Source organism: Oxyura jamaicensis, chromosome 4 (genome assembly GCF_011077185.1).
Source record: "Oxyura jamaicensis isolate SHBP4307 breed ruddy duck chromosome 4, BPBGC_Ojam_1.0, whole genome shotgun sequence".
In the NCBI taxonomy this organism is placed as follows: domain Eukaryota; kingdom Metazoa; phylum Chordata; class Aves; order Anseriformes; family Anatidae; genus Oxyura; species Oxyura jamaicensis.
The window spans coordinates 71,698,469-71,921,591 of NC_048896.1; the positions used below are offsets into that span (position 1 = coordinate 71,698,469).

Genomic DNA, 223,123 nt, shown 5'->3' on the forward strand with positions numbered 1-223,123 from the left:
TTATTGTCAGGGGGTTGTTTTGGGGGGGTGGGGGGGAGGAGGGGCTCCTTTTTATTTCGGCAGAGACTGAAGGCGAAAGTCGCAGGCTTGGAACGGGGTGATCTAAAGGACGGGGGGGTCTTCAGGGATGTTTGTCACCAGCCTGCCCGTCGGGGAGGCCACGGCCCGGCGCCGGCTGGGGAGGAAGGTGCAGCGGATCGGAGCTTTTGTAGCTACCCCGACGGTGGAAAAGAGCCGGAATTAAGCTCAACCCGTTACAATTAAAAACGGAGAATGCAGCACAGGTCTGCTTTGTCCGCGGATGAGCCACTCCTGGAGTAACGGGGGCGAATTTTGCTTTAAACTCCCGCAGCTTTTTGGGGACGGGGCCTGGCGGGCGGCGGGGGCAGCACCAGCCCCGACGGCGCGGCCGGGCTGGCCCCCCCCCAGGGGCTCAGGGCAGCCCTGGTGCCACCCCCCTGCCGCCCAGGGCCACTGTGGGGTGACGGCGGGGCCGATGAACTCTGGCTGACTCTGGCAGAGTCGACGGGGGCGGAAAATAAAAGGCTGGTATGGGGAGTTCGGCTGTGGAGTGAAATGGCAGCGGCGTTCCCTGCACGGAGTGCCTGGGAAGGGGTCTGCAGTCAAGGGCACGGTGAAATGAGCCAGCAAAGCGGGGCGAGTGCTGGTTCATTAAAGAAAATACTTCCATTAGCAGTTTTAAAATGCTGCAATAAAATACACTGCTAGTTTTCTGGAGGGAAAAACAAACTCCCTATAGGCAATTATTGAATTCAAGTTTTGTTAACACGTGGCTCACTTTTACCAGTTCACCTGTTCTTCCAAATACCTGAGAATGGTTTAAGAGCATCTCTCTGCTCAAGGCACGCCGGCTGTCTCCAGGAATGACCCAGCTCCAGCCACAGCACAGCACTGGTGGCGGTCAGTGGCGAGCTCCTTGTGCCCGGTTCACTGTGAGGCATGGCCAAACTGACTCCTGTGTTTTAGGGATGGCGAGACCCGCTCCTCTAGCACCCCAGCCAGCCAAGGGGCATCCAAAGAGACCACTGCTGGTCAGGCCCTGCAGTGCAAAGCTTCCACATTACAGCATGCACCGTGATTGATAACAGGAGGAGATGACAACACACTGCTACATGTCTGGGTGTTTTCTTGCCATCAGTTCATTACTTTGTCTGCTAAAACCTGGGGTTTGCTTCTGATATGAGGGCTTCAGATTCCCAGCATTGGATCTAGCTATGTGTCTGCTAGGCTGGAGAACTTTCTCTCTCCTAATTTTGCTATGATGTAAACTGATTTGCATCCTAATCTGTCTTCCTCTGGATAAACTAAGTAGGCTGTGGCCTTAAAACCTCCCGTACTCCGTAGGGCTAAAACTTTTAAAATCTCTTCCAGAGCTGGAGCCACTGGCTCCTGTTGGTGACAACTCTTTACAGAAAGGACATCTGGACAGCCCCAAATGCTGCAGAGTAATGGGTCATACAGCACTAAGATCAACTCTCTATTACTGACCATGATTCTCCATTCATGTATCTGAACTTCTCCTTGGCCCTTCTGGCATGTTACAACCTTCTGTCTGGCCACATATTCCCTCCAATCCTAAATAATTTCCCCTCTGCCTGTAAATCTTTTCCCTTTGATCATAAATCTTTGCCCATATGACCATAAATCCTTACCCCTCCAACCCTAAATCCTTTCCCCAGCCCCCTCTTTCTGGTCACCCCCCAGCAGTGCAGGGGACCACAGGAGGCCCCAGACCATATGGACTGTGCCTGTCACAAGAACCAGCATGCCAATGAATTCATAAACCTTAACAATTGTTCAGTCAGGTAGAAATGGATGGTTTGAAAATACATGAAGCTTGTTGCTCCAGCCTGTTTGAAAAGGAGTGTTAATTAACTAAGTAATCTGCAGCATTGCTGCTGACCTTTCCAAGCACAGAGGCTAGGAGGGCCACGGGGCACCCAGCAGGAGCTCAGGCAAGAAGAAGACACCAAATGGCTGCTGATCAGTGGTGCCAGCGAGAGCCAAAGGGGCATGCTGGTCCCTGACACCAAGAGACAGCGCTCACAAGGCAAGAACCTCTGGGCGGAAGGACCTGGCAAGCACAAGGATGCTTCAGAGAAGAAATGAGGGTAATGTGTATCACTGGTGTTTTGACTCATGTTATTCAAATAAAGAGTAATTTCTTTTAGAATCCAGCATCAATCCGACATGAACACGTGGTATTTCTTGAGGAGTTCAAAGGTAAATTCACATCACCAATATGGCAAGCTCTAACACAGCAGTGTTTGTGGCAACGGCACCGTTTTGTTGTCTGCCCTGCTCTTTTCAATGCCGTGACTGGAATTCAGTCCTAATCCTGAATCTGGCTCTGGGGCAGCTCCCGCACCTTCTCACTTTCTTCTCCCCCATACACAAACAAAAACTTGTTTGCAATATGAATCTCCAAGATGGATGGATATTTACATAACAATGCAAAATGAATTTTATTTAGTAAGGATTATGTAGCCAGCATGCAGGAAAATTACAGTTAATATAAAAAAATTGTTTTCACCAATAAACTAATATGTCTAAATGGTTTAATCTTTACATATCGATACCTTCTTAATGAAGCTATCAAACTATTATCAACTCTTTGATTTCAAAGAGTCAAACATTACTCTATAGACCACCCTCACCATCCGTATGGCAGAGCAGCACTACAGAGGCCATATTGCAATGGGATCTGAAGCCTGCTGCTTCTGTCATCAGTTCTCTTTCATCCTGAGAGCTGTTGGGGAACAAAACAGTGGCTTCATCTGGGGTGCTACTAAAATGTGTCTCCACCTTAGAAAACCAGCTTTGCTCTCTGTGCTTTGCACAAGACCTCACCAGGTAGGCCAAGGCCAGGCTGTTTGAGAGGAAGCTCATCTTCTCACCGCGTGGGGGACTCATCCAGCTCCAGCTCAGGAAACTTTCGGTGTGCAATAAAGCTCCCATTTCCTAGGTGGGACATTTCCTGTGGAGAGAGGAAATCAGCCTTTGGGCTGATCGTCTTCATGACGATCACATCAGCAGGAAGTTTAACTATCTGCATGTGGACAGGAATGTCATTTCACACGGTTGTGCAGTTTCAGGCCATGTTTTGACCCAGTCCTTTCTGGAGTACAGGCAGAAGGGGACTGCAGACATTTCCTGCTGTGTCAAGCGGCTCAGAGGAAGAAGTTAGAACGTAGAAAGTCTATCAATCGCATTAGATAAAACTTCAGGGTAGTCCTGGGATGTGTGAGAGGAGCTATACCTTTCCAGAGGTCTGAAATATAACATCAGCACAAAGGCCTCTGTCACTGGGCATAAGCTGTGGACAGGGCCTTCAGCGGCATTAACTTCCATATCATTTAACAGAAAGACATTTATAGAAAAAAAAATCAACACATTTTTTTCCCTAAAGATAAAATCTACCAATGGAGCAAAGCCCAAATGTTGTGAGGTGAACACTCAGCACCTTGAGAGCTGCTGCACAGGGGAAGCTTTAATTCTCGCTGCAGTTTATCGAGGCAGTGTTAATGGAGGTAAATACAATGTACGGTTACATGTACGTACTCTACAGACTGTCACAAGGGGCAGGTTGGTCTTACCTGCCCAGCCTGGTGGGATTCACAGAAAGGTGGCAAGAACGATGAAGGGCACATCATTCTAGATAGGAGGAAAAGTTATTTGTATTAGCAAGAGAGTGTGCTGTGGTGTACAAAATTACATTTATGTGAATACCAAAATACTGACCGGACTGGAGATGCTAGGTTAGGCATTCTTGTTTTTTACCTGTTTAATCTTACCTTGCAGGAAATGTTTCCCTCTCCCAACAACAGTGCTGCAGATACCCATGGCCAGCTTGTAGCCCCCTACCTAGTGGTAGCTAGATCAATGATATTGAGTCAGGTTTACCTTAAAAAGTGTATCTTTATTCAATGGCATATTTACACAAATAAAACCACACGTAGCGTGCCTCTTTCTTCTGGGGACCCCCGTGCAGCTTTGAGTGACAGAGCTCCCAAGGAGCAGTTGATAACACCAATGCTAACAGGGAAAGTAAACTCCTGTCCTTCCTGCACGACTCTTTCTTCCTACAGAGATGGCTTTGATCAGAGTGTTGTATGATTGAGAATATGTTCTTCCAAGCACCATTACTTGCTTATATCACCAGGGGAAAAATCTAAAAGGATAACACATAACAGTGCCATCATTTGATTCCTGCCTTAATATGGAGCAAGTTTAGCATTAGTTAAAGGAGGTGCCTCAACACCTAGATAATCAGACTGAGACCCACGGCCACGAGATTTTGCTAAAGTAAACTTTTTAGCTAAATTCTGAAAACCACTGAACTATTAAATAAGAGTAACCAGCCAGTACAGTCCTGTTTAATAAAAGCTTCTGAAAGTGATATAAAAACACCCATTTAATGGTTTAAGGCAATCTCAGCTTCCCAGAGATGAGACCTTTAACAAATACTTTCCTCCTGAAAGATTTCTTGTGTGTTCTTCTAAACCATCCGCTGTTGCTCAGTTCCAGAAATAAGTTCACAAACTGCAGATCACAAATGTTAAGCTGCACCTTGTTTCTATATTCTAACAGCAAATGGGAGCATGTCCTCCCAGATTTGCTTCATTTACCTTTCTTCTTTGTCTTTCTGGGTGGACAATAGTCCTGGCTACCTTCATGCCCTGTGAAGTGCTTTCAGCCCTGGACTAAGTGCATTGCACAGCTGAAGTCAAGTACTCGTGTCTGCAAAACTGATTCATTTTTCGTATTATTACTGATTACTTCCATTGATCAATACTTTCACTGGTGCATACCCCTAATACATTCAAATGTCAATGTGGGAATTAATTATACCAATTTATTTCCTTCCAAGGACCATGAAATCCAACTTTTCCTGAGATTTTGGGATATAAACATAAATTTATGACCAGATTTGTCTCTAAAATTGTCCAGAATCTCTTGTACAAAACCTCATAAGCTAAAATAATTTTGAAGTATTTTATTTCTAAGGCATTTTTACAAATATATTTTAAAGTAATACAAATGAAAATACTTAATCACTCTAAAAATTAGCACATTGAAAAACTTGCAATTTCTACACACAGTTACAAGTGAGTTCTGAACAAAAAGGGGTTTCTCGAAGCAATGAAAAATATTAACGATACAAGAGATGATTCAATTATATAACTGTGTATTGTAATTCCCAGTGATTTATAAAAGGCAAAATTCAGATATGCTATACAATAAATTATCGTTAAGATGAGACTACATTTTGGTCTAATAGAATCCCATTATTTAGAAATGGAAAAAGAAACCCTATTAGATTATATAGTTAATTCTCTGCCAGTGCTGAGGTCACTGCTCTTTCACTCTCAGCTCCTCTACATGAAAATTGTTGGTGCAGTTGAACGGCCTTCTTCACCAGACAGGGCTATGGAAATAAAAGAGTATATGTGTGTGTGTGTTTATCTGTGTGTCTGTGTGTACGTATGTGTATGTATATATATATATATATATATATATTTTTTTTTTTTTTTCTGGACCTGCAGAGACAGAGAAGATTCATCTACTGGTGGTTTCAGTGTGATGTAAGTAGAATACCACTTTTGAGAGCAAAACCATAGCCTGGGAGACACTCAGTTGATACTGAAGAAACACTAGAAATGTAATTTATCCTGCTCCTTCTCTTAGCAACCCTATGATTTCCACCTAGAAATGGCTGCGAGGCTCCAGGTGATGCCCAGCACCATTTCCAGCCTGGCACCAAGCTGCCACGTGGCTTAGAGAGTAGCAATGACAGCTCCCAAAACGCCTGAGCCATCGATGCTGACACAGGCAGGGCCAACACCTTCTGCTTCAAGGGGCTGGGAAAGAAAAACCTGCTCTGGGCAGAGGTGCTGCTGTTAGTCCAGCATCATTACACTTCAATGTGTGAGTTTAACAAAGTCACTCTTAACCACGCTGATGGCTACTAAACAAAGGTGCTAAAATTATTGCTTACTTTCAGTGGCTGTCTGCAAGAGAGCTGAGAAATAGTTTGTGTGTGTTGCGGTGTCAGGAGGCACAAATCCCTTCACCAGTGGTGGTACAGAGCTAGACAAGCACCAGTTTTAAACAAGTATCAGATAGAGCTGGTCAGCGTGGCTCCATGAGAACACCATAGTTCAAAACCCATGCCAAGCTGATGTTCTAAAGAAATGGCTTCAAACTTATTTTATTGTCACAGTGTAATTTATTATTATTATTTTTTTGTAACAGAAGCCCTCTGCTGGATAGCTGTCCCACCAGCACACATCTCAAATGAAAGAGATGGCACTGATGTAGAATTGATGGAAAAGAAGATTTGAACAATTACACAAAGCAGATAAGCCATTAACTTCTACCAGGATCTAATGACATGCTCTACAGGACATTTGGGCTGCAGCCATAATTAAAGCGGGCCCTGAGTCATTCCAGTGTAGCACCAAATATTGACAACAGGGAAAAGAAAATCTCTGGTGTCTTCTGTGTGAGGGTGGGCTGGGGTCAGGCTGGTGTCTGATGCAGGTTGGGAGTGAAATATATTTGGGATACCAGGCTGTGAGACAGAAATGGCATTTTATTACTATATTATTTAACAGGCTACTGGCTGGAGGCATAATCACATCTGGCTAAAGACCTCGACCTGCTTTTCCGCACTGTGTCACCTGTAGGAAGGATATTATTCTATTATGTTAAATGTTGTATTATTCTCCTAATCCCATGCTTAAATTACTCAGATATTTAAGGAGTGAAAATGCTCTTCTGTGGGAGTGACCCGATGGATCTCCTCTTGCAGTCAGAGGCAGCAGGGCTTCACTTGGACACCCTCTGCACCCCCAGAGGTGTATCAAGCACCCAGCCTCACCTTCATCTCCCAAAAAAGACCCTGCCCAGGTCTCCCTGAGCTCGTGCACTGCTGAGATTTCACTTGCAAGATGCCAGCAGCTCCTGCAGCATGTGGTGCATAGACAGACCCGAGTCGCAGAGGAGAAAAAACATAAAACAGCAGCAGCCTGAGATTGTGTTGTCTGGCATGAGACGAAAGACTCCCCATCCCCATCCCCATCCCCATCCCCATCCCTGTCCTGAGGTGGAGTGTGGGGGTATGGGGCTGGGGAGTGAATGGTCAGGGATGGTTCTTGTGGGGCCTCCCTCTAAATTAATTCCTGAAATTCTGCCTGGAAAACTGTAGTGACCAAAGCTGAAAAACCAAGGGTCCATGGTTTTCGAATGTGTTGCTTTTATTAGCTGATAAATGCCACATCCACTTTTAACCATCGCTTGACGAAGGCACTGACAGCTGTATTTGCATGTTTGGTGGTGGGTTTATTTTTTATTTATTTTTATTTTTTATTTATATATTTATTTTATTTATTGGCTTGGTTGTTTGTTTTTCCCACCTGTGGAAAAATTGTGAGAGATGAAGTGGAGGAAACAGCCCACAAGGTCAGTTTGTTCAATTACACTGAAAAGCTCCTTGCAAGGTAGGAACATCAACCAGCCTACTCTGCCAAAAGGCAGCCACTAAGACTCTTCATTGCTATCCTGGGCCACTTTAGGATTGCTTTTAAGCATACATGCAAAGTCACTCTTGGACACAAGCTCATTCCTCTTCCAGCAGTACTGCCCAGCAACTTGGAAAAAGGTCCCCTCCTTTCTGCCTACCAACTGAAGATGGACTTAGTAAAGCTCATACTAGGCTTTGGCCTAGTTGGTCAGAATTTTGCTTTAAGAGCTTCTATGTCCAGCCCCAAATTTTGTGTGAAAATGGTTTTATCAATGGCTTCACCTCTGCAAGGCAACTTCCCCACTCACAGCACTGTGCAAATATTGCTGCAGTGGCCAGAGTCAGGAAAAAAAATAGTTGTATGCTATTTTTATTAGGTTTCATAATAACAAATATTTAGCTTGTCAGTGTCATTTGTTAACATGTAAAAAACTGGATAAATAAACCTAAATCAGGCTAAATATATTCTGCAACCTAGTGTGCTCCTTAGGGACTTCATGTCATCTGGGGAGCAAGTGGAAGGAGACTGCAGTGGAAACAAACTGTAAATGAGCAGAATTAATGGAATGGTTCCTCCCTTAAGACAGACATCTTCAGTGCTAACTAAGAATTTTAAAATACTTCAGTGAAAATTTACAATAGGTTTAATTTTATTTTTACTGATCTGTTTGAAAAAATTCAACTGGGAAGTCTTCTTCAGAAAGCAAATTATTGTCGCTGCCTCCCAGCACCAATTTATTATCCAAAGTAATAACCTTGGCAAAAATGCCTGTTTCAACTCTTGAATAAGAACTTGGTTCACATGTCTAATGCCCTGTGTAAGAGAATTAGCAGAAACTCATCTCAATGCGGTTTCAAAAGAGGAAACTAAGCAGACAGCCTTGTTAATTTAGCATATAGACTTGGAATAAAGTACAACATCCATCATCTCTTGAAATTCAATTAAAAATTGGTCTTGTGTCCAAGGAGAAGGAGCCAATTTTCTGCTGGAAGCAGAGCCTCGGAAGATCACTAAAACCCTTTTAATGGCTCTTTCATTGTGGGAGCCAATGGGAATAAAAAACCAGTTTGGGAGTTCACGTCACCCCTCCCATTAAAACCTCCAACATGTGCGATCCTCGGGCCGGGCCTCCGGTTGTCGATGCCATGCTCATGGACACATGGGGCATTCAGATCTGCTCCTTCGGTGCTTCCTGGGAGCCGTCCCCATGCCTTGGGAGCTGCTGGGGTGCCGAGCCTCTGGGTTGCCCCCTGAGTAGAGGGCAAGTGCAGGGGGAGGCCGTGGTGCCTGGCCCCTGTGCTCTGCGCCTTGCAGGCCCTGCTCCCACCGGCGGGGAAAAGATGCTGGCAGACACACTCTGAGGTTTAATATCTGGGGAGAGGGAAGCCTGAAAATATGTTAACAAGATTTTCAGCATTAAACACGATTTTGTTTCAGATTTCAGCTGTTAAACATCTTAATTTGTTTTTGCTTTTTGCTCCGGTAGCGTAATGCTAATAAACTCTGACAGCTTGTGACTCCGCGACGAGGAGGTTTCTCAAACCAATCTCTTTGCCTGAAATTTGATTTACAAAGTGCCTCAGTCCTTCAGCTGGATGGCAGCAGTCGCCGTCACAACACTTGTCATGTCTTGAAGTGGGAGCACACATTGGAAGCCTTTGAAAAGAGGATGGTTTTTACTTGTTTGTTTATTTTCTTCTACTGCAGGATTCACTGAGACGAAATAATCCTGTTAACCATTTTATATCCTCTTTTTTCAGTAAGCCCGTTCCTGAAAATGCCGTCATGTAATGTCTGCCTCACTCCCAAAGAAACAGTGGATGTTTTCCTGAAATGAAAATTAAACTCTAGCTGCAAAACCTAGGCAGCATCTCTGAACTTTGTTTTTATGGTATATTATATTTTTAATATGAATCCATTTTTGGACGAGTTGGTTTAGTGCAGTAAGCATTCAGGCTCATACGTTCTCGTTCCAGACCTACCTAACTCTGGGTTTCTTCTCACCAGCAGCCAGGTCAGGCACCTCTCTGGGCACTCATCTTACAGCTGCAGGTCTCTGCTGACCCACCAGGGCTGTCTGCTCCAGCTGTAGGCCAGCCCCAACCTTATCTGGGTCACCACTTCCCTGGGAAATCAACTGTTTGTCCTCTCAGTGCCCTCTGTGGTACTTCACAGGCTGGTGAGGCCGGCAGAGCCCTCTGGAGGCCCTGGCTCCAGCCCCTGCTCCAGCAGGGACACCCACAGCAGGGTGCCCAGCACCACGTCCAGGCAGCTGCTGAAGATCTCTAAGGAGGGAGATTTCATATCATGAAAACCCAGAGAACAGGCATGAAAACTAGAAGATGAACACAGACACCCGCTCTCAGAGGCGTTCATCCAGGCTGCTGCCAGTACTTGACCCCATGCTGAAGAGCTACCTGGAGGCTGGAGCAGAAGGTTTCGGCTGGCTCCCTCAGCCCAGGTGTAGGCAGGAGATGCCCCGCTGGCACGGCGGGTGTGCTCTGCATCCTGGTGCTGGGGCTGGCTTCAGCCCAGCTCGGCCAGCTGCTGGCAGCACAGCTGAGTCAGTGCAGGGCTTGCTGCTGGCTGCGGGCCTTATTCCTAGACAGGCTGGCTCCGCTCCTGACGGGCTTCTTGCTCTGGTGGCTTTTACTGCAGTAGCCTGATAGCCAGGTCTCTCTGAGCTCTGCAGCACTGCACTGCGGTCACAGTAAGAGCTAACTGCATGCTCCGTTGCATTTTTTCAAATTTCATTTTTGCTCTCCGTACAGAGTTTCCAACATCTTTATTGCCATGGCTCATCCAGGTTGTAGCCCAAATTAAATTCGCTAGTGAAGACATCCTTTCTCTCGGCAAATTAGTTTCTGTGCCCCATTTATCCATTTGGAAACAGACACGTAACAACATCTTTCTGCCTCACAGGGGTGTTTTTCAATCCTATTCCACTAACGATTGCAAAGTGCTGTGCTGCTTTCTGGGGATGCTGGGCCCTGTAAACATCAGTCATCGCACGTGTGGGCTGGGAGGAACCTGCAGACTCGTCTCCCTTTTCTCTCCGTACTACTTGAAACATAGTTGAGACACCTAAAGAACAAATTCTGATGCTTTCAAACATGCCCTGTGGCTCTGGCTATCTGAGGCCTGCTGAAGATGTCTGATTATCTGGGGATTTGATATTCTCAAAAACCCCAACTCCCTGAAGCTGGGTGCTCAGGTGTTGTGGTATTCAAAATGACTCAAAATCTTGTCCAAATTGTTTTGTTTTTGTGCAACGTGAAGGAAGTAATTGATATTTGTGTGCAAGCTGCAGCTTGGTACTGTCAAAACAGAGACATTTTTCCTTAAAACTGTAAACCAGTAAAATGATAGTGTAGAATATGTTTTATCTCTGGGATGAAAAGTAACAAGGCAGACCGTGCAGAAATACGTCTTACCACATTTGCCTTGCTAGCCACAGGGATTTAATAAAGATTATCAGTGCAGCATGCACATAGCCCTGCCTCAATTGGGATGCTTCAATCGCCTTCTTACCTATGTGTTTCTGCAAGAGCCCCCACGCAGGCAGTGTCTGCCCCGTGTGCTTGCAGCTGCCCAGAGCCCATCGGGCAGGCACCACATTTGTTTACAGCCCTTTTTTTGAACCGAGGCTGGACAGCAAGTGATAGAAAAATGCTGTATTGATAAATTGGGAGAATTTCTGTCTTCCAATTTAACCCTGGCATCTGTGGGGAGGCAGATTACTTTTTACTCCAAAGCTTACCCAGCACAGGTCAGCCTTCAGCGCCTGGGTTGGCAGCACACCAAGTGCACGAACACAGCCACATGCTGCTCAGGTGCAGAAGGTGCTCAAAAAACCTTGAAGCAGCAAGGAGAAAGGTATTCACATGTTGCATTCACGCTGTTAGCAGATTTTCCTATTCAAGATGAAGAGATAGATTGAGAAAGCCAAGTACTGAGCGACAATTTTCCATCCTAAACTTTTTATCTGTGTCTATACCTTGCTCAAGTGCTTTGTCTAGGCAAGGGACCGCCACTTAACATCCAGCCTCATGTGAAAAAGCCCAGCTTTGAGGGTAAAGATCCACCTACATAAATTCCACCAGTATATGGAGAAGTGTGCCCAGAGGATCTGAGCTTGTGCAGCTCAGGCTTTCTCCCCTCCCACCCTGACGTGCCAAGCCATGCAGCCTCCCGAGCTCCTCCATCCTTGGTTCACCCAAAGGTCCATCAGAATCAGGTCCAACATCTGCAAAGGTGACTTAAAAATGCAACTTTGCAAGTGGAACTACAGCACCATCCTCTGCACTGAGCACAGGGCAGCGAAGGCATCAGTTAGCTGTGACCATTTTGACATCCCATTCTTAGGAGCCTTGTACAGACAAGTGGTTTTATTCTGTCGTGAAAGTCTTCTCCCAAGATAAATACGGGTACTCTCTCAGATAGGGCTGAATAGAGGAAAATGTCTCCTTTGCAGAAAATATTGATTGTCATAGGTTACACTGCTGAACCTACATAGGAACAGCATGAGTGACTGATATCTGGTGATTCTGTTTCTGGGAATACAGAGTTACTGATTCCAGTCATGCATATCTGTGAATGCCATGAAAGCATAGGTCAATTCTTGTTACTTTTTTATACTTTTTAAAAAATATATATAGTTTTTTAATATAGTTTTATATATAAATATATATAGGTAACTATATTTAGGGTCAAAACAATCCAGGAGCCTCTAAGTCTGTGCATACTGCAGAGAGCACCAGTGCTTCCCACAGGTGCCACATGCTGGAGGTGCAATCTTGCCAGAGAGGCTCATTGCCCTTTCACAGGAAAGGTGTCAGATACCAGATGTACTGTGCAGAAAACATGCTTCAGTGAGCTCCCGAAAACTAGACACTAGGCAAAAGATTACTTTGAAGAGACACCACACCTCACACAACAAGCACCATTTGCTATCAGATATCGGTGACTGCCTTTCTGGAAGCAGAGTCTTGACCCAACCATCTGGGATATTTTCTGCCCCTCAGGCCTCACTCTGCTCTCACACCCAGCATGTGAGGTGCCACAGAGTTTCCAGAGGAGTGGGGGCAGGTCTCAGCTCCTGTGCTCGTCATCGGAGCAATATGTTACCTGTAGTCAGAAGCGACACAGAAAATGGAAATATTTGCCTACCTATTAATTTTTCTCTGGTTCCTACAGCCCTGCGGGTGGCTGCAGGACGTGTCAGGCAGGAGGCTACCTGCTTGGAAACCTGCAGCTGCAACCCATGGGGGTGGCATTAGCAGGAGGGTTCGCTGTGCGTCACGTGCGGCAAAGCAGATGGACTCTGCGGATGAGTTAGCAGTGACTCATAAAATTGTCTCAAGTAATGGATTTTTTTTTTCCCTAAATTACTTAAAAACCCATATGCTGTGGGGAGGAGAGCTCCAGCAGCTACTCTTGCAGAGCATGGGGTCTTCAGTAAGGCCCACAGAGCAGCAGCTGGAGCCCTGCGGAGGGGTAAGCACTGCTCCTGCTTGTTTAGCTCACATGGCATTTTGTAAAACAAAAGAATGAGAAAACTAAAATCCCCAGAATACCAACCCCACACGATACCGTGAGGACAGTTGCAGCCCAGCCTGTACTTTCCATCTCTGTTTTGGGCTCTTATTGCTTGCAAAACTTGAGTGGCTTCCAGTTCAGTCATTTCCCCTTATCAGGAAATTCAGATGAAATTACATTCCCACCGGAGGCTTTTAGAGGTATACAGGAGCTCTGCTCGCCTGTACAAGAGATGTATTTTTTTTTTTTTCTGGCATTTTTTTTCCAGCCAAGGGGCAGCAGCCTGATGGGGCCTGGTGTGCAGCACCCCTCCGTGCAGTCGCGTCCCTGCAATGGGGCATTTTGTCACCTGGGCACATCCCCTCAGCTGGGCCCCAAAGCAAGGGTGCAGAGGAGGAGGCAGAGCCCTCATCCCACTTGGCTCTGGTGGAGAAGGAACAGAGCTTTCCTGGGGCACATATCCCACTCTGCACAGGTATTTTCCTACCCTGATGCTTGAGCCTCGGTTGCCCCAGCCTGCTCCTCTCCTGCGCTGCCCCCATTTCTCCCAGGCATGCCCAGCTTCATCCCAGGGCTTGCCAAGTCATCATCCTCTCCCAGGGCTTGCCACAGCCCCATGAGCAGGTTACGGCACTGGTGAGGCAAGCAGGCAACATGTAGACATTTTATAAGGCCTACTGGATTGCTGCAGCATTAAATACGTGCGGGGGGCTGCACACCTGTCAGCACCCTTCTCACATCACAAGTGGCTCTGATCGGGTTGGGGCTGCTGGGCTGCATTCACCAGAAAATAATTATCACTACAGTAATATTCACCACAAGATACCATACCAGAATTAAAGGGAAGAAAAAGCCCACAAAGTAAGTAAAGCAGCAGCTTGTACCGATGGGATGTTCATGCTCCGCAATCCCATCTCAGATACATCGCATGCAATACAAGAAGCTGGTTGTTAATAAGTAAAATCAACACCACGAAAGGTAATCAATGTTTTATTTATAAACATACATTTACTATAAAAGCTGTTGCATTTTAGACAAGTTTTCCTAATTTCCAGAGGCATTTTAGAATAAATAAAACCAAGGAAAGATTAGCGTATTCAACATCAGCCCCAGCCAGGACAGCGATCCTTGTCCTTGAATGGACATGCAGAGAAGGATGGCCCCCTTCTGGTTCACCAACCTTTAGGACATTCTCTGAAAACTACAGATGTACTGCATCAATAACACTACTACATAGCAAGACTAAGGAAAAATACACCATGGCAAGTGGGGTAGTGAAATACAGATGGGTTATGACACCTGTGCAGGTTCTCTGAAGGAGTAAGAGGCTAAATAAATTCTGAAACATCTAAAATCCATTACATACATTGTACTTGCTTAGCAATAATAAATCGTTTTTTGCAACAAATACATTTACATGGTAGTTCAAATGCAGTCAAGCGTTATTTTTGTTTCTGTGCTTAGAGTTCCTGGTAAGAAATGTATATTCATGTGTTTAAATGGAAAGATAGGTAAGAAAGAGGGAAGGAAGGAGAGGAAGGAAGAAAGAAATATTTTAGACTGAATGATTTTTGCCTTATAAGACTCCAAAGGAAATGTAAATCAAACATCAGCAGTTGGCAAGTACAATTTAGAAAACTGCTGAAAATTATTCTGTGCTGGTGAATAGATGCTCACTGGGGGGAAAAGCTGTAGTCTGAGGATGCTGTTTCATTTTGCTTTACATACAGTCAACGTCACCAAAACATGCATATATGAAACGAAGGGATAGACACTGGGACAAACTAAGCAGCTTCAGGGATGCAGCCGTGTGCCCGCAGTGCTATGGACACCCCCACCCCAGCCCCTGCTCATGCATTTGAGTCCCAGCCGTGCTCCTACACAGCCTTAGCATCAAGTTAATGAGAAGCGGATCTAACCTCTGTGCCAACCAACCCTTTTGTACACTTGTGAGCAGTCTGCACATCTAAACCACGTCACACGGGGAAGCAGTGACTCACACCAAACAGATGCACGAGCATGCAGTAGAGGTCTTGGTTAGAAATTAGGCCCAGGCATCATTTGTTCACATACCCTTAATGCAGCACATGGAATTGCGCAGATGCACAAAGTAGTTTATAAAATCTGCTTCTGAATTTCCATGTTACACATTATTTGCAGGAAAATGTTACGGTGTCCACATGCAAAGTGTAAACATCCTGGTTATCAAAACCTTTCAGCAGTAAGTCATGCAATCGGTTAATCAAAATATTGGACTCACTGCTTCATTTCCAAAACATTTTTTCTGATTTTTGATTAATTTTTTAAAAAATATTCCCCAGATGAAGTCCATGAAGGACTTCATTTTTTTTGGATTTATTGCATCCATAAGTCAGCACTGACTGTGTGCAACAGCTTTGCAGTTTCTAAGGCACAAATTGAAGGAAATAACATGTAACTTTCCAGCAGATCATCACCATGTCCTCAAATGACAGTATTGTACATGCGTTGCCAGTGAGATGCAGTTTTGCATACGCATGTAACTCATGTGCAAGCAATCGTCTAACGTTTTAACCAATAGTTGCTAGCTATATTACAACTCAAAATTATTGCTTCCCTAATGATAACTGAATTACCACTTACCAACACATCAAAAGACAATGGATGTACACAGACATAAAACAAATCTTTTAATTTAATTTTATCATGGTTTTAAGGCAGGATAAGTAACTTTTTCCCTCCATTTTAAGTTGCATCTCGAATAGCTAAAATGGGATATCTCAAATAACTGTTTCCTTTACCAAAACGCACTATGAAATTTTACAATTCTAACACATCCCCTGAACTCGTCTGTGTATTCTGATAACCTCACACAGCTCTGGCCATTGCTTCCATGAGCTGCTGGAACACTTCAGTGAGGAGCAAAGGCTTAACCAAAAGGCATAGAGGAAAACTGGTCCAAACAGGGGGAAGCTTTTGCCTACTGCTATCAGCCTCCTCCCTGCCTCCCTTCCACGCTCACGGGCTTTGCTTATTTTTTTGGGGTGGACATCTGGAGGAACACAGGTTCACAGCTGCATAATTCATTCCTGAACTTGTGTGATGATTCTGGAGGGGACCCAAACCACACATTTCTCCCCAAAAGACTTCAACCAAATGTAATGATGGCAAGTGAAAGAGCAGATCCCAAAACAACTCAGACCGTCAGTGGGAAAGCACCACACCAGACACAACAGCTTCACTGTAACCATCTCACTGCAGCTCGCAAGCTCGCAGGTCATTTGTGTCCACCCATGCCGCTGCCTCTCCCCCACATCACCCTTTCACCAAATTCAGTAACAACATCAGCTTCTGAACTTGGAAAGAAGGATTGCTCCTGGCAGGAATCTTGTAGTCGTTAATGGTATGCAGTCTTTAGGTTTAATGAAGAAATCTTTATTTGAGAGAATATTAAGCTATAGTCATGAACATTACTTGAGGTACACAAACAAAAAATCCTATCACTAAAGGTGCAATAATTTATTTGTATAACTCCTACCCTCCACGGAAGGTAATATAAACACAAAATGTTTCAGAATTACAGGATGTATTATCAAACTAGTCTCTGTATAAAAAAAGTTATAGCTTCAGTTATAACAGAGAAGTCATGTGCTGTGATGCTTAGTTTTTCAAATGCACTGATTAGATACTACCTTAAAATTACTTCTCATCTCAACTTGGCATATTCTATAAAGGTTCTGTAAACTCAGAATTTTAATTCCTAGAAATATTAACACAAAACAGCTTTATTGCATGTTTATTTCCTTATTACTTTCAGGAGAACAAAGTAACAGACTGAAAATCATAAACATACCTGAAAAGGTGGGATTTTTTTTTTATAGTACGTAGGCTTTGCCTTACCAAATATGGTTGTACATGTGTTGCAAATTTCTTAAGAAAGGGCAAAACAACATACTGCATTTTAAAGGAGCAGGTGCAGCGCTTTTATGAGTTTTTCAAAATGAGATGAGGGCCACAATGTCCATGATTCAAGCTCTTACAAATGATTGTCTGGAGGCAGCCGATACATACGAGGAGAGAGCTCCTTCTTCAAAGTAATTAGGACCGAAAGTCATGTCACAATGTGGTTGGCTGTCCAGCAGCTGGAAACAAACAAACAAACAGAATTCAGTCATTAGTTTACAAATTTTAACAAACATTCCTCCTGAAACAATGGAGTACGTAGGATTTTCCTCATGTGAACTCCATCATTAAAAAAAAACACATCTGGAAGTACACATCGTTGGTGCCCTGCTTCTCCTCCTTCCTGCAAAGTTGGGGCACTAACTGCAAAGAAGGGTTTCGTGCCGTTTGCATTCTGCATGCACTTTGATTTCATTTTCTCAGAAAGTACTTGTGGGTGTACTTGCTATTAGGCTCTGCCGTGGCAAACCAGTAAAGCAGAGGACTGATGAGTCATCTTCAGCTGTGCCTGGTTTGTGTTACGTGGTAATACAGAGCCCTTGTGTTATTTGGCCATACAGGGAATCTCTTGAATTTACTGCCTGCCTTTGATTTCAGCATTCACAAATCTCTAACTCTTTGCATGTTTGGCACTGAATAGTGAGCTCCCTTCAGTAACTAGGTTTGTGAGTTTTCATTGTCAAGAAATAACCTACAATAAAGCCTCATCCACTTTTATTTAAAAGTAAAAGCATACCCTTGACCACTACATAATCTTTAATGTGTTTCTCCCTTAAGGTTTTTGACAGCTGATTTTGAAACAAAATCCCCAACAGTTTCAAATAAACAAGTTTCTGGCAGCCAGAATATTTCACTGAGATATCCATAAGCATCTTAAAGCAATACTGATTAATCCTGGGTTTGTCAGAGAACATCAGTTGTGTGCACTGCTGTGTAGGTATTCAGACATAGGCAAGGGTGGAGGTAGGAAGAGCTGTGTAATCAGGCAACTGACTTTATAGTTAGCATCAGAATTCCCAGAACTGAAAGGCAAAATGCTAGTAATGTGTCCCTTTGTTCTTCAGTTCAGATGTGGAGTCTGTCAAATTTTAGTTAAAAATGAGTGACTAACCGTGTTTGCAGTTTCATCACATCAAAATTTCAAAGTCCCTTTGAAATTGTCAAAAAGAACTGGTGTAATTTAAATTTATGTGACCCATATTTTGAGATTTTGCATGAGGAGCGGACACAGCAGAAAGAGGCAATTTGTAGGAAAAAGACAAACCCTTCCCATTATTATTATTCAGGAACCATACATTTCCACAAAACCTATTCCTGCAGTCATCAACACAGTTCCCATTGTTCTTGATATGCACAAATGCAAAACCTTACAGCACAAAACACTGCACGCAGTTCTGGACTGCATTTTTAGCACTACAATGGTAGAAGATGCAGCCTACAGCATATAGGCTGATATATAGTTTTACTGAGCGTTCATCTATCCTTAAGGAACCTCAATTCTTGTTTAAGCAAAAAGGATTTAAAAGAAAAAAAAAAAAAAAAAAAAAAAAAAAAGAAAAATGTGACTTTTATCACCTTCTCTTCTTTTTTGTATACAGATGTCCAAATGTGCATTATAAAGGTCAGGACTTCAACCACACGAGGCAGTTTTATGGTATCAACCCTGAAGAGGATAATCTATATCTATTTCCGAATGTGTTAGGTTAAATAATTAATACAACAAGTTGCTAGCATTTCTTACCAGAATTTAAAAAAATCACCACAGAAATAGTTATACAACAGCACCCTCTAGCTCTGCTGATGGGTAAATATCTCTGACCTGAAATAGCAGAGGAAAAAAAATAAATCTGTTCTACTAGCAAAGGTGGGGAGGTATCTTTTCTACTCCTGGATTTCTATTGCTTCTGAGGGAGAGGAGGAGAAATAGCAAGAGAAAAGTGCTCTATATCCCTACCCATCAGTTACAGCTGTAGACTGAACAGTAGCATGTGACACAAAGGCAATGACTATTCCCATGGATTTCTTCTGTGCCTTCTGAAATGCTCTAGCAATTTGGTATCAGTCATAGAAATCCAGCACTAGAAAGGGTTTTCAAGTGATCTACTCTAAGGCAGAAAAAATGCACTGAGATTTCTTTGACATGCAATTGTCTGGCTCATTCTTCAAAACTTGTAGCAAGCAGCACATTAGCACATGGCTGAGGATCCCACAACAAGGATTCATTATGGTAAGTTACAGAAAGTTCCTAATGTTTTCCTTGACCCTTTTCTCTGCAAATAGATGTCTGGAGACATAAAAAAAAATTTGAACTTCTCAAAATAAGGCCCAGGGTCCTAGACCTAGTGGAGGTAGCTGTACTGACTCATGTGAGGTAACAGATTCAAGCCTTCTGGACATGCAATGTATGCGCACAATGCAGAAGTTTATATTAATGCAGAGGAACTGCCTTACAGCCTAGTATTGCTGAACAGAGATCCTTTGGGCAAGATTTAATGAGCTTGGAAGTGTTTTCGATACAAGAGGATGACTAAAATGAGATGGGAAGGCTCCCCTTTCTATAGCAAAGCTATGCCTAAGTTGCAAAGCCATTTGGGCATAACATTTTTTCTTGGAGGAGAAGAGCCCATCAGTTAAAAGGATGGTAACAGTACTGTCTGAGTTCACCATGAAATCAGACAAAAATACACATCCACCTTAGGACAGGATTTGGTACTTACTTCTGGATCGGATGTAACAATCGTTGCAGTTAAGAAGACCATTCCTAATCCTGACATCTGTTCCACTTGCTGCATCCCCCAGCTGTCCTTTGCAAATGCCGCACTGTCAATTGAAGCACAGAGAAAGTATGACAGATCGTGCCCTAGTATCTGTCACAGCTCTCTCAAGATTTTGACTTTTGTTTCAATAGTTTTTGGAACAATGAGAAAAAATAACCCCCCAGAACCTAGCCCATAGTCTAGGGGAGCACTGCATATCAGTTATAGGTTTTTGTTGTGTTTTTTTTTTAGAGCCAACAGCACTTAGGACTGGATTTCAGCAGTCACCACTCACACAGAAGTAGAGTTTAGTGGTTTTGAGAGGCACTTGATTTTGATGTTGCACTCTAGAGCCAGCCTGTTTGTGAAAGAAAATCTTATAGAGGCCAGAGGTTTAGTTTGAGTAAATGTCAAAAAACAAACAAACAAACAAAAATGCTACATAAACACCTAATACCAACTAGGGCTGGGATAATGCACATGGACACTCTGAGTTCTCTAGATAACACTGCCTTGAGTCATTTCCTGAGACACTCAAGAACAGACACAAAAGTATTTCTGTTTAGAACTCTGGAGAAAGCCAGAATATACACAGAAATGCTGAGAAAATCTTCAGAATATAAAATCTTGCAATATTTTTGGATGACATTCCATAGTTGAAGCTTTCCAGACATAGGTCAGAGAGCTTATGCACTGACCAGGTTTTTGAAAAAAACAAATCACAAGTTATCTGATTTTATATTTAGAAAACAAGAAGTACAACTGGTAAGTTATATGATGGTTTCTTCTGTAAGTTACGAAGCTAAGTTTACTTGCTAAGTTACAGATTTTAGTCCAACTAGCACCTCTGACAACAGACTGTAGCAGTATTACTTTCACTTATCCACAGACAAACAACAAGCTTGCCAGTCCCTGGTCCTCTCATTTCCAGTGCCACATCTATAGATCCTCACACACTCTCTCCTCACACTGGACGATGACTTGAGTTTTTCTGCAGGTGGACAGAAGAAGAGACGTACCCGGAAGCACTGAATATGGAAATAAAGACCAAGTGTTTCAATAATCATGGCAGCTCCCTTTCCAAGAGGAAGCCCACAGGTGGAACAAAGCTTCTTTCCACTGACGGACCTAGGAGACAAACATTGCTGTAAGAAAGAAGAACAGCAACTAAAACAAACAAATATTTGCACAGGTTTAGGGGGAGGGAATGATGGGAGAAGGGAGCGCTGGCGGGGTTTCACATCAGAAATGCACATTGGCCCTTCAACCATTAGGACATTTTCTACTTGAAAAGACAGTTTAACACAAGACATGTATGTTTCAAATCTTTGTCTGAAATAAGGAGGGCTTCTGACTGAGCCCTGGGGCTAAACCAGGCTTTTGCTGAATCAGCCTGCACACCTGCTACACAGATGCACATCTGCCATCTGAGCAGAGGAGTTCAAATGCTTGAATGCACAGGACCTCGGACCCATTTCTCTGCTAGTCTGCTGGGCTACATCAAGGGAGATGCAAGCCTTTTAGCAGAGGCCTGGATGGATGGGAATCATGCCTGTGGATGACCAGGACCCAGTCAATGACAGCATTCAGAGCAGATACTCACATACATTACCTGACTCGGATTCTCAGTCTGGAATTTTCTCTATTTGTTTGCACATGGGTTTGCTTACTGGAGGTCAGAAGGCAGGAATGCTGCCCTTACACCCAAATGACCTGGCTAAGTTCAAGCAGCAACATAACTGCAGTAGCACAGACCAGGAATCAGGCACTTACGAACTCTGTTTAGTCTGTTGCTGCAGATATATGCCTGTTATACTACAGCTAGTTTAGATTAAAGCTGAAGTCAGATCTTCATGTGTAATGCAAAAATACTTTAAATCTCACCTTAAGATTCAGTCCCATCTAGACAATTCTAATAAATCAGCTGTTTGATGACAGTTGGGCCCCAGATACTTTTTCTCATAATGTTTTTAATGGCAGTGCAGGTATACACTTATATGTGCTTCATGCTCTTCCCTTCTCACCTATCTGCCAGCCTGTCAGAAGTGACGTTCATCTAGTGAGATGAACCTGAGAACAAATGTGATCCCTTGTCATTATGTGTCACCCATGTTTTTTTCAGCCAGGGCTGAAACCAGGAGAGATACTTCAGGATATGTCAAGTGTTTTGAGAAGATGGTTTGATGAAATTGCATACAGATAAGAAAATTTACAATATCTCACTTCATATTTTTGGTGCAACAACCTAATAAGCCACCAAAAGAGACAGATACAGGCTGCATCATGATTTAAAAGCTTTTTTTAAAATTTATTTTTTATTTTTAGAAGAGACAGAAGCAGCACCAGGAGTCATCACAACAAAAAACCTGTCCTTGTTTCCATCTAATCTCTGTCACTATTGAGCACATCATTTTCTATTCTACCACGTACACTGGCAGCACAGGCACCTCACTCTCTTTTCTTGTTGTTTCATTCTTGTTCTTCCTTTTAGAATAACTTCCTTGGTTTCTTCTCCTCACCTGTAACCGTAAGCCCTCTGTTCCTATCCCTTTTTACATTATCCTTGAGTCCACCTTTGTTTCCGCTTTTTCTCCACTATCAGAGTTATTATATGGACAATAAAAGTATCAAATCAAGAATAAGATGCTTTGAGATTTTTTTTGAGAAGTTTTCTAATGTTTTACTGGGAGGATTGATTACATCCTATCCATTATTTTCAAAATTAAGATTTATTTCAGAAGAAGATCTTGGAAAAGGGACTCAGATCAGGTTATACCTGCTAAATAATATGAAGTAGCTATCAAAACTAGTTACATGTAGTGATAAATGATCTGCAATACCACCAAAACTGCAGCTCCTATTAGCAAAAATAGGAGAAGTTGTTCACATAAGAAAATCCCAATAGTTTCATTACAATGCAAATGGCATTGGAAAGAAGGCTTTGCTATCAAACCTGAAGAAAAATGTAATTTAAATACAACAGAGTTTTGCTATGGTTTTTGTGCCGTATGATTGCCCTATTTAGTAAGCCAACCAATTTTAATATATCCCAAATTATCGGTGATTCAGTCAGGCTGCTGTTCCTATTTATTTAGAGTTGGAACATCTATCTCACTAAAAGCTGCACAGCTCATTGCCTGACAGAATCAAATCTCCAGGAACACATCTTAGTCCTGGGCATGTGACTTTTCACAATAAAGACAACATCCTTTGGCTTAAATGCTCTGAGCTCATGCTTTACTGCTTGCTTTGACTGGAGCTTATATTATCCCCTTTCAATTTCATTGAAATTTCAATGATCAAGCAGTCCTATAGCTGAACTGTGTTATTTTAAAACACAACGATACTGCTGAAGCAGGCAGGAAATATGGGAGAGGGAGATACATGTTTATTATGTGGACAGTTATGAATTGCCACATTTAGAAGAATAAATAATGCATCTGCATAATACTAATGCAATTTATACCGCAGCGGTTCAGCGGTGCCCACAAGATGTATTTAGTCTGCAAAATTCCTTATTGACCTTTTGTACCTGTTGGGTGACTGACTCGGTGCAGCAGGAGAGCAGGGAGACAATGGCCCGGATCGGAAGTTCTCGTGACAGCCTGCCCTAAAATACAGGAGAGACAAAGCATTACTACAGCTGAAGATCAAGTGAAAACAGAGGTTTTGTACTGAGAAGCGTACATCCAGCTGATGATCTCAGGATTCCCAGTTCTAAAGATTTTTTTTAAGGAAAAGGCATAAATCTGCTGTCCATTGCCATTTTGATACAAAAAAAAAAAATGCATGCATATTTTGATTCAGATTCTTGATCTGCTTACTATTGCTCAATAAGTTAACTCACGAGGTGATCACCCACGTGCTGACTCCTACCCACCTACCAACACAACGTGGCTCACACCTTAATGAAGGAGGGTCAAGGCAAGGCACAACATCTTGCCAAGGAGATGCGCACAGAGGCACACTGGTAGAGCAGATGGGGGGTCACTGATGGAGGGGCTGTGCCCTTCACTGGGTAAAAACAAAGCTGTCAACACTGAAAAGTGGATTATTCCTATCTGCATCCATTTTACCTTGCAAGAATTTGGTGAGAAAAAATATGCATGTTTTCTGTTATCAGAAATCGTAGGATTGATTCAGTCTCTCACTGCTTAAACCTGCTTACAGATTTTTTTTTCAAACACACGTGAGCAGTTTGTTATGAGGATTAGGTAACCAAACCTCAATCTACATTAGTTTTGACTGGATACAAGCTTTATAGAGGTAAATACAGTTTGCAAGGAGACTGTTCACATATACACTAAAGAAAACTGATGTTCCTTTCTCATTACAGATACACTTTTTGCAAATATTAGGCAAAGGTATCCCGTTTACTGAAAGAAGTGGCATTACCTTTTAGTACACAGCAAAGCATCAGAGAAGAAAAAGATATAGGCAAAGTTCCTAGCAGAAAGAAAATACTAATCTCTAAATATCTTCTTTTAAATGCCATAATCCTTAAAGAACTATTCCACTGGAGTGGAATAATTGATGTGTCTTTAGAAGCCAGGGAACGAAGCTCTCAGATACTAACTTCAATGAGGCAGACTTCAGTGTGCCAGTGAAACCTAACCTACAGAGAATGCTGAGCAGGGATATAGGGGAGAAGAGAGTCAGCGCGAATTCACACACACTGCAATAACTCTTATTTTATGTTCTCACCTTCTTCCTTCCCCTGTGGAGTTCGGTTTCTGTCCTGCACTCTGACCCAGGAAAGGTCTCTGCCAAATGTCCTCAGCACAATGTGGGGACTGTTTTGTCAGCAACTGCTGGTTCCATGAGGCATCTGAAATGGGAGGTGGGGACATCTTAACACGTAGGACAAAATGCTTTTGTCAGTACTGATTTACCAACATAACTTGTAGGCACACTGTAAAGCAGACATGAGATGTGAAAACCAGAATTAGGCAAAGACAACCATCTTGACTGTTGTAAGGAAACACCAGCAGCTTTCAGTTACATACAGTGCTGAGTTTTCCCATCCCCAACCCTCTGCTCGGATAGCTTGTACCCCTTTAAAAGTACTGTTACTTAAAAAGAAATTCTCAGAAAACCCACACAAAATCAGAAATGGGCTCTGCTGCATCAGAAGGCCTCTATGGGGTAATGTCCTGCTGCATTCCCTTCCATACACATAACAGTATGTAGGGTTGATAGAAGGGTGGTACACTCACTGTTCTCCATGAGCTTATCAATAAAAAATTTCCTTCCTCTTGTAATTTCCTTTTATGTTTCAGATGGGTGCATAAGGCTCAGTGACAACGCCAACCTCTCAGCACTATGCAATGAACTGTGGTGCCCAGGCAGCCAGCCATCCTGCCCATGAGAGGGAGCACACTACATGGATCCTTCCAGACAAATTTTGTGGCTCACTGGTCAGGAAGGGCCTTACCTTTCAAAGCATCAACCAACTGGTTTAGAGGAGAAGAAGAATTTTACTGGGGCTTATGAAAGGCATATTACCTATTTTTGATATCATCAAGGTCAAACAAAACAAAACAAAACAAAACAAAAAAACTAGTCCTGACTATTTAAGATCTTAAGGAAAGAGCAATGACGTGATGTGTCAAGGGGCAAGAAAGGAGCTGCCAGAATACTAATGGTAGAACAAGCTGTTGAAGAGAATCTAGAAAAACCTTTATTAGCAGAAATTATAATTGTCAGATCTCTGAAGTTTGCTTAATCACTACTACACACCCTCAAGGATGGATTACTGGGCAGCATCTGTTGCCTTCTTTACTTGAGTAACTTTTATCAAAGAGCTAAGAACACAATAAAATTGTGACAGGGTGAGCAAACCTGCTAAATTAAATAAACCACATTTGCATTTGGAACAAGAAACAATACAATAATAATACACAAGTAATAATGCACAAGCAATAATACACTAATAACACTGAAACATTTCCTATCCAGGGGTGGTTCATTATTTAGAGTCATTAATTTTTATGTTAGATTGAAAACAAAGATCTAAAATTTGCTTTCAAAATCTATAAATTGCTTAGTCCTACTTATTTACTCTCAAATTTGAGAGTAAATTGAGAGTAAATTGCTTAGTCCTACTTATTTACTCTCAAATTTGAGAGTAAATAAGTAGGACTAAGCAATTTATAGATATCTATAGATATCTATAGATATCTATAAATTGCTCTCAAATAACTCTCCACTGTTCACCTACATTAGACAGTGATACTAAATTAGTGAATTTCCTGTTTTTGAGTGTGACCCTGTTGACAGCAATGCTTTGGGGAAGTTTCTTCATTATCCAGCAAGCAATATTTATGGGATCTCTAAAATTCTATCAAGTTGTATCAAGATAAATCCTGAATGTATACAGGATAATGTAACGGAAGATAACTGTGAGATTACTGTCAATGAGACTTCTACCTGCAGCCAAAACATTAATTGCTGATGTAAATATGATTTTACATTTTACTTTATTTCTCTTTACTAACAGAAAACAACTTTTGAATCTGAGACATTCAAATTTTGAAGAAGTAAGTGTGCTGTTAATTTCTGAAATTCTCTGAGTTAAATTGCAAGCCACTGTAAATACCTGCAAGATTTCTATCTGGGTAAGAATACATGTGTATTAAGGTCTTGCCTCTCACCCTGAGTCAATGGCAGATTCAGCCGGGCAGGCGAGCTGCGCTCCATCACCGACACCTGGTGCTCCTGTTCACCTGCTTTCAAGACACCCGTCTCTGTGTGTCCTGAGAGCACTTTATTTCCACTGCCAACAAGAATAAGTCACACTGTATAAATAAAGCCATGAATAATTCCAACAAGAGTCTAATGGTAAAATCAGATTTTTGAATACAAGTGCAAAAATGTGCACTTATTATGTGCAACAGAAGTTTTGTTATATGTGTCAGCACTGACAAACCAAGGGGTAACAGCCATGAGTTAACAAGTCTGACTCCAAATGTGCCAGGTGTTCCTCCTTACCTCACACACAGCCACTCACATGCACTAGAGAACACTCTGGATTTGTGGAAAATGGTTTACTTGACAGAGAAACAGCTTCTTTCAATGTTCTCTATACAGCGTTCAGCATCATCTGATGCTTCTCATCTTTGTGAAAGCTGCGATTACCAGTTTGACAAAAGACCAGCACTTTGAACACCATTTGGCAAGTTTGGGTATGGCACTTTCGAGACAGACAGGCAATCTCACAAAGGTTCTGAGTGAAAATGACTCCTCCTTCATTCATCCGAAAGGCTTGTGAAACTTGTAAGCAAAACACAGTGCAGTGACATACACAGCTGTCCGAGCTAAGATCTAATTCTGATCTGGTTGATGCAACAGCTTCTTGGCAAAGTCATATGCTGAAAAGATAAACTTTCTGACATGGCCTGCTAGCATCATGCATGGCCATACATAAGCCTGATCAGGAGGTATTACACCTATCACCATGCCAAGGAAATGAGAAGACTAACACCAAATGCATTTTATTTCCTCCTCCAGTAGCTGTTGCACCCCTGGAACCATCACCTTGTGATGCAAAGCAGTTATTACAGCCTCATGGTCATGATGCTGGTATTCCAGCATCAATCATGGGCAAATGTGATGTCCCAGAACTATAGAGAACACAAAGCTCCACAGGGCTAAGAAATGCCTAGGCTTGATCCATACCTCCTCTTTTCTTGCCAGCGTTCATTTTCCTTGCATTTCAGAGGTGGAATACTGTCCTGCTCCCAGAGCAGCTTTTTCTGCCGTGTAACTTCATTTTGTTTTTCTTCCTCTGGAGAGCTGTTTGAATCAGTTGTGTTCTAGAAGACAGCAGGGGATGGAACAAGGAGCTTATCTTTAACTCAGCATCAGCATGTGCATGAGCAAAGCACAGGGTGCCCCCAGATATATTGTGTTTACACACCTTATCATCATAAAGAGCACCTCAAATTATACAGTGGAATTGTTTCACTTTAATAAGGCTAACTTTGGATTTAACAAGGACTTCAGCTAAAATAGCCAAGGAATTGGATTAAATGAAGCTCAAAACAAAAAGTTATGGAGGGCCTCAGCCTATGATCATGGGAATTCTGCTGCTGGCAGCCTTGGACAGAGCACTGCTCACATGCTCTGGGCATTTTTAAATGGCAATACCAATACTACTTTCTAAATGGTATAGGAGTGGGTGATACCTGAATGGAGCAGCTTGTGTGAGTCATGGCATGGGACCTTTCAATTCTGAGTGTAGGCCTTGAACCTAGTACAAGCAACTCCACTCAGGAAGTTACCACTATGCAGCCATAGGGACAAAGGGCTCTGGCTGATGATCCTGTCTGGGGATAAGCGGTAAGATGAGGCAGGAAGGATGCAAGAAGAAGCAGATGACACAGGATGTCTAATCCTCAAGTTGAATAGAAAAAGGCAGATGACTTCTTGGGTGTGGCTGCCTCGAGCAGAAGAAAATTTAAATCTGGGAATCCCACATTTATTCTACGGATGTCACCTGGGGGGGGTCTGTTCTCTGGCGAACACTTAGTTATATGTTAGATGCTTATGTTTATGCTTAATGTTTAACATTTTGTGCAGCATGTGCAAGAAGAGAATCACAGAGTGAACATTCCTCCATTTGCTTTGCTGCTTTCTAGAATAGATGGCGGTACAGAAAAGGTGGAAAAGTGGAGAGGTAGCATTCAATCTCAACTCAGATATGCTTAAAGCACTGTCTGACAGTCAAGGTTTTGTATGCAGGGAAGTAACTTCAGATTTTGTTGGCTTTGAGAGGGTAGGTAAAACAAACGGAAACAGGTGACTTTTTTCACAGCAGCAGGCAAAGAAGAAAAGTAGCTGCAAAAAAAAAAGAAAGCTTCACCCTCTGCTCCAGTCCAAAATGGGATGATACCAGTTGGTTTAGGAATACGTCTCTTCACTTGTGAAAATATACAAGCTACAGTGCTCTGAGGTATCACCAGTTATGGAAGGTATCCAGGAAATACTCCTCTCATTGTTCCCAGACTTTGTTAGCCTTTAGCAAAGAGTGAAACTCTGCACTGAAGATGACTTCGACTTTATTGCCTTGGGATTCCACAAGAAACTCACCTCTGTTTTATTTCCTTCAGTGGTAGAGGAAGAAGAGGAGAGGAGATCAGCAGAGTTTGAAGAAACAATGAATGGAACGACAGTATCCTCAATTATCTTGCGTTCCTAAAAAAAGAGGACCAGGAGAGAGTGGGAGTTAAAAAAACAGAATGATAACTACATGCTTCAAAATTAGAGATGCAAAGTTTGGCTACATATTCATATTTAGATGGCTAGGTAATGACCTGTGTTACCAAGAATAATGACAATACCTCAACTTTTAATTTGCTGCAATATTTTGCACTCCCCTTCCTTTCACCATTACCATCTTTGAAATGGGATGCCCCAAAATGAAGAAAATATTCCACTTGGGATGGCACCACTGCTTCTCACAACATCAAATTACATATAAAAATAAGAAATTACACTTAGTACACAAGAAACTTATTCCAAAAGCTGAAAAAATTACTTTTTCTTAACTTCACAAGTATGGCTCTCAAGCAACAGATGATAATACATCAGTTTGCATAAGGTACTACTAGTCACACTAACAACATTGATATTTTCCATATTCCTGCAAAAACGACCCATATTCGACAGAATAAAAACACTATTGTCTATATTGCTAATATTCTACAACTGGAAGCTTTGAACATTTCCTGTGATTTTTTTTTTTATTATTTATTATTATTTTTTTAAACAGGCTGGATTACAAAACGTCTACATGATGAAGCCCAAGGCAGACAATAACTTCATCTGGAATTCCACCAAGTCCAGACATCAAGTATATGCCAAAGCACAAAAGACTTTCACTCTGGAGGGAAGCCTGAGCGCGCCCAGACACAACCCTTTTGACTCACCCAGACTTGCACGGCAATTAGGCACCTCCACCTCTGCAGAGATTCTGAGGATACCTGTCTAAATATTTAAATAGTTTTCCTCAGTGCCTATGGTAGTGTTTAAGAGAAAGAATCCTCCTGAGAATTCAGCCTTGAGAAGTCTTTCATTAAATAATTTAGGCATGGGATTTTTTTAGTTACATAAGAGGGTGCATTTAAATACAAGAAAGTCAATAAGCCTCCTCCTTTCAGCCTTATACCTCCTCGTAGTATCTACGCTCCTCCTCTTCAACTTCTCTCTGTGCCTTTTCCCATTCCTCTTTCAGCTTGTCTTGCTCCTTCTGATACTTCTCCTGTAGGAGGATACAAGCAGAGGTGAATTCGTACTATATCAGGAGTAAAGTCTGTGGTATCTCTAATGTGAAAATGAACCTGTTAAGAATGGCTCAATCAGAAACAGGATGAAACAGAAAGGTAAAAATCCATGCATGGGTGTCAAAGAAACTTTCTTTCCTCCTCTTCCCACTTGCTTCTACATCTTACAATTAAGACCTTCAAACCACATGGAACTTTTAACATACTACAAGAAGTTTAACCTGTTAGAAGTTTTTATGTGCTTGGACAGAAATTAAATTTATTCTAAACAATTTCAATAATTCCTTGTTTATTATATAGTTTTAAGAGTTGTAAAAAGCTATCACATACCCGAAAACATTTAAGCATGGATTTTGCATTAATAATTAGAGCTAAGTAGAATATAAACAAACAGGTTTTGCAGATGCTGGGTTTGGAACTAATTTAAGAGAGATGTCAGTACAATATAATGAATAATTGTGCAAATTTAAAAGATAAATAAATAGTTTGCAAAGGTTTGATGAAGGTAAGCTCATAATTGCTAAGCAGTTCATTTTCCTCCTTGATGGGATCATTTTTTGAGAAGTCATTTCACACAGTTTTATATGAAAAATTACCTTAAAGAGATCTTTAAAAATGTGTGACAGAACTGGTTTGAATATGGGGAAGAATGGTGACTTCTATATGCTTTTTACACCAGTTCCAACTTCTGTTCAAACTAGAAACCACATCTGCCTAATCCAAAATCAATGCATTTACTGTCAAAAGAACACCTGCATTTGCCAGAAAAACCATGACGAGAACTTTACACCATTCCCAGAGGAAATAAACGTACTAGCTAAAAAGAAATAAGAAAGCAGCACAGAGACACACAGGTAGTCGTACAAGATGAAAAGACTCCATTTTACTGTTCTTCATCCTTGGACAGTTTGTTGCTTTTATGTTGCATGGAGGAAACATATGATTTCTTTGGGATTAATCAAACCTAATCAGTATGAAAAGATTCTACTCACTGACTACTTTGATACTGAGTAATATCAAAAGACACTACTGAGTGCAGGGGAAATTCGTGTTCTCAGGGCCATTGCATTTCTCCCAGCTATGATACAAACCCAAACCTTTTATAGCATACTCTACCACCAGGCAGAAGCAGTGGTTGTTTTGAGGAGGGATCTCCCCCTCATGAAACAAAACAAAGCAAAACAAAACAACCAAACAACAAAAAAACCACCACCTTTGTGTAAAAATTTAGTTTGATGTTTTCCGAGAAGAACATACAAACACAGCAGAAATCTACAAAAAGCTACTAAGACTACCACCTTAAAGAAGGTTAGCACAAGCATCAGGGTTAGGAAAATATTAGTCTCAAGAAAGAGGTTCTAAGTAATTAAGGGTCTCACAGTTTATGCTCAACATACTTTAAATATAGTTGAGGATCAACATCTGGTTGAACTCTGCATTGGAATGCAGAACTAAATCCTTTCAGTCCACCCGAGGTGTGGGGAAGGGAGAAGTAAGACTGCATAAAGCACAGAGAGTATGTGGTTCATTCATATGCTACAGAACTCACTAAAGCATCCACAGAGGGTGTGGAAGACATGACATGAAATGTAGCATCTTCCTCACCTGAAGCAAGCGTTCTTGCTCATGCTGCCACCTTTCCTGACGCTTCCGCTCTTCTTCTGGATCCCAGGACCAAAAATTGAAGCGCTTGAAAGAAGGAAAACCAAGCTATTAGACATAATACTTCACAAGGCTACCAGAAGGCTGCACTTCGTCTGGTCTGCCCCTGGCAGTGATGTTAAAATGGGAAACTCAGAAGTAGATAATGGTACTCCTAGTTAGCAGGCCATACTCTGAGCTTCATTGACACTTGGTTTTTCCCACAGGTATCCAAATGAGAGAATAATCATTTGGTTTGCAAAGAAAGGCTTGGGAAACTTCAACTGGAGGGAACAAAAAGAAAAAGACCCAAAAGAAAGCTCTAAGCAGCACTGAACGAAGATGCCTCCAGGTGCCCAAATTTAAGGAATAGTTATATTTTTCTTCTCTGTAATCTTCTGTGCAATATGCAAAGCAATTTGAGAATGTGAAATATATTCTCTCATTTCATATGTCTGTCAGCACAACAGCCTAAAGCCTCACTTTAAATTTTTATCCAGGGAACAACACTTAAATTACAGATCTAGACCATGTTTTGGCTTGGGTTCTATTTTTTCTCTCTCATTCTGATTTGGGGATGTTACAAGGCAGTTTGCATAAAAAATTCACTTTTGTTAAACACATAGCTCTAAACCAAAACCACAATGAAAAAAAGGTACTTACATTTGATTTGTCACCACTATCAGAATCAGCTATAAAAAAAAAGAAAAAAAAAAGAAAAAAAAAAGAAAAAAAAAAAGGAAAAATTAAACTTAACAGGACAAAACAGCAAAAAGTGCTTAGCCTGCAATTAAAGCTACGTTGTGTCTGTACAAAAAAGCCTCACGTTAGTTTTCTATTTGTTCCCACAACCAAATGCAAGGACAAACTACAAGCAAACAAACCAGAAAAATAGACTACACCCATCACCAGCAAAACTACTTCTAATTTGGGTACAGAGAAGCACAACTTTAACTAACACCAGCTTCTACTCTGCTACTAGCTACTGCTCTCTACTTCTGGCCACAGCCTGTAGAGGTGTTTGAACACTGAGCACTACCTACTTTGATCTACTTTTCCCCTCACAGTTCAGTGCAAGGAAGGAAAAAGCATAGCAAAGCTACAAGGGTGGGACTGCACTATTCAAGAGCCACAGTTACGAAGAGGACCATTGCCATTTTCTATTCATGTCTTCAGGCTGATGTAAAGAAATAAGGAGAAGGCATTGCAGACAAGTGATTTCATTTGGTGCCTGAAGCCAGAGCATCACAGCAATGCGTAACCCAACAGCTCTTTGTCAACTGTGCAGCAGGAACAGATGCTTTCTACTGAAGTGAGAGGCAGAAAAAGTCCCCAGGATCGTCAGCTGTCGCCCCAGTCCCGCAGCTGAAGACACCTAGGACTCGAGGCAGCGGAAGGGATGAAGCTGCTCTTAATGCTGCATTTACCTGGCTGCGAGAAAAACCGTGAGCGCCGCCAGTCGTTCCGCACCCTAAGCGGAACCACGGCCCCACGGGGCGGCTCTGCAGGGGACGGCACAGAGACAAAACAAGAAACAGCGCGGTCAAAAGACGATGGCGAGGCTCAGACCCTGGCCTACTCGGCCACCAGTGGGGTTTTTATTACAGCAGCTTTGTAACAAGTGGCCCGACACAGAAGGCTTTCGAAGGACTTGCAGATCACAAGGGCTGCCCAAATTTAAATGCTACTTTTGCAGCATGGCACCTAACCCTGTATGAGAGCTGTAGCGCAGTAATGCTAATTCACTCTCGCATTTGTGTCTATTGTACATGCATGTTTTAAAAGATTATCTGATCTTTTCATGGTATACATGCTGTGAACACTAGAGAGCAGCCAAGTGTTTCAGCATCACTTAGAAAATACCGCAGACACCTACGTTCTGTCACTCTGTATTTTGACTGATTTGTGCTTGAAACAAAACAATACTGTTGGCAAAGCCTGTTTGGAAAGCACCTTCCCACCTAAAACAAGTGAGATTTCTAATTCCTTTACTGACATTCCTGTTTTCCACAGTGGATTACCTTCACTAAAATGCTGGGATAATCATTGTATTACCTATATATAAGCTGACAACCTCACAAGTTCACAGGGGGAAGAAAACTTCCCTCTTTCTTCCTCTCTCTCTTTCTTTCACAATACCTACATATATGCATCTCTAAAATCAATATAAAATTAAACTACTAAATATTACCAATCTCAAGCAAAACTTTGTCATGAAGGCAAGAAAAATAAGTTCTGCTTTGCAAGAATTTGTCATGCACATAGGTGAAACTGAGGGATGTGGCCAGATATATGCGTTGGTCATCTATAATGAGAAGCTACACACGAGCAGCTGAGTGAGGAATTGTCTCCAGTAGTTGTTATTGTGAGATAAACCCAACTGTCATGACATTTTCATCTGTAAGCAACAGTACTAATAAAATATAATACTCATATGGAGATAATAGAGCGTTAATTGTTACGCCTGACAAATGCAAGTTAGCATCCACCCTGACACCCTCCTTTGTGTCACAATTCTGCTGCTGTGGTTAAGGGAATGGCAAGAAGAGCCCCTCGCATCACAGAAGCCACACTACCAGTATCATTCAGATGCAACTAGAAATTAAACATATTATCTTCCAAACCCTCCAGGCCATTGATTAGGCATTCCCCCCTGACTACCACACACATGCATCTAATTATGTCCAGCTGAACTCTCTGCAGCTCTCAACCTCTCTTTTTGCTCACCTTGTCGATCAGAATTCTGCAGAGTGACCTGGCTTGTCTCAGGCAGTTTCTTTAAAAATGGCAATACTATACTCCCTTCTTGTTCCAGGGTTTTCGGTTTTATTACCTGTTCAGATGTTTGGGAACAGAAAACCACATTCAAAAAGGTACAATCAAAGATTAAATTAAACCCTTTCTCTTTAATTTCTGAAACAATATTATCAAAGTTTAATAAGCCTCTATCTCCAGAATTACAACACGGACCTGCAATATTGAAGTCCTGGAAATAACCATCAGTTTTTTGTTCTTGATACTCTGCACACCAAAGCTCATCCTAACCCAGGACCAACATCTACTGTACCCGACAGCAGTATGGTGATGGCCATTTGCTATCCCTGTCACACACACAAGATCCACTGTCTACACCTTCTGGATATTCTGCTCTCCCAATGTGTAGAGGGATTGGGCTTTGCAGGTTGAGTTCTCTTCTGCTCTAGCCAGTATACAGATGCAAACACTCCAAGCAGACAGTGTGGAGTTGCTTTGGAGGAGGAACTCTCTTTTAATCATTGGATCTGGCAGAGAAAACTTCTTTCAGGGTCATTCCCTGACATATTTTGAATTAAATCCTGATGTGACATATACAGAGAGAAAATACCAACCAACTATTTGCACCATATCCATTTCCTTGTGAGGTCTTCTTATTTGTTTCATTTTCCATTCCCTTTCTTTCTTGCCCTTACATACCTCCTGCGTAGCAGGGAGCACTGCTTCCTTCTGCTGCTCCATTTCAGGTTTTTTCACATCTTTCTCACTTGGAGCAGCGTCCTTGGAAGGGACAGGACTAGGAGGAAATTCTAGGCTCTTCACAACAGGGCTGGCACAAGCTGCAGTTGACTTGAATTGCTTTTGATCTGAACCTAATCCACACATACAAGAGAGAATGTCACAAGATTAAGGTATTTTTTCAAATACAATGTAGACCTATTTCATATCTTCTATCTTCAACACTGGCAAAATTAATCTCTCAGAAAAGACAAAACTTGAAAGACGAATTTCACCTGATAAAACATAGATGTTGACATTTGAGTTGGTCACCATGAGACACCCTTCATGGTTAACAAAAGCAGAGAGGCACTTCTTTGGGAAGGATCACCCAAACTATTTCAGAAACATTTCTTGTCTGAAATGATCTGTAACCTATAACACACCTACTGAGGTATAGATCTCTGTAGTGTGCATTCCTGGAGCTGTGTGATGAATCCTATTCTAAGGTGCTACCTGTACAAGCTGCTCTACTACAGTTAACGTGGTCTCACTGTCAGCACTGGAAAATATGCCAGCTTGGCTGTTTCCACTGAATCAGGTCAGTCAAGCATCAGAAAGCAAATAAATTGTGGTAAAAGGAAGCCTCAGACTGGAATAAGCAGGTTAGCATTCAGTTCTTAAAAAAAAAGAAAAAAAAGCAAATCCACAACACACACATTAAAAAAAAAAAAAAAAAAAAAAAGTTGATGCTGGTTTACAAGGACAAGGGACCAGGAGCACATGGGCCCACAGCTGAGGACTGTGAAAGCCTAATGACTGCCAGCTGGTACCACCATCGGAAGTGGAGCAGTTTCCAGCATCCCAAGCAGTGCACACACACACAGATGTCTCTTAAACATCCTGGAACACAATCTCAGCTTCTGATCCTGTTCCCTCTCCAACAGGTACCTCTTTGACAGGCTAGGAGAGGGAGCTAAGGAAGGGAGGCACCCCAAGGCTGCACTAAGAATGCCCACACCAGCAGAGACAAGAGCTGTTCCTGCTGCCAGGCAGATGCACACCACTTTGGAGAAGTTCCCACACCATTAGTGGCTTAGGGGTCACAGCATGGAAGTATCTGGCTTGTACTGAACAGCAGACGAGGTTGTCTGTCACACAGCTTGGACTACATCTATCACTCCAGAGCAGATACAGTGAATACCCACGTTCTTTTACCATTTCAGCTTTTGCAAGGTGTTCTCCCAGCTTTCTTTGGCAGACCATATTAACCTTTGCTACCAATACTTAACGTTTAGCATTTCTCACAGGTGTGGAGCTCCTCACTGCTGACTTGAGAATTTGGTTGATTCATTCCACACCTGCAAATTCTACATTACTTGCCAGCTGCAATCCCAGATTGTTACACTCTGTGCTGCTATGCAATGATTTTTTCTACCTGAAAGTCTGGCCTATTTCTAACTACAAGACAAAGTAATTAAGCCAGCTGATGAGCTGTCACTAGCAGTACATGTGCGTCATAGCTGTGCAGCACATCAAGAAGAGTCTGGATGTGCTTCTAATCTTGGAGCATGGTACTCCATTGATGTTTGAGAGGCAACCACAATTACTTAAGTCACATTTATCCTCAGCAAATTGGAGCAGCATATTTATATACCAATTACAGGCAGAGATTTCCTTTAAATACCTACTGTAGACAGTCCCTTTTACTTACCTGTTCCAAGCTGAACTTTGATAGAGCCATTTCAAAAAACGAACAGAAAAAGACCATGAGCTTAGTATGATAGCAGGCAGTAGATAAAATGCACGCTCAAAGGTAATATTTCAGAAACGCTATTCAGAGGATAGCAGTTTCAATTTTTATGAGTAAATTAATTTCCCCAGATTAGGGATTGTGCATAAAGCCTTTAAAGCAGAAAATCAAGGCAGTGCACAACACAGTCACCTTGCACCTGGAGCAGCGTGCAGCCATGAATGTCATTTCTGCCACCTTCTGCGCTGTCTAATAAACCCTCTTGGTGCCGCTGCAGATGCGCTTACTGGGCTGCAGCTGCTGCAGGGTGGGCATCGAGCCCAGACCCGTGGTGGGCCAGGGAGGGGGTCGGGGCAGCAGCCACCCACCTGGGGATGTGCCCGAAGGGCTCCCGGGTCCTGCTCCGCCGGGGCTGCCCTCGGTCTGCTGGCTGGCTGCTGGATCCGCTTCCCCCGGGGAGGCCTGCAGAGGATGGAAACGCAGTGAGTGCATTGGAAATAAAAGTATGGGTTAATTCCGTAGGGCAGCGCTCGCTGCTGCTTCGTAATGTGTTGGGATCAAGTGGTTTTAGAGCTCCGCAGGGAGCTGAGCACCGGGGGGAGCGAGTCTCTGAGCAGTATGTGCTGCTCTGGCATCGAGTCACTGGGCTTTAATCTCCTTTTCTAAACGTTCAGCAAGCAGCCATTATGCAGTTGCTTTGGAGTAGCTCATGCAAGCTTTTAAAATTGTAGGATATCTTGAATTGTGTTAGCTGGAGATAAGCATACATTTCACCCCTGGTTTTCTCTTCCAGAATAACACAAAAACGTATGCATCGGTGAATACCCAGCACATTCGAGGGCTTTAAAAGTGGCAAAGTAATTAAATACTTCCTTTATTTCACGGTTGTCTAAACAATCAGTTATCTGAAGGGAAAAGGCAGAGCTGGTAATAAAGGTAATGAAATACTTGAAATGTTACTGGGAAAGGACTGGAAAAAAAAATGGTGAGACCGTATCAAGCCAATAATCCAAATCATTTTGAAAAGCCAGCTTCCTGACCCAGGACAAGCCTGTTGCAGAGCTAAACCACACCATCAAAACAACAGTAGCATTTCAGCTGATTTATTCAGCAGCTTCACCTTTACATCTGCTTTCCCAGTAGGCAAATCAGGAAAAAAAATAAAAATGCAGCAAATCAATCAGCTACCGTACGGCGCCTCTAGCACATTAGAGAGCTAGAAGATGGCGCATCCAGCAGAGGAAGAAAAAAAAAGAAGCAGACTACTTTTAGAAACGAAAAGCAGTGCATTTCAGAAGCGATCTTTGTAGACTCCCTTTCCTGTCCCTTAATCTTATTAGCAGCTGCAAGAGAGGAAATGTGCCGAAATTTCCTCTTTTCTGGGGGCAGGGTTCACACCTCCGCCCTCTGCGCAGGCGCTGCCTGCCCTCCCCACAGACGGCCATGCGCCTACGGCCGCTCATCCACGCAGGCCCCACGGGCAGCAGGCCTGGGCTCCCCCAGCGGTGTCACCAGGACGTCTGGTGGCAGTGCCAGCAGGATGGCAGTGCCAGCAGGCACCTTGTGGGCACACTTTGACTTCAAAGAGGTTTGCTGTCAGCAATGGGAGAGAATCCCTGTGTCTCTCCTCCTCTCTGGAGGGAAGCGTGCTGTGGCAAGGGGCAGGGAACATGTCTGGGACAACTCCCTGAGACCAGTCCTGGTGTGGGGCCGTGGCCAGGACTGTGTTGGGAAGCATGACAGGCACCAAATGACAGTGGTGAGAGGCTGGAAGTGGCAGTGTATCTCCTGTGGCACCTGCTGGGGATGGCTGCCCCGGGCAGGGCTGTCTCCTCACCACCTGGTGCCTTCTCCGCACCCTCACCTCTGCCCACCCAAGTCCTCTGCTTCAGGGAAGGTGCTGTTGGCAAACACAGACAAATGCAATAGGTTTGCTCCTTGCCATTCTGCTCTCTTCTTCTGTATAGCCCACCTCGCCCTTCCCCAGCTCACCTTGATGCCAGCCTGTGTTTCAGTGAGAGCTTCTGCCCCTTCCTCTACCCCAGCAGAAAAATACCGCAGCTAAAGAAGATCTGTCCTTCAGCCTCAATTCTGGTTCCTGACAGGAAATCTGTTCACTCCAGCTTTGTTTGATGCAGAAATAAGTATTTCTTCATGAGGACAACCAGGCAGTGTAACAGGCTGCCATCTCCATCCTTGGAGGTTTTCAAGACTCAAATGAGCCTTAGCAACCTGGTCTGCTCCCATTCCTGATCCTGCTTTGAGCAGAAGACCCTGCTGGAGACCTACAACCTGAATTATTCTGTGATTCAACAACCTGCACTCCTCCATTAAAACTAAACAAATAGCTATTACCAAAAGCTCACTGTTTGCCCTCTACAAAGTACATTTTCACTGGAAAGGCAAAATACACCTACCTGACAGCTCTATTCATCGTCCCAAAGCACAAGCATTCCAATGAAATTGTTTCATGTTTCAATTATTATTATTTAGATTATTATTATGTAAACCAATGGAACTCACCGTCCACTCTCAAAAAGCAAGTGCTGAAACTGAAAAATTAAAAGTCACAGCAAGCACATGGAGCTAATGCAACATTGTCTCCTCCAGTTCTAGTTACCTCAGGAACATACACAAGGTACTGTGCCATGCTGCTATCCTGCATGAGTGAAATCTCAACTAAATCTAACCATGATCTTAATATCCAGTATGGAGGTTGAGCTAGTTATAGATACAGATGTTATTTATAGAAATTCTTTTAAAGAGGAGTAAAAAAAAATAAAATAATAATAATAAAAAAATAAAAATAAAAAGGAAGAGCTACCGCTTGTTGCATGAAAATTGATTTTGGAAATGACATACTGCAGAAGCCCTGCTCCTGCTCATGAGATTTGACTCTTTCTCCTCCCTCTGCTGAGCAATTAAATGTTAGCAAGATAAAGCTAAAAATATAAAACTGATTAGTAAGTAATTTACAAAAAAAGATTAAGTGAACTTCACTGGGGAACTCCCATTCCCAGTGTATCTAATTCTCTTTGTAATACCAAGTAATGTAATACTATCTAGTATTTTATCCACAGGTATATGATACATTTTAAAAAATTAATGTACTGATAGAGCCGATAAAATGCCTTTTCTACCATGGACTATCACTTGCATTTCATAAATATTTTGTAATCAAAGCATAATGTTACCACTGAATATAAAAAAGCCATAAAAACATTTAATTGCACTTGGGAAGATCGTATTTTGACATGGGCACCGAAAAACAACTTAGTGAGTAATGTTTCTTGGGCATTTCAGAGCAGATCTGAGACTTTGGGATGAAGGACCCGTGATGCATATCCACACCACAGGCATTCATGTGGGAAGAGGCATCACTGCCTCTGCTGCGGGTGCCTAAGAGGGAAGCTCTTGTATCACTATATCAACCTCTTCTTTGGCATGACAATAAATCAGTTCAGTTTGTGGCCGATGGGATTTTTATCCCATGAAGTGGGATATCACAGAATCACAGAATCATATCAATCCAGGTATTCCTTGAACTCTGACCACACAAGCCAGAAACAGCCCCACTGCCTACTGCTGTGGAAGAACCTTTCTTACAATACCCTAAAAACACACTAACTAGGAACTCCCAAAACACTGAACTTCACAACTGCTACAAGAATTCAAACTCCAAAGGAAGTTACAGCAGAACTTTATTAGCCCTTAATGTAAATTAAATCAAACTGCAGGTCAGTTAACACTACTTGTACACAAAATCACATAAAATGGTAATACTGTATTTTCTAGGAAAACATGACAAAACAAGCTGTCTGGAACCAGCAAGATTGCAGAGAGCTGGAAGAATCACGTGAGAACTACAGTGTGAATTCTGTAAAGTCACTCAGGAATGAAATTGGTTGCAGTATCAATAGCCACATTTACAAATTACCTGTTGCATCTTTTAAACTTCTATGATGGAAATTGTATATGTATCAGCATTTTCCAGGTTATACTTCAAGACTTTAAAATGTCATACAATGATTTACTAATTGAAGCTAGCTTATTCTGTCGCGAGTGGTAATGCTGAAATGACCTTGGGCTGCTCCAGGTGAGTGCCTTGCATGCTATGGCAGTGCAGTGCTGCAGCCAGACAATGCTCTGACATATTAAATCACATGCCCCTTTTACTGGCAGCTAGATAATGCTATAATCAAATCAGCTATTACAGCCAAAGACCAGGGTGGATCAGTAATTGACAGAGAAGCCTTCAAAGTGCTGCAAGAAATAGTGTTAAGTATTCTTGTTAGAGTCATTTTTTGCTCGTTATTACTGCTCAAATGGGCAAAAAATAGTCTCCCATCACTTGCAGACACTGAAATCAGATGGTGGTCAGCATGATGGGAGACGTGGATGCTAAATTCATAACCACATCCCATGCAGAATTCTGTTCTACCCGCTTTGAAGTTTTGTTGTTCTTATTTCTCACCCTAACCCTTTTTCCCTTCAGGTAGTCCAGCCCGCCATGCATCTTCCCATGTATGGTTAAGGAAAAGCTGTCAATCTGGAATATATATACCTTACTCTGCAAGTGTTTCTTGTAATGAATCAAAGAACAAAGACTTGTCTTACCAGATATGTACAAATCAGGATTTCAGCCCTGCTCGCTTGTAGTTTGGCCAACAATCCCCAACCACAAGAAAGCTTATACTTTAATCTCAGCTCAATCAGTGGATTTTTGAAGATGAAGGAGAGTGTTACTTGGATATAGAAAAAAAAGTTTATTTTGTGCCAAGCATGCAGTGAGTAGAAACGGACAAGTTTAAGCTGGCTAACTAAAAATTAAAAGAAAGCCCAAATCTCCCCACCCTGATCTTTTTAAAGTTGCTGTCTACATTTATTTATTTTTTGGTTGATCAGAGCAAAGCTATAATTAGAACTATAACAAGCCAGTAATTTCTAAATGGTCATACAAAGATTAGTTAAAATAAAGTGGTGTTACACACTGACAAATTAATCCCCCTGCACTACAATCTGCACAAATGTTGTTTTAAAACAAAACATTTATTTTGCCAACTTCTAATTCAAAGAGTAAGAGGATACAACTTCTCGGTATTTGTAATGTGCATAACTGCTGTGTATAATGGAAAGAAAACACAGCCTAATGGCTGAAAGGCAGGACTGAAGTGAGGAGATGATTCTCACGTTGTTGCTGGCATTGCCACTGATAGATCAGAGGATTTTGAGCATGTCAGTCTTTGGGCCTTTGCCCCAGTTTTTGCATTAAAAAAAAAAAAAAAAAAAAAAAAAAGGGGAGGTGTGCTTTACCTGCCACCTCTCTTAGCTGCACATTGCTCCACACACACCAGTGGGATGCTTCCATCCTACCTATAGGCCAAATTTACCCCTCCTAGCAAAGTCAGCCTTGGATGAGAGGCAAAATATAGCTACTTTGAATAAAGGTATGTCTCCTGTAAAATCCCCACAAAATCTAAGTACTTTGTATGTACAATACAGACACAAGCCCAGTTTTTGGAAAATATTCTTCTTTACCCCACCCGCTGCAGCTTTTTGCATCCCATTTCATAGTGCATTCAGACAGGACTTACATATATTTGCCAGTCAGTCTCTGGTCACCAGTCATTACAGGGTTCACATGTTTGTGGGGTTCTTCTCTGTCAGAAAGACAGCCTACACTGAGGCATGGGGTACACCCATAAAAATTATTTCTCTAGCTCCCAAAAAATCATACTACCATTTCAAGTGGTACAACTTGATTAAACTTTTTTCCAAAATTCAGGCCAAGAGAGCTGTTCAAGTACAGCTGCACAGCATCTTCCCGTATTGCAGACAACGCCTGAGGCCAGCCGGACAGATTTAGAGCAGGGCTACAGAGCTTCAAAGGGAAGGCTGCCAGGCAGAGAGAAGACAGGAGCGGTGAATTTGACAACTGAACTGAAACAGCAGGGAAGCAGCCGTGAGAGGGATGGAGGAGGAAGGGGCACGCAAAGAACAGGAAGAGAATCAGATGAGGAGGACGGGAGGGCCAAAGGTAACATCTATATGAAAAGGAATATGCACTCTCACAGCAAGAGTCTGGGCAAAAGTGAGCGAACAAAGTACAAAAAGAAAACTAAGCTCGGAGCAACTAGAGGAAAAAACAAAACAAAACAAAAAAAACAACTAGAAAGAGCATCTCTCAATAGACAGAGGAACTAGTGCCTGTGAATCTTATTCCAAGCCAGGGAAGGACATAGCTAACAAGTCTCTAAACTATATCAATAAAGGAAAGCGTACAAATAATGGCAGTGAAAGCAGGCTTAGAAAAGGCATTGAAAACATGCTCAATTGCATCTATTTGTATTTTTTTTTTTTCTTAGCAGAAATGTAGTTGCTTCTTCCACTTCAGACAGCTCTGCTTCTTCATCTTGTCTGCTTCCTATACCTGTTTCCGTTTTCTCCTCCTAAAAGTTCAGTAGGGTTAAACATCAGACAGAAACTTTCTGAGTGGGTCAAACTAGACACATGCTTCATCAAGCCCCTACAAAGAAAAACTTTTCTTGTGAATAATGCCACACTCGTCTCATAAAAAGACACAGTGGCCAACTGAGCTGTTGCCTCATGAAGGATCATATCAACATCACCACTAGCTAGAAGACAGTCTGTACTTCAGTCTTGCACAGGTTTCTCCCAGCTGGAGGTGATAAAAGTGGCAGCTTCAGAGGTTTTCTTACTTCCAGGAAGGTGTTTTATGAGGAGTGCGACAAGCCCAGATGGCTCTTTTCTTTCCACGCTTGGATTCCCAGCCTTCCTAGGAGGGGCTGTATCTTCTGAGATGAGTTCAACACTCCAGACCGCAGAAGCTGGCTGACATTGCTGTATCAGTTGTTCACAAACCAAAGTAAAACAGGGACAGGGAGAAGGCTGAGTGAAGTGACTCCAGGTAGCTGCCTGATTCCAGCAGGTAAGCTGGCCCCAGACTGATGGCATCTATATTGAGATGCCTGGCAGGGCCAGCCTGTGCCCCCACACAAGTGAGGAAGCCAAGTGTCAGTTCCACGCTCCATCTCTGTGGACTGGCACCTCAGCCCTTCCCATCCATGAACTCCTGCACACTTGATAGCTAAATTACTGCCTGGAAAATTAAAACTAAGCATCTGGGTAAAGAGAAGCAATCATTTAGAAGGAAACAAATCAGTAAATCTTATCTTAGGCTATCAAATTTGCTTCCAGCCACAGGCAGATCGCTCTCTCTCTGCCCCTGTCATGCTCAGTGCATTCCACTTGTTTGCCCATGGTAGATTCCCTCAAAGCAACCTCCTCACCGTGCTCTGCCCTTGACATGCCTGACACACATACCTTTATTTGAGGCTGAAGTGCCTGGAGTAATTATAATAATTGCACTACCCAGTCACATTAATGATCAAACTATGAAGCTAATGATAAAAAATCCTTTGTTAGAATGGAGAAATAGCACCATTGGGGTGCGTGCTCATTCTCTCCAGATGACTTCACCATTAAGCACACTCAAGTTTACAAACCAGGAGGTTATTCTGCAAATGTCAGAGTTGCAAAGAATCTGGGAATTCAAGCAGTTCTGCCTGTTTGCCAATATCACCATGAGGGCTAAGACACTGAAAGCAGAAAAATTAGAATTCAGCTGGCCACGTCATCACCAAAACTATAGAAAGAAAAGGAAAGGGCATCAAACAGGTACAAAGAAGCCCAAGCCCTAACAGTTGCTGCTGCTGCTGAATTCTGTCTCAACTCTTCCACAGCTCCTAAAAATGGAGACAGTGATATATATGTTTGGCCAATTTTCTGATCACCATTGTGATTGTTTCTCATCTATGGCAAGCTCTGGCCCCTCTTTACCCTCCAAAGATTCCCCTTCCCAGCTCTCCCAGACCAGATGCAATGCCTACCTGGCTTCTCCCTTAGAACCAATTAATTCTGAAGCGAGCAATCTTTGCTCTGCCATCCTGCAAATCATTCACTCTTGACTCTACCCCAGTTCCCCCTGACAAGATCAAGTCTGTGCTCAGGGCACATCCCAGCTCCCAGCTCCTCTACAGCAAGTAGACTTCAAAGCCCATCTGTCTGTGGCCAAAGACTGCCATGAAGCAGGGAAGTAAGATAAGACACAAGCCCTTTGGCATGAATGAACCATCCCTCCCTGAGACAGATCCCTGCCCACTCCCTGTTATCCACCTGGCCGATACTTGGAAGAAATCTGAGATGAAAGCAAAAAATTATCATAATCCACGTTTCACCGCATTTCTGATTCTCTTTGTTGTTACACAAAAAGGAATGGCTAGAACTCCCCGTCCTGCCACTTGCTGCGATCCTCTAACATGCTTTATTAGCAGTCCAGTCCTATTTCTTGTTTTGTTTTTAAGCATCTACTTTTGTGATAGTTTTGTAGCATCTAGATTCCTGCTGCGATATGCTCCAGTTTTTTTGTTTTTTTTTTTGGTGCCTTTCTCTCTGGGGAGGAGGAGGAGAGAAAGATGAAAAGGTAAAATTAATTTGTTTCTTTGATAAGGCAGTTAAGAAGCACGTTGGCCCCTCGGAGTATTTCAATAGCTTATCCCCTTCTCTAATATTTCTGAGAGGGGAATAAAAGCTGAATGCTCCAAACTGCCAGCACATCCACATCCTCATTTGAAAATTGAAAACTGAGACTAATTATAATGGCTCACACGGTCCAATTATGTTGCTGATCTAATCAGCTAACATCAGGAGAAGAGCTGAATAAGCGTGCACAATAGCTGGGACACAGAGTCAATTTCTCCCTGGCCCAGCACATTTAAAGCATGCTTATCAGCTGCATGCCATCCAGAAAAAAGAAATGTTGGCTGCAAAAAGTTTTTGAACCTTCCCTTCCCATTTCTCTACCCACATCCCAAAGGAAGAAGCCTTTAATTTACAAAGGATTTTTTTTTCCTGGTCTGGGCACACCCTCTTGAAATAAAACAAACATAACCACTTGGGTTTCATTAGTTAGTGATTAAATACATTACGAGACAGAAAATTGGCAGAGAAAGTAAGGCTGGTTTGTTCGTGTTGCTCTTACTGTTGGCTCTTTGTGCACACTCTGAGTGGCAGGCCTCTGTAAACTGAGCTCAACACTTGTGGGGTCCTTCTTCAACTCTACTGGGGGCCTGTCCCCTCTGGCTACTCCATCAAATTTCAGAGATCTGCTTGGCGATTGAGTAAATATTACTGTTGTACACTCTTTATCCTTTTCTTCTACTCCGTTGAGATTCTCTCCATTCACGCTGACTTTTCCATCTACCTGCAGAATACAGTTAAATAAATACATGGAGGAAATTAGCGTTCAAAGAAGTTTAGAAAAATAGGATTTATAAACAACATTACTATCGTTAACAAAGTCTACACCATCAGTGCAGGACAGAGCCAAGCACACGTTTCAACAGGCCAAGACGGAAGAAAACCCCACTCTAGGGGGGGGTTCATAAAATACAGACAGAAGTTCAGGATATTCCTGGATTTCCCAGTTTCCCACATTTCACTCTCCCTGTAACTTACAAGTACCCTTTATGCACATCACACACACAGTGGATTTTAAAAGAAGAACAATGCTTTAAGCTATATTAAGACTGAAACTTTGGGGTTTTGCATCGTGTCATGCAAGAAGCCAGCTGGTTCTCCAGGACTAGTTACACCAACGAGCTGCTGTGCAGTCTGGCAAGCTCACCACAGCATTACTGGCACATGCTTTCTGAAGCACTGCTGGGTGAACGAACTCTGAAGGCTCAGGAGCAGCAGAATTCATCCATTTGCTTCTTTACTTTTTGTAACAGGGAAGAGAGGAACCAACAAATAAAACTGGGCATTCCACCTTCTCCAGGAGGTTATAAAATAAATAGCCGCTTTCCCAGAAAATGATTTTATGCAGCCACCATGGGAATGAGAGAGCAGAAGTTTTTCATCTACTTTGTTCTCAAGGTTAAGCCCGCTCCTTGGAGGCCCTATATTCCCCCTGAGGAACTCCTAAGCAAGGAAGAAAATACAAAATAAGCTCTAGCTTCTTCCTTTGCACTGATACAGCTTTCTCTCAGGACTTTAATACTTCATCAATATGCTTTGGATGGACGTGGCACTTAGAAAGTTCCTTCAGTTTGGCGGGCTGTTTGTAGAAGTCCAGAGTCCCGGCATAGACAAAATCTCGCTCCAAAAAACTCAGGTGACATTCACAGTAAGAGCCCAGCTGGGATCCACAGAGGGACCAGAAGAGCACAAGGTATCTGTAACACCACGCTGCTCCTGCCTAGCTACAGCAGAAAGCTTTATGGGGTTGTCAGCAGGGCTGAGCTTTGGAGAAGAGCTTTGCTACTCTTCACGGAGATCCTTCCTTGCAAAAGGATCATCGCAGGAGACAACAAGAAGGTGATGGAGAAAGTACAGAGAAACTCTGCTCTGCCACTGATTGGACTTTGGGGGAGTAACAGTAGAGAACAGTGATTTTTTAGAGAAGCCATCGGGATATATATGGTGATGAGTCATGTCAGGGCTCTCCACAGGTACTGCATAAACAAAAAACATGTAAAAACAAGCTCAAAGGTCTGGCTTTCTGTGGGAACTTTTGGCTTACTTCACTGCTATTGAGAAAGGATGCAACAAGTGTCAAAACTGCTTTACCAAACTGAAACACAGCTTAAGAGAAGTTCTTGCCAGTTCATCCTCCCTGCCCTGCTCCTCTGTTCCTTATTCACTTACCTCCAATACTCTGCTTATTGAGTAAACAGCTTAGATACCTCAAAAGCAGCACTCCAACTTAGTATATGCAATTGATGCTGTGCAAAGGGCAAACTCCTCCCGTTAATGTCTTGTATACGTCCAGAGATCTGTTCTTCATCTGAGGATGAGTAACTGAGAGGCCATCTCCAGGGCACTGAGCATCCCCAGCTCTGACAGGAGGGCAGGGAGGTGAGGGCAGCTAGCACCTCACACAATCAGCCCCAGGCAGGGAGAACCAGCCGGGCTCTGCACCCATTCTGACTACTTTTCACCCGTTCTGACTGCTTTTCAGATGGAAAGTTCCCTCCTTTTCCTCACCGCCTTCAGCCACGCTGCACAATACTTGGTTTATTTCCAACTGCAAGTGTGGGCAGACACTGAGCCCCAAGTCTTCTGGGACTGTGTGCTGGATTATCTGCTAGAGAGGTAGGTCATGAAAGACCTCAGAAATATAAAAGCCAGAAAAACACTGGCAGGCCACACCATCCATTTTAATGTCTCTGTTTAGACTAAGACATTTCTCTATTTATATTAGGGAGGAAAACCAAATGTTTGAATGATCAGGACAGATGCCCCAGCTGCAGAGTTAAACAAACATACTCCTCTCCTGATCTGGAGCAAGTCAGCACATTGTCACTGGAGCCGAGAATCATCGACAGACTGGTGTTTCAGGGCAAAATAATGCTACAGCTACATCATCTAGGGAATGGGTCTTACTAAGACAAATCTCACTCTTTCACATCAAGATCTAGACAGACTTTCAGTGGTGGTTAGGGTGGAGAAGCATCCATGTGTTAGTTTCTCCCTGTATATGTGAACTATGTATGGATTAACCTAAATGTGATACATACAGGTCTTGGTCCTGTGATAAAAAAATGGGAAAGGGAATGGGAATCCTACTCCCATTCTCCATATCCACCCAGTCCAAGGATATACTCCCCGGGTTTTATATCCTAGTTTCAGTCTCTTCTCTGAACCATCCCTGCCAACACTCCAAAGCTCATAGTTGGGTCCTCATTCAAGGCAGCCCCACTGTTGTCCAAGTTCTCTTCTTTTATTCCCATAATCTTTCTCCAGTTCTTGCAATCTAATGCAGCCACCCCACCTCTCTCACCAGCAGTTCCCAGTGACACCACTGCCCCAGTACCAATCTGTTTTTCCTTGATGTACATGGGCACCCTCTATTCCTTCTTTACTCCAGTGAAGCAGCTTTCCCCATTAATCCCCGGTGAGAAGCACGTTTAGGACAGCGAGCATCTCTGGGCAAGCTGGTTCTTAACTCTGAAGGAGTAGTGACTCTCTGAAACACATGCACGCTGCAATGTTTCAAAGGCTTGTGACTTGGCTGATTGGGACAGACTTGTCTGGGTGTGGCAAAATCAGATCTTTGACACAAAAGCCAGTTCAGGTATTGCTCCAAACATCAAGGCCTCCAAGGACCCCACCCCTGCCCTTTTATTAAAAATGCAAACAAACAAAAAACACGACAACACATTCTTTCCTAACCTCTTTCTCCCCAGATGCCTTGCTTTTATCCTAGAGGCCCCCCTTTCTCTCTTTTTCCCCCAAACAAATTTAGCCTGATGGAAAATGACCAGCACAAATACTCTAGTCTGAACAGGTGAAGTTTCTTAAAAGGCTGGTAACCAAGAAAAGACCACTAGCCTGGAAAGCACAGCGCATGAAGCTGAATTTTATAACATCAGAATGTCACTACGATTTTTTTACTTAAATTGCATTAAACATTTACACATTGAGCTGATTTAGTCAGGACTTTTTTGCCTCCTAATTGACTTCGAGGAGTGCAACATATCTTACCTTAAAGTTCTTTAAAACTTCCTGTGTATTTTTGGGTTGAGAGTAAGGCTTGGGTGTCAGCATAGGCACAGCCTTGGAGACAACACTTTTGCTGGGAGATGTGCGGCCCGTTGAACCGCTGGGCTCTAACTCAGTGGTGGGAACAATGGTTGCTTCAATGGTGGCAGTGAATTTTGGAGCCGGCAGCGACTGTTGCCTTAAGTATCTCAGAGGATTTGGGTCTTTCAGTGGGGAATCTGGCTCCACTGAATGACTTCTTTCCAGAATTTTTGGCATCTGCAGACGCTCGAGGACAGCTTCACTAATGGTGAACCTTTCGATGTACTGCTGGAGGATGCTCTCAGCCTCCTCCTGGGACTTTGCGTTCTTGTACGCCTCATGAAGCTCCCGCTCTCTTCTCTCTCTGCATGGGAGACAATACAAGGAAAACCATCACATTAAAATTAACACTGCAAATCATTCCTGTTTCCTCTGCTCCATCAATATCCTTCTCTCTCCCCCACTGTAGTCCTGCAGGCCTGGCTGCCCACCGACGAAGCACACCACATTTTCAGACATGCCACTGTACTTCAGTAAAAAAAACGTACTTCTCTTCCACAATTTCTCGGTAGGTTTTGATGCTTTTTCTGCGCTCATTTGATCCGTCTCCAGACAATAACCTTTCCATTTTCTTTCTCTCAGCTTCTTTTTTTATTAAATCCTGGGAAGCACTCCTTCGACGACTCTTCCACCGAGCCAGGTCCTGCAAGAGAAGGAAGGCAGCTGAATGCAGAGTTGCAAACAACTAAAAATTGGCCATAAGAAATCAATGAGCCCAGTCAGCAAAGCTCTGCAACGCCTGCTCCTGGCTGTGGACCAGGCTCTCATTACCTGCAGGCAGCGGTGTTTACTTTAAAAAGAAAAGATGATGCCATAGAATGATGTTGCTCTACTATTCCTAATAGCAGGATGCAGTCAGAACTTCGTAATGTATTTTTACTGGTGCTTTGGCCTTTTTTTTTTTTTTTTTGGGGGGGGGGGCGGGGGCTTGGTAGTGTTGCAGACGCATGCTTGGTAATAACACTAGGAAATGTGGCCACTGAAGGGCCACGAGTGGAAGGGACATCACTTCACCATGAAGTACAACTCCACTAGTACACTGTCTGTGAGATCTGAAAATCACAGATGTTGCCTGTGCTATCAGCCAACTACATGCAAGCACACGAGACCTGCGACTATGCAGCCAGGAAAATGCAGTGCAGAATCCAAACTTAAACTCTTCCTCATGGGCCCAGATTTCAGCAACAGGTTATTGTGCTGCTTGCACTTGGTTGGCTTGAGATACGAGAGAGAAGTAAGACTGTGGTTTGTATCCAGCTATGTACACACATTCTTGTTGAAGTAATAATCTTATTCTATTTGGAAGCTGCCTGTCCAAAATTGTCCAGAGGACCCAGTGATTCTGGTTCACTTTTCATGTGAAACCAGCTTGATAATAAAACACAGAAAGCCACGGGGGATACTTGCTACGGGCACCCATGTCCTGCATCTTGCAGGACATGGGTTATGAATTCACAAATACTGGAGGGTAGAAAGACAAAATTTGTTTCATAGCAAAATACTACAGGGAACACATGTTTCTAAGTTGTAAAATTTCTCTGCAGCCAACCAGGAAAGGAACAAAATTTTACATGTAAAAATACCCTCTGAAGAACTTTTGCAAATAAAAATAACTTCATAGGAAACTGTAGGGATATGTTTGTCATTAACTTTACAACATTAGGAGATTAGGATACAGACAGTATTTCACACGCTCTAACAAATTCTGGTTTTAATAAAAAACAGAGATTCTGTACACATCTTTAATTCAAAGGCTATTTCATTAATTACATGGTTTTCCAAATATTTTAATTGCATTTTTATTGGTAAACAGCAGAAGGTACTGCAAGCACAACGTATTTTATTAAAACCAGGAACAAACCTTGTCACTTTTAATTTAGCTTAAAACCACAAATTATTGACGTTACACTCAAGGGAATGCTCATTAAAGTATTTCTTCTCATGACCTACATATATCAGTCCATAATCCCCTTCTTGAAACATGGCCTTTCATTTTCTTCAGTTACTAATTATTCTCATTGAAGTACAAAAGCATTTCTTTATTCAGCTACTCCCACTATTGCCTATTGTTTGGAAATTAGTTTTTCATTAGCAAATTTCATAACGTAAGCCCTCCTCCTCTTTTTGCAATTAAAAACCAGACATGTTTATCTTTTCCAGCTCTGCTGCTTTAGAAAAACAATAATAATAAAACAAGCTATGAAACTGTTAATTGTTGGCAAATTTACAGCATGGGCATATAACGAATATGAGACATGAATGTGGTGTCGTCTCTACAAAGCCCTCTGAATGCCAAGGACATTCCAGTACGGGAATTTTTAGTAGCTCTTCAGAACTTTTAGCTTGGTGTATAAGGTGCTGAGGGCCTGGAAAACTTGCACACTTTAGCTCAGAGGATTTTCCATTCAGCAGCGAAGAGTTCTCAAACCTCTTGAATTCCTTTGGACTCATTCTTATCTCTGCTGGGAAATTATGGCTTCCCACACATACAGACCACTCAGTTGAAATCCTTTATTGTTCTACAAAAAGTTATTTATTAGTTGTGCATACTGTTCTTTTGGGGGCTTTTTCTGAATTTTCTATAAAAATGTCTCTAAGATGTTTTGTAGCAGCTGTCCTTATAATTGGAAATCACTGTACTAGCTGCTTCAAGAGATGTAAAAATAACACAACTCAGACAGTCCTCATTGAAAAATAGTCTTTAGGAATGAACAAGACTGATACTGAAACTCCTGGTACTAACCTACCTGCAAACCATGGACAACGTTTTTCTGTCCTTATTGATTTGCTGAATATAATGCAAAATGGCCAGGACAACTTAAAAAACATGTTGAATAAGGAGGGTTTGTGAACCGTTTGTAATGCAGGCAAGGTGTATCTAACTTGAAGGGTCATTCGTTTACTTGGATAAGATGGAAAAAGTTAACATTTTCTGTATCTATTCAAATTTGAAGTCAAATCTATTCAAAACTGAAGTCAAGTCCAATCTATATATTTATCATCCTACTTAGTCTTATATTTTGTCACTTTGGGCATTTACTAATTAGAAAATTAGAGAAATCAGTGAATAGAAGCTGTCCTGCTTCCATTTTTACCTATAGTTTAATTAAATTTTATACAAAAGCAAAATACCGAGTGCACCTGTGTGTTGTGTAAAGTACACCCAATTATGACCTTCTATGCTTTTAAGCAACAACCTATTGAAAAACTAAAGAAAAAGCTCCTGTTTGTTTTTAGTGCAGAGCAACTGTAAATTTAGCAGGTTTTGCTTTTTTTTTGCCCAGCTAGCAGGCTTCAGCGCCAGGGTTGCAGACAATGTTGTACACTCACATCTTGCCATCTGGTCTCGTCCTCTTTCAGCTGGTTGTGTATGTTCTGCAGTTTTTCATGGCGAGCTTTGCTGTGAGGCTGAGACACAGCTTCTTCTTCACACCTCATGTCAAACATGCTCACGCTCCTAAACGATGGGGGAATAATACGAAGGGCAGTGTTATTTGAAAGCTCATGTTCCCTCGGCTTTGTTAAGAGTTAAAGCCACATGAGGGTGCTACAGCAGAATCAGACACCCGCACCGTTACAAAGCTCCCAGAAGCAGCAGTCCCCTAGAAGGACCAGTCAGCAGCCATATGACTTCCACGCAGCACTTCAGGCACTGTACTCCTCAATTTTCTCTTGTTTTCGTTAGCCAGCAGCACCTTTATTTCTCACTAAGAAGCGATACTAACAATAACACTCCATCGGTAGCTGTTAAAATCGTTGTATTCAGAGCTGAGTTCAGAGCATTTCACTTTTTGAAGATGTTTCCCACTGAGCTTTCATTGACCTCTCCAATTATACTGCAGACAGCAGCTTCCATTTTACTGTAAAACAAGAGAGGCATGAGAAGTACACTGCAGGCAGCGTGGCTGGCTAAATGCTACAGAAACCTGGAGAGCCTGCCCAGAGAAGTCCACACAACACAAACAGCATGTTGCTTCCTCCTCTCCCTTCCCCGCCTCGAAGGGACTCAATGCTATCAGCACCAACTTATTAATCCAGCCAACCTAACAAAGGCAAAGCCGACTGTACAACAAACAATCGTAATCAGGACAGAACAGTTTCTTCATACACATGCTATTTCTGTCCCTGACCTTTGGAAAGCTAAAGGAAAAAAAGGTCATGGTTTGATATTATACAGCCATTCATATTATTTAAAGATCTCCACATGTAGATAATGGACTTACTACTCCCCCGTACTACCTATTATTAGTAAGACATGACCTCAGTTGTGCCATTAAGAGCAAAAAAGCAAAAAGAAAAAAGCCATGCAGCTCCACATGAGGTAATTTCGCAGCAGTCTTCAAATGATCATCTGTAGCTTTAGGTGAGCCGACTAGCAGGAGAAGCACCAAATGAAGACAAAATCGTAGGCAGCTGTGTACACAGCACTCAAAGTGAATACACGCGGAAAGCTGTGCATATACATATTTAGCTGTCATTTTATTCAGGCAAGCAAAGATGTCAGTGACCCACTCTACAGGGAAAACTGAAAGGTCTGGACAGTGGATGGAAAAGGACATGCACAGATCCCATCCCGTTAGTAGGCATTTATTCAGAAATAAATGACAGAATACACACCCTATTGCCTTTAAGCACAAACAGTGCGGTTAGCCTATTAACCACGCTTCATCCCTTAAACAGAGTGCTGAGGAGGGGTACGCTACTTTGGGATTCTCTGTGGGTAATTTGAGGGTTGCATTGCTCAGGATTAGATTGGAGCACTCTTAGATAACAGAAGAGATAGCAAGTTTTGCTGTTGTTTTTAAAACTAAAAGCCTACTAATGAACATTTAAATACCAGCCATATTTTGCAGACTGCTGAGGTAGGTTGGGAGAGGAATAACATAATAAAGCCACCGTCACTGGGTTTTTTCCAGTTTAAGTGCTTTTGAAACTTAGAGTAAGATTAAAGCCTTCAGTGTTAACTATTTGCTTACTGGGTCTAACTGGTTGTGTAGCTCCCTTCTTGTACCTTTCCCTCACGTCAAAGAATATTTCATTCACATAAAGTAGAAGAAAACAGAAGACCCAAAATGCTGCTAACTGGTTCTAGTTAGTACATGAGAACTAGTCCTTTGTCATTTGGGTTGGGAGAATAAAGATACTTTCACCTAGGATTCCTGACCTCCTAATGAAAGGCTAGTATTTTTTCCCTGCATTCACTCAGGGTACACAAAGATGGCAAAACAAAGCTTTTATGGCTATGAATAATGCAGTAAGAAAGGCACTCTGCAAAAGGCTTCAACCTACAACAGGAATGAAACCATGCACTCCAACCCCACATGAACCTTCTATTCTAGTCGTCACCTCACGCTGCTCACCCTTCACTGCCGTGGATAAGCTACCAGAGAGGTTCAACCTGTCATCAGTCTAACACCAGCTCTGCAGTAACATGCTGTTGTGCACATCTGGCTTCCCAAGAGAGCAATCTGAAGGAGTCATCTCAAAGCACTGTTCTCTGCTCTGACCGGCATATAACAGGCATTATCGAGAGCCACCTCATTTCCTCAGGACATGGAAAGGCCACCTGAAAGGCCTATGTTGGATTCTCTGCCTGACACATTCATCCTTAGAAGAAAATTGAGGCCAGAACTCTCTGGGCTTCTGTTAGAAGACACTTTCACTATGAGTCCAACATCATTTCTTCTGATTTATTTCTTCCACAAGCTATGGATGATTCCAGTCTGCAACTATCACCTGCATGAACAGAGCTAGATTTACATCTTCCCTCAACCGCCGGGTCACAGGCACACAGCGTGCCAGTAGGTGGGGGAGATGTAACAGTACAGAATTCATGACCATGAATTTTCTGCCACGAGCAAGGCTCAGGGAATTGCATCCAAACTCTGGAAGTGACAGGCCCTTCTGCTGACCAGTGTACCACATCTGCTGCTTTAACAAAGGTCTGGGGAAAAACACTGTGCAGACCAACCTATTCTGAAGGGCTGGGTCTTTGGGATAATGTCATTTTTTAAGTTACACTACTATATTATTGCAAATTACAGTTGTTTTTGTTAGAGTTATAATACAGTAATACTTTTTTTTTTTAAATAAAAATCTGAGGTATGAGATAAAAATGTCTTCATAGTTCATAGGCTTGAGTGTTCAGACCATTTAATTTAAGAGTCTGATCTATGGTAAAAATCTTTTTATGAGAATATGTTAAAATCCTTACGCAGAGCATTTATTATGTGGCTGCATTACCATTTATAAACATACTGAGACTTAAGAAACCCCAACAAAACATAAAAAAGAGACAGGCTGGCTAAAGGATCAGACTCCAGTAAACATATACTCAAATTTCTCAGACCACTATAATTCAATTGCTGGGCTTAAAGTATAAAGCATAAGCCTAAATGAACACTGGGTTGTCACACCACCACCAGAACTCTGCCCATCTCCCAGGGAGGTGAGGGACTGGTCAGCAGCAACACGTTAGCTGTAGGGAAGGCAACTCCAAAGGGAAGAGAGAGATCACTGCATTTTGAGCCCATCAAGTTAACCTTCTTGTGCCTCTCCCTCTTTAGAAGAGACCATACGGCAGCACTTTACCACATAACAGCATGCCCAGCTACACCACTCTGATTTTTTCTTGCTACATTTTGCGAAATCTGATCTGGAGAGAAATGAAATGCCCCAGAATACAAGCACAGTCCCTACGAGACCTAAAACGGCTCCCACTTCTATACCAGGCAGAACGTAACGCGAATTGGAAAGTGACAGGAACTGGAAACCTGACAGAGGGCCACAGGAAAGCCTGGGGAGTGGAGAAAGGGAAGAGGGAACCATGAGTAACCTCTTGCTGCCCTCCAGTAGAGAACTATTATCTTATGCAATGCTCACGTTCTTGCACTAAGCCTTTAATTATGTCTGGGGAGTCTCCAAGCAATCACAGCACCTAGCCAGGGTTGTCTCCTTTCCTCCAAGTTACACTGAACATTGCTTTTTCGGGAGCTGGAGACAGCCCTGGGCTGCTGTCACAATGTGACGGCCACTAACCAGCAAGGGGAATGCTGTCAGCCTAACAAGGGGGTTTCTAGGTTCTGCTGCTGGAACAAATCGCACCGAGTCTAGCGCTCCGTTCAAGGCACAGTTTGCAAAGAAGACTTGAAAAACATTTTGGAAGCATTTTAAATGTCAGCTCAATTTATTTTTCCTACTCGTGAGCCACATTTTATTAGATTCTTCCTAAGTACTTCATCTTCAGGAGGAAAAACACAATCTTACATTTATAAGAAATTTAAAGACAATTTAGGAAGTAGTTCCTCTGTAGCACATCTGTCAAGGATGACAATAAGGCCTGAGCATTTATTGTTTTGCCTTTTAAAACAAAATTGGAATTGATGTGCAATAAACAATATGATTTTTTTTGCATCCTTGCTACTCTCACATTATACAACCAGACATGTCGTGATGCCTCTTTGAAGGCATCTCCATTTACTTTCTCTTGTCTTTGTATGCAATGCAGACGTGCAAAACTGTGGGGAAACGGGAACAAATCAGTCATACAGGCAATGCTTCATGAAATGGCAGGAAAGACTCCACTGTGAGTATAATACTTCTGTGTTGTTATGCTCGATATACCTCATCTCTTGATTCGATTGAAAAGATTTCTACCTGAAAATGATCACTTTTACCCTGTGGGCAGAGGACAAGGGCTTTGCACAGCATAAAGGAAATACATCTGCGTAGTACAAGTCTTGTAAAGAACATTCAGACCGTGATTCCAGCTTTTATCATTAAAGGTTGAAAAATATATACGAGTCTCTGCATATACTTGTTATTAAAATGAAACAAAAAAACCCTCCCTGCCATTTCTATTTTGTGATTTAATCCGGGAGACAAGAGAAGGTCATACGCATTTCTGTGAACAGAAGGATATTACAGACACTATTATGTGGGTAGTCCCCAACTATTTCTTTGCTTCTAAATGACTGCGCTTTGTGAGAATAGTTAATACATTCACAGAGCTGTTCAAGTGACATTGCGTATTATTCTGAACTACAGTTCACATGCATCCACACACCATAACAATGTTTCAGTGCAATAAATGTCCCAGTCCTATTACTTTTGCAAAATGTAAGGCATTGGGGTGAAGAGCTTAAAATTTAAGTTTAGTATATTATTAAATTACTCCCAACCTAGAAGGGATTCAAGAGAAAGATTAAAAAAGACAATAAAGGAACAGCTAAAGATATATTTTCCTGATAATTATTCTGAAGATCACAATTAATTTTATTGTACTTTGGGTTTTCATTTTTCTTCCTGGTTGAGTTGTACAGGTCACACTTTGTTTTTTTTCCCAATACCCAGCCCAGATTCAACCCAACTGTCCTTACCTGTAACTGATTAGAGGCAATGGAAATTCAGAAGATAAACAAAAGAAATGAAAAAAAGGAAAAAAAAAAAGGGAGGGGGGGTAGGGGGGGGGGGAGAAAAAAAAAAAAAAGAAATAAGGCTTTAAGCAACAGCTGCATATTAGTGTTATGCTCAGTTTTTATCAGCTTTTATATATGAATTATTTCTAGCTGCAATGCATATTGCGTTCAATTTTTCAGTGCTTTTCTGAAAAATTTATTTGCTGGAACACTGCAAAACAATAATGAGGCATCAACTGCATTTTAAATTAGTAGAAAGACTGGAAAGCATGCAGTGTAAGTTGTTTAAAACAGAATCTTGTGAACACAAGACAACTTACTCTGCGTCATCAGACACAGCAGTTCTGGGGCCGAATCTACAAGACCAAATACAAAATTAGAGTGCTGGTAAATACAGTAAATAGTAATTGCAACTGAACCCATCCAATTTGGGTAACGTTTCCTTGAACACCCAACCTGTACTACTGAAGCATACCAAAAGAGAACCAACCATGCTGTTCAGAGATAACATACTAAATACACAAAACTTACCTGACATCATCTGATGGTCAAACTGCCCAAGAAAACTGCCCATCCCTCCCTGACTAATGCCCCCATTGTAAAAATGTGCTACAGCATACCTAAACTGGCTTTAGAAAATAGTTAATGAAAATAGACAATACATTGACACTTACATTAAGTGGCTGACATGCAATGAATGGAGACAAAACTTAACAGTTACATTCTCAGTAGTCTTCAAATCACCATTATTGTAGGGTAATTTTTTTTTTTTTTTTGTGAAGCTGAAAAAAGGTAGTGGTAATACACATCAGTGTGTCATTCACCAAAGTGTCTGTCTTGTACAGAGCCATGCAAATGACATGTTTGTATCAGATTTATCATAAAAGAACATGAAGTACAAAAGTTGACACTGCAGCATTTTCTAATCATGGAGAAACAAGACCATCCCTAAAGATGCCCAGCAGAGTCCAGTTGAGCCTCTGCTACTCATAAGCAATTTTTTTATTCACATAAAAATGCAATCAAATATTTGCTTTCATTAGCTGTAGACAAGAAAACAATACATTATACAGGTACTCCTTTTGTTTCTCAAATGTGTGTACTGGCATACAATCTTTTAGTTTGGACTGAAAACACACCAAGCAGGGCAAAATCTGAATTCTGGAGTGTGCACACAGTAGGAGAGCAAGGGGTGTACAAGCTGCGTGATTCACACCATACAGAGCTCACGTTTGCAGATGCTCATCCTTGGCTGACAGTGTTTCATTTTTGTTTTCCTCAGGAACCTCCTGAAGCTTAGACGTTTGATCAAGGTGGACTTCATTAAGGCTACGTTCACCCACTTGGGCAGTACAAATATTATCTTCTTGTCCAGCAGGAGGGAGATCACATCTTTCCTGCCCTTGCTGTTCTTGTTGAGGTAGCACTACAGGTTTTCCAGAGCTAGTATTGCAGACTTGTGGACATTTTTCAGGCCTGAGTGAGCCAAAGGCAGCAGTGCAAAGAAATGTATTAAGCAACAGTTGAAAAATCACATATACATAATGAAAAGTGTAACTATAAGTTAACAAAAAAACTCGCAAACTGAAACAGCTAATAGCTGACAAGCTAAATGAAACCAAAACAGCTAATAGCTGACAAGCTAAATGAGACAGGTGCACAAAACTTAATTATTATAACGGAGTCAAATGCTTGTACTTCCATTCTTCCGTGTCAGTAACATAGATTTTCCTGGACATCCTGAAAAATTAAAGTACATATTCAACCTAAGGTCATTTCAACATCAAACCACTGTTCAATTTGACCGTAGGTGACGGGGTTTTTCTTTTCCTAGTTAAGCTGTACATCAGTTTTTCATTTGTGTATGCACATGTGCATGTGTATCCTTCCCTTCTCATGCACTTTGAAAAGGTTGAGGAGTGAGAACTTTCCAGGCTCACTGTGGCTCAACCAGCCAATGCATAACTCTGTTCAGAGGCCTACACCTCCAGTGTCCCCACATAGCCCTGCTCATCTGAACAGACACCAAACCTTTTCTGGGGGACCTAGTTCCAGTCTTATTTTCCTGTCTGGCAGTCGCTGGCGCTGGCTAAGCTATAGACAAGCACCTAATCGACCATATCCAGCACTTTGATTCTTGCTGAAAATATTTTTAATGATTAGCTCATATTTAATCAGAAAACTCTACAAATGTAACACAGTCTTGCTACATCCATCTATTGTCACACGCTACTAGAGTTTTGCATCTGCTACATCTCCGGTCTGAGTCTCTAGACAGCTCTACCAAAAGGGCCAGAAAAACTGTGCTGCCTATCAGAGCTGTTTGAGCAGGAAGGGTCAGCACAGATTTAAGGACAGTATGGAAGAAAGCTCTTCTGGGCCAACAGCAACTCTTCCAGATCAAGAGAGATCTAGACAAACAGTCCACAGGACTCACTATAAGGGAGAGAGAGAAGCAACTTTCTTACCTCCCAGTTTTCTTTTCAAGTTCTCTAGCTGTGCCCTGCTTAGTCTGCTGCTTTGAAAATGGCATGGGAAGGAACTGTTTAACACTTGGCCCCGGCTGTTTGAGGAAAGCTCCGGTTCTTCTGGCCAACATGTCATCTCTTTGCGGGTCTGGAAATTTCACTTTGTTTTCTGTTCCACCACTCTGCTGATGAGGGATCTCAAGCTGTTCTTGGCTCTCTTCTCGTGTTACAGTGCTGCTCAGAGAGACAAGTGACACTGTTCTGTGATAATGTTCACTTGTACGGCCCCCAGGCCAGCAGCCGCTGAGGCAATGTGGGGTGCTATTACTCCAAACACAGCTGCAGCGTGATGGACAAGTAGGCACCTTTAGCTGCAGCGCAGGGAATGAGAGCAAGAGGAAACTAAACCGAGTGCCACTTGTGTAGTAGGTATGTTAGAAGTTGGGGATTGCATAAAAATATATGCAAGGAATTGTTCGCTTAGAAGCTGCCATAACAGTCTGGAGATTGCAAAAGAAATCCCCCCAAAAGATGAAAGACTGTTTTCATGCTGAACGGCAATTAACAATTGAAGTACTTAAATATTATGAAAGAAAACAGACTGTTTTATGTTCATAGGATACATTCTTGTAAGTAATTTCATAAAACAGAGCACATGCCATGATGAATGAGTAAAACACATCTTTAAAGGCTGCGTGAAGAATGGAATAACATTGCTGACTGATCTCAGCTCACACCACACACAAACCAGGCACGAAGCTCAGAGGGATCTGCTTCTGTTCTCTGACCTTTCTGCTTCCCGTAGAGTCTTCAAATCCTTCTCACGAGCTACTGCCTCCCCTGGCCGCTGCTGCAGCAGATGAGGAGATACTGGCAGGGGAGGACAATGCATATGAACAGGGCTCGTGGTACGCCTCTGAAAAGTCCCCATCCTTCTAACCAACATATCATCTCTCTCAATGTCTGGTAAATGCTCATCGCATTCTTCCTCGGTGCTTTCTCGTGGTTTGTTTGAACTGCACAGGGCTTGCTTCTCAGAGCCAATGGAAGCGGCAGGGACGGGCGATAGTATTCTGCAACATTCATCCGTACCTGAGTTTGCTACCTCACTGGCAAAGAGGTGGTCAGGAGGGGTGAGATAGACAAAACGTTCCCAGGTCAAACGAGGCATAAGAGGAGAAGTCCCTCAACTCAATTTGCAAATGTTTTATAAACACACAAACTGAACTGAATGAATTGCTTGCTAAATGCACTCATTAAAAATTCTTGCTACAGCCAGAGACTAAGCAATTAAAGAAAAGCCAAATAAACATAAGCTCTGTTAATACGTTAACTTCCCAGAACTGCAGTTCTCTTCCAGATGAACACCAGAAACACAGAGCGCCAACACACCTTGGTTTCAGTATTACATCTTCAAAAAGCAAGTAAATCCTTTAGGACTGAAGAAAGCATGTTTTGAACACCAATGAGGCCAGAAAGCTGAATGCCAAATCCCTAACTTATTGAAAGCAGGTGGAGAAAAGCTGCGGGAGTTCAAGAAGCAAAGGGCTTTAAAGATAGCTCAGGTTCTGAGATACCAGTGGTTTCACTGATAGCCAGAAACGTTGAGGTAAGCTGTCAGAAAGCATATGCACAGCGTTGTTTTGCACAAGCCTAAACACATTAAGGGACTGTGGAAGCGTCAGATGACTTCTGAACAAGGCCGTGCGTGTCAACAGCTCTTTGGTATGTGCCACAGTCCACCCCCATGCAGAGCAGCAAGACCAGGGCTCGCTTCCAGCTCAGCAGTGCTTCCTACGCCACGCCAATACCTGGGCTCATTCTGTGGCTTAGGTGCTTCATCGAAACGGAGCCTGCCAGCAGCGGCTGAAGGAGAGCTTTCAACATCAGAGGGAATCTCCACGCTGTCTTTGCTGCTTTCCTCTTCAGCTTCACCCCTGCGGGAAGCCCTGCCAATGCTGAGCCTGTCCCATTTCTGTTGATCGATCTCAGTTACCGGCCCAAAATGCACGAACTTCTGCTTGGGGCTAGCAGCCTTTTTGTTTGCTCTGGCTTTGCGGACAGCAAAATCGTCACGGGCTGCAGCCTTCACTGTGACTTCAGCTGGTGGAAGAGTATCACTGGGAGATCTGAGATTTTCTTCACTAGTCAGAATGAGGAATAAAAGAGTCCCCCACAAATGAGACCCCAGAATAAAGCAAATTAAATGCTCCTAAGTTTTTAAAGGGATTTTATTTTAAAATTCAAGGACACAGGTAAAGAGAGGTGGGGCACACTGTGGCCCGACAAATAAAATCCAAAGATACGAAGGACCAAAGACACTGTTTACCTGCTGGGAAATCATCTGTGAAAGTCCTTCCTTAGAGGAAGGATCATAGCATAAAAATAGTTCCAGAATTAATGCTTTACGCTAAAAAAAGCCATAGTTCCCTGATGTAGACCCAGGCCATGCGCTACATGGGACCGTGCAGCACCAGTACACCCCACTTGTCGTGTGGGGGTGCCAGTGGCATGAGAGCACCAGGAAGGGCAACTCACCCTGCAAAGGGGGCACTGAATCTTGATGTGAAGGTTGCCTTTAATAATTCACCTCAAAAGTAATGGGGAAACTAATAATATTTTTGAGACCAGAGTGATTGATTCTCGGTGGTTTGTATTAGAGCTGAAATTCCACACAGTAACCACATTGTTAGGAGAGCGCCTGAACAGATGGCTACCTCTAATTGGAAAATGGCATGCGCCTAAACAGGAAAGCCAGGAGTTGTTACCCTTTCCTATTGGAGTCACAAATCACCTGCATTCATTAGAGTCCATCTCCACAGGGAAATAGCCTAGAATAACGGCTTTATACCAACTCCCTTTGTGGGGGGTTAGTTTACAACACAAGCATCTCTACACCATACGAGGCTCCTGCAGCTTCTGCTTTAGTGACAAATAGCACTGGTATATTTACTCAGCACAGTAAAATACCATGCAGATATATTAGCTCAGGTCTCAAAAGCAGTACAGGCACATTAATGCAAGGAGATGCTGATCCTCATAAAGCCCCCAGCGTGTACTGCCCCAAGTCCTGCAGATAGCTTGGTTAGCAGCGCCACATGGACCTTTCTGCTGGTCAGCCTCCAGCAGCTTCACAGCAGATTGATCCCCAAGACAAAAGGAACCTTCCTGGGATGACAGCAAAAGCATCCAAAGGCAGAGCTCCTATGAAACTGCATTTTTCTTCATAATGGACACACTTTCATTTCACAATAGACAGCATCCCTACACAGATTTTTGGACTCCTCCTGAAAATCTACGTAGGTAAAGACTTGCTGTCATCAAGGCATTCTGCAAGGTTAAAAACACAAGCACACGCAAATGGATTGTGACAAAATAAACATGCTTCTTAGGGTGCCAAACCTGTCCACAGGAAGCACAGGCTGACACTATACCTGGTCTCCCCTGACAGTTTCAATCTTTTCCAGGTCTCCAAATCTGCTTTTGTTATAGATGCATTCACAACAACTGTATCTTCTTGAAGCTGAGGAAGGACACTCTGAGATTTCCGTTTAGCCAAATCGTCTTTCTCAGTATCAGGTGCTTTCACTTGTTCTTCCTCCTCTGACTTAGTCTCAGTTTTCAGAAGCGTGTTCTCTTTGTGCGTCACTATTTGCCTTGCTGCTGCCACGTGCACCTGGCTTCCTCTAATTTAACACACATTCCATTTCAGCAAGAGAAGATATTTTGAGGGAGCAATGATAAATCAGTGTCATTAGAAGAGGTTCAGAGCACAGGAAGATAAAACTGAATTTATAAGCAGATTATTTTACAGGTATTTTAGGAAGTAAACATGAGAAGTTCTGACATCAAGTGATTCTACCTACACTATCCCGCTCATGCACTATTGAGACCACTTCATTGCATGACTTCTGTTCCTACCTCGAGCAACAAAAACCTTGGAGTTATTCCTGTATCAAGCATTTCTGCAATAAGCCTTCTCTTAAATAGTTACAAATATCTCATTTCCATAATGTTAGTGAAGTGAATTCGAGTCTTGCTCACAAACATACTACGGAGTTTCTTTGATCTTAGAGTCATGTCAATAGCATTAGAATATTACAATTTGGTTGTGTGTTCTTCAGATGCTGTGCCAAACAACTCATTACAAAATGTTAATGTAAACAAATTACCAGCAACCAAAAGGCAAGTTATGCATTACTGAAAAGAGCTACTAGTTATTCAAAGAAATTTTCTGAATGTATCAGTAATTACATTCAAGATCCCCTGTAACGTGTATATAGTGGTTTTACCTAGGAGCACTTCTCTTTGCATAAATTTTAAAAACTGTTTCCTGAAAATGGCACATACCTAGCAGATATTCAGCAGTTTCCTAAAGGTCTGTATCACTGAGTTGAAGAAAGATTTTTAGGCCAAAATGTTGTAAGCCATGCTCCATCTCCAAAAACAAAACTATGTAAGAAACATTAGGTTTATGTGCAACAATTCAGTGCCGTATAGCAGGCACAGGTATTCAGTGCATTAACTAATGACTTAGATCTGAGTCCACGATTTATGCAGAGTATTAAAAGGGTATTAGATGACAAAATTGCATCCAAAAGCATGCTTCTAAAATGTTCAGCAAAAGAGGGAACTGATGTGCCAACATATCTTCAAAGTTTATTTTCCACTACTCACTCATGAGCTGCCTCAACTTGGACAAAGAAATTGTCTGGTTGTTCTTTTACACTCTGTCAATTTAAGCTCATGGTCCTGATACTCTAACAAAAAACTTACAGTAGGTAATCTGTATCTCTTTTTTGTTCACTTTATGATAAAGCATTTGCATTACTTTACCCTGGAAACTTTTTGTACTCCAGTCAGCTTTAGCCCTACAAAGCAACATGAAATTAAGCATTATAATGGAAAAAGAAAGACCATGAATGCACACCTTGCGCGTTCCTGCTTTTCCACCTGCAATGGCTTTTTATTGTCTTCCAGTTTACCTTTATCTTTATTTGTGTAGGGTCCAATTATAAAGGAGTTAAACGGAACTATGTGTTTGGGCTGATTCATTCTGGCTCTCCGGGTGGCAAAGTCATCCTTTTCTAAATCAGGCAATCTACTCGCTGCTTCATCTTCCAAACCAGAATCCTTCCTTTGGTAACGTGTCATGAAGGGGTTCTCCTTGCGAAGGATGATGTCTGGGGTGCTTCCATTGTCTTCACATGCTTGTGTTTTACTGATACAGAGCAAAAGTAAAGAGAGCTCTTGATGCACGAGGCGAGGAAGAGTGGAGCGGCAACACACACCTCCAGGTCATAAACCAAGCGCAGTTAATCAAATACATTCCAGGCTACTGTTAGATTTGGCAAAGACTTGTTATAAAAAAAGGAATCACATACAGATAGCAAATCTGCAAGGACTTCACACGGAAATCAGTAATGTTGAATCTTTACTTATTTTAGTGACAGCTAGAAGAAAAAGTAAGAACTTGTTTACCACACTATGTGAATTCAGTACTGTAAATGGCAGTGTTAAACTGCTTGAACACTTCAAAGAAAGAAAGATTTGATGCAAATACCTGATCCCTGGCCAACGCTGAATCCTGAAATACCAGATAATATCTGGCACAGTTTCATCTTAATGGCTCTGCTTTTTTTTTATTTTTATTTTTATGGAGAAAGACCTGAGTAATGACTGAGGCTACATGCCCTAATATTTTTAACCATTTTTTTTTCTTTTTTTTTTCATGCACTTTTCTGCTTGATTCTTTCCTGCAGAACAAGCCCTCTGTGCTAATGCTGACGTACAGTAAGTAGCGTGTTGAGTCTGCTAGCGCTAGTAGCGTGCTGGCACACTGTGCCATCTGCCTTGGTCAGAAACGACAGCAACACCAACACAACCTTGTTGCCACTGAAGATTACAACGATAAAGACCCCTGACAGCTGGTGTCCAGAAAGAATAAGCTTATTTTAACTTGCAACAGTCAATATACTTAAGTAAACGGAAGAGACAGATGGCAAGAGCTAGGCAAACCTCCTGATTGAAAACCAAATTGTATTCAATGATATTTTGGAAGTTGGTTGCAAGTATTGGAGTGTTCCATGTAGGACTTTTGTAGGCTGCAAATATCTCACTTTTTCTTACAGCACACCTTGCTATACAAAAGAATAAAAAAATATCAGATGAAACAAGCTGACGTTAAGAAAGTAAATCTAAAGGGGTTGTTTCAAGTCTCTCTTCTATTTTAGAAAACAGTGCAGTTATAATTAACTTTGTTTCTAAACATTATAAAGTCCTGCACACTCCCTGTACACACCACTTATTTCATGGCTTCAGCTGCCCTTTTAAAGTATTGCTAAACAAACTTTAGAGAAAATATACTGATCTAAAGCAGCTGAACTCTTCCTAAAGTTTTCGGTACAGGAGAACAGGTGCCTAGAAGTCATATGCACTGGGACCTGTTCTGCCAAATAAGCCATGGAATATAATTAACTTGATTAATTTTTAACCAGACTTTACTACAGGTACCATTACTCTTTTCTGAAAACGAATAATTTGGAAATAATTTTCAGAACTCTGGCCATAAAGAACACATGTAAAATCACGTACTACTCCATTAAATCATGTTTATATTTACTTCTTAAGTGAAGATCCATAAGATGAATATTTCTTGTCTGGTAAGGTTGGGGGTATTGTTTTATACTTTCAGTTTCTAAAAATTATGTACAACCAGTGATTATTCAGTAAAAACTACGGATTTTTGCCAGTCTCATGTCTATCAATGCTATTGAGCATCAAACATACTATTTCTGAGATGGGTGTTTTCAGCTACAAAGAAATAGGGACTTAAAATATTCAAAAGAACAACTATGAGTCACTGTAATGAATAACTGAAGAACTTAGGGCTTTTAGTATGTAACTAGACTTCCACAATTGTTTCTAGGTTAAGAATATTTTCCATTCATTTACATTTTGTTTTTACTGGAGCCAGAGATAAGCTGTGATGTTTTGGGGTCTCCTGAATTCAGTGTGTGACAGTTTCAGAAGTGCCTCTTAAGGTCAGTTTACCATAAAGATAGCAGAGCGTAGATGTGAAGCTTGCAATGCATATTTGCCCATCGCTCCTGCACACCCAGCCCCAGCCCTTGCAGAAACACCACACACAACCATGCTGCTACAGTAGGTGCTGCCTTCCAGGGTGTCAGACCCTGGGTGTTTGTGCTGCATGGAGCAGGGTCTCGTACAGGCTTGTGGATCCTTCTGTTGCATTTCAGAACAATGAGAGGGTTTTGCATGCTTCTGCACCATCAAGATAAGAGTCCACATCCCCTTCACAAAGAACGTGCCAAGAATTCTTGGTTTGCTCACATTTCTCCTACCCTCCCTCACTCCATCATCTATCAGAACAGACATAATTCTTCTCCTCTTTTTAGGGAGTCTCTATGAATCTGATCCATATCTTTCAAATAAAATAGTGTAAATAAGAGACAGATGCACACAACAAGCAAGCATGAAGGACCACACGTCAATAAAACACCGTGCTATAAAGAGACAATATACTCCTTTGGGAAAGGTGAATGCTTTTTGGCATGCAGTTGTACAGCATCTAGTTCAGTGGAGTCCTTTCCGAGAACATGCTACAGCAATTGAGATAAGTACTTAGATTCCAAACAAAAAATGCATTTGCATACAAGTTCAAATCCTTCCTGTGCCAGACCCAGAAATGTCCCCACTGAGTTTCAGCTTTAGGAACAATTAGATGCCTTGTAGAACTCAAAGTCACAGTGGGTGTCATCCAGAGGTCAAAATGTCGAGAGGAAAATGCCTGTAAACAACTCAGAGCGAGTGGAAAACAACTGAGAACCTCAGGTGAAAGGAGAGAGGCTGACATTGTAGAAAAATGTTCAAAGAAGAGGGGCAAAAGGAAAAAGTAAAAAAGGATCAGAATACAGAACCAAGTTGGACTGAGAATTGTTCAGTGTCATTGGTGCACAGAAATTTGAATTTGATGCCAAGAAGAGAAAACTGAGAGGTTCAAAGTACAGAGAATAAGACATTAAGAAAGATGATGAAACGCTCTGCTGTATCCTGAAGCATCAACAATGCATTCTTCCCTTTCCTCACTTGCTATTCTTCCACTTCCACAAACACACCACTTTCCTTACAGGCCTGTGTCCCCAGTACATTTTCTGCTGTGTCTTCTTATGATCCCCAGGAGCCGGCTGCTACTACACTACAGTGAAGCTTGTGATACAAAGCCCTGCTCTTTGACCCTCAGCTTGGGCAGAAAACCAGCAGCTCCTCCTTCCTCCAGCTGCCAGATTCCAGGAGTTGAGTCTGCTGAGAGCAAGGAGGGACCGTGGCTGGTTATATCTGCTCCCTTCTCTCCTTCAGCCCTGTCAGGACAACAGACTGTCCAAGGAAAGAGGATACCCAATCTCATGCCAAAGACCCAAACACTTGCCCAGATGTGCTTCTTTCCTGGAGAACAAGCAAGTGGATCAGACATTGGGTTGGAAGAGGGGCTCTTGGCTAATGTGGTGAGCATCTTCCAGATGCAAATGCAGGCAGTGCCATTAGTTATTTGCTGCACTGCCAAACACAAGCTATTACTATGTATCACCATGAATACCAGCCTTGGACTCAGAACATGATTATGAACATGTTCGTATCCTACCGGTTTATGGATTCCTGATCAATGAGCACACTGTCTGAACCTGAAGGACTAATTTCTGACTGACAGTCCTTCTTTGTTAGGACTTCGTAAAGTAGTACTCCACAACCACATGCAAACACTGGTTCTTGACAGCTTCTGAGTGACCTAGGAAAAGGACATATGACAATGTACAAAGTGTGACTTCTATTCCTTATGATACATCTGCACATGGCTGCAGACCAGCTTAATTGTATGTATAAGCAAGCTGTATAACATAAGAGCTGTACTTTCAGCTACTACTACACTCCAAAGCCCAGACTGTAGACCAGCATCTACTAAAACCACCCACTGCAGATTCCATCCCATGATTTACCAAATTCACATCTCAACTAGTTGCCTCAGTCAGAATAGAAAAGTGGTGAGTATTTTCCTCAATAATCCAAAGGAAAATGTTTTAGATGGAAGGACATTTGGACACTTACCCTTTAGCCAAATCATTTTGATAATTTCTAAGAGCCTAGTCTGCAGGCACGGTGGTTAAAAATCTGCTTTGCAGGCCATCCGCATGAGAGATTTTTTATGAGGATTTGATATCTGATCACGGAAAGGCATGGCAGTGAGCCTATGCATCCATCAGCTCTTTAGTTAAAGAACAGGAAATAACCAAATTGAACCAAATCCAAAAATAAGTAACACAGGTAATAAGTGAATAACTACTGATACTCCATGCCAAAGTCAGTCAAACGGTGATTGCTGAACTATGCCTCCACGTTTTAACTGGTACATGTGTTAACAGGCACTTTATACTTTTATAGTTCCTGCCTTTAAAAATAAATGCATCATTTATTAACACAGCTAAAAACATTAACCACATAAAAACCATGAGTCAGTAAATTAAAACACCCCATTGCCAACAAGTATGTATCTGAAACTTTTGTCGTAAGAAGGCATTTTTAATACACATTTATATGTATTCTTTATTAAAATGCTAGAAAGCATGAAGTGGGAAGTGACAAGTAGTTTGTATAGTAGTTTCCTTGAAGTTTGTTGTATGCTGTAACACAATACAATTGCTCAACACAAATGCAGTTAGCATCTTACAGCTCTCCAATGCACAACTGCCACTTCACAAGCTTTTTCATACCAAGACCTTCGCTAAAAGGCTAGCCATTGTGAGTGCTTAGCAGGCTGGATTTTTGTTAGAAGTGAAGTCACAGTGGATTGAGGAAGCCCACACTTCAGCCAATCCTAAAAATACGAAGCGTGCACAATTTCTCACACTCTTGGGCTAACCTGCCATAGCGCTGGGCTGCTGACATGACCTTAATGCCAGCTTGTTCCAGTCTTCGTAACTTTCTGATCTCTTCTGCATCTTTCCTCTCGGGTGCTGATGTTTCTTTTGCACTACATGAAGGAGACTGGTCTATGGAGGTTCCTTCTTTTTGACTGAAACCTACTTGATTTTTAATAGGGCTTTCCTCAGGAGCCACGGAGCCCATTTTCTCCTTTTCACACAGTTCTGACGTTTCATTCTGTTCTTCTTCTATGGTTTCAGGTTTGCTATTGAATTGTACAAGGTAGTTTAATGTATGTTGTGCCTGATACACAGATACTTATTTATTATAAGCAAATTTTGTTGATATCAAGATGTCAAAGGATATTCCGATGGATGGCGCAGGAAGACAATTATGCTCTTTAATGGAAGTTGCTCTGAGGCCAAATCAGAGGTGAAGTATCAGTTGACAAAACCAGAACCCAGAAACATATATAGCCACAGTTATATAAAACACACTAACATATAGGATACAACATACATATAAATTAAATTTAAAAAGAAGGAAAAACATTACCTATTTTGATTAAATACGACAAATTGTTGCTTGTATGTATCATTTGTCAGTGAGCAATTGTCTTGAGAACTGAGAGAGGTCATCCAGAGCACTGTTGTCCAGCCTTGGGTTGAGTCAACAACCACGGCTGACCATAGTAAGCAACATCTTGTCAAATGCAAGCAATACAATGCACTGTATGGTAAACAGTAATGACATCAAGACAATGAGTTCCTCATTGCTTTTCTACCATCTTCACTAAGTGCTACAATTGATCAGTACCATCTCAGCAAGAGATTTATTATAGCAGAAGGTGCTCCATACATCTCACAAAAAGAACAGTAATCAGCTGTTTAAAGCATGGTCAGTGAGGAAGGGAGAAGTCAGACAGGCCAGTCTTACCTGAAAGGTCTGTCTCCGAGCGGTGAAGTCGCGGTGCTCCAGCTCTTTCGATATTCTTCTCGCTCAGCTTTCTTTTTCCGCAGGGGAGCAGGTACATAGAAAGTCTGATTACTCTTGTTCGGGAGGTACTGGTTAAAAGGCACAGCTGATTTAGGTTCACCGTGTGAGGTCCGCCTTGCCAACATATCATCTTTTTTCACATCTGGCATCTTTCTGTGTGGCAGGTCAGTTTCTGAGTCACTTCCTCTCCCTAATGAGGAAGGAGAAAAAAGTCCTTCTTTTCATTTCCATCCAGTATTTTAAAATTATAAATCAGAGAAGACACCACCAAAAAAAAATAAAAACAGAATGTGAGTACCAAGAAATGAACTCATTTTTACCTGCATTTATATTTAAAAATCAGAGACTGAAGGTAGTAGCTGTAGTATCTACACAGATAGTAAAGTTTTCCTATCAACCCTTATTTTGTACTGCTGACAAACTCATCTTCAGCCACAGGTCATGATGCAGGATATTCTGACAAACTCAGGGCCGGATTAAGCCAGATTTGTCACTCAGAGAGGACAGCTAGAGAAGCTTACTTGACTAACTGACTCCTAGTCATTTGTATGTCCGTATGTTTGACCTGGTTCACACTCCTGAGCCTAGACTTACACTTCTGTATCACAAGCTCAAGAAAAAAAGGGCTTCATACTGCACTTTATCAGAACAGCATGAATCTGGATGTTTCTGCAGCCACATATTAACTGTACTTTGAATACACACAGCATCAGCTTTGGTCAAAGCCTAAGAATATATATTCCTATATAGCATCAGCTGCTATAAACCATAAGACTCAGATGGTCTGTCTCCAGTCTCTCCAGCTGCCTGGTCAGCCAGTCTCCAGTCCAGTGCAAACAGACAAGAAAACTTCATCCTCAGACGGAAACGGGAAATGTGCAGCATTTATGGGTTAGATCAGTACAGCAAAGACTGAAGAATATTTGTTGACAAAGAAATCCAGTGAGAGAGGAAAATCAAGAGTTGCGGAGAGTAACATCGGAGATGAACAGAGCTGAGCAGCTACTTTATTTTGTACAAATGAACTAAGCCTCCTCATATTTACAACCCATTTAAAAATCATGGTCACAAAAGCTTAGCAAAGACTATTCCAGCTTGAATATACAGTTGAAAATAAGATTCCCAAATAGTGGGACAAATACATGAAAGGGCATTTGCAGTGGAACTGCCCTCACAGCCATTTGGGAATACACTTCACAGACATTCACTAGATTCCCTGCACCATCATGAGCCTTTTAAAGTAGTTCACAAAGAAGCCATATAAATAGTTCTCTCTCATCATCGCAGGCCCTGGTTTGATGAGTGAAATACTCAACCATTTCTTCGATCAGCATTCAAAACTTCTCCCAGCTTTGGAGTGTTGTCTCTCTGGCGGTTGGCCTCTTTGCAACACTTGCATATGCAATAGCTGTTCTCCCTCCCTGGGGCGAGGGGGAAGCCACCCAGGTTGCGTCCTCTTGCTAATTCACTCTGCTAATAAATTACTAGCTAATTCACTGAGCTACCTCATGAAAAACTGAAAACAATGAAGTTATAAAAAATCACAAGTAGCTTTGTATAATTCAAAGCAGGGGGGAGGAAAAGAGGTCTAAATATGCCAGGAATGTTTTTTGCAAAGAGCTTTTGAAGCAGATTGCATGATTCAATGTTTGCATGGAGAGAGATGAAGAGGGAAAGGGAACAGTAAGACAAGACAAGACACAATGGAACAAAATGGGACAAAATTCCCAATGTGCTTTTTGCCAGTAAGGTTTTGCTTGGACAACTTCGGTTAAGAGCATATGAAAACTAACAGTGTGATTGGTAGCCTCACTCTGTATCCAAACAGAAAGTGAAGATGCAACCACAAAATCACAAGTGTCTGAGGGCAGCAGAGGTTTGAAGAGCTGTAATACCATTAAGCTAAGCAGGGCCAGCTTAAAAGAAAGTGAAAAGATCCCTTCATGTTATTTGCTATCCTATTTGCTCTTGACTTTGTTCCGGTGTTTATTTTTGTACTGCATGAAAACTAGTCTTGAACAAGCAGACAGAAATGCTGGAGCAGATAACCACAGCAGCAGCAGAACTAAAACAGATTCCTCTCCCTCATTACTCATGTGCCTACAAGCACATCCAAGCTGAGCACTTCAAAGAAAAACAGCTTATTTAATTATTCATATTTTACTCATAAAATTATTTTCAGCTCAAGTTTGAAAAAAAAAATCACTTGAATCACTTGAAACCAGAGCACTGAATGGAAGATGCAGCTGTGTTCTACATTTATAACATTAATTTTGTTCTTCTGCATTTCCAAGTAGAAGAAGAAACAGCCAGTTTCCACAAGCCCTAACAAGCAGTTATATACTACAGACTTGCACACAACAGCGTGTCAAGGGGCCTACATGAGTTCATAAAAGGCACCACCATGCACAACGGCCAGCCAAGGAAAGGATTTACGCATTCCCAAATACATTCGTTAGTGGCTGTGGAGGTCAGACTGCAGTTCTACTGTTTTAAATGAACTGTTCTGCTCTATCACTGCTTTCGTTTGCTTTGTGCCAAGTGACAGGGCCCAGGTAGGACACCAAGAGCAGTCCCTGAACAGAGATATGGACTGCAGGTGGCATTAGTGAAGGTGGTTATCACTTACTGCTTCTAAACTGAACACGTCATCACTTCAGAGTCACTTACATGACCTCCATCCATGACTTTTTTTCTAGGAGTACAAGGAACCAAAATTTTATTCCGTATCATATTCTTGGGTTTTTAAAGATCCTATCTGAGCTGAGAGAGAAGCAAAGCAAGCAAAACCTTTTCCTCCATCCAGCTTTGCATAGATAGTATTTCTATCAACAAGCACATGCAGCTGAGCGAAACCCCAGCCTCTTGGGGCCACAGAAATAGGTCAGGCAGAGAAGAGGTGAGCCAAGCTACACCTCAGCTGCAACTCTTGGAGGAGTCAGCTGTGAAGTTAAGGCAGCAGCAAGCAGGGAAAATGAGACATTAGAAAGGATTTGCAAGACAAGTCATACATGTGCAAACTACATCTGTGTGCACTCCCAGTCTGGATATGGTTAAAAACCAATTTTTAAGAAGGAGCTTTCTATGCTTGCATCTTATTTTGTGTTTGTCATGGACTCAAGAATGTGACAAGATAGTATGTCTTAGCTGTGGCAAACAAGCAACCACAAAACCTTACTAAAATCTGCTGTACAGCAGAAGCTGATGGGAAGAAGCTACAGGACTGGTGTAACTGAATGCCCAGCAAACAGGCAGGGACTTTGGACGCTTCTTCAAGCAGCCAGGACAGAGCAACACATCTTGATGCCTATGCCTATTTGCCTTTTGTCTCATTTATAAAGGCAGAAAAATGTCTTCAGTTCAGTGTGTTAGGGGGCATGGGGCTGTTTCAAGGAATGAGTCCCAGCACATGGTTCTGGATGGTCAACCAGCATCAGTGCCAGTAAGACATGCCACTCTAAACAGCCAGGCAGCAGCACAGCAGAGGTTAACTCTACTCTAACCACAGCTCCTTTATAATTCATCCGTGATACCAACTCTCCCTGCCAGCTTTCCAGTTTTAAGGAGTTCCCCATCACCTCAGGAAATCTCTCAGGCGTCCGGTTATGATTAGCACCAGTTTCCTTCTCGCTGCCAAAAGCAGTACAAACATCTGGTTCCTACGAAAAAGTCTTTCTGCCCTTCCCTTTTTATTAAATAAATAACATTACTAAGGAGAAGTGATTCATGTGTGGAATATAACTTCATGATGAAGTTCAACTGACTCATTCGTGCATCGTGAGTGTAACCAAGCAGACGGTGCCTGAATCAAGCGTCCTTTTGTTCTGACCTGGAATCCTGCTCAAGACAGGTAACTTAAGTGCATGCTCTACATCTGCCCCCCGGCAAATCCTTCCTCACGCAGCGTGCTGTGTTTACAAGCCTCAGAAAGCCTCTGAAAGAAAGACAAGAAAGGCAGAGAAGCAGATCCCCTTCTGTAAGCCAAGAACTGCATGTCCTGACTCAAAGGTGTACAAAGATGGACACAGCTCTGAATCTGGGAGCTATTCAGCTGCCCAATTTTCTAAGTACCACGAAAACAAACATGGTACTTGGTAGCATGTTTTATATCAGACTTGAAAACTCTGACAAGTATCAGATACTTCCATGTCATTTATCTGGCTAGGGTTTATCTAGGCAGCATTTTGTTCACTTCAGTATTTCCCCTGTTCCTACGCTTTTATTTCTTGCTCCAGCCTAGTTCAAAAGTTAAAACGAGTCTGCACAACATCCTCTTACACCGTAACCCAGAAAAGCACTATCCCAATAATAAAATTACACTGCAATGATGTAACTCATTTTCCAATGCTACGCTATCCTAACTGAGACAGACTTCAAGTAAACTGTTGGCAAAGTCATCTAAACCTCGGGGAGCACAAATCAGCATTCACAGAGCAGCTCTCCCGCTGGATTAGAGTGATTCAGAGGCTGCGTCCAGCTTCCGAATGGCATATTTGCTCCAGCAATGCGTGTGCCTCCCTGCGACCAGCACTTACCATCACTGCTTCCTCTGAGCACTACATCTGGAGACGGTGTCTGCTGCGAGCGGGAGCCAAAGGAGTCCAGGCTGTCGAAGGAATCATCTCTGCCGTGGCGCGGTGGGGAGAGGGAATCGCTGCGCTCGGAGTCCCAGCAGTCTATATAACCGCTGTCACGAATGCTGCGCTTTGGACTCTCAATGTCCTCTGTTTCCTACATGGGAGTACAGCAGGTAGCTCTTCATCAAGAAGCCACTGACATACCAATGAGATTCATTACACATCAGGTAACAAAGCATCTTGCAGAGTGCTAAAAATCTCTTTCCCCCAAAAAGATATCCTTGCTTTCTGCCCCTTCTCCCCTTCAAAACAGAAGTGCGAGCTTGCAATAAAACCCCATTTTATGCTGATCAAGAGCGAGGCATGCTATTAGATTAGCACGATGAACTGAGAAAAAGTTGCAAGAATCGAGTTAATAAAGTGATCAAAACTGAGAGAAACCTGAAACTTGACTTGTCGTCCACAGTCCATAGCACCGACAAAAGCACTAGCATTTTAACATCATGCCTGCATCAGGTTTAAGTCTGCTGCCTTCCAAAGGATTCCCCCCGCCCCTTGCCTATCTATTGTATCTGGCTGGGATACCAGCAGACAGCATTTGTTGTTGCTGCTTCAGCTCGGCAAAATAATGAAGCAGTGTGCCCCAGCCTCCCTCTACCTTGAAGAGAAATTCCTGTTATGAAAGAGGGATGTCTTTCTGAAGCAATCAGCAATGAAAAATATGCAAAACGCTTTTCCTGATGCCTCAGAAGAATTCAGTTGTGCTCTTTACTCTTTGCCAGCTCCTGGCTCTGGGGGATATGAAAGCACTTGTAGCTGACCCACATGTTCAGAGCAGGGAGAACAATGGTTGTCTTTGACAGCCCTGTGATTATAAATTCTTTCCAGTGCAAGCAGCACATACTAAAACACTGAAACTCCAGCAGAGGAAAAGGTCAATAGAAGCCATCCTCACCCTTGCATTATAATAAATCCCTTGTTTTAGAGAGTGTCTTAACATTAATTACAATAGCACAGGCGGAGAAAAACAAAAATAACTACTTTCATTCAAAGATAAACCTGTTTTTTTTCTCCCCCGACAGTAAGTAAAGTCAGAAATGTGGGTGCCATTATCGGGCTGACATTTTGTGACCCAAAGAGACTGGAATGTGTTTTTTTCCCCCTCTCCTTCCAGCAGCACTTGAATATTAATTCCTAATTAAGAAGCACCCCCTGGTTACCACTAGCCGGAGCACAATGGCTACGTTCAGCTCGGCTCCCTCTGTCCTTGACGGCTGAGGTTTTACCCGTGCCCATGCTGCCAATGATGAGGTCCGTCCCGGACATCCCCGTGTGCCCTGGCAGGCCACCTCCGTAACAAAGCACATTTGCCGGAGAAGCGACTGCGTGAGGAGAGTGCTGCGGCAGCACACAAAAGCCTCCACGGTGGAAGGCAGGGAGGCTCGAAGCGAGACGGAGACGTCAGACCCAACGTCCTGCAAACTTCTCGGGAAGAAGGCTTAATTAGCGCCGCGCACTGCTACGCTGCCAAAACACCACGCTAAGGACAGCAGGAAAGGTTCCCTAAGGCCAAGCTGAACTGCGGTAACGTCGGTGAGCAGCCTCGTTGCAAACTGAAGTGAAAGCGATTCTTAAAACAAAATGTATCTATCAAAGTAGTAATTGAATCCTACACCATTTCCCTCCCCATCCTGCTTAGTGCATGAGCTAAAATACTGACAGAAATGCCAGGGAACAAAGCTCTGTCTCCTCGCAATCTGCATGAGTTACACAGATCCAAGAACAAAACTAAAAATCCTATCAAAGCCCTGTTTGTGACACGATCCAAAATCCTTTTAAAATCCAAATTCCCTAAATCCCCTCATCTCTCCGTACCAATCAGCTATTCTCGATCCTCAGGCACACTTCCATTTTCCTAAATTACCGTGTTTGAGTGACACAGAAACGCTCAGTGCCTACAGGACTTAAACCCAGGCAAGAAAAAGCCCCATCCTGTGTTTGCTATCTTCCAGAGTTTGAAAACAGTCCAATTGTGAACTAATGAGTTCTGCAGACCCTCCTTTCACAGGCCTGTTTATGTTAATTCTGCGTGCAGCTCACCAGGAATTAGGAGGCAGGCACCAGGATGGTGGCCTAGGCTTCTGCAAACATGCTCTTTTCAGCCTTCCCCTTGGCAAACCACCCTCCCCGCCAAACACCGCCTCACAGACGGGTACTTGTCCTGCTCTGCACAAACGTCATCTCCCAAATGTTATCAGTGGGAAAAAAGAAAGTGGTTATCTGCAGGCCCGATAGCACACAGCCAGCCTTTCATATTACCTAATTCAAAACACGGTGCGGCGCTCTGTGGTAGCAAACGTGGGACTGCCAAATGGAGGATGCATTTCTGCAGGAACTTCCCCCCATTAAGTATAATCAAAAAGCCATGAATGTTTTGTCATTGGGAACTTCCAGTTTGAAAGTAAAGAGGAACGTGTATCCACATAGTTAATAAAATTAAAAACAGGGTAGCAGGAATAAAATTAGAAATGAATAGCGCTTTTCAGTATGGGAAGTAGAAAAAGATGAAGCCAAGACAACTTACATCTGAGCTGTCTTGATTTGCTTATTAAAAAAGAAGGGCAGGGAGGATTTATAGCAGAAGAACTAAAACAGGCTGAATTTATGGTAGATTTAATTATTAAATTCTGTGGAAAAAAATGCCAGTAGAGAATGTGATAAAGTGTCTTTTCATCACTCAAGCTCAGCTATAAAGAACATCAGAGCATTACACAGCATGATTAACATGTTCTATTTTATGACCAAATCCTCTTCAAATTAAGTAATAGAGAAGGCCACAAGAGCCAAAGTGGAATACCACAGGGGTACGGAGTAGAGAGGTGAACTCAAAATAAGTGCCAGTGGCCCTCGCATCAGCACCACCTGAGCAGACTTTTCAGGACTGCAAAGAGCTCTGCTTTTACATTAAAGGAGTATATAGCTTCCAGCTTTTATGGGAGCTCTACTCCGCTCCCCGTTCCAACATCTGCAACAAATCAAGTCCCAGACTCTTGCTTTTGTCTTCAACCTGCAGCGCTCGGCTCTGCCTGGCCAGGCGCTGCGCTGTCAGCTCTGCAGAGAACCCTGCCTTCTGGGGCCAGCATTCTTCGTCCCACCTCCAAAAGACTCTAATGGTTAGAGGAGGTGCATAGATATGACCTGGAGAAAAAGGAGCCTGATGCTGTAAGATTAAACATTAAAAAAACAATGACGCCATGTGGCACTAACATTATAAAAACCTGCACTTTGGCTATTTTCCTTCCTTAGCTCTGCCGTCCACCTTTGTTTCACCTTTCAGATTACAGACTTCGGAGGGGGGACTGCTCCTTCCTGCATCTTCTATTTGGAAGCAACTCAAGTATTAACTTAATTTCTTTATTGCTTAGTCTCAGTCATATCACTCACGTGGCAAAGTCCCGAGTGATTAGTGCAGGCCTTGTCAAATGAAGAACAAAATAAATCTCTACAGAGAAGCGGGAAGTTCCCTTCTCTCCCCATTTCCGTTTGTTTTTTCCACAGTAACTGGGCTCATGAACAGTGATTTTATCAATCTAATTAGGGTTCTCTTGTCACACAAGGATGTAGGAACTGCTATCAGTCAGCTAAATATTTCTTCCTATCTAGTGGCAGCTCATTGCTGGCCCTCTGAGACCCCCGAGTGAAGAGCTGCAGCTGCTGCAGACGTAGGAGCACACAGCTTGAGGACAGTAATGAGCAAAGAGGTTTTGTCCCCAAACGTACTGCCTGTGGTGACTTGGCAGGTACATGAGACGGGGAAGGAGTGGCAGGCGTGAAGCCCTTTGGGAGCTGCAGACCATATCTCATGTCGTTTCACGAGCTGTATGTCCAATATACACAATACTGGGTGCTTCCACCTTCTTACGTGCCCACTCCTTGCTGCTCTCACCCCCAGTAAATGCATGCTCGCATACCAGTGCTAACCACTACTGAGGTTAAGTGTCCCAGGTTGCAACCATGCTCCAGCACTCAACCGCAAATCCCCAGACCACTCTACAGCAACGGCAACTTTTCCTTTCCAACAGAGTTCAGCTCTTCAGAAACCACCATGGCCTTTGTAAAACATCATCTCTTTCTTCTACCCTTTAGCTTTATTTAGATACTTCGGTTTCATGCTTTATGTTGCAACTCAAAAAAAGAAAAAGAAAACAACAAAAAAAAAGAGCTGCTCATGAGAATGAATGTTTTAAAGAAATTTGCTCCCATAAGTCCTGACAGCTTACTTTCAACTCCTAGCTCCTCTAGCTTGAAACTCTGTGTCATAAATGAAAATAATTCAAACTGAAAACTAAGGAAATTAAGATGACAGAGGCACATGACAATTCTACTTCACATCAAGTGCTGCATCATTAGTATCACCACCAAGCTGGCTGCCAAACAAAGCCATGTTTATGACGTGGAAGAGTCAGACATTTTCAAAGGAGGCAGGGGTTTGCTAAGTAATTTGTGCTCAGGCCCACCATCTCTCTTATATTTAGCACCGACCAGGTTATTCACAGGAGTAACAATTTCAACTAAATTCCCATTCCCAAAACATAACAAAACAATACCTTTCTCATTTGTGCCAGCAAACCTTCAAACTCCTTCAGGTTCAGGGTTGATCCGCTATATGACGTGCAGCTGTTTGCCGCTTTCCCTAGCCAATAAATGGTGACTAATACCTGCAGAAGTTAATAAGAATTAATTGAAGCCATCCTCACAGTTACTTAGCTTAATTTACTTCCCTTAAGCATTTCTCATTTATTCTAAACCGCGCAGCAGCACAAGTCTTTGTTATAAACCTCCATTGAAAGGGAAGTGTCTGTCAATGGCGAAACATAAATACATCAGGCAACTATGAAAATTTAATCATGTAACTTAACACATTATATTCCTGGTATTACTTTTATAAAAAATGGAACTGTCATGTCTGCCTGGAAAGCAAACACCAGAAATAAGTCTGAATAGAAAAACTAGGCAAGAAATTTGAAATAGTCCAGAAGACACTTGTAAATAAAACAGAAAAAAAACACCACAACTAAAGAGTACTAGTGGTCATTAATTAAAACAGTGCTGACTAATGGAATAAATACAATATCAAATATGTATTTCTGCCTATTTCAAGGAAAGAAAAGGTAGTTCCATTTTTAATCATCTTAACATAGTTTATCAATTGATACAGGAACATTTATTCCCAGGGATCTGTTAGCTTAAAAAAATGCTCAGCCCAAGATTAATCAAAAGCCACGAGCATCTGATGGTTTCCATTACACTAAACTGGAAAGAGTTAGTGGTTGCATTCAAGTTCTGATGACGTCTATCCATAATTCCAAAGTCAGTTCAAAACTAGCATAGAAGACAAGCCAAGAATTGCACTTGCAAATGTTTATATACCCTCTCACTCCTTCAGGTAGCAAAGAAATCTGATCTGACATGGCTGGGTCTGCAGTTGTTTTAGGGAAGGAGAAACTAAGATGCTCAGGATGATCACATCCAGCACCTCCGAAAGCAGATATTGAGGTCACGCAAGGAAAGCAAACAGTCCTCTAGACCCACAGGTGTCTCCACTTATCTGGCTGCAATATCTTTAAAGGTACCTGTGCAGCAGCAATTTGGACTGGAAACTGATCACCAAAGGAAGATCAGTTCTGTGCTTTGCACTGGTTAAAAATGCCAAAGCTTCACCTCAGAACTTACGGCATTTTCTCGTGTAGTGCTCATTATTTCTGCCTATTCCATGACACAGCAAAGTATTTAACTGCAGAACAATCAGGAAATATTTTGATGTGGAAAAGATGTGCAAACAATAATAAATGATAATTGCCTTTAATAGCTGCCATTAATCATCTTATAAAGTGAAATAAATGAAGTACATTATTTTATGTACTGATGGGACAGGCCCATGTAATGTGTACTATAAAATGAATTAATATAAGGCTATAAGAAAACCCGTGGGGGTGGTGGGGACAGGCATCTCTGCCAGACCTTTCCCTAAAACGTGCATCCAAATTCCTTCAGTAGTTTCTCCTCAGTCACATTTACTAGACTCCTGATTATTCTTTTCCAACCAACTTTCTCTGCCATCTCCGTCCTTCCTACAAGTGTGATATCCAAAGTCATAGACGGCACTCCACTGAGGCCCTGCCAGAAAATACTGCATGTGGCATGCAGATTGTTTAAAAACACAACCATGGTGCATACTATAAATAATATACATGCCATTAAAGTAATTGAATAGAGTTTTTAATACCACTCCAAAAAACTTTCCTCATTTTAAAAATTATATCCAAATTGATACTACTGTGCTGAGGACAACGAGGTGTTTTTGTCAATACTCTTTTTTTTTTTTTTCCTGAAAAAAATAAGTATCTGAACAATTTTCCTTCAGCCATCACTACTCAACACAGAACAACAGATTTATGTAAAGATCCCTTACAGTACATGTTCTCAAGCTAAGTGGAAACACTTGAGAATCTAGCACTCCTAGCAACAAGGAAGCCGTCCAATTCATTTAGCCATTCCAACCCTAATGGAGGTTGTGCTAGCCTTTGGTCACTTTCTATCTCCTGCCTTTCTTTATCCATGGCTTTTTTTAATTTTTTTTTTTTTTTTTTTCCCAAAAATGTCACATTTGCAAGCAATTCCGATTGGCTGCAAGCCGAGACTGCAGTACTGTGCACCTGGGAAGTATACGCTGGCTGCAAGCACACTGCGGAGAGCACTTCACACCTTACCTTTGCAACAATACGTCTCTACAAGTACACACAGCCAGCGCCCAGAAGGGTGCTAAAATGCTGAAAGCTGAACTCTTCCCCTACAACTTTGCGTGTCAGATGCAGAAGATATTACTTTAATGATGGTGGGAAAGACAGAACAAAATAGTTTTTTATTTTATTTTATTTTATTTTATTTTATTTTATTTTTAACCTGCAGTTGTGATTACTGGCTTGCAAAGTTACTAGGAAAAGGTCTTGGCATTTCCTAGCAGTTTATAGGGATGTGAGCCAAATATAAAATTGAATTTATAGCAGTTTACAGCTGACTAAGGAGCAAGAGCTCACTAGGCTTTAGAAGAATACCTAACTCTGAGTCCAGCAAAGTTTAGCCATTTTATTTTCCACTTAACAATGACAGAATCCATTACCATTGCCATTAGTTCAAATCAGCAAGAAATTAAAGTTAAATGGAATTAGCCTTTCTGGGAAAACATTTATTTGGAAGAAAAACAAGAAAGCTAGCAAATCCAATAGAAAAATTTGTATGCAGATGGAATGGTAGTTTGCTTCATTTTAAATACTTCGTGCAAGTTCACTTTATGTCTATATAGCCATGAAAGCCTTCAAAGGCGTAGCTTCATGGGCGAGTCAGGCCATTCCCACTGAAAGCCGTCCCACAGGGGACAGCACAGAGATCAGTTTGTTGATTTCTTTATCTAAGCAAACCCAAACATTCTCTGTTTTAATTTCTCCCATGAGGCTGCTTTGTCATGGCCGCTCTACCTAAGTTTCCAGAACAATCCGGTTAGATTTGCGTTCAGGACTTCCCAGCGATACTCAGCTCTACAGGGTTTTTACTGACAGAGTTCTAGCCCAGGCCAAATACAGGATAAACCAAAGAAAAAATACTCCAGGTCATATACTTACATTTTTCAGCTTCCTACTATAGTCAATGTTCCTGGTTGCACACGCACACACACAAAAAAGAAAGAGGAAAACAAAATCAGAAAGCAGACACACTTTTCAAGAGCGTGTATGCAGCAGATCACGTTTTCCCTAACAAAAGTCTGCAGAATGCTTCTGCTGGCTGGAAACACATGAAAGCTAAGAAGATGTAGTTCACACATTCATTTATTCATAACGTGGGAGTATTTTGTCACCATTACTTCAATCATTAAATTATAATTCTGGAAGTACAAAAGAAAATGAGTTTGTAATGGTCCCACAGTAAAGTAGGACAGAGCCAAGAATATTTCCTTTAAACAGAGGTGCTGATTTGTTCAAAAAAGAAGACCAAAGACCTCGCTGCTAAAATCCACTCTGCAGTAATCCAATAGTCAGGTTCTGCTCCATGATAAATCATGCAGCCCATATAGATTCTGAAAGCAACTGAACATGCATATGACTCCAAGGAAATCAACACCATTTCATTAATGAAATATAGCAGGTGTTTCTGTGGAAACAAGCACCACAAAGAACAAAGCAGATAGGTGAAACAATAAAGATCCTTCCAGTTACAACAGAACCTGCTGAGGAAAGCATGTTCTACTGTCTGAATGTATACTCGAGCACTCAGACTCAACATAGGCATCCTTCTCCATTTATTTTTTCACTAACATTTATCAAGAAGGATGTTAGTTTGCTAGAAACAACAAAGCTGAATGTTTGCACAGACAACATTTCAAAATTCATCAGAGAAACCATTAAAAAAAAGAATGAAGGAAATATGTATCACATTTAGGTGCTAAAAATAAATGAGTATTTCAGATTTAGTACAGATTGTCTCGTGAATATTGTATAATGGAATTGCTTTCTACTATAACATTAGGTCAACATTACAGGTTAGCTGACAAAAAAAAAATAAATGCACTTAAATCTGTGAGAATAACAAAAACTTAAATATAGGCCAACACAAAAAATGAAGAACTTTTGATATCTTTTTTAAGCCAAAATTATATATGTGCTAAAAAAGTAGTATTTTTTTCTTAATAAAATAGCAGTGGAAAAAGGTCTTGTTTAACAAGTCAAGAAGAAATTCCTTACAGCATTAGCTCATAACCTTTATAAGCTGGATGATCCAAAAAAAATACATCTAATATCTACTTCAATTAGCACCTATATGAAAAAAGGTTTAAAACTGTCATTATGTTAATCATGTGCAATAATGTCGTATTTGTCCTTTACCACAGAACAAATACCTTTTTTACTGTGTTTAAAAAAAAAAGTCTTCAAAGAGGGAAAAATCACCTTCATACTTAGAGATCTAGCTAGCAGAAGACAGTATTGAACATATTTCTCTACAAAAGTCATGGACTTGGCTTGTACACCTCTCTCGGTTACTCAGCATGAACTTGGACGGTACTAGAAAAACATTTGGCTCATTTCCACAGCTGCTTTCTCTGAAGAGCTGATGGGAGAAAAAAATCCACGCCAGTGAGACTTCACATCTATCGAGCACCGTACTCAGCCGAGGGCCAAGGCAGCTTTGCAGTTTATTACTCCTGGTGGAAGTTGCTTACATGCTGGACAGCTCTCCTTGGAGCTGCACACGAGCCCCAGCCTCCAACCTGCTTTCTCCAAGCTGCTCTGCTCTCCTCACCTCTAAAAGATCAAGCTTCTTATAACGACCATTTCTCTCTGGTTCTCTGTGGAGATCAGGGGTTGTTTTGCAGCTCTCTCCAGCCACTCGTTGCCATGATTTTACAGGACGTGACGAAGAACCTCCTTCATGGATTACCAGAGTTAGAACTAGGCTGGAAAAACCTCACTGCAGGCTCATTACATGGTCCCCTCTGGTGCTGTACTCTACTGGTATGTACATGCAAGAAGTGCCTCAGACTCGGAGCCAGAAACTTGAAAAGGAGCAAAAAGCGGGAGACTATTCCTCAAAGCAAGGAAAGTGGCCAATTTGATTTTTCAGAACCTTTGAATTTTCCCAGACAGTGCTGAACACCAGGAAAACTTGCCCAGATTTCAATGCCAGAAGGGAGAAAAAAAAAAAAACACCACCACCACCACCAAGAAAAAACTAGAATGCCGCTGACATTTAGTAAATTGTTTCCATATACTTTACTAAACTGGATATGTCTGACAAGGATTTCATTAGTGATTTTGTTTTGGCCAAATCTTTCTGGCCAAATGAAGCAAGGCCATTCAATCAACTCAGCAGTATTTGCCTGTCTGCAGAGCAATAACTTTTTAGTATAACATGACAGACCCAAAGAATTCATGAAAATTTCATGACCAAAACAATTAAAAATCTTGTTAATTTTATGAAACAGTGTGGGTGCTCTTGCTTTTGGGGGGGTGAGGAACTTGACTGGCACTTGTATAAATGAGTAAAAAATAGAGTTTGACTGTTTCTCTTTCTACACGATGGCAACTTCCCTGAAAGGATCATTTTCTGTTTAAGACCTCAATCTGTGACTGCATAGCCTTCAATGGAAGCCTGCTCTCTGCAACCTTAGGCTAGTCAGTAATTCTGTCTCTGCCAATTTCATACCCGTACTTTACATCACTTTGTAGTGTAACATGCTGAAAATACAAGCACTAGAGTCTGAGCACCTCGCTATAAGGGATGTGTACAAACCATGGCAAAAAGCTGTTAATTTGGGGGCTGGAAATTTTAAAAAATCATTTCAGACCAAAAAAAAAAAAAAAAGGAGTGATTAGTTATTAATTAGTTATTAGCAAGAAGAATCTCTTGATACGTGTGTGGTAATCTGTGTGGCAGTAGGTGTGTGGCTTTGGTAAAAAAAATCTAAACTGTGGCATTTCCAGTTCATGCAGTTTGGATGGAAGTCCTCAGCCCAACCGTTGTGTCACAACCTATTGTTCTTGACAGAAGATAAACAGACCATGCTCATTGTCTGCACCTTGTGAAGTCTGAGACCTATAAATGCCTTATAATGCATGTTCAAAACAGTTTAATATGTGATAACAGAGCAGTGTTTTTTTTTTGTTTGTTTTTTCCCACAGCCTACATTGTTCATAAATTGGATAGAGTAAAAATGCTATCAATTTAAACTCACAAACTCTCATTGTTTGAACTAAATCAGTATTTTAAAAGACCTGTGGTTGATCACTCTGGGAAAAATAACGCTTAGAGAAAGACTGTTGAAAAGAACAATGTATTCCTCCCAGCACTGAAAGTTCAAAAATCTCCACTTCTTATTTTCTTTATACGAATGACAGTTCTATACCCTTTTTGCTCATCCTCAAATATTTACCATCTAGTCACATGCATCTGAGAGTATAACATGCTCATCACAAACTGCTGTTGTACTTACTTGACAGTCACTCTGTTCGATGTGTCCTGCAGGTCACCGGGATCAAACAGCTGAGATTCTTTAAGTCCCAGCTCTTTGCAGCCTCTTAAGAATAAGATGATATTGTCCTGAAACGAGGCACAAAAAAAAAAAAAACTTTTAACTCTTCTTCATTTGAAAAGGTAATCTTACTGAACCAACACCTTCCTAATTCCCTAATTCAGCAACAGCTCACTGAGTCTCATTGTTAGCTAGATGAAGAACCAAAGCCATTGCCAGTCACATAGTAAGTGTGTGCTTTGCTTGAAAAACAGATAAATATGAAATAAAACTATTAAAAAACAAAACAAAACAAAAAAAACTGCAACAAGTTTGTTGAATTTTCTCTTTCCAAACCCAGATGTTGGCAACTTCTTTAAATGAAAAGGCCCTGATAATTTCCCCACCTACTGCTGTAGGCTGCCAATGAAAGTTCAGCATGTTACAAGGCAGAAAAGAAATGGCTGGATTTCTGAAACAAGTGGGAAAGGCAGACATGGAACATCCTGCCACCATTTAAGCAAACAGCGTGTTCAGAAAACGTTGTGCATGTCAGTACAAACACAAGCCACTTATTCCTATTTCAGGCAACCATCGGCTTGCCCTGCTGACCTCAACCTGTCAGAAAAATCCCTTTGGTAAAGAGGTAGGTGCCCTCTCCACAAATAAGAAGCTTGAAGCTACACTTTAGCTAATCACTGTCCGTAAGCAGAAGCAACACCAACTTTACAATACCATTCATGGCGGATTTACACTTTTCAGCGTGACTTACTGTTGCATTAATCAATAACTGAAATTAAGCCCAAACTGATGCAAGCCTCTTTCAAACCAAAGAGGGCTGGTGGCACATGGGTTTGCATGGAGGGATTAAATCTGTATGTGTGCACAGATGTTTAATGTGTCTTTTATACTTACACATTTGCACACCACCACCCCTTTACGGAACCAGTGAAGCTTTCTTATGCAGATAAGTGCTGAAGATCAAGCAAACAAGTTGCCAGATATATACACTGCTAACTCAGCAGCTGCAATGATACGTGTGTGGACAAGATACAGCATACAGCTTGACATCCTCTAGGGCCTCTCATCTTCAGCCTCCAGCAGGAGGTGACCTGCCCTCTGAGCAGTTAAGAGGAGAAGCCCCACAGTGTGTGGTGGACACCTGAATGACTGATTCCCACCTGTATAAAACTTAGGAAGAAAAGGCCTGAAGAGACCGGGCAGCTCTCACCTCCCGGCTACCCCTGCGAGGCAGCGTGCAGCCAGATCCCAGAGCTGTCCCCATGTCTGCTGCCAGGCTCTTGTTGGTGTGCTCCTGACGCAGCCCCCTTTACGCTGGCAGGGCGCAGCCATCAGCATGCTAATCGCGAGCGCTCCCTGCGTGCCAGCAGTCTCACGCACAAAGCTTGCTGTCACCGGCCACCCCGCAAAAAAATACGGACCTGGAAATTTAGAGGAGTCCAAATCTCCCTTTCTTCCCTGGCTGAAACTTAACAGCCCTGGAGGGGAGCCAGAGGGAAAGGAACAGCAGTCGAGAGAGCAGAAAGCCCATAACCTGGAGAGACAGCATCATTCACGACATGAAAAGATGCTTGTAAAATTCTCCATCTGGCTTACTGTTTGCATGATAATTTTTCCACAGTACTTCCAACTGCAACATGAATAACTCTTGTGTTTAGCCTTTGAAGGCAGACAGTTCTGGTCATTTCCAAATGGTGGGTGGAGCGATGTGTAAATCTAATAAAAATGCAAAAGTATTTGAAAAAATAAGTTCTCAACAACATTTCCTAACAAAAATACAGAGGACATACAGGATGCAGTAACCTAATAGGGTTAGAAAACAATCAAGGGAGGGGAAACTGGGGATAACTCATTGCACCCATCTTTATGCCAGAAGTTCACATCCAAGTTATGATAAGCAGGAATGAAAATATCAGTCATTTGGCAGCAATTTCCTTTGGGCTCTCAGTTCTTCTGCTGGTGAACAATTGTCCACTTCTCAAAATAAAAATCACGGTGTCACAACCCTATGCATGCTTTTGTACATGCTTCCATTTTGTTGTTCCCCATAAAAATAACATTTGCCAGCAGTGACTAACACCATAGCCCTTGGGAAGCTGGTACCTTATACTGGCACAAACAACCATGCATGTCAACACAATGCAATCAGTGGACACGGAAAGAAGTTTTTGCTTCTGTTAAGAATCTCAGAGTTTTTATTTCTCAATGGTACTAAAAATGGCAATTTATTTAAAAGGATAAAACAATAACAATAAAAATTGTTTTCAAGTGGCAGATGAGGTAAACCTGTCTATCCTGCGAATCCCCAAGCCAAACGTTCCTCACAATACTACAAAACTAAGTTTTTCCTGGTTTGCTTCAGTACAGTTGAAACTTGTATTTGTCAATTCCATTAAGGCGCTGGAGAACAGCACTCTTAAAGCACAAAAAGGGAAGGGAGTCTTATCATTACCACCCAGCTCCTAGGAAAGTTTTTTCTCTGGATTACTACACCTTTCACTGGCCAAGTCCTGGTTTCTTCAGTTCTCAGAAAATTTTGTTTACATTTTTTGAGAGAAAATACAGTTCCGTATCTGTGAGCTCTACCTACTCATTTTTTGTAGTCGCCTATTATAAAGCAGTGCTTCTTTGCTGCTGTTGAAGTAACTAAAGAAGGAAAAAAAAAAGCTGCTGCACACAAGCAGTGATGTGTCTAAAATATCCCTCTTTACCTTCAATAAAGGACTGAAAACACACTGCTAGCGTGCATGTCCAGCTCCGTACAACTTGGCAAAGTTAAATGGGTCACCCAAGTGGGTCACAGTGCAGTGGCAAGGATCGCAGCCCAGTCAGCTGGGCTGCCTCAGTTAGCAGGGCGGTCTTTTACAGCGGGCTCAGAAGACAACAACGCTCCCTGCCCCATACACATATGGGCACAGGACCAGAATTCAGTCCCTCCTACAAGGCAGTAACACACGATTTTCTTACTGCCTTGCAGGGAGATGATAATGCCTTTCTCTGAGCGGTTACTGGCTGCAGTCAGAGAGCTGGAGCAGATGGAGGATCAGTCGCTTGCTCAGCACATCATTTCCTTCATGCCCAGGGGACCCACAACTGTCTCCTGCTGCCTTCTTGTGGTTTTGGTTCACACCACTAGTCAGTGACTCGTTTCAATCATCTTCTGGGCTTGTCCTTCATACACTCAGAGGAAGAGCGAGCTTAAAGATGACAGCCTGAATTTCTTTTGCAAGCTGTACAAGATTTTAGGACAGAAAAGCAGCTTTTATCTGTAAAATAACCTAAGCTATAAACAGGTTGCTTACAGAAGACAAATGCTCCAGTGTGGTGACAGATAAAGGACACACTGGCTAAAGCACAGGATACACTGACAAGTTGAAAACTAAACGCTTTGTGCTTGCCTAAGCAGAGCCCTGACAGTTGCTATTAGATCAGCACTGCAAAAGCAATGAAACTTACTCACAAATGTTGGAAATGCAAAAGTTACCAATGAAAATGTTTTGCTATCCTGAATTTCAGAACAGAAAAATTAACCAACACAAAAGACAACGAGCTTTCGTGGGCAAAGACAGACACAGGCCAGCAGGAAGGGCTGGGAAAGAGGTGGGATGGACAAACTGGAGTGCGGGGCACTGGCTCCCCGGGCCAGCAGGGAGCATGAAGCTCAGCCCCAGCCCTGGGAAGGAGGGAATAAAAGCCTGAGCATGCCCCCAGTTTGCTCCCGCTCTCGCGCTGCATTGGAACACCATCACCTGGCCATACTCGCTGGTGTGCAACTTGCATGGGTGTGCAACTCGCATGGGTGTGCAATGTGCAACCTCACCTCTACAAAACCCTTTCAGCATCCTGCATAGCCAACCCCAGATAATGTATACGGGAATGGAGGCAGAGGGACTGCACCTCCATAAAGGTGCAGGGAGGGAGATTACGGTACTCACTCAGAATATTTGGGGGTTGTTTTTTAAAAGATGGATAATGTACATAATGTATAGATTGAAAAAAATGTTCATTGTATAGCTTTGGGTTATTTTCCTTGCACAGGAAGTGGAGCACAAAATCCTAAATCCCATAAAAAACAACAGAAATTGGCAGTTGTGTAGGACAGACACCCTGGAAAGCCACCACAAATTCACACAGTAGCACTGCCAACACACACGATAGTTCAAGCTAGCGAGAATCAAATATTCACAGCAGGCAAATTCCCTCCATAGGATCTGCTGATCAGATGCAATGGAAAACAGCTTGAATTTGGCCCACTTCCACTGCTTTCATCTGTCAAAATAGCACACTAAGTATTCTCGCTGGATCCACGCTGCAGATCAGAAGTGCAGCTTATCTCTGTGGAATGATCGTTCGTCAGATGTACCACAACCCGGCCCGGATTAGATACACAGATGCAGGGAAAAGAAAAGAAACCCCAGCTATACGTCTGCCTGGGATACATGTCACAGCCCAAAGTTTGTGGTCTCCTGAGCTGCCGGGCAGGACAGCTGCAGACAACCAGGTGGCATGTTTCATCTCTGGAATGCTGAAATTTTCCAGAATAAATTGAATATTTCTAAAAGTATCTATTTCCAAACCGCTTTTCGGGGCAATTTCGAATTCAGGCTCTTAAAAGCCTTGTGTTTACTCTCAGCATTGCTTCCTAATTCCCTCATTTTTCCATTTTATGTAAATAATTAATGATGAGCGTTTATTTTTGTAGAAGCACTGGGTCCCGACTGGTTCACAGCCCGAATGAAACATTCGTGGCCATCAGGGAAGAACTTTTATGAGAAGGGCTGAGAACGTCTCTGTATATTTTACTGTATACAGAGTATGTTTTCCTGCATATGCAGTAAAACAACACTTTCACAAAGCACCGTTTTCTGTGAGATTTCAAGTCAGTGGGTTGCCAGCGATGCTCTCAAAGCCAGGCCCTTTAGAAACCTGCAGGTAAAGGCCTCACCACACCGGCACTGAAGAAAAACCCCACAGGAGCGTTACTGGGGGGGAGTTAAGGCCACATAAATCCCCACAGGATTCCTGCCTCACGTAGCCAGCGTTAAATGTAAGGTGAGGAAGAACAGAGGGTGACCCTGGAGCAAGGAGGGAAAGGAGAAGATCCCCACCACCGGTATAACCCAGGGCAGCAGGCCCCGGAGCGGCAGCCCTGATGGCCAGGCGAGCAGGTGCTGCAAAAACCCCACCACACTTCATCCCCAGCTGAGCCCTAAATTCCACCCCAAAGACAGCAAAAGGATGGTAAAAAGGCAAGAGGGAACAGAAGGAGCGGGCTGTCGTACGGCAGCTGACTCTTCTGCCTCCTCAGAGCAGCACTCCCCAGCACCCAGACAGACAGAAAACAGGAGAAGGGCAAAGGGGAAAATTATTACCGTGTGTGCGATCACGTGAGCCCCTGGGAGAAAAAAATAGGCCCAGAGAATAAATACAGTGATGATTAGATTAAAATGAGAAGAATAACACAGTGGCAGAAGGTGAAGTTGTACGCCTCTGAAGGCAGGGCTACAGGAATAGCAGGGAAGAGAGCCAAGTTTGCCTGGAGCGCCAGCTGCAACAGTACCTCTAAGAGCTCAGCAAAAAGACAACACAGACAGCCTTGGCAATGAAAAGCCAGCCTTTTTCTGCTTCTGTTTGGGCAGTCGACAAGGAAGGGATGCGTCTCCTCAAGCCCTGCTCCATTCTCTCCAAAATGGGAAAAAAAAAAAATAAAAAAAACCTTTAAAACTCCATGAAGAAAATGGGTCTGTTGGGAGCAGACTGCACCTACACTAAACATAGCAGAAACCCCAAAGGCGGCTCTACGCAATCTCAAGCAGTATGTAGGACTGCCAGGACACGTCCTGTACCAGACCCTGAAGATGTAGCTGGAAGTGCCAAATTCCTATCAAGGTGCTTAAACTTTGCTGCTTCCAACCAGACCGTTTATCTTTTCTGAGCTGCTCTTAGCAAGTTTGGCATCCAGCAACACCTTTTGCTGATAGTTCCAATCATTAGGAGCACATTCAAGGTACATTAATGAAGTATTTCAACCAAAAATAATAATTTAAACAAAACAAAACCATGCCATGAGAATTGCCTGGGGGAATCTAAAAACAAGCACAAAACAGATGAAAAGCATTACACAGACCAAATTGTGAGTACACTTGTCCTTCAGATATCGAAAAGCACATTGTTTAAAACTAAAAGCTTGCAATTCTTTGAGAAAATCACAAGTCCAGCAGCAGTACTCAGTCTTAAGAAATCCTTTGTTGTTTTCCTCGATCTGTCCTTCACCACGGGATGATTTGCTGTTTTAAAATCTTTGCCCTGTAATAAATTTCAGACACATCTGTAAGTTTCTTAGGTGACCCAGGGTATTACGATGGTTGTAACCAAAGTCCCCCCAAAGGAATGGCCGTATTGTGCGTAACGAAAGGCAAACACAAAAATATAAAATGGCATTGCACGTCCTGGGCAGGTAGTGAAAATTTCACGCTGGGTACAGCGAGCAACCTGGGTGTTGAATGGAATTGACGATATATCTTATTTCTGCGAATTTTTAACATGAGCTCAAAATCCCTGCAGCACCGTATGATATAAATGGAGGAAGAAAGAACATAAGCAAGAGCAGCTTTCAACTCAACAGGCAAAAGCAAACCACGGGGGGGTGGGAGGGGTGCACGCAGCAGGGGCACATAGCAGACCCTATGACTCACTAGCTAAGCAGGTCCTGAGATTTCTCCTTGCTGCATCAGGTCATTATCCCTGAAGGCACAAATAAAACATTATACAAATGGGGGCTCAGCAAACATCCTAGTCTTTGGGGGAGAGAGCAATCAGATGGTGCGTATTCCCTCCCATTTGTCAGACCCACGATACACCCAGAGATGGCTTTGTTTACAGTAATGGAAAGAGAACACAAGGGAAAAAAGCCAAAATCATTTTCAGGCTTTTCACTGGCTCTGATACTGATGAAATCATAGCCAGATGTCAGCATCCACCCAATCTTGGAGAAGAGGTGCCTATCTGATTCCATATCCTATGGTAACAGCCATACTATAGCCAAGGAAGAGGACAAGATTTCCTTTCAAGCTGCTCTCCACAGCTGTACAGTACCAGATCACAGTGCTTGGCATGTGAGGGTTTGCGCCCCATTTTCATTGCTTCTTCTGTTACCCACTTTTCGTATTTTTGATGAATAAAGCCCATCAAGAGCAGGGTTAAAAAAAAAAAAAAAAAAAAAAAAACACAAAACACGTGCAGTGCAGTGCAGCCAAAGACTCCTAGAAGCTGCTGGGAATTCAACTTGCAAATCCAGAGTCCGATGGGTATAACCACCAGGAGAGGGGAAAACACCTTAACAAGGAAACAAACCAACAAACAACTAAAAGCTGGTTCCTTCTGCTGTGATGGAAAGGACTGTTATTTACCATGCTCTGTCCTGTTGGTTGGGCTATGGAAAATGTGTTGGGGAAAGCTACAAAAAAAAGGGAAGAATGAAAGAAACATCAAGGCAGCAATGTTCTCAGTGCAACCAGTGGTCAGCATCTGTGGCGTGCACCCCTTCTCACCCATCCTCCTGGCAATATTGGTGCTACCTGAAGGAGGGGGAAAAAAAGCAATGAAGACAAATGTGACCTTTATTTGCACTCACATTTTTAGGTACTGTGTTAGGAGTGCTAGGAGCATGACAATCCTAAACACAGATTTCAAGGGACTGTGAAATGAGGTTTAGTGCCATACCACTTCCCTCCTGGGGAAAATGGATGTTCTCCATTCTCAGTGCATCCCTGTGGCAGCTGCTCCCACAACTACAATGAAATAAAAAAAAAGGCAAGAAATTCACAGCTAAGAAGAAAATGCTCTTTTCTAAGTTTGGTTTATTTGTGTGATTTACTACCAGGGCATGATGAAGTGTCAAGGAAAGCCCTCAGTATGACTACCTGCTTGGAAGATCAAGACAGCAATCCCAAACAAACTGCTTCAAGTAAACTAAAATTCACAGACTTTAAATCTAGAGTTATAAATCATAATTATTATATCACACTATGACAGCTTATCAATCTGCATTAAAAAAAAAAAAAGAAGGAATTCATAAATGAATGAAGCTGAATTACCTCCTGAGCTATATACTCAATAAGTACTCCCTAGGGATAATCCCAAGGAACATTGCAAATACCTTATGCTCCAACACAAATGTGTCTTTTACAGTTTACATACAGCAATCAGCTACAGGCAAACGCTGCTGAACACATCTTTACCTCTCCTGACTGCTGTCAAGGCAATCGTGTGTTAAGCCATAGCACAACAGATGTTTCTCAAAAGCTATTTATATATATGTTCCTGCTAAGATACTGTACTGTGCTCGTAATGAAGATTACTTACGTGAAGCAAGTCTATGTGCTAGATTTTTACCATGTTTTCCTTAAATATATTTGTAGATCTCTTACAAAATACTACCTTTCCTCACATAGCCTACCTCCCTTTCTCTGCCTCCAGATTCCAGGTTTCATAGGATCATTTTATCACATCTGGCATCTCAGGGCACTGTTACCTTGTGCCTGCTCTCTGTATTTTGACTTGGATGTTGAGAAAATAACCTTACTTTCCAGGAAAGAAAATTTTCTCTACCTGAAAAGGTGTGTCTGAGGGTCATTAGTTACTTGCCTAGCATAATCCATTATGAACCAGTATAAGAAACTTAAAGCATATCTGAAAAAATACTTCTCAACCTGCAATCACTGTACTATTCCTGGTTTTTCTCTCTTACTACAAGCAAAGCAGATAGCAAGGACACATAGAGTAACTGGAAATGAGCAACAGAGAGATTTAACACTGACATTTCTCTGATACACCGGAACCCGATCAGTCGTATAAGCAAAGCTATATTGGAGTTACAGCCGTAATTCCTACCTTCCCATTTATCGGCTGTCTTCCTACTCAGGCACAGAGGCAGCTCACTTTAAAACTGCAAAGGTACAAAAGAAACTGGTATCTAAAATTGAAATCAAATTGACATGAAACCTCCAAAGGTGAATGCATGACCACAACCTGGCAGCCTCATAATGCCTCTTCTAATAGCAGCAACTGTTAAGATGCCTTTACTTTCTCGACCCTTTCTTTTACAAGGTATGCTCTCTTTTGCCTGGCATATTAAGCAAAGCTATCTGTTGTTTAAAGCCAATGAGCAGGAAGAGTTGGCCAGCACTGATTTCTCTCAGCAGACAGCAATCAGCCACACAAGGATCAGGATACTGCATAGCCAAAGCAGTTGGGGGGCCTCTGTGTCCCAGTATCCAGTACAGCTGCTGTAGGTGGGCCTCTAAAGATGCAAGAAGGCTGCCTGGGGGGGGCTGAGGGCCTGGCAGTAGCTGTTAAAATCAGACCAAATCTCTATTCCCAAAGGCAAACAGCAGAATAGTGAAACAGCCAAGGAGGACTCATTCCTGCTCAGTTCGTGACCTCCGCAAAAAAAGCAACAAATTCCTTTTCTCCTTTCAAATTAAACATCTACTCTTTATTGCCAAGGAATATGTTTTAATAATCTGGGGTGTTCAAGGTTTGATAAACATCAGAAATCTCTTTGCTGCTGTTACATGATACCTGAAATACATTTTCCCCCCACTCACAGCTTTCCATTTTCATGCCAACATTACATAAAACATACTGGACTTCTTTAATGTACAGGTTGGGGTTTCCTTGCAAATACTTCTAAAACTAGCTGTTCAAGTCCAAAAAACACTTTTTTGTTTTGTTTTGTTTTTAATTGGCTTTTTGTACTGAATGAAGTTCCAGCACATTCCATTTGGAAAACCTACATTATTGTTTCTATTTTCAGCTTAAAAAAAGTATTTCACATCTAGATGTCTCGAACAATTTCAGTGAGGAAACAAAGGAGAAGAAAATAATTTAGTTTGTTATAAGTAGATTTTATAGACCACCAAAAAATCTGTGCAAAAAGCTGTAAAGTAAGTCAGCGCCTATTCTTAACTTTGACCATATAAATTTTAACTGCCTAAATTACTGAATATCACAACACTCAATCTATTATATGCTGTTTCTTTCTCAGATTTGAAAACATATGTTTGGATACGTTTGGTGTCCAGTCATCTTGAATATCTCCAGCTTTGGATTTTTAATGGTAAATACCCATGGCAAGAGGAGCCACCCAACAGGCTGGCGGCAATGTATTTTCCATCCCTTTTCAGCCAGCGGCAAAGCACTCCCCAGATGCAATTCAAGAACTAACAGGATTATTCATGAAGCTCTGGCAGCTGCAAGCTCAGGTGGACTACTGCTACATCCTACCTCCTGAGAATGCAGAACGCCACCACGGTAGGGAGATGAACACATGCATCGCACCGAGTCTTACAAACAAGAGCTAAGGGGTGAGGATGGCAGAAATAGCTTGTCACGTCTGTTGGCAGTGGGAAAAGAAAGGGGAAACAAATCAGCTCTCAGCGATAAATCATTCCTATTGTTTCAGCATATATCCTCCCTGCCCTCCTAACTAGACTTCAGATCTCCTGTTGTTTGTAGAGGAAAACAACCAAACCCTGCTTACACTTCGGTCACGAGCAAGGCCAGTAGAGATGTTTATGCATCCTACAACAAGCTTCCAACTCCTCACCTACTATTTCTGAAAACCTTTACAATTTAAATCCACATCGTATGAGTAGATACAGCTTAGCTGATAAGCATGCATAAAGGAAAAGGGTAAGCTTAAAGCAATTACCATGTATTCCTTTACTCAACAGCGGGACTCAGACTACAGCTGGTCCATCAGAGAGAGGTGTACCTAGAGCACAGAACCAGCAGAGCCCAGCAAGATTATTAGGCCAGACTTCACGGGCCATGAAAGCAGCTGTACTAGCTCCAGAGCCAACCACAAACCACCAACAATTTAGCTGAGTTAAATCCCTGCAGAGCCCCAGTCCCAAGCCAGCTCATGTCTCCAAACCGCTCCCGTAGATGCATTTTTCTGGAGAAGGTGAATGTTACACACAGCTACCCAAAATCAGCTCACGGCCAGCAGACACACTGGCTTTGGCAAGAACCTCAACACTGCCCTTAGCTTGAGCACAGGCTCTGCACTGTGCTCAAGCTAAGCAGCCCTGCAGGCTGGAGATCCTACGACAGAGCCACCTGGGTCTTACGAGGTCAACAGATGTAGCCCCACTAAAAAAGGGGGGTTACAGAGCTATGAAACCACTTTGAGTGATGTGGGGACACTGCCCAAACTGCAGCAGCAGTGCTCTTTGTGCTTGTGCCAGCCAGCCTGGATCTGTAGAGGGGCTTCAGCAGGTTCAGCATTCCCCTGATCCTCATTTAGGGGATGGAGCTAGATGATCTTCAAGGTCCCTTCCAACCCGAGCCATTCTATGATTCAATGACTCCATGGCCCTGTGTGTGACTGCGGAGAGCCAGGAGAGGCAGCCAGCACATGGGCTGTGCCCAATTTCTGGGGCTTTGCATACCTGCAAACCCCAAGGTGTGCTCTGCTTTGCCATGGAGCTGATCTCACAGCTTTGGGCCACTCACCCCCAGGACAGGCAGAAGGTCCTGGACTCAAGCAGCAATTCTACAAGGGCTGTCCTGAGGCCGTGCTGAGCTTCCATTATCTGCTATACCCAAAGGACAAGGCAGTATATAAACAGTATGTGTGCACTGCTATACAGTAGAATAATTCATACTGGAAATGAAGAAGGAGAATACTGACCACAATCTGAAGATTTTTGATCCGCAATTTGCTTACATAACAGTTTGTACACAGGACTAAGCGCTGGATTTCTAACACTTCTCACTAAATTTCAGCCAAAAGAATAGAGTAAGAAATGCGAACAACTCTTGGGAAGGTAAAATTATCTGCAAGAATTTTTATGCAAGTACTGGGACAACACCAAGAACAACTGCAATGACACAGTTCTTCAGAAATATCCACAAGCCTAGAATCCAAGCAGTTTCCATTTTCTAAGATCGTATTTTAGAAAGTAAAATTTAATCAGGATTGGGTGGCTCAAAAGATTGGGTAATAGTATTTAAAAAAGCAAGTGATTAATCTGTGATCAACCAGAGAGTAAGGACTAAAGAGCATTTAAGGTCTCAAACACCCCTGGAAACCAGCCAGCTTAGCTTAATGCTATGGGTGCTGACTCTAGGCAGATTTGGAAATTTATACTTTCTCACGCAGTCCTCATGCTTATGAGTAGCTTCCTCTAAATTTACGTAGAGCCACTCCATGATTCTCCCCAGAAATCCGCACTGTAGTCATGCTTATGAAAAGCCAGCGATATTTAGACCCCTGGTTTACTGATAATGCGATGCTGACAAATACCTTGTTTCACCGTTACCTTTCTCACAGGTTTCTAAATTACAAACTTCTGAGGTCACAGACTATGGTTTTCAAATACCATACGGCATCTTGTGTAAAAGGGATGAAGAGATTCTTACTAGTAACCTTGATACTTTGCTGGAAAACATATTTTGATCCCAGTTGACTATACTATTCAAAGAACCGAGATGCTCAGAAATCGAGGGCAGGCATTCTGAAGATACAGCTCCTGAGCTCCTTCAAACTAATAATTACATGGGACTGGCTTTTTCTCTTCTGGTTGTTTTAGACAGAATGAAAGAACAAGCAACAGCTGGTGTTGTATTTCTGAAGATACAGTATCACCCACTCTGAGACAATTCTGCTAATACCCTGCTTACTCAAATACTTGTTTGACTGCAACGCTTCTCTGAGAGGATGTAATTACCTCGCTTATTCCTCGTCTAAAATTCTTGTCCACTGAAATATTAAATTCCACTCAGCCACTCTTCAGCACTGTAAAAATAAAATACAGGCACACATGCTAAGAAGGAAGATGAAGCTAACCTCATCCCATTTCTCAAATAAACCAAATAGAACAAAACAAAGTCCACCCCCCAAAGACAAACTGTCAGGTTTCTGTTTTCCATAAGCTTGTTCCGAAACACAGACTTTGTAGCAAATTTTACCTGCCCTTTTGGTGCACAAGAAAGCACTTATTTATTTATTTATATTGGCCTCTTCAGAGGCTTTTATGAAAGTTCAGACAGCACTCCCTGAGGAACATTCCATATGATTTACAAGTTCACAACTAATTTTGCCAATGATTAATGCAATTCCTGCATTTGTTCATAATTTGTTTTATGAAAGAATATACATTGTGTCCAATATATACTACCAAGCCTGCAGTGGCTTTTATTTGATAAAATTTGCTTATATTTTCTCTGAAAACAAACAGCACAGCAAAACAGCATGCCTGTGTCAGATGTGCGTGGTGTTCTCAGGACATTTCAAGTTTCGCTTTTCACGAAATTGTTGTGGTTTAAGAAGCAACTACTGCCTGACCTCTTCATGGATAACAGGAGAAACTTAATGAGAGAAAACATCCGAGAATTGTACAACAAGAAAGGGTTTTTCTATTTCTGCACGTCAGGTAAAAGCTGTATAAATTGTTTTTCTACATCAGCAGTTGAGACAGTTTTATTAGCTTGTGCTACTGACCTGTGCAGACAGTTTTCTGGCACTATTTTCACAACTTGTACAGTATCGCCTCAGTTATCCAGATCTTCTTGTTATCCCAGCAAGGGTCAAATTCCTGACATGTATTAATTACGCTGAAAATTACCCTGGATTACTTGAAACCTCAAATAACTGATCCTATTCACCGTCCTCCCTTTTAAATAACAGAGGACATACTGTATGGTGGTGCTAATACTTTGTAGCTGATCCCTGTAACTCCAGAAATTAATACAGAAACGTCACACTTGTCATCTAGCGGGCCTGCTGGCTCTGCTCTGGAAACCAGGACCAAAATGCAGACGTAGTTCGTGGAACTGTCCTATGCATTCACACGGCTGTGGGGCAGGAGGTAGGAAGGGCAGGCAGCAAGGTTAAAAACAAAAAACCCAAAACCCAAAACACCCAAAATCCTGATCCACGCACTGCTGACCAAGGAGATGGAGCCGCTTCATAGTGCTGTGCTCCGTAGCTGACAAAATGACCTTGAATCCCTCCCGCCGTCAGCCAAAGACTAGCTGCCCGCATGGTGAGCATACACCCCACTGACCCTCGAGCTGTTATATATGGGACTCGTGGTCTCCATCTCCTCACTCACCTCCCACCCCAGCACTTGGTAAACAGGCCCCAGCTTGCCCCAGATGTACCCACCGAGCAGGAGCAGGAGCCTCTACGCCGAAATCAGCAGAGCTGGGACGTGCAGGTGATGAGCCCAAGGCCTGCGGGCAGCCCACACGTCCAGCCAACGCCAGGCCCGAGCTCGGAGCTCCCCGACACTGTTGCTAGGTAGGGGTGGTAAAGTTAGGATTGGTTTTGGAAAAAGCCAGCAAGCCGCCTTCCAACCGAACTAAAAACAGTACCCAAAGGACAAGAGTGATGTGGCAGCTTTCGCTAGGAGCAGCCAGGGCTGCTTGGAAACACCAGTGGGATTTGCTGGCGGGGCAGCCGAGCCACCCAACACACACCCAGCTCCGCAGTTATATATGGCAAGAAGCAAGCAGAGCAGCAAGCAGCAGCCCAGGCTATCAATTTATGGCCTGAAGTTCACTGCACCACCACAACAGGTGCAAGGATTCACACCTGGCATTCAGTCCAGCGTGCCTCCCAATGATACCAACATCAGTACTTGGAAAAAAGGAAGAGAAGGGGAGCTGGGGGAAGCATGTTTACCCTTGGCTGGATGGGGAAACACAAACGGAATTCTAAATTCTGCAGGAGAACTAGTACAAAGAGAAAAGCCGAGGTGAGGAAGCAGCGTGTAGCACAGCCTGAAACACGTTGCGTTGAGCTCAGCAGACACCCACATGCATGCACGCATTTAGCAAGTTCAAAGCTATCCCCCTATTTAAAAGTCTGAAAAGAGAGCTCCCTTTCAGGCGTCTCCCAGCAATAAATCAGCGCCTGCTCTGGCCCCACACAGCAGCAGACAGTCCCCACCTCAGCGGCCGCGCTGCCTGCATGAGGATTAGGGGCAGAAGCAAACAAAAGTGGCAATACGGCGAGGACTTGGGCAGGACGCCGCTCTGAACAGATGAGGACTGCCTCTGTACCACAGAATTAACTTTCTAGACCGTTACCGATATGGCTTGTCCAAAAATGAATGCGTGATCCTCCCTAGCAAGCCGTGGGGCAGGTTTGTACGCCGCAGCACAAGGCCACGCAGCCTTCAAGAGGTTAACAGTTGGCGGTGTTGGTGTACCTCGGTCAGACAGCTCAGCCTACCGCCGCATTTTTGCACAAGCAATTAATTAAGCTGCTTCCTTCGCAGCATTAATTTTAACAGGTTTACAATAGTATCGTTAGACCTCTGGACATTCAAGAGGAAGTGCATTACAATTGGGAAGTCCTGTGCCAAGAAGGAAGTGAGTGGCTTTGATCCAGGAGCACTGAGGAATGCAAAAGGCAAGGAGACTTCAGTGTCAGATATTTCAGCCTCCGTGAACCCTTGACCACGACACCAGACTGCAGAATTTCTCCGGGCTCTTCAAGCAGAGAAATCACTGCATGTGGGTTTTTAAGGCAACCGGGACGCACTCCGCTAGTTTCCCCGTCTGCTCGTTCGTTTTAAGCCCGGGAAACAACTGCAGTGTGATCTTTGGAGGGAGACTCGTCCCGTCATCTGCATTCAGCACGTACGCTCCTGCTGGTGACACGCACATCATCTGACAGAAAGCCACTCGCGCCGCCCGGAAAGGTTTTCTGCATGGAAACAGTACCAACAGTTGCTAGCAGACGTAAACTGCAAGAGAATTCACCGAGCTGAGCCACAGCCAGCAAGAGATTAGGGGCAGCATTCTTCCTCTACCATCAGCCGTGCACGGGCTGGGGTCCCACCAGGCTGTTGCTAACTCGCACTTGCTCTCTTGTCACAAAAGGGTTTGGTAATAGGAAGCCTGGGCCCCGCTGGCCCATTTCGAGTTTGCAGAGCTGTCGGTCTGACAACAGCACGGAAACCTTTGTTCCCACTCGCCTCGAGGGGGGTGGTCAGGTTAAGAGCTGCCTGGAAGCACCCTCCTGTCTCACATCTCGAGAGCCACTGCCGCCCGGCTATCCAAATTCTCCAGGATCACAAGGATTTTATGGGCAGCAGTACCTGCACCGCAGATGCTGTGAGAACACAGGGTAGCAGCAAATATTCTCACACCAGTCAGTGCCATTTCCACTGCAGTTAGCTCTCTCTCTCTGTCAAATAAATACTGGGATCTTGCCGTCCCCTGGAGCAGAGGCTACATGTCACTGAAAAAGACAGTTGAGGATAAGGCAGTATTTATAGCACAGACCCACAGGCTCCAACCTGCAAGAGGCTTTCCAGAATTAAGCAGTGAGAGTCCTAAGTGCAGTTTCAAACACAGCCTTTAAACTGGGAATTTCAGGACAAGACTTTCCCAAATCTCCATCCCCTTTGAGTTTGGCCAATAACTTAAGGATTGTATCCAGGTTTCAACTCCCTGGCTACAGCTTCACGGCTGCTTAGTGCTGATGGAAGTTCATTCTGGTGCCAGCAGGAATGGCAGCTCCTTCCCTGCCACAGCGAGCCGCTTCCTTCCCTCCTGCTCACATGGTTGCATGCTGCAGCTCTCTGAAGAAGGAGAAGGTTGGTTTTCAGGCAGCTCCCAGTTGCCTGCTCCAGCTCACAGCCATATGAGCACTAGTGCTGCCGGGTAAAGGGTGTAGGACAGTCACATTTGGATGAGTTGAAAGCAACCACAGCCTCAGGTCTAGCTTTCCTTGTTACGGAGAAAAACTGAAAATACAGCTGAGAGGTACTTTTTAGCCTCAAGACATGGATAGTGATAGCCCTGCTTATTCTGAGTGTGCTGGCCTACACACACGCAGCACACCAGATCTCTTCTTCTTTCATCCATTTTGCCACACTGATGAATTTTGCACCAGAAGTCACACAAAGATTGCAGATGCCTGGACATAAGCCTAGCAGCGCCACACTCATTGGAGGGCTCAGGGTATGTAATTACACGCTCGGGGCATGTAATTCCTCCACAGAAAACTCCTGGAAATGGTACACACCTCTGGAGCACATGGCAGTTGCCCAGCTGTTGAGGGAAGTCCTAAGTGTCGGCAGCAGGACTTGGCCTGAAGATGCTGGAGACATCCTGCTGAGGAGGCCTTTCATTTCTAAGGCAACGGCTGGAGGCAGCGCCGGCCTCTTTACTTCATTTAAGTGCAACCCAGGGAATGGCATTTTGTTTGCAGAACTATCGTTTTTCTGCTACTTACATATACTAAGACTTTGTTCTTCAAAAGCTTGCCATTTCTGAAATATCACTTGACCAGAGTCAGTAAACCAAGGTAATACAAATCATGGCTGAACTTGGAGACTCCAGGATCCAAAAACAAATCTAAAAATTAATCCAGGGGTCAATCTGCATTTCCCACAGGTGCAAAGGGGGCTCCTGCTGGACACCAGCTGCCCTCCCCAGCCCCAGGAAAGGCTCTGTCGTTTATAGTAAAGGTTAATGCCATGATAAGAGCAAGTTCACATTTCAGCTGCCTAGCATTAGGTTTTCAGCAGCAGCAATGTTTTTCTTTTTGCCATTTTCAAATGTTATCCCTGCAGTCCTTCACTTTATTAAACCTCCTATGTCAAAAAAAAAAAAAGAAAAAAAAGAAAAAAAAACAAGTGTAAATAATCACTACACAAAGCTACACAATTTGTATAGTTTATAAATAGCATCTTTGGAAGTTACTTGTCTTCCTGCCCAAACAGGTAGGTTCCTTGCTTTTAGTTGAGCGCTTTTTTCTAAAGGGTGGTAGTTAGCTAACCCTTCTCAAGGCCAGGCACTAAAACTGTGTGAAACAGAAAAATAGAAAAAAAAATCAGAAAGGAACTGCTCCACTGTAACCATCCTCTCAGTTTTGCACACAGAAAAAGCTCTCCTTACCTTAGACTTACATATTAACATTTAAAATTATTCGAAGTGAATAAAGTTAATTATAAATCTATTAATTAAAGCCATGTTTGAAAACTGAAGTGGGGAGTGCAGTCTAAAAACAGGCTGTGAGTGACACAGGAATGCCTGCGATATTTTTGTAAGTGTTATTTATTATTTGTATTAACATACCGTCTAGGAGTCCTGGCCGTGGAGCAGGACTCATGGGGTGAGGTGTTAGACAAAAACAGACTAGCAGATGACCCTTCCCACAAAGAGCTTACACATATTATTAGCTCTTGGCCAACGCAAGTCACGACACTCTCAGTGGCAGTGCTCAGCAGGCCCAGGGCACAGTTTAAGCTGACTGTGAAGCTGCACCATTGAACCCTAACCCCTCTGGTTTGGGAATAGGCCACGACAGTGTGACAGTCGGCATCCATCCATAGCTGTGGTGCACAGCACGCACCCTACAAACCTGCACGCATGTTGGCTGCTGCCATCCTGGCCAACAAGGAAACCGCGCATGGTGCCTGGGTCCCCTATCACAGACTTTACCTGGTAACGAGGGAAACGATGCCGGGCGCTGGCAAGAAGCATAGCAGAAAGGAACGGTCTCGTTAGTATGGCAAGCAGGGGTCCCAGCCATCAAACAGCTTTGCTCACCGAAGGCACTGCAAGCACTGCAGCCAAGGAAGCCCCCGCAGCACTAGTGCTCATATGGCTGTTAGCTGGAGCAGGCAACTGGGAGCTGCCTGAAAACCTAAAGACAGTGCTGAGGTTGGGCTGCAGAAGCTGAGAGTGCTGGCTGGGGCCAGCAGTGCACAAAGCACACAGAAACTTGAAAAACTTCAACTTCAGAACAAAGCAAGGTGTCCCTTGCCCCAGGTGTTGCCTACAGCCATCCAGCTCTGCTGGCAGCTAAAGACAGAAAGCACCCTCCTGGATATGAAGGTCAGCTCATCAGCCAGACTGCACAACGGACACAAAGACTACTGGGAGCTGGTGTTTATAGCTAAACTCAGCTCCATCAGTCAAAGGCAAATACAAGGCTGGGTCATTTACCTCCTGTGTTTGTTTGTTTGCTTTTTGATGGCTCACTTCTTATTAATTTTCTATGATTTCAGCCTCTCACATCTGTACACCAGGTTAAAGCCCAAACGTGGAGGTCTGGGCAACAAACCCAAGTGCAGCCGTGGAATTAATCTTTGGTACATACGATACTGTCAGATGGATGATTAGTTTCCAGCATCAGAAGTATGTGTGTTTCTGAGCCAAATCCAACAGCATGGCAAGTACAACCATTTCAACCAATAAAATATTAAACAAAATGCCAGCATTGTTTTTTTTCACTTGTTTTTTTTTCTCTAAATGGGAGGAGGAATATACTTTCTGGACAGTATTTGCATGGTTAATTTGGAGCAATAAAAACTTTCAATTCAATCTAAAACAACAGGCCACTCGCTCTGTGCTTCCTGCCAAATTTGAACTGATGGCTGTTTTCGTCTTCTCTGATGAATTACCTACACTGTCCCTGTAGATTGTTCCATGCAGGCCCTGTTTACAAACACCCTGGTTAAGAAACACCTGCTAGTTTATTTTTGTATTCTTCACAGAACACAGAAATCTTTGTGTGTACAGCATACAGCTGAATTCATTAAACAGGAACGTTACAAGGTAAAATCTGTCTGGCTAAGACGACATCAAATCAAATAAGAAGGAAAATCTAAATGAAAAATGAATTCAAAGGAAAAATAAAGTGAACTTGGGGGAAAAAATAAGCATACAGAAACACTGAAAATGCAAACTTTTTTTCCCTCCCTTTCCCAAGGACATTATTGTTGTAGTGTCCATTTACATTACAGTACATGATGAGCCAAAGCACACAGTGCTGTTCCAAACCACTGGCCAGACAGTAAGCATTGTTCTAGTCAAACATTCAGATACCAGAACCGAAGGCATGCACAGGAGGTATAAAGAAACCAATTACTACTAAGAAGATCCACGGAAACCATGACAGAATGGTTTGCATGGGATTTTGCTCTGCTGTTTGATGCTTTGTTTTCCACCAACATTCACAAAAATGCTTGTGGGATGTGAGTGCCAAGAACTTACTCCTGTTAGACAGTGACGAAATCTTGCTTCTGTTTACTTCACATGTACCACACCTCACACTGCAGGACTTCTTTATGGATACAATTGCGCTGGCAGATGAATTTGTGAAGCAGAAATAAGAAGTACAAATTAAGGAAAAAAATCATCATGTATTATGGATCTAGACATTACAGTAGAAGCTGGCTTTTTCCAGAAAGTACAAGGAATTAGAGGAAGAATGAGAAATTAAAAGAAAATATATTTCTCATTCTTCCTTCAACAAAACATAACAACACTGAAGTACGAGTTAGAAAGATTAATAAAAAATAATAAACGTTAATTAAAGGTCCATGTATTTCTCTATGTCCTCATATTATTTTTAATTCTGTGAAATACATTACAGTGTATTTGTGTCTTCACTATATTTGTGTCTTATAATTATATTTTCAGGCTCATATCATGAAGAAAAATCATTTAATTTGCTGAACTTAATTAGAAGTACAAATTCCTGAAAGCTAATGAATGCAATGCTGAAACACCGTTGAGACATCATATGACATCAAAAAATACTGGAGTTTATGCAACAGGACAGCATAAAAGCAAATTACCAGCACCAACAGGCCCGTAGCTATTCTTGATAAGGTTCATAGCAAGTTCCCAAACAACATTTTGCCAAGAGAAACTTCCTAGGAAAATAATCACTGAAAAAAATGTATCTTGTTTTCGAAGGAAGCAGCTTTTTTTTAAACAGTAAGTTATAGTTCTGTTCACCTCGGTGCAATAACTACGCAACCAGGTGACTTTCACCAGGCTATTTTTTGCATTGCCAAGTCATACAAATATCACACATACAAAGACAAGGACCATACACAAGCTGAAAACTGGATACCGCCATAAACAGATTTTTATTCAGTAGTGTTGAAAAATGAGCCAAGATGCAAGCTGAAGTTCAGCCCTTTAACTTTGTCTTGGCTACTTCCTACTATTATATGTGAGACTCTTTCACACAGTCTCTGAAGTAAGTGTCTAAGCTCCTGTGGGGATTGTTCAAGGAACTGAAGTAATGCTATAAACTCTCCTAAACTCTGTCAAACAAAAGATAAGGCAGAAACCTTTTCTTTTCTCACAGAGTGACATTATTCAGGGACAGGAAGCAAGAACTAGAATATTTGTAAAGGAAAAAGACAGTTGACATATAGTGGTTAGCATTATAGAGCTTTGCTTACCTAGGGTGCTGCAGATGTGTCATTTTTATAGAATTAAATATATAATGATATACTTGTACAAAATTGTAGGAACCTTAAACGTAAGTTGTGCCCACTACTTCATACCCAATCATACATTGGGAACATCATAGCCAATGATGGAAACCAACAGCAGCTCACTGAAAAATTTCTGGTTTTGTAAAAATCACTTATAATCATATCCAATGTACTTTAGTAACCCATCATTGTGGTCTTTTAATTAAAAACTCAGCCAAAATACTTTTCCAGGCTTGCACAATTAAATACATGAAATGATACTTCTGGAAAGCTAACAGCCTTAAAACAAAGATGTTCAGTATCAATTTCTAGCATGAGAAAATTTCTCCTGGAAACGTGGCTCTTTCAGCAAAGCCTGTTATTCCTACATGTGTTTAATATGTTCCTTGGGTGTTCTGAGAATTTGCTTTTTGGTGGGAGTATTAGCTATCTGGATTAATGTATAATGAACAGGAATAAGAAAGCATTTCATCAAATTTAATACTCACTGCAAGTCTGAATACCAAGCCATTGGTCCTACGTTTTATTTCATTAAAGCAATGCATCATCTCTGCTGTGATAACAGAACCAGTCGGCACTTCCAGAGATGAAAGCAAATTACAAACAGGCCTGCCACGCTGAGCATATGTAATTCTATATGTAATGTTGCATACAATCCACATCCTGACTTAGACCTGCAACCAGACAAAGATCATCTTTGTCCATTTATACAGCCTGCACTTAGCAGAGTGGTGTGCAAAACCTTGAGTCCTTACTCTAACACTACCACGCTATGAAACAATAAATTTTGCTTACATGATTGCTGTTCTGGTATACAAAAGGTCTGCAAATAAGCCATTCCCTCTTTAAGCACATGAGGAAATCACCGGTAAGACTTTTAGAGTAACTGCAGGTTTGTCTAGCTTCAAACACCAGGAAAAGTTTGAATTCAATCTGTCAACAGTAGACCAGTTGCACATAATACTTCACAGCAATGTTATAGGAAATCACGCAAACACCAAATATAGGCAATTTTTTTACAATTGATAGTAATTCCAGATGAATATCTCAGCATGCCCCCAGTATAGGACTAAGTTTAATGTTACTTTCCTTCACTAAAGCATACTTCTTCATTTGTCCTTATAATAACAAAGGAGAAAAATAGACCATCATTTGGAGAAATAAAGTAGACTCAAGTAGACATTTTGTAGAGCTACATAATACATGACTGTTTATGCCTCTAGAGGTTAATGATGAAACAGAAGTAACAGTGAGTACTTTACCATTACTCCTAACTTTTAGCTGCAATTTCCTAAAAAAGAAAACCTACCTATGGCCTCTACTAGTGAACTATATACTTACTTTATCAGCTATTGGGAAGAAATTAAGGTAGAATGGTTAAGTTACAGTTTTTAGGCAGAAGCAGAATCTGGGAGTTCAAAAGCACACATTCCACTCAAAGCAAAAGAGGCAGTTACGCTTCCATGGTATTTCCATGAGTACTGGAGGAAATCACACACACTGAGGTGAAATAACTGGAAAAGTTAGTATATACTAAGTCAAGCCAACCAAAGCTAAGATAATAAAGAGAAATCAACAACAACTAAAGGAATGTCCCTCACATGCAGCCAACCAACTAGGAGTTCTGACTGTTTTTGGAAAGTAACGTTAATGTTTTAATTTTTTTAAGGCACATGGACATGGTACAGGTGTGAGAAAAGAAAAAGATACACTATGTGCTCAAACACAGTAGTGGCGTCTGTACCTTAAAATATTAGTCCATAAATTCATGTTAACAGACAATCATACTCAATCATTTTAAATTTGCACACAATCCTTGAAGCAATCACTCACCACTAAGTAAAAATGGCAACAAAAGTCAACATGTCCAGCAATAGACAGGTTTAAAAGCAAGTCTCTGTTGGAAGGCTTGCTTTGTTTGGAATGATCTATTCACAACATAGTAGGTAAAATCACCCATTAACAATGTTCAAAAAGCCAGAAATGCCAGTGAACTTTTTAACAGTCTACTACTGTATTAGGAAAAATATTTAGAAAAATAATTACTGAAGGTAACTAAAGGACATGGGTACAGAAGTAAAAAAAAAAAAAAAAAAAAAATCCACCTTCCAAAAAAAAAAAAAAATGCAGTATTATTAATTGCTTGAAAAACATTTTTTTTTCTTACTGCTTTGTAGACATACATCTGGCAAGTGAGAGATTTATCTCAAAAAATGAGAACACACACACACAATTAATGTTTCCACGTCCTTCCTTCTATAATCAACTTACCTTTGGGATTTTACACAAGAAAAACAAAAACCAAAACAAAACACACACACACACAAAAAAAAAAAAAACAATGTAATTTAATATCACCTTCTAAAAACAGTCATAACAAAAATGGAATCTTTTATGAATGGGAGCCAAGGAAAAGAGAATTGCACTACTGGCATCTTTTGCAGCAGTTTATTCCAAATACAGCTTTCAGTTCAGACTGGGTAGGAATAAACTAGATGGGTTTTAGAGGCTAAACAAAAGCACACAAGGAAACATCACAGAACGGGTGGTGGGGATTACAAATGAAATTCTAAAACTATTCGGTATTCATGGAGAGATAGGCCTGTCAATCTACAGGTTGAGGGACCCAGACTCAAAAGCTATGTAATTACATTATAGAACCAATTTAAAAATGAATGTAGCACAGTTTCTGAACACACAAACTTTTTAATGCTGTTTACATAAAGGAACTCTGACCTCAACTATCAGCAAATAATACATTCCAAATCTTGCAAAACCAAGTTAAAACATCAGTAGTGTCGTAAGAGAAAAGAACTATGTATGCAAGTGTATCATTAGTGTCAACTGAGGATGGTCACCCTCCACACACCCAAGAGGCGCTTTTATTCTTAGCCACGTCTCAAGGCCAAAAAAACAAACAAACAAAAAAATAATTACAGGCATATTTCTGTGTCACACCCAGCACCCATTCATACCCCCACCTTCCTTCCCAACAGCAGGTACAAGACCGTGCCACCCCCTTGAGGTGACCTCCTGAGCACCAGCACTCCAAAGAGTTGGAGAAAACTGTCCCAAGGGCCAGGTTCAGCCCACAGGCTGTAAGTACATCCTCTGTGGTCTTCCTTGCTCATGACAGATCATGGCCAACTTCTGCTCTGCCCGTAAAGTCAACACAAAATGGTTCCCCAGATAGTCCTGCAATGAATGTTATCTGCAGACTGTGGTGTTCCGAGGAAAAGGCAAATGAGGCAAAATATACAAATACATTTTTCTTTCTTTCCAAAAAGCTATCTTTTTGCGGTCACAGCTTGAAAAGCATACAATTGAGTTCTTATGGAGCTAGAGCTAAAACTCTCAGACAGTATACAACCAAGGAGATATTTTTCCTCTAAAAATACACTCTGCCTCCTGAATACTTCCCCTTTCTAAAAAAAAAAAAAAAAAAAAAAAGTAGTCTGGAAGGTCTTCAGATGACTGCCCTGTTCAGATTTCAGCAGGACTGTCTGAGTTCAGTAAGTTAGAAGAGTTCAAATTACAAAAATAATTGCTATCTAAATCACACAGTCACAAAACCAAGATTTTTCTCCATTTGATATACTCACCAAACCTGCAATGGGGGTCGGTAGTCTATTGATCTTTTTTATCAATCCCGGCTTTATTGCATTCAGCAACCTGTCATAAGAAAGGAGTATTTATGAGTGCTAAGTCGCAAAATGTAAGTTATCAAACACTTGTGCCCGGCATATAAGCATTTCATTATGGCTGTAGAGATTCTCCCCATTCTCCCCTCCCAAAAACGCATGTGTGTACCCAAAGCTCCATCACTGAAATGAAGAAATTGAAAACAAGGAAAAATATCTACAGCACAGAATCCCAACAGTATTTCCTTCATCTCCTAAATTGATGTAGATCACATCAGTCTTGACAGGCTGTGGGAAAATGTTGTCACATCAGTCTGCCTCCCCTGCCTAGAGGCAAGGCATGTCTGGAAGGAACTGAGAGCAGAAACCCTGCGGGCATCTGGGTATCACTACAGCTCAAAAAGTTTCTGTGCTGCAGGGTGAGGAATTTTCATCATAAAATCCTCTTGCAACAAACTGTGTTTCTCTACCACCCTTCCCCCAAGAAAAAAACTTATGATGCTTTTTATCCAAAGGCCAAAAATTCAGTCCTAACCATTGGAAAGAAAATCATCAGATCAAGACATTCATTTCAAATTCAAGATTTGAAAGAAATCAAAAAAGAGGCTTATGGTAGTTTAAAACTCTAAAAAATGAGAGTGCCTACAATGAAAGAGAGGTATCTCATTTTGTACAGGCATTTTTCCATTCAGGAACTACCCCTTCCAGCAGCCTACCATAACCACACGTGGCAATGAACACAATGTGAGCCAGGTTTTGGGGAGCTGGGGTGACATTTATTTTTATTTATTTTTATCATCTTGCAGTGAAAAACTGTGCAATCCAGCCTCATACAGACTGCTGTACTATTCCTGCCTTCTGCTTATGGTAAAATCTAAAACTAACATGTCCTAGAAATAAACAATGAAAGAATATACTTTATATATATTTATATATATATATATACTTATATGTATATAAGATCTTTTTTTCTCCCCTTAGATGCACAGAATGGGAAGAAAAGAACCACACATCCCTTTTCCTAGAGTCATCATTTTATTTCACTTTTTTTTTTTTTTTTCAAACAAAAACCACTTTATTTTTTCCAAAGGCACAAACTTATTTTTCAGACTTGCACAGCAGCAGCCCTATAAACTAATATTTTTCATTTAGCTGCTGCAAAAGACAACTGAAGAATTCTTTTTCTTTAGACCACTTCTTCCTGAATGCTCTAGTTCTGTTACAGTGCATATTCTGACTCAAGGAAAAAAATGATGTATTAAGTAAAGCATCCCGTTTTCTTTATTACTAAAATGTGAATAAATGAGACAGTAACCAATACTGCAGGAGCACATCAAATGCCATAGACAATAACAGAAAGTAAAATAAAAAGGTCTTAATGGAAACCCCAGAAGTCAAAGCCCATTCTAAATAAATTGCCCAAGTGCCTTGTACAGGCTTCCCTGTGAAATAAGGGAGAGGGATAAAACGAAAGAAAAGAGCAGGGAATAAACAACACTTCAGATCACTGCTTGGAGTCTGAAGAGGGAGGAAATGGGACAGGGCAAGATGGAAAAGCCTGAGGAAGAAAGGTCTCTATTATTGAAATGTTTACCTCCTGTTGGAAACATCTCTAAACAGTCTGGCACTAAAAACCTTCAGGACTGGCTCACTAAAGAACGTGCCAAAGGCAGATTTCTTCCAGAGTGGACTGGCTGCTTCCAAACGATTGCCTCATCTCCAGCAACACTCCAGATGCCAAAATACCAAGTGTTGCAAGCTGGCTCGGCCACCAACCCGGCTGAAAAGCCGTGCTGTTCATGCCGTGTCCCGGTGGGTGCCTGCAGCCACACAGTTACTGTCTGTTCCTGCTTCTCGAAAAGCTACTCAGTACATATACAGCACACACAAACTAATTTTTCTGAGCCTATTTAGACTCACATAGAGCACCTGTCCTGGTATGTGAAGTTTTACCAGCTCCTGCAGGTTTCTGTCAGAATGACAAACAGAAATGCTCGCCATGTTGCTTGCAGACCTGGCCTGAGGCCCTCAGCCACGGCCCCGGGGAAAAGGCCTGCAGGGAAGAAAATGTCTCCCAACCCACACCTTGCTGGGTGGCCCTCTCCAGCCCTGCCACAACAGCAGCTCCAGGCTGTGTCACTGTCACAACCCTAACCCTGGGCTCCTTCCAGGCCTGTGAACAAGTGCACGGAGGAGACAACAGTATCAGCAGTAATACACACAGGCATTTGGTGCTTTATTTTCACAACGTTTATCCTTATTACAAAAGCTAACCGTATCACCTTCTTACGAAGTCACACAGAGCAGAAAATCAAGGTAAGCCTGGCCACAAGACAGAGTTGAGGTCCTACCCTCTATCACATTAGACAAGTTACTTCCATCACTTCTGCAAGCACACGACAGTAACAGTGACAGTTACTGTGCACATGTAACGCCTCATGACTGAGACTAAAAAGTTTGCAGTCTATGTCTCACAAAATGAAAGCCTCCCCTAGCTTTACTTTAAGGACTTCATAAAATGCTTTTTCACTCTCTCGTTCCTGCAGTAGGAAGACACTTGAAGGCATCTGCTCAAAAAACCCACACATCTAGTTGATGACACACATTACAATCCTCTGCCTCAAACACCTGATCGGGGTGGCCAGTTTAGCAATGCTGGTCATCTAGTGAAGGCACCAAAGTCCCTACTGGCATGATCTGTCGCAGGGTTTATGAGAAATGTACTGAGCTGTACTGAGACTTTGAATGATCACTCATTTCTCTGAGTACCCCCTACTTCCTACTGACCCTCTCTCCTCCACAGAAGTAGTCCTTTTTCTTGTGCAGTAAAAATCATCAGAGCTCAGGCATATTCAGGTATATATCCTTTGTTGTGAGGGCAACAAAGGCAGATGCACTGTTTGCTCCTAAACATAAATTAGGAGCCCCCCGTCCCATCCCTAAAATAAAGATCCACCAGTTCCAAGCCCAAGTTTTCCCAAGCACACATTTAGTTTACATATTTGTACAGCTGTATTCTTCGAATAGAGAAAATCCACAAATGGATGCTCATCTTCTAAAAAACACAACAAAACCGTTACACCACGGTGTACCACATTCTGTTATGTGAAGCTTGGAATTACTCTATAAATGGTCAGAGCTGAGTGCTGAAGTTGGAATAGGAGTGTCTTTTTTGTTTGTTTCTTTGTTTTGTTTTGTTTTTAAAAGGTACTACTTTTCATATTCCTGCAACTAGGAATCTAGGAAACCAGATGTCAATGGGACAAATCCAACCAAGCAGTCCTGAGTGAAGAAAAAACAGGATTATTTTAAATCTTCCATGATTTTTCTATTTTCCCTTCCTCTCCAATAAGATATTGCTTATTTAAGGTCTGATATCACATGGTGAGGGAACAGTGGTGGCAACAAACCAAAAAAACAACGTCTCAGAAGGAGACTGTAGGTACAGTCTCCAGGCTTGACCCTTTTTGGTAGCTGGGGTTTGGAGACGGCTGGCAAAACAAGGTTAGGCAGGACTCTCAAAAAACTTCAGCTTTCAAGCAACTGGCTTCACACAGAAAACATTTTGGAGATTTACCGGTTACTTCTGTTAAAAGTTAAATGATATGGGGAGGATTGAGGCTGTTCTGGTACCTGATATAATCTGCAGTTCTCTGACATAACCAAAGGAGCATATGACAATGAAATTTCAAGGAACATTTTACCAGTAAAAGAAGCAAAGACAGCGAAATGAAGCAAAGACAAGATAAAACAGTTCTTAAAAAATTAAAATACAGTATGATGAAGGCAAAAAAAAAAGCAATCCCAAAAGCAAACTCCCAAACGGCAGAAACCCAACACAGTAAAATCAAAGCTCTTCAGGCTGCATCTGTAAAATATGAGTCTCTATGCACATGCCTGACCCATTCCCAAGATCCTTCAGGCTCTTAGCTAGGATTTCCATCCAGCCCCTCTGGCATTTACGCACCTGCCCTAAGTCAGGTCAGTCCTCTGAAGTTCTTCACTTCTCTCCTTAAAGTTCTCAGCCACTTTCAGTGTGATATTCACACACCCATCCACCCCTTCCCCAGCCAGATCCTGGCTTGGATCCTTTGGCATGTTGCTTGGTAAGACTCCGCACAGCAGCTAAAACCTGAGAGCAGCCTTACCTTATGGAAACATCGGCACAGTGGCACTGGAAAGCTGATCCATTCCCCCTCTTATAGGGAGAAGCTATGCCATTTCCTTCCCCCTGTAAAACAGCTCTGCTAAGTATGGGAAGAATCAATTGCTCTATTCGGTACCGTCCCCAAGGCTTGAAATTCCAAAAGATAAGGTATCTCTGCAGTAGGACAGCCAGGCTGAAATCAGGACTAGCCACTGTGTGACTAACCTATGAGACCTTCCTGGGGTTGTTTATCAGCAGCTAAGAATTTGAAAAACCTCTGCCAGGAAGAGAAGGCGTTTCAGGCAACAGCTGATAAAAGATCTAATGAAAAGCACCAAGACAACTGCACATGAAATTCTTGCAAGAAAGCGTCAGTTAAGAAAATATTCAGAGGATGGTTGCCAAAACCCAGCCTCTAAGAAGACCTTGTTTCTAAGAGGAAATGGAAGAGAAAAACCTTCAGAAATTGAAAAAAAAAAAAAAAAAAAAAAAAAAAAAAGGTTGAAAGGTTGAAATGATGTGCCATTCAGATGATTCCAGCCTGGATGGATATGTATCCAACAGAGTTCTTCGCTCAAATAACAGATCATATTCCTAAAAAGAAAAGCTTCCTAGTGACCTGAACTTTAAGAAGGCGTTTCATATTTGAGAGTTCAGGAAATTCCATCCACAGTAAACTTTCAAGAAGACATTTCTCTTTTTTAATTTTTACAGATTTACATTCTAACAAGCAGCCTCTCAGCACCTGACATATTAGTCCAGATCATTTCAGTATCTACATATTTTCACCTTATGCTACATAGTGGCAGCTCCAAAAAGCCCCAGAATAGTTGAAAAGGCTATTAATCTTAAATACAGACAAATCGCATTGAAACAGCACAGTCAACAAAAGTCAATAGATTTTGTTGCAAAGGAAGTGTCAAAGAAGTTTCAAAATATCAAGATGTTCCTGAGGTCACAAAAATATTTTTGGGAAAACATTCTTGAGTGATTGCTTACGATGCCCCTGATATTATTTATGTAGGGTCAGATGAACAAGGTGCTTTTTTAACATGAGAAACAGAACTGACTTTGTCATATAAAAGGCTCACAGTCCCGTCTAATAAGTAAAAGGAGAATACAGAACTACGCAAACCTGTAGGACTGAGAAAACAAGTCAGCCAAATACAGCATTGCATGGGCCTTCCTCTGCCAAAGACTAAAAATATGAACAAGATAGAGGTCTTGCAAAACAGCTCAAGAAAGGCAACAGGGAAGATTGTACCTTTACAAGGACTATTCATACAGAACCTACCGCCACAATGAATGACATGTAGAGTGTCTCATGTACCTGTAGATTTACAGCTCTTAGTTTTACAGAGAGCAGCAATACGCATGGATAATTACCCAAAGTATTTATCCAAAACAATTTCTTAAACATACACTCTTGGAAAGCCGAAACCTCTCACAGGATTGCCTTGCTTTGCACTTCAGCAAAACTCAGTTTGAATGGATCAGTGTTCCGCAGTCTCTTGCTCTGTCAATCACCAACCTACGCTGGAAAAACCCTACTATTTAGTCTGCTGAGATGCATATTTCTTTTTTGACATAAAAACAAAGACAGGCCATTCTAGTTGTACTCAAGCTCCTCAATGGCCATTCTCCCCTTCTCATGCACAGAGCTGAGCATTATGGTTTACGCTACCCTTGACCCCTCACCTAAACCATACAAATAAATAGCTCTTCATTTTAACGCGGTAATAAAACTTAAAGATTGAAAACTCTGGACTCATATAAAACTGTTTCAAATGTCCTTACGTGAACCTAAATCTTAATGCTTAATGAGCCTTGGGGCCCGTCTCTCTAAACTGGAGACATGCCAAATCCACGATGCCGATAATATTTTGGCTTTACAATACACAGGCTGAAAACCACAGAACACCAATCCCTTCTTACCTCAAGGCATGGGTCACATTCAAAACTTCAAGTATGTCTATGAAACTCAAATACCTTCTTAATTTCCAGGAATAGCAAATTCAGACAAAGCTTAATTAAGCGCAAGGGGCTAAGCAGCCACTAACTTCTCCAGTGAGGTATCTGGCAAGACAAGAGTCCCTGTACTGTACGTCACACAGCCGAGTGCTGAATTGATACCAGGGCCATACCACTGACAGGTAACTAGAATAACATCTAAAATCCTACAACCCTCAAAGATGACTGCAGACTTGTTTTCCCCTACCAGGTCTCCACAAGTGGCAGGGCAATTTTAAATAAATGACATTAACCTGCAAAAACAATCTGATTTTTAAACAGTCAAACAACTCAAATACCCTATAAATAATTACAGCTGTTCTGAAGTCAAGTTCCACACCTAGCGGTACCACTGACTCAGAAGACAAAGTTGTACTATCCCATAGCATTATACTTGCACTGATCTGGCACATATCCAGCCCTCACTGAAAACAGCATTCATGTCAGCCCAAAGCTTGGTCAGATGCACTGTAACCATGATGCAAGCCCAAAGAAACTCTGCTCTCTGAGAATAAGCAGCTCATTCATCACCAGAGACATAAAGAACACAAGCCAAGGAGATTTCTTATTAATAGAAGAAAATGATTCTCATGACAGAATAAATGATAAATTCCTTTAAGTAATTCTTGATCACAATCACTTTCAGCTCACATAGATTTGTAGCCCCACTTCATGCTTTTCTTTAAATATGGTTAAAACAATCAGTGTCTATGACTAACTTCTCTGGTTAAAGACTGGAGACTAACGTCTTTTCTCAAACTTAAAAGTACAATAAAGATTGTAGGTTTTATTTTTTAAGTGCATATATCCCTAACATGCATGACTAGAAGGAAGTGCCTTTCTTAGACATTTTCCTGCATGAGAAAAAGGGTAAAACTTTTCCCTTAACTCACTGTACATGGCCAAGTTTAGTTAAAAGCAACAAACCCCCTTTGTATTTGCTCTTTCAAGAAATAGAGAAAAGGAGCAAAGTCAAAGAATGCTGACTCCAATAATCATCATTTCTGCACATTTTAGTAACTTACATAACACCACGTGCTAATCTAGAAAACAAATGCCTTGAAAAAAAAAAAAAAAAAGGAAGAAAATCTGGGGAAAATGTTCCAGAACTGCATATGCAAGTGACATCTATCTTTAATCACATACAGTTCTTACTCTTTCACCGTATTTATGCCATGACCATGACTGCCCAAGGCAGGAAGTTAGTATTTGTTAGGACTTTTGTCTTTGAGAGAAATCAAAGATTTATTATGGCTGCATTGACTGGTATAAATTGATTTACACGCAAACATAAAGCAGACACACAAACAAACTGTTCTACATATAGAACCCATGGTATTACACACTATCATGACACTGCTGCACTTCACTGCAAGGCCAACTCATTTGTGCTGATATCTGAATCTGGATTTGGCTTAAGGTCCTTTGCCTACAGTCCACATCCCGACTGTTGATAGTTTTTAATAACTTTGTGCTTTGGTCCTATTCCTGCCATTAGAATCTCATTAACATTACTGCAAACTTTCTGAGCGGTGGGACAGCTTGATTTCTGAGAAAGCTTGAGAGAAAATACGATCCCAATTGCTACTCATAAATGCTTACAGGTGCATTTCCCTACTTACTAGGCACCTTCAACCCTTTGATAGTCATATCATGGCAAGTAAATAACTTGGATTTTCCAAGTCTCACATCCCCACAGACTTCTCTAACTGCTCAACGCAACACGCGGGAACCTGCAGCAGCAGCACAGGGCAATGGGAGGCAACAGCAGGGAGACCAGAAAGGAACTGCTCTCCTTAAAAACACCTCCAAGAGTACTAGAGCAATTAAAAACTGGGCTAGGTTACAAGTTGTATGTGTCTTTGTCTTCATGTAATAATTTTAAACTTACTAATAACAATTGTTGCATGATTAAAAATAAAAGCAACTTCTACTTCCTAATCTACCGCTTCAGTAAAGCAACAGAACTAACCGTATCAGTGGGGCAGGTGGAGGCAGACAGCATAAAAGTTCTTCTGTTGCAGTCAATCTTCATTCTGGTGTCTGAATCTATAGAATATCTGGGTCAAACCTAAATATTAAAGCTACGTAACATTAAAAAAAAAAAAAAAAAAAAAAGGAAAAAGGATGAAGAATGTATGCTGGACCACAAACCGGGAATTTCTAGAGATACTTGCTGCTGTTGTTGATGGTGCATTCCTCCCTCATACAGTTTTCTGTCTTGTCCCCAGGAAGGCCTATTTGCCCACGCATGCAGCAGCGTAACCAGGAAGCTCCTCAGTCTTTGCGCACAACAATTTAATACACAAAGCAAGAACGGAGCAATAATTGCCTCTGTCTGGCCATGTCTGATGTCCCTTGCTGAAATCACCATCTGCACCGATGTCAGGCAGCTATGCTAAAAAGCCATGGAATCATTTCAGAAAACAGAAGTAGTAGTCATTGGCTTCTAAGCACAGCTGGGTGAACAATCAGAGCTGGTACTGTCAGGGAAACTGCACAAGTGGGCTTTCAAAGCCAGCAAGAAGGAAGGGCTTGTGTTACCCTCATCTGTCAGCGTGCCACTTGATGGCATCCTGCATTGTTTAAATATGTTCCTGAGCTGAGTGCGGTGAGCTATCAAAGTGTCATAATGAGGCTGATCGAGATGCCAGGAACCGAGCAAACACTCCCAGGGAACCAGGCACAAGGACTTGCGGGTGCCTGTGGCAAGCTCAGGAGCGCAAAGCCCCCCTGCTAGTCAGGCTGCTGGTGTACAACACGTCCCTCCCAAGAGTCCGAGCTTTTGGCATGGTGCAGTTGCATTAGTTTTCATGTACTGGAATATGTGCATAGCTGCTGGATGCGAATGAATGATCTGTAACCAGTGTAGTGACATCTGCCTGAGTTTCCAGTGGACTGCTACAGCAGTACCTCAAGCGCTCACATCTCAGTAGTCTGCTAATTACCAGAGCCACAGCTGGGAGAGATTTATGAGTCAAGAGTCTGTCAGCAGGGAAGTGAAATGCTACAAAAGGCTTGCAGGAGAAGGCGAGCATCACTACAGGTTCTGAAATATCCTTTGAAGGAGCTGATAAGAGAGAAGAGGGAAAGCTCCTGTTACTGCCTTGCTGAAACAGGATGAAGGGAAGGCCGTAGGCATTGCAATCAGCTGGAGGGAGGCCTGGCACCACTGTGTGAAAGGCTCCAACAACCTGCTGCAGACAAACATTTCCCCTGTGTCGTTTTGCACGTGGCTAGTCTGGCTGTTAGAAGACTGGACTCCAACCCTGAAGGTGTTCAAGACTAGGCTGGATGAGGCCCTGGGCAACCTGATCTAGAGAGTGGCATCCCTGACCATGACAGGGGGGTTGGAACCAGGTGATCTTTAAAGTCCCTTCCAACCTGAGCCATTCTGTGGTTCTATGGTGCCTACCTCTCTGCTCCTCCAATTTTGAGGCAAAAAGCCTGCATGGTCCTAGGGCAGCTTGAGACCTGTTTGGGAGACTGAGGGCAAAGTGGCTGTGTCCACCTGCTGACATCAGTTCCCAGGCTTGTAGCAGCTGGGATCCTTCAGGACCCGAGTTCATTTTCAGTTCTTAGCATCTCAAAACACAAGAGGCTACAAGAACACTGAAACAGCCATGTAAAAGTAAGCTCCAGTCCCTGCTCATGTGGGCATTACCCTCAAAAGTGCCTGGCTGTGAGCTGTCAGCTAATGACACTAGCAATTACTGTCGTCCTGTGGAGACAAACTGTGGCAAGTTTAGCTTTTTCCTAAAACTTTCAAGCAACAAATCAAATAAATCAGACCAAAGGTAATGACTTCTTCCATCTTCAGAAACCTAAGAAACCTCTAATTCCTTTCTTGCCTTCTGTAGCTTATCAGAGACTTTGAGATGCAGTTTTCATCTATTTGTTGAGTTGTGATAAAAGCTCAACAGATTAGAAGAGAGAGCTCAAATTCTGGTAGATTTTGTTCATAATGCAGGTACCCCAGTGAGGTCTCTAACAAAAGAGAAAACTCCTATCTACAAAGTCAATATTGCCTGTGGCCGCTTTACCACCAGTGCTTCACTGAACAAGAGATTAAAAAAAAAACAAAAACAACTATCAGTGCTTCATCTGCCAAAGCCTGTACTTTTCAAAGATGCATTAAGAGCTCTGTGTTACACCTCCAAATTTCTTCTGAGTTCTTACAGTGGACTGGATGCAGTGAGGAGCAAACTTTTATTGTTGGCCTCATAAATTCTTCATCATCAGAAAGCCAGACTTGAAGGCCTAAGTGGTGGCTCTGGTTAATGCTACACAGCCTACTAGAATTTCATCCACCAACAGCTGCCAGGTGCCACATGTAATACGGACCTCTCAGGTCAGAGGTTGAGGAGACAGATCCCTTCAGACTGGTTTGCACAGGTCCGCACGTGGTGAGCAAGGAAATGCAGTTTGCCCAACATCACAGAACAAGTTAGCAGTGTAACCAAGTGCTGTCCCTTCACCTGCTTGCTGCTGGCGCTTACAGCCTCCTAATATTCACACTTTTTTTTTTTTTTAAATCAAATCATTAGTTAAGCTTTCCATCTACAGCATTTAAATCAGACTACGTCTGCGTACTTGCAGATAAGATTAGAATCTAATCTTGAAATACACATCCCTTACTTTTCACGCAACACAATTCAACCTTAATGTTTAAAGAGCACTGTGAAGTGACTCAGCACTCAGTACTTCAATTGAACACGAAGGGGAGTGAGATCTTGAGCAAGAGGCAACCCTTACGTACAGAGGGGTAAACGCCACGCTCCTTCCGAGTTACACAACATTTGATCAACAATAACAACTACTTCCCTCCTCCCAAAGCCACTCCTCGGCAAAGACATGCAACTACAATCAAACAAGATCGTATCACTTCCTTTATGCTTTTTTCCACTTTAACAGCTAAAGTTCAAGGTATCTGATTAATGACACCAGTGAGATATACAACAGTATTTACACAATTAAGTTTCAAAGCTATTGTAAACTACCTCCAGTTGACTTACAGGATATTAGCTCAACCATACTGCTGAAAACACAAGTTCCAGCACCTTCGTAGTATAAAAGAAACAATAGCTGCAATGTTTCAGCTAAACATCTCAGGAGATCTCATTCATAAATTTCAATATGCATTCAGTTCTGCACAGTCGTCATCCTTCTGGTGTGCAAAGACAGCTGTTACCTACTTCAGGGACAACCCTGCCTGCCCAGGAAAAGAAATCCGTCCATACAGACGATTCGGGTCAGCAGATTCTCCCAAACTCCTGACATCCTGCGTGGGATTTTCAAAGAATAAGGGGCATTAGGGCACACTTCCAAATTTCTCTTAAAAGTCACCAGCTTTGGCATCCAAGGCCACAATGTGCTTTTGGAAGACTCTGCCAAAAACTCGCTGTTAAAACCACTGAGAGAAACATGCAAAAGTTAACTTGCATCTCTTGTCCAAAAATTACAAAACACATCATTCAAATACACCTTTAGGTAAAATTTGGAGGATGTCTAAACTTTCCAGAAACTATAAAAGCAGCTGAGTATTGATGGTGTTCAGATGGTTAGCTCTTGACAGCACTTGGACCTGCAGTTGCTCCAAAACACTTCAATGCAGTGGAGACATCTATAAGCAAGTGTGGAACACCATTCGCCAATCTGTGGTTAACATTTTTAAATAAAAGGAAACCAAAAAGCAAACATCGTTTTCACTTTACATAACTCAGCTAAGGAGCTGGGGTGGAGTGAGGGAAGCACTCTGCAAAGCCTGTTTTCTTTAAGCCACATTTCAATCCTCACCATAACAATAGCGTCGGCACTGAACGGATGCTGCAGTGAAATACCAGTATGCACAATGTCAAAGCTTGCAAAAGGAAACCGACAGACATACTCGTTAAAATTCATTTCATCTATAATCAAGAATGTATTCAAGGCTCAAAACCATAAGTGTTACTTACTCACACAGAAGAATGCCGTTTTCTAACCCAGAACGGAAGTCTTTCTCACCAAAACTTCTGCCTGTCACTTGCTGCAAAAAAGTAGGGGGAAACAAAAGAGTGGCATACGTTAGAAGGTGTGCGCTTCAAGAGCAATTCATAGCATACAGTTAAAGCATCTGCTGCACATGAAACATCTGAACCTCACAGGCATTGCCAAAGAGCTAAGTTGTGTCCATCAACCAGGTTCTCCTTCCCATTTCACTGAGCTATTTAACCCACCAAACGGAGCTATTTGCTCTGGCCAGTGCACTTACAGATTCTAACAGAGATGCTGCTTAGAGGCAAGAATATCCAGAAACAACAATGAAACTTCAGTGTTTTTAAAACTACAGAGTGTTTTTATAATTTTATCCTAATGCAGTCTGAATTTTAGAACTACTGTATTTAGACAAACTGTGGTTTTTCTGATTTTTTGCAGCTTATTAAAAATTTAGTGTGGGGTTTGAACTTTTGGCCTTTAACCTCTCGCCTTGACAGAATAAGCAAATCCAGCTGGAAGCACTCTCATGAGTTGTGGCCCCTCAGCCACACACCACCATACTCCTCGCCATATGAAATGACATTTCACAGCATGAAGTCAGCTGTGAGCATGAACACAAACTTGGTGGAAGCTCAAGTTCTGGTACGTACTCATCCCTCGCAGGGATGCTGGGACCCAGCGGTACGTTCTGCATTACAAGCTCTTAAGCTCTCCTCTTAGAGTTGGACCATCCAGGAGCCATCTAGGAAACCTAATCCTGCCTGAGGGTGCAGGATGCTAGAGGCACGACCGAAGCCCTGCGCGTGACTCACTACCCTGTTGACAACAGCTTGCCACTCATCCTCAAATCATTCTCAACAGATGATGTGCTCAGCTGAAGGTATTACCAACAAAAATGTAAAAATAGTTGTTATGTTTAGAGAGAACTGAACAGAAACAAAACAAACCAAAACAAAAGGGCTGCCTTGTTTTCAATTGTCCTCCAGGAGGTCTTCTCCTCGCCCAGCCAAAACATTGACCGGATGCTTACAGAGTTCTCATGGCTTGCATCCAATCTTTCAGCAAGACCCTTGCTCTGGGTGTTGCCTCCACCATAGAAGAATAGTGGCTTGGGGACACATCTGTCCTTACGTACCAGTTTTCTCCTTGCTGTTCCATTCAGATACAAGACCGTTCCCTCCCAGTTTCCTGTCATGAAGACAGCAGTTTATAAAAGCTGACAAGTTTGGCACTTTCCCACGGGATTAGTGGCTGTACTAGCTTCGCAAACTCTGGTTGTGGCTACACGCAGCCTTAGACAGAGGACAACACTTTTTTGGAATTAAAATGCAAATACAAAGCCTAAAACCTAATCCCCCACTTAATTGTAAGAATATTGTTTTTTCCATATGAAGGAGCTTCTCCCACAAACTGGTATGACAAAACTTTACACCCCCCCCAAAAAAGTCAAAAGTCACATTTTATTCGAATGCATGAAGTAGAAGAGGGCACTGGGTCGCCCTCATGCTTCAGCAGAAACCAGACACAATTTTCCAGAAGAAAATGGTCTCTGATCATATAAGCTATCTCTAATCATAGAGAATCATCTCTAATCTTGATCGGCTGGGAGAGAAGGGAATCACGACAACGTAACCATTAGCATTTGGGATGAATGATAGACTCAGCACATCAAAATTGACATTTATTTCATCCACAGAATCGAGTATGGTAATAAAAAGGAATAGGAAAAGCTATTTTGTAAAGACTTGACTCACAGAGGAAGAGCTCTGTGCAGGAAAAAAAGACGACGACAGTCATTTTATTTCCCTGCTCAACCTAAAGCAACATCAAACGTTGTAGCTGTGGAAGTCAATCTTCTCATGTGTTTGTTGAACATCTGCATTCACCAGGGAGCAGTACCAAAACTGTGAACACAATTGAAGTAAGAATCGACCTGCCAAAAGCTCTCCCGTGGGTATTGCTGTTGTTACTGCTGGTGTAGGAAGGCTGCATACATAATATCTGGCTGCACGAATAACATCGTGAAATGCAAATGCACAGCTGGAACAACAATTCATCTAGTAAGAGGTACAACAAGAACTGACAGCAGGTGAGGAAAGACAGGAAGGTCTAGAAACAGTGCGTGTCTGTTTAAAAAGGAACTGGAAGTAAATGAGGCATGGAAAGGCTTGTGCCTATTCTAGAAGCTCCAGCTGCAGAGGGGAAACATTCATCAGCTACAAGTCTCCTGATTTAGCCAATTAAAATGTATAACAAGTGCATCAGAGAAAGGCTAGAAACTAAAAATAAGACTGAAGATGACATTATAAATGTCAAAGATTAAAAAAAAAAAAAGTGTGCAGAGAGGAGCAATAAGCTGTACCATTTTTTCCAAGAGGAACTTGGAGCATTTCTTGGCATATGCACACAGGTATATGCATGCTTACACATGGAAAATGTATGTTTAATCATGGTATCACAAATCCATGGTGTGTTTCACACGCCTATGTCAAGAATATGATCTGAGCACAGTTCTGTGCCCACTGGTTCATCTTCTTACACATCTGGGAATAAGCCTCCAGTGACTGCTGGACAATACCCCGAAAACACTGGCATACAGAGGGCATTGTTTATGCTGCCGCTTCTGTGCTTTATTGCTGAGCTTCACTGGAGAAAAGAAAGCTGTAAATCTGCAGCCAGGTACAGAAAACTGGAAAGTGGGAGGAGCAGATTTCTATCCCATCAGCTTTTGTACTATGGAGAAGTGGTATTCAGACCTGAGCCATGTCACAGGTACGGACAACATATTTAGGCAGGCCAGGAGAAAGCAAGGTATACTGAAGAGTTACCTATTCACTTTTGCAGTGTCAGCACACTGTAGTTTTCTGTAGCACAGGGGCCCAAGAGTTAGAGCTAAGCAACTTAAAGGAAAAACACAGCTGTATCCTGCTAATGATTTCTAAAAACAAACAAACAAACAAACAAACTGCCACTTCTTCAATGTTTTATAAAGCTGATGGGAAAAGAGTTGTCTTTCCATGTCATCCTGCAATGCAAAAATAGAGAACAGAAGTGAAGCACAGTTTCACTAATAATAAACACAATTTATTATGGTGTTTCATTTACGTAAGAAGGAATTGATTTTTATTCATCATCTGGATGATATTTTCTTCTCTAAAAAGCTGCAAATGTCTTCATCCAGGGCAATTATTTCACTGCTGGATGTGTTTCTCAGTTTCACTACCACTTGGCAACCCAGAAAACTAAAGCTAAAATGAGTAATAAAAGAAGTATTAGGAGACTAAACCACAGCACACTGGCTCTCCATCACAAGCTTATGGCAAGGGCTCTAATATGTATTTATACACAGTAACACTTCTTCTATACAGTATTGTTGCTGATTAACTCCTTTGTTCCTTGCAGTTACGCATGCCACTACATCTATGTCATCATGCATGGCTGTCACCCAGCCACTAACCAGTGCCACATTACACAACCCTGTTTCACCAAGTGTCAGTTCGCTTTGTTCTCCTTGCATTTTGTGTTGCTGCTGGTCCTTCATGAGACGGAGCTTGCAAAGCCTCTGGTGGAAAAATAGCTTAAGGGCATGGAAAATAAAAGGTGACAAATTAGTGAGCAGATGCTGTCCTCAGGTGAAATTTATCTCAGCCAACAAGCTACAAGTAGATGAATAAACATCAGGCCATCAGGGACGACACTTTGAGAACAGCTAGCCTGATTTGCTGGATGCACATCTGAAAACAGCATGTAAAGCAGTGAACAAAAATATAGACACAGCAGGGGGAGGTCTTTGTCACTCGTTACACATTTTGGAGAGCTTGAGAAGCATGACAGGAAAAAAAAAAAAAAAAAAGGAAGATTTTCAAGAAGTTTGGTATGCTGTTCCTTTCTTTGTACGTAGGTACGCTGCATTTCAATTTTGTGCAATCACTCCACAATCCATGTCAACTTTTACTTAAATGAAGAAGTCCACCCTGCTACAAAACTAGAAAATGTACTGCCTTTACTTCAGAGAGATGTAAAAGTAGGCTTAACCCATAATAATCACATGTATATAAATAGGAAGCACTGGATCATATAAGTAACAGGCAACACAAGCCACCAAAAGATGATATAGGACAGTTTTTAGGACATCAGGATTAGGCACTCCTGGAGTACCAAATTCCTACTTCTCCACTTCCAAAATTACATTTGAGCTAATAACACAAATATGCCAATTAAATTCCTTTTTCACCGAGAACAGATGAGAGATTTCTGAACTAAACAACACTGATGAGGCTGAGGTCTGTTTTACATTGGTGGGCAACGACTGCAGAGAACTGCCGTGACAGCGCAGCAGGACTTGGAGAGCCTTCACTGGATCCTGTGTTTGATGCTTTTACAGCAGAAGGATTTAAACTCTTAAACTTCTGTCAATATAAGCCAGTCCTGAACAGCCACATTACAAGTATTAGGAAGCTAGAATCTAGCACAGAAACATGGTGTGAATTTCTGTTATCAAGGACAAAAACAGCGTGGGCTCAGATTGCCTAATGTGGCCAGCAATGAACCACCTGAAATTTTTGTGGTACAGAGCTTGAAAATGTAAAGAATGCATGGGAGTAAGGGGAGAGATTTCACACTTGAGTAGCAAGATTAATCTGTAAAGAAAGCACTTAATATTATTTATCTTTAGATCTTCCACACACTGGTTATTTAACTTCAAGTGCAATTTGCAAAGTTAACTAGCCATGCTGAAGTCTCCTTTGTTCTCCTTTTCCCCCTGCTGTTTACCCTCATCCTATTCTTTGAAGTGACACAGAGCTGACTTGCTCTTTATCACACTTCATAGGAACTCCATTTTTCCTTAGCAACAATAACATAAAACATAGGATATCATATTCCCTCTGTTTGCTCTAAAATCCCTTCTGCCACTACCCCGCTGTCAGTTGGGTTAGCTGACAGGTTGGTGTCAACATGGGAGAACGATGCCACTGACACAAACATGCCCCCAGCCCCTTTGGTGGACCCAGTTCTAAGTCCTCACACGGAATGACTTCTTTGCTATAGGGCGATAATCAGTGCCTTTTCCATGAAGGCAGTGACAACTAAAAGCCACCATGGCTGATTTTTTCATGCCCTTCGCCTTGTTTAGTGAGCAAACAATACTAAGAATGGACACACGTACTTATACTTAATGCATACACTAAAAAGAACAGATCCACTTAGTACTTCGTTTAACCTGTCAAAGGAAATACAGAAAGAGGAGTAAAACAGCTGCACCAAACTCCCACTCCATCCCCGTTCCTCCTATTAAACAATTTTTCCCCAAGAGGAAGAAAACAGAGCCCCACTTACACCCCAGACAAATCACAAGGCCACAGAGCAGCATTGCTTTGTTGACTCGGCCTGGAGCTTAGTGGGCTGCTGACAATCCCCCCTCGCTGCTTCATAACTCACCAACGGAGAGAAGAGATCTGCCTCCGAGCACCTGCACTATAGCTCTGCCTGCCGAACGGCCAAGAAACGTGGAGAGAAGATGACTGCAGGCAGAGGAGGCTTATTGCTGCTGATAAAGCACAGGCATCACGATCCCCCTTTAACGCACCACGGCCATCAGCAACTATTACCTACCCAAGGCTTTAAAGTTAAATCTGGGAAGGTTTTGCTCTCACTAATCCTGCCCGTCACCAGAGCTTTCCGCACAAAAATTCTGCAGTGGTAACAGCAGTATTATACATATGGTGTTGCCATACATTGTTTGGATTTATGATCACACAGAGCCGCACACATCTCTGCCAGCGCATCTGGTAGTATAATCCCAGCTGGCTGGCAAACTGCTAAGGAGTGTTAAAATTTCACGATAGAGTAAATCAGTCTTCTTTTTAATCTCCCCTCCCTAGCTCTGTTTGTATACATGCCCAGGTGTGCTGCCAAACGTAGCAGCCTTCCCTTAGGGGCAGGGTGGGACAGAAAACATTTCATTAAAGGCTGAACGCTTTGTGGAGAGCAAAGAGTAGTGAGAACGAACTTAAAAAGCTACTTCCATCAGACTTCTCTTGGCTGCAGCGCAATTCCCAAAAGCTTCACCTAGCAGCAGGTCATCTGTTACATCAAATTTGTATTTGACAGTCAATAAATTGCTAGTCCATCGTTGTCTTACGGGTAACCAGCTTCTTATCTGTACTTCAAGCAGTATTATCAGAATTAGATACCAGCTGACAGATATGACAGAACACTCCAAGATACCTGGTTTCAATAAGTGGTTCAGTTCAGGGTTCTTTTTATTACTTAAAAGAAGAAAAAATAAGGCATCTACAGGAAACACTTATTTCCTGTGTTGTGGGATCCATCATTTATTTCTTAGTTTTAACATGAATTAAAGAAGGGGGGTTGCAGGCTCTTGCACATAGATTTACCAGTCAGATGTTTGCCATTTATCCTCCTCCTTTATTTGGGAGAATAAGGAGGAATGAAGTATTATTTCAAGGAAATAATTTCTATTTGATGGTAGCATAATGATATGTTCTTTAGCTCTGTACTGCTTTCTTTAAACACGCAACCCCACGCAGGTCAGAGGAGCAGAGATCGGGAGGAGCACGTACCACATAGGCCCAACAAGTGCAACACACACACGACAGCAGTGCGGGATGCACCTCCTTGATCCGAGGCCCTCATTTAAGCTAATCCTAGCCGTTCCCACAGAGCCTGGCCTCACTCCACTTCAACGTCTGGAGGAGTCATCTTTTTGGCGGCTGACTAGGTAAATTGAATCCCTTTTTACTACTGCACAGCCCATTCCACTTCAGGGTGAACCAGTCCTTCCTGGAAGCTCCTAGCTGCACCTTTGAAGGGAAGAGGAGCAGATGACTAATAATTACTAGCTCTCATGAACACCTTCCAGGCTTACCTTTCCCCAAGGTCTTGTTATTTTCTTACCCAACCAGGCTAAACAGTCTGCTCATTGAAAAATGAAAGGCTGAGAGAAATTATTACGAATTTCCCAGCTTCTTTATTATGATTCCCTAGGACTTGCCACATACAAACACCTGCATTGCCTTCCTACTGTCCCTCTTTCAATGCATGCAGAAAAAAGTCTGCATAGTGAGCTACTCTCCAAAGCAAGAGATACTGATTTAGCCTTTATTGTTTCCCTAGCGTGATGTTTCTTAAAGGTGGAATTGGTTTTGATAGAGAGAGAACTCGGGCTCTGGCTATTGAACTCAGTGTATCTGGCAGCCTAAAATGCCAGTCTCACTTTATTTAAAAAAAAAAAAAAAAAAGTTAAAGCTTTTTTAGAAAACGCCTGAAGAATTTTTCCTTTGCCTCTGGTTGCTTACACTAGCAACTGTCCAACAGAACGGGAAATCAGGTTTCTGGGCATCACTGAAAGGGCAAGGAGCTAACAGACAAAACTCAAACCCACTCCAAATGCATTGTAACGCCCTTTTCCGCCTGCGGCATCTCACAGGAGCAAATTCACAGACACTTGAAAAACCACTCCTCCAAAATGCATGCTACATTGCATCATTTACATGTTGAAACCGAAACAGCTGCTAATAAAACCCTCTATTTTCTCTCCTCCAGCTTTAGAGAATTTAGGGCTTTAAACACTTCCGATTCAGGACTGTGTGTCAGCTAATTACAGCTGCAGAGACGGAGCGAAACACAAGTAGCAGCTTCCTCACTGAGCTCAACGTCTTGTCTCTGCCTCAAAGCAATGAAGAGATCAACAGCTCTGTAGGAGATGAAGGGATCACTGCAGTATCTCTAACCTATTTTATATTATCGCTGCATGTATGTGTTACAAAACCATTCTGCTACTTTTGGACAAGCAGGTTTTTGACACCAGTGCATTGCTTTGTGCCGGGAACATGCATCTTGGCAGACAACTTCAAGACTGCACACACGTAAAGCTGGACAGAGACAGGAAAACGAGAAGCTGCAAGTATAGAGGCCCAACACCAGAAGCACTTCAGCTTGTCATTAACCTCTGTCAACAGACAGACTACCAGAGCTCAGTAATTACTGAGCAGTCGCAATGAAAAATGTCTGCCAGGAGACACCAGCTTCCCTTTTTGAAGAAATCAGATGTTCACCTGAGCCAACCATTAGTGAATTTAACCAACCATTTACAGATGACACTTTATGTCTTTAGGTCTCACAGGAGCCTCTCAATTGCCACTGATGAGCATCACTAGGCACCAGTCTACCTTGAAGCTTTTAAATTTAAAGTCATATCAAGACAATTCCATATGTAAAGTGTCCCATTTACAGTCTCTAATTTAAATATATATATAAAAGTACAGCTTAGCGAGACATTTTAAGATCTGACCTGATTCTCTTGACAATAGGCCTGGAAGCCCAGAGCAAGCAAAGCAAGAAACTGTCTGTGGGAAATAAGTCATTTTATATTGACAGAGCTGAAAAGCTTAGCTTTATCTACTGTCAGTGTACTGCAAAACACTGGTCCTTCCAAGTAAAAGGGAAAAGGGAAAAACAACAGTTCTGAGAGCAGTATCTGAGCTCCTTGGATGCTCCCTCCAAACTCTGGGTCATCACTTGGCAGGATCTCCAGCAGTAACAGAACTGCGTGCCATAACTTTTCAGTCACTTGCAAACAAAAACACAGAACTACCAGCTTCTAAACAGGAAAAAATGTGCGTTTCAAAAACCATGGAATGCAGAAAAATGATCCCCTTTCCTGCAGAAAGAAGGCTGACCTTAATTCGGCCATACAATTTCAAGGCCTTCATTAGTAGCACTCTGGAAGTAGATTTGTTATTAAGCTAAGTGTGCTTTTGTTCCTGCCTCTATAGAGACAAGCTAAGGGAAAGCATTTAGGCTCTGAAAGCTTTTCCAGCTAAGCCAGTTTTTAAACACCATTTGGCCACCGAGCAAGGGTGGAGCTACGTTCCCCGTGCTGTGGGGAGCAGCGAGGGCCTGCTGCTCCCTCAGGGCTCGCAGCAGCTGGGGGTGCGCCCAGCGCAGGCCGTGTCCTCCTTGATGGGGCCTGAGCATGGCGGGCCAAGCCGGGTGTCGTAACTAGGCCCATTCGCAGCACCTGACGTGGCAAATCGATGAACTGGGTCTGGGGTATATGCATAGAGTCCAGTCAGGAGCAAAAAGGGACAGGACTGGGGACACAGCCGCAGTGTGGGTCTAAAGTCCATCCAGATAAAGACCCACAGAAGTCAGTGAGCATTCAGTGAACCCTTGAGCCATTCTTCAGAAAGCAAAACGCAGCCCTAAGTCGGGCTCCACTACGAGTGGATGCTGCAGGTTGGACAGAGAGGGGCCTGAGCTAGAGGGCTTGCCCTGCAAATGCCACCTCCATGCCTAGCTACTCCGCATCTCCAGATGCTAGCAGACATGGTAATACTGCAACCCACAGGCAGTAATTGGTTCTCAAAGACCCTCTGATTCACTTTACCTATCATATAGCAATAGAACCCCCCCCCCTTCTTCTACCCTCACACCCTATATGAAAACCGGAGAGGATGACACACCCACAAAGGGAATGCTGCCATAAGGGAAGAAGCAAAGATGAGAAAGTAAAGGAATAGAAAGGTATGGTGAAACAGAACAGCCATTTCTCTCCAAAGTACAATGGCATTACAACCAAAATGGAAAGTCTACTGAAGCTTCTTCTAGTCAAGAAAACTGTTTTTTCTGTTCTCCTCAAATCTGCTCTATGCCTCCAGTGTCCTACACCCCAAGAAGCCCTGCAGAAGGAAATGACAGCTGCCATTACTGCTCCAGACTAGAGAAACAGTTAAGAACAGCTAGAATCAACTCATGTTTTTGAGCAAGTGTCTTTCAAAGTGGACGTGATTCATCAGTAGACTTGGCTGCCTTAAATAGAAAACAAAGTACTTTATGGTTTCAAATGACTGTGTGTTCTTCAAAATGCACTTCCTAGGGCAGTGGCCAGCTTAGACAAAACTAAGAAAGAGAACCTCCTTTTCCCCTGACTTCTGCAACATTTGCTTCCTTCTCCTCCTCTTCCCAACCCCCTAAAATTACGTTTTTCCCAGCTGAAGACCATTTAGACCTATCTTCCAGCAGATTGCTCCCAAAGGAGATGGCCATCTTGCAGTGTGTAATGAGCACTAGAATTGAAAGACATTTTTCATTCATCCTGTTTAGCTAGAATAGGGCAGCTCCACATAGGTACTGATACAGTTTTCTGGTGAATATAATTCATAAATCAGTATCGTTGTCCCCCTGCAATGATAAACACACCACTTAGAGATCGAGAGCATCAAATCAGGATCCATTTACAAGGCTGCCCCTGAGATACAAAACGGCAATGCTTCTCAGGGTAGATTGCTGCTATTTTCTCCCCTGCTGCTCCAGATACAGGGAGTCTTTGTTTGTAGGACATTGAGAACAGAGCGAGAAAGGGAGGAGGATTGATGATGCTTACAACAATAACAAACACTGCTCTTTTCTATGGCGAGAACACCTGCTGCCTCCATCAGTTCAGGCTCATCCATTATGCAGCATGCCAGCAGCGACGGCTCCAGAAGCACCAAGGCCACAACAAACCTGACCAAGGAGCAAGGAACGGATCGAGCAACCTCACGTTATCAAACAAACAGGCTACCCAAGCACTCAGTCTCTTCCCTATTTAGTGCTGTGTGAATACTAGGAAGATTAAGCATCTGGTTCAAATACAGACAGAGGAATAAATGAAATTGCCTTCAACGAAGTTTGTCAATTTAGCCTTGTAGTAAATAGATTCCTGAAGAGAGAAGAAAACCCAACAACCATTCTAATTGCTGATACTTTTATTTTTACTCTTAGTGGAAACCATGTAAGGTCTTAAATGGATTGAAAGGAATGTAATTATTTCAACTGTAATGCTTTAGTAGTGGAAAAGGACCCTATTAAAAACATGCTTAACATTTCCAATCCAAACAGTAAGAACTGCAAGTCTCGAAACATTTGCTACCTTTCTACAATTCCAAAAATCTTTTGAGTTGGCCACTTTCCCGTCAGACATCAGGCTTGTCCCATGAACATTTTCATGCTTCTCCCACACCGTCGCCTCCAGAGGCAACTTCAATGCTACAATAAACCTGCAGCATTGTCAGGACCCAACACTGCAAGGTATCTTTAAATGGTAAGTGCTGCAAAGCAAAGCACTTTTCAGAAATAATTCACAATTTTCAGCTGTCAAAAAGAAAGGAAAAAGCATGACTGATTAAAGTTCTTTGTCCGCAGATTGGTTTTCCAAACACCTCCAGAAATTCACATCCAGACAGCAACCTTTCCCAGATCTGAAATAAAAACAACCACCTAAGGATCTTGGAACTATTCATTAATTCACTCCTCATACAACTATATAAAATGTAATATAAAATTTCTTTAAGTTACTTTACTACTTTGATTAAATCAGACTGTTTTCAACTTTCACATATCGTTCAAATAGCAAATGAAATTAAAGACAAATAAATATCATCAACTTTATTCCTATTAAAAAGCACAAGGGTATTGCCAACATTATGTGGCACTCTTCAGTAGTATTTCGCTTCCAAATGTGGAGGAACATTACTGTTCCACCAACAGCAAAATGAGCCAGAACTGTTCACAGAGGGTCAAAGCAATTAATAACCTCACCTGCCAGAACAAGAATCCCTGCCTCATCTACAAGCACAATTAAAAACAACACTCAGAAAGATTAAAAAAAAAAAAAAAAAAAAGAAGAAGAGAGAAGAAGAAGAAAAAGAAACCAAGACTACTACACATTTAAGTAATACAGATATTCTGTGTATCAGCCAACATTTTTTGGACAACACTGCAAAACATTCTTTTGGGAAGGCGTTCACTTATAGGAAATCGTATTTCTCTCCCCTTGTACTTTATTGTGAAAAGGTATTTGCATGACAGCAGGAGCTTTGTTGTTCAGTTCGTATGCTCATACAGTCCTTTTAATCCTGCCCGTTTGTAGGTGCACCAAAGCCACATTAAAATCTAAAACAATACCACCTGTGATGTTTTAAAAGCCAAAATTCAGGAAGAATTCAAAGCTTCTTTCTTGCTGGCTAAAATTAAATTTTTCTCTCGTAACCAGCTGACTCTGATAGGTGCAAATTCTAAATCCCTTGTTCTAAATATTGCCCAGCTTAGGCTGCAAGAAGCAGTCACCTGTGGCAAGGTACCAGGAACAGCTGTCTGATAACAACCTGCCATCTGGAATTAAGGGCAAGTGTTTAAGACTTTACATGAGAAGGGAAAAACAACAAAAAAAAAATCCTGATTTCATGAAAACATCCACTTACAGAGAGAGACAATGCAATTTCTGAAGTGCTTGTGAATGCACCTCCTAGCTTTTCAATCCAGGGCTATGAGCAGAATATGAAAGTGTTTACATGGAGCTGGAGAAGCCACTGGAAAACCAAGGTTACTTTGCCAAGACTGATCTGCTGATACACTTGCAGCCACCACCTGACTTAGCTATGCCAGTTAATCTGTATTAAAAAGTAATTTTTCTTCTGGTATCAATCCTACCATTACTGTTTTGGTACATGACGAGAGGCACCAGGTATCTGAGCTGGCTCTTTTTAGCCAAGACAGGAATACCAGCACACTCTCCAACCATCTGCTTTTATCATCCGCTGCAAAGGTTGGCCAAATAATTGTAAGTCTAGCACATTTGTAGCCTTTTGCACACTCTGCACTCTGACTCCATGCTTTAGAGAACTGCTAGAGGTTTTCTCCCCATTAGCTTGCAGCGATACTTCTTTATACTCATCCCTCTTTGCCTTTTATACCAAGATTTTTACCCATCATTAATAAAGGGAGGTATTTTTCCCTCAGCCACACAACAGCAGTGGGTACAAACATTTAATAAACCAAACACCTACATGGGAGCAAAGGAATTTAATAAAGGCATGTTAAAAAGGAGAAAGATAATCCTGCTGCTGCTTGGCATGGTGGATGGCTGGAAAGGTGTAAAGGGGAAGGAAGGGAGGGCAAGCAGGGGCAGGTGTCCTTGTTGCATGGTGTTGCATCACATACATTTTGTGCATATCGCTTTCCAATGAAGTCTGGGCATGAACTTTCTCTGCTCCCTCAAAGTTTGACTTGGGCTAAAACAAGAGGAGACGTGAAGATAAAAATGAAGTTGCAGACAGAAAGTCCTTTAGCCATTTGGAGCTACACATAAATCCTTTTGATGCAGGTTATCTCCAGACAGAGAAGCACAGCTCCTGAGTCCAAAAATTGCAAAACCGATGTTTGTCCAAACATTAGGAACACAAGAGGGCTCACAACATTTATTCTAGTTGTTTCTTTTCTATCTTCATGAGCTGACACTGTAAAACTACTCAAGGCATTTGCATTAACACAAATTAAGCAGGATAACCAAACTATGTCTCAAGAGTTAGTTGTTTCTTCTTACTGCTTTTCCGAAGAATCATTATATAATGGAACTAAATTGGATGTCTATTAACATGAAAATACAGATTCAACATCAGAAAAAAAAATATTTTGTACATTTCACATCCAAACCACAAGCCAGCAAACACTAGAATTTTCTCCAAGACTAATAAAAGTAAGTTACTTTGTGGTCTTTGGTTACTGGTCTAAAACCAGATACATTACTTTAAGACTTTGTTTTTACGTAGCAGGGCTTACAATTTAAACCAGACAGCAAATGAAAATGAAAATTTGGACAACTGAAACCTGTTTTTGAATACTGTTTAGCATTCCCTCCATCTAGGTTTGAATTGCTTCTTGAACTGCTCCACAAAACCACATCCTGTCCTGATTCAGTTGTGCCATTTTCTCCCTCATCCTCTAAAGCTTAGTGCCATACGAGAAAACTGATTTGGGCCACTTTTGAGGGACCTGAAGCAAGAATTGGTAGAGACAAACTGCAGAGTAATTGCATTAGTACCACCGATTTTCACATTTTAGTGGCATTCTTTTTGGCTCTTCAGATAACAACATTCATTCCAGCTTTGTGCAGGAGGAGGAGGAAATGGAATGGCCCTGTCTATAGCCAAAGTTAAGAAGTGATATTGAACAGGCCAACTGAATTAAAAAATATGCTCGTCCCTTGCTACATCACCAACAGATGGTAATGTCTTTTGCAGAGCTCTTAACTAAAAGCAGGCCATTACCCCTAGGTGCCCAAATCTGCCATTTGTTTCTTCTATAACAATTTGCAAGATAACCTTTTAGAAGTTGAGCAAGCTGAGCAGAGGTGTTTAGTAACATGAAAGGTAAAGTCTTTTTAAAGACTTGTCCAGGGAAAGTCAATGAAACACATGACAACACAGTACCCATAAACTCCTGTGGGTGATTTACTCTGATGAAATAAACCACATGTGGAAAATGAGGAAAAAAAAAAACAAAACCACAAATATAAACAACAGAAATCCAAGCTGATGCATTTAGGTGAGCTGTCACAATGCTGTGCGAAGGAGATGAAACTAGAAGAGCATACACAATGTTTATTCTTTATGCTTAATGTTAGCTCACAGTCCTTTCAACTTCACGTCCTTTCAAACACCTCTGGCGTGCAGCGGCCCCCCACGTACCATCTCTCCTCTCAGTGCTGACCATGTTGCTATTACAATCACAATAGCACATTTACACTGATTTGCCCAGTTTTGTACACTAAGAGTAAGAAAAAATATTTCCACTCAGGAGCAGAAAGTAATGTCTAGCTAAATATCGCCTGAGCTTCTAGTTTGGTTTCTCATTCCTTTTCAGTTAGGCGTGTATTATTTGATCCAAAGGCAATAATAACCATCCCAACAGCTATTCAGATTAGTGTAAACTAAGCCACTCAGCTCTTGATAGGGAACTAGCTTTGCCTGAACCAGCTCAGCTCTGTGCAGGTCCTTTCTGCACTAGAGTTGGAGAAGGTGCTACTGTCTGCAGCCAGCAACTCCCGTACACTCCAATAAGGTTGAGCTTTGCTTCTTCTGTAAGTGCCCTCAGACAAACAAAATCCTTTCTTTGTTCCTTCCGCTTGTAGTAACAGGAGTGACCAGATGGGAAAAATCAACCAAAGGTTTTCCTGATTATATCAATTTTATTACGAACAGCTGTTTTTCTCCTACTCATCACTCTATCTTGCACAACTTCTCAGTGGCCTTACGCACACAATCATTTTGCATTTATCTACGGTCTATTATTTTTGTAACTATCCCTATAAAAGGCTTTTAAATCTTCATATTGTAGATGTGCATTCATTCAACAGCTAAATACATCCAACATTTCACCAGATTAGAGGATCTTTCCAGCTAACACATTTTACAGGTTTTATCAGTTTGCAAATTCAGAGAGCAGCCTCACAGGGACTAACACTTACATGTCTCACAATCAAAACAAACAAAATCATCAGTCCTTAGAAGATATTTAGTAAACAAAACAAGGTGTGTGCTGACTGCAGAATTAACATAAACAAATGCCACCAAAATTATTTTTCCCATACTTCAGAAGTCAGCACTATCTCCAGAGTCTCAGGAAGACAGCACAGCTTGAATCCCTGCTCAGTCGCCTTAATGACAGGTGATCAGTGCCTAATAAAGGACTCAATGCTAGTACCTCGCAGAATGAAAAAAATCATAATTTGACCAAGTCACAGAACAAGATACTAATGAGGCTGTTTGTAATTAGCTTGGGAAGAAAAAAAGAAAAAAAAAAAAAAAAAAAAGAAGAAGAAGAAGAAACATCAGCAGTAAACCTGCCAGCTCTTTGGCTAACTGCAACCCCAGAGAGCCGGAGGGAGATGAGAAATACTGGCACCAGCTCCCCGTGTAAAGGCTGAGGGTGTGAGAGGAGAGGAAGTGGAAAGGGAAAGGGCAATAGTTTCACAGCCCGTTCCACCACTATCATCTGCAAACTATCTATACACATTAGTGAAACAATTAGATTATGCTGCTAACAAACCTAGCAGCCTGCACTCATGTCTGTGATGTGTGTGCACTAAACAGGTCCGGATGCACACTGGCACACAGCTGACTTGAATCAAACATACGTCTCATTGGTATCAGTGGCTGCCACCTCACAGCTGCGTTAAATAATGATAATAACAAACATGCCGTATTATTTTCATATTCACTCGATCTTTAAAGAAATGGGTGGCAAATAAAGCAAAAAATTCTGATGAAGTTGATTGGTTTTGAACATTGAGCATAACCCACACAGAATATTTCTGAAGGAAGCTGTAAAATAAAAACAAATTTAAATTTTAAAAATGTGTTTGGAAACATTTCAGCTGCTTTTCTTTTTAGTATTTCCCATGTAACTATTTGTGGTTTGCTAGGAATTTTTTAATATTCATTTGATTCAACAAACAGACGCCAAAGCTTCATCTCAAAATTCTGCTTAAGAGTTTAATTTATTTTTAAAAAGGAGCTAATAGGCTCTAAATATCTAACTCTTCTTCAGCAAACAGCCCAGAGACAAAAACCAGCCAAAGGCCAGATTTGCTAAACATGTATCTATGAAATTCAGATTAAAACAATGCTTCCTGCAACTAATACTTTTTCTGTGTTTCCCACTGGGCTCAAAATTCAGTCTTTTTGCTATTGGGACAGTGGGATTTTTTTTTTTTTTTTTTCTGTAAGTAAAGTGTAGGAATACCCAGCTGTGCACCTTGTAATCTACACAGAGCCACACTAAATGCATGCATGCTCTGGGTAGGCTATTCCTCCCTCCCGTGCCCCAGTTACTCATATAGCCAAGGCATGAGATAAAAGCAGCTATCTGATGCAGCAGTTGGGGAACAGGGAATTCCCTGTCACACTCAGCCTGAGCCAGATGCCTGCACCTGCACCACAGCAGCCCTCTCGGTTACTGTTCAGCCACCCCAACTCAGCCCTGTGTCCTGCTGGATGGAGACCTCGGCTGCATCGCCACCGCTGCTGCTACTGCTCCTCTTCCCAGCACCAGCTGCTGGAAAACACTTTGCAGTCACTCCCAGGCCAATTCTGAGGGTCCTCAGTGAATTCTTGAGAAATGTGAAACCCAGCGGGAGGAAAAGGACAAGCATGACTACTAAAACAAGTCCTCCTGGAGTTGTGACACTAAAGGCAGATACCGGTCTGGCTTGTAGCTTGGCCACCAGCTGTTTAGCTGAGACAAAAAAAACTCATCACACCAAATGCATCGTACAAACCCAGCAACTGGGCCAGGAATCTCTCTCTCTCTCTTCATATGCAGACTTTTTTAAAATGAATGTTATCTTTGAGGTTAGCTATTTAATCAGTATATTGTTTTATAAAGCAATACACCTCTCACCAGCCTTTAAAATCTAATTATTTTTGTGGACCACTCTCTCACCTCATACAGTTACTTTGCACAAATAAGGCCACCCAATTTGAAGGTGTAGGGACTTGAATAATAGAGATGGAAGCACTTTTTTACAGTGAAAAACTGCTCACAACTGTCAGATAAGTAGGACACACACACACAAGGATCAGGCTAGTAGTTCTGTAAGACCAGACGCAATACTTCCTCAAATGTGCTCTTCATTAAAAATAAGTAACTTCTGAAAACTGGCTATTTATCCATATGTTCCCTACAACTACACAAACAAATAAGAAAGCTTTCTGTACATTTAGAGCTAAAATTTCTTTCTCTGTATAGAATATGATGTTTATTTTGTTGTAAGAAAATCACGTACAGCTCAGAACAACCTAATCTCAGTTCCTCGGGATCCCACTAGTCATTCTGAAAAAAATAAATAAGAAGCAAGTGAACAGCACAAAATACATTTCATGCACCGATTTGCATTTGCTATCTCAGATATTCTTTCCAGAGATGTGCTATTCTCCAAAACCAAACCAAAGAGACGGCACCTTGTTAAACCTGCATTAACTTGGCAGGAATGCCTGAGGCGCGGCCTGCTGGGCTTGGCACCGACCGATGAGGAGAACTCGCCCCGTCAGCTGGCATTGGTGGCCGGTGCTGCTCGAGTCAAGGCAGAGGACAAGCATCCTGGCTTGTACCAGGAACAGTGTAGCCAGCAGTACCAGGGAGGTGATTGTCTCCCTGTACTCTTCTCTGGTGAGGCTGCACCTTGAGCACTGGGTTCAGCTTTGGGCCCCTCACTACAAGAAGGACATCGAGGCCCTGGAGCGTGTCCAGAGAAGGGCTACGAGGCTGGTGAGGGGCCTGGAGCACAAGTCCTGTGAGGATCGGCTGAGGGAGCTGGGGGTGTTTAGTCTGGGGAAGAGGAGGCTCAGGGGGAGACCTTACTGCTCTCTACACATACCTGAAAGGAAGGTGTAGGGACCTGGGGGTCAGCCTCTTCTCACACGTAACTAGTGATAGGACCAGATGGAATGGCCTCAAGTTGTGCCAGGGGAGGTTCAGATTGGAAATGAGGAGACATTTCTTCTCAGAAAGAGCAGTCAGGCACTGGAAGGGGTTGCACAGGGAGGTGGTGGAGTCATCATCCCTGGGGGTGTTCAAGGAAAGGTTGGACCTGGTGCTTAGGGACATGGTTTAGTGGGTGATAGTGGTGGCAGGGTGATGGTTGGGCCAGGTGATCCTGAAGGTCTTTTCCAACCTTAGTGATTCTATGATTCTAAGAAAGCGGCTTTTAAAAATTGAAGTATGTGTAAATTGCTGTCTGTTTCCTCCTGTCCCTTGATATATGCTTAGAGGTTGAATTTCACTGGTCTGTGCTTCCAACCGAAGTCACAAAAACCTTGCAGTTGCAAGCTCCATGATACAGGAGAACAGTCCTTATGGCTGAAGAAAACAAGCCTACACACTTGTTCACACAGGGAACGTCTGCCTAAGCAGTCTGTTCATTCTAGATCAGACAAAACCCAACCATATAAAGACATATCTACAATTTCAGTGACTGCATCCATGAAGTCTCATTGTTCTGTTCATCTTGAAAAGATAACTGATTCTACCAGATTTAAGGCAGAGTAACTGATATCCATTCAAGCGTCCTTAGTCCTCTCCTCCTTATCTTAGATTGTTGTTGTTATTTTTTTTACGTTTTTATCTTACTTTTTCTCACCAATGTGATTTCAGGTATTTATGATACCACAAATATTGCTGGAAGACAAGCCAGCCCTTAATCTACTCACATCCATTTAACACAAGCTCTCACAAATTCATGATGGTGGCTGTCTGATAGTGCTCCTTAGCAGAGACATACCAAGTAGTCAGATGCAGAACATGAAAGCCATAGGCTAATTTACAATTCCAAGCAAAGAATAACTCTCTTTTCACCCTCCCCTCTAACTATCAGGTTAGTAACTGTATGTTTTGCAACTATTTCACACAATTTGTGTGCTGACAGCATCTTTTTGTTCCTTTACTAGGTGTACACAGTGTAAAAGACTTCAGAACTTCACATCTCACACAGAAGGTCTCAGCCTGGCTGGGCACACTCTGTCCTCTCCAAAACATTTAATGCAGAAGGCAGCACTGCAAGAGGTACTCTGTCCATCAACCTGCTTTTCACACTACAGAGCAAAGCTAAAAGGATTAGGGGATTTTAGCAAGATGCCGAGTTACCTACGATTCATGAACTGTGATATTTATTTCCTCAACAGCAGTAATAAAAGGAATAAAGCTATGCTACAAGGGCATTTTCATCTTTCTGAGCCTCCTTCATTAATGAAATTAATCATCCTTTATAGTAGGGTACAATGCCAGCTGCTCTTGCCAATATCGTACAAGCCAGGGACATGATTTTAAAACTCTGTGACCCTCCACATCTAGCACTTGGTCATTATTCAAAGGGCATCCATCTCATCCCTTCACCATGCAGACTGGGGGCGGGGGGAATGCGTTGCTCTTTTCTTCTGCGTTAGAGACTTTTCTGCTGGAGGAATGCTAAAGAAATGCCATTGTTCTCATCAAGCACTCTGTCACATCATTCTCTTAGACAAAGTCAATCTTGTGCTCCTGCCTTAGCTTGCAGAGTAAACACTAACACATCCCAGGTGAGGGTGCCTTCTAAAACATGCAAGTCTCTGCAAAATGATGGAATTGATTCCGAGTAAGTCGGGTTTGTTCTGTATTACACATTTATACTAGAACAAGCCATATTTCTTGTAAAAGACTTGTCATTTGGCATGTAACACCAACTGCTTTATTCAGTTTTCTCCAATTAGCAGAGTTATTTTCTATCCAATTAAAAGAACAGGGTACATTTAGTCTATGGACCATTCTAGCACACCAAACAAAAGTCTTTTGTGATCAGTGAGAAAATTCACAGAGAATGCATACAGCATAATCATTTTGCATTATGTGTGAAATTCCACATCATTAACCCCTTAAGAAACAAATCTTCCACACAGCTCCTCCATACAGAGCTTCAGACAGGTCTTTCTGATCCACACTAAAAGCAAATTGGCTCATCATCTAACGCAGCCGCTTGCCCACTGGGGAAACAAAAGCGAAGAGAGGTCTGTGTGTGTGTGGTAGGCAACAATCACACTCTGGGAGACAAAAGCACAGTTGTGAGGCAGAAAATGCTGTTTTTAGAACTTACTGTGGTAACAAGTAAATGTGAAACAAAAAGGAAAAGGTAACTTCACCCCTCAACAATCAAAAGCCAGTTGACCAGCTACTGAAAAGTCTTGCCCTGTGAAGAGTCAGGAAATGAAGGGTTTATAAGGCTATCATCCACAGGCAGAAGAAATTGGAAAGAAAGCCCCCGGAGACATACTTCCATAATCAATCGATTGAAATGGTATTCAATCGATTTTTACACATACATAGTATCTTTAATGGCTGTATATTTTCAATGATACATCAGAGGTGGACTATTTCCATTTTCCCATTGGAACTAGTGCTAATAATGCTTTAATGAGTCTGGGGCTAAGATGTCCCCTCTTCCTACATGGCAATGGTAATAGCCTATATATACACTTGTGAGTTCTGTTTTGCTGTCATTTTTTTTTCATTCTTTATCAGAAGAATCCTGGCAATGCTCACTTCCAAACTACCACCTCCTCACCCAGAGAAAAGATTTCTACTCTACCTCATTCAGTCTCCTGTTGTTGCGACTGAAGAGCTATGTGACAATAATGAAGAGTGAGGTACATTTGGATCTGGGAGGATTATTTAAGTCAAAAGATGATGCTAGCACAGGAACAAGCAGGTATACATCAGTCATAGCTGCATCTAGGTTGGAAATTAGTGTTTCCATGGAATTATTCAAATGCTACTCAGCAAAATCTTCATAACCACATTGCTTCACTGTTCATTATTACTTTTAAGATGAATTTGACCATCTTATGGTTTTATAGAATTACATGCCCCAGCTGCCTGTACCAGCGAAGGTTTCCACACACCATCATCTTCTCTAGTCCTGTATCCTAAGGCTTCTGTGCTGCAGTAGGTGTCCTCTTTTGTAACTGAGGGAGGATACCGTGCTAGAATTTTAAAGTTCTTGTGCTAGAATTGCATTCTGAAGCACAGTCAACTCCACGGTAGAAGAAGGCCTAACAGGTTCGATATGCTAAGAATATGACCGATCCCCCCAAATGACAAGCAGCAGTTATTTTTGTTCTTGAGCAGCTTTATTTCACGTAACTGCCCAAGGGCACTGAAATGTTTAAAAAGGCAAGGATGAAAACTCAAAACAAAGAATTAACAAAGCTGTTTTCAGTACCATGTTTAGATATCGTGCAGTAAGCCTGGAGTGATGCCACGCAACAAACAAGATCAATACTGAACAGCTGCCCTTGTGCACTGAAGGTCATCTTGGACACTGAAAGAAACAGAGACTGCTGAAGAAAGTCTGCGATCATGTAAGTAAAGATCACAACCTATGCTGCATCTTAGAAGTAAGACTGGAAGGGTCACCTAAATACCAACACCAACTTTTGAGTGCTTATCTTCAAACTGCCTCTACATTTTTAAAACTATTTTAATTATTATTACAATTCATGTACAAATACTGAATATAAGTCCTCAGAGGAATGTATTAGCTGTGACATCTTATTGTCATGTCCACAAGCAAATATTGCTGGATCTTGTTTGAACCATGGTAGAATTTGCACACAGAAATCTAAAGTTTTGTATTTATTTCTGTTTTAGCTGCTATCATGCCCAGAAATTCAGTAAGCCCTAATAACTGTAAGCTATATAAGGAAAATGATTAATTCTTTGTAATATCTTTGAGAGCAGTTCCTAAATAGTTCCCCAAATTATTCCAGTGTGGAGTGCTCCTAGTTTCAAGAAAAACCTTTAGGGTTGTTCTGAAGTTCTAGGTGAAAAACCCTTGCCTAGAACAGGCAGGTAGTTTAGATACTGAAACAAGTATATATGAACTACCAGGGACGTCATCAATTCTACATCTGTTCTGTTTCATGAAGGACAAAAAGTGCTGTTTGGAAGAGGGATGTGAAAACAGTCTAGGTTGCCAGATCTTAGATATTAAAATTTTATAGAATAGGTTGTTGAGAAAAATCCTGCTCCAGGCAACTCTAATGAATTGATTTGGGGCTTTATATAAAAGGACCAGAAATGGCGTGCACACTGGGTGAAGCTCAAGACGCAGATTTCTAAGTTGATAAAACAAGGTTGTGCTTCAGGCAAGTGGTGGAAGAAGGAACAGCTGAGGAAGTACATACCTTCAATGCACTTTGTGTCCCATTTTATAACAAATAAAACGGTTTATGGATCACTTAGTATATGAAATCACTTTCACACTTTACAGAATCAGATTACAGTAGGCACCACAGTCTCTCTGCTTTTAAATACTTTGGGCCTCATCCACGGGGGAGAGATGCAGAGAGGAGGGTTACTGCAGTCCCTAAAATTTTATCAGGAAGATCATTAGGGAGACAAAAGGCCGATGTAGTTAGATGAAGGAAAGTCTCTATTGCAAAGCTGCACACTCCAGCTCACAGAAGAACTCCGTAGCCTTGTCTGTGCCATCAACTCAGCCAGCTGAATTGATGGTAAGAATGCGCTACTCCAGCGCTTGAAGAAAATCTTGCGTCTCTCACTAGTTCATGCTAGTGCACTAGTGATCTAACATACGCAGCAGCTGGATAAACAGAGGTTTGCACTGAACATAAAGATTTCTTTTGATTTGTAATGAAAACCATCACTGGCCATCACAGCTCACCTGCCACAGAACCAGTAATAGTTTTAAATGTCAGGCATCAAAGAAGCCTAAGCACGGAATATAGTCAGAGCTCTGGCACTCGTGCCTCTTACGACACATACTGAGCACAGAAATACTTCCCACTTTTCCACATGTAAGACTTTTCATACCTGCATTGCAGACCTGACTAAAGCATGATCCAAAAACAATATTAGCCCTAAACGGAGAGGTTTTCTTCACGAGGAAGCAATAACCCTCCTTAAAAGGAAAGTGTTCTCTTCCTAGTTCCTTTTTCTGGGGTTCTATTAAAAAACTGACAATTACGGGTACTTGACGCCTTCAGCCAGCTGTCTCTCCCTCAGTGCCTCCTAAAGGCTTGTGTGGACAGAAGCCAGAGAATCCATGTTGTGGTCTCTATGTTCTCTCTTGTCTTCGCCTTCTGCCTCCCCAAGCAGGTGTCCCTAACAGCACCAAGATGTGCAGAGTAGCTGTGAAGCTTACGCAAACTTAGCTAATGATAGCGATAACACAGAGCATGAAGTTAATGACCTGAGCAAGCCAGGATGCAGTCCCATGTGGCCTTCCATTCAGCCCTGCACAATCTATTAGATGCATTATGCACAAAAAAAAAAAAAAAAAAAAAAAAAGGAAAAACACTGCCACACAATCACAGCCGGTTAGCAAAATACACAATGTCTCGTCAGTGGATGTAAGAACTAGCATGCAGTGTTACGGACACTGCTACGTGAAGGGCTGCAGACACTTGCATGATGTACAGTGGAGTAGAGTGCAAAATCCTACGCTCTAAATGCCTCATGTGGAGGAAGCTGGACGACTGCCAACGGCTGTAAGGAAAGAAGAACAGGCGTGGGATCTCAGAAGAAACAGTAGAAGTGTATTTGTATGTGGTGAGGTGGATGGTGATGAGCCAGCCTGAAAGCCTGCAAACTCCCTCACAGAAACCTATGTAGCCAGAATTTTCTTAAATCCCTGCAGAAAGATACAAAGAACTTATACACGAAGAACTAACCTTGGTCCCAGTATTGATCTATAGAGGAACACCATCAGTAAGTGACTTAAAACTACAGATCACTGGCCCTCGAGTCCAGACTGTTTTCCACCAGACCTCCCACTCAGCTGATCTCTCTCCAATTTATATTGAAGAACACTATGGGAGACCATGTCAAAAGTCAAGGCAAACTACATCTATGGCACTCCTCTCAGGCATTGAGCCAGTTACCTTACCACAGAAGGTAACCAGGTTGCTCAGCCATAATGTGTACGAGAAAATTGAGGCTAACTATTCCAAATCTTTTCCTTTTTTTTTGTTTGCCTATGAACAGCTTTCAGGAAGACCTATTGCTGACATAACCTTCCTGGGGACTAAGGTGAGGCTGACCTCCCCAGGTCTCCAGCTGGCCCTTTGTGAAGACTGGCCCAACATTTGCCAGTTCCAGCCACCACGGAGCTCTCCCAGTTGCCATGACCCCTCAGTGACAGAAAGCAATCTTCCTTCCACTGCCAGTGTACTGCAGAAGACCTTTTTGTTGCTGTTCGCATCCCCCACGCATCTCAACTCCAGCTCAGTTTTGGCCTTCCCAGTTTGGTCCCTGCACACCCAGGTAAGGTTGCTGTATCCCTCCCAGACAGCCTGCTCCTTCTTGTTTTCACCTTCCCTACTCTTTGCTTGCATTCCCTACTCACTGGCAGCTGCCTGACTTCCTGCATTCAAAGTGGAAGAGACAGAAATGGAGTTGAGGAGATTGTCCCTGAAGAGCAGCCAGCTCTCCTGGGTCCCTCTCCTTCAGAGCAGCTTCCTACAGGATACCTCCTACCAGCTGCCTGAACAAGCTGATGTCTGTTCTCCTGAAGTCCAAGGGTGTTCCTCTACTTTTAGCTTTCCCTCCCCTGACAAATTTAAACATCACCGTCTTACAGTTGCTGCTGCGAAAGCTCTCACCAGCTACCGCATCCCAAACCCATTCTTCCTTATTATGGCAGAACCGCTCCACTTGTCAGTTTGTCCAGCACCTGTGTCAAAAGGTTGGGAAGCAACTATTAGGGGTGCGGGCTGCAGCTCCCAGGCAATGCACAATGTCACCATCCAGGATATATGCAGGTGTATGACTATACCTGTAAAGATGGAGTGAGCTGACAGTCAAAAAGCACATTTAAAAGTAAGTGCTCTGGTATTGTTCTTACACAATGCAAGAACAACCAATTGTTTAGAACACAGAGGACCAAACCCACTGAACTTCCAGGGCACAGCTTCCAGCATGACTTCCAGAGAGGTCTGAGGTACCACCAGCAACCATCTGAATTCCTACGAAGCTGAAGAGCTTAAGTGCACCAGGAATATGCACTGATGTCAGTCTAGCTTTTCAGTATTCTTAAGAAAACGGAAAAGGAAGAAATGAAAGAGGCAGTCATAGGATTTGACAACATAGTCTTTGTTTATCGTTTTGAGGATCTTGATCTCCGGCATACATGGAATTTTCAGAAGGATTTGACTGTCACGAAGGGAAACAGAGTCCAGATGTCCAATACTCAAATAACAGAGCCTGTGTGCAGTTGTTGAGGAATCAGTGAAAGAAGTCTGGTGCATTTATGTTCAGTTTGAATTCTGAAATATTGTTGTCTGATGAGAAGGCTGTACGAATGTTTGGACTTGGACAAAAGAAAGATCTCTGAAAAGCTGGAGAATACAAATAACCTGCTCTAGGGCTAGACTAATGTTCAAGTGTGTTTGTATTTGCTCGATTCTTCCTAAGGTCAAGCATGGATCAAGGAGGGGTTAGATATGAAAGTCATCTGTTCTGTGAGCAGATTTTTTTTTTTCTATTTTTATTTTTTAAACCAGGAATCCTTTCTTTCAGGCTTTTCAAATGGCTGAGTTATGAAATCCCCCCAGACAAGCTATCTTGTCTGCTTGGCCACTCTTACTGCCATGGGTCATACAGCAATGGTTCAAAAAGCCTCCAGAAGGCTGCAGCTTTTTAGATAGCTACCTATAAATTTGCTTCGGTTTTGGCCTTCATGGACAACACTTTCGAGTTTCCTAGGTTTTTACTCCCTGCAAAACCATCTTACTCTTAGCTTGGAGCAGACTGTTGAAAGCCATATGCACTATGGCTTTTTTCAGTGAGGCTTTATATCTGCACTTCTGCTAGTCTACAGAAAAAACCCTTCTGAAGAGAGACATTTGCCAAGACTATTTTTCAATGACCTTCCCAAGTATGTACTGGAAGCCCCGGCCATACCTAGAGCTTACTCTCCAAGAGTAGAGTCAACATAAAGGTGAGAAGTGAAACTTCATACCATACTCACTAGGAAACAGTAGGAAAGCTCAGAATCCTCCAGCTTGAAGAAGCAGACCCAACACACATGCACTCTGTAAGAGGACTCTGGAGCAGCTATGCACAGGAATAATCTTTTACAGTATTTTGCTATTTCCCAAGCTACCTTCCTGCTGCCCAAAGTCACTCCACACTTACAGTCCAACTGTAAGTTGAAAGCAGACTGCACAGACAGCAGTGAAAAATACTGAGAATTTCAAGAATGCATAATCTTTACTGACACCTGGCAAAATAGTTGTTAGTACTAAGACCTGTAAATCCTTGCCAAAGAGGCTTAAAAATAAATAAATAGGGAACTTTAGTCATCTGATCTGCATTTGCAAAATTGCTGTGGGAATTGTCCCTGTTTTCTACATAGCATTATGAATGTTCTGTCAGGCCCACAGAATCCCTACAATTTGGGTGCAACTCAGGAAAAGAAGTGTAATAGGAAGGAAAAGAAAAAAAAAAGAAAACAGCACTGAAAGAACAGAAGAAATGATTGGAAAGCTTCTCATCAGTAAGATGCCCAGTAACTCAGCTAGACTGCAGCACAGCCCTGCATCAATGTAATTACTATTGTGCAGAGCTGGCAAGATTTTTAACACAGACACCTTACAAACATCTCAGCATATGATAGCACTTCAACGTGTCCTTGCTCTTTTGTTGTGAAACTGATAATACCTTCCTCTAGGACAGAGCCAGACTGCAACTTACATCCCCCTTCCCCCTTTCAGCACCGCACATGTGGGAAGAGTTTTCATTAAGGTCATAGATTATAAGAGATAAAGCTCTGTGCATCTGTGAAGGTCCATCTGTATTCATGACAACACTGTTCTGTTCAGAGGGTACTTAGCACAACTCACACACAGCCTCCCTCCTCAGCAGCATCTCTGCACAAGGAGGGATGGAAAGAGGTGGCCTTACTTTTCCCTAGTGATGGTTCTCCGGCCCTTATCTTGCACAACTTTCTCTAGCATGTAGTATTAGTGAGTAGTCTGCAAAACTTTCCAGACCCATTTAAAAGCATAATTAATCTTGCAAATAAATGTGCAACCATAAAACTCCCACAGAATTCATATTGGGATTGATGAAAAGGCATCAAGGGGAGTCAAAAGTCTACCCAAAAAGAAAGGAACTTTATTCTAAATTTTCCCCTTATTAATACTTGTGTAAACATAGGGAGAATTTTTGGACCAGATAAGAAACAGCTGTTATCACTGATTGCTGATACATATAGACAGAGAGATGGTATTTTACCTTAGGAATCATGCTTTAATCTCTCAGCTTCACCTGTATTCACTCCGCAGTGTTATGAAACTCGTACCTTTGGACAGAATTAAACACAAGCTGGACAATATTGAAAACTCCTTCCATTATTATTTAAGCCTACGAGGACTCCAGTTTAAAAAACAAAACACAACACAGCTATGTTGCAGTTCCCTTTCCTAGGTGGAAGGATTGTTTATTCCATCAGAACAGAATTGTGTGAGAGCATCTTTTCAGTTTAGCTAGGAGTGTAACATTTTCCTGGCTTATGTGGGCTTTCTGATGTCACTACATAGCCAGCTGCCTGTTTATTTTCATTTAGTTAAAAACAACCAAAACGAGAAAGTCTTGAATTTGCTACGTTACCAAAAGGTACACATTACACATGGCACAAGAGAACGCTCAATGTGCACGCATTAAGACTACAAGAAAATTTAAGTAATTAAATTCACATAACACCACTCAAAAATCACAAATCTAAAGCAGTCTCAGAAGAAAACAGGGTTAGTGATCTAGTCACTCATCATTAGTTTAAGAGACAGAAATATAACTCCAAAGCTCAAATACAGTAAGCCACTGAATATGGCACTTCAGTAAAGAACTGTCTGAACTCTACTCACTAAATCATGCACAATATCTGGAGAAAAGGTTGCTAAAATCTTTTAATGGCTAGCAATGGAAACACACCTGTCCAATAGCCACAACAGTTTATATAAAGCAGCTGATACAAGCTATGCCACCACCTACACAGCCTCAAACAGCCTAAGCAAAAAGCAATGGAAAATTAAAACAGAAGATACTAATTTGGATTTGATAGGGCAAGAGTAAAATACTCACTTTAGAGTAAAACACAGTTGCTATTTGCCTCTTGTGAAAATGTAAGGTGACTCAAAATAAACACTCCGGGTGCTGTCACTGAGGTCTTTGCTCCTGTGGCTATGGTCAAGCCATAAATCGTTTCCAACATGTACATGCAATCCTGATGGCTCCCAAAACCCTGACCTCTTTCCCAGGTTTTTCTAGGAAAGGGGGTTGACATGGTAGTGGTACTTACCTTTTCTTGATGAGCTTTCCCTACCCAATGAAAGCTATTTCAGATACTTTAACTCGTGCGAACTATTCACTAAGGTCCCACACAAGACCATTGTCTCTGATTTAGAGAGCCACAGACTGGATGGATGGACAGTTCAGTGGATAAGGAAATGGCTAAATGGCCACATCCGTTGAGTTGCGGTCAATGGCTCAATGTCTCGAGACCAGTGATGGGTCGTGTCCCTCATGGGTCCCTATCAGAACTGGTACTGTTAATAACTTCACCGGTGACATAGACAGAGGAATGGAGTGTGCCCTCAGCAGGTTTGTGGATGACACAAAGACGAGCGGTGCCGTTGATGCTGTAGAGGGATGGGATGCCATCCAAAGGGATCTTGACAGGCTTGAAAGGTGGCTCCATGCAAACATTATTAAGTTAAACATGGCCAAGTGCAAGGTCCTGCACCTGGGTCAGGGCAATCCCAAACATCAGTACAGACTGGGTGATGAATGGATTGAGAGCAGCCATAAGGAGAAGGACTTGGGAATACAGGTGGATGAAAAACTCAACATGAGTAGGCGATGGGCATTTGCAGATCAGAAAGCCAATTTTATCCAGGGCTACAACAAAACAAGCGTGACCAGGTGGTCAAGGGAGGTGACCCCCCCCTCTATTCCACCTTTATGAGACCCCACCTGGAGTGCTGCATTCAGCTTTTGTGGGCCCCCAGCACAAAAAAGACATGGATCTGTTGGAGCAGGTCCAGAGGAGAGCAGCGAGGATGATCAGAGGGCTGGAGCACCTCTCCTGTAAAGACAGGCTGAGAGAGATGGGGATGTTCAGCCTAAAGAAGAGAAGGCTCCACAGACACCTTATTGCACCCTTCCAATAATTAAAGGGGGCCTATAATAAAGATGGACAGAAACTCTTTATCAGCTTGTAATGACAGGACAAGGGTAATGGTTTTAAGCTAAAAGAAAGTAGATTTAAATTAGATATAAGGAAGAAATTATTCACTAAGAGGGTGGTGAGGCACAGGAATGGTTGCCCAGAGAATCTGTGGGTACCACACCCCATGGCAGAGGGGTTGGAACTAGATGATCTTTAAAGGTTCCTTCCAAACTAAACCATTCTCTGATTCCACTATTCTAGTTTTCTAAATTAGCTGTCTGCTGCCCACAACTCCAGAGAACACCTCTTTGCCTCATCCACCAGATCCAGCACTACAATCAGTCTCGCTGAGCCAGCATCCCAAGCGGCACCCAGATGAGATGACTGGCTGACCCCTGCTTTTCTTCCACTTCACTGCAGTTAAAATACAGAAAAAACAGACTCAGCAAGTGTGCATTGCAGATAAAAAAGCTCAAGAGAAAGATTCGAATGAACTTCCAAGACTCCCAGTACCTCAAAAATGGGAAGTACTACTGAATTCAAAACCAGGACACTGAATATATGACATTTCAACTTTTAAATGCTATTTAGGAATAACAAACTCTGGATTTCAAAAAGTGTCTGAAACCCCAAAACACAGAATTAATCTGCAGACAAAGTTCTGCCCCCATCACAATGCAAAAGGACTGGAAAATGTTTCAGATGAAATAGGTTTGCATCAGCTATAGCGTAAACACATATAAAATTAACTTGGGCAACAACAGGAACATATTTCAATTTGACCAGACCAGAACTTCCTGACACCCATATAACAGTCTCAGTTCATGTAACTCAAAGCTAAGAGACTTGAAGACATGCTACACACTAAGACGTATGCAAACCGAGACTTTCATAAAGTTTTTTATTGTTTATACAGTTGGTAACCATTTACTGCTAAAGGCAATATGCAGTCAAGGTTTTTTTTGGTGTTTTTTGTTTTTTCTGCCCTTTTTTTTTTTGAGTTGATACCACATGTTTTTGCAGACAAAAGAAAAAAAAAATCTTTAAAAACCAAAGCAGCCAGATTCATTTTGGAAAGAAGCTTGCAAAATCCCAGTGAACCACATCTGCAGAGTAACTGCAGTACTGAAATGAAGTGATTCCCACTAGCTCCTAGATCCTGTGTACTAATGTAAAAGTATTCCTCTGTTTTAACATAGTGCTGTCTCTGGAAAAGGCTCCTCCTGCCTTGCCTACCATCTAACCTCCACCCTGTTAAAACTGGTTAAGCATTTCCACTCCATCTGTCGATGTGGTGTCCTCATCTCATGAGATTCTCTGCTGACATCCCTACAAAATTTAGTAAGTAAGATGTGAACGGGGCAGCCAAATGAAGCAATAACCTGTAGCTCCTGCAGTAAATTTCACTGGCTTGGAAAGTTAAATACCTTGGACTAAAGTAGTCCCGCAATGACTTCAAGGAGCTGCACGAAAGTAGTGACTCCATCTCCCAGCTCTGAGCAGTTAAGCTGTCTCATTTCAAAGCAATTCCACAAGTTGGATTTAGCTGCAAGCATTTCACATTTTAAGAGGGGTTGGTTTATTATTTTATTTGTTTTTTATTGCAAGCCTGCAGTAGGAAGCCACATATATTCAGAAAGTGAACTCCTAAAGCAAGTCACAGACTTGACTTGACCACAGACCACTCTGAACTCAAACACAGAGGTTTGACAGGGAAGCACAGTCTGCGCCTACAAAAGATGGGCATCAGCTTCTTACCAACAAAAACCCCAGGGAAATCCAAGAAGCCTGTCTTGTCTCTCACTTCATCTGTTCATTTTAGGGGGGGAAATTCCATCTGTGCATAGAAAGTTCCCAAATCCAGCACTACAGACTGCATGCTGTTAAATTAGTGCATTCATTAGTACAATGTTTTGGACATGTGCCTGTACATTGTGTGGGAAGAAGGAAGGATTTTTCATTTAAAAAAAAAAAAAAAGAGAGAGAGAGAGAGAAATTGCCCCAAGCTGGCCTATCCTAACATCTCAACACCAGGAAAAATTATCACAGACCTTCCCCTTATGAACTTCTATGCAAAACAGATGATCCCAAGCATCAGAGTAACTAGTAGTGCAATTACAAATTGATCATACGTGGTATATCCAACGAATGAACAGTACTTATGATATCCCTTCAGCATATAGTTGACTTGGTTTGCTGTAGTCTGAGATCTGTTTTAGCCCAACCAGTACGTGCAGCTCTCCCTGAATGCAGTTATGTGTAGATCATGAAGAAGAAACTGAGCTTTTCCAATTTCAGAAGCAGAAGAAAGGCACCTGTCTCAGAACCACCACAGATACTTAACTGCCTTTCCCGCTTTTGCTTTTTATGGTCACCTGGCATAAGAAGCCACTTTCCCACTTTGCTCATTTTGATGGACCACTATGGCTTACTTGTAGTGCAGCCACCTAAAATAATGTCTGAACCTGGCTTCTGCCATCCCTGAGAGTTGTATCCTTTCTGTGTTGACTCTGCTGGCTGAGTTTTCACGCTTGGCAAGGAAGGTGATTCCTACCAACCGACTTTGACACCTATTTAAAAGGTTTTTCCACCAGGATCTCTACTTAAAGGGCCCCATTGACTTACAGGCACCAAAGAACACTAATTCCCTCCACTTCTTGATGCTCCATATAACTGACAGCATCTAATAGTACTGTTTTCATTCTTCTCTCCCCAATTTTAAGACCTGAACAGTATCGATGGCCATATGGGCCAAATGCTCTCAAGATCTAGTTTTACAGTGTTTCAGCCTCTGCTTTTCCCATGACATGAAAACTCCTGCCTACACAACTTTCATCTGTGGATTGAAGTTTCAAGAACATGATGCTCATCAACAAAGTCCTACTCAAGCCTGAATCTGCAAGCACTCAAGTGCAGCAGCAGTTTTATGCATAGAGGTCCTCTGAGTGCAGTACAACTACTCGGGTGTGTAAAGTTACTTATGAGCTTAAGCTCTTTAGGTTCTGTCCTTAATTTTTTTAGCAAGTTTTCTGCCAAAAAGGCAAGTAGTTTCACAACAATCAGCAGTTCTTGGGAGATTTCCTCTTCTTGTTCTAAATCTTATAAGAACAGCTGTTCTGGAGAAAACTTGGCCATATCTGAATGTCCACGCAGGCTCCAAAACCACAGGTGCAGGCTGCAAGCCAGGGATGCATATGTAAGTCTTCCTGAAGGTCTATGGGATTCAGGTTTTCTCCTTTCTCTAACTATAAAACCACCACCGAAGGCACAGGGATCAAAAATTAAGCTTCAGCGATGGACATACTGTTGCTCGTGTTATAGCCAACACTATTAATGAGATTTCAGGTTGCGACAGTTTAGCAAGACTTTTTGCGCTGTTCCCACGGCTGGCTAGCCCCGCTGTATTAAGCTTAGAGCGTCTTTGTTTGAGTATTGCAGGTCAGTAGGGAAACGGCCAGCAAAGAAGCAGACCACGCAGCGTGTGGGCAAGGTTCTCAGGGGGCAGAGGGCTACCTCGCTCTATTACTAGAAAAGACATTTGTTCAAAGCATTATTGCAGTATTACACGTGCTGTAATCGGCAAACGCTGGCTGTAACAGCCCCGAGAGTAATTCCTACTGAAGTTTTTGTTCTCTTTAAGCTTTAGCAATTAGCACTAGACATGAAGCAGACGCTGCCACTTCCAGTTACTGACCAACTTTAAGAGAATTCACAAGGCCTACTTGGTTTTCTCAGCTAAATACTTGGGTTAAAAAGAGGTGGTCTCACCTAGAGTTTTAGCAATTCCTGTACCACTTTCCAGCATACCTACCTTCTATCTTCCCCAGTAGAAAACATGCTATTAGTCAACTATTCAACAAGCCAGACATTTTTTTCCTGCCTTCCGCCACTGAGAACCTGGCTGGTGTTCTGGAAATTTTTTGATTTGCTCATTAATTTCAAAAAAAGCTTATTAATTTGCTTATATTAGTCTCCCAATGCATCAGGAGACTTGAAACCACATATCCAGCTACTTACCTGAATCTTATGCTGCAGGCACCTTCTCCAGAAGTCATCACAAATATATGTCAACAGTCAGGGTCCAGAAAGTGGGAAAAGTTAAACAATTGTAGAGAGTGAAGTTAACGTTATGAAATAATTGGCTTTGTGGTTAAATCATTCACTTAATATGTTTTTGCTCAGTCAGCTCAAGACCAAATTTGCATTGGGGGATGATATATGTAAGCTTTTTATATTGTTAAAGCCTCTCAACCACATCTGTTACACCAAAAGTCACCAATTATGCTTTATTAGATGCAAAGAGACCGTGTATTTAATGTAATATGACTCAAATAAAACACTTTAATAAACACTTTAAATTCCTCATCTACTCTTTGCTAGCTGCAGGACTTCAATGAAGTCTAAGGAGACAATTTTGCTATGGATCAACAGAAACTCAAGGAAAAACTCTGACAGCTTTTCATGCTCTTAATTGTACTCTGTCTCCCTTAAGGTGTAAGATGCATTGCATACCAAAATGTACTTAAAACAATTAAAAGTCAAGAGAAACCAAGCCCTAAACACTCTCGCACTGTAAGGTTAAAGCAAAACCTTAAAGTTCATGGACTACTACAGCAGCAGCAGTATCAGTAAATGCATTTTCTGGTATCCACCCCTTGAAATCCCCCAGTCAGCGCTGGCTGGCAATGGACAGCAGCTTTGCAGCGAATACGCCTGGACTCGTCACACTTAATTACAGCGTGTTTCTCCCATCAGCTTGTGGGTGGGAGTTAGACAGGGGACCCTACATGGTATGACTCATTAATTATCTGAACGATTTCCAGATAGCCAAACTGTTCATCACGGTCCTCACCCACAACAAAGTCCCAAGTCGATTCTCAATCAGCATTTTCTTGGCTTGCAGTTTCCTTCCTCTGCTTCTGCTAACTGTGAAGAGGAGTACAACCTGCGCAGTGCAGACACTGTGATACCTGAACACGGCAAGGATCCTGGGACGGGAATCCCACAGTAAAGACAACTTGCTTTCTAAAGGATAAAGGTTCCTCGGGATGCTTGGATGCCTGTTCACAATGAAGCCTTCGCTATAAAACCACCGTGGATTTGAGAGTTCATGAAGACCAGAAAATTCCCAAACTGGAGGAAGCAAGTTAGAAAGCAAATGCCATAAAAGTAAAGAAAGAAGCTTGTTTTTGCTCTTCTTGCTCAGCAGGAGAGCATAATTTGCCATCCCTACACAGTCACCAGCAATTTTGTCCATAGCAAAAGTATGACATAAATGATGAACCTAACAGAAATGAGTAATACATAAGATTATGTCACTTTAAGATTTACTGCTAGGGATGTTGCTTTTGTTTCAATACAGAACTCTAATGAAGCAAATCCTTTAGAGCTCCAGTTCCATGCATTGCTCTCCTGAAATCCTCCACTTCATAACCAAAACCAGTGCCATCCACCGAAACTTTTACATTGGTCTCATTCTGTATCAGAATAAAATGTTAAGGGATGGTAGTGTAGTGCTAATGGGAGGAAAATCAGCCAGCTTCTTTCACGACTGTGAAAATAAATAAATAAATAAAACCAGCCAGAATTGCTCTATTTTTTTTTAAAGTCACAAAATAAAGAAATGTATGTTCATTGTTTAGATACATGTAGTACTGGGGAAAGGGAACAGAAAGAAAAGTGGACGTAACGTATGCATCTATCTGCAAGTGGCAACACTCCCAAACCTGCCATATAGATTTATTGCATCATCTGTGGCTCAGTCAAAATTCATTAGCTCCGTGTGCATGTATGTGAGTATGGGAGAGTGTGCGTGTGTGTATTCACACATCTGCTTTCAATCACTACGCTGTGGAAATCCTACACAGTAGACACATTAAATGTCTTTAACTACAACCTGAACCAAACTGTGAAAGAGACAGAAAGAATGTAAAAAGGAGAACTTTTTCTTCCTCTCACAAAGGGAACTGAGAAAATGAGTCACTAAATACCAAGATTGCTTTGCACTTCAATTAAAGTGTCAGTAGAAGTTTGGTTTAGAAAATGAAACCAGTAAGTATGAAAAATACAGCAGACAGGTATTAGTAGGAATTACCAAGTGGTATCATACCAGCTTTTGAGAAACAACTCAAAGCTGAGACATACTATACCCATCTCCAGTGAAGACAAGTGTGATCCTCTCTTAAATCTAATTAACTTGCTGTAGATCTGCAATAAGCAAGAAGATCTGGTTTTCTATATACAGCTGTGTGACGGCAATATGCAAACAGGTGTGGGGAGTAAGGGAGGCCAACTATATTCCTTGAAAGGTTAAGGTCTACAAAAACCTATAACGTACTCTATGCTTTCTCCATTCACTGAATCCTGTGTCATGTAATGAGCTAATTCAAGTTCAAGTGGCAATGTACTCCAAGGGCCTAATGATGAGAGCAGTTCCCAGCTCTAATCCACCTGGCAGGGCTCTGCTCTACGCAAAGTGTCTCCAGAGGCACTAAGTCATACTACAAAGGTGATTCAAGTAGTGGTTAAATCAAGCAGGGCAAAAGCAGTGCCTATAAATGTCTCTTAATACCAGGCTGCAAAAGAAATAACTACTTTGATCACAAGCAACCCACAAGTTGGAGACTGCTTTCAACTTTAGTCCCATAAGAACCTTGGTGGTGGCAGCATCCCATCTACAGTTGTTACAGAAGACTTTGGGTAGTCGCAGACAGTTTCACATCTTCACATGTCCTGCAAAAGGGAGGCCTCCTTCTTAACTTTTTGACTCTGTAAAACACAATTTTGTAAATAGAGCTTTCCTAGCTCTATTTACACTTAAACTTTTTCATTCCTACTCCACTTCTGGTTTTGAAGCAGCATCCATGGGTCTGAAGGAGGGTTTAAACCACCTATAGAAGTAATATTTTAAATCATTCTATTGGAAAAAAAATGTTTTAGAAGACAAATAACAAGCTTCTACAAAAAGCAGTACCCCACATCTATCGATACCCCGTGTCTTTGGCTAGTTGACAGCTGTATTAGCGTTGTATTTAGCATAGCTAAATCTTCCCATCTTTGCAGTTCTTCTTCATGGAGAACTTCTGTGCCTGGTCAAACTCAAAATGGATTTTAATGAACACCATAAACTACTTGGGAGGGAATTTATAAATGAAATATGAAATAGTAGAAATCTGCAAAGCTACTGGAATTCTACAGGCACAAAAAAAATCTTCACGCAAATACTTTCTCAGTCATTTGCTCTTGTGAAACAGCTTTCATTGTTACAGTTTTCCTGGCAGGACAACATTCCTCCTCCCCTAGATCTTTTCATGCTTCATACAAGTCTTTTAGAACAATGACAGCAACAGCACATCATCAGTATATGCGACATGCTAAGAGTCAAGTGACTGTTCAAGTTATTTGCCACCGAGTTTTCTTCTGAATTTTCCCAAACATTCTGCACTTTCCCATACATAGATGTAGTTTCATACAGAGCACTTAAAATACTGAAGAAGAAGCATTGTAAAGCTACTGAAAGCTGAATAATAATTCCTGGTATTGACCTCTTCAAACAATGTCAGTTGGTTTATCTTCAAGCAAAAATGATATTAACTGCAACAGAAATGTTATTTCAATGATAAATATGTAGTCTTAAGCTGCTATGGATAACAACTAGCTGTTGCTTTTTTGATGTTATGATGTTTTCTTTAGTACAATACAAATACCTTCTTCAAACTTTGTTCCTGTTTCTTGTTTGAAGGTGCTAATCAATATAACAAGCAGGGAACAGGAGCAGAGCATCTGTACATTTGTATGCACTTACTGTACTGTAAATATCTAAGTGCATAAATAAGGATGATTTTATAGTAAGGAAAAAAGAAGTGCACAACTTTAACCTATCACTTGAAAAGCTCTCACACAAAATACTCAAACTGACTCTGCACAAAAGTTGTTTTGCGTGACTCGTCTAAATAGGACATTCTCGTCCAGGTCCATTATCATAATATCATTTAATACGAACCAAGAGCCACCTTTCCAATCCCAATGCTTGACAACCAAGGCCTACACTGAAATCATGCCTTTATCAGCAATGCCATTTTTCCTGTCCAGTGTAATTTCCTGTCCCCTATCCCCAGAAACCTTCCTGCCAATGTGTGTTCTGACCTGTAGGGCTGAAAAAAAATAATGCACCAGCATAAATTTGATGATGACATTTCATAGCAGCCAGTAATAAGTGAAGTGTCCAAGTATATGGGCCTCCAAATTCTGTTCCAGAGGACTTAAGCCATTGTGTTGCATCTGGCCAGAAATGCTGGCAAATACTGATGAGATTATGACTTATGGAAAGTCAAACCTCAGCACTAGCCCAGCTTAAAAGAATTGTTTTCATTTACAGTCAGAGACCAAACATAAATCCATTGTTTATTATTTGGCTGCCCTTTCCCCAGCTGTCCAGCTTCTAGCATCAGACACCTTCACTGCTGCGCTATCCCCCACAAGTCTCTTACATTTATTCAAGTCTCGAACTCCCAGAAGCCATTCCTGTACGAGATCACATAGTACACTGCAAGAGATCCTTCATGATAGGATCGCAGAGAAACGTGAAGAGCAGCTAAACATCAAAAGAAAATCTTCTGAAGGATTCCCAAGAGCCATTTGCAGAACATTCTCCAAGTGTCCTCCATTCTCAAACAATGTCCTCGCTCAGCATTTCGTAAAGCAGATGTCTCCAAAGAAGAACAGTTATTTTCCATTTCCCAGGGCCTCCTTCCCTTGGAGACCAGTCAAGCCTTCCCATGAGTTAGCACACACCTACCTGTCAAATGCGACCACCCTCCACCATGCTGCTGGCTTACCATTACGTCTACCACTTTATCGGTAAGCCATATAAAGCTGAGTGTGAAAACCATACTTTTGAAATAAGAGTCTACTAAGAATCCTAAATTACTGAGTGACAACTTGGGTGCCACAGCTAGCACCTCTGTTTCTTAAGGTCGTAAGGTAGAAACACTTGCTTTGAATACGTTGCTAATACCAATACAGACAGAGAATAGGAAAAAAAAAAAGGGTGCGGAAGAAAAGATGGACTCCTTGCTAAAAGGAATTATTTGGGACAGTAAAGCTATGAACAAGAGTTTCTATTTCCTCCTTGCTAAAATTGCAAGTTTTATAAAGCAAAAAGATCACAGTATCAGCCATGGAGGAAGAAGTTACTTAGCCATGAAAGCTACCAGTGCCCCACAGGAAAGCAAGACAGCACAGTGCGGTAAGGTTTAAGTGACCGAGTTTCACAGTGGTTTTTCGCATCACAGACTCAACGAGCATGCCCACTAAAGACTCCGCTTTACTGCAAAAGCCTGATTTATAACCTGATTATTTTGAATTTGTGAAGGACTTGGCTTTTTGTAATAAAGGCTTTAGCATCATGTTCTACAAATAGAATGTTTTCTCCACCTTTTGGAACATTTGGATTTTGTCACCCTTAAAAGATGTCAGAATTTTAAACTGTTAGGCAGCTCCATAAGAGTGAGGGGGATGGGAAATGGAGAAATAAACTGGGGGGTGAGGGTGGAGTACAGCATTCCATAGATCAAATGGTATCAAATATATCATTGCACAGACATTTGTTCCCGGTTCTACCAGTTACTGCATGCCACAAGCTACAAGCAACATGATAGCAGTTCCTAAATTTGTCCAAAAGGAAGAAGCCATTTGGACCTGTTGCAAAGCCTTACTGTTAGAGGACAGAAAAAAACGATACAGTCAGAAATTCCAGACATGAACTATTTTGACAATGTCCAGGGCAAAAGAAAAATAAATAAATAAAGCCCTTTGCTACCAAATTAATTCCACAGGTAATTGAGACAGTTCAGCCCAACAGCTGAAAGCAACATCACAACAAAAGCACAGTGCTGGGCTTGGGCTTGGCACAAGGTATGACTACCTCAGCTGCCCTCCCAGGGACGGCTCAGAGAGCTTAATGAAGATATATATATACATACATATATATATATACACATATATATACGTATACACACACACACACGTTAATATATATATACACACACACGCGTGTGCCAGCAAGCAACAGGCAATCAAAAGAAATCTGAGATACTTTTATTTTACCCAGATAAATTCAAAAGACAAACCTGTTCTGAAATTAACTTAGGCAGACTACTATAGCAGACTCAACTTATCCCTCCGCTTTCCCATTTGGTGATGAAAATAAGCCACACACATCAACTGCAAGTAGGAAAATAAGAACACCCAGACACTCGAAGTTTCAGAGTTTCATAACTGCCCCTTAAAGGGGGAAAAAAATTAAAGGAAAAGAAAAAAAAGGAAAAAGCCACACACAAACACAGCTTCTAGAAATGGTAAAAAAAAAAAAGTGGAGGGGGGAGGATAGGAGGGGCAAACCCAAGAATTCCTAAGCACCCTGACCAGGCAGAGCATCTGTCTGGCATCTGCTGAGGCCATGACAGGAGCTCGCTTCATTTCAAAATTTTATTCTCTGAATATATATTGCCTCCAAATGACTCATGTTCAGAAGAAAAGGATGGAGTTGTCTTTAGTTTCCATGAAAGAATAAATTTGAGAAGAAAAAGCAGTAGTTTTCAAACTGCATTTTAAGGTCTGTGTATATTAATCATACTCCTGCAGTCCTCTTACTTGTTTGTCTGTTTGCTTCCCCAGCCAGCCAGTTTGTTCTCATCTCTGAACTAAGCAGAAAAAGTGTGGGATTTTTTGCTGGCCACACGAGTGGACTGGAACGCCTGCACTTGAGCTCAGCACCTCGGCCGCAGTTGGAGGTCAGCCTCTGGATTTCGGAGGGCGGTGGGACGCACCGAGCTGTGGTACCGAGGAACCACACCGCCTTTAACCAGGCATTTGCTGCAGCTCCAAAAACAGCAACAGAACACCGTTTTTCAGGAGAACAACAATAAAAGAGGGCACATGGGAAATAAAAGATAACGAAGTGGACTCAGAATCTCCTACTGTTGCCAAAGCGCCCCTCCTGTTCCACAGGAGCTTCCCGCCTGGGGTAAAGCAGGGGATGGCAGGGTGGGTGCTAGGGACCACTCCATGCAGAGCAGAGACCACCACGGTTGCCTGAGGCCAAGCCCGGCCTCTCCCTGCAGCCCTTGGCACCATGCGGCTGGTGTGACTCCCCAGGAGGTGCCTTGGGGACCCATGCCACATAGCCACCTCCACACGCCTCAAACTGGGGACAGACCCTCTCCTCAAGGCGAGAGGGAAAAGCATAGTCAGCCCGGCCCAAAAGGAAGGCGATTTGGCACGAGAAGTGCAGAGGAGGAGGAAGTGGGGAGGACCCTGTAGAGGAGGGCGGGCTGAACAGACAATAGGAGGCACAGGCCATGGGAGCAGGAAGACATCTTGTCAGCCCCTCACCTATGCACAGCGGTGTTAAAGCCTGGCCAGAACTGAAGTAATACTCCTCAAAAATACTGCAAACCATCTGTAAATATTATTCACAGGAAAGTTTGACTCCACTACCATTGGAAACCCAGGCATTGAGCTGGAACCACAAGAAGACAAAGCACTGGGTTATTCAGGCTGTTGATTTGAGGCTACTTTTTTTTTCACTGTATTCCTGGCCTTCTACACATTTCCTACCAGACAGCAGCCTCCCCCAACCAAAAACTAGGAGCACATATGCAGAGTCGTGGGCAACCTTTGGGCTCCAACCGTGTGCAGCCACCTGCTGGGTCTGGGCACGCAGGATTTCCCCATGATCCGGGCAGGAAGGGAGGAGAGGGAAGGAGACGCAGGACACTGCAGCAGCAACACCCAGACAGCAACAGAGTGGACCAAAGGTGGCATAGTATCACATTTTTGGCTTAACTTGAACACAAAGACACTTGGAAAATATAAATTTATTCATGGGTGCAATGGGCTCAAAGAAATAGTGTAAGCTAGAGGCCTGGTCAATACTTGTGTGCAGAATATTCCCTCCTTACTGGATTGAGTTATGGCAGGGGTACCAATCAATATTATATATTAGTTGCTGTAAAAATTAACATTAACTCTACATTCTGGCACATTTTAATGTATTAGGTTTCCAGTTAAGACTTTCTCCCTGATAATGGCTTTCTCAGCATGTGAGTGGGTCAGCCCAACACTAGAATCGGTCCTGGTTGGTCTCAAAAGGTACACGAGAGACAGCAGGCTTATCTCCATAGCATCCCGTCTGCAGGCAGAGTGGGCTATGTTTGGCACTTAAAAAACTGAGTGGAAACCCTGCAAGTCAGGAAGAGTGGCTGACACCAAGTTAGAAGCAGTCTTTAGGCCAGCAAACCTTTTTGGCAAGAAGAGGAGGGAGGGCTTCAGGATGTCCCCAGACAGTGATGTCTGAGGGGAGCAGGAGGGAAAAGGAATTCCAAGAACAGTTGGCCACATTGGAGATATCTGGTTTCAGTGTATGTTTTAAAAAGGAATGGCATGCTTAAAGATGGCCACAAGCATCGGACAAGCTGTGCTCTTGCAACAGCCTTCCCCTCTTTGTGTTTTCCAAGTTCACTGCCATCAGTGATACAGCCGGATGAGCCCGTCAACAGGCTGGCACATTGTCTTCCACAACAAACAGGCTGCAGTACACAAAGCTGACAGGCAAGGTGCTTCACCGAAGGCATTCAGGCATCACCAATTATTACAGAACATTTTCAGGGTAGGACATGCACTAGAGATGGCTAACTATATTCTGCCTCAGTTCAGCCCTCCCAGTACCAAAAGCTTGTTCCTAGGTCCATCTGGAGACAATGCTCATTGACCCACACAACAACCCAACTAGAGGCAGACTTTGCATCTAAATATCGAAGGAGGACTGGCCTGGCCTCACCAGAGCTCCTGGAATCCCAAGGAAAGAAGGCCAGATGGTCTGCAGTGCCTCAGCCAGGTACGATGGAAAAGGACACTGTGCTCAACCAGCTTCACTTCCTAGTGAAATCCATGTTATGGATGTGTGGTCTTTTGTCTAGTGTTAAGGGCCAAATGAGCAGGCACCATCAGCTGCCTCCAACTGTGTGAAGCTGGCCACCATATTGTCTTCAAACTTTGACCCCTTAGCTGAACCAAAGGGGGTGAGATGAAAAGAATAGGTGTCCTATACCCACATATTCAACATTGTTTATACGGCCAGATGGAATAAAAGACATTAGAGGCCTGACAGTCGAAATCCTACTTCAGACTATGTTTGTCATACTGCTTTGACTCATAAATGCATGTGAACATTTGTAAAAGGAACTTCAACCGAGTATGTCATAACATTGTTATGTTGTAATTCATTTTCCCCTGAAATAAAGATGGTGATGCTCTTCATTCTGACAGTCACAAAATTCTCCACAGTAACTCAATTTTCAGAACAAGTTTAAGCTTTGACACCATCTTACCCCAATCAAAAAAAATCAATACACCAAAAAACTAGTTTACATGAAGTTCAGATATTTAGTTCACGCGAGCCAATTATCTGCTTCTGAGAAAACCAAATAAGAAAAAAATCTAGGTTTAGATTATTTTATTCTCCACATTTATTTAAGTATTGGAAGTAAAACAATCAAACTCTAAGAAGTGGTAAGATGTGACAAAATCTTGAATCAATTTTTATTAAAATTTTTGACTGTTAGAAGAGTTGCTTTTGCAAATCTTTTCTTTACATATATTTGCCTGCTTGGCTACTTCCTCCCCATTTATATTTGTAGTTACGAAGTGGATCCTCAATAACATCTAATGGGTGAACTGAATGGTCACACAGTCGGGGATATCAATAAAGGTGTTTTTTTATTCTTAATTCTTGATGTTCTAGTATCAAATTAAACAAAAACTACAACAGGACTTAAAAGAGTCATAACACTTTCAGGTAAGTTATATGAGATCCTGGTCAGAGAAATCACTGTTAAAAGGCTACCATTGAGCCTACAAAAACATATCCTAGCCTACTGTTCATACTGTTAAATATGAGGGTTGATGTTAACTATATACAGACCAAAAAATTGTGTCTGTCTTCTCCAAGAAATCATACAAAGAGTTAGCCAGCAGCTTTCTTCCACTCTTTAGCGAACAGAAAGTCTGATTTTCAGAGATGGAAAGCTGATGGTGCTCACATATAGGAAGGAGTGGGAAAGAAACAAGAGCCATTTGTGATGATCACACTCACGCCAGCAGGATATAGCTACCTTCTTTACTTTATTTGGGGCTTTTCCGAAAGTCAGCATGAAATAAAGTCTGGATCAAGTTAGTGCAGTAGGCACACTCCAACTTCAAAAATCTTTTACTTAATCCTCTTTTGGTTAGCTTAATTTTGTCAGCTCTCCCCTTACTTCAAGGCCAGCTACTTCACAGAAAAAAGGGTATATTCTCAGTTTTTCACAAAGCACCTACAGGATTTAATATAAAAAGGTATTTTTCTTGGTGCCTGGTTATCAAGTGTCTGCCATGCAACTTTCCACATTCTCCTTGCCATCAACAGAAACCTGCACAAAGCTACCTTGTGCTAAAATCTCAAGTTTCTCCTCATTTCCACAAGAGACACTAGCTGCAAGCATTTTCCCAGGGTTCCAGCCAAAACTTTTATTCTGCTTACTTGTGCCCCCATTTGGGATCCTATCCTCTACTTCTGCCCACTGTCATAGTGCAGCTATTGTTCTGCAAGATGATTTCATGCCAACACACCAGAAGATACTAGTATGATGTAGACCTTTGTGCTACAATGCCAGAGAGGTAAGATTTCCTTTCTTATCAACAACTATCTTAGAAAAATGGTCTTACGATGGAATCCTAAAACTTAACTTAAATATATAGCTTTCCCAATTCCCTGAGGCTTTTATTTGAGATAAGCTCATGTTACAGTCACAGTACAAAAGCAGATAAAAAAAGCAAGCTTTTATCATAACTTTTAGAGGGTCACCATGGACTTTCTACATAGCCAAAATGCTGTAGAACCTGAAGAGTAACCAAGGCAAGACTGATTCTCTAAGAAATATACCTTTGACCTGAATTGGATACCAGCACTTTGCTGTCCCCAGAGCATTCCAAAAATTAGGTTGTATGTCAAGACAATGTTGTCCTTACAACTGCACTGAATGGTCTATGTTGTGACAAGACTCATATGTCCAAAGAAGAGTTATGGGAACAAACAGACAAAAAAGAAGAAAAGACAAGTATACTGATCTGGATTGAACCCAGGTTCCACACAATATACTTTTATGAATCATTTATTTTGTTGAATGCACACTACCTGTGAACTTTAAGCGTACTTTAAGTTCAAAACACTATTGTATTGTGGGTCACACCAGAAATGCCACTTGGACTCTAACTCATACTCCTTCCACAATACTGATTTTTATGATTACCAGGATGAAGTTTACCATGGTTGCTAGTCAAACTTATGAATCCTGTATTATGGAGAATTTCTTCAATTTCTTCTTCCAACACTACAAAAAAATGACATGTATCTGTTCTTGGTCAATGTACCTAACAGCATTATGCATTTTTTATGCCTTGTAGTTGGTTCAAAAAAGGCAAGTGAAATTCGTAGATTTTTAAACTAAAAATAGATCCCTACTTCAAATCTGCCACAAGACATTTTAGATTTCAAAGGAAAAAAGCACAACCCTGAGAATACTGTGTATCAGATGGAACATTTCAGCTTGACTTTTTATTCGTAACTACAGAAGTTAGTGAAGATGTTATTGAGATAAAGCAGATTCAGAATAGCCGGCTGATATCAAGCAGATCCACTACCAAGACAAATAGACAGAGTAAACTTCTACGGCCTTTATGACAGCAAAGTTTTGATCTATTAACCTCCACATTCTGAATTTCAGCCAAAGATTTCAGACAACCTGCATACCAAGGAATAGACAATTCCACACAACAGCACAGATGTTACCGACTAGTCTGTCCCAAACATCTCTATTAATAACGGTCATTTCAGAATTCCTAATGTATGGACTCCTAATTCATCATGACTTCTTCTTTCTGGAAAGTGATCAGAAACATGACAAATGATTTATTCCAGTTGCATTGTCTACAGTAAGTCAGAAAATTCATGCTGAACAATGTCGATGGGCTCTATCCAGAAAGGTGAAGAAAGAAGGTCTGCAACGCTCATCAAAAGTGTACAAATAATTACAGCAGCTTATAACTTATGAGTAAGGGAAATAAATCACTAGGATTCCATCTTGGTGGAATTAAAAAAAAATAAATAAAAATAAATAAAAATAAAAAATAAAAAAAAATAACTATCTAACTAAGGGGATTTCAGCTCTGCTTCCTTCCCATTAGAACCAGTAAGGGTGGCACACAAGTACTGTGACCCCACAGCACCAACACTGCTCTCTCATTTAGACCAGGGCCAGCTTTAAAGAACACAGTCCGGGGAGGTATGGGAACGATGGCACTGAGAAAAAAGGAGACAAGGAAACTGCCTGAGAGCATCCAAGAGCAAAGAGCTGACACTAAAGTAAGAAAAATTCATTAGGTCACATAGCGTCACATCACAGGAGACAGATTGAAAGCCTCAGAGAGAAACAGTTCAAGCAAGGAAAATGACATTTCCTTGCTTGTATAATGCGTATGTAGGTAGCACAAGTAGGAGAGAATAGCAGGGAGCTGGAGAGATGATTTTATATTTCAGGTAATTGCATGTCTTGCTCTGAGATTTGACTACTACCCTGGCTTGTGCCACAGCACTCAGTTGTGTTTCTAATCAAGTCCTTTATACCGAGGTTTTGATAGCTGATTGCTAGTCACACGTTGCTCCTTTACCGTGAGTGCCTGGCATCCCAGCGCATGGAAGACAGCCATAGCTGCACCTCTATAATGCTACTGAATGCTAAGTACACTGCAAAGAATACAAGGTCTGGAGTCTCAAATTAGCATACAGTCTTGAGTCTATTTATCCCGTACCACAGTCCCAGTACTTGCAGCGATGACATGAAATTAGATTCATGTTTGCAAGGAACTTTTTTGCAAAGATACTGTAGTGATGAGCACCACGAGAGGCTGAGAAAGCCAGTGGTTCTGTGCTCGGGATTCGGTTTGAATAGCACATAGTAAACATGGCATAGGACTGCATGTTGAACAGCGAGGAGAAAGTGAAACACTGAATAGCTGCTCATTAAGAGCAGCACTATTCATTCTGAGCACTAAAGAGATACTCAGAAGAAACACAGCAGTGACCATGTATTTAATATGCATGCCCATGAAGGAGAATTGCAGAGAATAGCTTGCAGAGACAACACTATTCTATTCTTTTAGCAGGCTTGACCCTGCAAATTTCATCACGTTCTCCAAGACTGAAGACAGAAACTTACACATGTAATTATTCAAATAGCTCTTACTTCACTGGTATTTAGCAGGTTCTAGGATGCTGGGTATTGCATGAGTGAAATAAAATCCCACCTATTTCTCCAGCAGGAACACAGCACGCTGTAATCTTGGTAATTTTTTTTTGTTTGTTTTGTTTTGTTATTATTATTATTATTATTTTTAAGTTTATATGTGCAATTTAGTCTCACAAAAGCTGCAAATACAGGACAGGAGATAAACTGCCAAAAGGCTGAACAGTCAAAGTGTATGCTCAAATGAAAAATAATAAGAATAAAAATAAAAGTCCAAGGAAACTATCATTTGCATTAGTATTCACTTGTCTTCTTAAACGCTCTGCTGTTCATGAGGGCATCAAGCTGGATTTTCTGGTACTGTACACGTGAAAGCTCTGTTAGTGTAGAAAGTTACGTATTCTAAGATGAATACACTGAACCTTCAGCAATTCTTTATTATACCAACTGGTCTGGATGGTAGTAGAGGTCATTGTAATAGATAAAAATAATAATAAAATCAATATACCTAAGAAATGCAAGTCATTTATTTCCCTGTACCAAACGGTTGTTTATGTTTTGTGTTACAGAATTTGTTTCTGTTAACCTAACTTAAAGCCTCAACAGAAGACAACAAACTGGGCTAGGCCAAGTTACTCTTAAAAAACATGCCAAATTCCAACATTAGACATCTCCTGTAGAAGTTTAAGGGTGTAACCTTACGATAACAAACCACCACCACCAAGAAACCAGGAGTCGCTCTCTCCATTTACAAAAACCACCACAGAATCTGCGGGCTAGAGGACAAAGCTAGTGAGTGTCTGGCCTCAACAGGGAAATGAGACCCCATTACCAACAATGGAAACGCACAAAACACGGTCTTTCACGACACACACTTGTGAACTCACTCCATCAAGGACTGAATAATTAAAGAAGTCATCTTGAGCTAGAATCCCATTCTCCATCCTGGAGCACTGCCAAGGCTGTCAAACTCCAGGTGATGCTGGGAATCTCTGTAGGCCTCCGCACACAAACCCAACAAAGGTAAATCCCGGGTGTTGCACCAGGAGGCAGAGAGGCGACCTCACTGCTCTCTGTGATGTCCTGAGGAGGGGAAGGGGAGAGGGAGGTGCTGGTCTCCAGCACCCAGTTCCTCTGCACCTTTTGGCTGCCCCTTCTGAAGAATTCCCTAAAAATATTTACCAGACATACAAGGAGTCAACTGTTCAAATGACAAAATAAAAGTTAAAAAGTACCTTTATAAAGGTAACCAGATGAAATTCCTCCCAGACAAGCACAAAGCCCAGTGCAAGAAGTACCGACACCTACCTGGTCCTGCGCACAGTGCCCGCCTGCGTTACTGCTTGCTCCAGAAGCAGGACCGGCCTGGACAGCACCTGCTAAAACCTGCCAGCTCACCCAGCCTCCCCGGCAGTCCCAGAGAGTGGCTCACACAGCACGAAGAGATGTATCCTCAGCAGAGGGCAGGACTGGCCAGCACCCCTAAGGGCATGTGCATCTTCGGAACGATCTAGCCAAGCATCACAAGGCTAGATATATTTGGATAGCAAGAGAAAATGGTTGTTACAAGGGACACCTCCCATTTAAATGTATAAAAATAGGGTGTTGCAGACTACTTTTGGGTTTGTGGGGCAATGCTGGTAGTTTTTAACTTTAATTGCAAAGATAAAGGCCCAGAAAGCCAGGTTCCATCAATTTCTCTGAATTTACCTAGTAAATATTTCTGCTCGTGAAATCTAAGCAAGCAGGTCAGTTACGGTCTTCAGTTTCAAGAAGTTGTACCTTCTATTACAGACATGGTAGCAGGAATTATTGTTTTAAATGGGATTTAACATTATTCTTTCCTTCTAGAGAATGAATTCTGTTGCGTCAGATCATATCCATGAACACACACCTACTTTTCCACATACTTTGCAAATATAACATGGGTTGATATTTTGTATTAGTAGTGTCTTAAACCAAAGTCACTTAAATCTAAAAATACAACATACATCAGCTGAACAGAGTATTAGAAACTTATCTCCTGTTGAAAGAGCCATTAGTTCTTTTGCCCTTCTATTCATGCTGTTGTTCTTTCTAATAATGAAAACCACCTTTGTTTTTCTCCTTTCACACCTATGGTTTAGCCCACGAGAGAACTGCTCACCAGGAGCACATGAAATTCATCCTGTGCACTCAGGCAGCAGGATACATCAGGACAAATTGATGAGCCCAGGGAAAGCATATTCATATGATAAAAATTAAAGGTGTTATCACAATCCTTTCTAGAATTGCACAGGATATTATAGACACAACATGTGAATAGGTGTCACTAGAGCTGAAGTCAGACGCAGATCATCAGAGACCGATATGTCTTCTTAGCATTCTCTTCATCATGCAAGAGATCCAAAGCTGGTGAGAAATGTATTAGAAAAGAAGCAGATGTTGGGGGAGCACTGAGTTCTTTTTACCTGCTTATCAGCAACAAAACAAGCATAAGGAAACAAAGCCTCTTGATGCAGCCTGGACCCATGCCAGGTCCAACTAAACTACGGATTCTTGATTTTAATCACAGGAGGAGCACCTGTACATTAGCTCAAAACTGGAGCTCCCACACTACAGCATACAAGTAGCTTCCAGGTGACTGCCAAGCAGCAGAAAAGCGAGAAGAATGGCTGTTCAAATACCAAGGGTCCCCAAAACACAAAGCTGAGGTCCGGCTATGCTGACAAGAACTGCTGGTGCCACCTCCCCAAGAGAGAAGGCTGGGGAGACATGACCTGCACCACCAGAGAGAAGGCACTGGCGCCACCATTACAGTAACTTTCTTTCCAGGACTGTGCTACCTACGTGCCTAAATTTGGAAACTACAGCAATCATCTTCAGGGAGTGAGCACCACAACATGCTGAGAGAGAGCTTCCTGTTGCTTATAGACTTCACCGAGTGTTTGGGGAAGGGCTGTATACAGAGCCCCAAGCATACATGCATTATCTGCATGCCCTGAGAACAAGCAAAGCTGAACAAAGTCTGGCTTTTAAAGTTTTGGCTTCAAAATATTGCGGGGAAGGGAAGAGGTGGAAAAAAAAGAGAGTATTGATGGTAAGCCTTTACTCTTTGCCCACAGGGCAAAGAAGCTAGAACTCCAAATGTGAAGGATCCAGGACAAGTTAAATTTTTTACACAGCCCAGAATTACTGGTTTAATGGGTCTGCCAAGTGACAGCACGCTCCCGGTAGAGTTCTGGCAGCAGAAAGCCCTTAATCCAAGTGAATTACTAACTGGGAATAATGTCAGCAAAACAGCTGTCAGGATGCTATGCTGCTCAAGCTGAATAGACAAACAACTGCTTAGGGTTGGAAAGCAATACATTCAGCCCAGCCTCCAAACAAAGAGCAGGAACTAACACCACTGTTTGACTAACATCTGCCACTGCTATCTTCTACCTTAAAAAAATGGGAGTATGAAGGAGGAAAGCAGAACCAACAGAGGAAACAAGCAACTGTTCTCTTCAGAAGCAGCAGCGTAACTCTGGAACAAATTTGAGAGTTGTCCAAGTCTCTTTCAAAAAGAAGATGTGGCAAGTCAGTACGTATCTGTGCTCAATGCTTCTCACTTTCCACTGAAGTGGAAAGGGATACTACGTGCTGGCACAGAAGAACTGTTAAGAAAAGAAACAACTTCACAGAAACTACGTACCAGAGAAGCTATATTAGACTCTGTGAGCACCTTACCAAAAGTAGGATTGCTAGCTCATACTTCCAGTAGAGCAACCTGCACCTCCCCTGCAGCGCGCCTGCAGTTCTGACTCCAACCAGGGCTCCCCAAAGTGCGTGTATGGGAAAATATATATATTTACAATCAATTGCAAACGCCTGATCTAGCTTATATTCTCCAAAGGGCCTATCTGTTACAGGTTGCCTTCTCTTGATGCTCTTTATCCAAATTCCACGCCTCCCCATCTCTTCCCCTTTACTCAGCTAAACTTTTTTTTCTCTGCATCAGATTTGGACTGGCTTTGTCCAAATGGAGAAAGAGGACAGAGATAATTTCAAATGCATTCAACAGACACTCAAGGCATTGCAGCTGCTCTGAGCCAAGACCTTACCCACTCGCTTATGAGCCAACAGACGGTACGGGAAATAAGAGATACCAAAAGTCTTACCTAAGAAACATACTCTGGTCCCTGTGATAGTGCTTCAAGTGGCAGTGCAGCTTTATCAGTCCTTCCAGTAACACAAAAAAGAAGGGCCCAAGCAGAAACCCAGGAAGAAGAAGAAAAGCCTCGAAGTTATATGTACCAGAAAGACACAAGGACGATGGATGATCAACTACGCAGAAATTATTTGTGAGCTTGCAATAGCCATTTTCCCCACATAAAGACACATAGAACACTTAAGGCACAAAGCATGCAGACAGCTGGCAGCATCCACGTGACAAAGATGCATCAAGTGAGCACCTTTTGCCACCTCATCTGCTCCGTATTAACTGATGGATTACTTGGCAGTCGTTTATGGAAAACAAAATCCCCCAACCCTGCCCACGCAAACAGCAAGTAAAATGGCCCAGAGCGCCCTAGCCATCCGAAAGTCAGATCTGAAGTCCGATGGGCTTTGATGAGCAAGGAGGAGGCGTTCTGCTTTATTAGCAAGAACAAAGTCTTAATTCTCTCAGTTGTGTTAGCCCAAATACTCTGCCACTGCACTGGGAGTGAAAGCTATACTTACCCCACTCCAGAAATTTCCAGATATGCTCTTTCCCTCAGCCTCATCAGACTTCTGGTAGGAAGAAATCACAGCTCTGAGGCGCAGGACATTTGCACAGGCCAACAAACATTGCTTTGGGTATGTTTTTTTACAAGACATTTTCGGATCCACAAATGCAGTTCTGTGTGGGGAAATTGTCAGACTGCATCCTAAGGAAAACTGTTATGATGCATTTGCAGAAAAGCGAGGACATGCGTACACACAGCTGGAGTGACCTCCCCTTACCAAAAGCTTTCTACATTGAAGAGTCATTTTTTTAAACACACTTCTTGTTGAAGAAAGATTTTCTTCATAATCAAAGTAAACACTGAGTACCAGCATGTTTCTGCCAGGCACCTCAACTTTACAATCACTGTCGTGTTTGCTGTACCAACCACTCACGCCTTGTATGCAATTGTAGCTAAATCTGAGGGGCCCTTCCTCCTCACCAAATGCAAAATAGAAGCTTATGTTTTGCTCACTCACTCCATTCCATCTGGTGTTTCAGATATCCACCTCTTCCCTCGCAATCCTAAAAGAAAACCTCAAACTTTTAATTCTCTTCATTGAGTAGCTTCTTATAGCTCGGGTCCTTTCTCAGCAAGTACTGACATCTACTCATTTCCCACCCCAAAGCTTCACTTCTGTTTGAAGCCCCATGCCCTAAGCACGTACTGGAAATGCTCACTGCCCATAGGTAGCACCGGCACCCCACTCCCCACTAGCCCTTTTCCCACCACCACCTATTCCCTGTTAGCACTGGAGCCCAGCTCAAGCCGTGGGAGTGTGCCACGGCGATGTTTCATATCCCCACCCTGCACAAAGGCTGCCCCCACTGCTACTTCTGGAAGTCAGCTCCTCCTAGTGTGCTGTACGTAGCCCTGTGCCTTCAGCACACATCAATGGGGTACTCCCCTTGCCCAGCACTAACATCCATCCCCCTTGCATCCTCCCTTCTCTCGGGAGATACCAAGGGAAAGGAAAAAGGCAGCAAACAAAAGCTTTCAGCACAGTTTGAGACTGCGCCGCTTCCAAGTAGTCTGCTCTGGCTTTGATCTATTGAAGGCCCTTCATGTGGGAAGCTGAAAAGCAAGTTTTCTCCACACAACTCTAAAATGAAAAAGAAAAGCCAGTATGGCATTGTAGGATCAAGTACAGCACTGAAAAACTAACAAATATTGAAGGGGGGGTGAGGGAACCACAATACCAGACCTGCCCATAACCAGAACATGCAATCAGGAGCCTTGGTTAAATCCAAAACTGCAAAATAAAGAATCAAAACTATTATACAGCTTTACTACTTCAGAGACACTAGCAAACTACAATGAATGGAAAGTAATGTTTAAAATCCCACAGCACTGGTAGACAAGTTTTCTACTAAATGTGACTGGAATGTCATCTCAGAGCTAACCCTGTGCATTTTCATCAAGTTACCCCATAGCTACCTGCAATGGTTTTGCTTTCTTTCTCCCCTGAAGTTACTCAAGAGAAGCAATACGATGAAAAGAATTAAGTACCAAAGCATTTATTACTGAGGTGCATTTTTAAATGAAAAATCTTTTTGTTTGCAATACTCTGAGGTGCCTCTAGCAGCAAGCGCAGCACATCCTTTGTAAGGGTGACTGGAATTAATTCCATTTGATGCTCATCTTGAAGGAGCACCCATACCAAGTGAGCCTCTGCAAATCTGACTGCTCACTGCTCCCCCGGAGAAATAATCATTGAAAGATAAGTGAGGGAGGCGAAGCTTCCCCAGATTTATTTTTAACACCCGTCTCCCTTTACACTTGCCTTCTCACAGGGAATTTCTAACCCCTCAGCTGTGCTGTGCCAATCCAAGGCGCGCTGGATGCCAGGAACCGCGATGCAACAGCCGCCACCTCCAGTTTCAGAAGGGGCCGTGTGCCTGGGCTGTTCCAGGGGAGAAGCGTGGCATTCCCTACAGCCCGTACCTCCAGCAGGCAACGTCCTCACTCTCCACACAAGCGGCCATCAGTCCAGCACACTTGGCAGAGCAGCAACGCGGGCAGGGTGGCACTGAGCTGAGAGAGGGAGAAAATCAGGCTCCGGCAAGATCGAAGATCTGCATGGTCATAATTAAAATGTTTTGAGGGTATTTGTGCTTCTCTTTAGAAAAGGCAAGCTGTTTCTAATAAAAGATAATTTGAGTCGCTTGAACTTTGTTGATTTATGACTTTTTTCTTGTTTTTCCAAAACTGAAGGCCCCCTTGTCAAAATAAGAATCGGTTTTGGGAGGGGTAGGATGTTAGGCTACGCTTTTGTACCATTTCTTTCAACTCAGGAGAGAGTCACCTTTATGATTCACTGATTCTGAAATCTCCTTTCTTGTTAGTGCCATTTTTCTGGAAAACTGTTTATTTTCTTGGCTATCTTTAATTGATCCAAACACTGGCAGAAAACACACACTGCACATGCATGCTCCCAAATAAGGACTTCCTTTTTTTCCAAACCACAACTTTAAAAAACAACTCATCAGAGTCAGGAAAACAAAAAACAGAAAAACATTTATATATTTGCTATCTTTTTTTTTTAAATAAAAGAGAGAGAGAAGTAGAGAAAGAGAGAAAGGAAGAAAGAAAGAGAGAGAGAAAAAAAAAGAGAGAGAGAGAAAGAAAGAGAAAGAAAGAGAAAGAAAATATAACCCTCATATCCATACCTATTGTATTTGTTTTAGGATGTTGTAGCAACCCTTCTGTCAGAGGCACAACCTGCTGGGACTACAAGGACATAATCTAGCCCCATGAGTTCACAGAAAACACTGCTTGCAAAGCACCAAGAAGAGATTTTAATCTCAGTCTGGTGTCCTCTGTAGCCATGCAAACATTCTGCTCCCACTTGAAATCAGTTATTTATGGGCATCAGCCTCCTCTTACGCAAAAGAAAGGCTGCTTCTCAAGTCAGAGTAAAGGTTACAATTACTTGTATTTGTCTGTGGCCTGTTGTTGAAATACAAATGGAAAGGTTGTTTGGGGCTTTTTTCCTTCATCTCTGCCACCCCGGGAAATGGCAAGTTCCAGCACTGAAAGGTATACTTCTGTTCATCTTCAGTTCACAGTATCTCCTTCCAACAGTCCCATCCTGAGTAAGGGACTTCAGATGTTGCAGCGCTATCAAACGTTACCAATTCCTGAAGTCAAAGTCATTTGCACTTCTGTTGGATGTATCAGAACTAAAATAAGTTTGGGGAGCTGTTCTGTATTACCTTTTACAGATTTCAGCCCCTCACTGTTGGGGAGAAAAGCCTGAGTCAAAGCAAAGCATGATCTCAGGAACCAAAGGCAGATAACAGCCTAATTTATTTTTTTTAATGGTGCTTTAATCCAGCCAGAGACTTCAGTGTTCATGACTGTAATACTGAACTAAAAATCTACTAATGTCTACAGGAAAGAAAACAAACGGAAGATATTTAGTCTCAGGATGAAGACTTTTTTTTTTTTCCTCAGCACACTGAGTATATACAGCCACTTTCCGTATAGCTTGTAAACAACCACAGGGCTGGGATGAAGTGGGGGAGATCTTGGAGGCTGGAAGAGACATCACAGAGAATTTTTCCTTTTGTGTTGTTCCTGAAACTCACTACGAATCACATAATGGAAGAATCCCAGTCCTATTTCCAGCATGAACCAGGATCATGGAGAAATGTCTGTGAAGCAGAGATTAATGGAGATCATTTCCCTTTTACCTTACGCATTCAGCTGTAGAAAGCTGAATTAAGGAATTGCTTTCTCTCCCTCCACCATGCTGCTCCTTAGCCTGTGAAGTGCTCCATGAATCACTGACAACAATGCTAGAGTCAAAAAGCCATGGCAATATTATTTTTCAAAATCTTAGCTTGTCAAAGTTGATTTCAAAATCGAACCATCTTTGGCACTAAGCATGAGATCTCCAAAGAACAGAACCTAGCAAAACAAGGCTTCTCTTCAAACAGCCAGATGAAGAGAATTCTCTGCTTTCCCCACCGACCAAGAAGTCCCTAGACTATTTTAAGGCAACTTTAACATCAGGAGCATGCTCTATTAATAACTCCATCATTAAGTGAGCCATTCTGTGGCAAGGATTACTAGCAGCAGCCATTATTTATACACATATAATCAAAAGAAACTAGTTAACAGTTTTGAGTGAGTTATACTAGAACTAAGCAGATTGACCATGAAGGTAGAGGATTATTATAACCAATACCATGAACAAAGAACCACATAAGGATTCAACAACTGAATTCTCAAGAATTAAACTTGCACATTATCTGAAGACTTGAAAAGCAAGGGGAATAATTTAAATTCCTTATTGGTCGATAATAGCAGCGTAACATGAATTAAGTAACAAAAACAATCTCACCAAGCAAAGGCAATCGGTCATATTTTGGTTTTCCAAAATAAAACAGGCTTAGTAGATGCAGTTAGAATGGAAGCCAAACACATTTTATGCTGCCTTGAGGAGTTTCCACATGGGAAACTCAGTAGCATACCCTAAAAATGCCTGTCAAGAGCCGAAGGAGCTTTGCCTTTGTATGGAGAAGGATCTTGTTCATCATGTGAATCGATACTTAAATGTGACAATAATATAAACAATCAATAAAGTGGGATTAAAAATAAAAATGAAGTGATACTCACCCACCCACTTTCAAGAAGCCACAGATTCACAGAATAATTCAGGCTGGTAGGGACCTTGGGGGCCCCCAGTGCGACGTCCTGCTCCAAGCAAAGGCAGCTCTAGGCCAGGCCAGGCTGTTCTGAGCTTCCTTCAGTTGGGCACGAACCCACCCGAGGATGTTGGTTTCCCAGCCTCTCTGGGCAGCCTGCACCAGTGCTCAACTGCCCCTGTGGTGAAGAGACTTTTCCTCACGCCAAGTCAGAACCGTCCCTGTTTTAGTTTATGACAAATATCGCAGGCTCCTGGCCCAGGCCCCTCTGTAGGCCCTGCCTCTGCCCCCCCAGTTATCTGCCCATACATACAGGGGGTGCTGCCAGGTCCCCCCAAATCCACCTCTTCTCCAGCCCAGCTCCCAGGACAAGCGCTCCAGCCCCAGCCAGCTTGGCGGCTCTCTGCTGAGCTCACTCCACCTTATGGATGTCCTTCCTGTACTGTAGGACCCAAAACTGCTTGCAGTATTGCACATGTGGCCTAGCAAGCACCAAGCAGAAGCAAATAACCACCTCCATCAACCCACTGGCTCCAGAAAAACCACGACGAGCTGACCTTTCCTGCTGCCAGGACACTGCTGCCTTGTCAGCTGGTCCCGTCCCGTCCCCCCCCCACCCGGCCCTCTCCCGCAGAGCTGCCCCCCAGGCAGTGACTCCCCACCCTGTGCTGCAGCAAAGGGATGGTCAGCCTGTCCCAGGTACAGCAAGTACATTTCTGTTTAATAAATAAGAGGCAGTAATGGGCAGGGTTTTTTTCCAAGTTTCAGATGGGGTGTGTTCTAGTTCATCACATTCTTACGAGTCTGAGTCTGTCCCTAGGACATATGCTGCAGCCCTTTCACCTGATACGGTTCTTAGCATAGCTGCAAGAAGTTTCAGCTATTAATTTTGATGCTATGTTACTGGTAGCATAGTAGCACTGTTGTAATCATCACAACCGAGGAGACCAAGTGAGGCAAGGGAACACAGTAGTTTCTTTTTTAAATGACATGTTGGAGGGATGGAAAGTTAGATCTTCAGAGCCTGCTTGCCAAAATGCTCACACCTTCCCCCTATGCAGCTGCATCAACTGCCCTTTCAAATGACACTTTCACTCCCATTAATCTTGCTTTCCTTGTGACATTCTTCCACAACTGTTCTTGTTGGGATATTTACAGAGAATCAATACGTGAAAGTGTTCCATCTGTTGATGAGGAGCTCCTAGACTGGTAGCCTTTCCAAACCAAAGATAATATCGTTTTTATAACCTACGGCAAAATAACACTTCCTAGATTGGCCAACACATTTTAGAGGTTAGAAAACGAGTTTACCACATTGATCATCTAGTTAATTCTCCATACTTGGAAAGATTCCACCTTCCTTTCTAGAGGATAAAAAAAATCCTTTTTTTTTTTTTTTCAAAAATGTAGTTAACACTAGCAGAACAAATGTAATGACGTTGATTAGCTGCGTTCAGCAGGTCTTTACCACCAGTCTCATAATGGCATTCCAGACTCTGGTCTTAAGGGCAGATCTTTTTACCTATTTTAAAATTTTAGCAATGAAAGGAGAAATTAATTCAGTTCTAAGACAATGAACAACTCAATCCTGCATTTTCTTGACATTATCCCTTTACCAATAGCATTGTTGTTGCCACTACTCCCACTCTTGTGCTAAGCACTACTTGTAACATGGCTTAAATGGATCTCATGACAAGGGAATTGGGTCCATGTACACAGGACACAAGGTGAGCTGCCAGGCAACTGGGAGAAGAAAAGATTTCTATAAGATGATAGTCTGATAGGTCAGAGAGTTTGGGCAGGTTCTTCCACCCCTTTAGAACAATTTATTTTTCATTCCACTGAATGACTAATTCAGCCAGAACGAAGAGCATCCCATCAACCCCATCTGCAGCCACTAAATGCTGCCCTGGAGATGTAGAGAAAGAAGAGAAGAATTCCTCTCCAAGTCCAGTCACAACAACCACAGTAATATTATTCTGAATTCACATCCACCTAGGACCAGAAGTCAGCCACCTTTTGACTCTTTATAGTTCCCATGTTGTGGGAAATATTCATCTAGCCTAACTTTAGCAGTCCACAAATCAGGCAGCTTGTCCAAACTATTTGCATAGGTTTCTTCTAGTCTGAGGAACATCTTCATCTCTCCCACCAAGACAAGAGACTTGTGATTAGGACAGACAGACCAGCTGGAAAGTTAGGGCACTGTCAAACCTGTCAGCCGAAACTCTCTTGCAAAGCACGAGGCCCTTGTTCAAAGCCCACTGAGGTAACTGAGAATCTCTCAGTTACAGTCCCCCATTGGTTTTCGGGATGGACACAGCACCCTCCTGCATGCTGAAGCCCCTCATCAGCAGGGCAAATGTCTTCATGGTACAAAGCTATAGCCCCAAAATACTACCAGAATGGACTAACAGGTCAGGCAGAGTTGGTCTAGATAACTACAATTGCTCACTTTAATAAGTTTGTTCCCAATATATTATGTAAAGTACATAAAACACTATTCCAGCAGGAGAGAGAGAGGGGAAAAAAAAAAAAAAGGATTGAATAAACACTGAAAAATTTGAACTGCGGACACTGTTTGGAGGCTAACTCACCAACTTTCCTACAACTTCTGATTAATAAAACCATGCAATCCTAAAGCTTAGTGCATGCACCTTTCTACACTTGAATGGTTGTACTCAGATACTTTCAGAGGCAGTCAGACTGGCTTCTCTGGAACTGCTCACTGTAGAAAGTGTCTGTTGGATTTCATCTATTCCTGTCCAATTAGCTGTGAGACTGCAGTGGCAGCTGAAGGTCCCAGTTTGTCTAGAGGCACCACCATTCTAGGACTAGAGTCCCTGTTCAAGCACCTTAAAATTTGCTTGAAAGCAAAGGTAGACTAGATGTCTATGCATATTTGGGAAACACTAATGCAGTAGCAACCTGCAACCTTTTGCAGGATGTAGGTTACTCATAGACACAGACGGTCAGTGCACTTAACCAATACTTCCAATAAAAAGAGCTTTATTTCTGATGTTCCTAAAAGTCAGGGCACTTCACTCAGCGTCATACCACATTTCCAAGGCCATATAAACCAGCTTGTAGATTAGTCAAATTCCAGACCCCTCCAGCAGATTATCTAATCCAGTCCCTTCACCACACAGAAAAGATTTTGTCAATGAACTACTTCCATCTCCATGTAAGTCCCGTTTTTGCAATGGGAGACATAAGCCTCAGCTCTCTAGAACTTCTCCAGCACAGGAGGGAGAGATGCCCTAAAGAAATGTTGTTTCCAGACTCCTGATGCAAGACAGTAACATGAAGTTTACTTGCCTGAATCACTGTTTTTATACCCCTCACATCATTTCAGAGATACAGTGGTGTAGAAATAACATGCCTATTTTGCTGTATGAGCTGACACATCCAGAAGCACTAAATAACACACCTGGCCCCACTTCTAGAAGCAAGGCCACTGTTACCAAATTAAAACTGCTGCCTTCAATACATAAATCTAACAGTGGCAAAGAGAAAATTCACTACCAACAAACCCTTCTGGCTGGGGAATTTCTTCTTAGCAAAAGGACTCTGTAGGGGAATACATATAAGAGAAAAGTGGCAGACCTGTAAGTTGCTGCATTTTAGCCCATACACATCTAGAGGGAATGGCAAAGTCAAATGCTGACTACAGGGGACAGAAAACATGCCTTGTTTATTATTACCATACAACTATAAAGGAAGCATTCTTATCAGCTGGCAAAGTTACTAAGGAATACAAGTCTATGGAAAAGCCATCCCTAATTGAACCAAGTCTCAACAATGAGGATAGAGCATATTAATGAGGCAAGGATAGGAGGTGCGATGATGAGATAACAATACCCTGAGGAGTTGCACCAGTATTAAATGCGACTTTATTACTGTATTACTCCTGTGAGTCTGTGCAGCAAGAATAACTCTGTTTATACAGATGTTCTTTCAGCCATCAGTTATTCTAGTTTAAGCACACATACTGGGAACCTTGACATTTTAAAATTGCAGGCCAGTAGATTAAATTAGATTTGTTATTTTGCTTTAGTAAGCCACTACACTTTACAAGGCTGATATATTCTTTCAGTGAAACTGAGATGCACTAATTGAAATGAGATACTGCATCTTTAATAATGTAGACCCATGTAGCTGTCTCACTGGGTTTTACATCAGGTGCCTTTATTTTAAGTCTTCTGAGTGCTACTTATATGGTTCATTTTATCATTAAGAGGGCATTCTTTACTTAAGTAGTGCATGCCAAGCTAAATTAAAATAATAGAACCGGTTTACTGAAACACAGAGGGAAGTGTGGTTGATATTTATGCAGAATTAAATATGTGATTAAGGCTGAACTCCAGCCTCCTACCAAAAGTGTCTCACGATCAAAGCGGAAAGTCCACAGAGTCCCCAAATGCCATCTCGTGCAACACGCAGATCACGTCAAGTCTAACACCACTTGAAATCAGAGCTCAGGCCCCCTGGCCTGGTCAGGTGTTCACCTTGGCACTTCTGGCTCAGAGCTCCAGGGAGACACAGAAGGAAAAGGATTGTTACGAGGAACCACCCAAACTTCGGCACAACTTGGGCAGCCCTATTCTGTGAAGTAACTCTGACGGAGGGAAGAGAAAACTCCCGGCACCCTGGAGACATGCTCTGGTGAAACATCACACGCCCCAGGAGTAAATAAAGGCCTCTGAGACTTCTGCCTGGAGGAAGGGAAGTACCTCAGTCCTTGAAGATTTAGACATTCACCACTTTGTGTCTTGGCTCTCCATCTGCGAAAGAGGACAGCCGCCCTTCCCAGCCCCGCCAGAGGAGAAATGCGGTGCCGACCACAGGGCGGGTTCCTGTCAGCGCTGCACAATGGTGACAGCGCTCATACGACTATTTAAACCAGATGAGAATCCAGCCCGCCAGCCACACAACGTATTCTGTAGAAATAAAAATGCACAGCCAGCTCAGAGTTTCAGATCTGCCCATTTCTGCCCCCATTTCCTTGTGCAGCTCGGTTTCACAGTCTAAGACAGGTTTTAAGCTGTCTCCCACTGCTGACGCCCCCACTAAGTCTGTCTTCTCCGTACGAGGCAGGTTCAGCAGCCTTGCTTACAACAGTTACTGTTTATTTTATCTTCCTTTGAGATTTCACCTCACTTTAAACATCCAGAGCAGAGCTGGAAGCTGCAACACATCGGACGTCTGGTAACACCTCTAGGCCAATGAATCCATCGGTGAGAGACAACCACAGAGCCAACTGGAGCTGATGGACCCAGGGGCCGGACACAGCATGACCCCCGTTTCTGGTTTTCACCCAGATCAGTAGGGCTTAGCACACTGAATTATGATACCCATAATAAATAAATAAAATCTTGGGAATGTTAAGACGGCTGTCGCTTTTCAGTAACTTTGGACTACTATGTCAAGTTCTGCATAATTTGCTCAGTCCAAGTCATCGGGGGAATGCTGACCACATTTTTGCAAGCGGTAATAACCCTCATGCCCCAGAGCTTACACCGAGCTGTGATTAGAAGGAAATATAATTCTTGAGGCAAATTAAACCACATTCACTTCACAGGCAGCTCCTTCCTCCCTTCTCACAGCAGGAGCACTTGCTGTGGGTGCTGCTGTAGAGGCAAACACTCCCCCCAGCCCCGCAGCCACAGCAGTGCCCCCGGCTCCTGCCACGCTCCCCAGCAGGAGGAAGGTGCCAAGAGTAACAGTCCCACCTCGCACATCTCACCCCTGCCTTCCACACACCCAGAAGATTAAAAACGGCAACGGAGGAAGCACAAGAAGCCATATACGGCTTCCTTTATATGTGTGCAGGTCCCTTGGTCCTGCATCAAGTGCTTGAGGCGTTGCAAGCCCTCGCACCCTGCTTATCAGGCCCTGGATCACACAAGGACAGGCATGAGACCTTCCGTCACGGTCAAACTGCCCAGGAGGGATGTTTCCACCTGACCCACAAGTTTCTGCTCTGAGACAGGAAGGCTTACGCTCCCTTAATTATTATCATGCCCGAGGTAACTGCTGGCAGCCTCGTTACCTACAGAGGACTGCTCTGCCGTTGAGTTCCTGGCTCTGTCAGCAGCCAGCAGCACTCGTGGTCACAAGGTATTTCACGTACCGCATGTATGGCAGGGTCATGTGCCTCCCCCCGGGTGTCCTGCTACAAAGCGGGATGTACAGCTTGGGTTCGTCTTCCCAAGACAACCGGCGTTCATTTGTGCTCCCCTTTTCCTCTTCCAGGCAGCCCACCCGCCTTCCATCGGCACAAAACCCCGTCCTTCCCTGGTCCTCACTGCTTTTCTGCCTCCGGTCCTGCAGCAGCCAGCCAACTGTGTCAGTGCAAATTCCCCCAAGCCTGACACAGCATTACCTTTTCGGCTGGCGTTGGGGTGAACCTTTACTCTCGACAGACTCCAGAATTTGTGACCGAACTGTCTGCAGTGTTCCCCGGCGTTTAGGCAATCGTGAAGTTGCAGCGATTTCCAGGCGAATTTGCCTAACCGCGCCAGGAACCTGGTCGGCATCTCCTGCGGCTTACAGAGAGCTGCAGATTAAACGCAAAGCCCGCAGCTGCCGGCAGCTCTTCCCCTGCCATCTCGGCCGATACCATCCTCACGCGTGTCCCCGACCCGCAACCGGACCACGGGCTATTTGCAGCGCCTCTTCTGCCCCACGCCAAAATACGTAACCCTTTCGTTTCGCCCCCCAACCCGGCTGTTTCCCACGTTTTGTACCGCAGCCGAGCGGCGAGGCGGCCCCGCGGGATGGGCACGGCCCGGAGCGATGGGGGCACGGGGATGGGGGCTGCCGGCACCCCGATGCGCGCCCGCGGTACCTGCGCGGCCTCCCCCGGCGGGGGCTGCGGGGCTGGGGGCTGCGGGGCTGGGGGCTGAAGGTTGCGGGGCCGGAGGCTGCGGGAGCGCCATGTCCCCGCAGTGTGCCGGGGGGGGCCCCGCAGCCTGCCTCCCCCCCCCCGCCCAAGGAAGCCCCCGCTGGGGGTTGAGGCCTCCCCGCACCTGCCTCCCGCTCCTGCTTAGGGCCGGGGAGGGGAAATGCGATTAAGGGATTGAGCTCGGGCAGGCGCCAACCCGGAGGAGGAGGAGGAGGAGGAAGCAGCACCCGCATCCCGCCCGCTCCTTACCTCGATCCACTTCTGCGCCTCGCCGAAGGCCGGCTCGGGCTGGGGCTGACCCTCTGCCGCCAGCTCCAGCCCGGGGCTGGCCATCTGCGGGCCCCCGGCTGGCCGCCCCGCAGCGGGGCCGTGGATGGACGTCGGGAGGATGGCTTTTATTTTTTGGGGTGCCCGCAGCCCCGCAGCTTCTCCTCCCTCCGAGCACCCCCCTCCCTCCCCCGGCGGCGCTGCTCGCCCGCGCTCGGGTCGCCGCCGAGGCTCGGTGCTCGGTGCTCGGTCCTCCCTCCCTCCGTCCTCCCTCCGTCCTCCCCCGGTCCTCCCTCCCTCCCCCGGTCCTCCCCCGGTCCTCCCCCGGCCGCCCCGCCCGCCCCGCCGCGCCCCCGGCTAAAAATAAACCGGGAGGGCGACGGCGGCCGTGCCTTCGGGCCCGAGGGGCGGAAAGCCGGGGGGTCAGCGCCGTGCCGGGGGGCTGCAGCCCCTGCCAGGGCGTGCTAACAGCCGGCTGCACCGAGGGGGGGGGCGTGTGGTTCTGTGGTTTTGTGTGCAGGGGGAGAAAACGCAGCCGCCTCCTCCTGCGGAGGCTGCGGTGGGTGAGGAGCCCTGGCTGGAGCAGGAGGGCTCCCGAGCCAGAGGTTAAGCAGAGAAGTTTCTAGAAGGATAAAATGGCAAGGCGTTTTTAGAGCCAAACCCCAAAACGAAGCCATTCATCTGTTTGGGTTTGAAGGGTGAGCCAGTGGTGCTTGTTCCAGCTCAGAGGGATGTCTGAGAGCTGGGAACACAGGTGTGCGAACATTGACCCCAACTGCTAAGGGGGGTTGTGGAGAGGGGCTCCCCGTCAGAGCTGGCTGCATTTTGGGTTTCAACAAACTGAACGGGAAGCAAGCTGCAGGACCGACTCTGCAGCACTGCCTCCTTTGAAGAGTGAACTGGCCCCGATCCAAAACTTCTGCATCCTGCTTGTTGTTGGAAACCAGCAAATACGCTAACTCTTCGTATCAAACCTCCTCAAATCACCAAAATTCATATACTCGACTCCACTTCCATTCCATTTTGCCTTCATGGTGCTCTACATTTCACTTTGGACCTTATTTATGGTTTGAAAATCACTGGTGCTGCGAGGTACCTGAGAAGCAGCAGATGAGGCGCACAGGGATTTTCCTGAGAACACCAGCTAGATGAAAACGTCATTTCTGGCAATCCATCTCAAACATCTCAAGAGAATAATAAGTATATTTAAAATGCCTATGCTAACACAAACCATTTTCTGATTCTTGTAATATTTAAATACCACCGATGTATATCAGACATCAATTAGATTTGCTTTCCTGGGGCAGTGGAAGCCTAACAATTTAAAATAATTATCCTGCCTTTTTCTTTATTACTCTGCAATATCAAATGTATGATTTTGCTGTCTGATGATCTCAGCATCGACTCACAGGGAAGTGGGAGAACAAGTCATGGGGTGGCCATCGTACTGCTCGGGGCACGAGTTCAATGCAGGGACCACCACCACCACCATGTACCTTGTCTTCAGTTGAGAGGTGGGCATCCGCTTTTCATTTATACCATCACTTTGCAAGGGTTGCTGAAGCTAATGTACCCCAACACTTATACACAAATTCAGGAATTGACTTATTTTTAAACCAATGAAGTCTACACCAAGACAGGTGGATGCAGAGCTAGTGCCGTCCTTTGAAGAGCCCTGTCTTGTGCTTAGTGGTGTAAGAGAAGCCCTGCATGGCAGCAGGAATCTGGCCGCTTCTTCCCTAATCCTAATCCTGAACCTGCTTCTCATCTGGTCAAATCCGTTGCAGCATCCTCACCTCCCTGTTCCCATGGAAACACAGTGCTAGCATCAGCCCAGCATTTTTTATTATTATTATTTTTTAAGTCACCATCTGCCTGGGGAGCAGTAGGGCTTTCTGTAAGCCCCTGGAATACCAGTTGCAGATTTTTGCAAAGGTTTCTCTTTCCCTTTTGCAGCTGCACTGGTGACTGGTACAAGAGAAAAAATATGAAAGCAAGCACCTACGAAACTCCAGGAAGGTTTTCCTAATGTCACTTTGCTAGCCCTGACCAGCAGCATTACCAGAAATATAGCCATCCTCTCTTGCTAAAATTGGGCAGCAAATGGACTTTGGAAGAGCAACAAAATAGGGGAATATCCCTTGTAGCTGTTTGCAGAAGTCTCTTATTTTAAAACAAATGCTTCGGTTCAGCTTCTCTGTTTTTCTTTCCCGTAAAACTCGAGCTAATATCTCAGCAGTCCTTATTGCCTTATCACAGATCTGCATCTGCACTTATCAGACAGGGGAGGACCTCGGCAGGAGCAGACATCTGTGCCAAGCTCCGTACCTTAGTGCAGGTGCATTCCCCCTGCCCGAGAGGAGGCTGTGCCTGTGGGCAGGTAAATAACTGTACAGCAGATGCGGAAAAACGTGTAATGCAGAGGTTAAGGACAAGTTACAAGCAGAGGACGAGGGTCTCTGATTAACAGGGATCTCTCTGCTGCCGTGATCAGAAGGAAAAATAGAGGTTTTAATGACGATAAGGTTTGGGGTACAAATGGGGCTCAACTTGTTTTGGCTGGTTTGCTCTTCTCCCCAGTTGGTTTGCTCTGCTGGGAAGAGGAACTGTCCCATGACTTTCAACGTAAAATATAATACCTTTAATGGGAGCAGGGGGGTTAGTAAGGCCTGGTTTGTGTCAAGGCAGGCCTGATTTTATCCCAATAAATAGCATGCATCAAGGAAACTGTGCCCTGGGCAGCTTGTGCCACGGTGATGCATCTCCCTGAAGGAAGGGGTCAGGTCTTCAGTGCGTCTTCAGTTCTGGTCGTCAGTGGTCTTCATTTGTCTTCAGCTCTGGTCTTCTCCGTGGCCAGCAGCTCTTAGGCTCCTTCTGCTTGCGTGCACCTGGTGCCAAACCTTCTTCTTTGAGGAGTATCTCCCACAGTGTGCACCCAGAAACACAGGCTCCCTCTGCTTAGAAAAACTACTCTTTTACCCCAAACATGTTGCACAAAAAGCAAGGGGGTGAAAGAGCAGAGAATCCTCCCGGGTTGCTGCTCTTTTCTTTGTAAGCTGTCACAAACACGCCTGAGGCCGCTTGGCTGGTGAAGAGGGGCGGCTATCCTGCTGGCCCCAGGGCTTTGCTGTCTCCTGATCTGCTCAGCAATCTGTCGGCCCCGACTGGCACTCCGAGCAGCCCTGCTGCTTCACCCGTCGCAGGCACAGCTGAGCATCCTGCATAATCTCTGGCCAGGTTTAGGAAAAATCTGAGCTCAGCCGTAAGCGGGCTGCTCCGACTAAATAGCTTCTCGGCTGTTGGCTCGAGGACTTGTACCCATTTCGTTGGGTTGCTTGTCCTTTTGGCAAACCACTGAATGTCACGTGGAGAACTTGAGACTGAATGATATTTATTTTAAAAACATTGCTTTGAATGCCTTCATTCTCTAGGGTATAAAACAAGAGTAGGTGCTTCCAGCACAGCTCTGCATCACCTCCCAGTTATCTGAGTGCCACCGCTGGACTCGCCCACCTGCAAAGAGCAACACAGATGATGCCTGGCGGGGGTGTGGAAGTTGGACAGCCCCGGCATAAAGCATAAGGAAGCATGACTGCTTCTCAATTGGTATTAATCCTGCTGAAGAATATCTGGAGATTTTTCTACTGACTACCAAAGGCAGGCTGTGTGCTTTCACAGCCTGTTGTGTATGAAGGGGTGAGCAGAGAGGTGGGCTGAGCCAGCAGAAGAGAGGAACCCATACAGCAGCAGCTGTCACGGCAGAGGAGGGCAGTAGGAGGAATCTTCACCAGAAGTTTAACATTTTCTTCATTGGTAAAACTAGATTCAAAAACAGCATGACAGTCTTTGAGAGCAGGCTGGTAAAGGAATCCACTCAGAAGCAAGAGAAAACACCAATTCTGAAAAACGATTCAGAGGAAGACTGTTCACATTCAGGAGTTTATTTACTTATTTATTTATTATTTGTTTTAAAACACACAAGCTAAAAGCAAAGTAACACGGGGCTTTAGCTGTTATTTCCCATGAACATCAAGCATCCTGGGATCACAAGTGCTCGTTGGGTTGCTCAGTCACTCAGGCGAACGCTGTGACTTCACGTTTTATTTAATTGGGGCATCTGCTGGGGGACATTTGCAGTGTTCAGCACTTGGCCGTCAGCACCTGTTTGTTTATTCCTGCCGTGCTGCCTTCTATCACAGTCACTTTCTCCCTGCTGCCACTCACTCAGCAACATATTGTCAGACTTGGCATCAAGGATCTGAGTCATTCTGAGGAGTACAGGGGTGGCTGGATCATCCGGGCTTGCTTTTTCTCTGGAGAAAAGCAGCATTGTCCCTTCTCACCTTGTCCTAGGAGAAAGCACGAAGCCTTTTTGCAGAGCAGTTTTTTCTCTAATTGGGAATTTTAGGTTGAGTTTTGAAAGTTAATGCGTCCAATTTTTACCTGCTAGCTGAGCACCATTTGGCACTTTCCTATTTGTCTGTCTTTGCATTTAATTAATTGCTTAGACTTAAAAAGCTGTTGATTAGTCAGGACCTGATATGCCACAATGCTCTTCAGCCAGCTCTGAGCCTCATGAATCGGTGTGCAGGCCATTCAGAATGAGAGATCGTCCCCATAAATGCCTGTAAATATTGAAATCGAACATCGCTTTCAAAGCATAATTGTTTGGGCTTTCTCCATCCTCTCTGTTCCCTGTGCAAATCCCTGATCAATATCTCCCTGGTTTGAGTGCTGATACGCTTTTAGGTGTGGGCTTTTCCCTGCCCGGCCCTCCTCTCTGGCTTTGGCACTTGGTTCTCCCTCTTCTCAAGGCCTCCAGCTCCCACGCTGATGGCCCTGCTGATTGCACAGAGCCTGGCTCAGCTTCTCCTTTAATCCATAGCCGTGCCCAATGCTCCCACTCACCCAAACAATCACTTCCTTCCTTCTTAATATTGTTCTCATCAAGCCCTGCCTTTCCTCTGGTGTGAGAAACTCCTATATCCCCACAACAATGTATAATCAATCTTGCAAATCACTGCTACCTCACGAACAACCTGCAGAAAGAAACAAAAAAAAAGGCCAAAGCTACCCTAAAGGAGGCTATAGCAAGGTGGGGATCGGTCTCTTCTCCCTGGCACCAATGATAAGACAGGAGGGAATGGCTTTGAGTTGCACCAGGGTGGGTTTAGGTTGGATATTAGGAGAAATTTCTTTACTGAAAGGGTTGTGAAGAATTGGAACAGGCTGCACCACCTAGAAGGAACTGCAGAATGGTATCTTCCCTTCTCTTCTCTTAGCAGGTTTCTCTGTGGCGCAGATAAAAAGGGAAAACCTATGCTTGGAATTAGCACTGGGCTTTATCCAGGCTTGTTTGGGATAGCTGATTCCGTGAATTGAAATACTCATTTGCTCAAAGTAAGGAAACAGGCAGCTAGAAGTGGAAAATGGAGAAGAAAAAGAGAAACGGAAGGGAAAAAAGGCAAGAAAAAAAAGAAAAAAAGTGAGAAAAAAATAGTGACTTCATGCAGGGCAACAATTTGTTTTATTTAGCAGCATTATAACTTAGTTCCATGACACAGGATATATTTTTTTCCTATGTGCTGAATTTCTAAAGGACGACATTTAGCAAAGGATTGCACTCGACTGGAAGCAAGACAAAGCAGGGCAGTGAAGGCTGTGGGTGAGCTTGTTGCCTGAAGGCAGGCCGTCTTGCTCAGTGATCTCCTCCAGCCTGACAGCCCTTGCAGAACAAGACACTCATCAAAGCCTGTGGAGGTGCTTTGGTGCAACACGTACCATTTCTGGGACAGACAGCACCCGTCGTGTCGTCTCAGACATGGATGCTCACATACATATCCGTAAGAGTCAGGACGTCACAACCAGCCACCAGTCCAAGCTCAAAATGAAGACTCTTGATGTTGTCTTTATTTTTCTCACCCCCTGTTCCAAAGGTGCTCTGTTCCAAGAGTGCTATTTGGAACACAGTCGAAATACGGCTGTGAGTTCGGAGGAGCTGCGGACATCTCCCTGGACAGCAACACTTCTTATACATCCTTAAACTGCGAGTACCAACAGGTCAATATATCTTATTAGTATTACTTCTCCATTACCTGGCACACACCAGGTAAAAACTCGTTTGTTGGAGATACTGATGGAAACAGAATACTTTGCCATGTATGTGAGGCATTTAGGCATTAGAGAAAGAAGCAGGACAACAAGTATTTGTTGGGCCTTCCTTTCAGTGCTTCCAGAGAACTGCTTCCTCTGCTGCCTCCTGGACCTCTTGGGGGACAAACCTGACTTTCCTGAAAACCCTGGGAGCTTTTCTGAGTGTAGAAGGTTCTACCCTAAAAGCGTGTGGTCAGACAGGAGCCAACTCCAACCCAGTAATGCCATTACTGCGCTGCTGGCCCCGACTTAACAAGCTGGGTGTATTCACTCAAGCCCAAGTTCCATGGGGCAGACTTTGGAGCCAAGCTGGCTCTCCTCCAGACTGCTGTAGGAATGGATGCGGTGACACAGGTCTGTCTGTCGGACCATGTGGGCATATTTCCTATTTAAGTCCATGCTGACAAACTGTCAGGGACGAGAGGGCTATTACACTGTGTTGAATCTCTGTCTGAAACACTGGATGATTTATTTTACAAGAGCTGCCCACCCAGATGAAAGTGGGGCTGACGAGGTTGCCAAGAAATCACTGCTCTTGAGTGTGAAGCCAAAAAGGTTCATGAGTTCGTCCCTTAAAAAAAAAAAAAAAAAAAAAAGGAAAATAGAAAAAAATCCCTTATAAGTTATTTTCATAAGTTTCTCATATTATTACTTTTTTAATTATGTCTTTCTGTCTGGCCAGCAAAAATACCTGGAGTTTTTCCCAGTTTAGAGGCCCCAGTGCTCCTCTGTGAGCCTTCAAAAGAAGCCCAAAGGTCAAGAAAGCTTCACTGCTCATTTAAGAGAACAGAAGGGACTTTCTCGGAGTTGATAATCCATGTCAGTGAATTGATTTCCAGTACTTGTTGAGTCTTATTCTCTCTCTCTTTTTGGCTGCTGATGGGGCTGCCTATCATGTCAGCTCCTGCTCTAACTGAGGAAAGGACAGGCAATCCGTAGCTTGCAGAGCTGTCACACCTGCAGCGGATCCAAGGCAACACTTAGGGGTATATCTACATTTTTTCCTTAACCATTGCTTCCAAGAGAATAACATTTACTGAGTATTTTTCTTCTTAAAATGTGGCATTAATGGATTCTGTCCTCACTGCATTGACGACCCATGCTCAGGAAACTGGGCAGGGATTTTTGTAAGACTTTGAAGGAGCTAGATGTTCAGACCTCATCAAAATTAATGGTATTGAGCACCTAAGTCCCATCCGTGCCTTAAAAAAATCCAGTCCTAAGACACCAGTGACACCATGTTTGCTCAGTGTGCTAGCAGGTCAGAAAAAGATCAAAATGAGGATGGACCTGTAAGAGGTTGGAGCGCTAGCTTCATGAAAACCTTGCAGAAGTCACAGCTCCAAGGCCTGTGCAGGGAATGCTGGTACAGTCCCTCATTTGGCAAACATGGACAAAGGGCCTCCTGCTAACTGTAGACATTTTTTGTGATGATGTGTTTCTCTGAAAATGATTGTCTTCATCACCCTTCAGTGCTGATTTAGACCAGTTTGTGTCATAGAATTACAGAGTTACTTGGCTTGGAAGGGACCGTAAAGATCGTGTCACTCCACCCACCCCTGCAGTGGGCAGGGACACCTTCCACTAGACCAGATTTGTGTCTGCTGTACTTCAGGTGAACTTCATCTTAAATCTTTCTCCTTGTAGACCACTTTGCAAACAGAAGGTACTAAAGATCATTGAAAAGGAAGAAACGGTCAACCGTGGGAGTACCTTGTGAGATTGGTCAGCAACTTACATGCCTCAGTGAAACTGGGAAATCATGAGCCCACCAGGGATAAAGACTCTTAAGCCTTGTTGGCAATCAAGACCTGTGGGATCTTCATCCCAGTAAGGAAAGACATGTAACAGGTTTTACAGAGTGCATTTTCTGGCACTGGAGGGTGACTGGGCTCTTGCCTGTGGAAGCTCTTATAATGTGAAACTCTGTCTTTTTGCTGTCTTCCTAGGAACCAGTGCTGCCTTTGCACTTCAGGATAGCTTGGCAGTGCTCAGGTATTCATGATCTAAACCTAGGAGAGAGGCTCTTCAGCAAGGAAAATAGAGGCTGAGATGTGAAAAGCATCTCCTCCTAGAGAAACAATGGTTCTTCAAGGCATGCATTATGGTAATTCGTGGGCACGTCCCAGCATCACCAGGTTGCTACAGTCTTCCCTTTCCCTGTCTGGAGCAGTTAATTTCATGAGATGCTCTGAATACAGAGTGCTGAAAGCAGCCAAAGGCACTCACAGCGTAGGAAAACCCAGCTGGAAACTGTCATGGTGTGCATATGCACATGCTGGAGGTGCTGTGCCGTGGATAAGTGTAAGAACTGTACATATGCTCCCCGAGGCCTGCCAGTTCTTAGAGCTGGTGTTCTCAAAAACTGTAGGGCTCTTGCTTTCTGAGGCCACAAAAATGCTGGGGACTCCAGGAGCAATGCAGGGGAAAGAGAAAGATGTCAAGAAAACTCTTCAGCCCCTGGGCAGTGAGAATATGGATGTTGACCCTTGCTGTTTTTTTTACTAATTCTGGTGCACCCCCATTATGAGCTTGGCAAGAGCGCAATGACTTTCCATTTAGAAGGTCATATTTATATACATTTATATTTATATCTTTCAATTCTCAAGATTGTCAAGCCCCCAGAAAAGAGAAAGAGAGATGGGGTTTATGAAACCTGTCTGCTTCCACAGGAATGCCAGAGTCCCGAAGAGGAGGCTATAAAGTGGGAAGAACACATAGTAACTTCCAGGATTCATTTCTTATCTTCCTCTTAAACTTCTGGCCCTCGGTGCATGAATTGTAATGTCTTTATTGGAACGCTCTGCATTTCAAAGCTTGTGATAATACAAAAGCCATCCCATGACTGATTTCTTCTTACAGAAACACCATTCAGAAGTATGGAAAGAGATGTTTACATCAACAGATATCCTTAGTTTATAACATGTTGAGTGATTGCGAAACTTAGCACTGAATTTCCAAATCCGTTTAAGTTCTCAGGTGATCATAATATAGTTAACACGTCCTTTACAGAAAACATGCACAAAAATAAGGAAATGAATGCTTAAACACATAATAAATCTTTCACTCTCCCCAGAATAAATGCACTGTTCTTATCAGGTATAAACCATGGCCTATTTCTGCATAATCGTAGTCATAAATCTGGCTCAGTTATTGTATACATTTTACTATCTGTGTATTTACTTTTGAAGAATACTGCTATAAATTTCCTAAAGATAAAGGGATTCACTTTTTTCGGTAGATATTTACAAGTTACTAGCTCTGGTCAATAATAGCAGGAGTATGGTTGGAAAGGAAAGTATTTGAGGGCAATTTATCTTAAAATTATCTATACGACTTTATTTTGCACTTAGTTTAGTTAGTGGGATTGGAAGCAGAATACTGATACCACTTACAGAACCTTTATATTTATATTTAGATAGATAGACTTTGTTGAAGAAAGAACATACAGTATTTCGTGGCACTGTTGAAACAGTTGTGTTACATAGAAATACACCTTTTGTTGTGCTTTGAAAAGGAGTGTGGTGTCTGTCTCCATGCACAGGCTGTGTAGGATCTGGGATGTGTGTCACCACGTGTTATGTTGCTTTCAGGCACAAGGTAGTTGGTTGTGTTGAGGCATCTTTCTATCTGAAATACTTACAAAGCCCATTTTACTGTAACGTGAGCATAACGCCCCAAGAAAAAGCCAGACTGTTGGGCTGTCTGTGTGGATTTCAAAAAAGGTTTTGACTCTGTGAACCAAGGTCATTTGTTAATACTCCTGTAAAATTTGATCAGCTAACAAGTCTTGTCCTGGAGGGTGCTCTTAATGATATTATTTTGGAAATGTTTTCTGTTTACAACTGGAATTAAGTGAACTGGTACTGGTCCTGGTGTTACTGAGAACAGTGTTTGCTGAACTACTGGTGAGTGCATTGAGGGTGCTGACAGTGCCATTTATACATGGGGCTGTTAAGATAGAAAAGCCCTTATCAAGCAGAAGTTATGTGCAAAGGGAAAGATAATGGAGGAAACCATGTATGACTTGTCATTTGTAAGTGGTTGTTTTTAGTTAGCTCCTGCTCGTAACGATAATCATTTGCACATTAATTGCTTCAAATCTCTTACATTGCATTTGGATTTATGTTCCCTCTGAAAAAGGAGAAAGAAAAATAAAACAGAAGCTATGTTTCCAACAGGACCATCTGGTTTGCTGTGGATGTTTAAAGTTTACATGGATGCAAAAGAGACTGAAGAAATCCACTGAAGAAAAATCCATTAAGGGATATGAAATACAAAGATACCACATCTGCCTTATGGCATCCCTCCAGCTCCTTGTGAGCTGGTACAGCACGTAAGGGCATACCAGGTTTGTTCTCCTCTTATATTCTACCCCAGGGTCATGCCATCAACCATTCACAGAGGTTGGGTGCTTTTTGATCAAATTCTGTATAATGATGTAATTTTCTTGAGATCAGAAATCACACTAGTTATTGAGGTACATCTTGATGTTACTGATGTTTTTGAGTTTTTTTCTTACCGTTGGCATGCTTCTTTGAGATGGCATAATGCTGATAGCATCAGAAAAATTATGGACTGGGAAGGAACCATTTGGTAACTTACAGTGCCATCTATGGAAGGAACACAGCACCAGCCTGCAAGCTCAGGTCTCACTCAATTCCTTCAGCAACCTTATCGTGCCCCTTCAACAGACAGATCACAGTTTTAACCATCAGCTCAAATTAAATGTTAAATCCAACAGAAAGCTCTGAGCACCGTACTAAATCCTCAGGCACGACTGAAATCCTCAGACAACCTGCTCAGCTTCCCCCCTAGTTCCCTCACACCTTATTTTTCTGCTGGCATTGTCCAGGTCTCACATCTGGTTTTGACAGTGGGCCTCCATGTCCTGGCACCACAGAGCTCACCCCCTTGCCAAGGGGACGGACCGGTGAGGGTGCTTAGAGTTGTGCAGCTCTCTGAATCAGGTGTAAAGAAACTGGGTATATGTTAAACCAAAGAGAGTGGTGACTCCATGATGAGCAGGTAGAAACCAGTGTGGAAGAGTCAGGTCCAAGTCCCTCTTCCGACAGATATTTCATTGCTCATATGCAGAGAGCAACTGCAGGGAAAAAGAAGGAGAACCATTCACCACAAAGCACCAAATAGTGAAGTAGTTAACACAGGGGACTTCAATCCACATTTTGACCTGTAGATCAAAGGAAAAAGGCAAGCCAGAGATGGGGCCTAACCCAGGGCTTTTTGTCATGTGTTTTCACCCCCTCTCATTCCGAAGGGCTGACCAGCCTATGCATCTGTCATTAGGACAGCATGCCACAGTGAGAGCATTAAGCAGAAATAACCACCTCCCTTTTGCCATCACGATGTGCTTAATGCCTTTTGAAGTGACCCTGTGCCCTGACTCCATATGTCCCAGCGTACCCTACCAGCTCAGCTTGTAGGCCTCAGCAATCTCGACCATAAGCCCCTTGTTGGTTTGGTTTGGTTTGGTTTGGTTTGGCTAGGGCTCCCATGGCCTACGTGAAGGCTGAGGTTTCCCTGAGTGACAGAGGAGCAGAAGGCCTTGGCAATGCCCTCCGCTCCCTGAGGGCTGGCCCTTTGCAGTTTGCTCATGGAAGCTGGTGGCAGAGCGGGGCGTTCAGCACAAGGCTCTGGTGAGCTAGCCTGATTTGGTTTTGTGACCCTGAAGAAACTAGATGAACTGTTCTTAAGTTAAATGAAAGGAAAGATTAACTCCAGTTACTTTTATAAAGTCATCTTGCCTGACCTTTCTTCATTCAGACGCTGAATCTGGAGGACATAAGAACAAAACAAAACAAAAACAAAAAAATGGAAACAAGAAAGAAAGAAAGAAGACAAAAGAAAAAAAAAGGAAAGAAAGAAAATAAAAATAAAATAAAATAAAATAAAAAAGAGAAAAAAGAAAAGAAAAGAAAAGAAAAGAAAAGAAAAGAAAAAGATTTCACTCTGCAGCTGAATTTATTGTGTCTACCCGAAACAGTTCAATTCCATTTTCCACGCTGGAAAATATCTAAATATCTACTTGCAAAACAACTCTTAAGAAAAAAAAAAAAAAAAAAGACACAAAAACACTGACATTTTTAAAAGAATCTGTTTAAAATCTTTCACTACTGAAAACTACTTTTTAAATTTATTTGGAATTTACAGAAAAAATCTTAAGTGTCTTAAAAGAGATAAGCCCAGTGGTGGAGTAAGATGATACACCAGAAGTGTAAGGGTACAGGCTGTGGGACACTGGAAGCTAAAGCTGGCACCACAGTTTACAGTGTGGTCTGATCTTTATGGAATTGAAAACTGCAATTCAAGCTGAGGACTTGAAGCTACATGGACTTGCTTGGGCAGAGGTACTGCGAGCACAGTCGAGGGTGGGTTTTGCCAGTGCCAGCGTGGTCATCCTTAGATGTACGGTGGGACAAGAAGGGTGTCCTAAGAGAGACACCACTCTGGAAAACAATCCCCAGATGACTGCCCGCCAGCCATCCTGCTGCATACATCACGCTGTGTGGCTGCTGTGAAGGAATGCAGACCTGGGTTGCTTCTGTCCGCCTGTTGTGTCTCATCCGGAAGGCTTCCCCGACGAGCAGGCTTAAAGCTGTATTAAAATGAGTACATCTGGGCCACGAGACATCAGTGAAACTCATTACTGATTCAAGTACAAATTCCCTGTGTTGGAGCACAGTATATTTCTAAATACAAAGACCCGTCCAGACTGCGAATATTTTTCAGATTAGCCAGAGTTGTAAATGAACCACGAAACAAGAGGCCTGTCCATCTGTACTGTGGGCCATAGTCGCATGGCTGAATACCATCAGCATGCACTAGCTGTAGCTCTGGAAGCCTTTTTCCATGCAGAGAGGTCAACTACAGCTCCCCACAATAAATTACATGAGTTTCATAGCACTTGGTTACATTATGGGTGATTTCCTTCTTTTTAGAGCTTGCAAAGCGTATGCATGTTTGGTAGTATTTGCAGAGGTTTCCCCCAGATAGTTATCATAGGTACATGGGATGGATTCTTAAGGGCACTGCTGCACACGCTTTTGCTTTGTGGTGGATTTCACTGTTAATATTTACTTGCAAATAAGATATGCACAAGCATTTATTTTGCTCCAGATAAGAATGAATATAAGTACACAAGCAAGCAGGGGTTGGAAGCCCTTTCTGTAGTTCCTTCATCTCCTGTTTCCTTTCCAAAGCAAAAGTCAGTCTGAAAGCTTCAGCGAATGCTTGCTTTGGAAATGGGCATTTTTGCAGACTGCTGACGGCAGTGCTACGTTTACTACAGAGATGCACACAATGGTTTGCCTCTGTATTATCTGGGTCACAGGGCAGAATTCTCCTGGGTGCTAACATTTGCAATTAAGCTGAGTTTGTCAGTGCGTAGTGGGGCTATTTTCCTTTCTAAAGCTGGTCCTAAATGGGAATGCTGAGTGTCAGGCCTGCTTTAACTGGTTTTGGTTCCATGTGGAGTCAAGGGGTGAGGTCCTGTCCCTGAGGGGCTGGCCACTCACCTCAGTATGGCCAAGCCCACGGACCAAAATCCCCCAGTTTAGGCTTCCCCCCCCTGCACATTCACTGTTGTTGTTGTTATTAAGTGACTCTGCCCGAGTACTAGAGGGATACACGGAGGGGTCACTTCAATCAGCCATAAGGAAGCACTCAGCCAAGTTCAGCTGAGTCCAGACTGACTGCACCCAGCCTTAGGTAGCTAACTGAAGAGCCTAATTTAAGTAAGCGTATGATCAACTTTCCCTAAATTCAATGCAGTGACCGATTGTCTTTTTGTTGCAAACAAATATTTTTCCTTTTACAGGTGAATATGGTTCTGAACAGTAGCTCTATCTCAAGTATTTTGAAGAAATGTCATGAAAGGTCTATTGACTGTCTTTAGGTTTTATGATTCTTATTTAGAAATCTTATTTAGATTCTTATTTAAAAAGGTGTTTGGTTGGTTGGTTGGTTTGGTTTTAATTAATGTATATATTAAAATGATCCATGTTGCATGCTGTGTATTTTACAGTGTGGCCATGGTATTAAACCTGTTACCTAAGAGGAAATATTGCAGCTGGGTGCAGTCAGTGATTTGTTCAGGACAGTAGAAGAAAACCCGAGGATAAACGATGTGACTGGTGCTGTCCCTCACTGCCACCAGTGCTGCTCTCCTCTCTACAGAGAGCCTTTTCTTCACCTGTTGGCCCGTACGCTCTGTGTGAAGTTATTACACGGCTATAACAAGAAGCACACTTCGGCCTGAGTGCTGAAGTACTGGAAGGAGGAATATTGGGGTCTTGCCATAGACACAAAGAATAGTGTGGGAGGTGGGAGTGGATAAACCATATCCAACTTGTTATTGTTTTATTGCTTAAGGAGCTTTGTAGAGCTTATTTCTTAAGAAGCTTTCCAGCAGCATTCTTATGAAAAAAAAAAAAAAAAAAGATGCAGAGAGGGGAGTTGCTCTGTTGGTGGCCACTGCTGATGAAAAGCCTAAAAATCTTCTGTCTGAGAAGGAAGGCAGAGAGCCCACACAGGTTTGCTCTCTCCTAATGCACACAAGCTTTATCTATTATATTGCAGCCTGCAAATATGTTAAAAATGTATACTTTATTTATACAAACTCATGTTACTGCTACGGCAAAAAATATTTTGAGAAGCAGTTGAACTTGTGAACACTTACACTTCAGACTATGGTTACATTGTGGAGATTCACATTTTCTGCCTGGATATGATTTATAAACACTGGATTTAGTCAGGGAAAGTCTTCACAGAGCTTAGCTGTAATTTCCTGTTGTAAATGGAGTCTGATGAGTGAGGTTATGAAATCTTGGAAAAGTTTAATTGTTCTAAGGAAAGAAAGCTGTCCCACTTGATGCAGCAGGATTTGGATAGTTTTGGAAGAAGGATTGGCACTTTGCTCATTTTCTGTCCAATCCAGAGTGAAAAATACCAAGCGAGGGGCTGCCACTTGAAAGCAAATGGATTTTTGCCCTCCTAACAGGATGGGCTCCAGCTCCGACTGTAAGCAGCAGTGGAAATACCATCAAGTGTCTGACGCAGGAAATCACCTCAGCCTATACACCCCTTCAGTTGTGCTCAAGCCCAGGAGAAGTCAGCAGAAATCATGGAGTGGCCGAGAGCTGATGTGCTCTGCAAAATCAGAGCCTCAGTGGCACACAGAAATTAAAAGTAAGTGCTCCTGTTGCACCCCACGAGACGAACTGAGCTGCTCAGTGTCTGAGCAGAGGACACTTCCCTGCGCTGTAGCTGCCCCACCAAATGTCATGGAGTCTACTGCCAAAGTGATGAAACGACACTTCCTGACATGCACGTATCAAATTAAAGTCAGCAACAAACACAGTGCTGGGGAGTGAATGTTCCCATCGGATTGCACCTCACAGGGGCCCAGGGGGCTGGTGGGTTTACATTTCAGATGTGCCAGCTAAGCTTAGGGAAAAACAAAGAAACAAACAAAAACAACAACAAAAAACATATTGTTAGCTGCTGCTGGGATAAATATCTCATTTTTTTATTATTTTTATTTTTCAAATCAAAGCGGTTTTAAACTCCATTTCTTCCTGCATTTTTTCATCCTGTCTGCGAGTGCTCTGCTCACAACAGCAATGTATGATTCCCTGCAGGCAGCAGGCACGGCTCTCTCCCGGGACTCCCTCTGGGTGCAAACCTCAGTGGGGACAGCCGTGAGCTACAAACATCCAGGCAGGGGCTAAGCAAAGGACTGAAGCAGTCTTCTGAGAGGCAGGTAGCCCTGCAGCAGCCGTGGCATAGCGGGCTGTAGAAAGGAGGCAATGTTTGTAAAACACGTTGTGCAAGATCTGCTTCAGCAGCAGTTTTTTGTTGCCCTGGAACACTGCACTTTCCCAAAGAGCAGCTGTACGCCCACATAAAAACTTTTCCAAACCCTCACAGCTTCATCCAGGGTGAAGAACATGCATTGAACTGATTCATGCCAAACAGAGGAACTTGCCACATTTATAAAAGATTTGCATGATATTTTACAAGAAAGTTGGTCGGCACTGCTGCCTGTACCACCCGTTTCCCAAAACACAGCAGAGGTTACTTCATGGCTTGTTGCCACGGTCTTGTTGGGATACAGAAAATTGAAAGCCAAGTCCTCAGCTGTGCCTCATAGCTAAGGGAAACCTTGTCCACCTCTGCATGTAGCACTGGGCTGCAGCAGGAATCTGTAAGAGCTTTTTTTTCTGAAGTAGGTAAAAAATAACTCTCCGGTATCCAACCCTTCTCTAGTGTTGTTCAGTATGACTTGGTCCAGCCACAATAAATGGCAAGACTTGACCTTCAGTTTCATTGTTCAGTGAAGGGAGAAAGAATGGTTGGTAAGGTCAGAGGAAGCATCAAGGCAGCCAGATAACAGTATCTTCCCAGTGATCTTGTTCCTTCATCAGCACCTCTTCATTCTGTAAAACCACCAGGAACATGGTTACAACTTGGCCACCCGAATCCTCTGTTTGTCAGCCTCAGTACTGCAACCAATTTTTTAATATATATAATAATATGCAAATTTGGATTTATGAATAGTCTTCAACTTCATTGTGGCCCTAAACTTTCTTTGAGATGGGAGGGAAAAAAGGAAGGAGAAAGTATTATTTCTTGAATTATGATGCAATAGAAGTCTGTGGGAAAAATGTATTGAGGTATTAAGAGGGACTCAGGGGATTATAAGCCAATACAGACCCTCTCTTGCAGGCGGACACGAGTTCACCTGACTGTTCTCCAAGTCAGTCGAGCTGTGGCTAGCCTAACACTGAGCTTAGCTAATAAGCCACGCGAAGAGGTAGGGAATAGTAACTCGGGCCAAAAGCCAAACTACTGTAAATATAAAACTGCCTCAAAAACAAACAAGACAGAGGGAGTTTTAGTTCCAGTTCTGCCATCACCTTCATGCATCACCTTAGGCAAATCACTGGGTCTATGTCTCAGTTCCTTACTTGCAAAGTGAGGATAGTAAAACCCAATTTCTCCCTCTCTGCACACATTAAGAGTGGAAGCTGTTCTGGTAAGGTTATAACATGCTTAAACACTTGAAAAGAAAATGCAATTTGGTCTCTCCATAGTGCTATAAGTAATAGTGCCTCTCAGCTTGATATTGAATCATCTTAAGCAATGACTGTCTTGGGTTTTTTGTTTGTTTGTTTGTTTTTGTATTTGGTTGTTGGTTTTTTGTTGTTGTTTTTTTTATGGGGCTGTGCTTGAAATGCTAAACCTACCAAAACACATTTGCTCCATCTTTTTCCTCCAACAGCATGCAGATCTCCTCACTTTTTATGTCTTGCTGCAGGCCTTGCAATACCAGCTAACCACATCTGAGACTCACCTCAGCAAAAAGTACGTAAGAAATTTTCACATCAGCTGCACCTTGCTTGTTATCCGTACATTGGGCTTCATCTTCAACTACATTTATGATGCATGCACTTTTTTAAAGACCTGGGAAATGTCATTAAATCATCTGTTCACGATGCTGCTGGAAGGAAAGCCCTTTAGAAATGAGCAGGAATTCTCTCCTTTTCCCATTTTCTCCATCAAGCGTTCTCTGCCTTTCTCCAGCACCTCATTTAACGCTGGCTGTTAAATTTTGGTCCCCTTGACCCCATGCCATATGGAAAAAGGGTAAAAATTGCAACATTCAGATCTTAGGCCTCTGAAAATCTTTTCCCCCTGCCCCCTGCTCAGCGAGGAACCACTGACCGTACTAGGCCAGCTCAGCCGTGGCTTTGTCTAGCTGAGCCTTGCCAAACTGCAGTGGAGGAAATGCCCCATTTCTCTGGTGCCTCGTTCCGGGGCTCTGCTGCCTCCCACCAAAGCGTTTGGTTGTGCCCATGTCCCAGACTGAACCCTCCAAGCTGCAGTTTGTGGTCGCTGCCCTTTGATACACCACCTGGTACTACCAACAGGAAGCAGGCTTTGTCATCTTCCCAGCTGCCCTTGAAGCAGTCGCAGGGTACGATTAGATCCTCCCCGAGCCCCCTCTCCGGCAGCCTAACGCAGCCCAGCTCCACCAGCTTCCCCTTGTGGGCCACGAGCTCCGTGCTGCTGGCTGCTGCCTGCTGCTGGGCCCTCTCCAGGTCCTCCCCATCCTCCTCGGAGCCAGGGGTGGACACACTGCTCCAGGTGCCAAGTGGATAACAACTGCCCTCCTCCTGCTGGCCTCGCTCCTCCCGGCATAACTCCCAGCTCGGGCTGCATTTTCCCAAGTTCTCGTTTGTCCCCACTCAGTCCGCAGTCTCACAGAGATGCAGTCCCGTCATCAGCCTCCTCTTGGCTGCCACTAGCACCAGGAGAGGGAACCTGAGGCTATGGGGTTTATTGCCCTCCTTTTTTTCTCCCAGCACACAGGCCAGGGGGCCTGGCTGCTTGAACTCCCCCGTGCCTTTGTATCAAAAAGCAGCAAGTACATCCTAGGTTGATTTTTCAGGTTATTTTTCATCTTAACTAATTATAGATTGGTAAACTGGTCTGTGCATCAAGAGTTGGTACTACTGGAGTTATTCCCACTCTTTCCTTACTCCCAGAAGAAAGAAACCTAACGTGGAAATAGCAGTGCACGTATTGTACAGTGGTTGAAGACGCAGCAGGTGTTGTATCAGCTGCAAACAAGCTATGGACCTAAGCCAAAGGCCATTGAAATGCGTAAGAGGCTTTGGATGTTACATCACGCCCAAGTTAACATTTGACCAAACTGAGGATTCGGTATTGACCTCTGAAATGAGAAAGGTGTTTAGCATGTGAGCGGTCCCACTGAAAGCAGCAGGGCTACGTGTGGACTCCACATTATGTACGTGTTCAAATAAAAGCGCTGCTGGATCTGCTTTGCCATTGGGGGCTCCCCAGCCACACTGGGAGCCGTAAGTTTCCCAATGCTGCCACCTACAGAACAGGCTACCTACAGCTTTCAACACAGAGCTGGTAGGAAATGATACATTGGTACTTAAAACCATATCCAGCATTGGCGGTGCACAATGTACAGGTCTAAACAGATAAACCTGAAATCCTACCCAAGATTCTTCAGTATTTCTCAAGCATTTCCCAGGATGTTCTTTATGTTGGGAGCCCACCTCGGGAAGGCTGCACAAAAGCGGCAGCAACCTGTTCATTCAAATTAAGTAAGCTGCCCGATAAACTCCTGACGTACCTGGAAGAGGCAACAACCAGTCACTAATTTCTTCCAGAGGGGGCACAAAGCACTAAGAGGCTTCACAAGCCTGCTTCAGTAATTGCCACAATGAAAATCCAGTGACACACCTGGAACAGCTGCGTGGCTAATACTGCCAGTTTCCATCTATTCAGCTTTCAGATCCTCACCGGTTCCTTACCTCCTTCACTAGAGGGAACTCTATCCCTTGGCCGTCCCCAACAGTTCATCTTCCTCTAAGCAGGTTGTTTAGAGGAAAGCCCAGCTGTCTGCCAAGCACTGGTGCTAATTTTAGTAGGGGAAAACAGCCTTGCTAGCGATGTACAGGAGTGAATGAATAACACCCAGATGGAGAACACATAGTTCTCTTTACTTCCATCCTTTGAAACTGTACCTGGGACCAGAGGGCAAGGAAATAAGAAAGGGCTGCCACAACCCTTTGCCCTTTGCCTATTTTTCCACAGAGACAAAGTTATTCACACATTTGCCTTTCAGAAGATTCTAAATTCAGAAGCTTGAACACTGGAAAATGTTTGAGGTGCTAGAATCATTTCATTAGTGCTAGATTTGTACTGTTAGGTTAAAAAACACTGCTGCAATAACTAAGAAATTATAGTAGGAACTCAAAGGTGCTTTCAGGTGGCTTTAACATTGCCTGCATGACTGTCCACAGGCACAGTTTCAGCTGGTGCCCTAGGCAACACCTAACAGCATAGCAGTCCCTGCAGAACAAAAGCATGCTCCCCCAGGTACGGCACGCTGCTGACTGGGCTCTGCCCTCCCTCCTAGTGCACCTGGTTTTGCTCCTTCCAGGCTCCTGTGCTCACCACGCGTGCAGCTTCCCTCCTCAGACTTCGTTGCTAGGCTGCCTGAGCTGCAGGGAGAGCAGTCAGGAGGTTCTCTCCTTGGCAGGAAGCTTTCACCCTCCTGTTAAGGATCAGACTGATGTTAAGAATTGAAGTACTCTGATCTTTTGTTAAACCCCAGAATCTAAATTTAGTAAATAAATTTAGTAAAAAGCCTTGTGAGCCTCTGCTAGCTTCAGCTACCAGGTAACTGTAAGGTCCAATACAGAACACTAGGCATGGCTTTAGGAAAAGCTTGCATTTTGAATTACCTTCAAAGAAGCCTGAAAGCCAGGCATTTTGCAGCATACACATAGCAGCAACCACCCCAGGAAAACCTATGAAGTTACCAGGCACCACACAGCACAGAAACCTACAAGGCTGGCACCAACTAGGACAGGGTGTTTAGGCCTTAGTTGAAGGGCACTTTATCCTTTGTTACAGCTACCTAAGCATGGGCAGAGGTACAGATAAACAGGTGCAGATAAACAGCAGCTAGATGCAGGTAAAAAAAGTTTCTACTGAAGGTCAAGTGGTTGAGGTCAATGAGCATGTATTTCATCTGCAGACTTCCCTACCACTTCCTTTGTACTCATTCAACCAAAAGTTTCTTCCTGCAATTCAACTCATTTATAACACGGGTTTTTCCCTGTTTTTACGGTCATTGTGGAAGAAATGGGTTATAACCTCTTTGAAAGCTCTCCCTAACCCAGTAACAAGGTAAATAAGCCCCCACTAGCTAGCTGAAGATAGTATTCAGACAGATTTTCTGCCAGAGGTAAAAAACATTCTAGTACTGCTTTCTATCAGAAGATAGAGTGCAACACCAATCAATTCTAGGGGCATGCTTTTGCTTGTAGTGCTGACAGTACAAATGGCCTCCCTGTAAAAAGCAGACACCTCAGGTCCACATTTGTGTTCATTTATCCCACCTTACCTCAAATTGAAGTAAATGTGATGTCAAACTGCAAATTAAGAGCTTGAGCAGAAAAGTAGTGCAGCCCTGGAACACGTGATCCAGACACTAGGCCATTTCCATCCCCGAAGGCCTTCAAAGCAGCAACTGCTGTACCCACCTGAGGCTGGTATTACTTAACTCAGAGAAGGACTTTGAGCATCCTTTGAAAATAGTATTGATAGGGTGTCACAAGCAACTCCTTTTGGAGAAAGACAATGAACACTGAACTCCACTTAGTCTTCCAGCAGAAGGTTTTATTCTCATTAAGGACAAGGAAATATCAACCAACAGCTCAATTAACAGACACAGATTAAACAAGCCCTGTTAAGCATTTTCTACTTAACATGTGAAAAAAGTCTAAAGACATCCAATGTGTCTAAACTGTTCACATTAAAACTTGAGCTCATCCTTTAACATAAGCTCAACTGATGTTGCTCCTGTGTATAGCAAAGGGTGGAAACAATTTAAGTTACCAGAACAGCTGTGTTTAACAAGTACTGAAGCACTGGAGTTTAGACTGCATTTACTGTGTGCTATTACTGTTTTCCTTGCGCCTCTTCAGTTTCAGGCAGACTTGCAGAAAGCCACGGCAGAAAAACGAACTTCTCCTTTTTCACGTTCCGTAAATTGCCTGCAGATCTTAGCAGAATCCTTCAAAGAAAAAAGTTTAGATGATTCGAACACACTTGCTGTAGAGACTCTAGGAGAGTTTGTGGCTCCTCTGAGTCCCCACAAAGAAATTAATAGCACCAGCTAATAAATATACTTAGCAGATATCTAGCTCAATACGACCTTGTTACCATGGTGTAAGAAGCAGCAGCTTGCACAGCAAGTAGGTACAGAAACTATATACTGCAAGCACACCTCAACCTTTTAGAAGCCTCATTTTCAGGGAATGAAACAGTGAGAAGCCTTACCTTCAAGAGCAAGTCATCTGAGCTTGTGCCATGGTTCACAGGAAATGGCATACGCCCATCTGTGAAAGAGAGTTGTATCACTCAGTGTGCTTACTACTTCTGAATTAGCAGGACTCAGCGTAGTGAGCCCAAAAAGCAAGTATATAAAGGTATCTGGAGAAGGCCAGTGTGAGTTGTCAATACATGCTCAAGTGAGAAGGGGACCAAGCACTCCCAGCTCTACAGGAGATAACATGCTTTCCAAGAGAATCTAGGTGTTCAGCACAACTCACCTTCTGTTAAAACCTAAAAGTGAAAACTATAAAGTGGCTTTGAGGATGTCAGTAAACAGCTTGACTAGCAGCAAGTTTCTAGCCAGATCCACCAGGCTCTGCTGAACAGCATGAAGTACGCACACTCTCCAGAGCTCTCAGGACCTTACCCAACTCATACAGATGTCCATCCACGTTGGCAAACAGGATGAAGTGGAAGTTCACACTGTTGTCATCAACCTTCGGATAGACCATTAGATACATTAGATTGAAAAAATGCTTACTGCTATGAATCCTACCTGTGACTACAGGACAAAGCCAGTGTCAGCAAGAAACAACAGCAAAGCATTAACAGGCCAGCTGCAGAGGCCTCTGCAAGGCTTCTAGAAGGTAAAGTGCCAGAAGCCTCAACATATGGTAACACTTTCAAAATGTATCCAGGGAGTCTGAACCTAAATCTACAGCTCATTTGAGGAAGAAATCCTGCACATTCACCTCTAAGTCATTTGTTTCTCCTGCCTCATGAGCCCTAACAGCTATCTGCCAGGCAAAAACATGTATTGCTCTACCACCTTCTATATTCTCTTTTCCCAAGATTTTACCCATTCATATCTTACCCGACACTGTCCTTCTTGTGCAACAGAGTTGTGGACTTCTTGTATAGCCTGACAAGAAAGCAGATACAGGTTACTACATCTCTAAGTGCTGACAGCCATCAGCTATTTGTGTAGTTCATATACCTTATTACTTGCAAAGTGCTTGGCTCTCTCTTCAGGAGAGAGATCAGCTGTTTCATCAAGGAATTTCTTCAGGGCAGACCCCTCATCTGCACAAGACAAAAGATTTTATTCAGCATAGAGAACCAGTTACAGACCAGACAGCTTACAACACTCAGTGCTCATTGTGCTAACTAGGAGTAATTGTATTCAGCCTGGAACCATCTCCAGCATAAACATATTACAACTACCACTTGAAGTGGAAGTAAACTATTTATCCAGAAGCTATTGATGACAATCTACACAAACAGCCAGAGTTCAAGTGCCTCAGGGTACTCTGAAGACTCATCTTGAAACAGAGTTTCAAATGGGACTTGGCATTCCTGATTTCCCCTGCAGACTTGGCAGAAGCTTACGGTCTTCATGTGTCTTAAGGAAGACTACCATGGGCAGGAACAGTATTTTATCTATCCATATTCTGTCAATTGGTATTTCAGTTCTGTTCTTTGAGAATCTGCAGATGAATATAGCTCTTGCTTATGCTAGGCCTATTTTGTCTTTCCAGGGCATAAGCTAGCAGTGCAGTGCTAGGATACACTGAGTCTTACCTGAAAAAGATGCTATAGCACTCAAGGGTGCTATCTCAGAGAAGCCTTTCAAGAAGAATAAAGCAAAGCTGGTCTCAGTCTTGCCTTCCACACATTCTTTTCCTTGGTGTAAGAACCCCTTGGGTGGTATGGGATTTCAGGTTCAAGGGACAGTGACAAGAAGTTGCTGTATTTTGCAGTTTGAACAGTAAGGTACTTCCTGACCCAGTGACAAGCCTTTCTTTACAAAAACTTGGCTTTACAAGAACTTGGAAACCTGCTTGCTAGGAAACAAGAGTTTCCAGTCACCAGTTACCTAGGCCAGTTCTGTATCTTTTTTTCTGTAGAAAGGAAGCCAATCAAAACCATCCCTTATAGCAATTTTAATTCCACATCCCTATCATCCTGTATTACCTTCCTACAGAAGGAAAAGGAGCAGCTTAAATTGATTTATGGACTATCGTGGGCAAGTCTGTTTATAACAGACATAACTGTTTGTAATAATTTTCTGTTCAATTGACATCAACACCAATGTCAATGGCCACTTCTGAACATAATGCTTCCAAATTATAGATATGTTGGCCAGTCCTGCTGTGCATCCTCCCCCACACTGCAATACTCACTAGGACACGTTCACTTCTGCAATTCATGCTTCTCTCCAACAGAGACAAGGCCCATTTACCAGCAGCAGCACAACACGTCTACTATAGCTAACACCCACTCAGCCTTTCTGTTGTGAAGAACCCTGGAAATTCAAGCACTCCAGAACATTCATACTCACCAAGTTTCACTTTGTCTTTGTTATTAGCAACTGCATGTATCAGACCAATTGTCCCACACGAGTTACTGACAGTCTGCTTCAGGAAATACACCTTGGAACTGATTTCTTGGTCCTTTATTTTCTCAGTCTGTTGTTTCCTGAAGTTCTCATGCTGTAAACACGTAATTGTTTCAAACATTTCATTACAGTGTTACCTTTTTATTATGCAAATTTCCACACAAACAGATATGCAGGAGAACCGATACCAGGTCTAGACAGAGACGACATATGTAGGAAGTCATCTTTGTGGCATGGGTCCAGTAAAACGTTGTAATGCCTACCCTGGATGCAGGCCAAGCCTTAATGGACTACCTGCATGACTCAGTCATATCCAAAAGCATTGTTCTTGGCCTCTCCATCTGTGTCGTACACTGGAAATAGCTTGAGGGGGAAGTCATAATGGATGGGCTCTTTTATCCTCTCAGTTGTTTTGCCGATTTGATGAGACTACTCATCAAGAAAGTAGCTTGCTTTCCTACCTTTAGGTTACTTCCCTTCATGAACCCCTCCCCATCAGGGCAGCATATAGACTAGCATAAAACCCATCACTGCTCAGACATTATAACCCTTTGGTTAAATAGCATTAAGCATCTTTTTTTTCAAAGACTACCTCCTCCTTCACTTCTTCAGCATCAGTCGGACAAAGCACCTTAATCACCCAGGAGTGGTTTAGGCCTTCCCGACCAATGATTCAGCATGATGGCTGAACCACGATTCCCCACGCTCAAGCCTGCAAACAGCCTTTTCTTCAGCTGGGCACACAGACCGAAGCATAGGAGGCCTATCAGAACAAGAAGCCTTATTTTCTTGCTGATTTCATCCCAGCTCAAGCTGTTTGGATGTGAGGGCTGAGAACAGGCACCCACCAAACCACACCCACCCAATATCCGACCGATGCCTGCCCAGATGGCAGCCCTACCAACAGAAAAAGCTATCCCTACTAAACGGGAAGGTTAGAGCCGTCAGCTTGTTCTTTATTTCATTTTAGACACAGCCCAGCCTACAGAAACCCCACGGAGCACCGTGACCAGCTGCAGGCTTACTGCTGGCGGAGCCACCGGGGAGGAGACAGGCAGGGGATGCCCACCACTCCCGTGGGGGCCACCAGGGCGAGCCTGGCGTGGTTAGGGGCCACCTACCTGCTCGGTGAGGGGGAAGAGCAGCAGCAGGGCGCAGGCCGGGCTGGGCACGGCGCCCAGCGCCTCCTCCTCGAAGCCCAGCACGTCGACGAAGCGCCAACCGGGGCTCACGCCGAGGCGGGCCAGCACCTGCGGGGCACAGCGGGCGGGTGGCACGGCCGCAGCCCTTCAGGGCCCCGCCACCCGCCCGCGGGCGGTGACACAGCGCAAAGCGCCGCCGCCGCAGGGGGGCAAGGAGGAGGAAGAGCCAGGGCGGCGCGGCCGCACACTCACTTTGTTCAGCATCTGCAAGACAACGAGGGGCAGAGGGGCTGAGTGAAACCTCAGTGCCTCGCTTCACCTCACCGCCCGTCCCCCCCGCGTCCCCAGCGCGCACCTCGGGGTTGATCTCCATGGGCTGCCACGCCATGGCTGCAGGCAGGAGGCGATGTCCCCTCACGCGGCGATGTCTCCTCACGCGGCACCACCCGCACCTCGCCGCCGCCCTCAGCGCTGTGGCGCGGAGCCGCCCACCCGGCCTTTATATAGTGGCGGGCCGGACCACGCGGCGCCGCGGCGGGGGGACAGGGAGGAGCGGGGCGAGACCAAGGCGGGGGGCGAAGGGGGAGACCCCGGCCCCTGTGGTGTGGCTGTGGGGAAGGTGCTAGAAGGGCCCCCCGTGTCTGACCTGCCACCTGCCCCCCACAGGCATTCAGTGACACTGTCCCCAGGGCCAGCACGGGGCAGGTGCTCTGTGGAGCAGCCTCTGTGTGTGTGGCTTAAAGGCGTTGGTCCACAGGGGTGTGCGCCCCAGACCCCAGGCCCTGCCGTGTGTGAGGTGTCTGGTAGCTTCCACGTTCAATACAGGTATTACATGTTGTTAAAACCGTTATATGACAGAAAATTGAAGTCATAATACAACAAAAACCATTGTCATCAGCCTGCTGATTGCATCTCTGCAGTTCAGTTCCTGTCTTCGAGTCAAGACCTCTGCAGCTAATTATAAAATACTGGGCTTTTAATCTTTTATTCATGACTGACAGTTTCTCCATTCCATGCCTTTGGCCGCAGGTGTGAACACAGCAACAAACCCAGGCTATCTGTAACACCTCGAGTCTCACCGGATCCACACAGCCCGCCGGGGCTTGCTGGGAAACAGCCAGACAGAGCCTTGTGAACGGCCGAGGGATGCTTCACAGCTGTCTTTCAAACAGTGCAAATGCTGAGGAAAGCGGTCAGCTGAATGTCCGCAACCCGTTTACTTTTGGTGAATTTCTTCCTTTGTTTCCCACCCTGTTTCAAAATGATTTGGAACCCAGTGCGGCAAAATTTCTAAGTGCATGCCTAGTTTCAAGTAAATTTATATTAGTTTTAGATTTGCTGCACTCTAAGTTAGTGGCAGATCATTCACATCAATGTGTTGCACACATATGTATTTGAATGGGGCCTATTTATCGACCTTACACAGCTTGCAGTGAATTCCTAAGGAAAGAATTTTCCAGGTTAGTCCTTGAAATATGGCTGTGACAGGCTCAAGATACATGTCAAGCCGGTGTCACCTGTAACAAGGCTTGGTGACGAACAGGCAGGATTGCGAGGAGGTCTTTGTATTTCACGTGCGAAGCTGGGGTGCTGCCAGACAGGATAAAGCCTTGGGCAACCTGGCCTGATCTCATAGCCTGATCTCTTTCCCCTCAAGTTTTAGCTGAAAGCGTTGATACCTATCAGAAAGCCCAACATGTCTGTTATATACACAGTGCCTTTGACTACCATACTTTTTGCAATCTTCTCTGGAAAATGCAAGTATCCCAAAGCAACTTGAATCAACAAGTATGAAGCTAATGACTGCTGATACATATGTAGCAGAGACTGCATGCAGCTCCTCTGAGAGGATGACAAGCACAGGTCTTGCAGCCCAGGAAAGGGATGGCTAGATATGGCGAGAAAAATCCTGTTTCTGAACTGCTCAATGGCAAATGGTGGTTATAACTCCAACCTGCCTCGGAGTAACAGCAGTGCTCAGATCTCTGCGTTACTGAGCTCCCTGGGATGGCCCCTACGTCTGCGCAAGCAGCACACAAGGGCCATAGCATTTCTAAGGGATGATCTGCCAAATCTATCAATACATTATGCTTAAATAAACAGTAAATATAACTGGTAAAAATCTGCTGCAGTTGCATAAAGATGTCTGCCTCTGGGAAGCCACATAAAAGTGAGTGCTGTGTCATATCCAGTACCCATCTACCTCCTTGCAAAGACGAAGTCTCTGTACCATCTTTCTTCAGTGCAGATAGATGTAAATGGCAAAATTAACCCAATACTTTCCCATTATTACAATAAAATCAGCTCATCAGAAAAATTGACTGGAAATATTTGTAAACATTTTGCATTGTCCAAAAATAATAAAACTTGTGGTGTTTAACACTGTCTGTGAGTAAAGCTTTCACTCAGATGCCTAATCTGGAAGGAAGAATCTTTATTATGTATATAATCTTCAGGCAGATTTCTTTCTCCTAAATATAGGACCCAGTGGTAATATTTACTTTCTCCCTGTGTTTCAGTTTAAGGTTTACACCAGGAAGATCTAGACCTCCAATTAAGGGCTATTTCCAAGTTCAGAATATCTCCTAACAGGAGAGACTATGACAAGCAGGGTGGTGTGGGAGATGGAGCTGGCCTTATGCAATGCAGAGCCCCTGATGTGGAAACTGAGGTCATAAACTGAGCCTTAGAAGATCATTTTCCTATTCCTCTGCCAGAAGCTAAGCCCCAAGGCTTTCCAAGTCCCTACCTTCAGCTGCATTATCCACACCTCCCTACCAAACACCTCAGACCTATGCCTTTTTTCGTTTCCCTATAATATTATTCACTTCCCAAAAGAAGGACCCCAAATCCATTCCTGGAAATCTAAATTCCCGACGCCCTACTTCCCAAACAGACAAACCGTGTCCTTGGCTTGCTGGTGGTGCCCAGGCAGGTGGAGCTGTGCACCGCTGCATCCCACAGGAACCCATTGCTGCATGTCCGCAATTTCTCGGCAACTGCCCATATGCACTTACACTGCAATGTGCTGAAAGCATCGGAGACACTGTGATTAGATGCTGTAAGTCATCTATTGGGCTGGGGGTAAAAGCCTGCCTGAGAGCAATCATTACAGCTCAGTTATATCTTAGTAATGTGCTTGAGAGAGAGAGGTTGCCCTATACAAAAATGCAGCATCCTTGAAGAGTTGCTTGGACTACTTTTGCCAAGGCCGGTGTTGACATAACTCATAGCATAGCTATGTTGATACCCTTCCTACTATTGTAGGATCCTACATTTCCTACATTTAGGACCCCTTCATAATCAGCAGCAAGAAGAAGAAATCTGAGAGCATAACTCAGTGGACCAAATGGAGATGTTAGCTTTGGGCAGAGACAAACTGCTCTAGAAATACCAGTTTCTCTCCCTTAATCATAAAAGGAGCCTGTGGGACCCAGCTCAGGTGACTTTTAGATGGATGAATCCAACCTTAAATGCCTGGAGATTAGCAAATCCTTGCAGCTTGCCGTAGCTAATGTTATGATAATGTGTGATTGAGCATGCATTGTGACATAGAGCAAGGACAGACTTTATTTCTGGTTTAGAATTTCCCCAAAGTCAGCAGGACTGTGATAAGCCTGCTGAGGCAAGCCATGGTTTGCAAGGACTCCGCATGCACAACCTACTGAAAGCATGACAGGCTTTTAGCCTGGTAGGTATGTGGCTGTGAAACAAGACAAGTTCCTATCACTTAGCAACAAGTATGCAGGAGATGATTGGAAAGCTAATAAAACACAGTCTTATTTTCCACCGCTATCTTTTTCCCTTTCAGGGTATCTACACATGTCAAGGTCTGCGTTGTTGTGAAGGACAGATTTAAGAGAATTGCAACTGCATTTGCATACATGTTCCACCAAGCACATGTGTTATATTGTGTATCACTGTTCCAGCTATACCACAACATGTATCACTTTCCAAAAATGAAAAGCTGGGATTTGCTGAAGAAGGCCTTTCTCCCAGATTAGATGCTGGAGAAAGCCCCGTGTCTGGTGCATAAACCCTGGAAGGCAGCTGAGCCCCACACAGCTTGCTCACCACCCCCCAGTGGGATGAGGGAGAGAATCAGAAGGGCAAAAGTGAGAAAAACCGTAGGCTGAGATAAAGATGGTTTAATAAGTAAAGGCATTAAAAAAAATAAAAAAGACATAAGAAATAACAAAAACAAAAAAACAAATGATGCAAAAAGCAATCACAGCCAACTGTCTGGTAGCCAGCCAGTCCCTGAACAGTGGTCTCCTGGCAAACTCCCCCCACCAAGATTTTATTGCTGAGCATGATGTTACGCGGCATGGAATATCCCCTTGGTCAGCTGGGAGCAGCTGTCCTGGCTGTGATACCCCCAGGCTCCTGGCTGCGGGGGTAGAGTAGGAAACAGAGAAGGCCTTGAGGCTGTGAAGCACTGCTCAGCAACACCTCAAACATGGGTGTGTTATCAGCACTGTTTTGGTCACAGATCCAAAACACAACATTTTAGGAGCTGCAGTGGAAAGGATTAACTCCATCCCAGCCAGACCTACTACACAATGCCGTAAGGTACCAGACATAAAACATGACAGATATTTCCGAGGCCATAACAGGGACAGTGGGCATCTGGGGTCCACGTAAGGTAGTAACATCTCCCTTTTCTTCTGGTAAATTGTGTGGACTACAGCAGTAATTGCTCTGTATTAGTGCCCCTGCCCCTAGAAGATGAGCGAGACCAATAAGGAAAGCACAGAAGACTGTTATTATTCATGGCCTGTGTCCATGAAAGCTTCGAGCAGGACCAGAGGTGTGTGCTTGCATTTCTGAATTGCAACCAGGTTCATTTAAACACTGCAGTCCAGCACTGAGGGGCAATGCAAGGCCAGTTACTGCTTAGCAGCTGACTGTGGGCAGCTGCTCTCCAGGTCAGTGGGATGGGAGGTCTGGGCTAAAAGGTCTCCAGGGTGTCAAAAGTCACACAGGAATAAGGCTGAGAAGTGAAAGGAATTCACAGGAGGTCAGAGCTGAGCTGGGAATAGGGGGTGGAAATCTTTCTTTATTTAATGTTGTCTGCTGAGGTTGGGAGAGCTGCACTCTCCTGTTCCCTCCTCCACAAGGAGGGGATGTTCTGGCCAGGAGATGGAATGAGTAGAGACTGCTGAGGTGGAGACCTGCTGAAGCATACACATTCTGGCTGTAATGTATGATGAAGGAGGCATCTGGTAACTGCAGGCAGGCAGCACGGAAGCTATGCAGATAAAAGGGCTAGGATGGTGAGGCTGCTCTGCCAAGGACCACCTTTGTGCATATCAAGTGCCAGCAGTGATTCTGCAATTACTACAGCCAAGTCCTCTAGCATGTAAAAAATGCCTCTACAGAATGCAATAGCTCTTCTGGAAATCTGTAGGTGGAAGTGTTCCCTGAGGTGCTAAAATGTAGCTTTAAAGGCCTGCCTCCAGCATCTCAGCTCTGAAGAGTGTGGCCATGATTTTCCAGGATTGAGATTTGTCTGGCAGGATGCTCGAGATTCTTCACCTTGCTCCTCTGCAAAGTCGTGTCCACCATATGGCGATGGTGTCTGTCAGAGACACAGCGATAGGATGTTTGTTTCATGGTGGAAGCAGGACAAACAAGGAGTGACTTCTTTCACTCTCCACAAGGAGAGGCAGAAGGGAAATAACTGTTGACAAGGGTTTATTAGTGCCGACCAAATGATATACTATGTTTTTACTTGGTGCGAGAGCTTGCTAGGCTTTCAATGGATGAGGAAGACACACGGATAGTTGTATCTCATTTTTCTTACATGCTTTCTTTGGGTGACGTTAGGAAGCCACCCATCTTCCTCTATAGGCAAGAACAATCCATCTTTCCAGTCTGTAGGTGAGAATAATCTATCTTTCCTTCCTCTGTCTTTGTTTAGTTAATTTACACATTTTGGGGATTGGGATTCTTTATCTGGAGACGCCAATTATACATCTCAAACAAGAGGACCTCATTTTGTGTGATGTTTTAGTGTAATATGCATAATAAATATAATAATGAATTCTGGCTTTGAGGTAATGGCTGGATGATATCTGCAATAGGCACTTGTGTCACTACTTACTTTTTCATCCCAGCCCCTCATGTGAGGGGTTTTATTCTGAAATGTTGTCACTCCTCCGGTTCAGCAGCACAAACCATCTTGTATTGCGTCCTGGAGGTCAGATTTTTCTTTCTTTTCTTCTCTCTCTCCCTCTTTTTTTTTTTTTTTTTCCTGGGGTCAAGAGGGGCTAGTGATGGGGATTAACCCCGACATAAAAGGCAGTCCTACAACCCATCTTTTCATACAAATGGAGACCTTTAGCAGAATGTTAAAGTAGCTGGCAATGGAAATAAGTGAACAACAAGCCACATCATAAAAAAGCCATTCGGGTTAACTCTGTCCCAGTATCCTGAAAGGTGCCTGCTTTGTTCCAGACATCTGGCACAGTTCTGTATTCCTGCTGCATCTTATAAGTATGGTGAAACATTTCCGTCTGCTTTTTATATATTTACTGCCACATATAAATTCTGAAGCAAGGTGTGCTCAGCTCAACATATTCTGCTGAGAGCTGTGCTTCGATAATGAAATTATCTGAGGCAGTACAAGTGGCACTAACATTCAGTACATCAATGGGGACACACCACATTGAGGATTTACTTCTGACCTATATGTCACTCTTGGGAAGTGTGAGGATTTTGTTTTCTATTAGGGAACCACGCTGAATTAAATCTTCAGACACAGACCAGTTGTGAGTTCAAATGAGTTCATTTTCTGCATCTAAGGCAGTCCCAACTACCTCCTCTTCACCACTAAGTCCCATGGCATGCCTTAGAGCTCCTAGCCACATAAATATGCAGGTATTGTTGGTGTGCAGCTCTGGGGGGCCGCTGGCTTGGGAATGACTCAGAGCAGCACAGCTGTGACGCTTTCTCAGTATGCCTGCCGCAGATGCAAAGCCTCACAGGCCTAGATCTGCGCTGCTCTTGCTCCTCCACTCCGTAGCAGCGTGTGGAAGCATTAAATGGAACCAGCTCCCATGTTAATTACAAATTAACAGTAGCTATTCACTTGTACTTATAAGACAAGGCTTTGATTTCAAAATATGTAAGAGCGAGAGACTTAACCCCACGTTTACAACCACTTTCCAGAAGTACATCTGGCGGAACATCCCCCCTCAGTTCAGCTTTAATTCTGTCACAAAGCCTTCTACACATGGTGACCACCCAGGGTACTGCTAATGACGAGCAGTTGTGCTGTACGTGGTGCTTTCACTGGCTGGGGGACGCGGCAGCGCCGGGGCCCTACTGCTCTGTCTCCCCAGGGCATGCCACTGGAGGAAGGTTATTAGCTGTGGTTGGTTCAGCTGCAAGCAAGGGGCATTAAAACGCAGGGAAACCAGCCCAGCTGTCCCTTGTAGGCCTGCCTTTGCCCTGAGCTGCTGTCAGAGCAGAAGTCTGTGGTGCCACCTGTGCATCTAGCTCAGAGCGTCAGCAGTGGGGAGCAGAGGAAGGCTTTTCCTCCTCTCTGCTCCAGGAGTTTTTCCATGTTCTTCAAGGAGGAGAGCAGTTCCAACCCCCCACCTTCAGAGAAATGTTTCATGTTTGTCGCTGATGGAGAAAGTGCTTTCCTGAAGATCAGTTTAACAAGCACTGCTTTGAAATGTTTACCCAGGCTGCATGTAGGTATGAAGAACACCATCACTTGGCCCTCAAGCCTTACTTGTTTTAGTGGAGGTGTTTGGTTTATCAATGTAAATGCAGAAACACATCCCTGTCGCAGTGGAGAAAAGTATTTAGATGGTGAGGGGAACTGCAGTATGGATCAGAAAAACAGCAGGACTGTATCACATTCTGCAGCTGTAAATACAAATGCAAAACATGGCACGCTTACCAGTGTGTGTTTGTACACACAGGGCAAAATCCCCATCAAGTGCATTTGCAGCCTGGGTTTTTCTGGCTGTATTTAGAGCACTAGACACTGGACTTTTGTCTCTTGTTTCAGAGACAAAGCTCTCCTGTTAGTAAGCTTAATGTTTCCATCTTTGTCTTAGCTTTCTACACCACTTAATGCATGTTTATTAGTGGATGTGAATGTGTAAACAGGCATATGTATGGAAAACGAGTGGGATAGACATTCTGGCCCGAGACCTGGTTTCCTGATGGCCTCGCTGGGAGCTCTCCTGCTGCACCACCTTGGATGTCCATCGAGAGTGGAACCAGCAGCGCTTCCAGCAAAAGCTCCAAGGTGCGAGAGGGCCAGGGCTGAAAGCCAGCAGCTGCTGGCGTATTCTCAAAATAAGGAAAAAATGTAGTCTGAAAGGCGAGCAGCATTCCCAAATCTTTGTTTTGTATTCCCACATTTCAGACATAGAAAAGTATTGTAGATCATATGTTTCAGTGCCCATCACAAAGCAGACCTAAATTTCTCACATTCATTTTAAGCATCCGAGGCAAGACTAGATACATTTTAGCTTTGCAAATTCGAGCTATTATCTTTATTTGACTAATTACAGCCCTTGCTCTTTCAGGACTTTGGAATATTGTCAGAGACACACAAAACAGTAAATGGAGCTTGCTGAATAGTCACTTCTGAAAACACCTACTGCCTTCCATCCCAGTGCCTAAGCAGCTGTTGTAGGATTTAGAAACTCTGCATCTTTGCTTACAGTTTTCCCTCACTTGGCTGCTCTAGCTAGAAGGAAGTCCAAAATGGATTGTTTTCCTGCAGTGATCACTTCTTGAAAGTCTTCTGGTTCTTCCATTTTATCTTTTTTTTTTTTTTTTTTTTTTTTTTTTTTTTTTTCCAAATATTGCAACAGTTTTCAAGCCAACACCATCACTCTGCTTGCCTCCACAAGAACTTGTAATGATAAAAAAAAGGTGCTGCCCCAGACTTGATGAGTGGGTGGGCCACCTATCCTTCACCTCACCTTCAGGAAATCCCTGTATACCACTGCACAACAGACAGGGAAAGGATGGATCTGAGAAATACGTCTAGTCAAATATCTAAAAGATCATATGCCTGTAATGAAAAGAGATATCCTGTGAGTCTAACTCTTGAATCTTCTAGCTGGATGTGCGTATGGTGGTGTTCTTTCTTTGTGGAGAAGTATTTGATTTAGCGTTTTGAGATGGAGACTTGATATAACAGTGATCAGTGTGAAAATGTTAGAGACTCAGTTCCAAAGAAAATTACTGTTCTGCTATAACTGAATTTTTCTCATTAAGTTTCTATGTTAAGCTCGGTTTTTGGAGTAATATATTCAGTGAAAGGTTATTTGATGGTGTAGGTTCCTCTGAAATATTAAACTACGATTGCACCGCTAGATGGTAGTCTTGCTTATTCCATACTCGCCTCTTTTCTACTTCCATCTGCAGAGAGAAACGGTTTCTCATGAGATGGGATTGCTGCGTACTTTAACTATCCCCCTACAGGGAATAACCCTTAAGTAAAAAGCTGGGATATAAAAGAAGGCAGAGGAAGAAACTGTATTAACTTCTCCTGAGAGAGCAATCAGAGGCACAGTCAATCTCAAAGTAGGATCTGTAAACCCGTGCTGCGCTGAGGAAGCTAGCTTGCAGGCAGCTGTGTGCCACTGGAAGCTCATATGGTTGCTCATTCCTTGTTGCAAAGTCAGATGGACATTGACCAAAATAAATTTGCAATTTGCATTTGTAGTTCAAACATTGAGATAGCTAGATGATGATGAAATGATTTTGTTATGAATTGATGATCTAGAAAGGCCTCTCCTCTTTTTTTTTTTAATGTTTAGAAGCACTGTTTCACTAGATGTTTGTGGCTTACATAAAGAGGTAGTGAGGGCTTTGTATCAGTACCTTAAGCCCAGAACTGCAGGAACCATTTCATTGTACTCGGAAAGTTAACACATCAGATTGCTCTAAAACAAGAGATCTATATTTGATGAGA

At 42.8% G+C, this 223,123-nt stretch overlaps 2 protein-coding genes across 8 annotated transcripts; both read right to left on the bottom strand.

The window, feature by feature from the left end:
* Window positions 1-14,059: 14,059 nt before the first annotated feature.
* On the bottom strand, window positions 14,060-187,864 carry LIMCH1 (LIM and calponin homology domains 1). Of its 7 annotated transcripts, none has more exons than XM_035326214.1 (34): window positions 187,558-187,864; window positions 124,093-124,163; window positions 111,943-112,012; window positions 87,033-87,139; window positions 83,671-83,701; window positions 80,599-80,709; window positions 75,950-76,145; window positions 71,355-71,604; window positions 70,417-70,683; window positions 65,413-65,703; window positions 63,917-64,168; window positions 62,294-62,626; window positions 61,271-61,591; window positions 60,483-60,716; window positions 59,245-59,490; window positions 58,335-58,370; window positions 52,928-53,054; window positions 50,086-50,240; window positions 49,499-49,901; window positions 45,993-46,214; window positions 37,300-37,393; window positions 35,161-35,333; window positions 34,435-34,540; window positions 32,371-32,399; window positions 31,672-31,755; window positions 29,952-30,044; window positions 28,874-28,978; window positions 27,461-27,597; window positions 26,437-26,558; window positions 24,488-24,611; window positions 23,316-23,393; window positions 20,803-20,911; window positions 19,745-19,847; window positions 14,060-17,206 (listed from the first exon to the last, which is right to left on the bottom strand). In XM_035326214.1, the coding sequence occupies exons 1-34, from the start codon at window positions 187,639-187,641 to the stop codon at window positions 17,181-17,183; spliced, it is 5,190 nt and encodes a 1,729-aa protein (XP_035182105.1). In that variant the 5' UTR covers window positions 187,642-187,864; the 3' UTR covers window positions 14,060-17,180. The 7 variants fall into 7 exon arrangements, with proteins under 7 accessions (XP_035182105.1, XP_035182100.1, XP_035182099.1 ...); XM_035326209.1 differs by having other exon boundaries at window positions 23,307-23,393; XM_035326208.1 differs by having other exon boundaries at window positions 71,355-71,631.
* Window positions 187,865-208,953: 21,089 nt separating this feature from the next.
* UCHL1 (ubiquitin C-terminal hydrolase L1) lies at window positions 208,954-213,678 on the bottom strand. The gene is made up of 9 exons (XM_035325354.1): window positions 213,527-213,678; window positions 213,424-213,435; window positions 213,151-213,279; window positions 211,973-212,123; window positions 210,629-210,714; window positions 210,506-210,553; window positions 210,059-210,128; window positions 209,638-209,696; window positions 208,954-209,371 (listed from the first exon to the last, which is right to left on the bottom strand). Exons 1-9 carry the CDS (start codon window positions 213,557-213,559, stop codon window positions 209,285-209,287), a joined length of 675 nt encoding a protein of 224 aa, XP_035181245.1. The 5' UTR covers window positions 213,560-213,678; the 3' UTR covers window positions 208,954-209,284.
* Window positions 213,679-223,123: the final 9,445 nt, after the last annotated feature.

Excerpts from the sequence above, each read along its gene's own strand:
- LIMCH1 (XM_035326207.1), bottom strand. The coding sequence starts at position 187,641 with ATGGCCAGCCCCGGGCTGGAGCTGGCGGCAGAGGGTCAGCCCCAGCCC. Across the intron at positions 50,241-52,927 it reads ACGAGACCAGATGGCAAGAT|GACCTGGCTCGGTGGAAGAG; the intron begins GTGAGTGTACAA and ends CTTCTCTTGCAG. Across the intron at positions 19,848-20,802 it reads TCCATATTCAGTGCTTCCGG|TGCGGCATTTGCAAAGGACA; the intron begins GTACGTCTCTTC and ends TTCAATTGACAG.
- UCHL1 (XM_035325354.1), bottom strand. The coding sequence starts at position 213,559 with ATGGCGTGGCAGCCCATGGAGATCAACCCCGAG. Across the intron at positions 212,124-213,150 it reads TCTTCCCCCTCACCGAGCAG|CATGAGAACTTCAGGAAACA; the intron begins GTAGGTGGCCCC and ends ACGTGTTTACAG. Across the intron at positions 210,554-210,628 it reads AGCACTTTGCAAGTAATAAG|GCTATACAAGAAGTCCACAA; the intron begins GTATATGAACTA and ends CTTTCTTGTCAG.